The following is a 248,193-nucleotide window of genomic DNA, read 5'->3' as shown; positions in this document are numbered from 1 at the left end:
GATAGCAACTAGCCATCAGAGCAGAGATCCAAAAGTTATACAAGCCCCTTCCTCTGCACCCCTGTGAAATCTGTTTTAGGCACAGATACTAGAAATGGTGTAGTAACTTGGCTGACACTTACATAAGTTGTCATGCTAATATAGTTCTTGAAAATTGCAATTAAAGCATGAAACAACATTTGGCTGAAAAAAAATAAAGGCTTGCTTGTAGTTGAGCACTGTTTTGTCTGCCCAGCATTTTGGCTGTTCAGCCAGCAGAAGAGTTTTCTGCTGATGCTGACATGTGAGGTAACGTCTCTGCAGCAACCTGCTGTAATAGGATGTTTCATGTGCACCTCCGCAAATCCTTCCCACCAGCTAACGTGGTTGAGCATGGTCCTTTGGCAATGTGCAGGACATGGGATGGGTTTGGTAAGGGTTCTGCAATGGCATAACTCCTTTGGACGGGGTCTTCCCTGGCAAGCTGATGCACGTCCTTCCCCGGGGCTGGAGGTTTGCTGGGCTGGAGTCGGGGCAAAATGGCTCCACCAAATCTTTGTAAAGGCAGCTCCTATCTGCTTGGGGATGAGCACAGCACATGCTCAGGAACAATGGGGCTGGGCTGATGGATAGCCCTCTGGGGACCACTGCATTTCCATCCTCGGGGCTGCTGCCTGCCACGGAGGAGAATTGTCACCCAGGAATTCCCCCACACTGGTGAACTCCAGTTCCTCCAGGGATGTCTGGGGCTGTGCCTCTGCTCCCCTTCCCGAGCTGTGGCCGCTTTCCAGTAGCTCCCTGCACACACACGGTCTGGCAAGGCCCTGCGACTGGCAAGGCTCAGTGGGAATGGACAGCTTATATTATTTTTTACAATTATAATTATCAGAGGGGACTGGAAGAAGGGAAGAGGAGGGGGGAGGAATTGCTCTTTACAACATTCCTCAGTGGGTTTTTTCAGCTGCTTTTGTTTGATGAAGAGCCCACAGCAGAGGCCTGTCATTCTGAGCTGGGAGCGCATTTGACACTCCTGTCTCCGCCGTGTACCTGGTGTGTATTTGCTGCAGTGCTGATTACATTAACTCCTGTGTTTATAAACATTTTGAATCAGTGGAGAAGGCTGTGCTGAACAGAATTTTAAAGCCGGCATCGGTTTTATTTTTGCCTTTTCATCTGTAAACACACATAATGTGTCTGCAGTGCAGTCAACAATGAGGGATCAGAGGTGCAAAGGGCTTCCTGAGCTGATTCTCTGCTTGGCTTCACTTCTGAGCTCTCCTACATGCTTACATGAACACACATAGGTACACACACATACACACTGTACAGACAGCAGACACTGCTTCAGATCTGAAAGCACCATCCTTTTAAAAGGCAATTTGGTGCGGATAGTCACTCCTGTCCTGCTGTTCTCTGGATAGGGCCAGCAGTTGGAGAAGAAATTAAATCTGAACTGGTGAGAAAACTGCCTCCCAGTTAATGGAAGCTGAAGCAAGTTGTAAGCAGTCTGCAAGCAGCAGTGGGTTTTTTCTGTCCCCCTCTGTTGAAGGGTTTGTAATAGCCTTGCCGGAATGCTATCTGAGCGCCTTAACCCTCTCAATCCCCACAGCACCCCCTTGTGAGGCAGAAATTAAACCATAATCCTCATTATGCATGGAGAAAAGAAGCCAGGGAGATTAGGAATCACGGCCTTGCAGAATGCAGTATGAATTCTGCTACAGGCTTTCAGTAGAAAGTGGCTGGAAGTGCAAGGCTGGTGTGCTTGGGAGGACCCACATTTTGTAAATGCCCAATGCTGGTCTGAGTGCCTTTCAATCCAGCCAGCCACAAATTGTGGGTGAATTTGGGCTGGAGCGCACTTGCATGGGTGAGACTGCTGCAAGCAGCGTTCATGTCTAGCTCAAACCACTGCACCACGCGGCTCCTTGGTCCGCTCTTTTCTTCTTGGCTTTCTGTGCCAACTCACAGCTTCCACTCCAGCCATCGACAGTGATGCTGGGAGATGTTTTTAATGTTGGGTCCTCTCTCAGCTAGGCAGAAGAAGGAATGGAGGCTCCATCTGTTGATAGGTTAGGAAAAGGGCCCTGAACTTTTTGACTGCTCTTAGGTGTCTCCTGGGTTGAAGTTGCGGGAAGAGGGGTCAGCTCTCCCTGTGCAGGCGGTGCCGGAGCAGAAGCAGGGGGTGCGGCTGATCGCACCCCTCCCGCGACAGGCGCCACTGGGGCAGGAGGCGCATTTCTGGTGGAGCAGCCGGGCCGAACACCTTGCAAGGGCACAGGCAGGCGAAACGGGCTGGTGGCCCGGTGCAGTTCCCCAGGGGAGCCCGAGAGCCGGCCCCGCGCACCGCGGCACCGAGCGCAACTGCCGAGCACCATCTAGTGTCAGCGGGGCCGGCTCCGCCGCCTCTGCCCCACCGCGGGGAAGGCTGCGAGCCCCCACGGAGCCCGCCCCGCTCCCCAGCCCAGGAGGGGTCTGAGGGCTGTGCCGGCCTCTTCCACCTCTGCGAAGAACAATGGCTTCGGCAAAGATGCTTAAACGCCGGGTAGCAGGAGCTCTCGTCTTCCCTGGCGGAGCTGCCATCGGAGAAGGAATTCAAAGGTCTGTCTTACACGCAGAGAAGCATGCGGGCTTGCGCTTGGGGTTGTGCGTGTGCGCGCACATGCACAGAGGGCCAGCGCTGGGCAGCAGATTAAACATAGCATTCACAGAGAAGCGACGGCATCGAGAAGGAAAACACAGAGGAGGAATATAAAATGAAAGCAGCAGAAATATTTCAAAGGGCACGTGTTCCTGGCATGGCTAATGAAGTCCAGCAAGGGGAATTCACTCTCTTTGCTTCAAGACTTGTCTCTCAGCTCCAACATCCGAACCGTTACGCTCTCCGGCACTGGCACAGCTCATTCAGAGCGCGCACAAGCCTCAACGGTTATTGTATTAGAAAATAGCATGCATTATTGAGCAGCACTGTAGCGCTGCCTTCCTGAGTGCCTTGGCAGTGCCCATGCATGGCAAGGAAGGCAGGACACAGAATCCCAAACCAATACCCAGAATAGCCGCCTGACTGAGGGCTTTAGAGGCTGCTGTGCAGTCAGCCATGAGGGAAAAGCCACAGAGAGATTTTTTCTGAACTGGAAATTCACTGACACGCTCTGCTTCGGATTTGAATCAGTATCAGAACTCGCTGTAAATTTACAAGTGGAAATAAGCCCTTTGCTTTTAGTAGTTGGACAAATAGGCTTCTTTTCTTGCATAAGCTCTTCTGGGACCTGATCTCTGGATAACAGGGCGAGAAGTCAAGAGGTTTGCAGGCCTGTCTCATTTGCGGGCTGTCAAGTCAATAGCACAGGAGTGTAAATTTGACGCTATGGCAGTAGAGCTGCTGCCGTGAACAGGGAGCAATGCCCCTGTAGCCACCACAGTGACTCTGGACGACACTGTCACCCTGCTGGAGTCCCCGGAGTTGGACCAGATCAGCTCCCCCCTGTCAAGGTGTTCCTCTGGAGCGACTCCAATGCATTAACTTTAGCAAATCTGCAGTAAATCCAGCCCAGGCATGGGAAATTGTGGTGTAAATCTGGAGTGTGTTGAGCTGTGATGCTGCTGTGAATATGGGGCAGCCCCCTTCCTGTCCGAGCTGGTGTGGCTGGACACAGACGGCAGCCCGAGAGCCCTTCCCGGCTGGCACAGCTGCGCAGGTGCGAGCTTTGTTAAAATCCGCATCCAGGTGGGGAAAGGTTTCTGCTGCACAAGCAGCTTCCCCTTTCAATCCTTGCCATTTGCTTCTGAGGCACATCCTCCAAAGACTGTCCTCTCTCTCTCCCCATCTTCCAGCCAGGCCGTTAATTTCCGTCTGTCACAAACGAGCTGTTTCTCTGCGAGCAGGGCCCTCTGCCCCCCTCCGCCAGGCAAGGCAGGCATCAGCCTTGTCAGCATCAGAATCAGCCACAGGAATCAACACATCCCGGTGATGCTGATTTATCGCCCTCTAGGTTGTCAGCATAAATACTTGATAAATACAGATATGAATAATACAGCCTGAGTTTACCTTGTCGGCATTAATGAATCTTCTGTTGGTGAGCAGGGGGAGACTATTACCAGGCTGTGCGTGCGGTGGAGGTCTCTGGTGCCCCCTCCTCCATCCCAGGGAAGGCAAGGAGTTTTAATCCAAACAGCACTTTCATGAACCTAGAGTAACCCCCCTTACGGCCTGTCCTGTAAATGCCAACTGGGCCTGTCCGATGTCTATTCAGAGGAATTTTGCTGCAGTCTGAGGAGTGAGTGATGTGAATTTGGAGGGACTCCAAGGGAAATGTTTCTGTCAGCCCAGAATAACTGCAGAGGGACCAGTGAAATGATGTTACTGTTCTCTCTCAGAGGACAGACCTCTCCTCGTGGGCCAGTTCCCTCCTCCTGTCTCATTGTGGGAGCAATTGTTCTCCATCCATGAGCTTCTGCTTTCTTCTGCAGATGCTGGAGGGAGGAGGTCACCTTCCTATCTGAGCTCCTAGGAGATCATGAGACCTTTCCAAAGACACTGCATAGGGAGGCTTTGGCTTTGCCTATCTCCTTCGGAGAGCTGTTGGTCTGTCACTGAGGACAAGCATTTGTCCCCATGGCAAGTCTACCCAAACTTTAATTCAACCAGCCAAAGAGCCAGGCTCTGCCTGCTAATTACTACTTGCTGTTTGGTTGGGGTTTTTTTTGTGATGGAAAGAGATACGCGGGAAAATTTGGTAGATCTATGGTACTTTACAGCCTTCCCATGAGGAGAAAGGATTCACCCATGCCCGGGACTTGGGGGAGCCAGGTTTATTTGCTCTATGTCCTAGTGTTTGGGGATAATGTGACTCTACTTCAAAGTGCTGTGAGACCCTTCCATGCTGGGCACCCAATAAGAGTTGTAGACTGACTTAACGAGTCATCTCTTTACAAGCGGGGAGAAAAATGTCACATTAAATTCTTGTTTGCATATTTTTTGAATGTGTAGCTTGAGTTCTTGACATAAATGAGCTTACAATGGAAACTGTCTGCAGGGCTGAATTTTCTGTGGCCATGTTTTTGGTGGAGATTTCGTGGTGTTTCTGGGTTCCAAACACCCTCTCATGGAATGACAGCTAAGCCAGCATCTACATGGAGTTTCATGGTAGTAAAATTCAGCATGTCTTCTAGAGATTTGTGGCAAGAATACAGAAATCTTTTAGCAGCAGAAATAGATTCCTGAGTTCAGCTGTGTTTCTGACATGTATTTTCCCATGTAATCTTCTGTCTGGTGTTCAAGGCCAGATAGGGCCCAGTTATGGTATTTTTTTGCCCTGATATAAACAATTGGGATGAGAATTCACTTCGGAGCAGAGCTACCAATGCCTGTCTATGATATCTATTCTGCTAGTGTATCTGAGCATCCAGATCTGGGTCTGAGTCTTCATTGTTTCATGCCTCAGTTTACCACCAGACAATGTATCACAGCTAACAGGAAAGCTTGGGGGCCAAAAGCCTTCAGTGGCTGGAACATGCTTAGCCAGAGCATGGATAAATTAATAGATGGTTCCCATCTGGAGCATTATGGGAAATTGGACCTCTTTAGAGGTGACGTGTTGTGAGATGGATAATAGCAGGGACAAGCTGTTAAGGGCTTTCTGTCCTTCTGTGGGCAGCAAAGGTTTCTTTTATCTTTTAAGATAACCTGAGAGGAGTAGGACTATGGGCTCACTCCATTTGTCAAGTGATTTTTTTTAATGTATTTAAATACTTTTACAGTGTCTGTTAATGAAACTTCAGTGACCCTGGGGCTCCTGAGGGAATCCATCTGCATCTAAGTGATGGAAAATGAACTCGTTAATGGCTGGGCCCTGCTCAGTCAATATAGGAAATCGATCCCTAGTGATGAAGGGCTGTATGGGAAGGGGCTTGGCTAAGTGGGTTTTATCCTCAGGATAAGTAGGGATGGGTGGGTGGGTGGGTGGGCAGTGCAGAGCAGTGACTGATGAAGAGGATCAGATGGTGGCTGGGAAAATGCCTCGGTTTTACTGCTAACTGCAGAGATTTAGAAGGGCTTGCCAAACTGAGGTACTTGTGCCTGAAGGACACGTGGAAAGCCTGTGTAAGAACTGATTGCAATCTCTCTACTTCTCTTTTCCATGCTTGTACACCACCTAGCACCATGGGGGGTCTTCCTTCCCTTCCTTCCCAGTTTCCCTCTGGGAAGGGAGAGATGTCTCTCCAAAACCACCCATCCCTGCTCCCATCAAACCTAATTTCCTCCTGTCACAAATGATTCAGCATGGGGAGGGAGACTAGAGCTCCTGGAAGCGCTCACACTATGGATCATAACAGAGGATAAAGGCTGGCACTAACAGAAAGCCATCGGAAAGTCACGCACCAGGTGGCTGGGTCCTCTGGGAAGTGCTGTGGAGCAGCTTGGAACATCTGTCCTGCATCTAACAGGAGTCATTTTGGGGAAGGGCTTGTCCTGATCTTGCCTTCACTTGGGCTAGCAAACTCCCATAAACTCTATTTCCGGTGACTTTGGGACACTTGCCTCTCTGCCCTTTGCTAAGCCTCTTCACCTCCAGCTCATTCCTACTCTGCAAGAGGGGCACAGGTTCCCCGCCTCGTGCTGAGCAGGGGCTCGCAATTCCAAGGGTACTTGGGGTGGCAGAGTTACATCACTGGGGGGAAGATGTAAAGGGCAGAAGATCACACCTGGCTATTTGGCAATCCGCTGCAGGAAATGGGAATTCTCTCTGTGGCTGTGGAGACCCACTGCTCCTGCTTGAGGGGAAAGGTATGAAGATGGGGAGGAGGATGACAAATTAGAAGAGGGAAGAAGAGAACAGGAAGCATATTTTTCTGCATTTGGGGATGTTGTGCATGCAATCCTCCTGTACACACCATCTGTGCATGGGTAAAACTGTGTTGGGTCTTTTTAAGAGTTCTGATCCACCCTTTCATCTCTCACGCAGGGCAAAACACGTACCACAGAGCTGGGAACAGGGCCTCAGACAGAGTAAATTGGTCATGTTCTGCTGGTATCCACAGGGTGATGCTGATTTTCATTACAGAGGCGGATGGCCCAGAGAGATCAGAACAGCAGGGCTGACTATGCTTTTACTCAGGTTCCCTTTACACCCCCCTCCTCTGCTTCGAGGGGATCGCCCTGATTTAAAGCAGCTGAACCTTCAGGGAGCGTATGAAACAGGCAAGTTTGGAAATGTGAGCAAAACCTTTGTGGCTCTGAAGGAGCTTTGGACGTCTGCAAAATGCTTTGAGATCTGCAGCAGCCAGTTGCCAAAGATGAGCCGTTTTATTATGATGTGATTGGTGCGGTGCCCTTCAATGACTCGCACATCCCGTGGGTCAGATCCTCAGCTGATAAAAGCTGGGAGAACTGAACTGATTTATGTCCACCAAAGATCAGCTGCAGCAAGCCCACGTTATACCATTTGATGAAGAGTCCGCTCTCTCTCTTCTCTCTCCACTTGCCTTTAGTCACTAAAATCTCCTTCATTAACAAACTCTGCCTAATCATCGCTCCTGGGCAGCAGAGCACTTTGCCCAGTGGGGCTCTGCATGAAGCTTCTGCCCAAGGATTGTTCCAGCGAGTGTAATGCACACTTTAATGACTTTGCTTCTCCTTAGCCAGTTGTTGGAGGATATGGAGCAGTGATTCTGCAAAGCTCGCTGTGCCGGGAGTCTCTCATGGGTGGCTGGGTGTTAGCTGGGAATCTGCTCATGTCCTGAACAACGAAACATTTTCCTTCTCTAAACAGGGGACCGTCTTTTAGCTAAAGGCATTTTTGCAGAGTCAGAAAGTGAAGGCTAGAGGGACGCTGCAGGTGATACTTCAGGTTTTAGGCATGTCATGGAAAGTGTTTAGAGATCTTTAAGGATTTAATTTTTGTGCCAGGATTTGGCTGGAAATTTTTGCCAAAAAAAAAAAAAAAGCTTCCAGAAAATACAGTTTCCTGATCTGGAAGTGATTAGATTTTGGCTACGCCATTAGGAACGGGAAGGATGGCTATTGAAAAGAGCAGGTCCAGACCTGGAAGCATAATTGGGATATGTGCTTAGCAGTGGCTGCGGATGCTTTCCGCCCCATGGGCTGTGCTTGCAGCCCCGCTCTGTCGGCAGCGCTGACGGAGACCAGCGCCCAGCCCCACGATGCGACGTGAAGAGTATAATTTAAGCTGTTCTATTCCTGTCCTGGCATGGAGCCATTTGTTTGAGACGTAAGAGTCTCCCCCACACAACCCCTCGCAGCAGCGTTTTTTCCATGGGGAGCCAGGCGCTCCACTGAGGTGCTGGGGGAGCAGCAAAGCTGCGAGGAGCAGCCCAGCCAGCATTATCCTGTGGGCGGCTTGTTTTTCATCCTTCCCACCCTCTCAGTGATGATGAGGCTTATTTTTCTCCCCTTCCATGTGTAGAAATAGCTTGCATTTGTCATAAATCACCTCGGCTACACATGGTGAGTCACTGGTTGATCAAAGGCAAGACCCTTTTCTAGGTCTGAGGGGAAGACCAGATACTTCAATAAATCATTAGCAGTAAAGAGTTTCCCTTGGGTTTAACGAGAAAACCTCACCACCGCCCACCTTTGTCCCCCATGCCCCCTGGCTTGTGTAATGTAAATTGCAAATTTTAGTGACATGAATGGGGATACCTGATTTAGGATCCCTGTTACAGCTGTTCCTGGGCGTGGGGCAGTAGTTTTCTGACCTAATCAACAAGTCTGGACAGCAGCAAGGGAAAAAGTGCTATAGCTGAGGGGGACAGATGTGAGTGAGCGCGTGTGCTAGGAGCAGGGAATGAGAAAGGACACAGAGCATTGGCATGTGCCATTCACCAGCAGGCAACGAGATAAGAAATAGAGAGTTCAATGGGCCCAGCATCAGCTGGGCTTGAGCTTGATGTGAGCCAGCGTAGCGGTGACAGGAGCTGCGATGCGGGGTGAGATGAACCATGGGCCCGTGCCATAGCTGTGTCGGTACCCAAGATACCATACTGTGTACTTGGGTGGGGTGGCACTGACCAGGACTGCTTGCTCCAACGAGACGAGGAGCAGTAATACGGCCGGGAGGAGAGCCTGAACCCAAGGCACGCATCTGCCAGTGTCATGACTGCAGTGTGCTGCTCAGGAGAGAGCACTGGGTCACACGGGAGCAGAGGATGGCGCGGGAGCTGTCAAGGGAAAAGGGAAAGACCCGGAATTGTTCTTGTACACTACGCGCTCCTTTCCTTCCCGCACCTTTTGCATGTCTCAAGCCAGCCTCTCTGGGAAAAAAGGGATCAATGGCTCTTGAGTCAGAGACTCTGCTGAAAGCTGAGCAGATGAAGGGTTTGCCATCTGTGAACAAGTTGTTCTGATTGAATTAGGGAACATTTAACATTTACAGATAATTAGAAACAGCCACCCATTACAAAGGGAGCAAGCGGCAGCAGAAAGAAGGGAAGCTTTTGAAAGGCGATTGGAAGCTCCTTGACACATCAGCCAGGGGAGCTTTTCAGACACAACTTCTGAGCGTTTCCAAATGCTTTGTGCTCGTTACATCCCCAGATCTTGTGAGCCAAGTACCTATCTCCATCTCTCTCTTCTGGCCTCTCCATTATTTTTTAACGGCCTTTTTCTCCCGGCCAGCGCTCAGCCGGCTGCCTTTCTGGGAGATTTTAACAGAGTGTCCCCTTTGGTCCCATACTGGGCTGTCAGCTGTGAAGCAAAAGGGAAGGAAATTTGCTTTTCTTCTCCATGATTATCACAATCTCCTTGGCCTGGAGCTGGGTGGTGCAGCCCTGGGCGGGGGCCGGCTCTGAATGCAGAAGCTCCTATGCTATCCTGACCTCTACAGGGTAGACCTGGACGTAAGGCTGGCTAATATTTTTTTAAAACTAACTTTATTACATAAAAAGATATATACCCTTGGAATAGAAAAATAAAAACTTTTGGTTACGGATTTCAAAAAGTAAATAAAATATGTAAAATGCTCTCTTTTCCACTCTAAGCTAGCTTCCCTTTTACAAATTTGTCTTTTTTTTCTTGTGTTTCCTTAATATGTTTTTACATCAACAGTATTTAAAAAAGCATGTTTCTCGTACTTTTCTTTTGAGAGAAAAAGAAGATAGTGGAAATTTAAAATTTCTCAAAACATAAAAAGAGATGATTTCTTTCCCGAATTTCCTGTGAAAGATAACTGGCATTTCTCAAGCAGCTAGAGCAGTGATTGCGCTTACATCAGTGATGGTAATTGCATTGCATCTGCTGCAGACAGTTACCCAAGAGGTGAAATCATAAAGCTGCAGCTGCCCTTTTGCTGGAAGAAGCCTCAGCGATGGCTCTTGGGCAGCGGCTCTGCGGCTTGCCCTCTGCTCCCAGCACCCAGGGTGATTCCAGGAGCAGGGGCAGCTGCATCACTGCCCGTCCCACTGGGATGGCTGCACCCTGCAGCTTCCGCTCCCAGGCTGGCACCGCCTCAGCGCTCCCCGTGGGGGAAGAGAACCCAACTGGGGAAGAAACAGGCGCGTGTCCTTGTGTGAAGGTGGCTGTCCCCTCTTTCCAGAAGGGCTGACACCTTCCTGAGCCTGCTGTCCCCTCCAGGGGTGTCCAGGACTCAGAGCAACGGGGTTTATGGTAAATGTCAGGGGAACCACTGAGGGCTGCTGCGACTGTGGTTCATGTTCTGGAGCGTTAACGGAGTGAGGCTAGAATCATCTCTCCTGCTGATACAGAGGGATGTGGTCCCATCAGGACCAGAACAGGTCCCCAGGCCTGCACAGCCCAGGGCAAGAGGAAGGTGAGAAGTGCAGAGTTAAAAGCAGACTGGAGGGGCGAGGGAGGGATGAGCTCGGGGATGTCTTCAGGAGGTCAGCTCAGCTCTGGTGAGTTCAGGACACACTCATTTGAGAGGGGGATAACAAAATAGTGACATAGCCTTTGCAGGGCATCCTCGGCTCTTGAGCTGCATAAATGTTTTGTCTTTGTAGGATAGATTTTGGGTGACCAGTCTTGCCACAAGGAAGGGCTTATTCAGTGGTTGCACAGCAATTTTTGCTCTTGGCTGGCACAGGAACAGCATCTTTTTGTTGTCCATGCCCCCATGGTAGGGAAGGCCTTTCTAAGCAGCTCTAATGGAGGTACCTACTTAGAGGTCATGTCCTGAGGGGAAGACTTTTCAAAACTTGTCTAAAACCAGCTGCAATGAAAACTGGAGAAGAACTTATGATACACAGAGATAATATTCAGGTTCCCTACACTTTTTAGAAGGAAATAAATGGAAAATGGAGATTTTTTGTTCCACAGATACAAAACTATCAGAAATCCTGCCTGGGATAATGAAGTGAGAAACAGACACAGGTTTCTGCAGAGCTTGCACCCCAGCCTTGTCGCCCTTGTTTACCAGGGCTGTCCCCAGCAGGCAACGTGTAGGACCCTGGCAGACATCTAGTGGCATTTTACTGTAACTACAAGCACACACGCCTAAGAAAGGGCAGCCCGGGGAAGTGGTGGGGCACGGTGGTAAGAAGGTGGTTCTGCTCTCCAGATAAATAACAGGCTTTGGTCATGGGGAACCATGAACTGGCATCCATCTTCTGGAAGAAGAAAAGGAGAGATCTGTGATCTAGCAACGTTATTTCTTGGAAAGTCAGACCCAATGCAAAGCAATCGCCGCAGACGGCTCACTCTACACAACCCCGTCCCACTGCCACTAATATCTCTGCCGCTGTTGGTGGGGAAGGAGAGGGTATGGAGGGCAGCCCCCTGCCATTAGAGTCAGCGCACGCAGGGGGGATCTGCACGTGCCCACATCTTGGCTGGGAGCATGAGAAAATGCCTTGAAGGGGGTGTCAGACACAGTTACAGTGAAACATGGTATTTATAACAAAGTGTGGGGGAAGATGTCACATCACATTACACTGATGCTCCAGCACCAGAGACACAGGGACAATGCTGCCGAGTGGGATGTGTGAGGGCCAGCAGGCAGCAAGATGAGTTTGCTCTGCAAATATTGATTCTTCTACGGAGTCCTGGCAGTGTGGCACACCGAAGCAGGGTTTTCCTGGAGGCAGGGGGAGGGCAAGGCTCTCATGGCTGCTGGCATCAGCTGGTGGCTCTCACATTCCTGTGCCTGGCCCTGCTCTGCTTTTCGAGAGACAGTAGAGTTAGGGTGTATGGTGGTAAAATGGGGGAAATAAAACCCAGATATCTCCAATGTCCTTAAACACTGCTCGGTTTTTTCTTTTCTGGATGGACATATCCCACTTGCTTTTACATCAGCACAAGGACATTGGCCGAGGAACTTAACCTTGCTGATAGACCTTTCCGTACCAAGCTAAGATTAAATGCTGTAGTCTTTTGAATAGCCAGTTCTTTAGAAAAAGCTAAGCTGTGTCACTGCAAGTATCTGGGATTGCACAACTCCCTCCCTAAAAGATGAGTCTCTGAAAGCACCAAGCTCTTTCTAGTTGCAGCAATGAGTGGGCCAAGATGTAGAAAGCTGAGGCCAAGGAGCAGGTCTCAGAGCTGCAGTTTCCCCGTGCAGCAGGAGGAGGCCCGCACCTCCATGCAGAAATACCCTCACACTTTGTAACGAGAGCAGTGGGAGCTCCTACACGTACACAAGCATATTTCTGTGCATTCAGCTCCCGCCCCTTCCCCCTGCCCTGGCAATGGTACAGTAAAACAGGGATGCAATGTAGCACAGCAATTGCAGTCTTCACTGGCCTCTTGGGGCTAATTGCCTGGGAATAACTTTTGTCAGCTGCCATCTCTCCCTCACTGCAAACATGCGAGCATCTCTTGAGAGAGCAGCCGGCACACGGGCAGGCAGAACTGGAGCCTGCTGCTTCTCCCCCTCTCTCTGGTGAAGCTATTTGGTGCAGTTCCGGGGGCAGGCAAACCCTCTCCCCGCAGTGGTGAGCGGAGCCTGGTCCCCACATATCCAGGCTCAGGGGAGCACGCGGGTGGGTTTGCACACCCTGCAGCGGGCTGGGAGCCTTCCTTCCCTCTCTGCTCTGCCCTGTCCTCCTTTGTGGTCCAGTTCAGCTTCTGCCCACCCTGTGCTAGCCCTGCTTTTCTCCCCCCATGCAGACAGCCCTGCCGTTTCCTTTTTGGGGATTCAGCTGCTCAGTGCCTGCAGGGATTGATGTTCTTTCCTAGGGTGGTTTGAGGCCAGTCTGAGCATTGCAGCTCCATCCAGAAGTGGAGACCTCATCGCTACTGGAATGTCAGTGCCAGCTTTTATTCTCATGGGAGCGCCGCGCTGACTGCTCTCACTTGAGTGCAAGCGTGGGTATGGGTGACCTTGGCCCCTTTGCCTGCCCTTATGAGGCTGCTTCCAAGTGCCTGCATGCTGGAGACACAGTCCCTGAGTGGAAATGGCAGCAGTGGCTGCAGACAGGGAGGCAGGCTCTCCTGCAGCTGCTTCTGGGGGAGTGTTCACTGGGAAAGGCACTGCCTCCTGCCCCCTTTGCAAAGCAGACTTGCACGTGTCTGCTATGGGAGAAAGCAACTATTAATTGTCCCAGGGAAATGAACACTCTTGACCTCAGTCCTAGACCAAGGCAGCCCTGAGCTCCCGCAGGCTCCGCTCACCAGCACTGTGTGTGGCGATAATCAGCAGGTGGATGTGAGATGCCCTCATTAGGCTACCGCTCAGGCCTGGGCTCACTGAGGCATGAAAACCTCCACAGGAGGAAAGAGCCAGGAGAAAGGAGGGGCAAGAGCACAGGCAACACACAACCCCAGCAGGGCAAAGCCCTGGAGCATCTTAACAGGTACGGTCCTTCGTTAGTGCTGCTGTCAGGGCTGTTGGTAGATCTTGGCTGCAGACCTGGAAGCATGCAGGTTGCTAAGCGAGAGCTGTTAAATAGGTTGCACACTGTGTCTTTGTGGGGTAGGGGTGTGCTGGGTGGGTATGTTTTGTACTATATGCATCTATGTGGTCTGTATAACGCCACCACCCATGATTTTATTTCATGCAGCTGTGTTGCATACCTACTGTGGCACAGGCCAGCACAGGTACTGTGACTGATGCTCGAGTGTGACTATATGGGGAAATACATTTGCACAGAGTACGCCTTTTCTGTGCTGTGTTTGCAGGGGAATTGGAGAGGGACACAACGAGTACAGAAAACATCAGGGTCCCTGCACACCTCCTCCATGTGTGGGGGATACATGTAAGCATTCTGCCTTGGACATATTTATGCCCATGCCTGAATGCAGACGTCACGTCCACGTGGTATGATGGGCTGAGGAGGGATGGCATGTGTGTGGCTGTAAGGCATTATGTCTCTCTGCATCCTGGTCGGCAGACGTGTTTTTCTGCAGATCTCTAATATGTCACGTGTGAGTCAGTGTTTGCACAAAAACGAAGCATTTGGTTAGGATGTCCCTGACTATGTGTGTGGGTTACCCTGCTGCGTGTGCCTAACACGTGTTTGTTTTGTAAGGCACGTTCTGCAGTGTGTGTGTTCCCGTGTGTCTGTTCGCTGCCGGCCCAGCCCTGCCCGAGGTCCCGCCGGCTGTGTGCCCACAGCAGTGGCACAATGCCATGATGCAGCCAGCCCTCTGATGTGGCTACTGTTCCTCTCACTGCACAGGCAGTTTAACGGAGGTCGTCCTTCTCCAGCTAGAGCTGGTGACTAAGGCAGCCTGGCATTTACCCAGGATTTATTTGGACACTCTAGAGCCAGATGCACACATTTTTTTTCTTTGTTTTTTGTCTGACTTCATGCCATTTTGGTGATTGCTTATAACCCCAGTGCACAGAAGGGAGCGTTCCTCTCTGCTTTCAGGGGAAGGAGAATCGTGCAGCATCCAGCAGATGCAGAAAGACCAAAAGGGAAGCAAGCAAAACAAAAAAAAAAAAAAAAAAAGAAAAAAAAGCCTCATGCATTATCTGTCCTGAAAATGGTATGTCCTTTGTATAATTCCCTTTGACTTTTTAGGGAAAGATTTATTCTCTCCTGACTCGTGACAGCAGAGTTTGCAGTGTTCCTGTAAGTTTGGACCAGCCCAAATTAACTGTGCATCCTCAGTGGCTGATTAGCTCTATTTGCTGTGTTTTTATTGACCTATGCAAGAGAAAAACTAGGTCAAGCCAGGCTGATGAGGCTAGATCTGGCTCTGTAATATAAATCAGTACAAACGAGGCCATCCATTCACTGAGCCATCAAATCACGCTCTGGGGTGGGTCGCCTCCAAAGTGTCCAGGGGACATAATTAGGAACTTTCCCAAGCTGTCAATCAGAAGTGAAGCGTGGTTTGGAGGTAGAGGGCGGGTGGATTTTTTTAGAAGCTGCTCTTTGTTTCTGTGGTGAGGGGCATTTTATCAGCAAGTGGATGAAGCGCAGGCAGCGAGATGGCTGCAAATAGAAACGGCCCCTGCCTGTCTGTGACTCCTGCACGAAGTCTCTCCACAGAGAAGGGGTGGAGGCAGCTAATAGAAGCCTGCAGGGCTGAGATGAGTTTTTTCTACAGAAGCAGGAGGGGAGGAACAGAAACTTTTACGCAGCTTCCTTGCTAGCAGACCTTACTGATGGCTTTTGCCATGCGCAGCCAAGGGCGATGCAGCCAGCCTCCAGCATGGAGAGACCATTGAGACTGCCTGCTCCTGGCAGTCCTGAATCTCCTCTGACGTTGCCTCTCCTGGTTTGGTTGGATCAGAGTAGGAATCAGCCCGTGACCCAATCTGCTGCTGCTGAGTTAGTCACCCTGCTCTGGGGAGAAAGGAGGCGGCAAAGTCTGTGACGTGCTGATTTCAGATGCATTAAAACCCCCCTCCATCACCCTGGAAAAGCTCTTTGCAGGGAGACTTAGGTGTCTGGTGCTGGAAGTTTCCAGGACAGGAAGCGGGGAGCAGCCTCAGCTGGTCTCATCTTTGGTGTGTGATGTGCTGGGAGTGAGATGTCACCCAGCATTAGCTTCACTTTCGGTGGGGCGGAGGCAGCCAGCAGCCACGCTGTGACAGCTCAGGGGCTCACAAAGCCACCCTGCCAAGGGGGGTGGAGGCAAGGGAGCAGAGGGGGCCAAATCCCAAATAGGTTGTGCTGGTGCAGCAGGGGACTCAAAGAGGGGGTACTGGGAAGGGGGCGGAGGAGGCTGGAGCGCTGTAGGCGCAGAGGGCATGGCAGGCTCTCCCTGCTCATCATGATTACCCGCGGGGCTGTCAGCAAGCTGCTCTTGGATTGGCCTCCGCTTTGCGGAGCAGCAGCCTGTGCGGGAGGGAAGCTCAGGTCGGTGTCACGTTGGGGTGCCAAGAGCCACACATGTGATGGCAGCGGGTGGCGAGGGGGAAGCGTCCCTGAAGAAGGTCACCGGGGTGTGAAAGCCAGTTGGGATCTGCTTTTGAAGAAGCAAGGGGTTTGGTCAGAGTGAATTCAGCCGTGATAACAAATCAGGATGTTTTCAGTGCACAGGGGGAGGCAGAGCTCTCAGCATCTTCCAGAGTCTTTGGGGATCTTGTACAGACGTCAGGCCACAAATGCCTCATTCTTCACCCCCGAGGACAGCTGCAGTCCCTTCCCACTTAGTGGGATCCAAAGGGACTTTATGTGTTGCAATATGTGAGGCAGGAGTACCTTCAGTGGGAGTCTCAGGATGCTGCTGGAGGCAGAAACTCATCTGTTATGAACAGGAACAATCCACTATCTTTTGTACAGCTATGCATACAGCTCTATACCACAGGTGTCAAATGTGCAGTAAATGCTGTTCCTCTGGGGAAAACTTCGTCAATAAAACAAGAGGAATATCAGCTTTCATGGAGAGAAATAGAGCTGATGAGACCCAGCTCTTAAAAGCCTGCTGGAGATGCAAGGTATCCTCCACTGAACCCAAAGGACCATTCAGCTGAGTCAGCTTCCAAGGAGACACTTCCCATCTCCTTCTGTGAGGTGCTGCCTTTGCTGGGCGAAGCCAGTGGCTGATGGGGATGCCGGGTGCTCTCGCAGGGTAGGAGCCGGCACAGGCATCTCTGGGTGTGCGGCTTCCAGACCTGCCTCTCCTGGCTGAGCTCAGCAGCAGCCTGGTGTGAGCAATGGCCCCGGCTGCATTTACATTCCCTTTGCATGCTGCTGTTGCCTTCCCTTCTTTATGGCTGTGATTTACTGACGTCACAGGCGCAGCATCACAGAATTGAATTTACGGGAGGCTGAATTTATGATTAGAGAAATGAACCCTTCACCACTTCATGCCGCCTCCCCCGCTTCTGTACACACACACAGGCACACGCTTGCACCTTGCTCTGCTCCGCAGCTCCACAGTACAGCGACAGAGGGGGAAGAGAGGCCATGGACGACCCTAGTCTATGGAGCATATCTGCTCTCCTGGCTGCAGACAGAAATGAAGGCATCAGCGAAAGGGTTCAACAGGGGCCTGGACATCCAAAGCTCCTGGGCTCTGCCTGTGGATCTGCAAGCTGGCACTACAGCCACTCTTGTAAGCTGGGCTCCTGGGTTTTGCACGCGTGTCTGAGAGGAGCAGTGGGTTGCAGCCCATGAGGCAGGGCTCCTGACTACTTTGTTTCACGTGAACAGTCCTCCTAACAGTGATGTGTTCCTACTTTTGGGGGATTTCCAAAGCTTTCCCAGCAGGCATTTCTCAGCCTCGCCATCTCCTGTCCCTCCCCTCCAAATTTTGCCCTCTCTCCAGCCGAACTTCTGGATAAACTGCAAGATCGGTAAGGCAAACAAAGAAGGCAGGGGATTAGAAATGAGAGAGAGTTTACAGGTCATAAGCCAAACTCATAATAGGATGCAGCTCCGTTGCAGCTCGAAGCATGGCTTAGTTTGTGTTTGGGTGTGTTGGAATGACTCCATCCTCGAGAGCTAATTTAGGACGTCCTCTGCTCTCTGCCTGTGAGCGGAGGAAACTGCTTCTGTATGGAAGGCACTTGTCTGTGACAGATCTCTTGTAAACAGCACGATAGCTTGATGTCAGACACGCTGAAGACATCTTTATCAGGTACTTTGCCAAAGCCCCCAGGGGGAAGCTGTAGGACAGACCTTGGTCAGCAGAGATTTTTCAGGCACAGACTGGCTGAGATTCAGAGCCGGGCTGCACGGAGCACTCACTAACCCAAAGGCTTGGGTGGACCGCTAGCTATTAATAAAAAAGGAGGTCTGTGTTATACCACGCTGCATCACAGACCCAGCTGTCTCTCAGCAGAGGAGCTTTGCAGAGATATTCTAGGCAAAGGCACTAAAGAAAAGATTATATCAAAAATGGAGCAGGTTAGAGGAGCAGGATGGATAGAGGATTTCCTGCTCTGGGGGAAGGTCAAATCCTTTTTTTCCAAAATGAAAATCCTGGTGGTTTTCATCAATCATTGAAACCCATTTTTGTCTGGTCTTAATCATAATGATTCATGCAGGCCTTTTTATATTTTTTTCCTACTTCTGTACATCTATTAACTACCTTTACAATGAAATGTCCCTTCATACCAACAGTCCCCAAGATCTTGGTTTAAAAACTGGAGGAAAACATTGCTATGTTTCTTTTTCCCTGGGATTGTTTTTAAGTAAGGGGACTCACTCTTGCTTTTTCATGAACAATGTTAAGTTTTGTTGTTTGTAGGAAGCTGAAAGCACAACAATTTTAGTGGGCATCAGCGTTCTCTGGTGATGTGCTTTTTTCTTTCCAGCCTCTAAAAACTGACATGCCTGTGCCTGCTACCAGTCCATCCATTCATTCACCCATCTATCCATTCCCATCTTTCCCCGCACACTGGAGTACCCTCTGGCTACACTGAAATGTACCGAGCTGCAGAAATCCTGCTTGAGGTGGAGAAATTGCAGAAGCAGAAGGAGCCTTTACAGCAAAGAGTCTATTTATTGATATTTTATTATGCTGTTTAGCAGGACCCTGGTGCCTGTAATAAAGCATTAAGGAAGTGTAGCAGCACATTCTCATTGATCCCATGCAGGACTGTGATATTAGTGCAAGGGCCAGTGACAAAGAAAAGAAATAATTTTGTTCCCCTCCCCTGTGCTGAATTGCTGATGGCAAAATGCCCTGTAAGCCTGAAGATTAGTTAGTTGTACTGTGACCCCCAGCTGAATGATCACAAACCACATGCAAAAAGGGAAAGGCAAGCTTTTTTTTTGATCTGTAGAAGTACGCAGTGAGGGATCTGGAGAAATCTGTGATGACTCAGGAGAGCTCAGATCTATCAAGCCTGGTATTTCATGCCTGAAGATGGAAATCGTCTGGGCTGGTCCTGAAGAGGAGCCAGGGAAGGGGATGACCTGTAAGTGTTTCTGTGCGACAGAAGTATTTGCAGTTTTGTCTGCTCTGGGTTTTCTAGTTGCAGGACATAGCAGCTAGTCTGGATTGCAGCACAGGCAAGAAACCACTTCAGCTCTCACGTCTGTGATCTCTTGGCTGGTAGGTTTCCCTCTGCCCCTCATGGTGACTCCACAGCCACATACAGTATCATCAGAGAGGGAGAGATGTGAGCCCATCAGTAACACACCACACCGGAGGTGCTATACGCAGCCCTAACAGCAGACATCCTCTACATACAACAGTTTATACCATAAATAAAAACCAGGTGAGAACAGTTGCAAAATGGTGAAACAGTGCCCAGTGTGCCAGCGACAGAACAGATGCAAATTCTGCCTGGTCTCTAAACAAGCCAGAGACCCCAAACGCTGCCCACCGAGCAAGGGAAGACCCCTTGCATCTTCCTCCCTGGTCCTTACCAGGTGTTTAGTGGCAAGGCCATGGCCAGGCTGGGGCAGCCTCCTGCCCCTGGCCCCCCAGAGAGCCCCATGCCCCGTTGCCTGCCCTGTGCCTGGGCAGGCTGCATGCCTCGGCGCCACGCAAGCAGAGCAGCTGTACCGTCAGTGCCAGGAGCTGGGAGCCTCTCCTCGGGGCTCTTCGACACTCCCTGTGCTGCTAGGACCCCAGGGCTGGCGGGGTCGTGCTTCTGCTTTCTCCTTTATTCCTCCAGAGAGGTCTCGGCAGGGCGCACAAGCACTGCTCCTGGGTGAATGGCAGCTCCTGCGCCCCGTTCTCCATCTGTGCAGCCCTTGCCCCGGAGCGGGTGGCTCTGCATCAGCCTGCTCCAGATTAACATGTGCAAACATTACATTAGCCAAATGGCCTTTCCAGAGGGAGGAGGTGCCTGGATGTTTGAAGAGGGATTTAGCTCTATTATCACCTGGGCAGCTGGTGTTCTGCACCCAGGCTGGCTAAATATTTATAGTCGGGCAGAGCGGCTGGGGAATATGGCACATGGAGTGCCCTCTCCCCAGCCAGACCCCAGTGAAGAGTTTCAGCTGCACTCACACCGCTGTCTGCTGCTCCATGGGGCCGTGACTCCTGAGATCTGCTTTCTTTCTAACCCTGCTCCTCTACCAAATTCCTACCTGGGCTCTTCATCTTCTTTCTCTCCTCCCTGTCAAAATTAGGGTAATAACAATGGTAGCCCTTAGGATCACTGGAAGGGGATGAATCATTAGCTCCAGTAATGTTCCCAGGGGCCTAAACCTCTCATTTTGTGCATCGTGGGGTTCCCATCAGCATGAACGTGCTTCCTCCTATTTTAGCAATCTCCGCGCTCCCCCACTGTGACTGTGGGGACAATTAGTAGCTGTAATCTTCTGAGCGTTGTGTAAGGAGGGGAAGAATCCGGTAATACCTGGCTGGGATTTTGTGTGGATTAATTAGCTACCGTTTGCACAGCTCTTTGAAGCTTCAGACCTATTCAAGTGCTAAGTATTATTATTAAATAGTGATCCATTTGTTCTGATCATTGGCTATGGCCTCTCTGTAGCCTCTCTGGGGTCATTTTCTACAGCATCATATATTTGTCTTTGCTATTCCAAATATATATCTATTACGAGGATGCGGCAGCAAAAGAGTCCATCTGCAGTTTTGGTTTAAGTGTGATTTTGGCAATCGTACTTGTGATGGCTGGGCTATAACTGCACTTAGCAGTAACAAGTGTATTAAAACCTGTACTTTCTGGTTCTGGGTCACCTGCTCCTGGGCAGGAGTACCAGGTAAGCTAAACACAAAACTTTCATCAGTGGGCTGTGTCCTTCGCAGTGGCAATACAATGCCTAGAACCCCCTTTCTAGTTTGGCAATGGGAATTTTATCTGGCACCACAACTGGGAAAGAAATGTGTTATCTCAGAGCTTGATGAAAGCTCTAATGCATCCAACCTCACATTTGAGACGTGTTCAGCTGGTTGCCATGTTTCTACTGAGCTGTGGTACCTCATGAAGTGATAGGGATGGGAGTCCTGCTCTGAATCCCTTTTCTGCGCCTGTAGAGATATGGTTGTTGTTGGTGCTTGGCACCAGAGGACATCTCTGGGATCAGGACCTACTCATGCTGCAAGAACGTTGCTGCTGTGCCGTCCTACTCCTCCTGGGCCGTGTTGTAAGAGATACCTCACTCCCAGCTGAGCTCCAAAGGGCAGGTTTAGTGCTGTCAGTCATTTTCCAGCTCGCATCCTTCCTGGGTCTGTTGGATTGCCTGTTTCCAGCACCATTGCCTTTACGTGGGCTGGGCTGGCCTGTCACCTTGCTGACCAGCTATGCTGGGCGCCAGGGACGCCAACCAGGGGACAGGCAGCTGCACGACGCTGCCACTAGCCCGAGCGTCACCCGTCTCTCTCGGAGCGCTGTGACAAGTGGCACATGCCAGCAGCTGGCCTCCCAGGCGTGTGACCCTTGTGTGCAGAGCAGTGCCCATGGCTCGACAGACCCCTGGGGAAAGCGGGAGCCTCCCTGCTTCTCACACAGGTCTCGCACAGTGTGACTCTGCCGGGGTGAGCCGTAGCAGGGCCAGGTCTGTGCAGCTCCCCGCCAGCCGAGCCCAGCTGTTGAAACCAGCTGGGGGTTGTGTGCATCTGTGAGTTTACTCCTGGTACTTACCAATAGGAAGAGATCGGAGCCTCTGGCACTGACATATATATGTGGGTGCATATTTCTATCTGGAATTGAGGTTTTATTCTTGTAAACATTGTATTTATTATTTAAAAAAACCCATACAGGCTGCTGAATTCATATTGCACAAAAAAGCCATAAACCTCACACTAAAGAGCCAGAAAAATGCTATGAGGACAACAAAGCAGGCATATATCACTGTATTTGGCCAATCTTAAACCCAGTCACGGCATTGCAAATAAAATACACAGTGCTCCTTTCACCACAAATGTATTCTCAATCAGGAAAAAAAAATATATAATTCGTGATCTGATACACTCTAAATCAAGATGTGCCGTGTTCAGGAAACAAAAAGATAAAAAATCTGGTCAATTTCTAAATCATTCATGTCTCCAAATGGTATTTCTTCAAGTGATGTTTAAGGGACAAGCTTTGGGAAAAACAAAGACTGTTAAGTGGGATAAGTAATTCGGAATGCCTGAAACTCCGAGACTGAACCCCAGCTTTCTTAAATTCAAGTATCACACCAATGAAGGTAGTCAATATTGCTCATTGCTTTTGAACAGTTTTAAGCTGTTCCCCCCACATAAAATTTTATCTTTATGGGATGATTTAACTCTTGCTCTGCCTGATGCAGGCTGAACATTTCAAGGGTGTGTATAAGCCAAGAATTTCATGCCTGAGGTCCTGACTTCTGGGATATCCGTCCTTTTACACCTTATTATTCCAAGTTAGTATAATGATTGGGCTGTAGTTTACAACTTGGAGCAGAGAAGAGGTTTCCTGACAAAATTATCATTTCACAACAAAAAGAAGGTTTATCCTAAACATCAAAACTTAATCTAACAATGATGCCTCCTTTCTCATATATGCAATCCACCTCATTTTTTTAATCTGCTGGCTTTAAACTGTTCTGCAAGTCTAGGCAGTACTTGGGCTATTTATAAAGGCTCTATCAAAGTGATTAGGGAAAGCAAAGCCCACTGTCACCAGGCTTAAATTAGCTAGGCTGTGTCCACACTTCTACTGGTAAATTTGTAGGGGTCTGCAAATGGAAGATGAAAGCTATGTAGACACTAAAGTCACTACAGCAGAGGCTGCTTCTCAGTAGAGCTCTGGACAGCATGCAGAATAACAGAGACCTGGCTGGCTTGGGGAATTCAAGCCCTATCTTAATATATAGACAAGCATCGTGATAGAACCTGGACCTCCTTGTCAGGCCCTCCAAATGGTGCTGCAATGCAGAACTATTTTGTGCTTGAATGTATCTGATACTGTTTCAGAGCTTTTTAAGTCTAGCTTAACTTGATCTTGATCCCTTAATTGTATCATTTGGATAATTTCCAAACCAGTTCTCTAAAATATCTGACTCCTTAGTCTGAAGAGATCTGTTATCCAACTTTTGATCCATTTTCCTGATAAGGCTTATCATGGGGCTTTTAGTGTGATACTACTTTCTCTCAATGCTGAAGGGCCAGATTTACAAGCAAGAGAGTCTGTGCGCTTGGGTGATGGCCACTTCAAATTACATTCGTGTGTTGGTCCACGGTGAGCATCGTGAACACTATACTGATATTTTTATGGCTCTGCCAGTGTGGTGGATTTGACTCAGGATGCGGCTGCTCTGTATAATATTGGGTTTCTTTGCCAAAATTGCAACCCAGCCCTCATTGTGCGGGGTGCTGTACAGGCACCCGGAGGCGCCTTGGGGAACCTCAGAGGAGGAGGGAGGCAAAAGACGTGCAGAAAGGGGTGTTATTCCCCCTGTTGTACAGCTGGGGGCTCTGAGGCACAGCAGGATGAACTTCTCTGCCCACAGTCCTGCCGTCCAGTGCTTTACTCCTTTTCCAGGCCTGGAGCCCTGCAGGGCCCCGTGGGTTTTCCTTGTCCCAGTCAGATAAGGATTTAGGTCTTCAGCAGGCGTAAACGTGCACAGCACCAACGGGCAATGCTTGCTCGCACCCACTGTCTCTGGGGTCCTTCGGCCTTTGGTGCTTAGCATGGATTAGTGTTCATCTGTTAACACGTATGGCAACTTTTCCTTCACAGGTTCATCTATGCTTCTGCTTGCAGGGTCATTCATTAAACACACAGATGGAAACAGGACTGCATCTCCTCTCCTCAGTCTTGGAGACCCTGCCTGCACGCATGTGGTTTCAATAGAAATACGGAGTGCCAGGAAGCTCTTTTCTTATTTGAGGAGAAGGTGTAAACCTTTGCAGGATAAACATACCTCCATCAGTAAGGGAGAATGACTTCACTTCTGGCTCACAATCATTGCTTATGTGAGCTTTAATCATTCTGCTCTTTGTACTAAGCGAAGCCCTTATGATCAATCAGAACTTTGAAGTTTTGTTATAAAAATGTAAATGAAATGCATTTCTAAATGAAGCTTTTCTTCTGCTTTGCGCGCCTCTCCATTCTTCCACAGGCACTCACAGAGAGCACAACGGCGCTGATAACAGCACGATCGCTTTGCTGGGCCATTTCAGCACCGAGGTGCACGTTTGCCTCCTTCCTCCCACTCTCTTCACCGCTTCCACTCTTCCACTTATAAAAAAAGAAAAGAAGAAAGGAGCAGAGCTGCCCCCTGTGCACTTCCAGACATTCTGATCCGATTGGGAGACAAAATGTTCTTCTGATTACAAGTCTAAAAATAAAGATGGGGCTTGTAAGGAAAATATTGTGCTGCTGGTTGCTTCTTTTTAAAAAGTTAAGCCTGACTCCCGAGGGAAGCTAGGTGTATGCAACCTGCTGTCTGTCCGTGTGTGTGTCTGGTACCTCCACTAATAACTTCTGCTGTCATTGGCCCCTTTCCTCTGACTCTTACAAAAAGAGAGATGTCTCTGAGGTACGAAGTTCCCATAAGTTTCAGAAAATCCTGTCTGTACAAGCACGCTGGCTTTGTGCCAGTACCTGACACGTAGCGAAATAAATCAGTGTCTCAAACTGGTTCTTCCTAAGCCTGGCCCTGGTGATGTGCAGCTATCAGCCATCTGGCCACAGTCCTCAGAGAAGCACTTCCCAAGGGGTTTGGCCAGGATCTGATCACAGAAAGGAAGAGTACTGGTGGGTCCGTGATGGCTAGGTGGAAGGTGGAGAAGAAAACTCCAGTGCTTAATTTCAAGCTGTTTCATCAAATTCCACTTTCATTGCCACTCTTAGCAACTTCCTGGGAAGCAGAGCCAGCCCAGTCTGGCAGACGTCTGGGAAAAAGCTCTATCATGCCCTAAACACTTGTTCCTGGGCATGTGGGTGGATTTTTTGTTTCCAGTATTTTTTTGCACACAGACTTTTGCTGGTGATTTGGTGAAACCTCTCAGTGTCTGTAAGCCCCTGCCATTCACCTCTGCGGAGCAAGGGAAAGCTCACGGGGACACCTGCAAGGCTGCGGAAAGGCCAGTCATGGGAGCAAGGGTCACATAGCTGGGATGTGCCCAGCTGGCATTGGAGCCAAGTTTCCTTTCCTTTCCTGAAGGCTTGGGAGAAGCCTACAGAAAGAAACATCATTCTAGCAGCAGGTGGATGAAGATGTCCTTATTCTCTGCAGTCCCCTGGGGACGTAGGGACCGGGGGACAGATGGGAGGAAATGGTGCTCAACAGTGGGAGGAATCCCTCCTGATAACTGCTGTTGCGAGGCGACACAAGCACACTCATGCACAAGCCTGAAGAGCTGACTCCATCTATCTTCGCCTGCAAGCCACGCCAGCCACGAGCGCTCACCTGCTCACGTACGCTCTCACACAGTGGCAATGCGAGGCAGTCTGTTCCTTTTTGTCATTCCCTTTCCAACGGCCCTCTCTCAAGCCAAGCCAGGGTCCCTTCAAAAAGCCAAGAGTGATTGCAGTCATTGCGGGAACCCAGAGGCAAGGGGAAGGGCAATGCCAATTTCTTTTCTCCAGCTTTCCCTTGCTCTAGCATTTTTCCAAGGAGCTAATGTGATTTTGAGCAGCCACTTGGCTCCGTGAATGGCTGGAGCCCAGAGCAAGGTCCAGCCTTTTCGTAATGCGCACGGCGTCCCTCTCCTATCGCCGAGGGTGGCAGGCTGCCTCACCTATCTGCAAGACACTTAGGGAGACTAATTGAGCACATAAAAGTGCTGACGGGGCAAACCTCTGTCCCTTTACTTGTAATTGGTATTGACGTGGTACTCCCCGGGCCTGGGGTGCTCCAGAGCCAAACACAGGTTACAGGGTTTCAATCTGGGAAACCTGCTTAGTAAAGACTTTCTTGAATATAAGGGGTGATAGCACTTTTTATAGAAATGCATATGGATATTTGTTACGTGTTCTATTTATTCTTTACTACAGTCAAACTCGGCAGCATTTTTCAGGCCAGCTCCCTCTACCTCTTTCTCTCTCTCAGTGTCTATCTGCCAGTCCTGTTCTTAATCAGTTTGAACTATTGGCTGATTTCAGCAGATCCCTGGTGAAGTTCTGATGGGTTTTGCTATCTGGGAGAATGAGACTGAAATTACTTCCCCAGCTGAAAGAAAAGCCGCCATGTGAGCACAGCAGCAGTAATAGACACCAGAGAATCCACACAGGCCAGGGGCATGCTGATTGCTTAGCCGTGAGAGAAGCGACTAGAGACTCATTTGTTACAGGACATGTGTGTGGCACTGAGCCTCAGAAAACAGACGAAGCTTTGGTAGCTGCACAGCTCACAAGAGTACTTAGTTTTTGCCAGCTGGATATCTTAAATCTGGGGTCATGTTTTTAAATCTTTAGAGGGCCCAGCACCATTTTGAAAATGGTATTTAGACCGGCTCTGAAGTCACTGGCCACTTGGAAAAAAATCTAGTTTGATCCTGTATTCCAAATCCAGCAGTGCCTGTTATTCCTGAGCAAGGAGCTTGGTCTCTTCTGAGCATTTCCCTGGGACTGGCAGGTCAGAAGATATGCCAGGAGATGTGTTGCCACATCCCACATCAGTTTAGATCTAGATCTGTGCTGACTTTCCAGCTGCAGTCCACGGATTCCAGACAACCCACTGTTTCTGATTGTTTGGGGGAAACAAGCTCATCAACAGAAGACTTAAATTTGCTATACAAGGATTTGGAATTCCAGGATAAAATTCTAAGGATTCAGCAAATGGGGGGGGGGGGGGGGAGAAGTGCTCTTCCAGGCTGATCCATTTGGTTATCTAGGTCAGACAATAAGTTTTAGAGTGGGTTGGGTTGTGATTTCATTTTGGATCCAGTGTAGATCTGTTGATTCTAATGTCCACAGATAATACACTCCAGGCTGGAGAGCCAGTCTCTAGATGCTAGTTGGTAGACTGTACAAATTGATAGCACAGCATCCTTTCCCTGAAAGAGTATTTTACTGAGTATTAGATTTATGCCATTTACTACCTTATAGATTAAACAGTCACTACGTTCTAAACTGGTGATGTACTTAGAATGGGGAATGGACTGGTTTAGTGGTTGCTGAATTTGATTGCTTAGAGGGCAGTTTACTTCTAGATTGGAGAGACTGTGTTCTAAATTATAGAGCTACTGCTTTTATAAATTAAGCAGGGTATGGATTAAGCAGGTGAGGGGGCTGTCTGTGTTGACTAGTGACTTCACATCTTTCAGGATGAGTGGCTGAGGTCAATTCAAGTTCATTACACTGCAAGGAGTTTATGATTTCTTTGTTATGGAGGTTCAATATGAATCGATTTTAAAATAAACTTTTTTCGACCAATTTAATAAATTCATTTTATTGTTCAGGCTTTGATGTTATTTTCCATGTGCTCAGCATAAAGCATTTCCCTTGCTACCCCTATCACTCTGAATGTTAGTTAGACCTTGCGGCTCTTCTTCCCTTCTCTCCAAAGCCTGATCAAAAGACGGGCATGAACAGAAGCTCATTTGAGGCTTGGGTCTAGATGCCAATTTTGCAGCTGTAGTTCAGGAATTCAGTCAGTACAACACAGTGTGAGAGACACATTTTGCTCAAGCCAATATTTTCCTAGATATTTTTGTTGGAATTAAGGAATTTCAAGTCTTTTCAATAAGTATTAATAGATGGAAAATGTCAAACGCACGATCATCTTTTGCATCGGGGTGCAATTTTGACAATAGTTGCAGTTATTCCCTAGGGATGTCTGAGAATCAGCTTGGCACAGGGCGATCTTTTCCACTCCTCCAAGCAAGGAATAAGAGCAAGCAAACCCTATCTGCTTTGCAAACCTAAATGCATTATTAAATAAGTCCTTGCATTGGGGAACCTATGGACTCCTAGTTCCAAAGCATGAGTATTTGCATAGCTTCTTCAGTGCTGCAGCTTTTCCGTCAGTAGAAACAGTGCCAGGAACAGTTTCTCCCCCCAGCCCTAAGATGCGGAATCTGTCAGAACTCCACTGTCACACGCTGTCTTGTCTCCTGTAAATGGAGTGAAACTGGACAGGGATTTCAGGAGTTCTGTAGGATAAACAGCAAACCAGCAGAAACACAGACAGCACAATTGTTTCATGGAGAATCAGCTGAAAGTGATATGAGCAGTCCTAAGCCTCACGTGGGCACGCAGCTGATTCACTTAATTGGGACAATAACGTTTTCTCCTCAGAGTGCTCCTTGGGAAAATATTTTCTCCTGTATTCATGTATCAGTTTCTTCAGTCTATTAAAAATCACCTAAGATACTACCTGCTGTCTGAGACCTATGCATGACATTGGAGTGAGCCGTTATGATTGTAAATAAACCATGTTCTAGGCATTCTTTACCCATCTGTTTCTGTTAAGGCCATGATGCCTCAGCCAGCACCAGCACCTGGGGGCCTTTGAGGGAAGAGTATTTATTGAGCAGCAAAGTGCCCTCCCAGGCTTTTGTATTTGCAAATGGGGTGCTGCTTCCTGTTTGTTGTTCCTCTTGAGCTGGAACTTTTAGCTGGTTTTTCGTTTTGTGGTTACACGTCGCTGTGGCTGTAGATGCAAGGTGATTTTTCTTATCTGCTCTACTATGTCTCCCTCGGTCTAGGAGCTGCATTGATAAGGTAGGAAAACTTTCTGTTACTTCTGTTTTTCCGTCTGGTAAGCCTTCCTCCAGCCTGGAGTGCCAGGGGAGGTAGTGAAAAAATGCAGCAGATCTGTCAGAGAGATAAGTGCGTTTTAAAGAGCACTGATATCTGTCAATGAGACAGCAGCTGCACAGCAATTCATTTCCATCTCTGCCTCCTCATCTGCCCCAGAAATGTCGACACAGCACTTTTCTCTCTCGGGTTGTTTCTTGAGTTTTTTTACTGCTTTCAGTGTATCTAGAGGCTGTATCGAGGAAAGGACAAAGAGAACTAGAGAAAGCCCTGCTGCCCGTGCAGCCCAGCCCCAAACCCCTCCCTGGACTCTCCTCAGTGTGCAGTGGTGGATGGAGGGAAGTTTACCAAGGCTGTGGCTCGGGAGGGCTTGTGTTCCTACAAAGAGTACTAAGGGGAACAGCTAAAAATTCATCCAAAAATGCCCATCTGTTGGCTCTGCGTTTCCAGCTTGTCCCTCTGTTCCTCCCTCTCTGCCCCTCCGTAAGGTCAGCGGGGGCGCGGGGCCCTGAGGGTGCCTGGGGATGAGTGCCCTGTGGGGGTGTGGGGGGGCTACAGGCACCAGCCAGGCTGCTCGTAGGGAAGGGCTGCATGAGGTGGGGAATAAGTCAGTGGCTTTCCTTGGATGCAAAATGCAGAAGGGGAGCTCTGCTCTTTGCTGAGACCACCAGACGTACCTCTGAGCCACTCTACAGAACCCTATAGCAGTCATAATGCTTTACCCAAATCCCAGCGTCTTGCTTTTTTGCACTGGCTGGCCTCTAAGCTTGATATCCATTAGCACCTCATGCCCCCTGAGCTACCCAGCTCCCTTCATGCTTGTGTGGAGCACTGGCAGAGGAACTTAGGCAGTGGCCCTAGTGCCCTGGGAAATGCCACATCCTACTCTGAGGCCAGGATGGTTTTCCTAAAAACAGGAACTTTGTTTTCATGTCAGGCCATTTGTGATCCCATTCTGTAAAAGGGTAAAGGGTAGTAAAGGGACCCCTGGCTTTGATAGGCAAGTGTGAGCTGTCAGGCAGCCCTTTGCATCTCTAGATACTTGCCTTTGAGTGGATACAGCTTGGCCTCTGTAAGGCTTGGTGTTTCTGCCTGCTTGGTCTTCGGCTGCCACAGACTCCTCTTCACATCTGCTCCCTTGGGCTGCAGAGAAAGGCTGTGGCATTTCATAGCTCTGGGCACCCTGGGTTATGCTGACTGAAGAGAGACTGGTAAAAGTTATTTACAAACTCTTTACAAAGCAAGAGGGAGAAACTGCAGCACACATAAGTAATGCAGGCAATGGTGATGAAAAGCAGCAGGCTGAATACCTACTTTGAAGCGGCACGCCTTCCTGAGCTACCTACCCTTTTCCACTGCTGCTTGTTGCCGAGTTCATTGTTTCACGTCTTTGCTAAAGAAGATTTAAAATGCATTTTTTGCTGGCCCTGGTCAGGTGTGTGTGGGAAATATCTTCTGAATATATATCTGTCTATCGGAGATTCACTTGGTGTCTCTGCTCTCATTTGAAAGGTTTTTCTTTAAGCACCTGTCCTTTAGTCTGTGTGGCTGTGTGCAGTCGTCACCCTGCTGCTGCTCTCTGCAGCGCGCACAGCATCTATCGTGTGACAGAGGAAGTTACGGGAACACTTTGTTACCTGTTCCCCATCATTTGCAGTGCACGGGAATAGCGGTGATGCTGATGAATATGCTTAAGGGTTTAAGTGTAAGCGGTGTCAGTTTACCCAGGTGTTCTGCTGGGATGATTAAAAATATGTTTGTTGCTTTAAGTTAGGAATATGTTGCTTGTAATGACTTCTAGTGTTTCTGCTGGGGGAGGGGGGATATTAGAGGGCCGAGTGATTACCTGGTGTAAGTCAGGATAGCTTCTCTGAAATTGAATTATGCACGTTTGGGCTTCAAAGTCTATTGTTTCAGTGGTGGAACTAGGCTGATTTATGCCAGCTGAAGATCCGTTTCTAAAACTGTTTAAAGCTTAGCATTCCTCTCTCTGCATCCCTGTGAGATAAGGATTTACTGCAGCTGTTTGAAAAATGCAAATTTTTTCTGGAAATATGTTTTTTCATAAAAATGCTTCTTCGGTGAGTGAAAATATTTCATGAGCATCTTTAAGGCTTTGATGGAAGATAGACTCCCAGAAAGCAAAACATTTTGAGCTTTCCTTTTTAGAAAACTGGGTTTGCTCATGGTCTCAATTATTTACATTTTCTTTATGATAAAAACTGTGATAAATGAAAACAGGCGAGTTTCTCATGCACATAGAAAGTGGTATTTTGGGGGAGCCTCTTTTCAGTGAAAGAATTGCATTGTATTATAGTGTGCCAGCCAGCCCTGTAAAGTGACAAGCTTAAGCTTAAAATAAGAAAATCCTGGGTTCAGTTTTTATTTGTCAGGTTTCTTTTTTCTTTTTATCAGCTTCTGCAAAGCAGTCCATGCTTCCCCTTCTAGTTAAAAAGCAGAATCAATACCCATGAAGGGTCAACCAGCTTACAATTCATTACATGTATGCATTTCTAACTGACAATGCAATTTGTGTTTCTCATTTTTCATGTCAACTGTTTTCTTGGAAAAACAATAAAAGAAAGAAAGAAAAGCAGGAAAAGACAAAGAGACAGGGAGATTTACCCAAGTCATCAAGTGAAATGGGAGCTGACAGGTTCTCTAATGTTACATGCCCAGAACAAAAAGGATTCCTTGCTCTGCTCCTCTGTAAATGTTTGAGAATCCTTTGTGTGTAACTCTGCTATTCACTGGGAACCTCAGCCCCAGGATTCCCCAGTAATTCCTTTAGAAATGTGCCTGAGATGCTCCTTGCCCTTGCAAGAATTATTCAGCAGATCAAAGGCAAGCAGCAACGAATTGTTTGGATCTCTTCCCTTCTTAGTCACTGAATGTGCCCAGGTTTTCCCAGGGACATCAATTCTTTTTTTGCCTCAGCTTCTTTCCTTGTTGCATGGCAAGGACAGTGGCAACTCTGGGGCAATGGTCAAGATTCAAAACTTCAGGAAAAATCCCTGCTGGGGAGAAACGCCTCCGCTGATCAAAGTAGGCTAAAAATCTACCACGCTAATGAAGTTTTAATCTAATTCAAAATTTTCCCAAGATCAGATATGCTTGCCAAGTGCATTTGAAGGTCTCAACCATCTCCACTCATGCATGTATAGTTAGGAGCTGTAAATTCAGGGGCAAAACCTTGGTTTGGGCTTCACACTTCATTCAGCAGATGGAGATGCTTTTCCTGGTGATGAGATTGCAGAGACCGGGGAGCTCAAGCAACCAGGGGTGGAGAGGAACACAATGACTGACAAAGATCCTCCTTAGACTTTTCTACCCCATCCCCTTGAGACATGCGTACACTGCCAGCCTAGATAACCTCCAGCATTTTCTTGTCCCCAGGAGGTAATCCATCACTCCCAGAACAGCCTTGACTTTTTGCTAGAAAGCAAGCTGAAGCCTCTTTTCTTCCCTGTCTTTCTGTTAGTTCCCCCTCCATCTCCTGTGTGGCAATATTCCCCCCAGTCCTCACATGCTGCAGTGCATCTGGAGAATCATACTGCGCGTCAGTGCCGTCTGGGGGCTCCGAGCCTGCCTGTCATGGGGGAAAGGAGGCAAGAAATAAATTCCAGTCCCCAGCGGTGGCTTGCTGGGGCGTGGGGGTTGGAGGGAAGCATTGCTCCTAAGAACTGATTACTCTTCATTTCTGCCCTGAAAGTAAGAGCTCATTCAAAGAAAATCCTTCTTAACTCTTGTAACCCAAATGCAAAGTAGAATTGCTGGGCTGAGCAGGTTTTAAGGCAATGCTGAACTGGGGTATTGTCTGCTGCTTTGGAGAGGAATGGAGAATGGGAGATGTTTGGCAGTGCTAATTGATGGAGGAGGCTTTGCATCATCTGGGTGGGGGAGGGGAGACAAAAAGTGAATTAATTCGTTTGTATCTGCGTACTAAATGAATCCCCTCTTCAGGGCTTCTCATGCTGATCTGCAGGGAGTAGGGAAAATCTGCACCATCAGTCTTTCTACTTTTCTGTCATCTTTAACTTCTAGATTGCTGCTTTTGGCCTCTTTCGGATTATAGAGAGAGGACACCAGGTGGGATGTACAGGTTTTCCCAGGGACACTGAGAAACTCCTCTGGAGTCTGGTGACTCTTGCTTGTGTGCTTGAGGACCGATTGACTGCTAGCAATGAGGACAGGAAGGAACAGGCTCCATCCTGAACAGGAGCTACTAGAGGTTTTTTCTCTGTAACACAAGGCACAGCCCTGCCGTAGGATCCTATACTGAATTTCATGTAATATGTTCCTTGGAACATGGATAAACCCCTCAATTTCGCTTTCAGGGCTCATTCTTTGCAATGCATTCAACTCTTGGCACTTCTGCATATGCAAGAGAAGTATAGCCATAGAAAGATGGGGCTGGTAGGACTCAGAGGTCATCTAAACCATCCCCTTCTCCTGACTATATCACACCAACCCTCACAGATGTCCTTAAAATCCTCCTCTGACAAGGATTCAATGCACTGACTAGTTTGTTCCATGCTTATTTATTCTCAGCATTAAAAAGTTTATCCTAACAAGAAAACTAAATGTACCTTTTCCTATTTCCTCTCCTGTAGATTCACCCTATTTTCCCCTGTCCTGTCTCTGGTGGCCTGAAGGGTAATTGCTCACCTCTCTTTTCAGAACAACCTTTTACATATCAGAAGTCTGTTATATCCCCACTTCAGAAAACTCTTATCTGGGCTGAGCAAGCCTATTTCATTTGACCTTTCTGAGGCTTGTATTTTCGAAGCCTCCCATCAGTCTCCTGGGTCAGCTTGATGTGTGAGTTGATATGGAGCCTGATGTGAGCTTTTGCCTACTAGAATTTGACTAAGCAATTTATATCCCCTGGGGCAGGATGGTAAAAATTGCAAGTATTTACAGCCCTGTGCTAGAAGTCATGATAGCCCGTTCCTCTGTCACTGAGCCACAAAACCCAACTGCTCTGCAGAGCGGCTTGCTTCGGCAGAGGAACGGACTAGCCAGTGCAGGCAGCCTTTTCCCCATCTGGCTTTTGACACAAAATGTGTTTCCCGGTTGGACTCAAGCTGTAGGGGTGGGATCTGCTCAGGCAGCCTGGCCAGTTCATGGCCCTCTGTTGAAGCTGGCACCTACAGGACCAATGCAATTTAGTCTCTTTGCCAGTCAAAGCTTGATTGAAGGCCATGGAAATCGGTTAGTATACCTTGTCCCAAGAAGCACTGGGTCAGGTCTCCCTTTCCTCAAGTCTTTCTCCAGTAAGATATAATCCCCATCACTGCTGACAGCTACAGCTTTCCATATTAGCTGAAAAAAAATATGCAGAAACAAACCACTCGTGCATCTCTTTCTCTTAGACTAGCATGACTTTCCTGTCATGTTTTCCATGTTTTCTCCTAGTACTTGATGTTTGCAAGCCTCTCTGCTTTAAGCCATGTCGGCTACAGACCCAGAACACGCAATAGCTACAATTTTCTTTCACTCTCTCCTCTCTCTCCCTCTCCTCAGCTTGAGTGTTTAATTTGCTCCAGACTCTGCTTGAGCAATTTTTGGAGAGTACAGTTTATATTTGTGTATGCAAATAAGCTGAGCAAATATGCTAAGGAGCTCCAAAGATAGATCAGTACACTTAAAGCACATGCCAGCCCACAGTAAAATCATCCCAGGTCATTCTGGTCTCAATTAACCCTTCTGCCTTCTTCAGTTTAGAGTCTGTTTGGCAAGGAGAGTACTGGGAGATACTCTCCCACCTCCCGTATTGCTGTAAACAGATGATCGCTGCTGGCGTCAGCAGTGCTGTTCTGCACCATGACCCAGGCAGTAGGGCACAGCGCTTTGCCCACGGTTGCGTGTAGTTATGCATTCAAATATTAGTTGTCTTTCACATTCTTTTTATTGTTGAACAAGCAGTTCCAGGAGCTGCGAAAGTACTACAGCCAGCTTTCCTTCAGACTTGTGATTTACATTGAGGTCTTTGGTGTCTGATAAAACGTGCACTTCTGAAGCTTTGTGCATGGTTGGAGAGTTCATAAAAACACTTTTCCCTGGTAGAGTGTAGAGCATCTGCCTGATCTCTGGCAGCTAAGAACATAGTTGCCTTTTCTTTAGGGACAGGGAATGTTGTTTGGCCTTGCTCCTCTAATTTCTGCTGGTGTTTATAAAGCTTCCAAAAAATTAACTTCCCTTAAACTGGTAGATCTGTCAAATTGGTTGAAATTGGTTCAAGCATCTCCTGAGGAACACTAGCTTTCCTAATCTGGTTTTCCTCCCTATAGAAGGGGAAATGAGAGATCACTGGCATTCGCTGGGCTTGCCTGTGCTGAGGGGTTGACTGGAATAGCTATTGCAGAATAAGCTGTTCAACCGGAAGCCTTCCAGAATAGTTGCCGGCATGGACACACTCTTCTGGAAATAAGTGACGTTACTGTAGTATAATTACTTCACTTTTGAAGGATGCTAATTACTTTGGAGTGTTTTTTATTCTGGAATAAAAACCTGCTGTCATAATGTCCTTTGGGAGGCATGATGGAATAGTTTCTCCAGCAGTCACTACTCCAGGCATTTTCCTCTTGTAGATGAGGGAAATGGTCTGAAAAGACAGCTGACTATTCTGGTGCTGAACCTGCGCAAGATTTGAGGAAAAAGGATCTAAGCAGTTTTCTGTGATGCTTATAATGCAGGGTTTATTTAACCTTAGTATATGTGGAAGACGATACAGCTTTTCATTACCATTTTTTTAGCTTAAAGAAATGAGGTTTACATAATCAGTGTCTGTATACATGCTTCCCATAACTTCTGCAGCATTAGCTCATTTCAGCCACATTTAGCAGAGGACAGGAGGTTTCAAATGTTATTCTACAAGTTCTGGGGCTCAGCAAGAGAGATCCTGTGGCATCCGCACTGCAGGAGATGCTGCAGTGTACAGCTGTCCTGATAAAACGTCCAAGAACCCGCATACCCAAATGGGCAAACCTTTTTCCCATGAGAAGGAAAGCTCTGCACTGGAGGCTAACACCTTCCCAAATGGCAAAGCCCATCAACACCAGATCCACAGACCTGATTTCTTGTGTTTATAAAGACTTTTATTCTTGGTGTTAGGTGGTTTCAATCTTCAGCTGCTCCCTAAGGTTCACAAACTGTTCCCTGTAATACTGAATTGTAGCCTGATCTGGGGAGGAAGAGGTGTTGCCCATTTTCTAGTCTCTATTCATTCTAATTTGCTGTCCCAGCCTGACTGAAAACCCAGGCTCACTCGAGAGAGCCAGACCGTTTTCCTTGCAGTTCTCCCACTTTGGATTGTTTTCTTGTATATCTGCAAAAGGGGAACTCCACAGCAAACCTCCCTAAATGGAGTCAGATGGCATCTCAGGGTGGGGTAGTGGCTTTGCAAATGTATTGCTGTGCTTGCAGCCAAAAGCAATCTCACTAGAAGGCCTTGCCTTGCTAGACAGTGCAATCTAAATCCTTCCCCCTCAGGTCTGCACAGCTGCAGTGTAAAATGAAAGGCGGGGGAAGTCCTTGTTTGCAGGGCCCTGCTTCCTGTTGCCAAAACAAACATTTTGGTTGAGATTAATTATGCCTACACCACTGCACCGAGAAAGGCAGCACTTATGACTAACTACATCTGATCTGTTCATCTGTATCTTAGTGAAGAGAAAGAGGAACAGATGAGGTGGGTTCTCTGCCTGATATTAGGAGACCACTTTGGGATATAGATGGGACACATTCTTCTTTAGAAGTATCTACTTCTCTTGCTTAACTGTCTGAGGAGTCAGTCTGGAGAACATGCTCAAATGATGACCTCGTGGTCAGTGTCTACATTCAGGCAAATAGATCCCTCTTTCTCTCTGCTGCCTGTTCAACCACACTAGGTCCCCATGGGGCGAGGTGATTTCAACAAGGAGTAACAACCATCAAAATGCAATTTATCTGGGGTAGATGGAGCTGGTAATCAATTGAAAAAAAGTGAAATGCTCCAGGGAAACCCAGGGCTGGGAAGAGAGGTTAGTAGAACATTAAAAAAAAAAATAAAAAAATAAAAAATTGGGAAATACAGCTCAAAATTACCTCTCTAGGTAGATGCCTGTAACTGCATCTGCTGAGGGGGAGTATGGTCTCCAGATGGAGCCCTCAAATGGGACAGGCTGGAGGCTGATACGTTGCTGGATATTGAACTCTCTGGGGCTTCCTAGTGAGTTATCTCTGAGCAGAATATAGATCCTTATGCAGTGACTCTGCAGAATAATGTAATGGGGTGAGAGAGCACTTGATTATCTGGTTCATGGGAAAATAGACCATGCCAGGAGGGTGTCCCAGCCATCTGCCAAGTGATACAGCAGGCAGGATATCATCTGGTAAGCTGCTAGGGCATGGGGGCAAGTTCTCTGCATTGTGTGGTCCCAGAGTGGAGTGGTTTTGGGAAAAGGACCTGCTTTTTCTGTCCCATCATGCTCCTTTGGATCCTCTGAGCCAGCGATGAAAAAATCACCAGAGCTCAGGCAGTGCTGGGAGAGGTTGTGGGTGGCAGGCAGCAACGAAGGCAGGCAAGAGGTCTGCCGTTGTTACCAGGTTCCTGTCCTGGTGAGGGGAGAGCAACCCCTCTGCCCTTGAGTTGTGCTACAGCAGAGCCAAACTCGGTGCAGAGGACCTGACTGCCCAAGGTCCCAGCTAAGTAGCCCTGACTCCAGCAAGGGCAGGTGACCCTGCCAGGCGGGCTATGGGAAAGGGCTGCTTCAGGTTCTCAAAGCGGAGCAGCGTGCGACTCTGCAGAGCCCGCTGCCTTGTCCCCGCTGCGTGGCCTGGTTTCTGCTGGTGAATGGTGACAGGCAAGCGCCTGCTGGAAGGGCTGGCACCTTCCGTGGGCTCTGGGATGTGTTCCCAGATCTGGGCACAGTAGGGATTTTTTGCATGTGTCAACATTAGAAAGCAAAAGCCAGACACAGGGAAATATTGAAGAACCTCTTGCCCAGCCCAGCTCTTTTGTTTTTATTTGTCAACACATATTTTTGTTTCCTGACACAAAGTGGAAACATTTGGTCAGTGTTTTGGCTAGTGTTCTTACTCACACTGCAGTGTCACTTGCCATGGTCTTCCTGGCTTTTCTCATCTTTTGTGTCTGCAGGCATTGACACCTAATGAAGTTGTAAAATGTTTGTTGCAGCCCTTACTCTGAGTGGGGGGTAACAGGGCTCTACTTACAGGAGCTGTTTTGCTAGCTCAAGCAGCAAAGGTTGCCCTTTGGTGGAGCAAATGTTATAAAAACCTTCTGCAGAGAGTTGTTAAACTTCCAATCATTTAGCTGAGTAAATGAGATGATAGCGCACAGAGTTGAACAGAAGTAAAAAGAATTTGGCTAAGCTTATGCTCAATGGTCCAAGTCTTAGTTTGAGTCTTAATAATTTTAACGCAATTACCCTCAGTATTATGGTCTGATAAATCAGTGCTCAAAGCAGAGACCAGGGAAGGCTTGGATATGTTTGCTCTATTCTTTTTTCCTGTTTCTGCATCTGGCTGCTGTATGAAACAGGATGGTGGATTAGAAGGAACATGGGTCTGACCCAGCACAGCCTGCTAAGCCTGCAATTGAGACATTCAGTTCACCTGTGCTATCAATTATTGGCTTGATAACTGTGACTTTCTACCATTGCTATTATGCTTATTTTAACTGCTTTATTCTCAGCAGTGTAGGAGAAGTCAGAGTTGCTTCCTTGCTGTATTAAACGGTACCTCTCAGTAACCAGAAGCACAGCTGGTGTTTGAACTTCATTGCCCAGGTGCTTTGCTAGCTTTATTTTGTGTCAAATGTTCTGCTGCTGTTATGTCATTTTTTGCATCTTTGTGGTATGTCAGTAACAAGACAAAGGCTGGTTTGTAAAGATGAAGGGCTAATCCTGGGGGTGAAATCGAGCGCCTTACTGCCTTTGCTCTACAGACATGCAGAGACTTGTTCCAGTTTATAGCACCAAAGATTTCTCCCATGTATTGTGAGTCATGCCATCTCTTCTATTTCTGCTCCTAACACAGATATCTTTTGACCTTGAGCAAACACTTACTTCCCTGAGCGTCAGTTTCTCCATCCCTGAATGGGATGTCTGGATCCCTTTACACCTGTCAGAGCATAGAGTTCAGCCTAATTCATTAAAGTCCACAGCATGCTTTGAGAGCCTTAATAGCAGTTGAAGCAAATAAACACAAGCTGTATAACATTGTCCTCACTTCTGTATAACATTATAGTCACTTTTCTGAGAGAAGAACATTGAGGCAACAGCCAGACCTCCAAGAGGCTGGGAACATCAGAACAGAGATTGCTTTAAATAACTTGAGGTCTTCCTGCTTATGCCTGTATTTTATATCTTTAAGCACCTACAACTTGCTCTGCGAGACCTGTGCCTCTCTCCATGTGCAAGAACTGATGGTGGTAACAGCATGGCTATCAAGCACTTTTTTGCTCCCGTCACAAACTGCCTGCCTGTGTGCATTATTTATGATGCATCTCTAATGCCTGCACTGACTACAACACAACACTGAATTTCCACAAGAGCTTCGCCATGACACAGCTGTCAAAATATCTGAGTGCTCTGCAAACTTTAATGAATTTCTATTTGCAGAGCTATATATTTATTCTTTAATTATTTATTCTTTAATTATTTTTCTTTCTGCATATCAGTATGAAGACCATGGCAAAAATTCAGCCAAAATATTGTTCATTTCTTACTATAGGTAAGGTATGTCACTTTTTCTTCTAAAAAACCTACCTTCTCAGAAGCAGCAAATTTATCCTAAAAGCAACTCCCCCATCAGAAATTTTGTCTAGCAGACAGACCCCTGGCATGGAGATGTTTAGCTGAACTGATTAGCATGTGACAAAGTCATAAACTGAAGACAGGGTCATAAACCAAAGTGCTGGGCAACCCACCTGCATGCCTCACCTGCATTGCCAATAGTAAATCTCCCAGTTGGAAGGCTGCAACCAGATCTAGCCTGCAACCAAAATAAGAAATGAAGATTGGAGGTGAAGCCTCTCTCAGGTCCATGGTCAATGGCTAGAATATACTGAAGCAACAGAGTATGTGATTATACATCAACATATATTTAAAGAATTGATTCCTCCTGGCAGACTCTTGTAAAAGGCAGGCAGCACATGTGAGCTGGTGCTGTCAAGGGAAATTGGAAGCTCACTGTTGTTTGACAGGTATATTATTCCAGCTGCCCTCGACTTATTTACAAAACAAGGAGCTAAGATCCAATGTGATGCAAGTCGGCACTCCTGAGCTGCAAGAGGCCTGGTTTTTTTAGCCCTTCAGAGCTGGTCTCAATTTGCTTGACATTTGAAATGGATGAAGGAGGAGGAAGGAAAAAAAAAATACTTTTCTTCACAGCCTGTTCTCTCAAGAAGACAGTCTTAAATTTAAAATGCTAGGAGTGAAAGAATTGAGGTTTATTTTTTCCAGCTATGCCAGCAGTGATGGGACTGTGACAATCTCTTGCATCTTCCACACCTCCACGCTCCTCTGTCAACTCCGTTGTGGCACTGACGCACTAGTATGAGTGCTCTGGGCACGGCTGTGGAGGCATATGGCATGGAATGCCTTGCTCCGTGTCTTGGGCTCACTGGTGCCTGCTGGAAGAGCTGGGACACCAGGATCTGCAGGGCCTTGGCTCCCTGGAGGGGCCGAGCAGGGCTGGGAGCAACTCCAACAAGGGCAGCACAGCCACAGTCACTGGTGTCCTGCTGGGCCACGAGCCCATGAGCCGCACAGCTGGGAAATCCTTTGGTGGAAGCCTGGATTTATGGATTTAGCCTCATCCTTGTCATGCTCAAGGGCCTTCATTTCCCTTTTCGAGCTCTCCAGTGTCAGTTCCCAATCTCCCTTATTTGCTTTATATCCCTTATTTCTGGTCCTTCTTCATCCGACATGTTTTGTAAATCACCCTTGGAGAGACCTTGTCTTCCCTGCCTGCCACCAAGGGAGCTTAGAACTGTGAGTCTGTAGTGCCTCTGATTAGGTGATGTGAATACCTATATTTGTTCCTGCTTCACAGTTGTTCTTCTGTGCTTGTTTTCAGACAGTTGAAGCTGAAGAAATTGGTTTTGAACAGTGGCTTGAAGCCTGCCTGCTTGAGGGAACTTCACTGTACCCTTGAAGAATTACCTAATGTAGTGAGATAGTTGTCTGGTTATCTAAGTGTTTCTTCTTTGCATTTCCAGAGAGGAATTGCTGACTTCTATCAATGTGTGACATGAAATCCTGTTTCCTAAAAGCTTACACCTCTCTACCCTGTCTTTCCAAAGGCCAGAACTCCACTAGAGCAGAGTATAAAAACACCCCTCAGTCAATGCTTTCAGCTACACTGAGATGATAAAAATCCCATCCTTGCCACAAAACTTCCTGTATGATGTCTGTATCACCCCCTTCTATATACAAAACAAATGCAATTATCCTTGTTTGTCTGTCTACTTAGTTACACAGCTGCTCTGAAGTGTTTTGTATCTGGATATTTATACCGTTCAGTGCCGCCAGGCTTCAGTTACAGGTAGGCAATGAAGGTCCTACAGCAATACAAATACTGAGGCTCTTCACTTTATTTCTGTTCTGGCAGGTGTGTTTGTCCCTCTTCCCACTCCTTCCTGAAAGATAAAGAAAAGAGCACTATTAATCTAAGGGTTTTTTTGTGCCCAGAAAGCTCCCTGCAGGGCCAAGTGTTTGGATTCACCAAGCTCTGTGTAGTGGAATTGTCTCCTGGGGTAAGGATCTTGATGCTGCAGCAGCCTAGTAAGTCATTCTGTCTGTACAAACTTGACGTGAGACTCCAGGGGGTTTCCCTCTTGTTCAGGATGCTTTGAACCTGGTCGTTCATGATGCGAATGGGGCTCTGTGCACACGTGGCTGTGTCTTTGTGATAGGAGACATGCTCTGGCATATGTTTGCCTGTGTGCGTTTACTGTAGGTGAGTTTCCTACATAAAGTGTGTTTGCACGCACAGGAACCCTGCACAGACAGTGGTGAGAGAGGTGGAGTCCTTGGAGAATATGGGATGATTAAATGAAACATTCACTTTTATGTTCCTGGAGAGTTGAAATGGGAGTCAGCTCTGATTTTGTATCATATTCAGCTCGTGCATCCTGTCTTCAAGCTCCAATGCAAAATTCAACAGGCGTCAGGCTATAGAAAACTACTGAGATGTCCTGGGAAGCGCAGAGATTATGTCCTGTCTTGAGAGGTGAGGCACAAATAGACCTGGGAAGAATGTCTAAAAACGAGCTCTCACTTTGTGGTGCCAGTTGGTAGGGCTAGCATTGCAGGTACGCTTCATTACAGGTACATGCTGTATACGTTGAAATAGATGCTTCTCTATCCAGCTACATCTTGGGAGCATGGGTGCGCTTCTCAAGCTCTCTAGCTGTGCCTCAAAAGCAGACTTTTTCCCACGGGGTTTTGATTTTCCAAGGGCTTGTGATGCCCTTGGCGTGGAGGCAGCCTGTCCTGGGATGAAGGTGTTACCAGTAGTCTTTCACAAATGAAAAGGCAGAGCATGTGACTGGCTCAAAGGTAGTCCAGAATTCTGGCTGTAGCCTGTGTCAGTGGACTTCCCTGCCCTTGAAAGCAAGGGGAGATAAAGAGGTAGCGTGTGGCTGGCCAACACAATGAGTTGTTTCATTAAAGTGTGTGAAAAGCCTTGCTGTTTTTCAACAATCATTAGATGAAAATAAATATACGCGCACACAGAGACCTGATCTCAACCCTGTAGGCAACACAGTCTGAGATGAGAAACTGAAGAAATAAAAAATTGTCACTGATGTTATGAATTCACTGTGCCTCTAGGTTTGAGGGTTTTCCTTTATTCGATGACAATTTTTTAATATAGTGTATTGAAATCACTTTGAAGACAAGAATACAGCAAGTACCTGGCAAAAGAGGGGATTTGCCACGCAGAAGCCTCTGCAGGTTCTTGTGTTCTTGTCTCCTGTGCTATCATCTGAAAGCTGACATCTCATGATACCTCTCCGAAGAGTCCTGTGGTTCCAGATTTGAAAGCTGCTAAGTGAAGCTGAACATGCTTCATGTTCAGCCGTGCTGGTCTTTCTGAGGAAACCCTCATATTTAGTGTTGAGTCCAAAAGTAAACAGTTATGCTGTCAGATGATGAGGGGAGCATCTCTGGAAGGAGGGTACCGTGAACCTCTGCCTCTTATTTGGAGTCAATAGGTGTAGCAATTGCTCATTATCCCTCAGGGTCAGGTGCTATGGGAATGTATGTTTGTGTTGTGGATTAGAAGCAAACATTGGGAAAGAAGCTCATGCTCTTTTGTCTGACAAAATGGAGGTATTTCTTCTAGTCAAGTGTAAAAAGTAGGCTGAGGGTAACCTGAAAGTGGGAGCCAGGACTTCTGGGTACTCCTGCCTTCTGATACTGAGCACACCTCATCGTACTGACCAAAATGTCTGGGGATGTGCGTTAGACACAGGCTCTCGGCTCTGGATTTGTGGTGCCTGAGGATCAGGAAGGCTGCTGAGAGTCACAGCTTTTCAGGGCAGCATAACACTAGAATTAGCTCCTTAAAGCTGGAGATATTATGGCCTCAACCCCTTTGCTGCCCTCTGCATGCGAATCCAAGATGCTTAACAAGTGCCTCCTAAGATATTGTCCCCAAAGTATTCATTGGCACCTTAGCAAACTGAAAATACAGGCCATTCTCCAGGGAAGCAGTGTCTCAGCCTGTCCTCATCGCTGGTACTTATTGGAGTTTTTTAGGCCAACACATACTTCTGGATACTAACTTGGGATCTGAAACCATGTCTCTCTTCTTCCCCCCCGCCCTTTCTCCCTGTTTTATAGCTCACCTTTAAATTCTCCTTAGAGAACAGAACAGGAACAAAGGCAGCACAGAAGGGCAAGAGATTATAGCATCCTTGGTGTCAAAAATAGCTGCCTGAGAAATTCTTCCTCCCGCTGCTTTAAGCTAAATTATGATGCTAAGTTGCTGTCCTCTAATTTTACAATGCAGTGTCCCTCCCTCCACAGCTTCTCCCAACCCTCGCTAGCTTCAGGGTCCGATCCCTTCCTCGTGTCAGACATCACAGGCAGCAAGTGCTAAGGCTGTGGCATCCAGGGCTGACAGATCAAACACCCTTTAATGAATGTGAAAACAGTGGCTTCATTAGTCACAGCCATATGTGTCTTTAAAAAGCCGCTGTAGAGCGGGGAGGAGGGAGTATAGGGCTTACTGCTGATAGAGGAAAGGGGAGAGGTTGGATTACACAGCTGCCCAGCTCAGCCTCTCACTAGTGGAGCTGAGCAGTTCCTGCTGCAAGTTAACTTGTTGGCTTTATTTGGTCACTGGAATGTTTTAGAGCATAGCTGGTGGCTGAGTGCATCCCTCCCTCACTTTCCCTTCTTGCATACCTCTTTAAATCTTCAGGGAAAGTTCTGACCAAACTTGATCATGTTACGTCCCCTCCTTATGGGGTCTGAATCAAAATCTGAATTTGCAAAGAGACCGAGGTGCTGAAAGAGACAGACCTCTCCTTTTGCTGCTTTGCACAAGTCTGTTCGTGCTGACTAGCACAGAGAGCACCCCAGGTCCTGGCATAGCCTGGGTATGTGCCTGGCCATGCAATGGGGGAATGGTGCAGGGCAAGGTTACTTGGCTTATCCTCTTGTGTGCTTTTGGTGAATACTTGCCATTAATCCCAATTCCCAAAGCAGAATTTTAAGCCTGAGGATTTCTTTGCTTCAGTAACTTCCTCAATAGCTGCCCCCCTGCAAACATAGTGTGGGTGCTCTGTGGCAGACCCTGATGCTACTTTGTGCCCTCGGCGTCACTGCAGACAGCATGTGAGTATTTGTCAGCTCAACTCTGGCTGAGTACCCCGAGTAGGCAGCCCCAGGAAAACACCAAGGTGTGAATGTGCTGAGGAGACTTTATTCCTTTGCTCAGCACAGGCTGAAGGCCTGTTGGCCAGGAGGCAGCTACTGTGAGGGCTCAGGGCATGAGGAAGGGATTACAGGCTGTTGAAGCACATCTTTATGCATGTGCTGCGTTTTGAAAGGAATAAAGAGGGCTGGCACCACCAGAAGGACCAGGCTGAGAGAGTCTCTGCTGCAAGCATGAAAAACCTCCTTGCAGCACGCGCCCTAGCACTGAGTGGAGTTGTGCCTCTGTCTTTGCAGGTAAAGCAACACTGTCAGGCAGACCAAAGCATCTCTGCAGCTTGGCCGCTGTGGTGTCTAGCGGGGACTGGCTAGCACTGACTGTTTCAGTTTGAGATGGCAAATGCTGTAGGCTAATCAATACTTTAATCGACATTGCACTGCATCGCTGTGGCTTTGTCACTCAGCTTAACTGTGAAGAAAAGAATGCAAGAGATTAACTAGAGTACTAGAGCTCTACTTTATGAGTAATTAAATGAATGAGCAAGGGAGGGGCTTAGAGTGCAAGCGAGACGCAGGGGTAGAGAAGAGGGCAGGAGTGGGAAATGGGACAAAGTCTTTTAAGCTCAAAAGAAGGACCCTAGCACTAACTTTCATGTTGGAGTGTGTGATGTAGCTGCTTCTGATCTGAGGAAGGGAGCTGGGAAACAGCCTTCAGCTGATTGGTGCAAGTTGTGACCACTGGATTATTTATGTGTCTCCCCCCTTCTTTGGCTGAGCTTCCTTTTCACTGGTGTTCGAGGCTTGCTCAGCATGCCGGCCACGCTGCTGACAGCCATTGCAGGGAGCTCTTCCTTTGAATCATAATGAAAGTCCTGGGAATGCTGTGACTTTCTATGTGCTTTTACTTTTTTCTTTAAATAAAGAGGACTTATCTCTGTCCACAGTGTTCCAGACAGATGAGATCTAACAGGGAATGTGAGGTTCTTATGGTCCCAGGGCTTCTGGAAATCAGTCTGACAAACTTCAGATTCCCAACAGCAAGACTTTTTGAAGTGTGGATAGACTTACATATGCGCGTTCACAAGAGAAATCTCTTTGAGCCTGTGAAGATCGCAGAAGGAAAGGGAACTTTTGGGTTAAGGCATTGGCAAGGCCACATGACTTTTAGAGACAGGAGTACATGAGTGAGAACCCCATGGGTCTGCACCGGAGGAGAAAGTGTTCTTCTGGAGTGATTCAGGAATTGTTTTATGAAATCTAAAAATTAAGGGCAAAGGAGGTCTTCCAGAGTTAATATTTTAATCAATCAAGACAACAGGGTTAAAGGCTTATAGGCAGGGTTGTTTGTAAATAAATAGCTCTTTAAGCCTTAATGTACTGCATTAATGGAGAGGGTTGAACGAGGCAGGACTCTCTGTGCAAACCCAACTAGATAACATGCAGTAAATGCATATGAATTCTCCATGTGCAGAAGAACAAGCAATAGGTTTCATCGCTCTCTGGAAGGAACCTATTTGGACTTGACTTAAAAGGGCAAGATTGTTTGTGATGGGGGGATGAGATCTTTTTCTGCCTGTAGTGAAGAAATTATATTGGCAAGAAAAATTCTTCAGCTGCTTCTAGACTGTTTAGCTGGGATACCTTTGTGGGACCACATTATTTGACTAATTTTCTAGACTATTTTTCTTGATGAATTTGAAATTGTGTGTGCCGTTGATGTTGTTGGCTATAGGGAAACTACCTGTACACAAAAAGAAGCGAGATCATCAAAGTCACTTGAATTGCTCACACCTAGTATAGTCTTGCATTTCCCAGTCAATGTGAGTTAGATTTGATCTGGCAACTTAGAGCTGAAAGGACCATACTACATACTCCAGACCTTTAAACCATCAAATTCCCTTCTTCAAAGCATGTTCAGCTCAATTTGTCTCCAGTTTTACATCTCTCATTTCCATGTAGTCCTTGATCAATACGTTTTCCTCTGCCCCCAAAATAAATTGGTCTCCAATTAAGTTCTTATGCCTTGGAGAACATCCAGATAAAATCGCTCTCCTTCCTGTTTTACTCGACATAGAAAGAAGATGAAAATGTCTTTTTAAAAGCCTCATGCAAATGTTCAGCTTTTGCTACTGTTCAATAAAGTTGATCATTTTACTCAGGAAATATCAATGCAATTTTCCACGCCGCTAACTTAAAGATTGTAGCTCAGTAAATGCATCTATTCCTTTTCTCTCACTTGTGTTGTGAACAAACAAAAGAGAAAATACCTGATGTCTCCCTGACAAACGTATTAGTATCTTATATAAATTGCTGACAGTCTGTCCAGAATAGACACCACCAATGCATTTCTGCAAGTCCCTATTCCATCTGTGTCTCAGCTAGAATAGTGATTGCAGAGCTAGGGAATGTCTTTCCACCCCATTACACTTCCCAGTGAAATATGTGAGAATTACCTCTGATGTTAGTAGGAAGCCATCAGGACATAAAACACAGAAAATGAAATATTAACTTTCTTATCCAACCCAGTAATGGCTGTTATGTTTTGTATTATAACACATTAAGGTGAAGTTCCTGAATAAGAAATAAATAAATAAAAGTCCCAGGCTCCCATCTAGGCGGTATTGCACATAAATGACACACTGATGGTAGATGATAAAATTGGAAAGCTGGGTAAAAAAATATAATATATTCACAGTTTAGATGACAGTGAATATAAAGACAGACTGAGCTTAAGTAGAAGTTGCAAAATATCCTGAGAAGTCTTATTCCCTCCAGATTGCTACAAGTTACACTGGTAAGTATAAATTTGGAACAGAAGAAAAAGAAAACCGTATGGATCCATGAACTAAAAGCACCTCTGTGTATGCCATTTAGTTCACGGAGTTTACAGAAAGGCTCAATATTTGTCATTATTCTTACTGGCCTCCTCTTGCTACGTTTAATCTTGAACTGGTCCCTGACTCAATAGGGTGGCTGAGCACAGATATCTAACACCTGGGCCTTGGGAGGAGCTAGTCCCCAGATGAGCGCTTGTATGGCCGGGGCAGGACACTTGGTTTTCCTCTGCTTTTGTGACAATCACTTTGCTTTTTGTTTAGGGGCAGGTTGCCTCATCCCTTGCCTATTGTGGTAGGATCTGATCTGAGCTGGAACCTGAAAACAGTAAAAGCACCTTGAGAGACCAAGAATCCAGACTTAGGACAAGATAGGTAAATAATGCTTTCATTCACTGCCTTTCCTTCACTATCTCTTCATTCTTTAGTACCTGCGTCCCCACCAAAGAACTCCTTTGAGTACTGAAGAGGAAAGATAATTGGGAAATAACTGTCCTGCTTTGCCTTTCCTGCTCTGCCCCACCCCACCCCCCCAAAGCTAAATATGCCTTCAACAAAATGCTGTGCGTTTCAGTGAGCTTCAGTGAAAAAGATAAATGCTGGGTCATTATCTCTAATTGCCTTGTTTTGTTGCCTAGGCTTAGGTTATTTGTTTGGATGGCAAGGACCTAGTCTCTGTTTGGGGTTCTCTGGTGTTGCAGCAGTTTCCTTGGTAGAGAACTTCTCCATTTTCTGTCTCTGAAACATAAGGTTTGAGGCCAGATATGCAAAGATGTTGTAGTTACCTGATTTCAACAGGAATTGTATGCTCCAGTGCCTTTAAGATTCTTACTGTAGGTCTGCTAATTAAATGGTCCAGAGATTTAAAGGGACAGGGAGAGAAAGAGGTGATAAACACAATGCAGTTCGTAATGTTTAGGATTCAAAATGATCTTCAATTAGTTAGTGGGCTGCCAGATGTTCCAAACTAGCTAAATCAAAAATTATGTATAAATGAAAGGCAGTTGATAACATCAGAAGGCATATCTTTTTCTTGTTTCCTAGAATTGGAGCTTTGTCTTAGAGCAGGAGCTTTGTCTTAAAGTACACCTCTAGTGAGGAGTTAGAAACTAGATTGGCTGCTTTAGTGGAAGTGTTCTGGGCAAAGATTTCTCTTTATGAATGCAGCAGATGTACTATTTCTTCCTGTTTTAGTTACTGTATAGTAACTTAATCTCTGGAAAGGTTGCATTTCACACACCCCCAGGTGACAGAAGACACCATCCTATATTTTCTTTCTGGAAGGAAAGTTTTTCCTGTAGATTTCAATGAGATACTTAGAATCGCCTTCTATGAGACTTGTTTTCTAGTATGGTTCTTAGAATTGGGTAGCTTTGCAGGAGTTACAGATCACGTGTGGGACTTGACTTGAGATGTAGAAATCCTGCATCACAGAACTATCACCTATCACTGTCCTGTCTCCTGTGAGTCAAATTACCTCCATCTTCTGCTTTCAGTAGTGGAGGGGTATGCTAGAAGTTTATGGTGTAGGTGAAGTAGGAAGGGGGGGAAACACCTTTAAGTCATTTAGTCTATTTTCTTGCGAATTCATGCTAGCTCACAGCATGCTCTCCGGCGCTATTACCTTAGTCTCTGGTCTCCGTGCTGGAAGAAAGGATGAATATAGCTGGTAAATTACAGGGCTCTGTGCTGGAGCACCAGTGTGTGTGTGTTGCCACCAGTTGTTCTGCTTGTCTCTGGCCAGACAGTAAACAAATCTCAGATCACGGCATTAAGGGTATGATATGTAGCTGTCTCTCCACTGGAGTTATGGAAACTTGCTGCTTTGGCCTTTCATCTAAGAGCTTTTATCAGACAGTGCTTGAAAATTTGTGGGTACCTCCTGCTGCGAGTCTGGGAACTATCTACCTTGGGGGCTGGTGGGAGGGAAGGAGAGACCTAGCCACTGGTCATTTATATATAGAATGAAAGATCCCTACCTTGTTGATCTGGGTTGCGGAGTCATTAACAGCAATAAGTGGAGGAAGGGCAAATACAAGAATTTGTCTATATCTACTGTTTCTCTTTCTGGGATCGGTATTTTTATTCTCTCCTCAATATCCCAGTTGGTAAACACTGGTAGGGAAAGGATCTTAGTGCTATTACATGGGAGCAGTAATGAAGCAGCTGGATTGTTCCAGCTGCCTTCTAAATCCCACTCCCTACGGGCACAGAACAAATTTCTCTCATGTTCTGATTAAAAGGAAAGTGTAGATCTTCAAATTCAAGGATGGCTCTCTTCTAGCTAGAACCCACCTCTGTTTTCCTCCTCACAGATACTTTGCTTCAGTTATCCCTTTCTCAACAGCCTCACTTTACCGTGATGTGTCAGATGGGTACCAGAACAACTGCTGAGTGCTCCTTAGCCCATTTGAGGACAAAGCAGGGAGCAATCGGGGCTATAATTTACATGTCAGTCTGAATAGACTTACCTACAGGGCACAATGACCTGTTCAGCATTCATATTGCCAAGTATCTGCTTCTACAATCATAGAATCCCAGGTTGGAAGGGACCTCAAGGATCATCTGGTCCACCCTGTCTTGGCAAAAGCACCGTTTAGACAAGAAGGCCCAGCACCCTTCCCAGCTGAATCTTAAAAGCGTCCAATGATAGGGAATCCACTGCTGGGGAGATTATTCCAATGGCTGATTGTTCTTATTGTGAAAATTTTTCCTCTTGTGTCCAATTGGGATCTCACTGGAGTAACTTGTACCCGTTACCCCTTGTCTTTTCAGTATGACTCCTTGTAAAAAAGGATTCTCCATCCCTTAATCAGAACAGGGAAGAACTGTCTAACCAAGGAACTATGCATTCCTCTTCTGTCCAAGGAGGCTGTTGAAATGCTGGACTCTTCTAGTGTGCTATGTGACTTGCTGCTCTCCCTCCCTCTCTCATAACTGTTGAGGGCTGTGGTGGATTGACGGTGGGCCCCTGCTCACCCAGCTGCCCTCTGGCTCCCCCAGGAAGGCTACTCTGGCAGCCACGTGCTGGGTGCCTGGGGTATCCATCTGCACCTCAATGAGCAACTGAGCAATGGGATGGTCTCTGCCCTCATCTCAAAGAATAACTGGTGTAGGTGACTGTTGTCTCTGAGGGTAAGGTATGAGGATTTCTTGGGGGGAGTAGACAGTTAATCTTGGGAAACCTTAGACTAATGAAGAGAGCCCCAGTGCTGGGGCAGTTGGGACTGTGACCTCTCTTCCTTTCACGGCAGTCTTCTGTAGTACCCAGCCAGCTGCTGAGAAATCAGTCCATTAAAAGCAGCCATGAAGATGCTGTTTAAACTAAAAGCATCATCCGTAATTTCATTTGAGGCCTTTCTAGGGCATGCTTTGTTTGCATTATGCTGTGAAATTCATTTTTGTTTGGAGGCTTTTAGGGGGGGAACAGTAAGAAATAAATAGAGTCATAGAAAAGTGCAGACAAAAGCTACATTACAAACCTTCATTCTAGGCAGTGCAGGGTCTACCAGATTTGTCAATGACCAAAGCCTTCTGGGTAATGAGTCCCACACAGTGATAGCTCTGAGAACAGCTTGTTTTGGAAGAAAGCAATTGGTACATAATGAATAGGAAACTATTTTACAGGCATTTGATCTGCTGTTAAGGACACATAAGCCAGAGGAAGAGATATCTGTCCTTATTAATAATGATTAGTCCACTCTAGATCTGAAAAAAATATTATAGTTTGTGGTGCTCATTTCCCCAAAGGAGAGAATTCTGTCCTGAAATCATTGCATCTGTAAGTACCAGGTTGCATTTGGCAAGGAGTGATTTATAATAAAGCTTGGAGGTCTGGCTGAAAACAAATTACAAGGATATGCCTGGGATGGAGTTTGGCCAATAATCTCTAAATCTGAGAGTCTTTGGTGTTCTTCCCATTCTTGTGATACACCCGCATCGTTTCTGGTTGGGATTCTGCACAGACAGGTGACTCTTTGTGAACCAGAGGCTGTAACTTTGCTGGGACTCAAGGCACTCACAAGAGATTGCAAGCTCAAGACATTCCTCTGATACTCACAGAAATTGGAGTTTCCGATGGAAATATCTGGGGATGTTTTAAGGATGATATAAACTTAAAAATGTATTAGGGGCTTTTGGACACCGCACTTAGTACTGGGGTCCTTTTATGTATTGTTGACTAACATCCGTAATTCTTGTCTTCCTCATCCCATCTAAATCCTGGGATGAGGAAAAGGTGCCGGGGAAGAGGCTTTTTCCCCCTTCAGCTCTCCTCGCCTGCTTTTGGTTGCACTGTGAAACTGAATAGTATCCTGTTCGGGTCTTGTTTTCCGGCTTAAAATGGAACATTTATCAGCAATGCTTATTCGTCTTCCCATTAGCTTTGAATCCCAGAAGTGCAGCTGCTCTGCTGTTGGCTTCCATTAATGTTGCCTTGAACCCCCAAAATGCTACTGCAGATGTGGTAGGGCACATGCTGGATAGTAACATCACAAGGGGGGCGATGGTGTCTATAGCCCAAGAGAAACAAAAGGTGACATAGTTAAGGACCAAAACCAAGTGTCTCAGTTGCGGAATTAGAAATTAAAAGTTGTAGTGCTTTGCAGGAGCTGGCCAGGTGCAGGGTCAGAGCTTGAGCTGTTTTTTGTGAGCAGGTTGCTTGATAGATTTGCTGTATGAATGGCTGCCTGTTGCAGCTTTATATTTCCAGCCCCTGAGTAAATAGCATGCGTAGCAAACTGTGAATGGGAAGGGAGGGGAGCAAGCATTTTCTCACTTCAGTTAGCAGATGGAAAAAGCTAGGAAAAACATTTATCAGCTGATAATCAATTATTAAAAGATGTTTATTAGGGCTGTATCTGAATGCATCTGGACTTAAATGGCCCACTGTGTTGCACTGCTGTACCCCAAAGAATACCAAAGGAAGAGAGGCTTGTCCTATAGAAAGGTTTTGTTGTCTCTTTCATGAGACTTGGCAAAACTTTTCCTCCTCTTTTCTTGTCATTCTGTGAAGGCTTCCCCATGTAAGATAGTGCTATGTGTCCTTTAAGTCAATCTCCTGCTTGTTATGAATTAAATGAGCAGGATTCAAATCCACAGCTTGGAGCTTAAAGGGTCCATCTACACGCTTACTGGTGTCTCGAACTCTTGGGCACATCCTCCTAAAATCCACTCTTGTCTGGCTTGAATAGAGTGAGAAGATGGGTACAAAGGGAAGTGCAAAGAGGGTAACTTCCCACTTGTTTCCAGCATCATCTTCTTACTTGGATTATCACTTGTCCCCAAAACTATTTGAGAAAGCGTATACAGGGGAAGGAGGAGAGGAGGGAAAACCAGGTGCTCATGTGTTTTGCACAATCCAAAAATGAAGATGCTGTTAGAAGCTGTGCAATTTGCAGGCAGCCCCAGAAGTGCCGTTAGGCTGAGCAAAGCAGTGCCGCGGCAGGGAGGCAGAACTGCCATGTTCTCTTCTAGAAAGCAGACTATTAGCGGACGCCTCTTAATCCCTGCAGTAAGTGGGACACACTGATTGCTTCCTCAGAGAAAACTTAATTTCTTCTGAGAGAGGCGAGAGTATTTTGCCTGTATTGGGATTCTTGGGGCATCCAGGAGTTGTCAGAAAAAATGAGCCGCTAATCCAACAACAGTGGCAAGGGAGAAGCGAAAACAATGAACTGCCTTGTGTTGCAAAGCAAGACTGGCTCCGGCCTGGGGGTGGGAAATGGAGCAAGAAGGGACCATTAGCACTGCGGTGTGCTTTGCTGCTAGCAGTGCACAGGTGTGAAGAAACAGGAAAAGTGGATTAGGGAAGGAAAAGATTAGGAAGAAGCAGAAATCCCCAGTGGTGAGGGTAGTTGGCTCTGTCCCCCTTAGGTCCAGTCCAGAGAAGCCACTGTGCCCTGCATTGACGAAGCTGGCCTCCAGATTGTTTGTAGCTTCTGAAAATCTCTGTCCATTTACATTGACTTCAGATGCTTTTAGCTTTTGAAATCTCATCCTTGGTTGCTGGGCACTGGGTTCTAAGCTTTGCTTTTGCTGAGAGGTGCCGCACTTCACACAGCGTACTGTTTGCTTCAGAGTGACTCTACAGTGCACCAGGCAAAAGTTTGCTAGCTGGCTGTGTGATGATAACGTAAAAAGAAGCGTTTTGCTAAAATGCGTTTGGGAGCGGGGGTGAAATACTCATGACTCCTTCAGGAAGGGTGGAACTGCACAGCTCCTAGACTGTGATTAGAGATCTGCTTGCTTTTCTACGTCTGAGTCTTCCTTGCCACCAATATCCCTAGGCATCTAATAATTTTTTTTATAGAGAAGACTCAAAAGACAAACAAAAGCAACATGTATAGAGGCAGATCTGATACAAGGCTGCCTTCTAAAAATGGCCATAGACTTATTCCCTCTTTGGGTCTAAAATTACTATGTAAATACCTTCTTCCCCCCTCAGTGCCTGCCTGCTACATCTCTGAAATGTGATTCACAAGTGACAGAGATGAAGATATATAGTTTTATCAGCAGCAGTGCAGTGAGAAGAGATCCAAAGGAAACAGCTCCAGTTCTCAGCCCAGAATCCTTGAAATAGCAAGGAAGCATTGATTTGTGAAAGGCTGCTAGAGTCAGGGCACGGGAGCCAGGGCGAGCACAGCAGCAGGAACTGGAATGCGGCTGATTATGTGCTAACATGTTATCAGCTCTGAATTTTGAGTAGGCTTGTGGTGCACTTAACAAGAGTTTGACTTCATTCCCTTTTTTTTTTTCCTGTTCCTAGTAATGCTTTATGTGGAATATATTGATTCCATTTGCTGGAGTATTCCTTCCTTAAATATTTTTTACATAATGTATATTGTACACGTTTATAATGGCTTTTGCAATCCTTGTCTTTCGCTGGCACCAATAAAGCAATTTGGTTTAAATTGAATTGAACTCAGTGAAACAGAGAATGGAAATTGAGAAAGGGAAAAGAGAAGTGTAGGCTCCTATTGGTGGGGGGTAAGGAAAGCAAAGGAGAAAGCATGCAAGCTAGGGAGAAAGATTTTTCTGAAGGAGAGAAAAAGATGAAAAAAGCAAGGAGAGGAGACAAAAATCCAAAAGTGGGGAAACGTTAGTGATGGCTTACAGCTATCGAGAATCCAGCATGCTGGGATCGGTGTTTAGAATAGGATACACAGACATGATGATGCTGTTGGGAACACAAAAGTCCTGCCTGTGCTTGTCAAAGACAATGGCAGTTTTCTGTTTGAATTTCACAGTAAGATTGTAGGGTAGAATTTCACAGTTTGTTGGTATGGACATGGAGCACCAGCTTGCTGATTTTCAGCCTTTCAGAGAAAGGGGGAAGGGGGCATGGCAGCAGGTGACACCTTGCTCGTGTCTTGAGCAAACAGTGGAATGAGAGCACCCATTCTATCCAGACGTTGCATGGTGTGTGTCACCAGGTATTTAGGCACCTTTCTTGACCTGCTAAAGATGAAGTTTCTTTCTTGTGTAATATACTTTCTGCAGGGCCCTGTGTGAGGTGCATAAGGTCTGTGGGACCACAGAAGTGATTCCAAGCCAGGAAACAGATAACTGTGTTCCCATTGATATCCAAAAGGTTGATTTCTATCCTTTCACGCAGGAGAATACAAATCAGTCTTAGGATAGGTCAGGCCAAGACTGCTTTAGTCCACTCTGTACAATGTGTTTGCTTTCATTGTCTGTTTCTTTTATTTTTTTATACTTTTACAGTGATCTTATTGTAGGTTTGATCTGATTTTTCTGTGTAATTGACAGGGACTCAATTATCCACCTGAATATGACTGTCACTTACTCAGCAACAGAAATTGCCAGGTGTCTTTTTGAGGGGGGGAAATGGATGTAAGATTTCTGCCCTCCCTTTCTCCCTCCCCCACTGCCTTTGTAAAACACTCTCAGGTTTGTTTTATTGTGGTTTCAGTTTGAAAACAGTAAAATAAGACAAGGGAACTTCAGATAATGAGATAGCAGGAAAGGCTGAGCTGTAGTGCAGCTTATTTTAATGGACTCCCTTTAGCAAGGGCTACTGCTGTCTGTCAGAGCTGTACCCTGAGCCCTCAGATCGGGGCCGTGTCATTCTATTCCGGGTCTTTGCTGTAAGATCAGTGGAAGATGTTGCCACTACCAGGAAGGGAGGTCTTTGAGACTCACATTTTCAGTGCACCAGGAGCACCTAAACCAGCCAGAAACTATTTGTATCGTGGCCATAGCTAAAATGCAGCTTGCTTTGGGATGAAAAGCACACTGAGAAATGTAACGGCTAGAAGGCATCCCTCATCCAGCCCTTTCTCGTCCAGTGTCCCTTGAAGCCTGTGCCTGCCTGCTTTTAGAGGATGGGGGCCCTGGAGAGCAGTGTCTTTCTCCCTGTGGGCATCTGGAGAGGAGGAGGATGAAAGATAGATGCAAAGAGCCCAGGAATTGCCGTTGTTCTGACCATTTACTTCCTAGAGGGCAATGAGCACAGCTAATGGCATCTTGATATTTAAAAACAGGCAGGAGTTGAAGCATCTCAATTTTTACTAGGTCCCTGACATTTGAGAGAGCTGTTGTTGAATAAATGCTCAGGCGATTAGCTGATGAGGTCTAAGTACCTCCAGCTATGCTAAGATCATTGCCCAAGCTAACTAGTCTAATGACAGCTGGGGCATGTCTGTCTGAGCTGCTGGTCTTGGCAAGGCAGTGCTAGTGATCCTCTTGGGTGGGAATCAGCTGTTGCCCGAAAAGCCTCTCTTACTTGCCCTGTAGTAGTGGAAATGCAGATGTTTTGCTGCTTTTTCCACCATGCTGAATTCACACAAATTACAGCAGCTTCCCCGAGGCAGCAGCCCACTCCAGCATGGCTTGCAAAGGGGTCTCTGTGAATGCTGCTGAAGAAGCTCTGTTTTAGGGGTTCTTTGAGTCTTTGAAAAGGAGAGAGGGGTGGCTTAAAGGCAAAAGAATGAGCACTGAAATCTGTGCAAGGGCCTTGGCTTCAGTGCTCTCGACATTTCCATATGCCTCGTAATTAAATTGTAAGTAAAAGTAAGGAGTCGACTGCTTTGCTAATAGCAGCGAAAGGAGACAATCATGTAACTTCCATCTGTCTGCAAATATAGTTTATGGTGGAAATACATTAGCAACCTGGAGCTGTGTGCCAGGCTCAATTAGACTAAACAGGATCAAAGGGCACCCTGGGTAATAAATATCCTTGCAGAATCAAGCCGGAGTCTTTCTATTTATTGCTAGAGGAGATAATAATCATTAGTGAGCTGAAGTGAAATCCAGTAACCAAAGAAAGCTCAGCTTGGGAAGGGGCTGACACTATATTAGAGGGTAAGAAAAAATGTCCCCTTTCCCTAAGATTACAGGCAGGCTGGCGTTATTACCTAGATTGCTCTCTGCATTCCGCTGGAAGTTGGGAAGGGACTATAGCCCATATATTGATTGTGGAAAGAGGTGGCAAAGGTAATTGGGGAAGTGTTTAAAATGTACACTAGGTAATTGAAAGATAATATCAAATCCTAGTTTCAGGCGCAGAAGAACCTTTCTTCTAATGAGGTATAAGGTGAAAGGAGATTGACTCTGACTTGTATTGCTGCTCCCAGAGAATTGCTTTGTTGTTTTTAGGTGCCTCTGTGTGTGTGCATACATGCTCATGCTTTTATTAGCATGCTCACAGATAACGGTACTGAATCAGCAGCAAAGCTTTTGTGTCACATTGCCTATGGAAACCTATAATACCAATTGTGTCTGGTCATAGCCTTGTAAAAAACCGCTGAACTAAATCCTCTTCTACTTCAACAGCAAATAAAGAGGAAATCAAAATATTTTAGTATGAAGGCTTGCTTTCAATCAAATTTTTGCCTGCTCTTTAAAAAATGAAACAACAACAAAAACTACCTAAAGGAAAGGAGTATTTTCTCAAGATAAGCCTGTTATGCAATCTGAATGTGGATTCAATGCTCCAGTTACTCAGGCAATGTTTTTTTGCTGTTGTAATAGTTACTAAGGGAAGCATGTAGCTGTGATATTTCACTGCCTATTCTAGCTTCATTCTTCCCTAGGACTGAATTTTTGGAAGAGCTCAGAGAAAGTATTATGGCAGGTAATCAAATGACCCTATTTTCAGCAGCTTTTTCTCTCAAGTGCAGTGTGAGACTTTTCCAAGACTGCTTAGGTGATGACAGGGCACAATTTGTCTTGCCCCAAAAAGTCATATGGCAGTAAACCCCTTGTTTAGGGCATCCCTATGTTCATGAAGTGTCATGTTAACTATTTTAGCCAACTCTGCGATGTGATCCCGTCAGCTCTGCTCTCTGTACAGCTTCCTGCATTGCTTGACTGAAGCCACACAGAATAATGGCAAAATGCAGTGCCAGTATGGAAAAGTGAGCCCTGTGGAAAGTGTCTGGTACGTCAAAGGTGTCAGCGTGACTTTCAGAGAACACCTGCTTACGCTGACCGTGAGATATTTTCCACTGCTGCATCTCTTTTTTCTTTTTTTAAGGCCCACTTTGGGCAAGTTACCCACCAAACTCTGCATGCCAGCCGGGAAGGAACTCTGCTAGTCCCCTTCCTTCCTTTCCCTTTCTTACTTCTAAGGCCGACAATTTAAAAAGACAATAAACCAAACCACAAGCTTTGCAGTCTGTAAGTGAGCACCAAGCTGTTCCTTCTTGATTTGCTTTCCTGCAGAATCTTCCCCCTCGGCCCATCTGTCTGCTTATGCCATTTGGCTGGAGATGAGCTCTGTGCTGTGTTAGCAATGTGCTGGGGATAACAGCACCCAAACCTTGATTTAGTGCTTTTGGAAGTGACCATAACATCATAAAATGTTGATATATACAAACTTTTGCTAAAGGGCAAGCTAAAACTGCCTCCGAGTGCTCTGAGCAGTACCATCTCACTGACTCAACACACTTCTGTCTGACAGGCTGTTGTCTTACAGCTTCCATATTTAACCTTTTTGTAGTGGGTAGCATATTTCTTGTTTGCACAATGCTTTTTTCCAAGACCTGTTACATTCTGCTCAATGCAAATAATTGCACTAAGAGTAACACTGAAAACACTTAAGATATACACAGTTTACACTGTATAAAAATATTTACCTGCTGTTTCTGCTTTCTGTAAATGTTATTGTTCTTGCTTCTTGTGTTTTTCCATTGGTGTTATTACTGTATTGTAGCTCTGCCTGTCAAGTTTGATCACATTTGCATACAGATTTGCTAATTGCCAGTTTTTAAGCTGCTAAGGATCAAGGAAGTAACTTTTTTTCTCCCTGTGCAACCACAAGTACACTGTATTTTCTATTATGTATAGTTCAAAATGTTTCTTCCAGATTTAAAAATACAAGTCAATAATTCCTTTTCTTGGAGGTAAAAGATTGATGGATGTCCTGAAATAACTTATTTTCTAGTCATATTCTGCAAAAGAAATTGTATTTTCTCTGTCAGAGAAAACCTTTATCTTTCACTGCGCCGTCCCGTGTACTTGGCATGTCGCGTGTTTAGAGGGAGGAAGAACCCCGAGGAGCAGTTCCAGTTTGTCCTATGGGTGTGCAAAGCTGAGCGCAGTGACTGATCCCAGCCAGGGCCAGAACGCACTTCTTCAACATGGATGACAACAATAAATAATAAATAAAGCTGGGGACAACCCATCCTGCCTTCTGCTCTCTGAAAGCAGGAGATTGGAAAAGTAAATCAGGCTTTACAGCCACCTGGCTAAGGGTTCCAATAAATGCAAAAAGGCTCAGTGATCTAAAAGCCCATTCATAGTTAGTTTAAAAGGAAAGAAAACATTAAATTTTAATTTTAAGCTTTGTTTATATGTCAGTGTAGAAAACAATCCACCTACCTGGTTAGATTTTTGTGTTCTCTAGTGGTTCGGTATTCAGCTTTATTGGTGAGTGTGTTTTGTTGTTATGAATGCATTGGGATAACAGACTTCACAGACTTTTTTCCAAATGTCTGTTGTGGATCTATGAAACTATTAATGCCAGATGTGAGTTCATGTTTATGATCACTTGGAAATTGATTTGGGAAAGACAAAATAAATCAGCAGCACATAGTGACTGTTTATCTAATGGCTGTAAATTTTAATCACTTCCATATTTTGATGACCTTGTTGAGTTTTTTCCTCTTTATTTAATTGGAGAAACAGTGAGAGAGGGTATCCTTGCTTTCTGTCAAGGGAAAGCTTATTAGAAGGAATGTAATTATGGGAAGACAGGAAGCATCTAAAAAAAAAAAAACCTCCAAAAATCCCAACCTGATTCAAATGGTGGCCAAGGGCAGAATTTGTAGATAAAATCAAAAGCAAACTCTCAACTTGGTCAAATGTTTTTCCTCCTCATGATTATATAGTTTCTCTGGATCTCTTGCTGAATGGTGAATAATCTCAAAAATACTGCAAATGCTACCTGCAGTTTTTCTGTCTTTGCACAAAGGCTGTGAGTTCTAATGGGTTTAGGAAATGTTTTGTTCTTAATGTGCTAGCAGGAGTGGAGTTTCCTTTTAGTTTTTATGGTAGCCTGCATGATTCTCCCAGCTGTGGAGGCAGACAGATGGTCAGGGTTCTGAATTTTCTCCCAGACTGAAGCACTTCTGCTTATTGGTTGCCTTATGCCTCTTTTTGTGAAGTTTGGAAATGTCCAATTCCATTGTTAGCTGACTGTATACCTTTGTTAAAGAATGGCAGCCAAAGCCAAGTTACATCAGATACTTAAAAAGCCCAACAATAAACCTCAGGTTTTGGTACAAAGCACTTAGTCTAAAATGGTGATGGTTCTGGTCTAATAGTGAGTTCTGGAGAGCGATGCTTTATCCTGTTGGCTAGTTCTCCTTGCTGCCCTCAGTTAAGGTATCTCTATTCAGCAAGAGAGCCTCAAGTAGAATTATCTGAACTAGCTGTACACCAGGGGATGCAGAGGGGGTTACAAGACCTGCCACACCTACACGTATATAATCAGGGGAGAGGTGTCGACGAACTCTCGTTGGCTAAGCTGCTGTTGCAATCTCCTCTGGTTTAAAGCTGGTGGGTATGGCTGTGTCGGCTGCAAATGCTCCTGTGGGCTCTTCAGCAGGCAGGTGTGCATGTTGTGGCTGGAGAAAGCAGAGGTTTCTGTTTTCACATAGAGGTTTTTGGTTGTCCTGGCATTTACAGAGATGGAGATGACTCATCCACAGGCTGCTGGAGGAAATAGGAAGGATATGGCCAGGAAGGGCAGCTGTTGTTTTACGCATGACCCTCAGAAAAGGGCAGAAATAACCTTTCCCTTGATGTGTTACAAAGCAAAATCAACCCCAGACATCTCCTTTGGCTCCCTATTCAGGAAGAGTTTTTGCTTTATTTCTGCCTGTTCTCTTTCTGTAACACTCGTTTTGCCATCTCCGAGGGCATCTCTGATTCTTCTACTCTCATAATTAGAACTGATTTAAGGAGTGGGGGAGGCTGAATATTTTCCTCTGCTGGAAAATACAATTTGTGTTGACTGGAACTATTCGTGAGCTCATGCCACATTGGAGTAATAGTTTTCAGCAGGAACACAAACATTTTGCTCAACCCCAGATGACATGATTGCATATACAGGGGTTGAAACATGGGGGGTGGGGGATTATTTCAATGAGAAACAATGATATACTTATTTTCCATAGGCATGAAAACAATATTTGATAAATGCTTCAGTTTTAGCTAGCGTATTAAAAAAATTACTCTGCACAGAGCTCAGATTCTAGTGCTATCTTTGTCTCCGTCTGATAACCTGTTTTAGCTTCCGTTTGCAGGAATTCAGACTTTAAACTAGCTGTGAGGTGAACAGCAATCCCTGCAGTGACAGTCTGAGGCATCAGGATGGCAGATGAGCTCTGCCCGTCTCTGGCCCCCGTTGGGAAGTTCTTTTCGTGACCTTCTGTGTAATGTCTGTGGGATGATGCGGTGCGGTGCTGCCAGCCTGCCTCTGGAGGCATCTATAATGCTGATGCTCCTGCTTCCCCTATTGGGGAAGGGTTGTTGTGTTCATAAAGCCTGGGATTCAGTTGGCAACTGCCTCGACTGTAAACTCCCCGAGTGCCAATGGGCAAGTCCTTTCATCCTCATTCTCTCCCCTCTTGTGAAGCAGCAGGTCACAACCCCTTTTTACCCACCCCTATTGCCATCTATTTTCAGAGGTGCTTGGAGCAAATCCTTCCCCAACACTTAGCACAAATAGGGTTTTTAGATTTTCGCCAGGGGTCTGTTGTGGCCACTGTATAATAGTAATAATGCCAGAAAGGGAGGGCATGGGGGAGAAGGACTTGCAGGGGGACGTACTGGGGAGCAAAGAGGGAAGTATCGCTGGAAGACGGTTACCCTGCCTGACCCCGGAGGACTGTGCCTCCAGAGGCAGATCACGGTAGATCAGTATTGCTTGGCAGCTCTGTCAGCAAGCCCGAGCCACTGGGGTGCTATTTATGAAGCCTGATATGTGCTTAGGCTGCTCTGCTCGGTGAATTGCTGAGGCATGGATTCCTGACAGGCACACAGCAAAAGGGAAATTAGCAATGGATAAAAGTGAATTAAACACAATAAAAATGAAAGTGTCCAGCCGGAGCATTCATCTATTATATGAACAGCTTTTCAGCTTGGGCAATATTTTAGGTGGAGATCTTACCTAATGCAAGAGGCAGGGCCTGGTTTGGAGAGAAGAGCTCTTAGGGTTGCTTGTTAGCAGGCTGGTAGCATTGATGCTGAATAAATCGAGCCCGAAGGCAGCACAGAGATCACGGGGCCGCTCTGGGCACCAGGCTCAGACACTCATCCCCTTGTCATTTTAGCTGGGAAGTCAAGATTGTTTCAGTGAGAAGAAACGAGAATAAGTTTGAGGACAAACTGAGGAATGCTCCCCACAATGATGGTATGGGGCGGCCTTCTGCTTTTCTGTAAAGCCAAAGAGGAAAGTCGCGAGGCTGAGTACCAGTAAGCTGAGAGGGGGGCTCCAAGTGAGGTGTGGCTTCATGGGAGGTGCTGCAGGGGAGACTGACTGGCTCAGGAGGCAGTGAGATGGAGCCTTGACACATCCTTTTGCTGGGAAATGCATAACAAAATTCTTCAGATTGTTTCAGTGTTCCTTTCTGTTCTTGCTTATGAGAAAGGTAGCTCTTCTCCTTCAAAGCTATACCCCTTGGAAAATGTTGCTCTCCTCCTGTGTGCTTGCCTTCCTCCCAGTTACACGTAAACAGGACCTGCTTCAAATTCTCCCTGTTTTTCTTTCCCTGGATGCCACAGCAGCGAAATTTCAGAGGCCCTGGGTTTCTCCTGCTGCTGCCTCATACGCTGCCCTTGACCAAGGCATTTCTCCCTGCTGTTTTGTCTTTAGTGGCAGGATCCTCACTGGAGAGAGATATACAGAGTCTTCAGGGCTCTGGGGGCTTGATCTTGTCAATGTTCTTTTAACAAAACTTGACCTTATGAGTTATGGATTTGAAGAGATGAGCCCTCTATAGCCTGACCACTTGAATAATACAAGCTACAGTTTTCCCTAGTGATGGTTGTTATGAAGGGAATCATTCTTCCCTCCTACATAAGCACGCACTCTTAAACCACCTACTTGTAGCCTATAATTTTGTACCTATCTATCTTAGTTGTACTTTGGCTGAGATTTATAGCACCATACGAGTTTATTTCGTATAGCATCTTTCATACAAACAGTATCCCCTGAATGCTTTTCAGTGGCAAATAAAAATGAGGCCATACAGAATAGGAATTAGGGGAAGGCAGTGGGTTTGAGATGCCGGCTAGTGCATATATTTAGGACAGTCAGTCATGAGATGGCAAATGAAGGAGAGGGAAAATCTGAAGCATGGGAAAACAATATAGTTAATTTTGAAGATGAGGTTTTTAAAACGTGCAGGACAGTTGGAGGCTTGATGGGATGCAAAGGTGTCTGTGGCTGAGTGGAAAGGCTTTGAGGACAGAAGAAACAGCATTCCTCTAACAGGGACCAGTGAGAAAACTGGAATAGGAACAACATCTGAGTTGGGATAACCCAGTCTGCTGAAGAAGGGTAGACTTTTACTAGCTGCACGTCTGGTGCTTTCCTAGCGTGTGTTGGGGCACAGTGGTGCTGAAGCTTGTCTAAGTGCCATATCTGTTTCTAGTGACATCTCTGATTTGCAATTTCCTTCTAAAATGGACTGTGTATGCCACTCCTGCCTCAAAGAAGGACTGTTAGAATAACTGTCATGTGCCTTGTACTGCTGGCAGTTGAAAAGTGAAGGAGACCTGGGCTTCAAGCACAGGAATTGTCACTGCTGTGACACGCTGAGCTGTCTCTTCTGCGAGGGCAAGCTCAGGCTTGCTAAGATCTGACCTGACTCAGACATCTTTGCGCCCATCACTGTGAAAGTGTTTCAGTGAAGGCCCACCACATGCCCTGTAAAATAACCTTTTCACAGAGCAGGTGCTTTGCCTTCCAAGGAGGTTAGTAGCACTGTTCTGGCTGGGACCCAGGTGTCCTGCTGCCAGTGCTTTGATCTCTTGCAAACATGCTGTCTCAGTTGGAGGGATGTGGGGAAGTGTGTGAAGGGCCATGCTGGATTCATAGTGAAGCCAGTGGCATTGCCCCAGGGATGAATCCGTCCTGAGATTGCTCTATGTAGCTGAGCGAGGCACAGCCAAGTGGCAGTGTACAAATGTAAAATAATGAGGTAGCAGCTGAGAGTGTCTGGAGCAAGCGGAGAGGAATGAAGATGGATGACTGTAGCTAAGAGACAATTTGAAAAGGGATAAATACAGGCAACAAGTTATTCACCACAGCAATTTGTAAAGAGTGCTAAAAACCTTCAGACAGGATTGTTTCACATCACCTCTTTTTCTATTTACAGCCTGACAGTCCTTGTGTAAATGGTCCTGATTGATGACTGCAAGCCAGTTTCCTTAATCTGTTCCTCTGGTATCGATTAGCTTAACTCTTGTAACGCCTGGTGCTGGTGGGGCCTGTTACGGTTGGCTGAGAGGCAGCAGCCCCACAGGCATGGAAAGCTGGGTGACTGAGTGGGATCCCGATCCCGGCTGCAGAGGCACAGTGGGAAGAGCCAGGAGTGCTGAGTGGGTCCCATGGGGCTGGGGAGAGTGCTGCTGAAAGGGAAGTGACGGGCTGTGGATAGGAATTAATTGCCTGAAACACAGAGAAAGGTGAGGAGGAGAATGGAGTGGTTTCCTGTGAAGCAAAATGGTTATGTGCTGGGGACACTGGTTGCAGGTCAAGGGAATACATCCCCAGCCTGAGAGACCCACAGAAGCTAGGAAGAAGCAATAGGAAGAACAACTGTTTTGCAGGCTCTGCATGACTGTTTGCTGCCTCTCACCCAAAACACACAGCTGCCTTGGCAGTGGAGGATGCCTGAGGTCTGACTCTTGGATCTGCATAAACTCTTACATCACTTGATCTTTTTGTGCCTTAATTTGTCTTGTGTTGGATAAAGCATGGTAATGCATCCTGACATCCAGAATACGCTTGTTCAAGTGTGTTAGACTTGGGTAATGAAAGGGAGGCAGGCAACCTCCAGAGCAGGGAAGTGTGGCAGTGGGGACAAAATGCAATTACCCATTCCAGGAGCTGGCTTTAACATCAAAGTTAATCTCTTGACAAATTACCTTTGGATCTTTAATTAACAGAAATGCATAAGATCTGGGAGTCTGCAAGGGAGTCTGTTTTCTTTTTTTTTTTTTTTAACTTACCGTCTGTAAAAACAGCATCTTTCCAGTAGCAAGCCCTTCTAAGTTTAGTCCACCGTGTGGGACAGTCTTGATTCAAAGAGCTGAGCACCACCTGCTGAGCTGAGAGCTCTTCATCTTGGTAGCACTGTTCTTTCCCCATTGTGGCTATAACCTGGACTGACCTTCCTGCATCCTGTCCTAGGACTGAGAGGATGACAGTGAGCTCCGGTATAGCCGTAGCAGCTGGGGAAAAAGGAAAAAAGCTGTGCATGAAGATATAATTTAATTTAATTCAGCATTTTTTTTCTCAAGGAATGAGGGGAAATTGCTGCAAGCAGCAAGAATAGGCAGGAGTTTTGCAAAAGAAAGATATAGAGAAATTGAAATAAGTATTTTATTGGAAGCCTTTGAGACAGGCCAGGTTGGAAGAGGTATTACCATACTGCAGAGTTAACAGAGAAAAACAGACAACTGGGGGGGGTGGAAGGGGGAGAGAGAGGAAACAATCAAGGGAGACTCAGCTTCAGCCCTGTTGCTTTTCAAATCATAGTGCTTAGAGGTGTTCCAAATGTGATAACTCTTTATGTTACAAAAGTGGCACAGGCCATGCTGTACCTGCACCATCACGGGGATACGGATATTGGAGCAGACTTGCTGTGAGTCAGCCTGTACCGGCCGTCCACCTTCCACTGGCATTTCTGAGTTCTTTATGATCTGTACTAATTCAAAATGGAACACTCATTCAGTGCATTTGGTATGTGTTAAAAAGGTAGAGCTGGTGCATTTTGCCAGACTGAAATCCCCCTAGCCCATCAGCATCTTTCAAGCAGCGGCTAGGTATGAATAGGATTCTCCTAGACTGACTCTTGCTGTGCGCGGTACTCTCCCCACTTCAGCAGAGATCAGCTGTGGAGAAGGGATTGGCAATTATCTTTGTTAAGAGTATGGAGGCATGCATATCAGCCAAACAGAGGTGACAGCCTTCCTCCCTGTGTTTGGAGGGACAGCCGTTTTCAGTCCAGCCTCTACCAGCAGCACTGAACTCACTTCAGCAGAAGGGGTTCTTTGGCTGGAAACAATAAAACAGATTATACAATCTTCAGTGATATTGCAGAATTGTTTCCCAAGTGCTTAATTGACCTTGTTCCCTAGAATCATATGCAGAATGGGTTATTACACTGCCAAATGAGCAGATCCAGACCCCGCTATCCCAAGATTTGCTTTTAGTGTGTAAACTTGGCGCCTTTCCTTCTGCTGTCATTTCCTGCAAGATGCGATGATTTGGGATGGGAAAGTCACTGTCAGTTAGGTCAACTTGTCCTTTGCCAGAAATGTGACTCGCTACAGAAACATCTGGCTGTGACTCAGCATTCCAGATGAATATGACCATTCCCTCTCTCCTGCAACCAGCTCGCAGCATGTGATACTTTGAGGAGAGCCAGCCAGGTACGCAGTTGTACATCAGGCCACCTCAGCAGATGCCCTCTCTTCTCCTTGACACGAAAATCCAAGCAGCTCTTGAATAGCCTTTGAATATAGAGGCTGTGTCGTACTCTAAATCTCAAGGCTGGCATCGGTGGCACTAGCTTCAACACAACTGCAAGCTCAATCCCAGTCTTCCACTGGAAAAATCAGCATTCTTCTAGCAGGAAACACTACAGTCTGAATGTCTTAAGTCCGGCCTCTGACAGGTCTTGAAAAAATCAGCAGCACTGCAGAATTTTCTGACTGAAAACTGGTCAAAAGCATGCCTGCACCAAAGAATTTCTTCAGAAACCTGCAAATTTGATGTCCGTGTTATACCTCGAGATGAATCGGACCATGCATAACTGCAGACAGAACAGACTTCTCAGCTAAGCTGGCCTACTTGTGTGCATTGCAGGCCTTGTCTTGGCTATAAAATGGTCCTTCGTAAAAAAAGTTCCTCCTTCATTCAAGTTCTAGGGGTTCGGGTCCTTACTTCATTTGAACTCTTCATGTTTTGCAATTAATGTGGATCTGTAGCCCTAATTCCGCCTGGATTCTACCTCTTTCCCAGACAACAAGTGTTGAAACATCCTCTTCAAGTAGTATCGGGGCTTGGATTAGTACTCAAGTGATACTGTACTGTACCAAACACTCTGTCCCAGCAGTATTTCCTGCCGACAGGCTGTGTGGGGAAGAGCCATGAGGTTTGTGGGTCCGGGGAGTTATTCCTGGGAGATATCTGGGATGTGCTATGGCACATAGAAGCTACAGTTCTGAAGGTCATTTCATTTCTACCAAATAACCTAAATAGGCTTTTATACAGCATTTTGATTTAGGAGTGGAAGATTTTTAGCTCCCCTGCTGGGACTGCTCATGAATGTTAAATTAAACAAAGACTGAGTAAGAACTGGTCCTCAAGTTGTCTTCCTAGCTCCTCTGTCCTTAGAGCCTGCTTCTGATGTTGTTACCCTCTGGAGAATGCCTATCGGAAACCAGTGCTGTACCACAAAGATCCTCCCTCCCAAAGCACCTTGGCAGGAGGACATGGCAGCACAAGCTGGAACTGCGCACGGCCCGCTGCGGGGCCAAGCGCATCCTCTCCTGCTCCAGCCAGGGGCATGGCGGTACCCAGCGACAGCATTCCTCTGGGGGGGAGACTCCCCTGATGCGCTGAGCCTTGGGAAGACATGCCTCTTGGAAGGGAAAAGTCCGTCATCTCCTGGGGACTCTGTCAGCTTCTGTCTTTATATAAATATATATAAACTGGGGGATATTTCTCTTTCCTTCTCCTCAAAATATCCCAGAAATCTCAGCATTTCTGAAGACTCTGCAGGAACCAGAAGTACTGAACATATGTGGAGGTAGATTTATTGAATGCAAGGAAATTGAGGTGGGGAAGGGACAAAACAGGTTGTAGCTGTGTGCTTTGCTGTCAGGTCTCCTGCGCTGTCAGGGCTCGGATTCTGCAGCCAGAGGTGGGCACCCACTGCTTGCACAGCGAGCCTGGCATGCTGCAGGACCTGGGGCATTGGTTAAGTGTGGATCCAAAGCCTCTTTCTTAAACAATAGACTCGTAGCAGTAGCTGCCAAACAAGAAGCCCCAGAAAGCCAAGGCTGTGCCTGGCACTGCCCCTTCTGCAAGTAGGGAATTGCTAGCATGGACAGTAAGTGTGAAAACTTAAAATTTGATCCACTTTCTCCAAACCACTGTTTGACTCTTTGGAGACTACGTTTTCCTTTTCTTATCTCCATGTTGGTTTATCTCCACTGTTTGATCCTTTTTGTATTGTTCCTATAAATTGCATGATAATTATTAATAAACTTTTAGCCTCCAAACAATGTAAATTATGTTTGTTCTTATAAGGACTTTCCTTAGCCTCAGGAGCTCTCGTTGCTGCCCTTTCCTGACATGTCTGTTACAAAGGTCCTTTCATACATCTGACACTTGTATGTTTGACTGTCAGTCCCCTTTCTCTTTCTTGTCTTTTCCTTTTTCTTTCTAATCCAGAAAAAATGCTAGGACTGATACCACTGTGCACTCCTTTGAGCCTGAAGCCAAAGACTTTTTCCGTGGAATCCTGGATTCTCCTGGAAGAGGTATCTTTTATCTTTATGGAAAAGCTGCGTGCTCCCCCTTGTTTGTATTTTGGCTTTTGCCAGGAATCTTTGCCTGCCTGTTACAAGAGAAGGAGTAACATTAGAGAGAGGAGCAGACGCAGGGGAGAAAAGTTCTCTATCTGGAAGAGAACACAATGTGGAAATAAGAAATCTTAGAGTGTTACAGTCTATGTAACAGGAAGCAAATTGACCTTGTGTTTAAATGGTTATTGTGCTGACTCCAAGGGGGATATTGGCTGCAAATATATTACTAACATAATTAAAATGTAGCGGCTGCCTGTTTTTTCTGAAAGTGGAGCAGGTTTGCAGTAGAGTGGCAGGCACATAGCTGTGGAGTGGGAGGAAGCTATAGCTTCTCCTTGCCTCGGTCTTTACAATTACTATTAATTTTCATTACAGAGGAAATGAAATTAAGCCCAGGAGACCCCTTTTGGTTCCCAAAGGAGAAAAGCGTCTTGCTTTATGGCAGGAAAATGCGCTTTAAAATGTTTTTAGATTCCCTTGCAGACTGGTTTACAGTTCAAGGCATAGCTTGTCAGTTGGCAGGTAGCTGCTGCTTCCCCTGGGCAACCTTTTGTCTACCTTTGGTTTCTTCCTGTAGCGTTCATCTCCATGCTTCAGGGCATCAGGCAGTTTCTAATTAATTAGGGTCAGGAAGAAAATTTCCCTGGGGAAAGGTTGTTTTGTATCCACCTGCTGCTAGGCTTTCTGAGCCTTCTAGCAGAGCTGCTGGTACTAGCTTTGGGCAGACAGAGTATACCGGAGTAGATGGGGCTCATGGCTAAACCAGCCTGAAAATGTCAGGACTTGAATGCTTCCCAATATCTCATGGACACTTGTGGCTTTCATTTCTGTTAGTAGAGAAAATGAACGTTACTCCTTAGTGCACCCGATGACAAATAACTTCCCTCAACCTGTCCTTTCTAATCTCAAGGGATAGTAAAGGTTTCCTCCCTCAGATTTCTAAGCAGGGAGCTCAGGTTTTCAAAAAGTTGCTCTCATGTGGTTGACAGACCTGAGGGATGGGATACCATCCAGAGGGACCTGGACAAGCTTGAGAATTGGGCCTGTGTAAACCACATGGGGTTCAACGAGGCCAAGTGTAAGGTCCTGCACCTGGGTCAGGGCAACCCTTGGTATCAGTACACGCTGGGGGATGAAGGGATGGAGAGCAGCCCTGTCGAGAAGGACTTGGGGGCTAGACATGAGCCAGTAATGTGCACTCACAGCCCAGAACCCCCCCGCAGCCTGGGCTCATCCCCAGCAGCGTGGGCAGCAGGGCGAGGGGGGGATTCTGCCCCTCTGCTCCGCTCGGGGGAGACCCCCCTGCAGTGCTGCCTCCAGCGCTGGGGCACCAACAGCAGAAGGACACGGAGCTGTCGGAGTGGGGCCAGAGGAGGCCCCGGAGATGCTGGGAGGGCTGGAGCCCCTCTGCTGTGGGGACAGGCTGAGAGAGCTGGGGGGGTTCAGCCTGGGGAAGAGAAGGCTCCGGGGAGACCTTCCAGCCCCTTCCAGTCCCTCAAGGGGCTCCAGGAAAGCTGGGGAGGGACTCTGGAGCAGGGAGGGGAGCCATGGGACGAGGGGGAAGGGTTTGAAACTGGAAGAGGGGAGATTTAGATTAGATATCAGGAAGATATCTTTCCTGTGAGGGCGGTGAGCCCCTGGCCCAGGGTGCCCAGAGAAGCTGTGGCTGCCCCATCCCTGGAGGGGTTCAAGGCCAGATTGGATGGGGCTTTGAGACACCTGGTCTAGTTGAAAAGATGTCCCTGCTCGTTGCAGGGGGTTGGACTACAGCATCTTTAAAGGTCCCTTCCAACCATAACCGTTTTATGATTCTGTGTCCCACACCCCCACAGTGCTGAGGACAGAGCTTTTTCAGCTGTCTGGAAATAATCCCAAGTCAAATTTATCCTTCAGAGACTTTACCAAGGAGCAGCTTGTTTAGAATTAAAGGCTGTCAGAAGCTTGAAAAGGAATTTTAATGGAAGCTGCTGGTTTCTTCTCAAACAGCAACTGCCCAAAGTTTTGTGTTAGTGAAGCGTCAGATTGTTTTAGGACTTCAGGATGAAGCTGGCCTCCGTTGCGCACACTGCCCAATCCACCGATCTCCCGCCCTCCCTCCCCTTATGGATTCTAACAGCCAGAGCCAGCAACAGCAGCTTCCGCCAGCTGATGCTGGTACTGTTGTCTTTAGGGGGACATGCATTGCTTTTACTTTTTGTTCTCGCTTTCTCATTGGTGCACAATTTCAGATACAGCAATGTCTCCTGTTGGGATTTTTTTATTGACTTGGACAGATTCGCATTGTGTTAGTGATGCTGCAGTAGTGAAGCTGCAGCAATTCAGAATTCAAAGGCAAGTGTATTCAGACTTTCTGAATAGCTGTGTGCAGAGCGATTTCCAACAGAGAAAGGACTGGGTCAGGATGGACAGAGATGTTGGAGGGCTTTGGGGTGGAGGGGATATGGGAGCCACAAGGTGAGGTGGATGAACAAGTGGAGAGCTACTATTATAAAACATGAGGCACTTCTTAAATACAGCATTCAGCAAAGGCAGTGCAAGCTAACAACCTGAAATGTGCAGATGCATCTATCTTCTGTCCCTGAGTAAAGAGCATTTTCTGTGCCTGCTTACTGGGGTCCTCTGCCAGCAGTTTTCCTTCAGCTGCCAGTTCTTGTCTAGCTGTAAGCCAGGCTGTGGAGTGTGCCCTGGTCCCGGCAAGGGAAAGGCCACTGCAGATTTCTTGTAAGAGCTTCCCTGGCCGAGGTTTGACTGACAGCTCCAGTGAGGTGAAATCTCATCTCCCTGATATTAAACTTAACCTTTATGGATTTCACTTTAAACAGCTATAGAATTACACTGCCTCTCCTTTAATCATAGGAGGTTTTAAGGTAACATTTTTTTTTTTGTTTAATGCTGCAGTCCACTCAGATTTACTGATGATGGGAGAGAGGGAGCATGGGAGTCAGTCAGGGAAGAGAGAGCCCACCTCTAGCTCTGATGCAGCCCTTGGGAGAAAGTTCCTAGAGGCAGCACTCGGTGACAACAGCAGAGGGTTTCAGCAGCATCCTGGCGAACATCTGCATTAATTTGGGCTAGTAGAATACAGAGCATTCCTTCTGGGCCTGGAATTTTTACCTGGTTCAGGAAAGAAATTGCCTAGTTCTTCCCCACTCAGCTGCAGTTGATCTGCTTGTTCCCTACTGGAGAGGGGAGACTGAGATGCCAGTCTGCTGCTCTAGGCATATGAAATGCCACAGGGAAGTAAAGCAGGCCTGATATCGGTCAGTCCGGAATAGTTGTGCATTCTGTCCTTCCTGTTCAGGCCCAAATATTAGCATGTCTCCCTTCAAAGTCCTGTCTGGTGCCCTAGTGCGTGAAACAGCCCCAGAGCAACTTTGGCAAAGCAGCAGCATCAGCACGTGTGTTCACAGGTATAAGTGAAGAATTGCGCAAATCCTCCCCCAATGTTACAGGCTCAGGAAGATCCAACCCATGAGCATTATTTTCCTCGGAGTATTGGAATGTCCCCACTTCCTGTGCTGGAGCCCATTATCTTTAATTAACACTCCCACATTCTCTAGTTTCCAGACTTGTTAATATTTCTTGGATCTCATTAATGTTTTTATTTTTCCTCAGCAAATTCACATTTTCTTTTCAAGTCAGACACTTTAACAGAAAATGAGTCTAATTTATTCTTGCAAAAAAAGTGACCTTCTAAGCCTTATATTGCAATTTAAAAAAAAAAAAAGAGGGGGAGAGGGATGCTGTAAAATGACTCCAGAAGTGGCTGTAGGAACTGAAGCATGAGGCACTTATCTCCCTCATCAATTCTCAGCTTTTTGTGCAAATTGACTGATAAAGGAGCAACAAGCTGGCCCCTCTGAAATGGAAGCAAATTGTCTTACTGCACTGTCAGCCCCAGTGTGAGTCAGAGCAGCGTCTGTCTCTGCATCCTAACCTGGCCGTGGTCCCCACCCTGTGCTTGGAGGACAAGGTAGAAGCTGACAGGATTAAGTGTGTATCCACTTGCAGCACAGAAATAAGCGATGTATTATTAGAGACTTAAAACTTTAAATACCACATCTATAAAAAGCTGCAAGGTGAACCGGTGGTAGGGCAGAGGGAGGGAGTTGGCCAGTTCCACCAGCTGTGTCCTGTCCTCAGCCAGCTCTCAGGGTCTCTGAGGTGACGGCTGTCTCCTGAGAACCGGTGAGGGGGCTCTCTCCTGTGTCCCTGTGCCTCTGACTGCAAATAGATGATCATGTAAAACATGCAGCTGAATGAGATGGGAGTGATTTTGCTGGAGATCACTTGCAGTGTACAGCAGTGCAGGGAATAAGCTCTCTGGGCTCAGTGCCTTCACCATAAGACTTGCCTTAGTTGTTGTGTGCTGGAGACATGCTCTGAATCAGGAGGGGGAAGATCAGGAGGGAGTGCCTCGGCACTGGAGGGGCCACGAACCCGCTTGGATACGTGTCTGGGTGATGAACGAGCAGCCGATGTGGAAGAAGATTCTAAGAGCACCAGTCGCACCTCTAGTGACCTGACATCAGTCAGGGCTCAGTGCATGGGGGCTCAGGTACTGGGACCCACAGGGGCCACAGCTGCCAGTGGGGACAAAGCCTGGACTGAATGCCAGCTTCTGGTGGGATCCCTACTGAGAGGCTTTACCATGTGCAAAGAAATGCTCCCATCTTGCTGTTTCCCTTAGCCGTCAGGGTGATGTTTATGGCTGCCTTTTTCTCCCCTCCTTCAGCTGTAGACTCAGTGCTCGCAAGGGCAACGTCTGAAATTTATTGCCAGCTTCAGTTGTGCATCTGAACAGATGCATCAGGCCACCAAGTCATCACCACATGACTGAGATCAGAATTGGGCTCAGCTCTTCTGCAGCTAAACCTTTGAAAGGCAAACAAACAAATCAAGCAATGAAAAGAAGGATGCAATTTGAGATGCTGTGAGAAGAGATTCAGATAAAAGTTCATTGGAGGAGATTTTCAGAATCCGGAAAGGCTGATAGATTCTATTGTTTAGTCTAGGGCTGCTGAAGAGAGGTTTTTATCTCCAAAACAGTGACCTGTCATGGATGAGATTGAGAGTTCACAAAAGAACCATGCAGGGAAGGGGACCGGACATAATGCAGAGAGCTCAGAGTGGGTATGTGTCTGCATAAGCTCCGTGGGCCTGGATTTAATGATAATCACTGACCTAGCATTTCTTCCAGTGGCTGCTATTTTCCCACTGAAATCCTGCACAAGCACGTGAGGTAATCAGGGCAGTAGTCAGTCTGGTTTTGCTGTTGTGATCAGCACCATGCTGAGTTTAACGGTAGGGCCTGTTGTTCCTGCCATTTTCCTCAAGCTAACTTCACCTAAACTTGTATTCAGTTGCTGGAAGAAGAGCTGTGACCTCCAGAGCTAAAAGCTTGAGCTGTTATGGTGTGAACTAGAGGCAGGTCCTGCAGATGTCAACACAGCAACTTATCCTCTGGGGTCAGGTATAGCCAGGGAACTTCTAAGATGCACTCAGGCTATCACAGAGCCACAGACGTACACCCACAGACAGTTACAGAAAGCCTTTCCTTTTGGCACTTCCCCGCCACTGCTCCTTCTGCCCGTGCCTGACCCCTCTCTACCTCAGCACCTCCATCTCGCAGCTGGAGGAGCCTGGGAGCAGGAGTGTGCAGCGCTCTCCCCTCCGTGCCCTGGCACTAATGCAGATGCCACAGGCAAGAGCCATGTCAGGATGTCTCAAAGGACATGCAGAGCTGCCAAATGGCCTGCAGCATCACTTTGTCACAGGTCCTCAGCGTTTTTTGAAGCAGGGTGTTCTTGCCTTTCGGGGATTGGTTTGCTAATGAAGTGAGGAAGTTGTGAGCTGCCCCACCATGCTTAGTGCTGCTTGGTGCAGTACAAAAAGTGAAACTGTACCTGGGGAAAGTACTGCTCCTTCAAATAGAGGATGCTGCCTTGTCAATCTGTGACTTGCTGCATTCAGCTGGCAATGGATGTGCTCTCCCTGAGAGCTGGTGGCTTGCAATGCATCACCCTGCAAGGTACAGCTCCAGCAGTGGGAAAGTTGAGCTCTACCACGCTGGTGCATAAGCCTTTCCCAGTCTGCACTGCACACACATTAGATACAGCCCTTGTGATGCCAGTGACCTTCAGCCTGAAACACCTAAACTCTGCAGGCATGCTCCTGCTGTGAGCTGGAAGCCTACAGCTCAGTTTTGCGCAAATATGCCCTTGTAGGAGTTAACAGTGAGCCTGAGCTGTGCAGCATAGCTGAACCTCAGCATGACACCAGCTACAAACTGCTGGCAAGGAGCTATGCCCAAGGGAATTTGCAGCTGCAGTCGGTCTGCAGAGCAAAGACACCAACTGTGCTTTACAGAGCAAAGAGCATAAAGAGAAGAATTGAATGTCCTCCTCCCTTGCATCATCCCATTGCTGGCTGCTGCCAGTGACCTACGCTGGCATTCCAGAGTAGATTTCTGTAAAGGAATCCTGTCAGGGAGAGGCTGGTGGAGGAGCACTCCTGTGTTGATACAAAACCCCAATGTCATTTCAATATGTGGCAAAACTAAGTTAACAGAATTAACAAGAAGGAAAATCACACATAAAAAATCCTGCCTGGCCAAATGAGGGGTGAATGTCTGAGCTGACAGAAAACAAGCCAAGGTGTTAGACTGGAATCAAAAGCCATGGCAGCCCAGGGAGGAGGAGATGGAATTTATTATAGGAAGGATAAAACAGATATTACCCAACCTAGCCTATAGTGTATGTAGGAGAATTAAGGACTTCAACTTTGCAAGCACTGACAACATAAAGGAGGATTTGTAATAAAGTCAACTTGCATAACTCTGTAAAGGTTTAAAGAAAGGGGGAGGGGAAAAAAGGTCTTCTTTCACTGGGCAGCTTTCTCCACGATTTCTTTTCTGTTCTTTTCCATCCCCTGTAATAGAGGGAACCATGTCACTCAGTGTTGGGAAGTAGTGTAACTTTTTTTTTTTCCTTGCCTTTTGGTACAGTATCCAACCAGACTTTCAGTTCTTGCTATGCCTCTATCCTCCTGTGCTTTTCTCATAGGTGGGCTATTTTGTCACCCAGCAGTATGATCCGTGCCTGATCCTGTTGTGACCCCTTTGCTGAGTTCTGGACAATAAAAATACCGCTTGTGTGTTGTCCTGGTTCTGGCGGGGATAGGGTTAATTCTCCCCAGGCTCCGGCAGGGACACAGGTATTCCATCCCATGGGAGCCTGCCCAGGCTGAGCTGCTGGGGGAGGGGGCAGGAAGTTGTGGCTTGGAGCGGGCTGGGGCATCCTGGATCCGGTTGGTGAGCAGCGGTTCCGTAATTGTAGTTGTATATTCCTCTAGTCATGTTACTGTTGCTGTTTTCTCATTCCCTTTGCTGTTCTGTTAAACTGACTTTGCCTCAACCCACGAGTTCTGCCTTTTTCTTCCAATTTTTTCCCGTACTGGGGAAGCTCGAGAGAGCGGCACGTGGTGCTTTGTTGCTGTCTGAGTCCAAACTGTGACATGTCTGTAAATAGATTTTGCATTTGTAAGGTTTTACGTCCTAGTTATTGCCCAGCCCTTCAGGGTGTAGGAATTGAATAGGTATGGAAGAATGGATCCCCTTTCTTCCTTGTTGGTTTTCTTGCTGACGTCTTGTGTGGGGAAGACATTTTACTGCTTGTTATTGGATGCAAGGGTTGCTGGTGCAGAGAAAGAGCATTTTAGGTGTTGATGTTAGACTCTGGCCCTAGTATGAGAAACTGAAGAGCATTGCCCTAGCAGATAACTCTCTGTTGGACAGGGGTTCTTCTGATAATCAGTTGAGTAACTTTCTTTGTCCCTGTTTCCCCTTCTGTCCTGAGCCTCATCTGCTCAGCTCTGTGCAGTCTAGCACAGAGGAATGACTTGTCCTAGGTTTTGTTTCACCTGGTTCATTGACCCTGATCTCAACTATAAGCTCTTGGAATAGTGTAATGTAAAGAATGAAGCATGGAGTAGGTGGTCCAGGACATGCAAATCTAGAAGTGCTGAAGGTCAGCAAAATCTGGAAGTTTTTAAAAGCTTCAGTTTCAGGAACTGCTGAATGGGACTGCCCCTTGCATTGGGAGCAAAGGTGCAGCATGTCTCTCGGGGGTCTTTGTCCAAAATGTCAGTTAGTACATCCCATGCAAATGTAACAACAAATCTTTTCTACACGCACTAAATTTAGCAGGCTTTAGTACTGGCCCCAGGAATCTGTGTGCTGTAGAACAGCTAGTGCTGATGGCAGGGAGAGAGCAGGGGAGGGAGGGAGAGGTAAGACAGGGAGGATGGAAATGAAAGAAGTCAAGAGGACTGAGCAGAGGAGGCAGGCACTGCAGGGACCCATCTGCTCTTGCTCTTGATTGCTACATGCAATGGAGATTTTTTTTTTATTATTATTAATAGTAGGGTTGTCAGAGGATTTTGCTGTGATTCCTGATGAGCAGCCCTCTCTGGCTACACCCGAAGGTTGGGTTACGTGCAGAAAACATTCTGTAGTTTAGATAAAAGCTGACAGTTGAACAAAAGTAATTCAATCTTTGCACTGCAGTGTATGTGTTCTGGTTGAAAACCGGGTTGATGTCAATTCCACGTGCATCTTGCCTTGAATTGGCTGCATGAGGGTGTCATGACACTGGCTGCCTTTGGCTGGGAGTGTGAATTTGTGTCTCCCGTTGGGCATCCTGTGGCACTGAGATGATGGATATGTGGTTTCCTTGGCCTAAGGGGGACTCCAGAGGGTGGAGCTGGCTTCACTGGGGCACTGCATCACAGGTAAAGACTATGAAAACCTTGATGCTATTTTAGGAAGTGCATCCCTTTGCTTCACGTCCAGATGAACCAGCCCACATCTTCAATCCCTGTTCAGAAGTGAAGATGTTGCTCTGAGAAGCAAGGAATCTAGTCTTTGAGCAGGAGTTTTTTCCATGTGCTCTGAGTTTCACACCTAGTTGGGGAAAGGAAAACAGATGCCAAAATAGCACAATGCAGATACCTCTCCCAATGTAAAGAAAATGCTTTGCATAAGTGTGGGTTTTTTTTTTTTTAACATCCATATGTTCCCAAATGTTTCTGCTTCCACAGGTAAATCTGCTGAGCAGTGTGAAGGCCTCCTTAGCATCTGCTGTGCTTAATCCCCTAATAGCCTCCTGTTTGGGTAAAAAAGCCATTTTTACAGCTCCTTATCTCTAAAGAGGTGGGAAGAACACAGGTGACAAAGAATTAGGTGGAGCAGAAGAGAGGTAATAAATGTGGCAGTGTAGCTGGACAGGTAATAGAGCGCACTTTAAAAGACAGGAGGAAGAAAAGGAGACATTAATCTGCTTCTGTCTGGGCTGAGAGACCTGAACAAATTTAGCAGCTGAAGGCAGTCATCCTCTTATCTAATCCCTGGAGCCCTCTCTGTACCCATCCCAAGGGGATGGAGGGAGCTCATCTGCCCTTTCTCTCCTCCTTCTCAAATGATAAATTAAGGAGAGTGGGCCCCACTCTTTTCCTGAAGTGGTATATGTCCAGACCCCCCAGCCTGCAGAAGAGGGCACTTCAGAGTGAGGAAGATGGATGGTGACTTTATACATGGGCTCTGGCTAAGGGGTATGTCAGAATGATGAATATTCCCAAGACTTTTTTAACTGACTCAAAAGAAAGTAGTGGAGAAACTCCCCCAGACATGGGCATGGGTCAAGGAGAAAAGATAGTGCAAAATACTTAGACAACAATTGACTTCACTGTGGGGAGGGAGGGAACCAAAGAGAGGGAGTTTCACTAAAGAGCTATTTTTTTTTGTCTCTTCCTTCCAAAGGGACACTTGTTACACTGGAGGGATGCCTGTGTGTCAGACAGAGCAGCATGCTTTTAAAGGAGGGGGATGTATTGCCGAGCCATCCTTGCCCACAATTTTAGCCATCTAGTAACAGAATCTTCCTTCTCCTACTCCACATTAGTATGATAACTGGAATTGACTGGGAACAGCTGGATCTAAACACTTTGAGCTGACTGTGGTAAAAAGGTGGTATCCTGCAGTTCAGCTTGTTTTTCAGCTTGTTGCATGAATGCCAGCTTTCATTCTGGATCCTCACCTTTGTGAGCATCCTGGATGTGACTTCAGGTTGGCGTATGCTCAGGCCCGTGGCTGCTGCGTGTCCATGCACAGCAGGATGCTGCACTGTCCCACGGGCAGCACTGCTGCACGAAGGAAAACGCGAAGATGGCTCCGTTCCTTTGCTTGTCCCTGCAGGGACATTCACACCAGCATAAGCTCGACTCCAAAGTCCTTTGCCTGTCTTTACTGGCTTGGCAAGAAAACTGGGACAGATTCTCAAGGCTTGTCATCTTTTGGGCAGTTCAGGAGGCTCAGGCAGGGACCTAACTGGAGTAGGTAACCCCCCTAAATGGGTAAGGGGGAAATTAGGCTCTGGGGCTCTGCTGCCAGAATGGATCCCAGCCAGGCAGAGACAGACTAACGAGCTTTTGTGCAGGGGAGCTGTATTCTTTCAACTGAGCAGCACCTGGGATTTTTTTGCCCTGCCACATTATTCATCTAATTTCTTCATCATTCTTGTGTGGCAAGTGTTCTCTTTCCTAGGCACAGGGGTGATGTAGCAGCCGCAGCTAATCCCCTGATTAAATATTTCATGCTTCCGACTGAGCAGAGCAGAGGGGAACAGGGCATATGTGTCTTTGGGCAGAGCATAGAAATCCTCCTATTTTCCTCTGAAGGAGGAGGAATGAATGGATGAGCAGATAGAAGAACCCTGTAAGAGTCTCATTGCTCCTGTGGGATAGATTATACTACTCCTCTTAGGGCAAAATCCTCTGCAAGCACAGGCAGCAACAACTCCCTATGCTCATGTTGAGCCTCAGGCTTCTGAAATTCTCCTTTGGCCTTTTCATTTCACAGTGGCTGAGGATGACATTTCCAAAGCAGCCTATGGGAATCAGGTGGCCACATTGCAATGGGAGGTGGACCTCAGCTCAAAGATAACACTTTAATGAGCTACCGGCTTTCTGTGCCTCTCCCCGTGTATAATTGCAACTCTCAAAAATCTGGCCTGATCTCCTCGGTGCTCTTCTGCCCCATCTTACACCCTCAACCCTTTGGTGGCACCATCACAGGTGCTTTTGGGATCTGTTGTCCTATGCCATGAGAATGCATGCCTCTTGAGCACTGACACCAGCGTGGAAAGGCAGCACTGTGCTATCAGCCGCCTGTGGTCTCCTGGGGACAGCCGGATCCAGAGAACATGGGTGGTAGATGCGTGGGAACCCTGCCTGGTTTTGCCTGTGTCTCACATCCCCTACCGGGACAGGGATGATGAATTTCTTTCTGCATTGATCCCTTTTGGATGTGTTAAGATTTCTAGATGAATGGCATTGTGCCGTAGTTAGCCACTGTGAGGCTGTAAGCGCATCCGGTTAGCAAGCATGTGTTTGTTATAGGAGTGTTAAGCATCTAACACAAGGTCTGGGATCAGGATTTTGTACCCCTGTGATATAAATGCCAAACAGAATTAATAATGAACAAACCCAGTCCTGCTAGATACTGAGAAGGAGAAGGAAGCAGCTGTTGTTTGTTTGGTTTTTTAATGGCTCATAGGAACAGGAGGCCGTAAACAGTTAAATTTCTCTTGACAGCTGGGGAATGCTTTGGATGCTTAACAGCCAGTGCTGGGGGTTCTTCGGCACCTCTGCATATTTCCCCTCCAGAAGCCAATGTTTTGCTGTCCGTTGCTTTCCAGCTTTGATCAGAGAAAGAATACAAATGACACCTTGATGATTACTCACATTTTCAAATTCTGTCCAACAGCAATAGCCGTCGCCTTTCATAACGCTACTTTGGGCTCCCATTGCATCACTTTATGGCTTGCCCATATCTCCTCTAACAATTGAGCCCACGCTTGTGATTTCTTACAGCTTTGGCTCCTTCAGAGAGGTGGTTGAGGGGAGATGATTTTTTTTTTTTTTTTTGTAGCTGGTCAAGTAATTTCTGATCTGTGAATATAGTCATATAGCAAAAATTAGAGCTGCTTTCTCAAGTCACGAAAAAGCTTGGGATCAATGGGATATGCAGCATCTTTTCCCTCAGGGGTGTCAAATGTTTCCATATGGTGGTTATCAGTGAATAAATGAGTTGAGGAGGTCACCTCGGCCTTGCTAGAAGAATGGCTTTTTCCAATTCATGCCATCATTTAATTAGGCCCCTGAAACTGGAACAAGGCAGTGTTTCTTGGTGGATGAATATTTGACAAATAAATATTATGGAAGCCAGTTTCAGGTTGACTGAAATGATTCATACATTAATGTGAAGTTTGGCAAATTGTTTCAGCTGGGGGAAAGAAAGGGAGGGAATTTTATGGTGTGTGGATCCAGGCCTTTGCAACTAGTCAAGCAGTACCAATATGCTGTAGGCGTGGGGCTGACTCTGTTTCTTTATGCCATGGTAAATTTAAGGTGCAGCAAAAGACGATCTTGAAAATGTGACTGTATTGCAAATTACAATCCAGAAGTGAGAACTGCTTAAAATAAGATGAATTCATCTTCAAAATTACAGTTGTGATCACAGGTAACAACTGTTTTCAGAACAGAGCTAAGTGGCAGGTCAGGCACTGCTTGGGACACATTTCAACCTTATTCTGCAAGTGTCTTCTCTAGCCAGTCATTGTGCTGTCCACATACCAGCTCACTGACAAAAAAATGCTTAGTAACTGGGGGTGGAAGCTACCCTGTGCCTTCTGCCTTTAGAAATGCTGGATGAGATGGTTCAAGCTCCACAGTCACTTCCAAGAAAAGAGAGGATTAGCCATATGCAGTGTGGCTTTCATGTGAAGTGGGAAATGGGGATTGCCTGCCTTCAAACCAAGGTTCTCATCTGCCCTCAGTCTCCAGGACAGTGTGTCCTGAGCAGGCTCCTCCTTTGACATTTCTATTCTGAAAATGTCTGCTTCTCTTTCCATCACCGCCTTTCTTCCCTCTTTTGGCTTTCTGAGCGTGGTCACCCAATTTCTCACTCCTGTGAGCAGCTGGGGCTTCTGGAAACAAATTGAAGTGTCTTCATTTTTAAGAGAAGTGATGCATTGCACCAGCCAGCTGCCCTTCCTCAGCTGCTCCCTTGTATTACATGCACATGCTCACACACCCCCTGTGTGCGCACATACACACACACCTTGACAGATGGTGATGCTCTGAGGAACTGCTTCAGTTTTTACTCTTTTCTATAATCCATGGCTGGAGTGCCAAATACTTTAAAGCTGCTACTGCTCCATAGATCATCCCAAAGTGTTAAAGTCCAGTGCAGTTAATAACACTCTGGAAATACTATCAATCAGCAGAGGAAAAACACCTAACAGCAAACTCCTTAGCGCCAAATGTACCTGCTAGTGTCAGAGACAGACGGGGCTGCAGTGCTTTGCAGGGCATTTTTTTTTCTCTCTTCCATCCCCCCTAAAACCCTTTATCAGAGCTTTTCTGATTCAAAGCAGCATACTAGGTGCTTCCAGGCCTGGGGGCTGGCCTTTCTTCTCCCTGCCCTGGACTTGCCTACTCTAAGGCAGTCGGTGCTCCATCGGATGAGGGGCAGGACTGCGTGCAGCAGAGGGAGAGCTGTGTGCTGGCAGGAGTGTGGGATGGGGAGTACGTGTGCCTCGGTGCTGCTGCTGGTTGTGCATCTGGAGAGCGTTGCTTGGCCGGGAGCTCTGACTCAGAGCCTCTGAGGAAGCCCAAGAGGATTTATGTTAGGTGTTTTGGCAATGTTATCATCTGTCAGGATGCCTCAGGGAAGACCTGTGGTGGACACGCAGCAGAGGATCTGCTGATGCATGGTGTGACACTTGTGCATCCATGTAGCTTGCTGTCAGGTGTTGGCAAGTGTGGGCGTGGGAGGCTAGGCCATGTTTAAGGCAGGGAAGTGGTGCCTCATTGCTCTTAAACTCATTTCCCTAAAGTCCCTTCACCTAGTCTGTGCTTGTCTCTTCCTACTGTTAGGCAGCAGGGTCCATGTGTGGGGGCTCTTTCTGTCTACAGGTATGTACAGTGCCTAGCACAAAAGTGCTTTTACATTTGTAGAAACTTCTAGGCACTTCTACTTAGAAGGGCTGCTGCCTTGTTGCCTTGCTCCTGTTTGCAATTCTTTCCTGAACTGACATAATTTCTCAGATGGGTAGCTGTATGTTCTTTCATCTCTAACAGCCACTGTGGTCTCAGGTATTGAATGCCAGCACAGACAACTGTCAAGTACCAGAGAAATGATGTAATACCTGGTAGGTAATATTGCCTCCCTCCCCGTGCAACCTTTTTTCAATGCATCATCTCTGTGAAAAAACTCCTGCTGTGGCAGCCATCACACTGTGGGTAATGGCATAGTGGATGGGGACACTGTGGCCCTGCCACAGTTTCCGTGCATTTATATTCTAGCAGCACTGACAGTCCCTACCAGAGGTCAGGACGCCACTCTGCCAGGCACTGCACTCAGACACCGTAATGAGAGATAGCAATGTGAGAAAAATACAAAACCAAAACACAGAAAGGAATCTTATTCAGGACAAAATGAGACACAGAAATTGTCTAGCCCTGGCTTTCCTTAGAGTATGATAACCCAGAGTTTCGTTCCTTACCAGTTTCTAGCTGTGCCAGACTCTGTATGAACACAGATGCGAAGGCCACATCTTTGTCCTGGAGGGTGCAAATAATATCCTGCTCTTAGGTGTTCCAAATCTGCCTGAGTCAGCAGAGCAGCAGTTTCTTAGGGAAAAGTTAGGATAGTTACTTCATGAATAACACAATGGATTAAGTTTGTTCTGGAGTCAGCCTAGAGGCCCTTAACCTTCCTAGTTAACTGCGCTGAAGAATCGATACCAAGAGCTATTCACCTAATAAACACGTCGGAGAGGTTTTTTTTGCTCTGAGAAGAGACCCCTGTGCAAATACACACCTCTCACTATCCCTTTCCCTCTCCTCCAGCTTCCCCTGCATCCACCCCTCCAGTCAAAGGAAGACCACTGTGCCCCATGCCTTCCCACAAGCTGCTGGAGGATGTTTCTCTCCTCTCCCCAAACCTCATGTCTGAAGCTGTGTCAGGCCAGATGGAGTGTGCGCAAAGGAACAAACAGCTTGGCTCTTCCTGTGCTTGAGTAAACAAGTGTCAAGCAGATTGCGGTGGGAAGTGATACATTAACCAGGTGACCCACGCAGCAGCAACCTGTTGCGCTCCCCTCTCAGCATATGATACCTGCTACGCAAACCCGCGTTTTCTTCTGAGGTAGGTGCAGGGGCCAGAAAAGGTGTGGGACAGCTACAAGTTCTTTGCTGGAGAATGCTTGCAAAAATTGCTAAAGGGAAAAAGCAAGCAGGTGGTAACATAAACCTTAGCTCTTACCTTCTGGGCAGGATCCTGCCCTGGTGTTGGAGATCCTGATGCTCCTGTCTTTCCTTTCCCTGCACATACTGCTTTGTTCCTAACTCGCTTCATATCTGTAGTACCCCATTTTGCTCCTTGGTGGGTTAATAGCATATTAGCACTCTGCCTCATAGCAGGGTATTCGGGGTAGCTCCGAGTCCATTCTGAATTATTAGAAACAGATTTTAATAGCCACAGCACTTCTCTCCTCTTGGCCGCTGTAATGTTCATGGGATATATCGTTCATTCACCTTAAACAGCTGTGTATAAAAGACCTCCAATCTCTTTAAGTACTTGCTATTGAAAGTCGACAGTACCTTAGTGATACAGAACTGGATCCAGAGATCATTGTGTGCGGTATAAATAACCACACAGTTAAGCCACTTAATTAAGAACTGTCTGTGCCTGGTAGCAAGAAAGCTTTGTGCTGTATCTTAGAGTGTGTACAGAGTGATCAAAAAATCTATATCAAACACCAAAAAAAAAAATCCCTCTGGATTTATTTAAGTGGATGTAGTTTCCATGCCAAATGCCACGGCTCAAGCTTCTCGAGCAGGTCAGGAAAGAATATTACCCTGTCCTTCCATGTCCCTCCCTTCCTACCCCCATCCTTTGCTCTTCCCATGCAATGTTACGCCCTCGGCTGGACAACCTGTCTGCAGTATCAGCTTAGGAGGCTCTTCTGGCACCAGCTACACAGACTGTATAACATGTAAGTTGGTTTTGTTTTTAAATATGAAAAAAAGAGAAAAGGGGTACTAAAGGAGGACTGTGATAGAAACAAGGTTGATGTTCCCTTCTTTTGAGTTTTGTCCTCTAGCATTTGCTTGCATTGAAGCTAAGTACTAGTATTAGAGCAAATATCAAAAGCTGGGACATTAAATCCAAACCAGCTCCCTTGGACTCCCAAAACCCTTCGAAGTTTCTCGGCCATACAGCTGATCTCCTGTAGGAAGGGCTGCAATTTTTCAGCTGCCTTTGTTCCAGTCTGGGAACTGACCTCTTAACCTGACGCTGAAGTATCCTGAACCAAGCATACCTTAATGCTCTGGACCCAAATCCAAAGCCCTCTTCCCCCCTCGCCCCACACTGTATCTGGTACTTGGCTGGCCTTGGTCCTCTGCTGTGCTGAGAAATGAAGATGTCAGTCACATTTGGGAACAACTCTTCTGTAACCGTGCTGCTTCTCAATCTACTTGGCTCTAGAGAATTCAACCCTAAAATAAGGCAGAGGCAACGTGGCTAACGCTTTAGCTCCCTTTTCCTGTGGGTGACAGTGCTGCAGACCCATCTCTGCTTCCCATCTTGGCAAGATGTTCTCCTTTGACCAGTTTCAAAATGAACAATAGCCCAGGAAAATCCTGTAAAATTCACTTCTCGGCTTTCCCTTTTCCCTTCTTAATTGGCCTCTTTCCCTAAACATTGCTGCCCTAAGGCCCAGGATCACGTAAATCTCCATTACCTCTCTGCACTGCACCTTTTGTCCTCAAGTCAGACTCATGAAAACCACTGTTGGTTGGCTGTTAAGTTCACCTTTTGGCAAACAGGCATACATTTGATTTCTCCTTTGTCTTTACAAAGGCAGTAGCAGGGAAGTGGCTGAGCAACTAAGGTACTTGTCTGTGTCATTATGAAATAACCATAAATAAAGCAGATAATAAAAGCAGTCTTTTTTACTCTCTCTTTTCAAATAGTGACAGGAGCTTCCTGGAAAATTACCTTTTTACCTTTTCCCCCTTTTTTTAGAGTAAAAGTTAAAAGGGTTTGGTATTTCTCAACATCTAATAAACAACCACTTTCCCCTCATTTTCCATCCACTGAAGTATAGGTAGTGAAAGCATTTTATCACTCTCTCTCAAGAGAAGACAAATAATCAAGGATCTAAAGCTTTAGATTTTCATAGATGGAAGTAACATTAGAATAGGGGCAGGCATCTTCCATTCCCACAGTCTGGCTAATCTTAACCTCCCATGCAATATCCTAATCTTCCATGCGATAGAAAAGAACCGCTTTTGAGAATGACTAAAACCAGTCCACGCTAGATTGTTCCCGAACAAAAATGGGATGCAGTGAAAAAGTGCCTTTGAGATTTCCCTGCAATAGAAGATGCTAAAGATGTAAATAAATACTCAAGATCCAAAAAGTGCTGTCTTGATAACCAATTAGGCTATTGCTTAATTGCAGTAGAGAGTAGAAAGGAGGCAGGTTCGGAGAGAGAAAGCGGGTATAGCTTTGACACAGCATCCCTGATTTCACCATAGAGGAGTTTGTGCTGCAGCTTCCCATCTGCAAAACAGAAAGACTGCTTCAAGTATGGTATTTAAAAAGATGACTGCATGTCCCTGTGTGCATTCCCAACATCAACTATTTCAAAGTAAAGATTCTTAATAAACAGTCACTCAGACTGCATGTTGTTGAGGCCCTTTCATTAACACTGAATGGGGTGACAAATAGGGATGTATTTTGGGGAGGAGGAGGAATCTGTAGTGCATGCTAAACCTCCTTTCCCTGCCTGTACCTTCCCCCTCCCTTGGGAAATTCTTATCTGCGGAAACAAAAGAATAGGAGCTCTTGCAGCTAAGAAGGGTGAAGCAATTCTGCAGCAAAGGTTACTTTCTTTTCCTAAATGGAAATGTGTTTACGAGCTGAGAAAAATGATTTCTGGCAGCTCAGTTCAAGAAAAAAAGTAAAGACAGAGATAAAGGGATTGGGTGAAAAGTGAGCGCTTGGTGTTGCTGAAGGTCTGGAGAAATCATAATGAATACGAAGTTCAACCTCACTTCTTTCCTGAGGGCTTGTTGAATAAGGCTATCAGGGATTCCTCCTGTAGCTTACAGACACAGAGGTTCTGCCCTGCAATCAAGAAGTAGCAAGTGTTTTTTCTCCCCAACCATACAGCCTCGTGCTGTGAGCTTTAGTGCTCGCTAAAGGTTCCTGACCGACATTCAGTATAGCGTCGAAAGGAGGCACGGCTCAAAATCACAGTGTCACTTTGCTGCTAGCTACTTGTCAGGTACCACCCAGAAATGGTTGTGTTCCTGTGGTGGAAGAGGTGATTCTTCAATCAGCAGCTTAAAGGTATTTAAGATTCTGATGTGCTGCCCCATAGGCCGAGTTCTGTGATGGAGGCAGTGTTTCTAATTTAACTTCTGTATCCACCCACCCTTCAGCCTACTGGGATGGTAACAAAGGCCACCAAATGTAGAAGCAAGTGCTTTTGATACCAATCAGTTTTTTTGCTTGACCTGCAACGTAGGTGCTGTGCCATAGGAGAAAAGAGTCTGTTCCTCTTCTAGTGGAGGTGTCCTCTCTCTCATAACAACACCTTGAATCTAATCTGTGTAGAAGGATACTGGGATCTCCTCTCCTTTTCACACCCTTCTTGTGCCCAAGCAACAGGAGGCGAGTGGCACTTCTACTGATGACTGACATGTTCAGAGGATGGAGTGACAGATTACAAATGCATCGGTAGGAAGCGGCGTTGATCTTTCAAGGCAGGGGTATGTTTCCCATCTAGGAGAAAAATTGTTTCTATGTACAAGTGTATCATAAGAGACAGGCACAACTAGGAGAGGAATGACCCCTACCCTGCAAGCTGGGACTTATCAGGACCTATTTAGCTTTGTCCATCCTTCCAAGCACCAGTGTGAGAATGGAAAAGTGGCAGAAAAGAAACCAAGCCACTTGAAGCTGTTAGGGGCTGGAAAGGCTGTGCAAGAGACCTGCCGCCTGTCTGTACTCCTTTCTCCAGTGTATTCAGTATTGCTATGCTATAGTATCTCTATAGCATATAGAGATATGCTATATCTCCCGGGACATTTCTCTGTTATTGCGATGTTAACTGAATGATTCAATGACAGCCTCCAAATAAGAGTCCATTCACAAGACAGGGGACTTAGGTGCTGCCAGGGAACCACAGAGCCTGCAGGCTAAAGCTGTGCTTTAGGGTAATTAGAACCTTAGTGGGAATTGAGGGATTGAAAAGGTACAGTGGGGGCTGGGAGATTCAATCTTAATCGGCAGCGTTTTATTGCTAGGCTGGGTCCTGTGTTGCAGAGTTATTTCAATGACATGAAGATGTGTGTTTGGCCAGAGGTGTGGAAGGATGGATGTGGTCCCAGAACTGAATGTATTGCTTGGGGTTATGGGGAGGGAATAATAAGGAAGGGAGAGGATGAAGAGGGGGCTGCAAAGTTGGTACCTCCCGTGTTTCTGTTTGTGCTGTGATAAACCAAAGCAGGAGAGATGGGGACCTCTGCAGGAAAGAGACAGCTGCCACTGCTTGTTGAGTCACGCACTGTTTAATATCTGGCCCTGACAGTAGTCCCTGAGACGTGTTTTTGGGACTCTGGCTCTGATTGAAACAGCTGTGGGGTGGGCAGAGCCAGCAGCGCTCTCTTTCCTTTATCCATGCTCTAGCCCTGATCACTATGGTTACTTATGTTCCACCAGTGCCCCGGGCTCCATGGACACCAGCTCTCCATCATGCTAGCACTGTATCCAACAGGCGCAAACACCTCCTGACCGAGGGGCCGCATAAGACAAGAGTGATGCTGATTTTTCTCGCAGAAGTAGTACAAGGGCCAAGGGGGATTAAGTGTGACTTACCTGGGATCTTGCAGGACTTTATGGTAGAGCTGGGAACTAAGCCTAGACCCCTAGCTTTCCTTGTAGTCCCTCCACCTCTCCCTCTGAGCAAGCACGAGAGGGAAGCGCACAGACTGACCTGGTGAGACATCAGTGGCAGAGCATCCTGTCACGCAGCTGTGCTGGTGCAGGCGCAAAACCAAGCCCATCAAATCTCTCCTTGCGTTTGAAAACAAACTTGACCTCAATTCACATGTCAGCCTTGTTGCTGAAGGGGATGGTAGGAAAAGGATTGGTTTTCAAGTCCAGCTTCCTCTGCCGACACCGTAGCTTTTCTTTAAATGGAGTGGTTAAATGCGTCTTTCTAAATAAACTGTCCAGGTTCCTGGGAGGGACAGGGCTGTGGTGGTTTAGCCCCCCCTTTCTGGCTTTGCAGTGTTGTAGCTACATCACAACGACATTTGTCAGGCCAGTGTCGCTCAGGGCACAGCTGTGACTCCAACGCTCCTTTCTGGTTAGTCTCCCAGTGCTGCCACGGGCTGCAGCTCCTCCAAGACATTGGCCTGTGGCCTGGTAGGACAAAACTGACATGTCAAGCCAAATAAGTTCAGAGGCCCTCACGCTGAAGAACTCTGAGGAGTGACCTTGGAAGCCCCTGTGGGGAAGGTGAGGGGGGGCAGGAAGTTGTTCCTGCCTGACAAAGCAAATTCTTTAGACTCAAAACACTTTTTTCCCTTCTAAAATGCTTCTCAGCAAGTTGAACATAGAGGGAAGAATGCAGTTGTTCACAATTATCTGACTTTACGTTGCCTTCTCCTGTGCTTCTCCTTTGTAATCCTCCTTTCAGTGACGTGTTTGTATATGGTAACTATTGCCTTGATACATTAAATTCTTCTGGCTTTTCTGTTCTTTCTGTTAATATTGTAACCTGAAAAAGCAGCAACTCTATTGAGAATGCTAAATGGAGAAGGAATAGACAGGATCTCCGAGTACTTTTCTTTCAGCTGTGTCCTTCATCACTGGGTTATTTTTCTTAATGCATCATGCTGCAGGAGGTGTGTGGAAGGTAAGGGATTCGGAGCCCATACCTCTGACAGTCATTTTCCTTTGGGAGGCAGCAACAGCAGTGCGTGGAATAGCCTTTGGGATGGAAATTATAGGTTGTCATTGTGCTGCAGGGCAGGTCGCTGTACTTCCACCGTCAACTTTTGTAACCACGGAAAGGGACTTCCAGTTCTGAGTGGTTATTTAATTGTGTACCTCTGAAATCTTCAGAGGGGACCAGCAAAAGTAAAAGAAATTTTGATGCTATATAATCTTGAGTAAGCTCCATCTGTCATATCTGGCCTCTTACTGTTTTAATGCCACTGATGATTCCAGGCGAATGCTGTTGAATTTATCTGTCGCCTAATTAGCCAGTAACTTTGAATCTATCTCATTGTAAAAAAGCAATAAACAGCTTCCACCTACTTAGCCATTGGGAAGTTAGCATCTGTCAGGAGACAGCGTATTAAGATCAGACGGTAAGAGATTGAGCAGAGCCATGTTGCTAACCAAAGGCCTTCTGATTCATAGAAACTGGGAAAATTTCACTAAAATTTGGAGAAATAGCAGGGGGAGAGCACCAACTAAGAGGGGAAAATGGGGAAAAGAGAGACCGAGAGGCACTTTCAGGCTGTCCTCCTAAACGGGCAGGGCCTCAGGATCCTCATGATTTCTTCCCAGTAGTAAGCAGAACTATTCGGTGGGTTTATTTCTGCCTCTGTCTTGCAGCGCTCCCATTCTCCGCAGCATTTGTCAGATACTCATTACCTGGAGCTGAGGCTCTGATGAGCATATCACATTACCTACATTATGGCTTGTCCTCTCAATTGAATTTTCTCTAATGCTCTCCTTTATTGGCAATAGACAATGAAGTTACGGTATGCTGTCAAGCCGAGGTTGTTTACTTGCCTGGTTAGCCATTGCTGTCCTCCGCTCTCCATCCTTTGCTCCACCCCATATTAAGCCAACCACTTTCACGATCGCCAGTTGTAAGGACAGATAAATTGGTGGCTAATCTTTTAAGGAATGCATGTGATGTTAAGCCTCGTTGGCCGCGTTTGCTGCAAGCTAAGAGCACGCTTGACTGACACACAGTAATGCATTAAGCTCTAGAGATGTAACTACAACTTCTGGCGCTCTGTTTTGGCCTGTGAGGCACAGCTTCTAATCTCCTGCATGCCCTTGCAAAAGGGCACTTGGGTTGCTGGTTAAGGCAGAGGCAAGAAGGGTTTGATAGGTGTGCTCTGCTGTACAGTTTTTGGTCAAGTCACCTCACTCCTCTGTTACTTCATTTTCCCAAGGCAAACTGCCACTGGGGAGCTGGAAAAGCCCTTTCAGGTACACAGCTAAGTGAGGCTGCAAAATGTTAACAAGGTATTGTTATTAACTGTCATACTTTGAATGTGTGGGAAGGAAAATGGAGGTGTGTATCTTAGCTGCTCCCGCCTTGCTATTGTTGGCTGAGGTTGTGATACTTCCTGATTGTACCAATATCTATAAACAAGTATGGTATTTAACATAGCAGAGGGTATATCTCATCTAATCGGCATCAATAATGGGGAGATAATTATTGCAGGGGAAAGCTGTGGAGTGTAACTCCCTCGGTTTATGGCTCTGGAGAGGTACATCGTCATGCTAAAGGGGACAGAGCACAGGTTTTGTTAGCAGCCTGCGAATGTGGTTCTGGCATACACGGCCATGAATTAAGTCTGGCTTTCTGAAGCAGAACCAGGGTGAGAGCTCTGAGTATTCATCTCCTTTCTGGAAGTAAAATAGCACAGTGTCCACGGATTAAGTAGCTGCCTGAAGAACAGCTTTAGCTGTGAGTAGGGAGTAAATGTATTTTCCTAGTTTCTCCGCTGAATATTAACGTTTCATCCCTGGAGCGGTGGGGTTTAGCACAAGATCATTTTGCAGGAGTCCTGTTTTGAGTATACTGTAATACAGCTGATAACCCAAGCACGAACGAAGAAACTTGTCAGAGGTTTTACTTACAGTTTTGATGAAAATAAACAGAGGCATGAAATGTTTTGGAAAGCATTCAGAGTAACTGCTTCCCAGCAGGTAAACCACTGAAACCAAGAGCTATAGAAGGGTGAGCACTAAAGGTCAGTGTTTTGAGATGTAAGAACAGTTTACTACTGATCCTTCCACATCTGCAGAATAGCTAAATCTTGTCCACAGAGCAGAAGCCGTGCCCTTTGCCCAGAGTGGGGATACACCTTTCCCGCTGTCTGCATTCAGCTCCTTTTGTTTAGCATGGTCTGGTCTGGAGGAATCACTCTGAAGCAACAGCCCAGGTTGCCTAAGCACACCCCTGCAGTGCCTTCAGACAGTGTGGTCCTTTGGAAATGCCGGGCTCGGCGGCTCTGTGTGCGGGGCTGCAGCCTCACGGACACGGCGGGGCGTGGGTGTCCCTCTGGGGATGCTGCTGCCTTTGGCTTATAAAGGCAATATATGGAAATGTAGCACAAAACTTAGGCCCTCAGCACTTCTTTAATCCTCTTCAGTATAATACAGGAGTCATTCTTTATGCATCATGTAATCAAATTTCTCTGGGTTTATCAGTCACTTGCCAGACCTTCATCACCCTTACCTAGGAGCAGGGGGAGATATCCCTGTGGCTTGTAACACCAACCATGTCATATTGTTCCCATTTGTTTGCTGAGCATGAGGGCGGAGAGGCATAAATATTAAAATATACCTATTACATAGCCAGGCCTCCATTGATAAATGATGTATAAAATCAATTTACAACCTAGGAATAAAAAGCATCCATGAAGCGGTTGCTAGCTCCAGGTACTAGGAAATTATTCCTCTATAACTTGCTCTGACTGGAACTTATTACACACTCTGTCCATAGAATGATTTTGTTGTTAAAAACTCTGTCACTCAGAGCTTATTTATTCCCTCTCCTTGCAAAGACTTTTGGAGTGCCTGCTGCCTGTAAAGCAAAGAGGTTACACCGCTTTGCTGTCTGGGCTAGTGCAGCACTGCCAGCCTTGCATGCCTCACTGCCGGAGCAGCTCTTAGGCAGGAGGCATTGCTCTGAGAGGGCAGGATGAAGAAAGCTGAGAACTGTTGACATCTCTGCAGATCCTGAAGCACTAGCAGCTGCGTATTTAACTTGAGGTGGATAGTCCTGCTTTCTTCTGAAGGACTATGCTCAAATTAACCACTTGTTTACCCACTCTGCTGGACCACAAAAAAGGGAAGCTGTCTTTTGCCAAGATGCAGCCTAGAAATGACACAATGACACTTATTTCCAGAGTCTTGAGCTTTTTTTTTTTTCTGAGTGGTTGCTTTTCTGTGGGATTTAGGGGAGTGCCTTTAATTTTAGGAAGGAGCAACAGCAGCATAGGAGACTTCAGAAGTCTAGAATAAAGGCATCTTCCTCCTTCCCTATTACATAGCTAAGGTGAGGTTAGATTTGGTTGCTTCCACAAATGTTCTGCGTATGCGATGCAGGGACAAAGAGAATCAAAATAGTTTGGTTCTCATACTCGAAAGATAGTTTGTGTCACCAGCTTATGCTATCTTAATGCTGACGTTTTTGTACACGGTTTCGTGTGTCAGAGTAGCTAAATGATCTAAAAAGGAAGATTTTCCTGTCCATCTGAAGGCATACCTGATAATCTAGCTCTATTGTGACTAGGGCTCTACTCTGCTCTTACAGATATGCGAAATGGAGGCACTGAAACCTACTTAGGAACCAAGGTGTTAATTTAAATTCTTTCCCCTTCATGGGAACATCTACATGGATGGATACAGACAGACATGAGCTCATTCTGCCCTTGTTCTGCTCTGGCTGGCTGGAAGCCAGCTCTGGTGTCTAGAAGCCATATAGGTACATTAGCTAATAAGGCCTTTTGAAAGACGAGGTATGTATGTTTGAGCATGGTACGTGTCTATGTGGTTATACAGCTTCTAGCCTAGCTGGGGATGAAAAACCTTCACAGTCCTTGCTCTGAAGCAATCTGCCAAATCCTTCGGAGACTTGCAAGATTTAAGTAAGGGTAAAAAGAGGCAAGCCAGATGGTAACAGAAGCAGCAGTCTGAGGTCAAACCCGTGTTACGTGGAGGAATGGCTGATCTGGTATTTCAGCAAGAACAAATAAGAGGATAAAAATAAAATTAATGTGAGTCAGCATAGTGTCCTCCAAGGTAGGTCTCATCAAACAAACCTCTTGTCTGTTTTGACTGGTGTACAGATCTGGCTGATATGGACAACAGTGTTGGTAGCATATCCTTAGTTTCTTCTGAGGCGTTTGACTTGGTATCACCTGACGTTTTGATTAAGAAAAATTTCACGAGGCGGAATTAATAGGGCATGTGCTAGATGGATGACAGCATGGCTCGGCAACAGAGCTCAAAATGCAGTTGTTCAAGGAATAATATCAATGAAGAAGGTTGTTTCAAGCAGGTTCCCCAGGGATGGATTATTTTGGTCCACAGCTATTCAATACTTTTATTAATGATTTAGCTGATGATCCATGTCCTTTGCTGGGCTAGACTGCAGATGAAGTAAAGATTTGTGATGTTGCAAATAATGTAGTTATTGTTATAGTGCAAGGCAAGCTGCCTGGTTAAATGATCACAGTCCAACAAATTGCACTGTAACAGCTAAAAGCATCCAATGCATCTAGGAACTAAGATTCCAGGGTTTGGGAGCTGAGTAGTTTGCCAGAGATACACCTTACTACCCTGCTGGACAATGTTTTAGCTACTCTGCAACACTGCTTCTGCCATATAAATGTTGCACAATACTCTCGTGTCAAAGGCACTCTATATAATAAGGAATGTAATTACACCCTGGTTTGAAAGCGTAGTGCTTGTAGCAAAACTAATCCCAATCTAAATGGGTATAAGCAAGGAGAGAATTCAGCCCCTTGAATGAGACATCTTCAAAATGCAGACTGTTTCTGTGGCCAGCAGCTCAAAATATTGGCACCTCTGCAGCCTCTCGAAGAAGCAATGTTTTTTTGTGGCATTTTTTAGGGATGCTGTTGTGAATAGACCATGCCTGGGTTAGCAGAATTTAATCTGGTGGCTTTGCAAAGAATGTTTTAGCAGCCATCCAGATAGTGGCAAAAGTAGTATCTCTCGCTTCTTGATTCATTGATTTATTCTATTAAAAAAAAAAATAAAATCATCTGTTAAATGCAGCAGTAAAGTTCAGTGAATTAAAATCAATGCAGGATCCTCATCTCTGTGCCCTAGCTCCAGAGATGCTTTTTGGAACGCTAGGCAGAAACCATTCAGACAGGCAAGTACCGTTTTGTGCTGAGATAACTTTTGAATAGCTGAGGAAACAAGGGCAGGAGAGAAGCACTGAAAGCACACATGAAACTACAGCTTATCAGCCCTGGTGTAGTCCATCACCAGCCTGTCATCACACTGTGATGGAAGAATCTTTGGACTAAATCTGTCCTATTTTTCTGCTCTTCGAGAACCTCTGTGCACAGCTGAAGGGTTAATAGTGCAAGTGACATAAACTAAAATCCAGCCTCATTGAGGGGTGTGACTGGTCCTTAAAGCTCCTCTGTCAGTGATGATCTCTTCCAAGAGGCACGAATGCATGGAGATCCTCCATACTCCTTTTTTCTTTTTCTCCTCTGAGGCAGGGGGTTCATGGCATTCACCTTGTTAAAAAGCCATTATGCTGTAAAACAATATCTCTCTTAATAACTATATTAATTTTAAATGCCAGAGATATAGTCATAAAATTTCCTTGTAGGTTGTTACAACCATAGAGCCCTTTATCTGGCATGCTAGCAGGCTCGAGACTTCTCCCCAGCCCCTTCCTCCACTGGTACTGGTGATAACTGTAATGTAATATTTTACAGCAAGCACTGTGTTTGAAAAGGTCAATGGCTGACGTTATTCATGGAAGGGGGAAGGAGGAGGAGGGAGAGAAATCTCCCAGTCTCTTGCTGTGTAAAGTTCCTTCAATTCTATTGAGGGGCTTTGGCACCTCCTGGAAGGAAACAGAGGAGTGGGGTTTTCATGCATGCCAGGTGCCCAGGAAAGGGTGATTTCAAAGTCAGCCTAGCCTCTTCCCTTCAGAGCATCTTCTACATTTCCAGCAGTTCCCCATGTGTTTGGATTTGCAAGGATCTCCAGGCTAAGTGGTGCTAGCAGAACTGCTCTTGGTTGCCTAAACTGTATGGAAAACAGTTACCTGACGGATTTCACCCCCACTTCTGACAGGCTTGGGTTTTTTTCTCCAGTGCTTCTCTCTTCTGTTATATAATGCTTCTTAATGTCGAACCTAAATCAGTTTTGCTGCTCTTCAAGCCCACTTGAGCTGGAGTGAGTGGACATGGAGACTGTGTGACCTTCCCTGCACAGCCTTGTTAGTTCCAGTGGCTGCAAGCCAGCCGAAACTGGAAAGAAAGGATTTGCCCAGGGATGCTGGGTGGAAGGAGGACTGCCTAATATCAGGGCTGTTCTGGAAAAAGGTTAAAAAAAAAAAAAAGTGCTTACATGAAAATTACTTCGTGTTTGCTAGTTTACCTCATTACTATTTTCAGTAGACTTGTTTAATTTTTCATGGCAGAGTATACAACCAAGTCCCTCAGTTTCCTTTTAAAGAGGAAGATGCTGAGGACTGGATTTTGTGTCTTGGGGCCTCAAAGCAGCTGTGAGCAAACGTGGCTCAACTCCAGTTCCAAAGCACCTTGCCAGCTAGCTGTGCCTGTCCCAGCAGCCAGCAGGGCTGATGTGGTTGGGCCATGATTGCTCAGGGGGGTGCCCCCACCACCTGCAATGTGTTGAGACAGGCTTGGGGTGTAAAAGCTTTTTACTGGATGAGGCCAGGAGGAGACCTGTAGCTGTCTCTTTTGTGCCAAGGGAATAAATCATCAAAATGCTGCAGGCGCCGCATCCAGATGGGCAGCCCATGTGCGCTCCAGTTGTGTTGCATTGGGAGGTAGGGGAAGAGTCAGACCTGAAATCAGCCCAAGCATATGCCGTGATTTCAGCCAGGAACATCATGAGTCTTAATAACCACTCAGACTTCCGCGGGCTGTGCATGTTACGGCGTTAACAGCAAATGCTGTTTATTTGATAGCTCAAATTTGCTAACCTTGACTTTTTCCAAGCTGATCTTAAGCCAAAACACTGGGTGATCCAAAGATCAGTTAAGTTTTCTGCAGATTTTTAAAAGCAGAACGGACATTAGGGTCAAGTACTCTAGCCTAGCCTTCTGTATAACCACAGCAGGAAACATATATTGATAGTTCCCATCTAGCTTGTAATTTTTCCTTGAGTAGGAAGTTTGAGTTTGTTTTATTCATTGTTTTTGTTTAAGATGGGGATGGGCAGTTTTGACTGAAGACCCTGAAGGACACAATCCACTCCATCCCCTAGGCCAGCCGCTCTGAGGGCTTTTTACATTTTCTGCTGGAAAAAATAAAGCATGTCCTGCTTTCAGCCTGGATTTCTTTAGCTTCAGCTTTAAGCTGCTAGTTTTTGTTATGCCTTTGCGAGATTAGAGAGACCTTTACTGTCTCCGAGATGGGTTAGAAAGACCAACAAACCCATTCGCTCTGTCAACAGGCAAATAAAACCTGGCTTTGGTTTGAAGTTCAGCATCCCTGAGGCTGATACTTATCGCTCTGCAGATGACTGTGGTCTGGACTTCACCCCCAAGGTATTTATAAACTCAGGGGTTCCCTGTATCTTTTGTTCTTGGAGGGGGACGTGGTATCATTCAGCAACCAGTATTTACACAGCTAAGAAAATTGTGGGTCAACAGGGGAAAACAGGCCTTTTTCACTGTCTTCTACCCCTTAGATAGAAGCACCTGTGAGAAGTGATGCTCAAGTGTTGGGATTTCTAGGGTTTGTGAGCATCCTGTCAGTTGCTTATCCCCAGAAAGTGAACTTAATTGGAGGGCTTCAAAGTAGGCTGACAGCTGGAATATAACACACACTACCATTTTTTGACCTGGCACAGCCTACAGGTGTTTACAGCTTTGCTATGAATTGCTTACTCAAGTGCTGGCACCTTTCACATTTCACCTTCTATATTCAATTCCTAACTCCCAATTTGCTGCTTGCTCAAAGACCAAAAGAGAAGGGCAGAAGCCACCTAATCAAGGACATGGGGTTGTTGATGTTCCTCAAAAATTCAAAGCTGTCTTCTCTTTTTAGGTCAGTTTGTTTTATTACCAGGAACGGTTTGGTAGATGAAGAGTGAGATGTGATGTGGAGTTTCAGATGACTGCTGTTAAGGAGAATTCAGGCTTGCACCATCGAGTATGCCTTCATGTGGCACGGTGACATTCAAGTGACAACCAGCAATGACATGCACTATCTGACATACATGCCTGATGTATGATCGTACGTCAGAGCAGTGAGGCAGGCAGAAAAAAACAACAACAAGGCAAAATAGTGTTCAGTCACAAACACTGAGTGCTTTGTGGTCAGCATTGTGTTCAGTTGCAAGTGATTGTTGTAGCAACCCTGAAAACAGTAACTATGCCTTAGGTGTTGTGCACAATATTTAGGAGTTGTCTGGCTTGCAGTTCTCCGACAAGGAGTTATTTTAACCTGCTGTGTTTACTCTATTGCTCGTCTGCTGCTTGCTCCCTTATTTAGTATATTGCCTCAAAACTAGCCTGGACTTTCAAATGACAAATAAAAAAATACATGGAATTTTTTGCAAATACTTTTATTAATGAGACCCTCCACAGATCTTCTTACCTGCCTTTCTCCAAGTGCCTCAGACTCATGTAAGCTTCGGAATCTGGCTATGCCTATATCCCAAATCTGTTTTAAGTCTGCAACAACATTGTGTGCGTTAGTGGTAGTGAGAGCAAAAGGCTGAAGGATTCATGATTCCCTCAGTTAAGTCATGGATAGGTGTAGCTCCTGGTTTCTGACCCCAAAAGGCAAAGATGAAATAAAAAAAATGAAGAATGCTGGGAAAAGACCAGAACGGTAATCAACCGTGAGGTATCTGTTTAATCCCTAATATATGGACTTTTATTAAGGAAGTCAATAGAATTGTATCAAACTCCACAGATTTTTCCCGAGGGTTTGACTGTTTTTTAAAACAGTCAATTCTCATCCTGAATGCCTGTGTTTGAATGGCAATTAAATTATTTTATTCTCTCCATTTCTTCCCTGACAGTAAAGCTGACTTTACTCTCCCACATCGAGTAGTGCTGGGCCTCATCCTCTGCTATGGGTAACGCTGAGCTGATGAACGAGGCTTTCAGCAATGATTCTCTTGTCTGTTTGGGTGAGGAAACCCTCCTGAATGGCTGTGGCATTCCAGCTAGGGCTGGAAGCTCTCAAAGGGCCTATCTCACTGCTGTCTTAGGGCTGTAGGCTCAGCCATTTGCTCTTGGTGCTGGAGGCAGACAGAAGAATTAAAGGACAGGATGGGTAGACAGGAGTTCTTGTTGGTTTGCTACTTTTCTTTTTATATGGAATGCTGTCAATTTTATTGCTAGTCTGAGAGATTATCTATCTATGATAGGTGTCTGATCATCTCCTGACTACTCGTGAGCTAGGCACGCTGTTGGCATGCTCTGTCCCAGCTATAAAACCAGTTCAGTAATGAGGAGGAGCCTTATGGAAAGGATGAGGGCATTTCATCCCCACACCTGCCAGTCCTTGGCACATCCCCTAATGTCATCTGTGGCAGAGGCAGGCTTTCCGGATGAGTGTGCTTGCCCGCTGAGGACTACCCCAAGCCAACAGAATCATGTAGCAAATGCTATCAAACATCCATTGCACCTCTGGGCTGCATTCAGATTGGTAGCCTCCAAGCCAAAGTCTATAAATCAGCCTGCATTTGAACTGTCTAGCCCTCCTCTCTGCAGATTGTATGGCCTCAGTGGTTGTATCTTTCTGCCAGCCTCTTAAAATCTAGAGACTGGAACTTCATTGGAATATACTTGCAAGCATAACTGGGAAAAAAGCATATACAGACTCATTTTTCCAAATGTTTTTCACCATTGGATACCTTATTCCAGTACTGAACTCTAAAGCAAAAGAACTCTAGATCTCCTTTCTGTTAACTTTCTCTACCTGTACACCAATAACAAGCTGCCATTTCAGTCATCTATCAGTTATCATCTCAGGTGCCCTTCCTTGTACCCTTTCTAAATGCACTGTTTTCCTTGCACTATGGAGACAAGGAGAAAGCTGAGGGGAGTTATGATAGGGGTTTACAAAATCATAAGGACGCTAGATAAGGTTGAGCTGTTATTCATCAGTTCCTACAGTACTAGAACTAGTGGGGCACTCCTTGAAAACGGATCGGTTTAAACCAGTAAAAGCAAAGCATTTTTTATGTCGTGGGTAGTAAACTTCTGGAATTTCAGCCTAAGGCAGAATACTGGATTTAGGTGGTTTCCCTCTTGGTCAGTCACCTCCCTTGCCCTGCTACCTGGACTAAATGCAAATAACAGAGGGAACAGCGTGACTATGTCCATTCAGCAGCCAAAGAGCTGTTGAATCTCACAGGTTGGGCAAGTAAAGTGGTGCAATTGCTATTAGAATGTGGTGTCTTCCTCACCCTGTCAATGGACATTGTGATGGCTTGGCAGCTTTTTCCCCAGCTGCAGTGCTGGGGGTGTCCTGTGTGCACGTGCTGGCTCTTTGCATGTGGACAAAGGAGCAAGGATAACATTTTAAATCTGATTCATTGCAGATTCTCTAGGCAGACCTTTCTAATATGGAGGCCTCAGTTTATTTGTATGTATTAAGACTATTTTGACCAAAAGTTATTATTTTTGTTGGCCGGGGAAGGGAAAAGTGATAGAAGGGCTCCTTAGTATTATGGTGATGGGGAAACTGGTACAGCAATATGCAAAGGGTTAGGCCTCTTCTGCTCTGCAGTACAAGAGGTGGTAGTGAAGCCAAGCTGACAGCCTCTTCGGAAAAGTAGGATGAATCAGTTTGTTTTTTTTTTCTTAAAATAAAATTGCCTCCACCTCCTGCCCCAAAAAACCACATACACCCTCAAAAAAAGCAATGCAAACCCCAAAAAATCAGCTCTGTGGATTTTTGGGAAGAGAGTCTGTTAAAAAGCAGCATTGAGTGAAGCAGGAAGAGACAAATGTCGCACACCCGTTTGACACTGCCTGCCCAGGCCGGAGAGAATTGGGGCATTCCCAGTGTTGGCTAACTTGGCTCTGCTGATCTCGTCCTTTCTCAAGCTAGTAGGTGGTGGGTAGGTGGGAGCTGAACCAACATGGCACGGGCTGAACCATCCCTTCCAGTGCTGTGAAACCCCCAGGCAGCTCTAGGAGTTTGAGAGCAGGAGGCTCAGAGCTTGCACGGAGGTTGCCTGCGGTGTCCTGACTCCCAGCCAGCAGTCCCCAGAAAAAGAAGCCTGGGAAAGCTGCGGTCTGGGGGCAGCCGAGGTCTTTAAACCAGCTCGGGGAATGGGAAGGGCATTGTCCAGCTCTTACCTCTAATGACTTTCGCAGGAGCAGTCTCCTTATCCTAGCTAAGGGCAGTAGGGTTATTTCTATGAGCGGTGTCTTGTAAGGAAGGAAAAAACACCCCACTAAACTAAGTCAGATACACTATTTTTCAGTCTGAGAGTTATTTAGATGTTGTGTGTCCTCTGCAAGACACAGAAATCCTCAGTATAAGGTTTAATGGCTCAAGGGCTGAGAGAAGAAGAGGTAAATAATTCTTATGTTTGATATAGAGATGGCTTTCTCCTTGTTTGTCAGATATGATAGATGTCACCCACTGGTCGCCTATTGTTATTCTGTTGTTGCTTGTCACAGTCACACCTTCCTTTGAATCCTATTCTTCTCTTTTTTTCTTCTTTATTTTTCTCCTGGCACTGGGCTTGCGAGTAATTTATGTATAACAATATGAGACTAATTCTGTTATTATGTCAAAGGGAAATTGAATCTGGGGCTTTAGAGCTGCATCTGGGAGAAATCTTCAAATGAATCTGGAGTGCAGGAAAACTCCATGTTCGATTCATTCGCTTGTCACACTGCCTGCCAGATTAAGTCATTATGAAGGGCAGAGAGGAGGAGAAATGAGAAAAAAACACCACAGGAGTTGGACTGAGAAATGAAAGGGAAAGGAGGAGAGGACAGAAGAATGAAGAACAAAAATAAAAGGAACAAACTGAGATGGCAAACACAGTAAACAAAGATATTGGCAGGCCATTCAGTTAAACATTCAAGCATGTGCTTAACATTAAGCGAAGCAAAAACATACTTCAGTCAAAGGTTTAGACCGTTCCTAAATGCCCAACCAGTGTAGGGAACACTGGCTCTGACAGTTCTGGAGAGTGGTATAGCCCTGCAGAGCAACCCTTCGATCAGACAGAGCTGTCTATGGCTGATGCTTTGCCAAAGGGGTAAGCGCTTCCAGACCACAAGTGGGCTCAGTCACCACGTGGAGGCTTCTGTCCCTTGTCATTGGCAATAGGTAACTTAGTTCTGTCCATGGAGTCAACTAGCTGAAGTGAGATGGCATGTATTCCATATGTTGTCCTCATCTTTCGCTACTCTTATTTCTCATCACTTGCTTCACTTGTCACCAGGCTGGGAGGCAAAGAAGGTGAACAAGCCTCAACTGAGATTTTGAATGGTGCCATGCTAGTTGGGTATCTATCAGTGCAAACGGGAGCAGAAAGACAGGGACTGATAGAAAAAGGACAGAGCAAGATTGAGGAGATCCTCGATGTCTTTTAGCAGGTCAGTTGTGCTACATTGAGACAACAACTGAAAGGAGAATAACTAATCAATGCTATTGTATTCCCAGTGCTCAGTGAGCTGGACTTTCTCTTTGATGTACCTGAACTGTTGCTGCAAATAACATCTTCACTTTGTGTGTTAGGGAAAGCTAGAACTGATGCAGTTCTACTCGCTCCTTCGTGTTGCTCAGGCATAACTTGCACAAAAGTGCGTGCATGCTTAATTACTAGGAGTTTGCTTATGGCACTGCTTGCACAACTTTGCCCCCCAGCTATTGTAGAGAGTTCTGCTAATCCTGTATGTACAAGGACTGACAGCTTTACCGCCCTCCCACACCTCTCCCATTCAGCGGCATCTATCACTTCAGTTCCTGATGCCGCTTTACTATTAATTGGCTTGTGGAATCTCTGAGATTGTTATTTATTAATAGATTGTTCTGAGCGTAGCAAAGTTCATTATTTAAAGTAGGAGAATGAGAGAGATCCAGAGGAACAGATGGATGCGTGGAGGTATCAGAAGAAGGACTAGTTAAAATTCTAGGCACGTGCCGAGCCTTGACAAAGGATGGAAAACAGAATCAATCATCATTATCTAGGAGAAAAGCCATCAGTCTGTGTTAAAAATAAGCACTTAGTGTATTAAGCCCATGATGCCAGGCTTCCAAGAGTTTTGACTGGTAGCTGCAGACCCTGAGGTTAGACAGATGACTGGGGAGCACTGCTGGGTGCACAAAACAGCAGAGGAAAAGAGAAGAAGATACATAAGCTTGAAAGTACAACGAGAGTTGGTTTTCGTGTCCATCTGGTTCTGACTTGCTGGAGACAACAATTTTCATTTATGGCTGCGTTGGTTAAAGTCATCCCTGAAATGGTAGTGCTGTTTAAGTCTAGTGCAAGCCTTTTGGATGCTACTAAGGACTGTTTTGTGCATCAGCTGTAGAAAGCAGGCTTGGAAAAGATGCCTAATGTTTATCCTACTAAAGGAACTTCCCTATTGGAATGATTTGATTTCCCATCAGACTGCTCAGCTGACTTGGTAAGGTGGATTCTCAGTGGAAACTGGAAATTGCCTGTAAGTGCTGTAAAGGTGTCGACACCAAATAAGGGAAGTGTCAAATAGAAAGAAGGGTATAATTGGGAGCTACAAGGGATTGTTGAGTCAGCCAAGCCGTAAAGATGAGTAAAGTGAGTCATAGCAAGGCAAAATTATGTCATGCTGAGTTGATGACAAAGGTGAGATTAGAATTTAGGAATTTTAAATCTTAGACCATTCTTTAAACCCTAGTTCACACCATGTTTTTCTTTGCTTAGGTAAGTTGTTGTTCTGGTACTTGCAAACGCAAAAGCTTTGTTCCACAACAAATAAAATAATATTAAACATAATATCTCTGTTAGACCCCGCATGTGAAAGCAAAGGTCAGTTCCATTCTGAACTATTTCTAAAATTACTCTAATTGCATGCAGTTTCCCATACATGAATTTATCTCCCATTAGCAGGCCCTGAAATATTCAATTGTAATAGTCAAGCCAGCAAGCACTGCTGCTCGGAGCTACCTCTCAGTAATTGGTTAATAGTAGAGCTGTTCAGTAATAGGTAAACAGATCTCTCTTTTCTAAACCAAAAGGCTTATATCATGGCTGTTCTCTGGACAAGGTTATTTCTGGCTGTGTTCTGGATGCACTTTTATCTTGAACCCATGACATGTTTCTGGGCCAATGGAACATAAGGCACAGGCAGCATCCTCTTTCTGTTCTCCTTGCTTGGTGCTTGACTTAACTCCAAAGTGTGTGTTTGGGACTCTTGCTGTCTGCATGCCATGGTGACGTGGGAGGGTTTACTATAGGTTAGTTAACTAACCCACGTACAGAGAAACAGAACACAGCCCTAATTTGTGTAGTTGTCTAAAGACCTTTTTCTGAAACCCCTTTTTCAGCTTTCTTATAAACTCTGAGATTTCCCGGCATGTTAGGCAGTGACTCTTCTCCCTCCCCAAGTGAGCACTTCTCCCTTGGAGCCATTTGCAGGTTTTTAAACTCTCCCTGTCTCCTAATGCTGCTCGTCTTTGCATTGAGAGGGCAACTGAAGACCATCTAATAATGTACAATTTCACTTCTCTTTTTTTCCATCTCTTATTGAGCATAGACAGATTGCTCTTAACCTACGCGTCCCCTTCATACCTGGCTTCCTTTTTTTGTACCTGAAATGTCAGAAAGGGAGGAAAAGAATAATGCTTTGTGTTCTTAACATCTGCATCTTTTACAAGAAAGGGGCGGGGGAGAAGCTTTGTGAGAATTTTTATAAAGATCCTTCCAGAGTTTCTGTAAGAATTAAGATGATGGATTCAAGACTGTCAGATCCATCAATGCTTTTGTGAGACATGTCGCAGAGCACAGCAAAAGAAAACGATAGCCGGACATGTGGGAGACGAATCCTGAAACAATTCGTTTGATGTTTTCTTTCTTAGTCCTTGCTTGGGGCAAAACTGACACTGCTTTTTATGAGTTTTGTCTGGTAGTGACTTTGAGGGTAGTTCTTGCTTGGGATGGGGCAGCAGAGAAATACTTTTTTGATACATAGTGAATATTCACACCACCTTATTTTGCCGCTGGTGCTCTAAAAGAGCACTCATTCCATAGACTAGATGAGAAGCCCGTGAGGAAAGCTGAGTTGTGAGAGCTGCCGTATTTTCTCTAACAAAGGCTAGTTTTAAATTGTTCTGGTGAAAGTGTAAAAATCTCCCAAAGGATGAACGCTGATCTGTCCTCCATGTTAAGTCTTATCCCAACATCTCTGAGAGTTAAGGAATTACTTTACGATCACAAAAATATGATTCTCTAGCACAAAATTTGCACTAATTTAACCATAGCTTTAGATTATATTGCTGTCTGTACCATGAGTCTTCCTCTGCCCACCTAGCCCTCCCCAGCCAGGCCGACACAGCCCATAAATAGTACTTGCTGGCAAGGATAGTACATGAGAAAGCAGATAAGTAGGTGTACATGGGGTTTTGCATTTGCATTTGTTTCACAAGCTGTCTTCTCGTTCCTTGTGTACCCCGCTGGGACATACCTACTGCTTGGTAAATGGCAGTATGGGCTGAACAGGGAAGAGGAACGGGGGTGGTACAGTTTGTGAAGTGATGTGTCCTTCAAAACTAAATGTTGAGGTTGTGGCCAAGCTAGAAAGAGAGCTCACATCTGTACCCTGGGAAGGGAGGTAGTTTTTCAGAGTTAGTTTCCATGGAGGTGGAATAAAGTGCTAGTGGAGTGAGTGGTGCATGAGCTGGAGATGAATTCTTCCTCTCTCATGATCAGTTTGTCTCACCTAAGCAGGATGGGGAGCACAGCCTCCTCAAGGCTTCTTTTGCCATTCAGAAGAGCCATCCGAGTAGGGAGAAAGTAATACCTGCAAATGCTGCCAATCTGTCATAAAGGTAGTGGATCAACCCAAGCTCCCATATGTCCTTGGCTCTCATAAACCATTTGGACCACGGCCCTGAGAGACGGGACAGTTGCTTCTCTTTAGCCTCCTCTCAAGGGGAATTTGAGTGGGACTCGTGGGGGTGATGGATGGTAAGTTTTGAAAACTAAGTCTGAGAGATCAATAGAAGAATATACAACCAATGCATCATGCAAGCTCTTCTTGTCTCTGCAACACTAAATCAAAAATAATGAATGGCAGGCTTTTCAACCTTGGCACCTCCAGTCTTCCCCAGTGGAACAGCATCCAGTGACTGATATGGATTATGCTGCTTTCTAGCATATTTCCTTTGCCTTCCTAATAGTTTTGGCATTGAATCATGATGCTCTGTTTTTAATATCCTTTCCTTCCTCCAGTGCTACCTACCTCTTTCCCCATGTAATTTCCATCTTGCAGGCACATTGCCGTCTTGCATTCCCCTTGCTCATAGCGTATTCAGGCAACCTATTGCAGGCTGGGTTCCTCTGGAGCTTACATTGGTTTGTTTATTTCTGAATAAGTTACCTCCCCTGGGGGCTGTATTCCCGCCACATAAGCAGTCAGGTACATCAGGAGCTTTGAATTCCTCTCCAGTTGTGAGCTGACTACGGGTGCTTGTCAGAGCCAAGGCCTCTCTGGAGCGGCAATGCAGGAGCAGATGTGGCGAGGATGCTGAGGTGGCACCAGCTCTGGCAGCCCGGGCTCTGCAGAGCCGCAGCCCTAAGGTCAGCAAATGACATCTGGTGTTTCTCAGGAGTTAATGTTTTTGAATCAGAGCAGGAATTCACAGGCAAGGCACAGAGACTGACTGCCCTCTTCCATCATCCCCTCATGCCTTTGCAAGGTCATTCACACCATGAAAAGCAAGTGCCTTATTTTATTGCGTTATATATTTGTAATAAATGTTCTCAGTAGCAGCTAAAGTGACACTGATCTAAGCGCTGAAATTTTCCTGGATCAGATCTCTCTGGTTGCTTCAGGGGGAATATTTACATCCCCTCTGTACAGCCCAGCTGCGAATGACGAGCGTCTGCTTTTGTTCTTGTGCTCTTGATGTAAATCAGCCGTAAGTTTTGCCCAGTCAGTAGACTTATGCCACTGCGATAAAAGCATGCAAGAATACAGTCAGAACGTTAGCTTGCCGAGAAGCTCATGAAGTTACTCTTAAAGTTGGCAGAGATGAACCTTGTTTACTTGATGCAGAAAGGTGATCAGTTATATTGGGGCTGAAGTGGCCCGGAGCAAACAGCTGAGGGGCTTAAACAGCTACAACTGCTTCGCAAACATCAGGTTCTGTATCATGGAAAAATGGTCCAGGCTTGTGTAAAAAAAGCCTTGGGAAGTATAGGGGAAGTTCCTATTGCACGTCTGCAATTAAATCATGACTGCCCTGAAAGCAACAACAAAATTCTCATAGGCTTCTGTAAGGACAGACTTGAACAGTATCTTAGGACACGTGCTCCAAAAAAAATTTATTACAGGATGGGGACAAAGAGAAAGGAAAAACCTAATTCAAAATCATGACAACAGCACACCCCTTGAGAGAATGCTGAAAACACACATCCAAAAATAAACTCCAGTGAGTGAGAGAGACAATAATAGGGAGAATTGCGTGTTGATCTGCCTCTGAATGAGAGCTTCTAGAACGAAACAGGAGAAGCAGAAGATCTGTGTTATCTATCAAGTCAATTGATTGTTGTATCCAGAGCTTGGCTCAGTAATAAATGAGAATGCCACTCATCTGGTTTTCTGGTCTATTTAGAATATTTTTAGAACTCTTTTTGAAAAATATTCTGATTAATTTCTTGAATTTTTCTTTGCTCACTGAGACTTAAAGCAACATCAGATTTAATTATACTGTGACTGGAAGGGATGTAATGAAGGCAGATACAAATCCTTGTGACAGCTTAGAGTGGCAGTGAGAGTATTTATCCATCTAGGAACTGAAATGAGGAGTGCTGTATTAGTGCCTGAGCCTTTTGCAAGCAAAAATGGGATTTAGCTGCCAGCATGGGCAAAGCAGAGGAACTGAGGTGGTGTGAAAGCGCTGGATGGATGCTTGAGCAGGTGCAACCTTCTCTCCCCACACCCACCCACCAGTCTCTTGCCTGTGCGGTCGCCACATCTCAACACCCCGCTGTGGGTGTCCGCACAGGTAGCGGGTGCCTTATGCTCCCTTTAGCGCATCTCCTGGAGTGCCTTGCAGCCAGAAGATGATGAATGTTTGTTAAGCCACACCTGCTTGCTTGAATAATTTCCCACGAAAGGAGGCCACTTACCAGTAATTCATTACCAAACCTTTGTTAGCATAAACAAGGCTGTGAGAAGTAAGCACAGATTTCCCTCTTCCTTACTGTTTATTGGCTGTGGTTTCTATTAAGAGCTACCAGTACATCTTTTCCTGTCTCACTTTCCCACATCTCAGCTCTGCAGCATAATCTTGTCATGTTGTGGACATTTATATCTGTTTTCTTGGCTTGTTTTTATGCTGTAGTCTAAAGAGAAAAAAACAAAACAAACCCGAGCTTCCTCATTTGGAGGAAAGCAAATGGGCAGACTGCAATCTGATCACGATTGCTTGGCAGAAGGCAGAGAGCTATTGCTCAGCACTTCTTCCTGAGCTCCGTAATGTCAGTTCCTCCCACCCGATGGCACTTGCTGAGTGGTGGAGAAGAAAAAGGTCAGACCCTTCGGTGCCACGAGCCCGCTACATCAACTTGGATGGTGATTTCTAGAAAATCCTTTTTGTAGCCAGGCCACTGGAGATAAAAGATTCTCCTTCTCTGTAACTTCCAGCTCTATTCCTTTAGGTCTGTTACTATTAGAAAACTCTGAGACTTTCTATGGCCTCTTTTTTTTTTTTTTTCTTCTTCTCTGTGCCTGCTGGCTGTTTAGGGAAGAACATGTGGCTTGAGAGTTAGAATTTGGCAAATCTATGCTAACAAGATGAACTAGAAGCTCACGCTACCCATTTTGAGGTTCCCTCACCACGAAGTGTGAATAATAGATAGGGAGAAAGGCGTTTTCTGTTTCATGCTTGAATTTCTCTCACATCAATTAGTTTCCATCAGGCTTTTTCTACAGAAGAATTGAGCTTTTAAATGCTTTGGCTCAAAATTAACCGGAGTTCTGGGGAACTGAGGGCAGGAAGTTAAAAGGAAAACTGCTGATGCCTTCTACAGTGTAGTTAGTGGTATAATTAATTTCTTGCATCTTTAGAAAGCCCTTCATTTTTTTCCATTTTGGTCAAAGTTGATCTCTAGTAATGACTCTCTGCAGCTTGAGCTGAAAAGCCATTGGCTTGTAAATTTTATGGAATGAATATAGAAAAGAGAAATTATGATTATTGTCCACTCAGTTCTGTTGTTACCTCTATCTCAGTCTTTCAAAGCTGCAGTAGGTATGTCCTTGACTGACTGTTATCCTTGAGATATTCATGGAGGTCATCTCACTTCTTTTACTGGCAAGTCCCCTGCAGTGACGTAGCTGCTGGGACGTACGCAGTGCCTGAGCTATGACCTGGCTCTCAGTTCTAGCTCACCGAAGTGCTGAGATCTCTTGCATGGAGACATTCCTGCCTCCGGTGTTTGTGCTGAAATCTCAGGAATTAGTGGGTTTACAAAAGCAATGATGAGCCATCCTGTGACAAGAGCCTGTAGCACCCACCAAGAAGCTCCTGTCACACCATATACCAGCAAGGATGTCAGGAGAATCAGCAGGAAAAACTCATTTTTGCTTTTTTGTTTGTTTTCTTTCTGGTTTCCGATTCTAACTTAAACCTATAGCAAGAATAGAAGATGCTACTTGCTACCTAGGGCCGAGGAGTTTCCATACCAAAAAGTGGTTTTCTGTATCTTGCCACATACCTCTGTAGACATTAAAGAGCCAAAGCAATTTTTGCTCTTATTGTCTTTATGGGTTGTACTTTTTCCTTATGTAACATATTATTCTATGTACCTCACAATATTCTGCTCTCTAGTCATGGCAGTGAGTGATCTTAATAGAGAGATTTTAAATTAATGTTGCCGTAAACCTTTCATAGAGAAGGCAGTGTGTGGGGAAAGCAACAAAACTATCTAATGCAGTGATTCACTTTCATTTGCTCATGAACTGTCTCAGTGCTTGTAAACCAAAGAACCAATATTTTGTAAATAATGTCTGCAATAGACCAACTCCCCGGTTGGGGTAAGCTGGCAACACACTAGGGTCACAAGAATAACGGTTTTTTGCAGTAGCTGAGAATGTCTTTTGATGTCAAGTAGTACTTCAGTTTCTAGGGAATGTGAGCCCATCTGACTAACATGGAATCAAGAAGTGAGCTGAGAAGTACTAATTGCTTCTCTCAGCAGGGAAAGGCTTGTGTTTTTAGTTCTGATTGTCCTAAGCTCAGTGTCAAGCAAAGAAAAGAGCCGCAGCTCTACAATGGATAATACAGGGGCAGGGTTGTTGCTTGTTGTCCTGTTGTTTTTATCTAATATTGTGCGTAAGTGATGTGACTTCAGCCCCTCGCTTCGGTTCTGCTGAGAACCTGGGGAGAAAGGGGTCTCTGTGGGGTGTCCCCACCACAGAAAGAGCAGTGTGGCTGCTGACAGCACCCTGCAGAGGGAGTGTCGGCAGATGAGGGAGTGTTGGCTACTCATCCTTCCTTGGAAAAGGTGTGTACCATTGTAAAGAAACAGTTGAGCACCTCCTGTCCTTAATTAAGAGCTGGAGAAATTGATGAACACGAGCCTTCCCATATAGTTTCTTCTTGATGGTAGGATGGGATTAACTTTTTATTTTGACTACTTCAAGTCGTCGTGGTGCATGGAAGGAACTATAGTTACCCTAATGTAGTGCACTTAAACTTGCTCCTGACATGCTTGGAGACTTGGGAGAGGTCTCTGTCCCTGCCATTCACCTGCTGTCTTATGCCTGGGGGTGTCTGCGTAGCAGATGTACCTCTCAGATCAGACAGAAAGATCCAGAAGGGCATTCATCACCATGATTACATTGGGGATTGCTACACAGGAAAGACTGCCCTTCCAATGCAGACCCAGAGAAGCAGGATCAAAAGGAAAAACTTAAGTAGGGAGGAAGTGGAATATTTCTCAGTGCTATTTTCAGTCAAAGACTTAGGTCTAATCTTTGTCCTCCTCTGAGACTCTGCATGACCTTAAGCCAATCGCTTTTTCACACTCTAGACAAGGTTTGATTATGTTGATCACTTTAAGTCTCAGGATGACAAATGCTATGTGAGAGCTAAACATTAATATAAATTTTAATCAAATGCAGCCACGGTTGCTTTACTCCAACCTTCATAGAACCAGTCCATCGCTTTGCCTGGGTCCTTTGGGAGGGAAACCTGCTCTGTGTCCCATCCCGTCCCCTCACCTCACCCCTGCCTGCCCGGGGTAACAAAGGGCCTGGCCTCGGCGGCAGCTCCAGATGCTGCTCAGGATGAGGGAATAGAAATACATTACTCCTGTAATGCCTGAAATCAGATGAATCCCTGGCACCAGCAGACTTAAGCGTGACATGTACATATAATAATCTCATCAAAATCAACATATGTCCGCCATGAGGCAAGAGCTCTTCAGTGACCTTTGAGAGAAGAAGCTTGACAGCATTTGGGGTACTTGTGTCCCAGTCTAGCAGGAGAAGAAAGATCTCACAATGAGCATGAATTGCCCAGCTTCTTTTTGCTCTGGCCCAACACCAAACTGCATACAGTTCAAAAGAAACTGCTCATTGGGTAGGAGCAAAGGATTAAGTGTAGTGCCTGCAGAATCATATGAGAATATAATGCATTTTATTCTCTTGGAGCTATTCATTGCAGGGAATCCAGAAACTTAGGCGTTATGCTGGCATCTTCCAAACTCACCAGGAGACACAGGGTCTCTTTTATAGACTTGCGGAGACATTGTGAAGCAGTCTGACTGGAAAAATGAGCACCTTCAACACTGCTGACTGAGCTCACAGGCTATAAGGGATTAGTTTTTTCAGGAGGGTGAGAGTGGCATTTGTACTCCGTTGGGATGAACGTGGGAAGCTGGATTCCTGCAGCTGACTGACCACCAGCAATTCTCAAGACTCTCAGTTTTCTCCTCTATAGAATGGAGCCATAAATTTTCTCTTGCGTTTGAAAATCCTAGGATGAAATAGGGAAGCACAAATCAATGGTTATGGTGAAGGATATAGAGCAATATAACTGATATTCTCGTCTCTTGGGAGAAATGATTTAGTGTTTTGTTTTTTAAAGAGCACTGAGATTTATAAACTTGCAAGGCCAGGCTCTCTTCCGGTGTAAATTGACATTGCTATTTCAGTTTACATCAGCTGTGATTCTGGGCCATGGCTGGATTTCTGTAGCATATTAATAGGCTTCTGTTGACTGTTATCATTTGCATTAAGCAAGAATTTCTATCTAGTAGTCTACCTGTCTTGAAAGCCATTCTTCACCTGAGACTGTGTTGATAAAACTGATTAGCAAAAGGAAGGCAGACAGGAAGAAATGTGTTCACGGTGAAAAGGGCAGTACATCAAGCTGAAATTCAGGAGAAATGCTGACTTCACAGAACGTATCAGGAGTTATTAACCTTTGCATGAAAACTGTGCTGCACAATGGTAGGAAATTTGCCTAAGTTGAACTTCAGCGTCTCTCTGACACTGTTTGGTATATGGGGAAAATACTGCAGCAGCACTGATGGACAGCCTGATTTTTACTGTTACTTGACAGTTTAATCCGACAATTTCAAAGCACCTTTGCCTTAATGAATTTATCCATGCAACAACACTTGGCTCTGGTCAAATCTTTACCAGGTGGTGTTACAGGTGAATTTCTCTGTACAGCAAAGGCTGCAGTAGACGTCTCCAGTGTGCAAATGGATGTCTGTGTTTCCTATTATATGTATGGAATATCTGGAGGCACTAGAAGAGCAGATCCCCTCTGCCTTCCCATCAGCGTCAGTCAGAGCAGCGAGTAGTCCTGCATCTCCTGCCACAATCCTGAAACTAGACACGCTAACATAGTCAGATCAGGGTGTATCTGACCCACCAGGGAAATAATCAGCTTTGGCAACCTCACAACAAACCATTTCAATGCTGGAGTTATTCATGCTCTTCAGTCCTTTCAGAAAGCAATGCATACATCAGCTCTGTCATGGAAATGACACTGTGAAACCAGAACTTAATCTACTATTTTGAGACATGCACAATGGAAAGTCTGGATCCATTTGAAAGAAAATGTTTTGGCTTTGGATGTGTTTAAATGATATGTTTTTGCCTTTTCAAAAAATAATGTTGGTTCCCTTCCTACCTCTTTCCCTGAAGCTGCATTGTTTAGTTAAATAAAATAAAAAAAACCAACAAAAAAACCACGCTTTTGGGAAGGAACACAGTTCCCGAATCCCCTGAAAATTAAATAACAGCTTAACAGTAAAAGGTTGATTGATGTATTGTTTGACATCTAGGATGTAGGCAGCTACCTAGATGTGGCGTGTCTGGCTAAATCACTTTCTGTCACTTTTCAGAACATACTGTTACCAAAGGTTACATGCTCGGTAAACTAAAGTGTAATTACTCTGCATCACCATCTAGAGAGCATAGTTAGAACTGAGCCTCTATGTTCACACCAGTAAATAGTATAACATCATAATTTTGATGGCTATCCTTTCTGGTTTTAGTGCTATTTACTCTCTGAAGCAGCCCCTATGTATAATATATGCTCTACTGGCACATCTGCTTTGCCCATACGGAAAGGGGCTTTCAGTTTTTACTCCCCTTCCATATGGAGCAAGAGGCATTTTTTGGTGAATGTGGGCGAGTTAGAATGGGGATAAATAATAGGAAACTCTTTTAGTGACAGCCACCCTAGAAATGAAATATTCTGGCCTACCCAGGAGCTGGCTTTCTCCCAAAGGGAGCTGTGATCTACATCTCGGAAGCAGTTGAATATTACCAATGACAATGCATGCTGCCGAGTTGAACATTGTAATGCATATTGTGTTGTGCACTTTTATATGTTGCTACAAGAATTAATGATGTAATGATGAATGCTAAGCTTTGTTCAGTCGCTCCAGGAAAATGCCTCTGTATTTGGCTAGAGTACATTATAGGATTACTTTTTGTTACTGAGGTAAAGTCCTGTGGGCCAAGATTTCTCTTCAGACAGCCCGCTACTGCCACTGTTGCAAGCTGCCTCGGATCTTTCTGTGAATAATGGAACATTTTCATGTTTTAATCAGATGCAATTTTGCAAAGGGTTTTTATGATTTAGCAAGTCCATTAAAAATGACATTTGTTCTGCTCTGACACTCATAAGGAGCTCCACAGAGCATAAACACTGGAAATTACTTGTAGGGGAAGAAGATATTAAGATTCCCCAGACCTTGTGCGCTTGTCTGAGAAATTCTGTTACCTTGTGCGGTGCCAGCTTGGAGCTGAGCCACTTGATATGTCTCTTGAGGTTTTTCTCCATGCACTGACTTGGGGCAGCTCCAGGCTGCTGCAGAGACAAAACATATATATTTCCGTAGCATGCCTCTCGTATGCTTTACAGAACTATGTCTTAAGAGTGAAGGAAGAGGCAAACTTTAAGTGGATGGGGCACTCAACCATTCAGAGCAGAAGGGTTAGTAAACGCAATGAGTTTCATCCAAGGCATGTTGTCTAACACAGCATACATACCAACTGGTCCTTCCCATTATTCCCTGTACTTATTACTGAATTCATTCTAGTTAATATAAAACTCTTCCAAGATTTGCACAATGCTTAAGCCAAATCTCATTCTTATTTCTGTCAAGTCTAGAGCAGTTTCAGAATGAAGATGGAAATCGGTCCCCCACCCCTTGTTCTCCCTCTGCCCCCATTCCCCAGAGAAATTACTGGGTTCCTGCAGTTCAGCTCCTTGCTGTCCCTCCAGGGGTCCCCTTGAGGAAGACTACCTGCCCCGTCATATTTGAATATCAGCTTGGCACTAAAAATGACTATTCCATGAGCCTTGTCTCTTTGATATGAAGCTAACGTCAGCATTTCAGCTGTAATACACAGCCTGCAGATAGGCAGCTTTCAGGAAGCACTTTTTTTCAGTCTTGCTACAGTTCTTCTCACTTGTCCTATTCAGACTCCAGTACAAAGTTCCTCTAAGTGGGGAAGAACTTTCCAACACTGTCTGAAAATGCATCCAAATTGTCTAGGGTTTTTTTTTCCTCAGCTGTCACTTTTGCACTGGTTTATTTTGTACACTTTTTTAAAAAAATGCTTTTGTGTATAAATTATGGATTATTTCAAGCCATACCTCTCTGGGCACGAAAGACTACTCAGGAGCTACAGCTGTCACAATGGGCTTTGCCAGAAAGGGGACAGGGTGGGTTTTAGATAGTTAAGCTTTCAATGATTCCTCTGAAGTCCAATCCAACCTTGCATTTGAGCCTGAATGGACTTCCTTTTTTCCTCTGCAGCCACCAACCACGTGCTGGGCCCTTGATGCTATTTCAGATTTTTTTTGTAAGCTGAAACAGCAGCTGCTTTTACTGTGCCAAACTGAAAAACCTCCTATCAAGAAATCTCCAATATGAGCAGGAGATACCTTAGGGGACACCTTCTATGTAGGGTAAATTGGTTACCACTCAGAAAACTGCTACACTGGATTTGATTACCTAGTAATTAGTCAGAGCAACCTGTTCTCATCCACCTGCAGGATATGTTCCCACTGGTCCCAGCTTTGAATGGATATTCTGTTTCCATTCAGTCCTGAATCAGGCATTGATTTAATGCCCCACAGTTGGCTAAGTGTGCCATTTTTTTTCAGAAATGTTCTGTTCAGTCCAAACTTTGTGAAGTCCAGGATTTCATCCTGTCTGTATCTGCCTGTCTTCCCTTTTCCCTCATACAGCTCAGGGATTAAGGTTTTTCATTGCAACGTGTGGGATTTAGTGTCAAATCTTTCTGAATGTGAAAATAGCTGGAAGTCAGATTTCTGATGTTAGTTTCTAACCACAAGACTAGAGCGTTGTTTGTGTTTTTTTCCTCTTGACTATTTAACTATACTTACCGTTAAAAAAGCCTAACTGCTGATTGTATAAGGGTTTGATGGACAGTAAGAGTATTACCAGAAATGGCCAAGAGAGATTATTTCTTCTGCGGAGGGAAGTGCTGGTCATACTCACAGATCATACTGGAGTGATGCAAGTCTGGGAATGAAGCTGGCATTAAGGGACGGGCATGATTTCTTTGGCAGTTGCGTGTCCTTTGGGACTGAATCTCCTGTAGGTGCTGTGAGATCTTCAGTGGAGATCTTGGTAGCATCTGCGGAAGTAGGAAGCACTGGGAAGAGGCAGATTGGTATGTAGGCCACTGCCTTAGGTTACTAAGATACAGGCAAATACACAGCTGGTGGGAAAACTGACTGGAAACAGCAACCTTGGGCTTTATGGAGGGAAAAGGTGATGAAAAATGACTCGGCCTAGTGTGAGACATTGGAAAGTTAGCATTTATCTTGATTGGGACCATGGAGAGGCTGCAGGCTCTGATTGAAGGGGGGAGAAGGTCTGGAATATGATTGCATTTGAGATGCATGGCAAGCTCCAAGGTGTTGTACAGCTCTTTTGGCGCTGTGGTATGCCAGGAGATCATGGGGAGGAAAAACTGCCCTAACAACAGAAGTGAGGCAGCACCTGATCTGAGGCTGGATTTAAACCTACTCAAATTTCAGTGCAAGTTTGCTATGACTCCTCCCACCCTACCAAGGGCTTCTCCAGGACCTTCTCCAGGACCATGAGCAGAAGAATTATTACTCATTATGTTATCCCTTGCCAGCAAGAAAATACACATGATGCGCTACCTACCTTGAGGGCAGTGTCACCAGAAACTCCACATTGCTATTACAACTGCTTATGTGCTGCACTTCATAGCAGCAAACAGCAGGATGTGCCTGTGATACCTGCAGCCTTCATTTGTAGTCTAGAAGCTTTAGATAAGCATCAAGAGCTAGATCCTTGGGCTGTGCAAATTGGCTCCATTTCACCACTGAAGTCAGTAGAGCTATTCTCTGTTAAAATACTTGAGAAAAATCTCACTTATCTGCTCCCTAGGGCTGTATTAGGTGAGCATCACACGATCTTTAATGTCTCTCTCCTCCCTCCACCCTAGTAAGACAAGAGAGTACTATTATCTCCAATTTTCCTGATGGGAAGCTAGAGTGCCAAGCTGGGTTCAGGCAGCTTGCGATGTGTGTGCTCTAAGTCTCATCAGACACTGTCCACTGCCAGAGGCACAGAAATCTCTGCAAATCTCATCTGGCTGTAGAGCAGGCTCTGATCCTCGAAGACATTTAGGTGCCTAATTTCTACTAAGGCATTTAGAACTTTAATGCTTTTAAAGAGGTGGTTCAAAGTTGCTGCCTGAAATATTTCATTGGGTTCTGTATTGAAGCAGGGAGCTGAGCCTGGAAGTCAGGATTAGCAGGCGAAACACAACACCTCTCCTCTCTTTTCCATGACTAGAGATTCCTGTGAATCAAATGACCAGCTTCTGCAGTCCCAGCTTCCAAGTTTGATAGTCGTGGTGACTTCCAGTTATTTAGAAAGGACCTTTCTTCTCCTTTTTAGAAACTGAAAGCAAAACCAGCACAGACAGGCAGCCAGCATTCTTACTGCAGAGGCTTCCCCCCCTCCTGCTCACATTTAAACCATCACCATAACTAAGCAACCGAAACAAGCAGATTGAAAAGCAAAAGCTATGTGATGCTTGATGTCTTGTAATGTGTTAACAAGCCCCAAATTTACACCGTCAGTAAGAAACCCCAAGGAAAAGTGGAAGTAATTCTAACCAGGGGAGTGTCTCCCATCCTGCTGCTCTGGCTTTCACTTCTAATTTTGGCAAACAAAATAAACATGGAAAACACAGTGTTTGTGCAAATTGCTCTTACAGAAAATATGGACTTATTTTGAGCCTCTTTTGAATTTGCGTTTTAGGCTGTGATTGCACAACAAAGAGAAAGTGTTTTATTGAGATCCAGGATGAAAAGGAATTGCTGTTTGCCCACAAAATAAATGGTATGGTTATCTTCTCATCTCCCATCAGTTTTGATTTGAATTAATCTGCCACTTGAGTGTTCAAATCCCTTGGGTCGTCTAAGAAATGATACACTAAGCTTATGTGAACTGTCTGTGCTCTGCTCTAGAGCTGCCACTGTTCTGGAACTGCCAGTTGCCTGTGGGGGTACCCTGGCGCTGGTGGTGCCCAGGATGCCCATGCTGAGAGTGACTCAGGTTGGGTTGAGAAACACATCTTCTATTTAGAGCAAAATAGTCATTTCTCCTCTGCGTTAATCTGCTTTCTGAGCAGAGTTTTCTGCTCCTTTTTTTTCTTCCTGGCATCATGGAAGCATTCATTGGAGGTTTACGGGTTAGGAAACTGATGCACTTTATTGCCACTGCAGGAACATGGTGCGTGTAGAGGCACTCTTCAGTTTCTGCAATCTTTACTGCTATCGGTCCTAGAAGCAATTGGAAAGGGAGAGAAACGGGAGGAGGTATAGAGGGGCCATCCAGTTTGCAGTGCCACAAATGAAAGATTATAAAAAAATATGCCTGCCAGCTGAGAGCCTTTATTATCAGGGAGCTGTCAATCAGTGGCAGAAAAGTAAGAGGGAGAGGGAAGAAGAAACAACTTAAAAAAAGAAAAAAAGGCAGAGCGCAAGTCATTTTATGAAACCCTCATTTTCAGTAATGTTTGCTAAATTTCTTGCTTTTTCTCTCAAGCTTGAAGAGAAAACTTTGGTTCTCTTCCTTACCTTTGATTCTCAGTTCTGGAGTGCGTTAAGAGTTTCGGGTAAGGGAGGAGAGAGAGTTGCGCTGGAAGGATCGGTAGGTGTACCCCAAAGCCGTTGCAGTTGTCGTTACACCCCACACTCAAACATGACTGCCCCTGAGCTAACGGACCTGTGCAGGTCAGTGGCTGGCAGGGATGATAAATATTCAGTTCTTAACTTTAATACAAAAGTCTATGAACAGAGATGACATTTCCTGTGTGTTCTCTGCACGTTCAGCTCTTCCTTGTATTAATGTAAATAGAAAAAGGGCTTGGATCTGGGAGAGGGATGACCTCACCGCCTGCCCTTCCTTTTTTTCAGTGCTTATTCCAGGCTCTGAAATTGCTTGGTTTGAATGTCAGGAGTGCAATAATACCCTTTGATATTAATCATCACAGGTGCATGGGAAATAAAAAGAGGGAAGGCATCAGGGTAAAATAAAAATGCAAACTAAGTTTGCACACGTTTTGGCTTGTCTAAGGTTATTAGGTCTAACCTCCGGTGCTGTCCTGCATGCAAATCTTAACCTACTTTCCACTGTTTTCAAGCTTTCCTGCCTTTACTAGGAAATTGCGTGGTGGGTTTCTGCATTCACTGCTGCGCTTTAATTGATTTTGTTTTATTTGTTCCCCCTACCCTTTGGGGGGGCAGAGCCAGGATCAGGGTTTGTAATTGTGTTTCACAGAGTGTCGTGTTGGCAGCCGTTAAAACCAGGAAACAAAATCGGCTTTACAGGGGCTTTTCCCCTTTCTTGTGGCAGAACAAGGTAGCTTTTTAAATTTCCTCAATTTTCCCTCAATTTCCACTCGTCTCTCTTGAAGCAAAGAGCAGCTGTGCAACTTCGAGGGCCTTCACAGTTTGCAGATATACTGGTGTGTGTTTATTTTTATTTGCAGAGGTTTGCAATCCCTGTAGTTTGTTTTGGGGTTCCTGACTCAAAGGTCTTGGAACAAATCATTACAGGGCATTCCATCTGCAGAACTGTGCAAAAGCACGCTTCTGTGGCAATGCAAGATCATCAGCGGGCCCTTACTGGAGAAACTGTGTCTGGGTTGTGTAATATTGTGTATAAGTTTAGTTAGATGGTCCATACCCTTTAATATACTGAGACAGAAAATTCTAATTAAGTGGGCCTTAGGACAGAGAGGTTTTCCACAGCTTTTTTTTGGGTTATCAACATTTTGTAGAGGAGGAGGAACTGTATCAGACAAATACTTATTATTTCCTAACTGATTGGTCCAGTCTGGCAATGATGATATTGATGCTTGCTGCAGCTGAAGTTAAAAAGCAACAGCCTTTGGGCTGCACTAAATGATGCCAGGGAATTTCCTTGTTGCTGGTGTAGGCAGGAACTGGTGAAAGCCATGGTGGAGAATAAGTGACTTCTTTAGTTCTGGATGCATTTTGTATGTCTCAGGATTTGGCCCTGTTTGCGTGTTGGTTACAAATTCTGCACAAGTTAAGCTCTAACAAGCCCAGGTCCATTATGGCTGGTTACCCACCCCACCCTCCCCAAACCAGCAGTGAATGCTAATTTTAACCAAAATCAATTACTAGATTGCTCAGCTGATGTGAGGGGAGGGAGGCAGAGGAGGGATCAGAATAGCTACAGGTGGTGCAGAAAGGGAGGGAACTTCCTTGTCTCTGTTTTTTTCTATGTTCTTTTTAAAAATTACTGCAATATTTTCAGGATCCCTGGGCAGTTGCTGGGGCCTGATGGCTCTGTCCTTGTCTTGAAGGCCTTGTACAATTTACCTCCTGTTAACCCTTGCTCTCTCATCTTTCCCCAGCCTGCACAACTAACTTCCAGGAGGAAAACAATTATAAGGAGGGACCCTCTTGAAGAGGGAGCTGAATAAAAGACATCCTCCAAAGGAAAAGAAGCAGAAAACTATGGTGCTAAATGAAGAGGTATTCAGAACTACTCTGCTATGGGACTGTTTTTTCCCTGTGGCTGTAGATGGTGTCTGTTTTACAGCTGTGCTAAAGCCTAAATCGGGTGGCGCTCATAGGTTGTTGATTGCCTTTGCTTTATTCAGATTGCAGGGCACAGAGTACATCCTCAAGCAACAGTTTCATCTGTGAAGCTCCAGGCACTCTGGGAATGGGCAAGAGACACAAACTTCTCCACTTTTGCATTCTGAAACATCAGTGGCAACAGTAAGGTCAGTTTTTCATCATGTTGCATTTATTGGTGGGATTTTGGGGTGGGAGTCTGGAGGTTTTTCTGACAAATTCCTGAAAAAAAGCAATAACTCAGAAAGCATTCAGGAGAGAAGGTGGACAGAGCTAATTCCTATTTCATGTTCTTATTGCAAGACTGGCAAGGAATAAAGGAAATCTTGAAATAAGATGTTGTGATTGCTTCTTCAAGGCTCTGTAAAGCTTCATTTCTGTGTAGATCATGAGGAGGTTAGATCGGTTCTTTTATTTAATCCAATGAAATTCATTCTGGGTCTTGATTTTCTAGCACAGGATGAAAAGTGTCTGATGACTCTGATACAAGCCTGTTATTATCGAATTGCTTTTTCATGAGGCTTTCACCTGATAATTTGGATATTGTTACAGCTATTGAAACCTGGTAATTCTTCTATACTGAAGTCTGACCATATTTATTATTACTTGTGTTATGGGAACAGCTTAAGGCTCAGAGTGAGATCAGGTCCTCATTAATGACTACTGTTGCAGGTGCACCATGAGACATTCAGAAAACTTGGGCAAGAGAAGGGAGGTGAGGGAATGCGTTGAGGAGGAAGAACATCAGGGTCTCTTACAAGGGCCACTCTGAAATTCAAGCAGAGTCTGAGAGAGGGCCCTGCTTCCTGCTGCAATCCTAAAGGTGACAGCTAGTGTTTCATACTAAGCACTACACAGTAAGCGTGTTTGGTTTGGATTTTTTTTTAAAGTCTCTTTATAACTGAATCTGTCCTGGGCTTTCCACAACCTGGTGAGGTGATATCTGGAGGTCTTTTCCAGCTTTACGTGACTCTCTGAAATGCAACAGTGGTTGCATTTAGCAGAAGTTAAAAATAACGTATTGGTAGACAAGACACTCAGGTTATTTTTTCTCTCCCATCTTGCTGCTTCTGTCTGAATGATTCAGGAAGCTTCTTTCCCTGAAGGTGGACAGGCACTGTGTGTGGAAACTGGCCAAGACATCTGTAGCGCCAATGAAGTAAAATAATGTAGAGCCCCCAAACAAGGGGAGATGTAAATCTCCATCCAAATCCTAATAAAGACAATAAACTCACTTTCCCTCAGCTTCAGCACAGCAGCTGACAGGCACCGTGGGTGTCTGCAGTGGTGCGAGGAGGAGGAGAGATGGGCACTCCGGGAGCTCCTCTGGTGATACAGTTATTACATGCTCAGTTACCGATCACAGATTTCTCTGAATCCCATGGCTTATCAGTAATTTCCACTTGCTCTTATAGTCTAACAGCCAGCGTCTCTTTATTCATGTCTCCGTGTCACTTCTCTCCAGGAAGCGGTTAATCACTTACCAGTTTCTCTGGAAGATAGAGAGGGTTCTCTCTCACGGTGGCCTGTTGCATGCTTTGCCTCCCTGCTGAGCTGCCATCCGGAAAAATATTAGGGCAAAATATGAATGTGCCAGGGAAGCTTTCTTACCCCTGTGTAACATGAATCATCTTCTCTGTGGGGCTGGCTTCGGGCACCTGAAAAGTAACCCTCATCTTAAAAATGACATCAGCAGAGGAAGGATGCTGTCAGGAGAACTGATGTTAGAGGGTCGCGTTCGTCAGTCAAGGATACTAGGCCAGGCAGAGAGGGAGCAAGTCCTTATGCAGATGTCTACAAGGCCAAATTTTGAATGAGTGTAACCTGACAAATCACCACTAAAGGAATGCAAATTACCCTGGATTAATCTAAATCTCTGGAACTAAGTTAGCCTGCACCAGCCAATGTTTAACCCACCTGATTCGACGCTGAACAAATTACTAATGGGGAGTGAGGGGGCTCCTGAAACATTATAAAATCCCTTAGAGGAAGATGATTTATTTTTGACAGGAATGTTTTTAACCCTCTTGTAGAATTTTACAGCGGAGAATTTCCTGAGGTTAGAGTCTTGTCTGGAGCAGTCCTGAGCGCTGATCTCAGTCTGTTCTTTAAGGGTTATGTTTCCCCCTCTATCAAGGACTAACTGTGTTAAGGTATTCAGGACAACTGGCAACCTCCGATAGCCCTTTGTTTATCTGTGAGGTGAAGTTGTTACAAGGGGAAGCAGTAGTTGGGTGCCTTTTCCTTGGCTGCTTCTACATCTCCTTGAGCAAGGCATGGACCCTGGCAGCAATGTTCAGAGAGAAGCATGGGGAGGGCATGGAGGAGGGAAGAGCCGGTTGACTCCCAAGTTGAGGAAGGCGTTGTTTGCAAAGGGGAGGGAGAAGAAAGCAAGTCAGCCCTGATCCAGGCAGGAAAGAGTCATAGAATCATACAGTACCAGGTTGGAAGGTACCTCTAGAATGATCTGGTCCAACCATTCTTGGCAAAAGCACAGTCTAGACAAGAAGGCCCAGCACCCTGTCCAGCTGAGTCTTAAAAGCGTCCAATGTTGGGGAAGCCACCACTTCCCTGGGGAGATTATTCCAATGGCTGGTTGTTGTAATTGTGAAAATGAGAAAATTGTGGAATGGAACTGTCGTTAAGCTGGAACCTGTCCAGAGCACTGTACATGTTTAGATGAAACTAATGTGACAGCAAAGAGTTTCTAGACAAGAACTGGTCTGGCCAGATTTAATAAGAAAAGCAATACATAGTGTGAAGCTAATATGATTTCAGCCTATGAAAGAGACACCCAACCTATGTAGGCCTGTAGGATAAATGTGTAAAACTATTATAGCTGTCTACAGCATTGTACATGCTGCTCATGCTCTGACAGACACAATTATTTATTGTTTGTCTGACACGAGCACCTAGAGGCTTCCACCAAGATCAGGGCCCTAGTGCAGGGATGACGTACTGTCATGAAAAATTTATTGTCTGCCCCACCAAGGGGGCAGGCAGTGTCTGAGGAGGCCATCGGGGAACTGAGACCCGGCACGGCTCAGCCCTCGCTGGCAGCCTGCAATGCTGCCAGCCACAGAGGAGGCTTGAGCTCCTACCCGGGCACATGGTCCCTGTCTGCAGCACTCGGGCAGAGATGCTCCCTGGGGCTGACTTCTGGCACTGGGTGTTTTAACGGGAGCACAGTCAGTGCTCAGGAGGGGAGGTAGAGCGCACTGCACCCTGCTCTGCAGCTCAGCTCTCGCTATGCACAGAGCAGGAACTCGGATTAGCTATTGTCACAACAGGGGTCAGTGACGGGGATGGTGGGCTGGGTACTCGAGAGCAAAGTGCTGCAACCAGCTGTTCACCCGAGACCTCAAGCTTAGCTGGGGAGTCAGATGGGGGCACTAGTTGCAGAGATCTTGAACTACAACCGAGTGTCATGGTCATGAGAAATGGCAACAGAAGACTCTCTCTGTTGGTGTCAATGATTTGTGCAGACTCTTGTATCTGTCTCAGAAATCAAATGCAAAGCTGCCAAACACCCTGACTCTGTGCATGTAACCCTGACAGATTTCCCAAAGCGAATTTTTAATTTGTACCTTCCCTCCACAGCGTCCTCCATAATATTCACCCCCAAAGTGTCAGGCTTTTCCCTACTACATAGTAAAGCTTTAGCAGCGTAAGGCTGGAGGGGGAGGCCTCATGTTACTGAGACTTTAACAAATTATACTACAGAACATTAACTGGTATGCCGTGAAGTATTATCATAATTAATTACAACTAAACTGCAGTTGTCAAATAAATGAACGAAGTACACTTCATGATGCATTATCCCTGCTCTTTTATTGTTTGTGCCCTTGCTTGTTAAGCTAAAAATAATCAGTCATTTGCAGTTGGGCTTCTTGTTGTTAGTGTGAAAGTTCCATTGCAGTCATGGAGTTGTAGGGAGACTTGTGTGTGTGCATATCCAAAATGAATGTACTAACGAATATGAAATTATTAATGAAAAAAGCTCAAATGATAGTGGCATTGAGGTCAGGGTGACTTTCTTCTTTAGCCTTTATGCAATAATGGAGAACAAAAAAGTGTCAAAATGTTGGCAAAACAGACTTTTGTACTATTTTATGTCCACTTTTGTCGGAGGTAAAAAAAAAAAAAATTACAGGAAGCATGTGGATGGCACATAAGGAAGAGCAGCAATAATAAAATAGTCCCCTCAGGTGCTATACGAGACCTTCCTCCAGATAAAGGAGACAAAATCTTTGCAGATAATGTATAGAATGACCTTCCCAAGGTCTTCTGAGCATGATCTTCAGCTTCTGAATATTGGCAAAGCTTCACTGAAGAGGCTGGGATTCATCTGATTTACTCCACTTAGACCTCATCCAGCAATTGTAAATAGCTGGGGAAAAAGTTATGCCTTGTTTTAGTCAATTTGGTGGAAATCGTCAGGCAGCTAAGTCCCTTTCCATGGGTGTGATTGAGTTCATCTTGTTAAAAATGGCCTCATCGGCTTCTAAAGCAAAACCTGATTGTCTGAGCACTAACCTGACAGAGCAGGAGGTTGTTGTGCACAGAAATTATCAAGCTAGATGCATGAAAACCTTGGTTTTAAGTGTGTGCACCCATGTGAATGTATGTAGAGTTAGTAGGCATGCACAAATAGCGGATGTGCTTTCACAGATAGTTGCCTAAGCATGTAATATAAGGCGATGCAGCTATATGTGCCGTTGTACACACTTGACTAGAAATATCTGGCCTGTGGCAGAACGGAGATTGTGACCAAAATGCCAGTAAGATTCTCTGGAGCTACTACCAGAGTGAGATTTGTCTGTGCAAGCTGAAAACCTGATCCTGAGTCTCAGGGCCTGCAAAACTTGCTTGAGAACCCAGTCCTGCCCAGTGCTTTAGCTACTCATAGTAACGTACTGTGTCAGGAAAAAGGAGTGACATACTTAGTGCCATTCTTATTTCCAGGACAGTAAATACCCCTAGCTGAACACAGTCTCTCTCTGACCCCAGACGCTGGTACAGCTCCTCGGACAGGTCCAGAGATGAGCCAGGGATCGGTGACTGATGCTTTGCTCCCCTTGAGGAAGGAGCAAGGAGACTTGGCTGCTTCTCTGTTGCTTAATGTCACTAGGTGGGCGCTGTAATTTTCTGCAAGGCAGATGCTCCTGTCAGTTGTGTTGTTTCCTTGCCAAGATGCATGTTACCTCTGGGAGCCCTTAGGGGTCCATTTACCAGAGATAATTAATTAACAGCCTTTTGTAGGCGTGCTGGAGGTTCGTGTAACAAGTGTGCTTTGAAACAAGATGTTGGATTTCAACAGGCGTTGGTAAACAATGTGTAGGTTAAAACTCTTGGCCACACCCTTCATTGATATAAATCAGAAAACAGTCAAATTGTGCCAATTTACCCTATGCAAGGACCCAGCTCCTTTTCTTTCCTCTTCTTTCATATTTGCGCTCTCTCTCCACTAGGTGTAGAAAATCTGTTTTTTCATGCATACCAAAGACTAAAATCTTTAACCACTCCCTGTCAGCATGATTGCACATTGATTGTTCATCATCTTTCATATAATAGAATTAGGTCTCATTAAAATAATCTCTTCCCCTGTGAGCCAGACTTGTTCAGTCTCCTACCGTCTCCCCAAATTGCCCCTTGTTCTAATTAACGAAATCTACCATTTGCATCCATTCCTTCCTCCTTGGAAGACAAGGAGGAGGAAGATGGGAAGAATCAGTTGCTGTGAATATCGCTTGCCATTTTAAGGAGGAAACTGGCGCCAACTGTTTGAATACCCTCTTGTTTTAGCAATGATGGCCTTGTTGCGTTATAATTATCCATGGCCTTCCATGCCACTCTACTCGGGGTCACGGATCGTAGCTTTGGAGCGAGACAACCTATTCAGCAGAAAGGTCAATCAGCGAGTAGAAGCTATTTCCTTTTCTGTTCAGCTCAAGGTAAAAGAAAGTGTGAGGTGGTCTGCATTTCAATGAACTCCATGCTGAGAGCTGTTTCAGCAGTTGCTGCTGTGCTGCAGAAAATTGCCTTTTTCATTCTCAGAGTTGTTGAGGTGCATATGGGCAAAACCAGATAGAATAAAATAAGGACTTTGCGAAAACTTCCAGTGGCACAAGGGAAAACTTCAGGCAAACCTTGCTTTGGGTTTTTTAGGAGCCACTTGTGTACTGCATTAGGGCAGATTCTCTTTTAATTCACTTTCATTCCTCTGAGTGACCAAAAGAGGGGGAAAAAAGGAAGTAATATTGCATTTTTCTTTTTACCATAATTATCCATGAAGAAATATGCTTATTTCATGGCATGGACTTGATTCTCCCATTCTCCTGCCGCTTCTATTTTGGGCTGCCTGCACTCAGGCTCACAGCCTGAACAAGAGGATTACGGTATTATTCAGAGAAAGGTTTTCAACCATTGACCAGCTCCACTGAGGACTCATGACTTGTCCCAGTTGACTAAACTGAAAAGGGCCTGATGTAGGGCCAAGTCAGCTGTGGAGTAGTTTGAACAATTTTTAGCATGTAATGTGGGCTCCTGCTGTGAAAAGGGTTCAAGTGTGTGTGTTAGAACTGACAAGACTCCAAATTATAGGAGAGCTAGGACCTCTGCAGTCTGGCTGTGACTATACTGGAACGTATCAGGATGCTGCAAGCTTTGGGATTTGTTTTATTCTTTTTTTGGGATGTTACTTATCCACCAACATAGCAAACCATTGCTGGCAGTTAAAAAATGAATCAGGGAGAAAGGTGCGCTTCTCCAGATCTTGTCCTGAAGTTCTGGTTTCATTTGTTTCCATAATCACAATTCTGATTGCACTGGAAATTTGTGGAAACTCCTAATAAATAGGCTTCTCAAGGCTTTACTGGCTTACCAAAAGAAGTTGAGGGCAAGATCTTATCTGCTCTATTGTTGTCACTCTCCAGCTCATAATGGGATGAAATTTCCATTAATTAGGGAATACGTAGCAGACTGAGGATTGAATCTTGAACTTTGGTATCCTACCTGGGGACATTTAATATCCAGCCATCAGATGCTTACCAGTTTCAGCACTCTTTCTCAGGCAGGTGCTCAGGTAGACTATATCAATAAGGATACCAAGACACCAGGAATTTGTGTCTCGGTACGATCTTCTTACACTATGCATCCCCTGATAAGCAACAGACAGAACTACTGTGGCTGCTTTCTCATGCCTGCATGGTGTTTGCTGATTATACTAAAATCCCCATGATCTCCTCTGCCCATCTCACATCAAAGGTCCAAAAATGCAGGACGCACTGCTGACTCAAAACGAGAGCCACAGGAAGACTAATGATGTGGGAGCAATTTCTTTAGTGTTAGTGACGTTTCTGTATGGCCTCACAGCTGGATGACTCTGCCTTTTTGATATAAATAGTCTGCCACAATAAAAATGAAAGAAAGCCAGATTTGCTGGGAGAAGACTTAGGATGCAAACTACGTTGAAGTTTAATGGACAGGAACAATCAGGGAAATGTAAGAAGGAGCTTTCTGTTTGATGAGTGGGATGGAGAGCCAGGACTCCTGGGTTCTCTTCCCAGCTCTGGCAGGCAGTGAGCTGCTGAGACAGTGCAATAGTCTAAAAACTTTGAACTCTCGCTTCTTCCCAAGCTTTCTGCATGACTTTAACTAATTTAACTATGGTCTCTCTCTGAAGTAGAAACAATTGCTGAACTCGAGTGTTGTGATTTATCAAAGCCAGTAAAGGCACTTTCAAACGAAGCATTGAAGTCAGAACATCGTATCTAGGTCTCTTCCAGATGCTCTGTCTCAACTGCTTTTCAAGTCCAGATGGCATGTTGGATTAAAAAAAAAAAAGTTTGAGGACACTATGGACATATAAGAGAGTTTTATTTTAATGGTAGGGTAGAAGGCCTGAGGGAAAGTCAAGACTGTAAAAGATCAAGAAACACCAAAGGACAGGGCATGTAGTCAATGCGGAGGTTAACCTTGTGGAGGAGAGCTGTGTCTTGGGAGAAGTAAATCCTCACCTTCAAGGCTTTTCCCTAATGTTAGTCACTGAGCTGTCAACACATTAGGAGCACAGCTGAAGCAGGTTATTGCTACTCCAAGAGCTGGGAGCCCCAAGCTTGATGTTATTCAGGATGACTGTTTTGTTCTCAGCATCTCTGTAAACTCACCAAGCCCAGATGTACCACATCTGAGAACCTGGACTCCCTTTGGCTTTGGACTTTTCCCTGGTAGCCTGAAAGGTGCACAGCAGCTATGCCTTCCTCTGCTAATGTCTGCTAATATTAGCTAGGAAAATATGGGACTGGAACTGGTTGCGGATGGGTTTGTTACTCTCTGTATGACTTCTTTCCCCACTTCCCTTGCCATGCTGCCATAAGGCTTGATGAAAGGCTAGAAAATGCAGCTGGGCTCTGCCTGCCACAGGATTCATTAATTTTCATAAAGGAGTCAAATTTTCATCGTTACATTTTCATCTACAAACCATCAATATTTCAAGGCAATGGTGAAGCCCAGAGTGGGGGAGGAGAGCTCCCTCAGTCTCAAGGCTCTTTTTATAGTTAAAAGTTCACCGCAGAAAATTTGATGCTTAATAAATTGGAGCCTTCTCTGCTTTAAATCATTTTTACAGCAATTGCAGAAGAAAATATAATTATTACAAACTGGTCATTTGTTACTGAGAAATCTCATTAAATTGACTTCATGCTGGAAGGTTTGGTGGGGGATGGGAGGGTAGAAGAGGCAAAGACCTGACAGAGGGGTGGGAGAGAAGTACCTTAATTATAGATTGATTATTTCTTGTGATTGAATGTAGAACATAATCAACTCATCCTTTCTAGTGGGGCAGATGGGAGCTACAGGGGCCTTTTTGTCTTCCCTGACCTGCTAGCATGGCATGCTAATGGCCTGGGGATGCAGGGAATAGCTGGTACCACTGGAGAACTTGCAGAAGCACATTTAGATGGAGGCATGGATCAGGGCTGCTTTTCTCCCCTGGGAGTCAGTCTGGGCCAGCAATTTAATGCAATGTTGTCTCATCATCACTTCTTGATTTCGCACAGAACTAATCCCATAGCTCTTGTACACCGCAACCAGGCTACTCTGCAGCTGAACAGGGGAGATGCTTCGATAGCCGTATCCAAGGTAGCTTTGAGTACGCTGGCTCAGATCCTGCCTGCAGTGTCCAGGCTTGCCTGAGGGGTTGGGAAAGCAATGCTCCCCTGTGCTGAGCTCCTTGCTAACATGGAACTTTTTCAATCTCACCCACTCTGTAATCTCAGCCGTGCTCACAGCAATATGTGTGTGCATATGCAGATTAAATATACAGGATGACAATGCCCTGAAATGGGGTTTGATTTAAGGTGGAGCCTCTCAACAGGAAAGCAACTACCACGTAAATTAGGGCTTCTCTATCATTTCTGAGAAAGATCTGCAACCACAATGTACAAAAATCAGAGGGAAATGATTGCTGCTAAGGGGGATGTGATTTTTTTTAGAAAAAAAACCCAACGTTCTTTCAAAGGAGAAGAATATTGTGTGTTTTGACATCAAAATGGAACAATTGTTTTTGTAAAATGATTTTTCTCTAGTTTTAGACCTTTTTAGTGATTTCTCATCTTGGATCCTTAAAGAAAAAAATTGCTGAAATATGACAAATTGATAGACCATAATGATCTAATCGTGTGTAGAGTGTTTCTGAGAGAGAACAAAAAGAGCAAGAATCTATGCTAGGATTTTAAGGAAATGATTCCTGGACATGTAGGTTGTCTTCTACCAGCATTAAGAACAATACCTAGCACTTACCCAGTGTATTTTCCTCCATGAAGATCGTAAAACTTTTTTGTGATCCTGGGTGAAGAAGGTTATTCAAATATTGGAATATTTATGTAATGGTAAAACCAAATATTAGGAGAATAAACTTTTTTGTCCATTTACCAATACATGCTTAGGATCTTGGGCAACAAAGCCCCAATAAAAAATTAATAGCAGCTGAAGCACTTAGCCAGCCCCAAGGGAGCCATTATCTTTCATTCATGGGTTAACAATACATTTTCTTAACTATGAACAGCAGGAAAAAAATAATAATTTTAGAAAAAAAAATCAAATGTCATTGTAGTGACAAAAATAAATAAAGGTTTGGCAGTTCTGAATTTTTTAGATACTTCTCTTGACTGAAACTGTTCTCTTAACTCACCCTGAAATTGCAAATATTTCTTGCTGTGTTTTAACACTATTCTCCTCCTGTTTCTGGCTACATCTCACAAGAAAACTGAAATGTCACCCAGCTTTGGGATTTAAAATTTTGCCCTGTTTTACATCTGAAGTAACTGAAATAGAGAAGTGATTTGCCCAGAATCACAGAAAAAGGAGCATGTGAAATCAGGGGGGAGAAAAAAAAACAAAACAAACAAAACCAAACAAAAAAACCAAAACAAAACCAAAAAAAGCCCCAGAAACCCCCAACTAACCAAAACCAGAACTCCTGGATTCTGGTCAAAAGAAGGGATCGTGTATTTCAAGGTTTTGCATTAGCCTTGGGACACATGCAATGTTGCTGGAAGTTGTTTGAGAAATGCTTCTGCCTGCTTGAAATGTTCTCGCCAGCTCGTCATGAAATGATGATGAGCAGCGAGGTTTGGATGGGCTGGTATTTTGTAGTGGTGGGCTACGTTGTGCTGTTAAAGGCAGAGATGTGGGATTTAACACTCTTATTTAGAAAGTGAAATAGGCCTTTCGGGAATATGAAAATACCCTTTTTTCTGTGTCTGCGCACTTGAGTTTATAAGCTTATCTAACACTGTTGCAGGGCTTTTCTATCAATGGTGGCTTTTTGACTTGTGGTGTTGAGATGGGGAGATCCTGCAGCTGACAGGAAATAGGTCACTCATTTGCTCATGCATCCGTCGGAGAACCAGCAGTGGGATAGCGGTAAATTTGATGCGCATAACTGCACAGATGTAGCTATGTCCTTTCAGCAACGCTACTCTGTACTATTCCGTTCTCGGAGGCAGGGGAAAGCTGCTTCCCCAAAGCAGTTAGGGCTGCAGTGAGCCAGGTCTTTCTCCGTGCTGCCAAATCTTGCAAATCTCCTCTCGCCAAAATTAACAGCTTCTACTCTTGGCCCGGCCTCATGCCAAGTGGATAGCTTGCAGGATCCTGCCTGATTTCATGCAGGACTCAGCACAGGGCAATCTGTTGAATGAGAGGGGGGTCTGAATTACTTCCAAGCAACACAATGTGGGCTGCGTAAGCAGCTCCTAAATGTTAAAACTATTCTGGGGATCAATTCAGGCCATGAAACCCAGATAGACACTCAGAGGGAATCTTGGAGTCTCTTCGTACGAGTAAAGAAAGGGGAAGGCTGCAATCCTGATTTCTCTAAATGACACACCCACACACCCCGAAAAAAAAAGGGGGGGCGGGGAGGGGGGCAAAAATCTTTCTTGGAAAACAAAGCCTGGAGAGCACCAGCCTTCCCAACAGTCACACACAACTGGACACAAAAGGTCAGTGGCTGGCAGAGTTCATACAGACTAATAGTGCAGTGTACCAAAGAAGAAATGTAAAGGGTCCTGCCTGACCCTAACAAAATTGTCATGCACTTTGTGTTTCGTGTACCAGCACTGATGCTACAGCCATCATAGCAGGGGAACTGTGTCAAAGCAGTCATGTTTGTGCGCTCTGATCCACATACTGCTCTGTCTGTTGTCTGATGTTCAAGTTTCATCTCAGCTGTGACAATCCTATCTGATCATTAATAATACAATAATGAAATAGCGACTGGAGAGACACTTGGATAATCATCTGAGCAAAGGCTCATTAGTGCTGCAGAACAATCACTGCTGTGTAATAACAGATCCCAGGAAATTTCAATTAAAGCTGGAACTCTGTTGCAATTTCATTTTATTTCCAGCCAGACAGCGGATGGTGTAATTGCAATCAGCCAACGCAATGCAAGCTCCTCTAACTCAAACCTTCCCATGGGGCGGGAGGTGGGCTGCCTGTCTGGGTTCTGTTTTTTTCCTGCATTTCCTTTCACTTCTATCTTTACAGGGCAAGAAGAAGGGGATGTTGTTCCCTGCAACTTCCATGTCATCTTCTACTGCCACAGTGATCTGACTAAATTGGGATGTTGCATTTAAGGAAAGCTCTTCCAAATACTCTGATGCTCTAGAGAGGCGCTAAATGTGGAAGAGCGGACAGATACCTGTCATCGCATAGGGCTAGAGTCAGGGAGCAGAGACAGCGGGAAGATTTTTAGTGAGAGCCAGACTTGCTGCATGCTGAAGTCCCGAATTTGGTCCAAAACGTATTTTAGCCATTTGCGCTTAGGGACGGAATAGGTTTTGCGCTCTGTCCCTTGATTCTTTCCACTATGATCAACCACAGAATGCAGAAAGCAGCAGTCGACTGTGCTTGCTCCATCAGAAGCTGCTCTTTCATTTGTCCTTATATTGTTCTGACGGCACTTGTGTTCTGTAGGGTGGGATGTCAGCCTGTCTGGCTGCCTTGCAGTCCACCTAGATTTTTGTCCTCTGTCCTTGAGCAGGATAGCTGTGTGTCCTCACTGATATAAAGCAGAGGTCCCAAAACCTTTTATCCATTCAGACCTGTGGTATTTTGCATGGATATTAGCTGGCAAAACTCCAACATGAGTAATTGCATCTTGCCATCTAATTAAAATTTTGTCTGTGCTTTCAAATAGATGTTGTATTCCCCTTCATTTCCCGGCCTAACCCCTTTTATCTTGTCCTTGTGTGCTGTTTTAACCAGCTGCTGTGCTCCACCCTGGGAAATGGATAGGCGATGTGAGCTAGGAGTGTATATGTGTTTATATACTGCACAAAGAGTGGATTTAGTGGTAATGAATATGGTTATTGTCCACAGGCAGCAGCTAGATAAAGTTCGTGAGGGCTGGATGCAAAGAACTGTGATGGCTGCTATGAAAGCACAGGTTGCTCTCCTGCCGTGACACCCCATGACTCCCAGCAGCTCCATCTCCCTGCAGGAGCGGCCAGTGCTGTCACCTCTACAGCAGTCCCTCTGCCTTCGGCTCAGGTCTCCATGCCACAGGGGTACTATTTTTAAAGGTCCCTTGTCTTCATGGAGCACGCTGCCAGCACCGTGTACTGGCTGCCACAATGTCACTCAGTGCTCTGGAAGAAAAGGAGTGTGAAGGCAGATGCATGAGAAACATCGACTGTCCAACCCAGGGGCTGAGACCACCATTCACAGTTGAATCGTTAGCTGGAGGAGATTCACAGCAGACTTGGGGAGGAGGGGAAATCTCAGAAGTTACAAATATCTAGTGTTGCTTGCAGAGCACAAAATGTGCTCTTTTGCTAGAGGTCTACTTAGCAGTCACCTGCGGAGGCAGCTACTGTGAATGTTTGGAATAAAAAGTGGCTTTTGTTTTAATGGTTTGTGAAAAACATTTTTTTAAAACTTGCATTTTCCTGTAAGCAGAAAGATCTCTTAGTGGCACAGAACAGGTCAATGTGCATGTAGCAGGCAGCAATATTTAACTTTGCTCTTCTACACTTTGGCTTTTATCTGGAGATGCATAAAATTAAGTCTCCTGGCATCGTTGCTCCCTGCTCTCCATAATCTATAAAATAATTGTTTACCACTTCTGTTCTTTCCTTTAGTATTTGCTAGCATCCCTTTTTGAGATGAGCAAGGGGCTAGATGGACCCACAGCCTGACCCAACCCAATCATTTTCTTGTTGTTATGGAACTGGTGGATGGGTCAGCTAAAGTCCACTGAGGAATGGCATTTGCTCAGGGTTCCCCTGCACATCCATGTTTGCGATGGAGCTGAATCTGACATCTCCTGGACTTCAAAAGGCTGAGAGGCAGCCACAGGGAGCACTCAAAACTGGTGTTTGTAGAGACTTGAGGACTGTAATAGAGGAATGTTTCCATAAAGATGAGCCAGTGCATTCACTGAATTCTTGCTTTGTGCTCAAGAGGAAAATATATTTTTTTTTTTTTTTGTCTTCCCCCAACCTCAATCCTTGCCAAAGTCCCTTGGGGAAATTCCTTCCAACCACAACTATCTCTATCAGCTGCACCCTCTTAACCTGGAGGGAAATTCCCTTCCAACTTCAGTTTTCTGTATGATTCATTTCTGAGGTGCTGGACTCTTCCCAGCTATTTCCACTCACATCTCTTACAACCTGTAGCTTTGCACCTTAATTCTCACAAATGTTGGCCTCAACTGGTTGCAGACCTTTCAGCAGATGCAGACCCCACCGATGCCTTGTTTCCATCCCCTCTGCCAAGGTGTTGAGTGACTCTGGCTCACTCCCACCCATTACTGTCCGAAAAGATGCAGGGGTGTGAGGCAACAAGAGGAGACAGGAATGTGTGATAATTGAGAAGGAAACATACTGCAGGGAAGGGAGGGAACAGCCTGTGTTGGATGGAAGAAAAGAGCCTTCCAGAAAGCGTGATGACTGTAAGAAAAGGAGTTTCTGGCATAGCAGACTAATTGAGGCAGAGAGCGGGTGCCAGGGACATGGTGGAGAGTGAGACTGCATTGGCTGAGGAGACCCGGACTCTGCCCCAGATCACCTTGGCATAGCTGGTGATGCAGGACTGCTTTCCCCACTCTTTATGCTCCATCTCTTCGCTTCCCATGCCAGGTGAAGCGGTGTATGTTCAACCTGGCTACTGAATCATATCTCCCACTGACAGGTTTCTCCTCTTATGTTTTGGCAGTGCTCATAGTGCCTGTCATGTCAATAAAGTATTTTCCCAATTTGAATTTATGTGAGCATTTGTGAAGGTTTATCCGTGTGTAAGAATATCTGCCTGTGATTATTGCGAGAGGGACGTGCAACCATTTACCAATAGACAGGAGTTATGAACAAGTTGGTACACCCATGTCCCCATACTAGTCTTGTTCTGTTGATCATCATATTGACTTGTACAGCACCCAGCACACTGGTGTGACAGAATGTTTCTTGTTGTGATTTTTTGAATGTGACAGCAAGTTCCTGTTGTGCTGCACAGGATGCCGAGCACCTCTGAAAATCAAGCCTTAAACAAATGTTCCGATGACCATAAAAGCAAGACTTCCTTGTAATGAGATTCTCCTGGCAGCATAACTGTTGACATAGACTGAGGATGCTGGCCTCATCTAGGGCTCTGGATGTCCAAACTTCTCTAAAAGCTTGGTTGATCTAGGAAGCAGTGGCTGATTGAGTAGCACTAAGATTAGGGGAGGTTGAGCCAGTGATATTGGTGAGTATTGGATCAGCCTCTTTAGATATGGTAAATGGGAGCCATACAGGAATTTGTCATGCTCACTGCTAGATCCACACTGCAGGCATACCTTGGCTCAATCTAAATGCCTGTCCCAGACTAGTCTGCTGTCACCTTGTTGTGGCAAAGGCTGGCTTTCCGCTCCCTGCAGTCTCCTGAATGCTGAAGGCTTTGCAATGGTGTGGTCTGGCTGTGGCTTCATCCCTGTCAATGTCAGGCTTTTGTCATGCTTTTTGATATTTGTCTTGCACTCAGTTGTTTCTCTAATTAGCTGCACTTTTCCCCTCTTTGTATTTAATCTTGCTGTTGTCTGCTGATGAATAAGTTTATTGGAGAAAATGTGCCTTTTTAGATTTCAGATTTTTTCCTTCCTTTCTTTGAAATTATTTTTTGGGGTGGGGGGAGAGAATTAAAGGAGAGAAGGCAAATTTATCATTTTACCTGTCTTGCCACTTCCTTATCGAGATCTTGAGAATAAGGATGAGAAGGTGTTTCTTGATTTGTCCTTCCATCTGCCTATATTTCTGTCTGCAGATGGACTGATCCTTGGTCTCAGCCTCACTGCAGGCTAATGGCACATCCAGAATGGGGCTCTGCTTTGCTCAGAACCCAGCAATGAACTTGAAAGCATGTATCCGGCTTGGAAATAGGTCAAATCCAGATTTGCTTCTAGAATACGTGAGTCCATTGAGTTAACGGAATTTATACCAGGGATAGATCTGTCTCAGCCATATGTCCCAGAGCTAACTTGCTTCCCTCCCACCTTTTGAGACTGCTAATGAAGCGATATCCCCTGCAGAGAAAGCAGTATGTTAAAATAGGATTGTCGAATCCCAAGAGAATGGGCGTTAGCAGCAGAACAGAAGGAGAGAGAAAGATAATGGAAATCAATGTGCGTCAGGACTTGATGTATGCTATTAAAATTGATAGGAGTTTTTCAGGGCCATGAAATTTGAAGTCCAGAACACATTCAATCAGGTTTTCAAGGTAGACAAGTTCAAGAGTTTTTCCTGTGTTGCATTTTGTAGTTTCTAAACTTTCTCTGACATATCCTAATTTATTTTGATTAACCACTGCAGAAGCTGGGATAGCTCAAGAATCTCTCTCCCTTTGGTTACCAGAGCATCCCGGCTGCCTGAATCCCATGAGCCCGCTGGGGAGAGGAGGTGGGGCAGATAGGTCCTTAGCCCTGACTGCGGGCTGGGGAGTAGAGTGAGGGGTAATGAAGGATAAGGATGTTGACTGCTGCTCAAACACAGGCACCATGCTTGTTAGCTCCTAGATCATCCTGTCCTAATTATTATAATTAGTGATTTGATGAGGATCTGTTGACATAATGTTCCTCAAGGGAGAGCAGCGAGGAGGTTTGCCCAAGCCATGAAGCTACTAAGTGGTCTGCTACAAACACAATGTTTTCTACATCATGTAGGGCAGGACAAAGGTAAAGGCATGACTGATAATTGATAGCCTGATATGCCTGGACAATTAGTATCTGATTACAGCTGGAAAAAAATTGCAGCATCTCACCAGCTTGTGATTCAAATGTGCATTAAAATCTTGATGATCATGAGGCTGATGGAGATGCTTGTATCCTTTCCCAGAGCTATCACCACTGAAATCATTGCTGATGTGCGATGCAGTTTCTGAGATTTTTAGAGTTTTAACAGGAGCTTTATTATGGTTACAATGAACATTGTAACTCTCTGCTCCTGATGTAATTCAATCAAAAAGGAACCAACAGGGAGGTGGGGAAAAAAGACATAAATCCTTAAATTCCATATAAAAATAGATAAAAGCAACTGGCTTAAAGGATTTTATTGAGCCTTATTTAAGAACTTTTTTTTTTTAAAGGAGAAGAAAAGGAATTTGGCACACACAAACTCTTTTACCTTTCTTGTCAAAGGGTCATAAATTTTTCAGTTCAGGTCCAGCTCAGAGCCAGATTCAAAAGGTCACCATCAGGAGGGAAATAATCTGAATTAGGAGAGGTGGGAAGGCAGGCCAGCTATACAGTGTCCCCAGCATCCTCTAATCACATTTCCCTCTGCTTGCCAGATATCAAACAGAAAGGAACATTTGAAATAATACATCTATTAAGATACCTTCAGTGCCTGTCAGATTTGCTCTAAGAGGATTGTGCTTATTACACAGTGGTAAGGTTTTTATATTCATAAAATTCCTTTGGAGCAAGCAAAATAGAGCGGTAGGAAAAAAACATGCCTCTTTCATGCCCTGGAATGGGGCTGGGTGAGCAATTAAAATTCTGCCCTGTGCTAGCCTTCAGCAAAGGGCACAGGCATGAACAGGTTGGTCTCTATCTCTTTTAAGTGCTGTTTCTGCCTAGTTTGGGCATATCCGTGGGGAGAGAGGCAAAACTCTCAAAGTATAAGAAAAGAACATGAGGGTGTCAGGGGTGTGTGAGGCTGCAGTATTTGGGGTGCTGGGGGCTAGCCGTGCCCCTCAGGGTTAGCAGCCATCCAAGGCAGTGGACTGTTTGGCCAGGAGAGTAAGGGTCATGGAAGCTAATGGGAGGAATGAACACTCCTGGAATGATCTAGGCAATTGCTTCTTTGCTTTTTTTTGTTGGGTTGTTTTTTTTTTTTTTTGAGCTCTGATATCTCCTTGCCAAGGCTACAGGGTCTGGAGAGGAGCTCTGCCCAGCTCCAGCCATCAGCCTGGTGGACAAGCAGGACTGTGCTCCCGTTCCTTGGTAACGGACCAGTGAGAGCAGTAGCAATGGAGAGACAAGAGCTGCTTTCTGGGAGGACAGCGGGAGCATCTGATGGCTATAGCCTGTCTCTTTCTTACTTCTCAGCTTGCTCCGGTGCCATCTTCTGATGCTTGCCTCACTGATCCTTTCTTCATCCCTGCATCTTCAGCGATTACCTTGATTCTTGTGTGCAGTTTCAGATGCTCAGTCTTTATCTTGACTTCAGAAGTTGTGCTCTAACTTCAAGGCTTGCCCACCTGCACCCCGTCCTGTACAACTGCATCTCTCTGGTGATAGATGGGAAGAGTTGTCCATATCACAAGTTAGGGAGATGTTCTCCCTGACATTCTGAGATCCTTCGAAGAAAGATTCTAAAAGTGTTCTGTGTTTTTATTGTTACAAGCATGCAGTAAAAAGATGAAAAGCTCAGAGGATGAAAAGCATTATAAAAAGGGGCTAAGCATTTCTACTATAGATCAGCGAAGATGCCCTTTCCATATGAATAACTCTGTTTCCCTGGGAGTCCCTGCCTCAGGGTTGCACCTCTGCCACTGGACACAAACCACTTCTCCCTTCCTCTTGCTTTTATTATTTCAGTCTGAATCTGTCAACAGACGAGTGTTAACAGCCTACACAGGCAGGAGTTTTATTTAACGTAATGCCTTTTCCTCATCATCACCATTTTTCATTTAATCTTTCAAAGTCATAATTATCTAATATTAATGTTCTCATCATTATAACGTTCACAAGAAGACAGCGGGTTTTTGTCCGCAGAGACAAGGATCTCTGAAATTGATATAATACTTGTTCAGGATTGATTTCAGCCTCATAGTTGCCCTCAGCCAGAGGGACCCATCTGTTTAAAAATATCACATACTAATTACCCAAAGAGCTATTATTCAGCTGTAGGATTGAGTGAAGTTGTCTTTCATACGTCATACACACCTACATATCATTTCAGGCTTCGTTGTTTTTATGTGTCTTAAAAACATTAAAAGGTATTTTATATCCATTCAAGAAGGAGAGAGTGACTGTCTCAGGGAACTGAGATACGCAGAAATGGCATCCGTTTTTCTTGCAATGAGGTATTAGGGAGAACGGGCACCAATGCTGTTCCGACCTTCCTTTACAGCTCTAAGATAAGGTGGCGGCCAGATTTGGAAATGGGTGACAATATATTAAAGAAAAGAGGTTATGGCCTGTGAAGCTTTGGATATGCAGGATGAAGTTGCCGCCTTGGTGTAGATAGTTCCTCACTACAGAGCCTTAGTTGTGGGTCTTCGTTTTAACTGCCCTGTATTCCAAGAGCTGCGGAGAAAGCTGGGTGCTAGATCTGGTATTATGAGCTGACACAGGGAAATAAGCTGGTATGGAGAGGGGGAAGCAGAATGTGAGGTTTCTTTACCCTTTACTTACCCTGATATAAGTTGAAAATCCTTCCTAGAAAAAAAAAAAAAAAGAAAACACAGAAAAAGTTGACTCCTAGCTAAATTCGACTCCAAATAGATATTTCGTTATCTCCCTAAATTGCTCCCGTTTCTCCATATGGTGTTCAGCCCACACACTTTCTATGCTAACTGGCTGTGACGCATTGCTGGGAAATGTGAAACATGACAGCGGCAGGTATACGGTACAGGTCCATAAAGCCCTGGTTTCATTGGTTTGCAGCAGAATGTAATGCTGCCATTGCTGGGGAATAGCTAGCTTGGCTACAAGGGAACATGTTTGATAGGAATATAGACCTGTATTAATGGAGATGTGACAAATCCTCTCATTTTTGGGTTTGATTCATTGGAAGCCAAACACTTCCTATAAAATTTCATTGGATAGTCTATAAAAATATAGGTAATAAATGTCACCTCTTACATGAAATAGTGAATTATTTACTGGAAACTATGACTTGAAAGCTGGGTCTATTTAAAACCTCATGACATAGTTTAGCTCATCCGTCCTAAGCATTTCAGGGTTTTCATTTGAAAAGAGCAGCATTAGAAAAGAGGCAGATTTGTGCCAAAGGTTAGAATAGGGCCTGTGTGCAGCTGTACTGACGCGTGCTAAAGCAGTACAGGAACATTGGCGGTCCGTGACTTGTGATTTCTGGGATAGAATTTGCATAAAAGTGAATTTTCACCTCTGCGTCTAGAAACGGATGGGAGGGGGTAGTGCTTTGGAGTGGGTTTTTTTTTGGTTGGTTTTCTGCTACTTCCATAAGAAATTACTACTTTTTTTTTTCTTTTTTTTTTGAAACTCGCTGTGTTGAAATTGTTCTGCAAGCGAGTGTGCACACACATGAGATTAGGAGTGCTCACAGCCATTTTTAGAACATGTAAAAACATGGTTTTAAAGAAACTTTTACTGTCAAAAATAATTTCGGTTGTGAAAGTTTTCCTGTACGTTACCAGTGTTTCACTCCCCCAAAACGTAAGAAACCTCTTTCTCTTATTTTTCATCTCTGCTCTTTTCTCTGTGTTGATGAAGTATTCTACTCCAGGAAAAGATCTCTGATGAAAAAATATCAACTTCCATGTTCCTTCTTTCACATAATCTCTCTTCTCTCTCAACCTCAAGGTCGTGCAATAGCTTGCATTCACCAAAGTCAGTGGAGTTATGTGGGATTAAAGCAAAGGGGAGCGAAGTCAGAAGTTCTGGGTGGAGAGGTGTGTCTGCGGATGCTCAGATGCTCTGTTTTAGGACTGGGTAGTACAAGTGCTCAGAAACATGCATCACTGGTTGTCCCGTGAACTTCAGTAGCACTGTTCATCATGCTGCCTTGGCTCATTTGCCGGCACAGGCAGACTTGTGATTTTTGTAGGCTGCTGGAAGGCTCCGCTCTCAGAATTTATTCACTCTTGACAACCTTTGCTGTATTCCCTTCCAAATGCTGCTGTCAGGATTCCATGCTGATCATGTGAGGAAGCCAAATATCCATCTTCTTGCCATTCCCCAGCACAGCAGGGTCAATAATTAAAGTCCTTTATTCTTATCCCTGACATAGCCCAATAGTGGAAGTAATTGGAGGCTCCCACAGGCCACATGGAAGTCTGAAATGGCTGCTGGTTCCATTAATTTTCTTCATGTGTCATCAAGACAGGTGCAGAATGAGCCTAATTAAGCTCAGAGGTTCAGAAAAAGGAAGGGAGCTTTTTCTTTTCCTGCCCAAAGGAATTCACTACCGGCAGCATCTGATAGGTTTAGAGGGGAGAGAGGTGAGAAATGCTGGACAATTGGAAATTGCTTGCTAAGGGCAGGAGGGAAAGAAGTTGAAACCAGCAATATCAAAGTCCCTCATGCCTGAAATACCCACCAGGGTGACAGGGCTGCTTTTGAGTTTGCAGCCAATTTTACTGCAGATAAGGGTGGGAAACAGCAGACAGCCCCTGCGGTCCCAGTGGTCTGAAATGGGCTATTGGAGAGGTCACGGCTCCTGTTTTCTCTGGTGTTGGGCTGGGTTGCAGGTTCCATTCCCCGTCTGTCTGACGTGTGGATGGTGATGTTCATGCCCAGGTACTTTAAAACCCAAAGTAAAAGGATGGGACTTTGCATTCTGTTGTGCACAGCTCATCACATCCCAGGTCTTCAAAGCATTCTGCAGACCCGACTAGTTTTAGAGATGCCCTTTCCAGGACTGATTTTTGTGGCATTGCATGAGAGGGCTTAGGAGAAAAGGAGAGCAAAACTGAGAGGAAAATCCAGGAGCGTCTAGACTTTCTCTGCTCTTGGGATCTATGTATCTCTAAACCACAACCATAAATGCCCCAGCCTGATATTTAGGGACATTTTTATACTTTAGTATATTATCTTAAGTGTAATATGACCATGGAAGATGATGCTCTTTCATCTGAAATGATCTTTTTAAGGGCATTTTTCTGTCTTCCTTTTATTCCTCCCAACATCCTGTCTGCAGTTTTTACCTGTGTTCGGACTCCTCATGAAAATGTAATGTAGTGTCTTGCTCAGACTCTACCCTGAAAGTAGCCAGGTTGTGCAGGCTGTGTTTGTTGCACAAACAATCCTCCCTCCCTCTCCCTTGCAAAGCTTCATCGCTTTGGTGGATAGAAACCTTCTCATTCTCAACCTACACATACTCATGGAAATGTTATATCTGCTTATTCTCACTTACATATAGCCATACCTATTTTAAATTATTTTGCATTTTGGTTGTAGTTACCACCTGTGTGTGGTTTGTGATTTTATTCATTTTTTAAAATATGTATATATACACACACACACTCTGCTTCCTTGTTTGGTCTTTTTAGGCTGAATGCAACACTTTTTTTCTTGGGTTGAATAGGCTGTGTACTGAGTCTGCATGCAATGAAGTGGACAGGGTTTGGGAATGAAGTGGCAATGAAGTGGACAGGGGAAAGGGAATGGGGAAAAATGATGTTCTTGGGTGAGAAATCTCATTGTGGTGGCAAGTCCTCTGCTGTCCTATTGCTAGCTACTCCATGGACCAGGCAGCAATGATACAGTTCTGTGGGTAAATTCAAAGAGTTGATATAATCCCAGGTTCCAAGGAGAAGCAAGAATGAGGCTTTCTCATTACACTGTGTAGAAACCCAGGCAGACTAAGACTGAGCCAGACCTTGCCTTACCTCTTCCTTTCTCCTCATACTTCCCCTGGCAAGGAAGAAATAGGATGAAGGCCAAGTTAGGGCAAGCTAGAAATGAGGGCTTTGAGGCTCCTATAAAAGCTGGCCAGCGCCATCTTAAATGGGAAATAACTGGATGAAGCTGTTCCAGGGAATAACTCCACTGTTTTAACCAGGAATTCCCTTCAGGGCAGGGCAGGGTCTCACTTTAAAGCCCTAGCTGTTTGCATTCACTTACAAGCTTAAGGATGCAGATGGCCAGTTTTAAGTACATTATTAACTGTCAGTTTTTAAGAAGGAAAAAGCAGGGTCAGCTTGTTTGTCCTGGAGGAGAGACCCTCTCCCTATGCTGTTACAGAGATGGCAAAGCACCAAGCTTGCAGCACAGGTAGAGGTGCTCCTGGGGTCTTGCTCCCCCCATGGCAGTGATGAGAACAGGGTCTCCTAGGTTGTTGAAGTCTCCTGTCCTGTAGTAGACTCTTCTTTGTCACAGTAACAGAAAGCAGTCCTCGTGTGACCGAGTCACTGCATGAACCGAACCTTTCAAAAAGACATGTTGCAGTGCAAAGAGGTGTTGCTTTTTGATCGGTCAAAGAGGAGTAACATCATTAGAGAAAGAGAATTTGTTGCAGGTCCATGAGCTGTTCAGCAACGTGGATGTGCTGGAACAGCTCTCTCAGATCCCAGTTTCTGTGGGAGCATCTGCTCCAATCTCTCAGTTAGTTCAGAGCTCGTGTTTGTTGTGGTAACATCCCTGGAAGAACAGCAGCAGCATCATCTCTCTACACAGCCTGGCCGCCAGAGGAGAGAACTACAGGACGCTTTCATATGAGTCCCTAATTAATGAGCCCATACAGAGAAGTAGCAAGTTAAAGTGCCCTCCCTAGAATTTTGTCTGAGTCTTTCAAGTCCCATGGAACTCTTGAAATCCAGTCATTTGATGTGAATTCTCTGTCTTTTATGGGAGAGTTTTTCAGGACACAGTTGATACAAAATCCTTAGTTAGCATTGAGATCCTCATGGCCCCTGTGCTGTCATCAAAGCAGAATATTATTCTAATCTTGAGGAGCCACCAGAATATAATTTGAAATTCTGGTGTTGTACAAGAGAAGTCCTTAAAGCTGCAGCTAGCTTTCCCTGTTGGAGTATGCAGCCATGTATCCTCAGTCCCTTGTCATCCAGACTGCTCTTTTGTTAGAGCAATCGCAGCTCTTCTCTGGCCCACGCTGCAGTTTATTTGCCATGGAGATCAGACCATGGAATGGAGGGAGCACACCTCACCGCCATCCCACGGAGGTGGGTGGTACGTGCTTGGACTGCACACTACAGTCAGGAGCTAGAAAACCCCCCTGGGATCCCTCATCTAGAAGTGTAGTCAAATCCCACAGTCACAGTCTGGGAGTCCGGACATCTGGGGAAGGCAGGATGGTCTGTCGGTCCTGTTTTTGTAGTCTTCTACAGACATCTGCCAGTGACCGCCACTGGAGACCGGGAGTGGGATAGATGGATGTTTGTCTTTTCCAAAAGAGCTGCTCTTGATGTTATTGATGATGTTAGCACAACTAGTAAGCTGTAACCTCAGACAGATAAAAACCCTGCTCAAGCAGCTGTCTGGGAAAAAGCAACAACTGAGGTGTTGCTAAATGCTTTTATTTCTTTCCCCTTAGTTGTTTGAAGATTCTTGTCAACTGCAAGGATGAGGAAGGGGAAAAAGTTTAATTTGCACTAAAATAACGTTCAGTATCTGGGTCTCAGTATATCTTACCAGCACAGATGTTCCTCCGTTGTTCTCTCTCTGCTGAATGAATTTCAGAATTAAATTGGGAATTGGGTGATTCACAGCATTTAGAGCCTATTTTGTGAAGAAATGAGCAGGACTTTTCCAGGGCTGCGTGGGTTGAATTCACACCTTTGTCTTTGCTGCTGTTTCCTAAGGTAGTGCAGCGCCCCAGCCACTGCCAAATGTCCCTCTTTTCAGCAGTGTCCCTTTGCTGTGCCTGGCTTGTAGCCTTCAAGTGGCTGCTGTCAATCATCCCAATCCCTCACCGAGCCTAAGAATCCCCACTCACAGGCATGCATACACACACAGCCCCCTCAACGGATGCTTTGCTGAGGAGTGCCAAAGTTTTGCTTTACTGCTGCAGTATTTAGCTCCATTATTTTGTGTTGTTGCTCTCCAGATCTCACTGTGAGTAGTAGAATAGAGGCAGAGGGGGAGGAAACAGCTCAGCGCCTGGTGGAGCAGTGGTAAAGGCTTCGGTGGGAATGCAGGTCAGTTGGTTTGCTCCCTACACTGCCTTTCCATGCTCCAAGCTTAGCAAGCAGAATTAATTCAACAGAGTCTTCTTTCGCTTATTTCATGAGTGGAGAAGCTAAAATGTACAAAGTGGCATTTCAGAGATGCCCTTGTTTCTATGAGTACTCAGCCCACATCTGTTGGTCAATCTCCCTTGGGTTTTGGCATGATCCCAAAGGGCTAATGCTGAAGCCACATCTGCAGAGAGATCTCCCCTCCCAGCCTCCCTCTCTGAGACTTCCTTTTTCTCCCCTTGCCTAGGAATGACTGTGTACCCTTCTTGTCTCTGCATGGGTTAAAGCAGTAGGTTGCTTGTGTAATAAACAGAGGGACATACAACACCAAAGACATCTGCTTTTAACACCTTCAGCCCTACCTTTTAATTTACATGTTCAGAGTAAGGGTAAAAAGTTTTCCCTTACGAGTTCCCAGTATGGCTGTGCCACTTAGGGATGTCTGCTGGCAGTGTGAGACCTTCTAGACAGACATTGTGTTCAAAGATGCCAGATGAACTTTGGGTGGCCACAGATGGGATCAGAGACAAGAAATGTCATCAGGCACAGACCTTTTCCTTTTCCCCCCGGGTGCTACATGAAAAGTCCTGTTGTTCAAACCTGCGAGGTAACAGCAGGCCAGCCCTGGTCTCTGCTGAGGCAGTCTATTCTGAGCAAAGGGAAGACTGGTTCTGCTGGGCTGACTTTAGCTTTGCCCTTTTCACGTTGCATTTAGCTCAGCAGGGTTTTACATTTTTGTCATTTAGAGTGGCTTGTCTCAGAGACCTTTGTCAAAACCTTCCTCCATGGTCTCTAGGGGACTGTGCATCCACAGATCATGTACAATGGCAGGTAATTGCCAGGAGGAATGGAAGGAGAAGCTCAGAAATGGGGCAAAATAATAGAAAAGTGGGAGAGTGGGATTCCCCAGCCACAGCTATTTAATTCTAGAGATTGAGTCAAATGAGTTTCTTTCCATTATACTGAAGGGCACCTAAGCGCTTTGGCCACACGGGCTATCCTGTTGGAGAAAAGGTCAGATTTTTGTAGCACATGTCTTGAATGAGTGGGTGAAAGGCTCCAAGCCGCCTTGAGTACCAGGTGGTTCTGAACAGTCCAGCAGAAGCAAGGCAAACGTGTGACCCAGACATGTAAAGAATCGCTTTCATTTTGTTTCAGCATTTCAAAATGGAGTGGAATAAGGGAGATATGTTTCAAAACCTTTGAATTTTCTAAGTAAAATGAGTTTGAAAAACCATCCCAGGATGGTTTCTCTCCTGTAGCCAGCTCTAGTTGCAGTACTATTTGTTCTGCAGATGACTTTTTGCAGGTCTCAGCCCATGTCTTGTTTTTTAAGCTAAAAAAGGACCGAACAGATGGGTTCATGAATACATTTAGCTCAGACATGAGAAGGTTTTTATAAGCAGTGATATAACAGGAACAGATTAAAAAGAAAGCCACCAAAAAAACTGTTTTTAGGTGGAACTTGGTCAGCTTTCAAAATTTAAGTGGTTTGCTTCAGTGTTGATATTTGTATTTTATTTTATCAGGTGAAAAATTAGAATTTAAATCATCTCACAAAGAAACACCAGAGACTATTATTCTAAAACTGCCAAACCAAGACATCTCATCATTGTCAATATTCTTTTATACCTCTTGGCCAAAATTAGCACAATTTCACAACATATTTTGATTTTGAAAGAATGACATCTTCGAATGGAAAACAGTTCCATTCAAGTCCTCATTCATTTTATTCAAAATGAATTTTTGGTGGCAGTTTCATCCACTTCACTTTCTGTGAATACTCCATGATTGCAATTTTCTGAAACGTGTTTATTGGCAACATGATATTCAAAAATAGTTTCTACTGATAAATCTTGGCCTAAAGCTTGTCAGTTATGAGTGTCTGGGAAGTGTATTTGGAGCACCTTTGATTCTTGTCTGTGGTTACATGGCATATTTTAAATCCCTGATTGGATAAGCATAAATCACAGCATCAGATTTCCTGTATAAATGTTTATGATTATGAAATTCAGAATTTGTTTTTCAGTGATGTATCTGCTTAAAACACGGTGTCTAAGACACTTTTTTCCAGGCAATTCATTTACTATGATTCTTACAAAGAAAACCCCAACCAACCAACCAAACATGAAGAGCCTCTGGGCACTTCTTATCTTTAGAGCTTTTATCCATTTTCTTTTATTGCCTACATTTGTTTGTTACTTATACCTGTTGTGCTTAATTTGAGATCACAAGTGCTTTTTAGCAGCACTTATCTTGCCATGTGTATACACAATTCACAGTGTAATAGGAGCCTAATCTGGGTAGCATTTTCTGGTGTGACGATAAATGACAATGGTGAAATAATATTGCATCATTATTGTAGTGGGTGTGTGGGTGACTGCTCCTCTGACATCCCAAGACAAGAGGCATTAGACTTATTAACTAGGTCTTCTCGCTGTTGCTTAACTTGAAGGTGACTCCTAAAGGTTTGCTTTAAAAAATGGTATTTAATTTCATATAATTACTCATCTTTCTGACAGAAAGATAGATAGGATTCTATCGCTTAACTGAAAGTCTGAATTTTTTCATTCAAGAATGGAATTAGGGATACTTTTTTCTCTGTCACCAGACTCAGATTGATGGCTACTTTAGTCTGGGACTTGCAACAGCAAAACCCAGTGCTGCAGTGTATCATTCCCATTAAGGCCAGCAATGAAATTATATGAGGGCGTTCCCTTCCATCAACAAGCTGCTATGGACAGGAACAAGTCCCTCTGAAATGAAAGTGACTCTTTGGGACAGCTTTTCTGAGCTTTGTACCAAGTCTCTTCAACTTAACGTACAGCCTAAGGTATGAGTCTACGTCCGCTTTAAACCTTGTATCCTAAAGAGGTAAAAATGCATATTCTGCCTCTTTTGGGGCAGTCCTGAATTTTCTGTCTCTGTAATACCTCATACTCATGAGTTCTACTGCCTAATTGCACTGCATGTGAAAAGAGTATTTCCTTTTATCAGTTTTAAATGAATAGCCTTTTAATTTAATTGGATTCCTGTATTACAAAAAGTAAAATCAGGAGTCTTCAGCTGACCTTCTCTGTGCCATTTATTAACTTACATGCCTCTATCATGTCACCTTTTATTCATCTCCTCCCCAAACTAATCTAGTCTTAATATTTTTAATCTATTCTAATAGAGAAGCCTTTGCAACCTTCACATCATTTACCATACGGGTCTTAGATCCTCAGACCTGCAGTAGAGCTCCAATGTTCTAAGCAAGCTGTTAACCTCGAAAACTATGGCAAGCATCTAATGAAAATTATATACTGATGCGATGAGTTATTCCAGCTTTCTGGATCATTATGGTGACATAGATGGTATTTCTGCTAGTCTTACAATCCAATACACTGTATCTTATTAATGAGTGTCTCCTCAATTGAAATCAATGATGCATGGTATTACCTGACATAAATTAAGATTTGAGAGTGACCTACGGCCATAGATCAGCTGCCGTGAGCTATCAAACTTATAGGTGCTTATGTATTGGAAATAAAGGCCTATATACAACTGTGCTCCAGTGCGTTGAAAGGATAATACTAGCCAAGCGTGTTACCATAGCGTAGCCTAAAGGTCAAGCTTAATCTATGCCCAAACATTTCTACTTTTGGTGGATGCCTTGCTCTTATTTCCAAAGTAATAAATCCAATTGCCCTTTCTCTTCCCCTTCTACATCCACAAATCCTTAATGATACCAGCAAATGCAGAGATTTATGGAACTAATTTGTGAACTGGGTTTTTTTGGCAGGAATGTTCTTGTCATTTTACCTCACAACAGCATTTGAAGTGCTCCCTGTTCTCTTGTGCTGTTCCCGGTGGTGTTGTGTTAGAGGTCCTTCTAGTTTAGACTGAAATATACTGTCCTCAGTGCACATTTCAGGCTGGATGAACCCACTTTATGAAGTTATTCCAAATGTAACCATTCCCATTAAAGTCAATGGAGTTATTCCAGATTTCTAATGAGATAATTGGTATTCAAGCCTGGCTATTTTCCCAGAGAAGTAGCCTTAGAAGATCAAGCCATTGGTCTACCAAAGCAGTACCTATCTCCCACAATAAATGGCTCCAGATGCTAGAGAGGAAGTCACCAGTGGATAATTAGAACTGTTTTCTCATACATCACCAATTTCTAACATACACCAATTAGAGGCTGGCCTGAGCACTGAAATGCTGGGGTTTGTATCCTTTAAAAAAGTAGGAACAAAAGCTGATTACTGTCATCTTTCTTGAGGCTTAGTGCTAATTGCATAGCATTTAATTGTCTTGTATTTTTATTTGTAATCCATTTTTTCCACCGATCAATAGAGTAATTCAGATAAAAGATTGGGAATCAGATCCTGAGCTACAGAAAATTTATCATTATCTATTGATTTCTGTGGCATTACATTTGGCTTTAGCAAATGAAACTCTTGCCCATATTATGAAAAAATATACTAATACAAAATGTAATAAATTAAAATAGTAAGAATTGCACAATGGATTTAAGGAACAGTTAATACTTTTTTGTGCGGCCTTTCTGATCCAAACAGGAACTGTTGCAATGTAGGAGCAATCAGCTTTTGGCATCCCCTCAAAACCCCTAAGCCAGCAGCAAAACAGAGCCTTCAGGACTATTCATGGCTCTTATTCATCTAACCATGGGCATAACTATAAATATAAGTGTGTGAAAATGGTATGTGTATGTCTCTATACAAGATGTATGTATCGTTATTAGATCCCAAATGAAACCCCAGGAGACTGCCTTTATTGCTTTGGTCACTAATTACATGTAAGTTGATTGCATCAATCATCTCCCTGTACATCCAGCTGAGGCTAGTTTGTTGCTATTTACAAGGTGATGGAAAGAAGAATAGGAAAACAGTTAACCACGAAAGCCTGTGATTACTGTGCTTACAACTATGCAAAGGCATACTTTGCTTGTGTGCCTATTCCCTTCCTGACTCTATAGTTCTGGCATGCGTGTGTATTCATATCCTCTCCAGGACCCTGTCCTCATTCATGCAGACCAATCTATACTGACTCAAAGACCTTGAATCAACGCTTGTACACATGCCTAATATCTGTTCCAGTTTTCCAGCAATGCTCCTGAAATCACAGTCATTTCATGCAAGGAACCAACAGGAATTAATGGCAGAACTTTGACCTTGATACTGTCACGTGTACCCTCCCTACTGTCTGCTAACGTTTGAGCATGCCCACATTCCTAGGCTGTTATAGAATCTATATGCAGATCACACAGTGCAGAAGCCTGATTTTACATTCACCCTAAACTTGGGCCCAACCTGGAATCAGATCTTTGTACTGCCACAGACTACTGATAAGGCCTTGGTCATATTATCTAGTGTCTCTGGGGGGACTCTGTTTCCCAGTGATAACACAATGTCCTGTTTCCTTTAGGATAATACAAGCTCCTTAAGGGAAAGGGTCTTTTCGTTATCCGTTTGTAACGTGCTTCAGTTTAAAGAGGCCGTAGTTTTAGCTGGAATTTGCAGGTGTTGAAAACGTGCACCAGTCCGTATGTTTGCTTGAAGTCCTCTGCCTGCCAGGGTCTCAGAGCTGCTCTTGCAGCCAGAGCGCCAGGCTCCTGTCCCAGTTGCGGAGCTGGATACTGAAATGCTTTGAGGTCCCTTTGGCTCCTGCTCCCCTGTTGAAACTGCTATGAAAGAATTATTATGTTGTGATTTTAAAAGGAAATTGAAAATTCCCTCTTTACTGCCTTCTAAATGAACCTTATAATTTTTTCCCTGTCTGTTAGTGACACTATTCAATTCTTTCCCTGTCAAAATGTACTGGTGAAGAGCAGGAATGCAGTCAGTGGCAGGAAGGATTTATCACCCTGTCTCCTGTGAGCGACCAGCCACCTGCCTGCACTCTTCTGTCATGCAGGGCTGGGTACAACTCATTTGCCAGACTGAATAGCACCCTGGGTGTCTCGCCATTGCCTTCTCACTTGCTTGGGGCTTGCCATGGCTCAGCCCAGCGCTGATCTGCACAGCCTGTTGAAGTTGAGTCCTCAGCGCCTTTGCTTTCCTCTTTCTGCTGGAAAGGGCTTTATGAAGCTGCACGTTAGACTTGGAAAACTCAGTTCATTAGAGTATTCATCTCTCTGATTGTTGAATTACAGAATTAGGAAAGCATTTAATAGTTTTCTGCCTTTCTCTGCTGTGGAATGGGTTCTTCTTTCGTATCTGTTTGTACATCTCTGAGACAGTCTGATTACTCTTGCAAACAGAATGAGCATCAGATGAACACATCACCTGGATATGATCAATGTGAATTTTCATACTGTGCTAATATAACACAGGACCCTGGATTAGAAGCAATCATCTGGCTCATCAGATACAGCCCCCGGCAAATATGCAGTCCCATAATAGATGTGTCCACAAGCATCTTGAAAATCTCCTTTCGGCACATGAGTCTTGGAAACGTTTCCCTAGGATACACACGTTAGGATAATACATTTAAAACAAGAGCAAAAGCTCCCAAGTTAAAGTAACCTGAGGGAAGAAAGCAAAACAGATCAAGGACATAAAAAATGTCCTGTCACTGAAATAGCAGGGAATTTGTTAGGCAATAAATGATCCTATGAATCTTGCACATGGGGTTGCACATTGGGGGTTTCTTGCCTTTCTTTTATGATTTTATTACCATACCATACCATTACCGTTCATAAGAATGGAGTGTGGGACTGGCTGGAAAGCAAGTGTGTTGTTGCATTTAGCTACCTGCAGTTATTAAGGAATGCAGAAGAGAGTCCTGCGGCCCTGGCTGCCTTGACCTTGACTTTCCTTCTTGTTTCTTCTCAGACATGAGCACCATTGAGTCTGGTGGCAGAGAATGGGTAATTGGTCCCTTGGTCTCTGGCGTGATGTGTGCTGTGACGCACGAGCTGGGAGAACTTGTGAGCTGTGTGTGCTGTGCTGCATGCTGCCAGCGTGGCGTTCGCTGCAGGGCTTGGCTCCAGCAGTGGAAGGCGCAGTGGGAAGGGTGGCAGCCGCCTGTGTCTCTCAAGTCTCGACGTTAACAGTATGATTAAAATATTAAGAAAGCAAGTGTCATCGAAGTGAAATATTGTGCCCCTGCCAGCATAAATCCCTGTGCAGCTCCTAGTGTTATCTGACAGGTTCCTCCAGAGATCACAGTCCCCATCTCTGCAGGGGAAGTCACTCACCAGGGTAGCAAATGGAGCTAGTCAGACTTGTTTGCTGCTCCCTCTGCCTGGTTATGCCCTGCTGTATCTCACTTAGACTCTGCGGCGTGAGTCCTGAGAGAGGGGAGAGGTCTCCATCCGTTTTCCTTGCTGGGGTCAACAGTGTGCAGGTCTGACCCACACCAGAGGCTGGTGAGGAGGCTCGTGTGCCCCACAGAGCGTCCCTTCTGCCATAAACTCTCCGCTTCTGTCTCACTCTGGAGAAGAGGGATACCTAGAGGCAGCTATACGAAATTCCTGTCTGTCTCCCTGTGACACAGTCTGCCAGGCTAAAGCTCACCTCCAGCCCATAGTTTTTGGTGAAAGGAGGAGAGGCTTTCTGAATCATGAAGGGTGGCCTCAGGACACAGATCGCCTTCTCCTTCCCTCAGTCTTTACAGAGGTGTGTAAAATCAGCGCTTCCTTAGTTATCCATGTGTCCTTTCTCTTTGTCACAAGTAGTTAAAGTGATAAAGCAGGCTTGAAATCTGGAGTATTCCCCAAAGTAACTCCTATCTTTGATGAAGCAGGGATTTATTTTTTTTTTTTTTTTAAAAGGGTGTGCATGTGTAGATCTGAATACAGAGATTTGGGTCCCATTTAATACCTCGGTGCTATCAGAGATTATGATGTTGTTATAATGGGATTGTTGTTGTAAATTAGAGAAATATCTCACTTGTATAGTGGTTTTGTTTAGGAGCTTCGGGTATAGTTCAGGCCCTCTGGTGCTGAGAGAGAAGCAAGGACTCAGTAAAAAGATGGTCTTCTCTTCAGGCAGTTTAAATAAAACATGCCAGGAGATAAAGAGTGAACACAGACAGAAACGAGGCAAGGAGCAAGGGTAGTTTGTCATGATGGGCTAGAGATGCAGCCCCAGGTAAAGCTGCTTGTTCACTGGTTTCTTTGCAAGGGTGTTTTCAGGAGAGCTGTGAAAGGGAACAAAGATTTGGCTTTGTGCATGTTTGCAGGTTGCTTCTCTGGACCATGAGAAAGCTCCAACACGCCAAACAAATGATGCAATAAGCACCTTAGGGCTTGGCAGCCCTGTGTCTTTGGAAGACACATCAATAACTCAGCAGCCAAGAGGCAGAGGGAGGACAGGAAACGAATAAACCAAAACAGCTGCTTGTGTCAGCCTGGCTGGGGGACTAACTTCACACCGACACTCTGGTTTAATCTGTAATTAAAATCGCAGTTGAGAACAGGGTTTCTGGAGGATAGTTGTATCCTGCAGTGATCATCGCAGCCTCTTTGGAACCAGCAGATTCAGTGCTTATCAATTTCTGTCAGTGTTTCAGCATCACCAGCACACAAAAAATTGCAAGCAACATCTTTGTTCCAAAAACCCAGGCCGAGGATTTGGCAGGTGGCAGAGCTGGGGGACTGAGCAGCGGTGGGGCTGGCCATAAGGGTTTGGAGCCCAAAGACGAGCAGGTGTTTGGATGAACAGGATGGAGATGGAGGTAATGCCAGCACAGCTAAGATCGCTTTTGTGGGAGGGCCGCTGACCTCACCTGGCACAAGCTGGAGGCAAATCAGGCCTAGAGTTTATTTAAGCGCTGCTGAGGTCCCATCTCCACCGCAAAGGCATTTGCGGAACAGAGTGGGAAATGGGGCTGGCAGGAGGCTGAGATGGGGGAAAAAGAGCAGGGCTGGCTATCTTGCTTGTTAGTAGAGACACGACTTGTAGTAGCTGGTCAGAGGGAAGAGTGCGTTTCTGAGCTTAGTCTTGGCTTCTACCTGCCAGTGGCCGATGCTGCTCTATTTAGCTGAACTCTTCTGCTGATCTTTCCCTCCTTCTTGGAGTAGTTTTTCTCTCCTTCTTTCTTTCCTGCTACCCTTCCCTGCTTAGACAGCAGTGTCAGTCACTGGAGAGAAAGACAGGTTTAAGTGCCTGAGGGTCTGTGAAGCCTCTGAACTTCCTAATGTTGTCAAGAGAGGGGAAGTGAGAACTGACAGGGTCTGTCATGGTGAGGTACACCCTTTGTGACAGGCGGCGCCTCTAGTCCTCCTCCTTGGGAAAGCAGAGGGAGTGAGAGGCAGGCTTGACACATCGCCTGACGTGGCCCAACCCATCAGCGTCTCCTCTTGGGAGTGATGGGATACCAGGGATGGCCCCTGGGCATGTGGAGGGAGGCAGGAGCCAGCAGCAAAGCCTCTGGCTGGCTGGTTTCCTTGCTTACCCTGAACAGTGAGCACACGAGTCCCCGCCGTAGCTGGCCCTCACATCCCCATGTCCAGGTGAGATCTCTAGAGGCAGCAGCTCTGCGACTGGTGAGGGCAACAGGTAGGGCCTGAGCGAGCTAGCGGTGAGGCCAAGTGGCTCACTGGGGTAAGGAGCCCTGAGCCTGCAGGCTGGGCGCTGGAGCAAGAACACAGGGACACAACTTCCTATTCTTGCACCTTTGGGTTAACTCGGTCTCGTTTCTTGGAAAGCAGCCCTACCTTTCCAGGGAGTTTATGGCACTAGTCATAAAGTAGTCATTTTCTATGATAAAAAAAAATGACCCCTCCCAGGAAATTCCCCTTCCCTGCTGTTTCTGTCTTCTCAGAAAAAAAATTGCAGCCTTCAACGCTTACGGCTAGTGCTAACTTGAGAACAGGGTATGCAGGCGCTACTCCCAGCAGTAATGGACAGCTGAGAGGATTTGTTAAGGACACAGGGCCTCTCTGGATTAAGCTCAACATTACGGGTCTTTTAAAAATGGTGTAATTTTGCTCATACAGAAATTGCAGCCTATTTTGGGTAGGAAGTAGGTTTTCATGATACATGGAGCCTCTTCAGGCCTGTGAATCTACTGTGAATCTAATAGCGACTCCAATACTTTTTATCCAAGGATCTTAAAATGTCTTAAGTTTCAGATAATCAAAGCCTATTTTGCAAAGGCACAAAGAGGACTTGCCTGTGAGCTACCCTTCAGCAAGTCACTGCCAGACTGGAGGGGGCTCACATTGCTAGGTAACACTTTGTCTCTCAAACAGGATCCAGAAACTGGGGAAACCCATTGCATCACAGAAAATAAAGACAAAAATTACTGAGAAGGTATTTCTTTGGTCCCCATGCAGAATTTTGGGGAGGGAAAGAAGACAAGGTGTCTAATCCTAGGAAGAGGAGAGGGACACCCGTAGCAGGGGAGGGCAGCAATGGCTCAGCTGATCTCACTGCAGTCCCAAGTCACAGTGCAATATAAGTTAAGCCCAGGAGTTTCTGCAGAAACTGTAGGAACCAAATAGGAATCCAAGTGGTGTAGTTCTTAATACTGCAACAGGAAAGTGTTACCGCTGACCTTGAGGTGAGCAAGAGCTGGTGTTTCAATACAGTTTAATTGTAGCCGAATATGTTTCTAGGGGATTTTCTCCTCTGCCTTCCCCAGCTCCCAGCCACAATCTCAGTTTAACGAACTGTGTCTCAATATATAGCTATCCCTTCCTGTCTGAAAATGTCTAATTGGTTGTGAATAATACTGTATTAACTCTCCTGGCTGGATCAAAAGGCCCTTGCACGCCTCTCCCACATCCCATCTCCATGGAAGGTTTTGTTATCGTGTTTATAAGCAGCCAACACAGACAAGAAATTTGCATATAAATAACCTTGCCAGCACAGAAAGGCAGCAAGAGGCACCTGGTAGCTCCTTCTTTTATTACTCCAAAAAGAAGCAAGTTACAAGCAGGCCACTGCCGTGGGCAGCTCTGCTGCATCCCACATTCACCCCAGCAGCCACCCTGACCCCATAAACATGAGCATTCGGGTACAGACCAAGAGTTTGGAGGCAGCTGGTTGTGGCCTGCCAGGGAGAGGGTGGGAGCCAAGGCGCAGTCTGTGTCCCTCCCTGATGAAGGGCACTCTCAGAGTCTTCCTCCCTGGCCCTGCTATCAGAGCCGTAGTGGTACTTCTTATTTGTGGACTTGGGATTAGCAGGAATTTAGTAACCTGTTGGAGAAGGGCTGTGCTGCCACTGCAGGTGTGCTGTCCTGATGGAGACCTCACCCCCATGACTGCAGAGTGGGGGGCTGATCCCTGGGACTGGGAGGTTTTGCTGTAGGAGACAGGAGGATGTGAGTGTGGACACTGAGAAGGGTGACCTTGGCAGGCCGGGGAGAGAAGGAGAAATTTGGAAGGGTCTGGGGTGGAGGAGGACAGAGCAGGAAATCAGTATGGGCCTGGAGAGGGATGAACAGATAATGGGGAGGGGGCAAGAAGCATCAGGGTCACCAGCTCAAAGCGGGTATTGATGCTGGAACAGGCTGGTGAGGAATCAAAGGGGAGATAAAAGATGTTTGCAAAGCATATAAGGCTTTCTTCATTTCACACACGCCCCTTCCTTGTAAGGAAGGATAATGAAACAGAAACAATTAATAATATGTCAGCCAGGGGCTGGAGTGCACGTCCCAGCAAGAATAAATAAAACCCAGGCTAATCTGGCTAAATGTTCAAATACATTCCTGCCCAGATTTAACACATGCACACACACATAAAAATCTGTGACAAAAACAAAGGTATTAAAAGAGAATGTGATGAACTGGGGAAGCAGAGTGAATTGCCTGCAGATAGGAGAGAAGGGCTGAGGCACAACAGAGACAGGGAGCATAGCACCATGCCTTGTCCAAAGCAAAACTGGTGAGTCAGGCAAGGACTTGACTTCTGGAAGAGATGAACCACACATAAGAAGTGCCCCTTTCTCTCTGCTGTTTTAAAAAGTAGCCGGGTGAGGTTGCTGGGTGATTAGCACACACACCTCTGTGCCAGAGGCATCTCCATTGGCAGAGCTGAACCTTGCCCTTTAAGTTTGTAATGCTAATTAAGGTGCAAGCCAAATTCTCCTGTTCACCTGGCCAGCTCTTCCTGTTTCTCAGCAATTTGAGTCCAGCCCTTCTTAAATGGCATTGATTTCCTAGTTATGCTATAACCCTTCGTCCTCTGAGAACAGTTACATTCAGGGAGGCGAGAGGGCTTGGCCAGTCGTGCATGGGAGACACTGTCATGTCCTGGAAGAGCATCCAGGCTTTCTCGGTCCATCTGTGGTTCATACGGTCCCCAGAGCAGGGGCAGCTTTCACCTGGCTAAAGCCCTGTGACCACGGTCAGAGCATGTGGTCTCAAGGCCATTCCTTAACGCCAGGAAAAAGGGGTGAAAGTGAGAGAGATCTATATAAGATCTCTTTGATATAAAAGACAAATATAAGATTTATTTATTTATGTATAAGATAAATATAAGAAAATATAAGATCTAGAGAAAGCTAATATGCTAGCTAACCTTCAAGGTTTGTTCTTGAACACTTCTTGCTGTTATCCAGATGGGACTCGTTCCAAGTGGATGTTTGTGTAACTCCTGAGGGGCATTAGCAGCTCTAGATCAGCATTTTAATCTTCATTCAATTTCTATTTTCTTGTATGGCCTCTGGGGACCATCTTGGAGCTTTTAGAAGAAACAGTAATGGGAGATTTAAAAAAAATGAAGACAGAGACTGAAGGGACCGGTTTGCAGACTAGGAGACGCTGACCCCCAAAACGGGAAGTTTAACAGAAGTTTTCTGAGCAGGGCGGCTGACGTCTGCCATCAGAGCGATGATCACGCTGTTAGAACCTGCCTAGCAACCCGAAGCGCAGACACAGCTCTATTTGAGACAAATTCCCCCTGCCAGCTCCTGCGTTCTGCAGTACTCAAGAAAGAAAACTCCATGCCTTCAGAAGCAAACCCCAGGTTTTCCCAAATTGGCAGGAAATGACTCATTCCGCAAACATAGTCTCAGAATATGAGTACAGCACTCAAGTTCTCATCCAGGTATGGCTGTGGGAGCACTAGAAAATCACTTAATTAGAGTTGTGTGGGGAAGTGTTTTCAAGATCTCAGGTACTCTGCTTGTTCCCTGTTTGTTTCAAGCCTTTTCAAGCATGAAGAAATGCTAGGGCTTGCCATCTATAAGCGAGGCCTCTGGTCTGTGCTAATCACTCCCAGTCCATGTAGAAAGGCTGTCCTGGGACAGCAACACTCGGATTCTGCTCTGCCCGCGCCATCCAGCTGAGCAGCAGTGGGCTGGGTGTGTTAATCTCCCCGCTCAGAGCCGTACTGTACAGGTCATTAGCCAGGCATTGACTGACAGGCAGCTTGGGCAGCACTTACCCGGAGTTCAACAGGAAAGACGTAGCTTTGGGTATGTTTTTCAAACTGCCTGAAGAGCAGATACTTAAGCTGGAGTTGCTCTCTACTATTTGTCCTTAACAAAAGGCTGGCTTTCTTTGGCAGTGCCCAAGAATTCTACTCTATTCTCTTTTATATAGTGCAGGGGGAAAATGGATAGAAAATGACAGAAGAACAAAACAAATCCAAAAATAAGCTCCTGTGCTTGTTTGTGTTCTGTTACTGGATCCCTTTGGCTGTACTGTTTTACAGTGGCTGATGTTCTTTCATGGGCATAATCATATTGATTCCATTAATGTTATTCTGTAGGATTAGCAGTGTTGTTCTGATGCTCGGGCAAACAAAAGCAAAAAAGCTCTTCTGGACTAGGGGTAACTGACTAGAAGGTTCTCATAAATATAAACCACAGGTCTGTGTATTGGTTTGGCTTGTTCTCTAGTGGGGAGCAAGGGGTTGATGGAAGTAAAGAGACACTGCAAACGTCGAGGTCTGTGCAGTAGAGCAAATCACATTCGTTCCCTTCCATTTCTCCACCTTTGCGCCCCTTTCTGTGTGCCTGCCTTCATCTTACTGTATATAAATTTCAGCGTATCCCTAGTCCCCACCCTGGTGCTTCTATTCCACCAGGGAATTTTCTCATCAGCATTGTAAAACGCCTCATTAGGAAGGAAGCAGGCAGAGCAGGCTTTGCTGAGACAGAACCTAGGGCTGTGATACCGGCTTTTCTTTTGCTCTTCCTCAACTCAGATGTGCTAGTTTCATCAGTGATACCTTACTTGAATTGACCCAGTACGTTCATCTTTCAGATATGGGGGGATTGTATTATTGTATTATTAATACCCTTTGCCGCGCTGAACTGAATGACCCCGAGGGCAGTCTGTCCTGTTTCCCCAGCACAGACCGACTCACAAGACCCGTGCTAATAAGTACCTATCAGTTTCCTCTTCTGCATTTAGTTTCCATCTTTGTGGATTTCTCAGACACTGGGCTCATATTTTCAAACACCTTATTGCACATAAAGGAATTGTTCAAATTGCTACGTATAGATGCACTAGAAGAACTTGATCTGTTTGTCTGGTGGGAGTAAATATTTCTCTTAGGATGTTCCAAGCAAAACTGAGTCCATTTTTCTCCTGTCTTTCCTCTGCACTGGGCTGAAAGAGATGATTTAATCGGATTTCATTTTCTTGATTTTTCTTTTCTTAAAGTTTCACCTCCACGAATCATGTGTTTATCTTTAAAATCAAGAAGAAAAACTCTCTAGCTCCCCCCCTTGCACTTCCATTAAAAATTCTAAAAGCTATGTAGCCTTAGAGAATAGCCTTTCTAAAGACATGAAAAAGAATTGCTGATTTATTTATTATTTATAGATCTCATTATATTTTAACTCCAGGGGGTGGCAAATACAGGATACACTCCTTCAAACAACTTGTGGGCCCTCCAGTGGTGCTCACCGTGTTTCTGCGCCAAAGAAGGTAGCAAAAAGCAGTCCAAGCAGCAATGCGCAGCACGGAGAGACAGGCCAGGCAGTTTTTGAACAATGTGAGTCTCGGTGGTCTGACAAGAGAAACAGCGCCGGTTTGGGCTGGACAACTGGACGTTTTCTAAGGGGTTTCAGTGAGATGGGAGGGCTGGGAGCTGGCACAGGACCACCCTAGCTGTATTGCTCTCCGCAGGCCCAGCGGTTGAAGGGTTGTCCCTTCCAACCTAGACAATTCTATGATTGTAGGAAGCAAAAGCTTTCCCCCAGGCATGCAAGGAGAGCGCACTGAAACCTTCCGCGTGGCTCCCCCCCGAGCCTGCTCCTGTGCACATTGTCTCTGCTCCATTAAACTCCTTCGGGAAGCAATGTGCAAATGGGTCTCAGATGGCAAATGGGCCCTGGAGAGCGGGAGTTTGTCAGCGTGTAAGAGGCAGAAAAACGCCTCACAGACTGTAAGGCTTTGTGAGCAGGGGGGTAGGGGAGTCATTTGGAAATGCACTTGGATTTCTGTTGCTCTCCTCATCCCGTGGGCTGTGGTCACTGGAGTTGCCGAAACTCCATGTGGGTCAGACTGGAGAGGGCATTAGACGAAAGAGAGTGAGCAGGGAGAAGCCCAGAGAGACCTTGGGCCCAAGCCTGGTAAATTCCTGGGACTCGTGTGCCTGTGAGCGCGCTGTGTTCAGAGCAGCAGGTAGCAGAGGTGTGTGCCTTAAAGCAGGTTCAGCCTTGGATGATCTACAGTCTTTCTCATGCCTCCTTGCAGTGTCTCTGCACTTCCCTTGCCGCATCTCACAGCCCAATTCCAATGCTCCCCACATGACACTAAAGGTGTTTTCCAAAGCTGACAATTAAATCATGCACCTGAAATGGGCGCTAATGAGGCTCAGTGTTGGCCTGTTCATTATACTGCTGAAAAGCTCGGTATGACTCCAGCAACTGAAAAAAACAACCTGAGAAATGCAAAAAGCGCAGAGCTCGAGGCTTGTAAAATACTTAGTCCTGGTGCTTCGTAGGAGGAGTCCCTCAGAGTCAGCACGGGTAGATCTCTTGCTGCCCCACCACAAGTGGGTTCCTGGCTAACAGAGCTCTCTAGCCATTCTATCCGACAGTGGGGACCTGCCACGGACCTCTATGGTGCCGATGCAGGGGAAAACACCAAAGCAGGAGAAACAAAGGGCTGAGGCCAATGTTGACACTGTAAAGGTGCAACATTGGCCTGCTGTGGGACAGAGCTAGGCATATAGTGCGCTGACCAAGATTTGCTGCCTTATGGCTCTCTCCAGTTTCAGGAAAACAAGCTGTAACTTTAAAGCAGCTGAAGGGGAAAGATATTTTAAACTGCTGTGGCTTTACTCCCCCCACCTCTGTCCCCCAGCTATATCGCTGTGCGTCAGACCTAGGGAGGGACATGACATGCTTCAGTCTGTTTTCACCTCTCTCTTCTTTTCTTCTGCTGTCCTGCTGAGCGAGCAAGGACAGAGGAACTCATAAATAAAGCCACAGATTTAAGTCAGGACTGAAATCTTATTTGAAAGGATTTGCTCTCTATTTCATTTTTTGTTCAATGTATTTTTATTAACAAGTCTATTCAATCAGAACTGCAACTCGTTGCCTCCCGCGCCTGGAAGGATCTTTTCTCAATGTAATTTGTCAGCTGGATTCCTTCCCGGTCGTGCTCCTGGTTTTTCTCAGCACATTCTGAATCCCCCATTTTTCATCAAAAGCAGACATTTCCTATTGCTGGGGCACGGGGACACTTCAATCCTCATTTTTGTCCCAGACACACAGAGACATATATATATATATATATGTATACACACATTCCCCTCTTTTTTCTTTTTTTCGTTCTTCCTTTTGGTCTCAAGTTCTAGTTGAGTTTGCTGTGACTGCCTGACAACATAAGACATGAAATTACTGTTCCATCATCTATTTCACAGCAATTGTTTGTGAGTGTTGTCTACATGGGCAACTCCCCGCTCCTACAGCTGTAGCAACACTGGCAGCAGGAGGATGCACTGGTAGTTTTTGTTTTATCACCCAGACAGCAAGGCCTGGGGGGGAGTGTGGGCCTTCATCTCCTGGGAGAGTCCACAAATACCCCGTTTCTGCCCCTTGATATGTACAGGGGAAGGGACCTCCCTGGTTCTGTGGGGCACCCATCTTCATTTAAAAACTTTATGAGAGAGAACGGGAACTGACTCAAAAAACAGAGCTCTTAGCAGGAGTGATGGATTGAAACTGAGCTGGTGTTTGGAGCTACAGGCTAAGGGGGGAAAGCCCAAACAAGGTGACTACGCTGTCCTTTACTGTGCGGTAGGAAGGCTGTTAGGAGGAGAACAGTATAAAACCATGTCTAGAATAGATGCCTAAAACCTTGTTATCCTGTACTTAAATCCCCTCATTCCTAGGGTCCTGTTTAGGCAGCAGCGAGACATGATACTGCTGTCATGCTGTTGATGGTAATATAAATATAGACCTGAAGATACGTAGAGGAGACTAGAGCCTTGCTGATTTGATTTCCAGCACCCAACCCTTGAAGCTTCCACTATTTCCTGGTTTTAGGGATTTTGTGATGACTGCAGACAGGCGAGCTTTAAGAACTGGCAGTTTTCTGCTGATTGCGATTCCATATCAAAACTTTGATTAAACTTTTTCAAAATCCTACTCATTAGCATAATTTGGTTGGATTTATGCTGTGTCTCGGCAATATATCTGATTATTTATGGGAGCTAATGGCCGATTACAATTAACCTTGATGAATGTAAAGCTTTCTGGAAGGAGAAAAATATCCCCTCCCTTTGCTATAATTTATAATGCAGGTTAGTTTAGTTTGCGGGTACAAATAAATAGAACTAGGTCATAAAATATCCTGACTCAAGCAATGGGAGAATCTTTGCATTACGCCATCAGGTGGTGTAAACCAGGGTAACTTCAAAAGAACTTAAAGAATTGCACAGACTTGATGCAATCCAATGATCTAGTCCTTTATCTTTAATCTGTTCTTTTCTGCTGATTCGACCTTTACTAGGTGTTGGGGAGGGCGCTAATTTATGTAGATTTATGTGCACTGCCAATATTTATGAAGGTGCTAGTGTGTGCACACCAAAAGGATGGGGAAAAAATTGTATTATTGTCAGAGATGTCCATAGTGAGCAGAGGCTGTGGTCTCCGGAGAGGCTTTGCCTTGAGAAGCAGCTCTCTATCCAAGCGAAAGGAGAAATCTTCTTAACCTCAAAAATGAGAAATACTGTGCCTGAACACAGTACAGCCTTGAAACGCAGTAATACCCAGAAAGGTTTGCTGTTGAAATTCTGTGGCAAGGGTAAAGACAGCTTCTCCTGAAAGCTCAGTAAAGCACACCACCAAAGGCCGGGTACCACTCCATCTCCTCCGATGGGACGTTGTTATTCTTGTCCCACCACTAACAAGCCTGCGCAGGCTTTCAGGTTCAGCTGCCTTATTCAACCCCGCCCTACCTACATCTGCCTTCTGCGCAGAGGGATTATTTATTTGTAGAGAGAGTCGGGCCAGTTCTGCTGGTGCAAAGTCTGTTGGCAAATCTGCCGCTGGCTTGCAACGGTTAGGGCAGCAGATCACTTCCCCAGGGCTGTAGGGGTGGGCAGCTGTGTAGCTGCACTAGCAAGTGCTGAGGGCCCAGCGCTTGCACCAGGTAGTGGCACGGCTCGAGTTTGATTGCGTGATGGAAACTTACTCTGTATCCTGAGCAGCTCCGTAGTCTTTCTGCCTTGTGAGAAACAAGATATCACATCTTGTTTGGCATGAAGGGGGCTGCACGCTATTGTCTTGTTTCTGCTACTGACCTGGGGATAGAGATCTTGCATGGAACATTTTATCTGCTGTAGTAAATGCTCTTTCTTTATTAATTCTATTTGGGATCAATAATTAATGCTGCCTCCTTTACAATTCCCCTCAGTGTGAGAGGAGCATGGAGGCAGGTTAGTATTTCATAGCTTTATTGTCAGAAGAGCTTTGCGTTCCTTGAAGACCCCTGTAGTCCCAAAGTATACAAAGGTTCTTATGCTATGAAACTCCTTTCCTTGTTTAGGGTCAGCAAGATCTCAATTTAAGTAGACTGGCAAGGTATATAATTGGGCACATAATTCCCATCACAGAGAAAATGCCGTAAATGCATTGAGCAAGAGTCTCTCCATCCCATCCCTTCTGGTCAGAGATAGCATTAACAGACAGACTCGTTGGGGAGAAAGTCAGCTTTAAGTTGGTAGCACAAGCAGCAACAGAGAGGATTTCTCTGCCAACAACCATTCCCCTGCTGCTTAGTGTTTTCTGACCAAGCCTCCATAATCTTTTTGCAGAGATCACCAAATTACAGGTTTGGTACTGTGCAGCCTAAAACTCACATGCCATTGGCGATTACAAGGTTGTCAGCCCCCTGTGACACCTCCTGCTAACAAAGCAGGGTGGGTTTGCTGCTAACTTAAAGGTGGAAACGCTTTGTGGTCTCCTGTCTGCCCCTTGAGCCAATGCATAACCCTGGAGCATCTCTTACTTAAAGTGATTTGGATTCTGCATTTTAGAAAACAAATAGGTCAAGACTAGGGAGCAAGAATTTCTTTAACTTCTAGCTAACGTCTTTAGCCCTTAGCTCCCCTCCGGCCAGTCCATGGCAAATCAGGGCTCTTTCTTGGCTGCTCTTCTGAATAATGCATTAACCAATGGGAGAGAAATCCTAAGCTTCTAAGTTTATTTGTGTTCCAGACAAAATGCCAGGGTGGGACAGCACAGCCCTATCTCAGCCACACTAGTGGCTGTTGAGCCTGCTGTGGGTAAAAAGGGACTTTCAAACAAGTTGGCAGGGTATCAGATAAAGGCTCAGTTAATACCACGCATCTCAATAGCCCCTTTCATGCAAGAATGGCAAATGGATTTTGCACACGCTGTTGAAGCAAGTTTGCTTCTATCCCTCAGATGTAGATGTTATCATCCTTCCACATGGCAGAGAAACAGAGGCAATGAGTTAGAATAAAATTTTCCCAATTCACATCTTTTCAGATAGTATCATTTCTGTGCTGTCTTCTCACAGCGTCTTCCCTGGCCTCTTACCCTCCCCTTCCCCTTTGCCCTTCCAAGTCGTCTAACTTGAAAGAATAAGTTTTTACTTTTGAATCTGAGAAGGGGCAACGGCAATTTAAGCCTGACCCTAATACTGGGGACAGATATTCAGCTGCCAGGAAGGTAGATCAAGCCGCTCTACTTTATGGAGAAGAAAACTCAGGTTTATTCTAAGGGCTTGTTCAGGCATTTTCCTCTTACTCATTATGCTTGTATCATGCTTTGGGGAAAATCCCCCAGTGCTCAGTTGGTGTCTGTTGGTGTGGTCCTTGCAACTCAACCTGCTGCTGGGCTGGGAACTTAGTGATTTATGACCACGTCCCTGCTAACACGCTTGAAGCTGTAGCGATTGGCCAACACCCAGCTCACAAATCCAGCTGAGAAGCTGTCATGCCAAATGCCTTGCATCGGTTACTGAACTGGTGTCTCTGCGGCTGCGTCTCAAAGACTGCTCCTCCCGAGCATGTCTTGGCTTCTCTGCGAGCCCATCATTTATCCGAGCTGTGAAGCAACAGCCACATTTGCTCCAGTTTTGCTTCAAGGTTGCTCGCTTCATGTTGCACAAACATAGGAGACAGCTCATGTATGAACTGATCCTCTTCCCCTTGGCTTTGTCCCACCCACAGAGACAGCTGCTCACTGAAGTTCTCAATGCATGAATAATCCAGGTCCCTGTACAACCTGCTGGAAGCTCCTCCTGCCTCTGTTGTCCTCGTTGTTTGTTCTCAATGTTTCCACTTGCATCTGCAGAATTTGCTGATGGTACTGTTTTTTTTCTTTTGATGACCAGTAACTCTCTTTGGATTGCATTTATAGTTGCCCAATTCCTGGCTCATGTTAAAGATCTTCAAACAGATCTATGAATTCAATGAGGTGGTCGGTCTTTGCCCCACAGTTGAGCCCTGCACAGAGGCTCCATAGTATCAATTGCATTAGCATTGCCTTGGCCATCCTCAGCCTTTGCAAACAGGCTTCTCCTCACTTGAGTATTCAGTTCTCTTTGTTTTTGCCTCATCCTCCACCAAAGGCATAAATGGGATTATACTGTAGCCTCCAGATATTCACAGACCCAAAACATGAAAAGAATGAAGCTATCCGCCAGCATAAGTGAATATAGGATTCCGAGTCTAATTAGATAGGGAGACTGGGAGCAAATATGTAAATACCAAGACAACTATTGTAAAAAATATTTTTAGGTATTTGTACTGCAGGATTTCTTGATTTGCTGCTGGGACTGTGAGGTTTATCTCTGTGGTCTCTTAGGAAAGAAAAAAAAAATTACGTGCAAAGCAAACAGTAGATGTCTGGTTTTGTTTTTCAAATATGCTGAAAAGGGGGAGGGCAGGTAAGCATCACTCAATTAAGAGGAATATGAGGTAAAGAAGAAAAAAAGTCTCAAAGATGATCAGCAGTCTGATATCTCTGAACACCATGCACCTGGACATAAACATGGTGTGACTAGTTAATGTCTGAAAGATATACAATACAAATAGATCCAACAAGGGTGCTCCCCACCCCCTGCTCCAGAAACCAAGCAATGAGCCACTTTTTTTTTTTTCCAGTTAGAACTAAAAATGCCTGTCAAGAATAGTTTAATGAATGCTGCTTAAAAAAAATGGAGCAAGGAATAATAGACAAGAGGGGTATATGTCCATTCTGTATCCCTAAGGACTTTGGGTGGTAGTACTGTACGTCTAGATACATGGACATCCTCAGAATGCCATAGAAATGCACAGCATCTTGTACTGGAGATGGGGCACCTGGAAAGACTTACAGGCTAGACCCACAAAGGTACTTAGGCACTTTTTGAACGGTGGCTCCTTAGTGATGTGCTGAGGGTGACCCCGGACAAAGAGCATCCTGCTCTGCAGCCCTGAGCTGAGGCCAAGCAGGCTGCTCTTGGAGTTGCTGCAGGTGGCTGCTATGAGGTGTGGTACCCTCAGCCCTGCTGGGGAGCTGGCCATTGCATCAAGTTTACATGGTACATAGGACTTGGGGCTTTAAAAGCTACTGAAACAACTGCCCCAGGCAGGAACTTGTGCTCTATGGCAGGTAACAGAATTTGTAACATGTGCTGATTGGCAGAAATAAAGGAAACTGGTCTTACTGGTAATGCAATTGCCATTTAAGATCACCTAAACAACCTCGGAAAAAGAAGTTGCCTAGAGGAAAGTCTGGCCTTTGAGTAAAAGCTGAAGGAAATTACTGTGGTACCTCAGGGGAGACTCTAAAGAACTGATTTAAGACGGGTCAGAATAGTTCTTAGTACAAATTGCCCTGTGTAATTTCTTGTCTGCCAAGTGCCAGCCTATCTCCACTCTCAAATCCCTACATCTCCAAGAACCTTTCCTCCCATGATCTCTTTTCATCCTCCTTTCCTGAACTCTTAACCCATCTGCTTTAAATAGAAAGCATCTTTCCCTTCTGCTATGAAATGCAGACTTACTGTTATCCTTAAAGAGGAAACAGCCACTTGCACAAAAGTGAGTTCCTACATTGCTTGAGCTCCAGCTCTATTTTTTCAGCCCACCAGGGACCTGTTTCCAGACAGGAGAATGCTTAGCAGCTGAACTGCATCCCACAAGCAAAATTATAGTGAAAGGAAAAGAAAAAGAGAAAAGATAACAAGCTGGAAACTTGATTTGCCCCATGACAGTGTTTTCTCTGTGGCATAATTCTCACCAATTAATATTCATGAAATTAAAAGGAGATTCCATCCCACAGCCACAAACTAGCCATAATCATGTTGGCCAGTGTTAGTTTACCCATGTTAGCTTTTTCTCTGTGCGCTTAGCCTGATCAACTTTGGCTGATAATAATTTAGGAGTGTTTCTAGAATTCTTTGATTTGAAATCACAAAGGTTCTGGCATTATCATACCAGACATTATCATTGTCTCTGGAGAATGAAGGATGTTCCCTTTAAGTGTCATTAGGAAACACTTGGAAGTAGCTCACTCACATTTGGAGTTCAAGCAGAGTTCATAACCTGTTCTGAGTTAGTAGTCAGTAGGAGGGCAGCTTGCCACAGCTTGATATGACCTTTTTTTGGTCATCTTGAGGTCTCTGTGCTCTCAGGGACAGGAGATTCAGCTTCTGCTTGCTAGGAAAATTCACATGAGGTGAGTCAGGCAATTACTTCCTAGATGACGGCTAGTCTTGTTTCTAGTGAGCCCAATATGAATGGAGCCAGCCCACGCAAAGCCTTGCATACTGGTTCTAAATGAGATCTGGCGATGGGGCAGAGCAAACCCAAACCATTTCCAGCATTGACAAGTTTGTCGGCTTGGACACATCCAGCTGGTGCCTGCTGTAATACTTCTTGCATCTCCTGGCCCACGGCACTGTGAACCCTGGGAAACTGAAGTTGGGACATTAGCCATGACAGCTAGATTTTTCTTTAATTCTACAAAAGAGTTTGTGAGAACCAAGATAAATGAGATGTGCACGGGCTGAAATCGAGGTGTGGAGTCAGGAAGGCAATCCCTGGGCCCAAATTTAATTTTCAAATCACAGTCATGGTTGCAGCTGTATCACTTCCTATCTCCCTTCCACTGTCTAGGCAGGGACCTCAACATGGATAAACTATGATAGAACTCTCCGTCTTTTTCAATCTCAAGATCGCTTGATTTTTACTGGGGGGAGGAGGAAATCCACAGACCCTCTTGTGTGGCATTGCCTCAGTGTCTTTTACTTTCGACCATGTAAAAATTACGCTAGCCTTTTGAACATACACTTCTTATTTTCATTTCACCTCTACTCTGTTGCTGCAATGTGTGGTGGTTTTTCTCTTTGGTGTTAAAAACTGCCTCCTGTGGTTTGGGTGAACCACAGGCTCAGCGCTGCAGTGGGTAACTCACTCTGGCATTAACTGTCTGGCAGCAGAGCCAGAAAAGCGAGTTTTTTGTGGTGTTAACCACGGAGCCATGCCCTCTCTGTTTGTAAGAGACCTTGCCGTTGCTACCGCTTCAAAAGCTAAGCAGCTAGGATCCAGGCTCTCTCCTGCCCATTGCTCTTAGGAGAATTGGGTGGTTGGGTGCCACCTCCGAGGTCTGCCTGTCATCCACCTGGTGCCTGCCACAGGGCTGGAGTGGCAGGGATGCGGCTTCTCCTCCTTACCGTGGCTGCAGCAGCACAGGGAAAGGCAGTGGGTAGAGCGGGAGCCTCGAAGACATTTTGCCATTAAGTGGTGTAATTTAGTCTCTGCTCGATGTTTTGATTTTGCCCAGCTGTGTCTGTGTGCATTTAGATTAATCCTGTTAGCTGGCAGGAGCAGGGCTGCCTGCTGTTTATCAAGAGTGCTTGTGCGATTTCTACTTGATATGCAGTTGTCTTGGAGAGGAACTTTGCAGCCTCACTCCTTGCTGTGGCTGGGCTCTTTTAAATCTATCTGGGAGTCAGAAAGGAGAGCTGCCGAGGGCAGGCTGCTGTCTTCCTTCAGACTGTCTGAAGCAGGGGGAAAAAGGGGCCAGTGCCTTCGTCACCCAGAGAGCCCCAATGTGTGGCCATCATATTTTGACAGAGAAGAAACTGGCCAGTTTATGTGCGTCGGTTTGTGCTACTGCCTGGCTGGCATCGCGACTCCTCTGCATTGTGTTTTAGTTTCTTGCAAGGGGCAGAAAAAGAGAAATTCTTCCTCACTGTAAGTGACAGGAGTGTCTTAGGAACTGAAGACTCTGGACTCAACCCCTCCCTTTGCCAGGGAAAGTATGGACTATTTATTGAAATTAATTGCTCCTTTAACGAATTACCGCTCGTTAGCCAAGCCACTGTGACTACATGCACACTCTTAGCCTGTCTTATCTATGAAATGAAAAGATATTACCCTTAAAAAAACCTCTAATGATTAGTATAACTGAGCTGACTGGTCATAACTCTATCAGCATATGATAAAAAGTGGTGCCCTGTGTTCCTAACAGCTATAAAAATAAACCATTATAATATAGCTTTGAACTCCTAAACGCCTGGTTCAGTATGGAATATCTTGGTGAGTCTCACGGCAAACTGAGGGGTTTGATCCTGTGGTAACAGAGATGGGTGCCTAGAATTGCTGTCCTAGGTTGGAGAGATGAGCTCTGCATTTTTATTTGTACGCAGAGATTTGTGACCTTGTTCATATATTTCATTAGTCTAAGTCCTAGACCTTTTTTTAATTCTACATATTTCAGCGGAACTTGCTGGGTTAAACGTGATGGAGGTGGAGCATCTAAAGAGGCTCAAATGGGGATTAATCATTTCTCTGGGTAATGAAAACACAAAGTTATTATGTTAGTTATGAAGGGCAAAAGTCCCCTATGCCTACTGAAAGTGAGAGTATGCTGGGATGAGTTTTTTCTTGATTATTTCCCTGTATTTCCTGTGCAGCTGTTCTTTTAGCAGAAGCTAATGGATTTGGGAATATTCAGTCATTACATCTCCCTGAAATTATTTTTTCTTAAAAGTATATCAAATAATAAATGTTTCAACTGGGAAAATTTTCCTTTTCTCATACTGATTTCCCCCACCCCGAAAATATGTTAGTTTAGGTTCCTCTACTTCTTTGATTGTGTGTATTATTACACCTTTCCGTCATCTCCGAAGTGATGCGCACAAAATATTAACCTTATTAACCATATCCTGTGTATTGATGTCTGCACTGTTTTCCCATGGTGAGATTATATATCAATTTAAAAGGCATGTTGCAGATGTCCAGCTGTCCGTCCATCCCCCCCCAGTGCTGCCTTGCCAACCCCCTCATTTTGATCCGGAGGTGACCTGTGTGATTCGTGTCCCAATAAACATGCTACACTGGAGCAAAAAGGGTGGAGGAAATCCCTGCATCCGTCATGTCCTCCGCCTTCACTGGCAAGGCCGAGGTTCCCAGTGATGCCTGCAGCCTCTTCAGATAGAAGGTGGAGCTCTGCCCTAACCCTGTGTTCCCTGTGCTAATAACACCTTCAGTCTGCCAAGAGGTTTTCAAATGTGCTAAGATGTCTGCACAAGAGTTGTTTTCAGGGAAGTATTTTTATGAGACTAGGCTGTAGAACTCTTTGCTGCCACAAGCTACTCCCGAGCTAAGGGACAAGTGGATTCAAAATGGGATTAAATATGTTTGAGGAAAATAATCCTCTCCTGGCTGGAGATTAGACCTCAAATTCCTGCCTTGCTACAAACTCCTTTTTTGACCTTAAGCAAATCTTACCTTCGCTGTGCTTCTGTTCCCTGTGGTTGTAAAATGCGGATTCACATTTGCCATAAGTGTTGGGAATATAAATGCACCAGAGATCCTGATGCTGATGCTCAGCTGTTGTGCTAATAGGGAGCCACATCAGTTATGTAGTTAATAGGATTTAAAAATACTAAAAGTGGTATTAATTAAGGACATAAGCTAAGTACTAACTGATGGGGTCAGGAGGAAGTAGCTCTCCCTAAACACAGTTTATCCCACATCTGTCTACTGGCCTCTTCCATCGAAGCATCTGGTACTGTCAGATGGGTTACTGAACCAGATGGACTTGCTCTGCAATTCACTCTAACACCGTCTTTGTTCCTGCATCTCCTGACTGATTTCCCCCTAAAAGTTTCCATTTTCCATTTGCTGTGTGTCAGTGGGGATTGATTACTCTAGAGCAGAATCTATACCCTATCCATGTGGAAACCTGATACATACAACAGGCTTGATTGGGACTGAGACTCTTTTTTTTTTCTAATAAAATTGGAAATCGTAAATAAATATTGCTGGCTAGTGTTTAGACTTTGGTGATTTAGCCAAAATGGAGTATGATGAATGAGGGGGAATGAGAGGGAACAAGCAGTACAGAAAATTTGTTTCTTTACCCTGGAAGCACATGGTGGTACAGAAAGGTCAAGGTCACAAATCTGTATCACTGGCCTATGTCTATATCTGCATTAAATGTGTATCTTGGCTCCCTCTTGCCTGTTCTCCTCCCCAGCAGGTCACCACTGCATGCCCAGCCATGTGTGTTTGCTAGCACAGCCAGGTAGCCGCTCTTGTTGCCATCAGATGCCTGGGAAGTGAGCTGGGTAGAGAGTGTTTCTGTGGGCACCGATGAGTTCCCACCACTTGCAGAACCAAACACAAGAGCTGGTGCTGAACAAGTTTCCTTGGTGATTCCTGCTGCCGACGTTTGGTCATGGGTTGGGACAAGGAGTTGGATGTCCTCAGCGACAATCCTTGTCCCCAGTAGAGCCAAAACTTGACTGATCAGAGCCACAGCAAAACAGAGGAGAGGAGAATTCAGCATGCTGCTGGTGTATGGGGAGGCAGAACAGAGGTAGGTCTGATAAAGCAGAGTCAGTCTGGGAGACCTGGGGCACCCCTGTCCCACCCACCAGCTCTGCACAGGTCCTGATGTGCCTCTGGCACTCGCAGCATCAGCCAGCCGAGTATCTTGCCAGGAACAGCTGACTGATGTATTTTAATTAGAGTGAGAGTAAATTACATCGGACTACGAGAACCCAGCTTTTTCGCAACAGCTTGGGGAAAATGGAAAGACTAGCATTTTCAATTTAAGGTTTAGTTAGATAATGCCTGTTGGTGCCAGTAGATTACAGAGTGGATATTAAATCCTCCAGGATTTGCAATGGGAAAGTACTTATGGAATCCCTAAGTAAGCAGGAGAGCATGGCTATGGAGCTGTCGTCCCCTGGAGGTCCCAAGCGGGAAGAGAAAATGTGAAGTAAATCTTTTCTTTGAAGGAGGCTCCACGTAAAGAGCACACATATGCAGGCTGTGGCCTTTAAAGGTTTCCCTGTTAAGAAGCTTTCTTGCTTCTGACAGGAGCCAAATGGCATGTGAAAAGGTAATGGGGTCTGTCAAACTGCTGGAGCAGGGAATGCAAGGCTGGACTCCTGCATCCTAATGCTCTTGCTGCGGGGTTTGAGACAGGTCTCTCTCTCGGATCCCACAAAAATACCTTCTGTGCATGGCCCTGTAAAACAAAGACAGCTGTCCTGTGGCACCCGAGTTACAGGGACCCAGAAGCAGTTCCCAAGCAACTCTGGTGCTGGGCTATCTCGAAAAATCACTGTAAGCTGCTGCTGCTGCAGGGGTTTATGAGCAGTTCCCATCAGCAGCAAAACAGACTCTTCCTGGTGACGCAGGATCTGTTGGCCCATTTAGCCCACTCCAACTTCAGCAGGACTCAGGGGCACCTAGAACTTGTCAAGTTCTTCCTAGAGCTCGTCGAAGTCAGAGTAACCAGGTTTAGCATGCCAGCCATAGGAAGATTATCCAACACAGCAGTCCAGGTATTGTAAAGCATCCGGTATCAGGCCTTACCGAGTCAACAAACAGTCTGAGGTAGTTTGACAGAATCTGCTTTGAGTCCTCCTTGGAACATACCCAACAGCACTGAGTGCAGCATCAGCAATGCCAGGGGAGCTGCTCCCTCCGGCCTGTCCCTCTGTCTCCTGATGGGGGAACTGCGGGACATGCTTCCCTGCCTTCTCAGGGAGAACCTGTTCAAAACTCCTATTTGCGAAACCCAGAAGTTTGCGTAATAACAAGCAATAGAAAGCACAAAAAGCTTATCCTTCATTACTCTAACATGCAGGCAGCATTGTCTGACAGGGCATGGCTACTATTCCAGGATTAGATATGTCCAGGAGAGCTGAACAAGATGAGAAAGATTTGTTTTGTGACATGTTGAGGTAGCAAAATTACCGTCTGTACCAGATCTGCAGATGCTAAGTATTTCCTATTCGTTTCCAGCCGCAGTCCCATGTGTGACATAACCACATACTTACTTTTACATGTAGTAGTGATCTCTTGAAGGCAGGTCCTAAGCTAGCCCCTGAGATTATGACATATTGAGTGCAGAATTTGGCCTTGACTAAAGGGGTCTGAAAGTGGTGTCGCTGTGCCCTTTGGGTCCAGCATGGTCTGGAGGAAATGCTCTGTTACGCTGCATCATTTCAAGGTCTGTAGCCTGAAGACCTAAAAAGATCGGATTCTTGGCAAGGAAAATTCAGAAGCTATCAAAGTCTTTGATTTGAACAGCTCAATAGTTTTATTAAGAATGTGTCCCTGTATTTTACGCTTGCTAATTAGCAAATTCAAACACTTTATTTCTGTGTTATGTTTGTGCAAGAGTGTGGCAAATTTATGTCATTAAAATATTGCAAAAATTTAAAGGTTCACAAGCAATGAGATTTTATTATTCGTGTTTATGCTGCTGAAGAACTGTTCATTTTAAAACTTTATAGTTAATATGTACAAAAATAAGACAGTGGCCTGTCTTGCTGTGGCGACATGAGTGAGCTGAACGAACTAGTAAAGATTATCAGCGTTTGGAGCTACTTGTTTTGATTCTTAACTGACTATTGCAGCCAATTTACACCCAAGAAGAGGGTCTGTCCCCATGTTGTTTATGTTTCCTCTGGACTAGCACAGATTATGCACCATTCTAGTTCAGAAGCCCAGAACTACATATATGCTGGCAAAATTCAGCATAAACTTGCTCTTATTTGTGTGTCAGTTGGCTTCACCCTTTTTTGATTATCAGGCGGCTTCGTTACAGTCAGATAGTCAGTTAGACAGTAATACACCCTGCGGCACCCACCTGTGTGTGTGCACCCACACCCCCCAATGTTACCTTGGACTGCACCGAGGGTGCGTTGGGCCGGTGTCAGGCTGGGTCTAAGGAGCTGTGCCGGGGCAAGGTGGAGAGGCTGGTGTTGCTCTGCTGGGCAGTGTGGGTTTACAAATAGAGTCTGTGCTGAGAAAAGCTGTCCCTGGGCCAAGAAACTAGACCCGCAGCCTAAACTTTCAGGAAACCACAAACTGCTGGGGGTGAAAGAGGGAGAAGACCACTCTTGATGACATCTTGATGCTTGCTCCCCTCTGAGACAGCCTGACTGTAAGTTTTGTCATTGTGCCTTGCTTTGACAGCCCAGCTTTGGGTGTCCAAGTGTCCTCTGCAGCTGCTGGCTGGATTGAGAGACCCATCACCCCCCTCCCTACTCCTAGGGATCTCTTTGGGATGGAGAGAGGATGCCTGACCCCAGATCATAGAATCTTCATGGTTGGAAAGGGCCTTTGAGATCATCGAGTCCAACCATACGCACACAAAAAACCCCCCTACAATCTCTGCCACTAGAGCATGCCCTGAAGTGCCACATCTAGCCGTTTCTTAAACACCTCTAGGGATGGTGACTCAACCCCCTCCCTGGGCAGGCTGTTCCAGTGCCTGACCACTCTTTCAGTAAAGTAATGCTTCCTAATATCTAATCTAAACCTCCCCTGCCGCAACTTCAGACCATTTCCTCTGGTCCTGTCATTATTCACCTGGGAGAAGAGGCCAACCCCCACCTCTCTGCACCCTCCTTTCAGGGAGTTGTAGAGGGCAATGACGTCTCCCCTCAGCCTCCTCTTCTCCAAGCTGAACATGCCCAGCTCCCCCAGCCTCTCCTCACATGCCCTGGTCTCCAGACCCCTCACCAGCCTGGTAGCTCTCCTCTGGACACGCTCCAGCACCTCCATGTCCCTCTTGTACAGAGGGGCCCAGAACTGAACACAGTACTCGAGGTGAGGCCTCACCAGTGCCCAGTACAGAGGCACCATCACTTCCCTGCTCCTGCTGGCCACGCTATTCCTGATACAAGCCAGAATGCTGTTGGCCTTCTTGGCCACCTGGGCACACTGCTGGCTCACGATCCAACCCCTCCGGTCTGCCTGAGCAGAGGGAGACGATCAGTGCGCTCTCCTTCGTCCAGGCTGGCTGTCCTCCGTCTGCAAGCTGGCTGTGCAGCAGCGTCGAGCTCAGACAGCACTTCCAGGCTGCGAAGTTCATTACGGCCTGTCTGGGGCTGCTCTGACCAGATTCCTTAAGCAGGCGCGACGCGGCCCGGCAGCTGCAAGGTTCATTATTCCATCCCCACGCTGCCAGCGCGGCCAGTCCTGCTCACTGCCTCTGACCGCTCAGGCGATGAGCCCCATTATTTTACCTCGTGTCGCAGAGTCCAGGAGCGCAGAATGCGCTTGTAACTTGCTCTTCTCATGCTTAAGTGGTGGAACTGAGATGTTTGCAGCAATTTCAGGACAGGAAGAAGATTTCTCTTTGATTGCTTTTTAATCACAGTAATAACAGTAATGGAGGCAGTGAGTGGAATTGATGGGAAAGAGCTGAGCTCTGTACTCTGGTAACTCCCATGTGGGGTAAACAAGGAGAATTTACTGGCTTCTCAAGTGAATTGGTAGTATCCTCACTCTTCAGGAATTACTGTCAGCAATGTCTGGGGAAAAACAGCTGGTATCCAGTACCTGGGAGAAGAAATATGCCAGGCATCCTCTGGAAAGCTCCCTGCCTTAGTGTATCTAGGGTAAATGAATAAACCTTGCTTGCCTCTGTTCTTATCCCTACAGATTCACATGTACAATTGCTCTTTTAAGCAGCTGTCAGGGCTACCTCTATGCGTGTCTGGCCTTAAATCGCATCTTTAGCAGCCCACAAAGGATTTATTCTCTCCCTCAGAGACAATAGAAGCCATGACATAGGCAAGAAATTTGAGCTGTGCAGAACCAGAGGCCTGTATCCCCAGAAGAGTTCAAGTAGGTGGCGGGTCCCACTGGTGGCCAGGGGAGACTCTGGTCCAGGCTGGGGCAAAACAGTGCCTCAGCTCAGCAGGTCTCCTTGCAGCCTGGTCTCTGCCAGGCTGATTTTGGGCTGTGTACGTGTGAGCAAGTGCTTTCCCCCAGTGGGAACAGGTGAGGTTTTACTCTGGCAGGGGAGAGGCGCTGAGACCACGAACAACCACAGGCTGAGGGGTTTCTAGAAATGCCCTTGCAGGGGAAGGACTTGTGTGGCACCAGTGTTTGGGAACTGACCTAGCTGGGCGTATCTGCAGAGTAGTCTCAAGGTATTACACTAGAAGTGTGTGTGCATCAGTCTGGCTTTGACCTTCAAGGATGTGGCAATTTTCTCTGAGCTGACGTGACCCTGACTCAAAATATCCAGAAAGCAGTGAAAAGAAAGCCTCTAGGAGCTGGGAAAATGGGTTATCCAAACCTCTTGCTCCTATGAAGAATGTTTTGAAGAGACTTAACCTCACTGAGACTCTTAAAAGCATACAAAGACAGAGAGACCTGGTCCCCAGGGTTTTTGGTCAGACATGGAGCTTTCTCCTTTATTTCTGCAGTATGTGTTGCACACGTGAAGGGCCTCATTTACATCAGCGCAGTCGTGTCCTGTCTGAGGAGGTGGAATTCCTCTTGCTTTGCTGATCAAGACAAACACGACAAAAACAGTTCATGCACAATACACCTCGGAGCCGCACCGCTAGTTCCCCGGGACTGGGAGGCAGAGCAGGGCCGGAGCCGTGCCCTGTCCCGCGCTCCTCCGGCAGGGCCAAGGGCTGCTGGAAGAGGGTGATGCCCGGCATCCTCCCAAGCTAATGCACAATGGGGAGCAACTCCATTCCTGTCGCCGGTGTGGAAAGTGGTGTGTGCGAGGTCTGAGTGAGGCCCTTGTCACGAGGAGAGGAAGGGGAGCAAACAGGCTGGGAGCTGTGGGGCTGCAGAGGTGGGGCAGGGCAGGGGGCAGCAGGAGGAAGGAGATGCTTCGCCTCCTCAGACGGTCAGTTGTGAGCTGGGCGAGGGGCTGGGCAGATCCCAGCTGATACCAGCCTTCTTTAGGGCAGGAAAGACGGGGGGGATTTTAATATCTGAGTTTTGGAGGAGGAGGGAGGATCATGCCCGCATTTTGTAGTATAGAAAGGAGGTGGTGGAAGCTTTTACTGGAACATAAGGGACCTAAGTGATTACTGGACATCTGCTCAGGGGCAAAACAAACAGTAAGATTGGGGGGGTGGTGTGGTGTATTTTATCCTTTCACACACATACTCAAACCCCTCAGTACATTTCCTAACAACTCTATCCCACTTTCCCTTTCTTCACATCCTTCCCTACCATTCTATCCCTTTCTCCTCTGGTCATTAAGGAAAAAAAAATAATTGTAAAATAAGTGCCATTTCAAGTATTCTGGAGCAACCAACTTTCAGCCTCAGAAGTTTTGTCTGAGGTGTCAGATGAAAAAGCAGTGAGTATCTTCGCACGGGGATTAGCAAGAAAGTAATTTTCAGGGAGCAACAGGCGTGACCTCTCTCAGCAAGGCGTTGCAAGCATTTGGGGGTAGGAAAGGTGAGGGGAAGCTGTTCCAAAAAACGCTTGAACAGAGCAAACCATGAAAAGTAGCTGTCAGGTCTTGATTCTCTGTTCTGCAGCTCCTTATTGCCGTTTGAGGGCTGTGATCCTGCAATGGGCCATCTGCTCCCATTGACTGGCCTGGGGAGGGTTTTGCATAGCATGGACCTGACCTCTCAGCTTTGTCCAGGGGGAAGGAAAATAATCTCGGTGAGATCATGGAAAGGTTAACCAGCCCTGGCTGGTTTGTAAGCTGGGTGCTGACACGATTCGTCTATCCAGGGGACAAATAAAAAAATATTATCCCTAGCAAAAAGCTGTGGTACTAATTCCCGTTGCAGGAAAAACACCTGATATATAAATCAATTTTGGTTCAGGGGATTTAAAAAAAACACTACAAAACAAAAAAGCCCCCAATACCTGTGACATCTAATCAATCTTATGTTAGTAGGATGGATTTTCTTTTTATTTTTTAATTTGAAAATGTAGCTGGAGGGGTCCTTTAATGGGATAGAAAGCCTCTCTGCCCTCCACCAGTAGCTGGCCTTGGGCTGTAGCAGCTCCGAATGGGTCCTCTTGACTGGCTTTTTGGAAGCCAGCAGGAGCAGATCTGAGCTGATGAAGGGCCCCGAGGAAGCGTGCCCCAGCATGGGCTGGGGGAGTCTGCAGGGATCTCGGGGAGGTGGAAGTACTGGACCTGATCCCAATGACAGCAGTGCGTCCCCATCTGAGGCAGGGGCCGGGTGACAGGGTAGAGAGGTGTGGGATGAGTTTCAGCCTGTCACTGCTCCCAGTGGCTGGGGCCTCTCCATTCCAGGAAGACATTTGGACCCCCCCCCCAGCTTGGGACCTTTCACCAGGACTTAATAGCTACGGTCATATAAACACACTCAGGACAAGGGGGCAACTGGTATAACAGAGGAGTGGTGTGCTACCCAAGCATGCATGCTTCCCAGGAGAAGCAGAGCAGCTTGCTCTGCAGAGGCAAAAGGAAGGGCATTGACAGAGAAGGAATAAGGAGGTGACAGTAGAGGATGGGGTTACATTGTTAAGGCCTGCAGAGCTTTCAAGGTGGTTAGGTGATTTGGAAAAAGTCCTTGTTTGCTCTAGTAAAGGCTATTCCCTTCTGCACCTTCCCTCTCCCTGGCAGAGATTAGAGCAGTAAGGTTAATACAGTAGCAGGTACATCCATGAAAATCCGCAGCTGAGTCTTCACTCCAAGTGCTGCCAGCTCTTCCCTAAATCTTCAGGAATCAAGGTGCCTCGTTGGAAGTGGCTCCATTGCCTTTGTTGACGTAAAAGGGGCGGTAATGTGACTGCAATGGAGAATTTGGGGCATGTGAGTTTGACCTACCTTCTTTTTCTGACCTCCTATGCTTCACCCCCCTAGGTAGCCTAACCATACGTATCTTAACATACTCCTATCTTAACACCTTCAGTCTTTCCTCTTGCAGAGCATCACTGCCTCATTTCACTACTGGAGGTGCTGGAGTGATCAAATGCAAATGGTGTTGGTTTTTGATTTACACACATGCTTTGCATGGGCTTCATTCCTGAGCCAAATGAGTCTGTGCATCATCTAAAATCTCAGACTATGACTCATGGTTTAATGAGAGGTTTCAGGGAGAAAAGGAATGTCACCTTTATTTTTATGCTTCTGTCAGTGTCTATTAATTACTCACTAACCTGAGAACATGGGAGTTTTCACACTTAAAGCCATGCACAGTTACGCGAGCAATCAACTAAATCGCATGGTATTTATTTGTGCTCTCTGGCTGGCAAGCCAAAACTCTTGTGCATGGCAATTCTCCACAATGGTGTATTGTTTATTTGCGCCTCCACACATTGCAGGGCCCAGTACTAAATGTTTGTGTAAACAGAAGCATAAGTGGAGAGACAGGGACAGTGCCTAAAGGAATTGCCATTTTCCTGTCTCTGTTTACTGCAGTCCCTAATTGTGCCTCTTCTCATCAGGACCTACCCCTGGAATTTAATTCTTATCTGCGCCATTACAAATAAGCAACACGTGGCAAAGTTGTCGTGCAGCCTAGTGTTGTCTTGGAATGATTGCAAAGCACGAAAGCCAATTTATTGATTGTGATAGCTGGTTGCACTGCTCAAGGCAAAATCTTTAGCCTGGATGAGAAGATGCTTACACCAATGACGTGTTGACCAAGGCAATCGGGAACACCTGTGGTTTTGTAGTGTCTGATCTGTCTTAGGTTTGATCCACTGCCTGGATCTCACTTGCAGAAGGTGGGAGAGACCTGGCAGCAACATGCTGGTACACTTTTGTGCTGCGCACTGTGAATATCAGGCATGGCGGGAGGCTGGAAGCATGGGCAGAGCAAACCCAACTCATCTTGCAGCTCAGTGCCACCTCCCAATACCTCCTGCTCAATGTTCCCTTTTGTTGAAATTCTTTTCATTTTATGGCTTTAATTTGCAATATAATTAAGAGATGGAAGAAGGGGGCTTCATTTTAAAGAACTCCCTGTGGGTTAAAAAGACATTCCTCCTTAAACAGTATAGTCCTTTGTGAAAATTCATATTTACAGAGCTTTTAGAATGTGGATTACTTAAATACATATTTAAGACTATTTTAAAAGCTAGATTATTGGCCCAGTAGACCATAAAAGCTACTGCAGTCCAGAGCGCGTATTTCTATTTTGGGACTTCTTAATGCTTGTATTTATCAACTCAGTTGTTAGGTTCAGGGCTATCTGGTGAATATAAGCTATAAAAATAAAATAGCCGCTACAAGTCTATGCATGAGAGAGAAAGGGAGACAGAAAAAGATGGGTGACTTCAATGTGGGAGAAGTTACTCAGGCTTCCTCTGTGTGGATTATGGAAAGCATGGATTGTGCTGTGCAGTGGGGTGCTTATTGCTAAGAAGACCATGCTCACATCCACCAGTGCCCAGTGCCAACCAACTTCACTTTCCTGGCCAGACTTCCCCAGTATAACACCACCATTAGGGAGGATAGGTTTGTATCTAAAATCACTGGCAAGAGTCTCCGTCTGAGCACACACGTGATGGAGCCGATGATGTTTTAGAAAGGCAGTGATCGAACACAAGACAGAAGATATTGCAAAACTTTGGTGTTCCGAGGAGATATGTTTTGTTGTAGCACATTCAGAGGCTCAAGGCTGGATTTTCTGAAAGTGATACAGCCTACCAAGGAACATCCCTTTCACTGGCATTCATCTCCTGATGGGGCCTTGAACATTTAGCAGAGACATACAGCTGCAGTCCTTAGGCAGCCACTTTCTAACTGTTGTGTATTTCCTCTGTTTCCTTCCTTCAGTGTGGGAATGCTCTCGCTTCTTGACCTTCTCCTCCTTACAAGTCTTATTTCCAGGGAACAGTAAATAATCTTTCACAAATGTATAATCAGAATTCAAAATACAGATTTCATCTGCGGAGATGGGGGCAAAAACTTGGCAGTCTTAATTCCGATCATGCAAGATCTTAATGCAGCATGTGAATGGATGTTAAGAAACATAGAAGAACTTAGTGTTTCTGTGCTTATGCATTAACTGTTTGTTAACCGTGAATATTTAAGATTACAAGACCTAAAATATCGCTTTCCTCTGCCCCTTATAGTGTGCTGTTACCCATTTTGTGATAACAGCGCAAAATGAGTGACTTACAGATGTTCTAGTAATTTATGATTGTAGTCTGACCCCCTCATCTTTGATATTGCATCTGCCCACCGTAGGATGAAATTAGCAAGATACTTTTATATGATTGTCTGCTGTCATTTACACAGCCTGTGCTTTGTAGATGTCACACAGACTACTAAGAGTGTCTGACATCCCTGAGGGAGGAAGAGTACTTCAGATAGATTCATGTGTGCTATAGTATTTGTATAGTTTCTAGAAGCCTGGATCAAATTTTAGACCGGGGCAAAATCTTTTAAAAATGTTGTTTTGAAGGATGGATTATTCCTACAACCCAGCGCTGTGGAGGTGGGGGCGTTAATGTACATCCCTCTGTGGATGCAGTTAACCACTGAAAAAAATAATAGAAGCTGTTGACGTGAAGCTTTTACTTTCCCATCTCCAAAGGACCCAAGCCCTAGTCTCTCAAGTCTCAGGTATCCCTAGAACAGATAGTTTTCCTGCTGAAGCTGCGCACATGCTTTCACACCAAGGGTATATCTCTTACCAATACAGACTGCTTAGAGGATTTCCATGTCTGTGGCGTCACCTTTGCAGACTGGTGTCTCACTATTGAAGGATAAGCTGTGACAACATAAAACAGCCTGTTATAGATCAGTCCCTGCCACCATCCCCGTCTCCCCTTGCGAGTGTCAAGATGAGTAGCAGGACTGGAAGTGCCACATAATTAGTATTGCGTTGCTTAACATTGAAATGCAGCCATTTCTGGGGTGGGACACAACAGCCATCAGACAGATGCCTATTCCACCACCCAATCAGTTAGGAAAAGGGAGTAAAGAAGGTCTGTCTAATTAAAATGCCTGAGGAATACAGAGAGGTGGAATGCAATCAGTCCAATTAAATTTAGGGCAAGTCCCGAACTAAGCATTCTGACTCTTGCAAAGAACACTATAGGCTATTTAATTAGTGCAAAGAGCCGAGCCCTGGGTTTCATGTCAGAAATTAATGACAGTACCTCTGGCAGCGTGATAAATCCTAACCCCCTTCTACCATACCACCTCCATTCTCATTCAAAAATAATACCAGCGCTGCTGAATCACAACCAGTTTCAGTGCAATCAGGCAATGGCGTTTCCCCACCATCTCCCATTCGCAAATTAGTCAGACCCGACTCTGGCAGGTGCTGATGCTCTTGGATTCCACCTCTGGTACCCTTGAACTAGTGGGTAGTGAAAAGAGGATTATGAGATGGTGAATGGGGAATTCTGGTTCAGATGAAGGAGGACAGGAAGCTACTGCATATTTTTTTAAATGGTTGTTTCTCAGTGGCTGTTATTCTTTCAGGACAATAGCTGTTTTAAAGTACTGAGGAAGCTAGACGGCTAAATGGCCATGAACATCATTTCCTAGTACCTTTCTCTCCCTGGTCCCTATGCCTCTAAAATAATCTAAAATTCTCATCTCTACCCATTACCAATGAAATTTAAAACTCCTTCAACTAGATATAACTTTTTAATACTCTTCGACACTCTTTAATATAAACTCCTGTTGCCCTGGTTCAGCAGAGTGAGTTGCTCATGTAAACATGTGCGTGTATCAGAGACTGACAGTCAGGGCAGGAGGTACGGGCCAGGTGTGGGACTGCTCCAGGCCTTCTCTGGGAGACCAAGAACAGGATTAAATGTCTTACCATCTAAAAAAGGGGCAGAAGGAAGGGGAAAAAACTCAATGCCTAGTACCGGTCTTAGTGAAGAGGCTCCCATCAGACTGTTTGCTGAAGTCACCAGGCGGATTCTGTCCCACCGAGGAGAACTGAAAAGGCAGCTTAGTACCATTGCCTACTGGAAGATAGAAGAGGTTGCGTTATTCCATGGTGTTGCGTGCTGAGTGGGGAAGCCTAAGCATTGCAAAACACACCCTGTAAAACTACCTTCAACCAGCCTGGGGGAAAATGGGAACTAATAGCTTTGTCCCTTTTCTCTTTTAGTAAGAAAAGGCAGATGAGGGCAGTTGTGGGGTCCCGGTGTACACAGTGTGGGAGTGTGAAGAGATCCCAATGCTTCAGGCAGGCAGGGAAAAGCCTTTCTCTGGAGAGACCCAGAGTGCAGGTGTGACTGAAGAGCAGCAGCTTCCTCGCAGGTAAACTGCATCTCCAGAGACTGGAGCGATGAGGCAAACCTATATACCTGCCAAAGCTCCCTTGCCTCCAAGCGGTTGAGGCTTTATTCAAAGCCCATTGAAATTAAAGCAAGGCTTCCCCTCCTGGCCACCTTGGGGTCAGGCCTCGCTGCCAGAGTGAATCTGAGAGCAGAGATGATGAGAGGGAGACAGCCCTGCCTGTGGCATGAAAAGCAGGAACGACTCAGGTGTGGCTGTGAGTCACGAGAGCTCCCCCAGGTAGAGTGGCCGTGGATGCTTGTAGGCTGCCTCTGAATGAAAGGAAAGGCAGGACCCTCTGAGCACGAACCAAGCAGAGTAAGAAAATACAGGCAAGAAAAAGGAAGGTGGGGATCTGGGAAGAAAAGGCATGACTCGCTGCTGCTGGTTCTCGGTACACTGGATCAAAGCACCCCCACCCCCTTGTGCTGGACGCTGTACAGATAGTGAACATTGGGCAGGCTCCGTCTTTGAGAACTTAGGAGCTAAGTAAAAGGTGTATGTGTGATGGAGACAAGCATCCTTGTGCTTCTGAGACTAGCTGTGAGTATTTGGAAAAATGCTTCTGGTTCTGCCACAACCTTCACGGGTTATCTGGGATGATGCTGGCACTCCCATCGATGGCAGTTGGTTAGGTGTCTCAGGATCTTTACAAATTGGCCCCTATGTTTTCTTTTGTCTTCTTTCACTGTCTGAACAATAAGGACCAGGAATGCCTTTCCCTCCTATAGACATAGCACCTAGAGCAGTGAGACTCTGAGTTGGGGTGTATGCAGTCGGGGCTGATAACCCAGCTAAGAGATAGTTCTGTGAGACAGTGTTGAGAAGTGACAGGACAGCTGAGAGGGGAAGCAGAAAAGGTTGGTTAGCCAGCTAGAAAGCTGTGGCACGGGGGGTTAGATCCTTTCAAACTGAAGTCGGAATTACCCGTACCAAGTGTTTCCTCAGTTGCTTGGAAGGAGGAAAATTCCCATGATCGTGGGTTGAAACTGGCTGTAAAACAAGAGCATCCAGTTCAGCAGTCGGCTCCTGATGAGCTGGCTCAAAGGCCTGTGCCTGGCATTGCTCTATGAAACAGTCCCCACCAATTTGGAAGCAGCCCCAAACCAGAAATCTGGGTCCAGGGAGTAGAGGAGAGCCTGGTCTTTTTTCTCTGGGTTCTAGGGAATGGTGAATAGACTTTTCATTTAGACAACAAAGCACTGTCACTGAGCTGTCTTTAGCTGCATTAAATTGCCAACTCAGGTTTGTCTACACAACATGACTATTCTGCAAAGAGACCTGCAGGCAGAGGCTTGGATTTAGAGCTCAAGAGACACAAGTAGAGGAACATTTCTTGCTCAAGCACACGTTGTCTTAGCCACTGTGACAGGCATGTGCTCCAGGGTTTCGCTAGGACACCATGCTGTGATGCAGACTAGTGCTGTTGTACCCCTTTTGTGAGACACTGGACTCCCAGAAGAGGGAAAGAGAGATGAATGCTTTGAGCTGTTTTGCTGCCATCCTGTGGACTGCTTTTCAATTTAAGTACTGTTTCTATTTAAGCAGTTATCTCTCCCTCTTTGCGTGCCTGAGTCCCCTCTACTCTTCATTCAAAGACTTCCAAAGGCACAAGATGATCTCTCCAGCCTCCTCCTGGCTTTGGCCAAAATATTTGCAACACCAGGAGAAGAAAGCTCAGTGGAAGAGGACAGAAAGGAGTGTCGAGCAGATGAACACATCGTTCTTCTATCTTTTAGGCCGCATTTGAAACCTTTAAGGTCTCTCTTCTGCCTCATTATGTCATCCCTGAAGGCAGATGCTCTGTGATACTGTCTTTAATGACAAGAGCAATGGAAGGCTCCTTGATTTTAAGCAGGGCTTAAAAACCTATAGGTTGAGCTCAAATACAAGCAGTTTCTTAGTATAGGCTGCTGCAGTTAGTGCAGGACACTACTTGGGTAGCATTCCTCAATGCAGCGAACAGACTTGCCGCTGTGGCCTCAGGCAGAATTTGCAGTGATCCAACCCAGTGAGAAAAAGAGTGTGTTACAAAACTATCATGAGATATTCGAGGATTCTGTGGATATTATGCAATGCAAAGGGTGGTCCTCTTTTTTTCCCCTCTCATTTTATGGAATTCCTTAGCAAAGATGCAACTGGAGACAGCCCCGGACTTCTACGTGACACATTAATAGAGCATAGAAAGCTCTAGAGAGTTAAATGATTATGGGTATATTGCATTATTCATCGGATAATCCTTTGCTAGCCAGCATGCAAGCTAAGTGGGTCATGTCTCCTGTTTTGCCTACTGATTCATTCTGTTCCCAAAGTCCCCGTCAGTGTGGTTTCAGCAGCTGGTTCCCATAAAGGATCACGCTTGAGCCCTCGCCCTGGTGGGGAATCCAGTGCTGCTCAATCCCCATTTCAGCAGAGACTGTATGTGCAATTGTGTGCTTAGTTTTTTTGAACAAAGTAACTTTGGTGGTAGATAGTATAGAATGAATAGCTTTGGAAGGCAACCTGTCTGTGCTGTCAGGAAAATGTAGATGTGTAGGCGGAACAAACGCTCCCCCAGTATTTGTATATTCAAAAGTCCCTTGCAAGAAGCAGTAGGCCACTGAACTGCAAGCCACTGTTCAGCCCTCACAACCCTGTTCAACCCTGACTGCATCCAGCGAGTGTCCCCACTGGCTCCAATAAACAGCACTATATAAGAAATCCTGTCTCTAGCAGTCGTTGTTGATCCCTCCTGTCTCTTGGCACATCCTTCAGGAGGCTGGGATGCTGGATCTCGGCTGGAAACCAAGGAGCCCCTGCTCCCAAGTCTCAGCTCTCCGATCCTCCAGAGAGAAGCAGAGGGAAGTCCAGGCACTACGGTCCAGAGCAGTGAGCAGCCAGGCTTCTCCCTTCCTTTTGCCATGTCAGGTTTCAGCCCTGTCCCAGACGCACACGGGAGAGGTGGTGGCAGAATGGCATTGTCTGCTGTGCTCCTCTCATCACACCCCCACTGTGCACTTGAAATGCATGTTGGGCCATTTCTACCTGTACCCGAAGCCCCACGTTTTGGGTAGAGATGGGTTCAGCCCGTGCAATTTTAGAACTAACTGTCAACCATCCCTTAAGGTTGAAAACAGTTTTGGATGCAGGGCTGAGGCTGTGGTCTCTCCCCAGCATCGGCAGCTCCACTTAGCAGAACATGTGTTTCCCTGACAGCACAGGGCTTGTAAAGCCCCGAAGCAGCTGGGGCAGAACAGCAGCTAAAACCATCCGGGCGGTGTTTGGAGACAGGCCCCGTGCAAAACGAACCCACCACTGGCAGAATGCCCCCCTGCAGCCTCTGATGAAGAGGCTGCTCCTTCACTTGGGGGTCTGCAGGAGAGAGTCCTGTTAAAGGCTTGAGGACACTGAACTGGGAATGTCGACTCTGCCCCTGGTCTCTGCCCCGAAGGGCGTCCTCACCCCCGCGGCGCCAGGCAGGGCTGCCAACGAGCTGCCAGGCGTGGGCCGATAACAGAGGAGAAGGGCAAAGTGGAAATCCAGACAAAGGGCTCAGTGTTGGGATCTGGATTATCCCCATGAAATCCAAACGACAGAGCAGGCAACATCGCACTTCAAACACGCCTTCAGGGGAGCGCCACTGCTAATTGCTGGCATATCCCTTCGCCCTGCCTGCCATCTGGCTTTGCAGAGCAGCAGCTGTAAACACCTGGGAAATGCAGGCAGGGCCTTGCTCTCTAGGGACCAGAAGAAATTTGGTTACTTATTTTGTGTTACCCTTTCTGTTCTTTTGTTTCTGCAGGCATTGCCTTGCCTAGGCTTTTAGCACTCTGCTTCTCGCTCTGGAGGTCCTGAAGCTAATTTAGAAATAGACAACTGCCATTTTGCAACCGAATGTGCTGAGAACAGTCATTCACTCCAAAGACTCATCCTGTAGAGTTCATGTCATCAGCGTCAGAGCCCAGAAAGGAACTCCAGATTCCTGCTTTTTTAGGACACATTCCTCAGTTTATCCTTTCCCTGCAGGGAAAAAGTATGTTTTCTGGTGAAAGTAAAATCCTAATGCAGAGCAAGCCTAGTGTAGCTTTCACAGATAGCACAGTGGAATAAGCTTCTGGTGGAGAATAACAGTGACTAGTAACACATGTTAAAACTCCCCTATATTCACAAACTACGCTCTTTGAAAGAGTTCGGTCGCTCCAGCTCTCATCCGTAGGGATGAGAACCTTTGCTGTCTTGTTTGGTGTGAAAAAACTTCTCAAAGCTCTGTAGGCTGGAGAGAAGACCTGGCATAAACAAATGCAGAGGGACCGTTCTTGTCCAGGGGACAGCAGGAAATATCAGGGAAAGCAAATTTTGAGACAAATCATTAATGAAGATCCTTTCCTGTGCTGTGTTTGGAGGAAACCAGACCATGGTTAGGGTGCCATACCTTTGGGAGACAGGAACATGGAAAATCTTTTCAAGTTGTCGGGCTGGTTCCACTCATAGTTGTTCATCATGTACCGATGGTCACCTGGAAAAGCAGAGCCAGGGCATGAGCCGGAGGAGGCAGTTGAGTGTCCTTGAGAGGGACGGGAGGAGGGGCAAGGGGGTAACAGACTGGAATTGCTTCCTCAAGTGCTGCAAGAGAGATGGTTCTGCCCTTTGAAAACAAGTTCCTCTATTTTTGTAATTCATCTGCAGGACTCTGTCTGGGGTGTAAAGCCGTGCTGTAGCTGCCCAGAGGTTCAGCCTGGGATAAAAGAGAAAGCTCCCTCGGAGGCGTAGCACAGCTGAAGCATTCGGCCATTCACTAGATACGCTATCTCCTGAAAATCCATAGGGACACTTGAAGGTTGAGGCATTTTCCTACCAAAATACTGCTGGGTGACTAAAAATATATCCCACTTCAAAGGCAGTGGTTTGGGTTTGGCTTCTTTTGTATGTTTAACCTGTGCACAGAGCTGGCTTTCAACCAGCAGATCTTGAACTGCAAGTATTACAAAGCTCAAGAAAGTCAGTTTGGGAGGGCTCAATGGGCTGGTTTGTTCAATTTTTAAACAAAGATGCTAAACCTGAGTTGCAAACAGCTCTAGCTTCCTGGGCTCTTGGACAAGGGCATTTGGTTCAGGCTTCTTGCAAAGTGGATGAAACCTACCAGTTGCTGCCCTATCAGTACAGTTGCTCATAAAAATACTTTCTTTTAAGGCCTTAAGTGTTATATAAACCTATTGTTCTCTGCAAGGGGGTAAATTTGGTTCCCACATTTAAATAGTTTCATTCTTTGATTCTTAAGTCACTGAACAAACTTTTATGTTATTTCTCCAATTTCTTTCTGTGTTATTTAAACTCCCTGGATGCCCTCTGATTATTTGTCTCCTTGCCACACTACTAAGTAGGTACCTGTTATGACAACTAAAAGAAAGTGGATTCCCTTTGGAGTCTGCTATTAAGCAGGTTTCATTCCATTAATACAATATTTCTTCCTGGGAAGTTTTTTTACACTAGAAGATCAAGCCAGTTGCAAATGAATTTGTTGGAGTGACTCAGGGGGAGTCTGAGTTAATTAAATCCATTAAGTAATTGTGGAGTTATTTCCTTGCAGTCACTAGATGCAGAGTGCTGTCCTCTTTCAAGTGTAACTGTGGTTTGAAAAATGGAGAGCTCTGAAGTTTCTGAGACTCACCTTAAATAACATTTCCCAACTGAGTGGATACCACTGTTCTTCTCATTAGGGGGACTCCAAGCTGTGTCCATTAAATCCCTGGTAAAGTTTCTGAAAGCGCCCACGTTTCTGGCAGTAGTTAATTGTTGCCCTGCTCAGAAATGTTTTGGCACTTGAATCCCACGGATTTGAAGTACCATTGAGGACTTCTGCATCAGTAACAAGGAGGGGGACCCTAATTAAAAGTGATCAAGTCATCAAGAAGTAGTCAGTCTTTATCCAGAGCTACTAGAACTGAACATATGCATACTCTTGTTGGGTTGTACAAATGGCCAAGTAAAATGTATTTGCTTCAGGATTGGCAAAAAACAGTTCAGCACATGGAAGGTAACTTCCTAAGTAACGTGAATGCAAAGTGCTTTTATGCTGCTCATGTAGTTTTCAGAAGTGCTGTAAGTAGTCAGTCAGGCATCCAAAACCCCTTCGGCATTATGCCATCGGAGTTTGGAAATTCTGTAAATCTCTAGGTGAACAAAGAAGAAGAAAGAAAAATGTACAAAAGTGATTTTTGGATCTGAGCTGTCTTGTCATCTACTTGTATTAAGTTATACCCAAAATTCTCATCAAATCTTAGCACATGGAGGGTTGAGAATCTGACCAGGTACGTTGCAGTGTTACATGTTGGAAAACAAGTAATGTTCATTTCTGGTACTACTTTAAGGGTAGGGAGGTTGTAAAAATCTGGCTTTAGCTGTGAGCACTTTGAATGTGATTCTTGACTTTTCTGAAAGGTTGGTTCTCTGTACCAGAAGTCTGTCTAATTCATGTCTAATGGAGAGTCATGGTGATAGATAAACATTAATGAACTGTTTGCAGTGCAGACTCCTTGGGGACAGGGACTTACTCTTTCTCTCCATAATGTAGGAAGGCAGCAAGCTGTCGCTTGATGAGTACTAGTGATTCTCATTACAGATCAACATGTTCTCTGGTCCCATGTCACTGTCATTCTTATTGCTCTAGATTGTGAATGCCAGACAGGCTTATTCACAAAACCCAGGCTCTGAAAAACATGTTGACCAATAACTGAACCTGTGTTGTTCTGACCTCTGTGCATCTTTTCAACAGGCTGTATTTTGTGTGGCTTTTTGGTTTGGGTTTTTTTGTTGTCGTTGTTTGTTTTTTTGTTGTTTCTTCCTCTCCTCCTTTTTCATATCATCTTGTAATGTGTATCTGTCTTTTCTGGAAGGAAGTGGGAGTGATTTGCATGGCTGTTGCCCAGGAAAAAAGGTTGTCTGTTAATATGGGAGGAATTTCTAGTGAGTACCGTGAATTTGAATGAAGTAACAGTGATCTTGGAGATTTGCAGCAGAGTTCCTCAGCTGTTTGTGTTGTATGGACTGGACTTGAGATTATTCCTGCATCTTTTCAAGTTATACGTCCTCCTGGACAGCAGGGTGCAATTTATCCTCATGTTACCTATCCAGCTTCTTGACCTTTATTGTTCTGGTATCTGGGGTTCCACAGTTATTAAAAGATTATATCCTTATAGCAGCCTGGTAAGATAACAATTAATTCTGATCCTTGTTATTCTTTGTGCAAGAGGTCATTTCATGGGATTAAGTAACTTGCCCAAGGTTATAAAGGCTGTTTGTGGGAGACCTGGGAAGTGAACCTCCGTTGCGGAGTCCTGTTCTAGTGCCCTGTCCTCCTAATCTTATGTGTGAGCTTGATGCAAGATAAGTCCTTTCTGCAGAACTAACTGGGAGACACAGAAAGTAAGTGGGTTCTAAAACTTAGAAGATTCCTTGCAGTGCTGTGGTATTGACTATGACACCTCTGTTCACATAAGATCACCCATCCTTAAACATCACTGAAGAGTGGGGACCATTTGGCACTGCATTTTCCCTGAACACCTTGGCTCAGGGCAGGTGGGAAACAAACTGCTCCCTAGTGGAACACACAGAGAAATATGATCAGAGAGTTATGCTCGTTCAAGTCAGAGCTTAACCTGAACGCCAAAATGGAGACCTTTTTACTTGGAAAATCTGTTATTAGACTTTCAGTCACAGATGTTTGCAAGGTATTCCATGTTCCAGCTGGGCAAGCAGTGCCTGAAATGGTCTGCTGTAAAATGGTATGTCATACCAGCACCGTAAATGTGCTAACCGAGCTGTACAAATAGGCTAATGACAGGATTTCAACATTGCCTTACTGGGGTGGTGCCTACACATGAGATACTTTAAATCCCTGGCCATTCAACTGGCTCCATCCCCACATAGGTCTTGTTAGGATAGCTCTGATATTCCAGAATGAATTCCAGCTACAGGTAGTGTTTCTCCTACTTTCCTTAGGTCCTTGCTTACTTTCTCCTCTGTGAGAGCACACTCATCACACTTAGTCTCCTCTGAGTCTGAGCTAGGCTTTGCCCAGGGAGGGGGGGAGGTTAGGGGCAGATCTCAGATACTCTACCATTCTCCATGTGGTTCCTCTCTATGAAGTTGCGGCCAAGGTCAGCCTTGCATATCTTCTCCACGTGCCTCATGCAGACATTTAGGAGATCATCTCTGAGGAGTCCCATAGATGGGCTCATGCTCTCCCCTTCAAGCAGCACACTGTATGTTGGGAGAGATGGAGGGGGGACATAATTCCGCATCAAAGCCCCAAACTCCTGCCAAAAAGAAGGGAGAGAGATTACTGAAGAGCATAAGAGACGGGGGCTAGATCCTAGGGAACTGGCAAACGTTAGGCTGCAAATAGTATGAAGTGCAAAGGAGAACAGTCAAGATGGAGGGGGAAGACAAATGTTCTGGCTGTGAACTGTAGCCATCTATAAAAAAACCCAGGTGTTGGCATGCCTAAGTTCATTCTTCATCTACCAGAGCAGACATAGCTTCAAATGTAAGGGTTGGTTCCTGCCATACTTGTGCGTTGCACTGGAGAAGATTAATGCACCTTCCACCAACTTGGGATTTGTCTTTGGGACAAATTTTGTCTTCGTGGGAAAAGTGAAAGAAATATGAGATCTCAGTTACCTGCAGGAAGAGCACAGAGTCACTGATCTGGTGGATCTGCTCCCTGTTCTCCTTGTCCTCCCGCAGAAGCTTTGCCCTCTCTTCCAGCTCATCCACGATTTCTTTCACATTCTCTGATGCAATCTTTTCCCTCTGGTCCAGGGCAGCCTTCACTTCATCCCTCTGCCTCTCCAGGTCACGGATCAGCTCTTTGAAATGCTGGTCCACTGTGGCTTTCTCATTGGTGGTGTAGTTCTACGGAGGGATGGGGCAGAGAGAGGAGGCAGCAGGAGGAGAAATAAAACGTTAAACATCTCTGGGAGTCACTTGCTAGTAGAGGGATACAGAGGGGGACATGTCCAAGCATCCTCAGCATTTAGACTGTGACTATGAAGACTCTAGGTATGTAAGTCTTAGCACCTGAAAAGTTGTGCCAAGAGAAGTAATACTTGTTCTTGCAATAATTGTGTGTGTGTGTAATCTACAGGGTATGCTGTCTTCCTGACTATAAGAACATATCTTTTATTTCAATTCATGAACTGCACTCTTAGGTGATATTTAAAAACACTGTTTTAACCTTATAAATCATGGTTCTGCCTCCTCAAGAATTCGAGGACCAAATTCCCACCATTTCAAAGGATGCAAGGTGCTGAAACACTTTTTACAAACCTGACCTCTAGGTCCCTCTGAAATATTCCTCAGAAGGACTGTGGATGTAACTATATTCAGAGTTAAAATTTCTAGGTCAGGTTTCCAATAATAATAGTAATAATAATAATAATAAAGCAGACAAAAAGCAGAACTGAGAAGCCAATGTGTGTGTACCACATAAAAGGGAGAAGAATGGCTTTGACTATTAATACTATGCAAATTTTCTGGGGCGTCTCCAAATAGTGTTTTCTCTGGTCTATTCAGTTAGGGTATAAATGAAAAAAAAAACAACAAAACACTATTACTCTATTCTAACCCTTAGCATGGTGAAAGAATTATAAAGGAGCCCTGTATCAGTATGGAAATAAGCTGTTCCATTAAAAACAAGATGTTTGTTGGTGTGACTGCATCTGTTCCTGTTGCCTTATCTCTGTTTGGGCAATCTAGAGCCCTTCTGGAGTTTATTTTTGTGTGTGGTCTAGCAGCGAAAAATGCAGCACACCTTTGTTTCCGAATCAGCCCTTGCTACTGGTGATTGAAGGACTATAAGGGACCCAAAGCAGGGAGGTGCCTTGGATCATTTTGTAACAAGGCTGTGCTGCCTCTTCGTGATCTCCTGCAGGGTATGTTGCAAGATGACTTCAGTAGGAGTTGTTGTTTCCAAGATTTGGCATAAGTGAGGTTTGGAGAGTGATGAGATAGAGAATGGGTAAGGAATGGAGTGAGTAAGAGCTGGATGTGTCAGAGAAATTGAGGAAAGGAGGGGAGGGATGGGAAAGAGTGGAAAGGAAAGTGACATGTACAGGAGAAAGAGAGAAGTGTGCTTAAAAGACTATTCCATACGCACCTTGATACGGTCCCTCTCCTTCTGCCACTTATCCATTTCATCTTCTACCTCAATGATCTTCAGTTGCAGTTGCTCCTTCTGCAGTGAGAGCTCAGCCTGTGAGAAGAGAGGAGTCTCATGAACTGGGGCTGAGGGTGGCCCACTTCAAAGCGGCGCTGTGCTTCCACTTATGGATTTGGCCCTGAACAATAATAGCTGGGAGGTACAGGTTCCTGGCACTGCTTGAAATGGAGATCATGTGCTGACACTGGACAAGATCCCAGAGCTTCTGGCTGGGTCAAGAGATTCAGCTCCCTCAGCAAAGGCTGCAGCAGCAGCACCCACTTACTAGGCTACTGTCATGGTGCCGCTTTTAATCACATTGCAGTCATTAGCTGGAGGGGGAAGAGGCCTGTTTCAAAATTCAGCTGTGTATGCAGTGAAGGGCCCATCCCAGGGTGTGCCTCTGCAGCAATAACAGTTTTCATGTAATTATGGAATGACGTTTGACGAGTGTTGCAACAAGAGGACGATGCCTCCGGCAGGAATTCTGTTTAGACAGGATTGTGGATTAATTTGCTCTGAATTGAGAGCTTTCATGTTATGATGAAGCTGGGGAATGCTTGGAAAAAATAAAAAACACAAAAGGAGGAGGGAGAAGGTGTAGTCAACCGTGCTTGGCTTAGATCAGCAACTTCACTGGGATTCATTTGCATTTCATTTTGCCCTGGCTTCCCAGAGAAGCTCAGACCAGACAGTTGCATGCAAGGCGGTGCATAAACCTGGAGCCCGTGGAGGGACAGGCAGCCATGCAGTGGTGTGACGTGCCGGTGGGGGTGCATGCCGTGTCTCTGGAGCAGACCGGCTGTTTAGTAATGCCTTGCGCCGTTAACTCTGGGCAACCCCTCCCTCGGTCATTCATATTCACCACGTCCCTGCCCAACAGATCATGACAAAGCCTTTGTTTACGCATTTCAAGATCTTTCTGTGTTTCATGTGTGTACAGGTTGGTCACAGCACAACTATAACTACAGGCAATCTGGCTATGGGACGCATCCCCAGAGCTGTTTAGGAACTATGCAGTTGGCAGAAATTACCTGTATTCCACAACTGAGCTATGTTGCATTACAAAAGTTCTGAAAACCCGCTGTTCATGTGGGATCCTTTGGCAAATGGTTGTATTACCCAAAAGCACTTACATTTAGGCCAACAGTTAGAGGCAGGGGAGATGAGGGAGGGATAAATCCACTCCCACAGCAACTAACACAATGAGGTCTCCCTGCTGTTTAAATGCAAGGTGCAGTTCCCACTGCTTTGCCACCCATCCAAGAACATAATACAACACGAAAACCTGGGTCTTCTCTTGTGATCATAGTTGCCCTCAGGCTGGGAGTGTAAAAACTTTCAATTCATCATTCAAGTAGAAGAAAAAAGCATTACACAATGAAGAGCGGGCAACAAGCTGTCAACCAGCTCAGACCATGAAAAGAGCCCAACAGGGCTCATGTCTTGGTGCCAGTCACCGTAGTGTCTGAACATCCTCTTGAGCTTGAATTAAGCACAGCTGCGTCTGAGAGCCATTGACTCTGGCTGTTCCAATTTAGAAAATCTCTATTTATAGAGGGAAAACAATTTGATTGTTGTTTTATTGCCTTATAAAACACAAGAAAGGGGGAACAAAAAAGGCAAATGTACTTGAAGGTATCTCAATGCCAGAAGAGCTGCATCCTCACATTGTCATTGTAATTGTCCTTGTTTGTTGAGAGTTAGGGGAGCACTGTCCCTCTAATATTATCCATACACCCTGCCAGCCTTCAATAGTCAACTGAATGCCATCATGAGCTGAAGCTCGTATTCTGCAGGGGTTCAGAGCAGACATGGATTTGTGATACAAGATCATCAGGGAACCATAAGGGTATCAAGATGAGAAAATTTACTCTACTGATGATCAAGAGAGTAAAGGCATGACCTTGATCCTGTAGTTTTCACGTTTTCAAGACAGTGACTTGGAGGAATGCATGCTTTTTTCCATTCTCATGTGCACTGTGAGATGTGCTGTGCATCAAGACACAAAGGTGTGCAACCATCTTTGCACAGCAGGAAAATGCAATAAGATATAAGCATTTTAGATCCGGATATTCATTGCACTGCAGTAACTAATGTGAGAAATTACACTATAATGCAAGTTGTTTCCTTGAGCCACAAGGCTACATCCAGATGGCATTAATTGTTAGTAAAGTAAAAAGCACATCTCCTGAGCAATGGGAGATCTTGTTTCCCTCCGCATCCCTAAATATCAGGAGGTACTTATCACAAGAATGTGAGTGAAATCATACAGAGAAGGACTGGAGGGATTTTTTTGAGAACAGCAGACCTTTCACAGCCACATAAAGACTCCCAAACACAAGGGATTTGGAAAGAAAAATAAGAGGAAAAAAATTCAGGTGATGGCTCAAAGGTGGTGCTAACAATATTATACTTTTATAGTACTTCTTAATTAAGATGGGTCTCAAAGGAATTTTGCAAACTATTACTTGCTCAAAAGTGATAGCTAACTCTTAACAGCTTGTTGCACTTACAACATCCCTTCACCCAGAGAGGTAGTTTGGGTGCCTCTGGGATGGGATGTAACAACTATTTAAGAGCAGACCCACACTACAATTTAGAGTGAGAATTATGATTTGCAAATGGAAATTACAGAGATAGTTCCAATAGCCAGAATGCAAATACCACAGTCATCCAGGTTCGGCTTAGGTTAAGATGCCCATACTGAGGGGAAAAGGAAACACTACTACAGACACAGGGAAGGGAGGTGTTTCATTGCATGATAGCACCAGCACTAAAACTAAATTTACCATAGAAACAATGTTAAAAAGAGGTCCAGGGAGACTATGGAATAGTACAAGAACTGGTGACGTGGGCACAAGGAGGTGGATTCAGTAGGGGTGCTCTGGAGATGGACCACAACGTAAGGGGTTCATCAAAGGTGATTTCATGCTGGTTTTAAGGCCCTGTTCAGCCTGGGACTTGCTGGAAGCTGCTTTAGCAGTCCACGTATATCCAGTGTTACATTTACAGAAGGGTGGTTACAGGTACTAGGGACAGTCAACTTCTCAGCTTCATTCCCTCAGCTTCATTCCTTAACTTCTCTCCTAGCTTTCTTCGTATTTCTCAGATTTTCCAGGGTCAGCAATCCCTGATCCCCTTATATGATGGACCACCCAGAACAAATCCATTGGGTGAGACCGGGGGTTCAGAAAGTACTAGTGAAAAATTATATAGCAGCTCCACCCATTGTGGAGGGAGTCCCCACAGTGCAGAAATAACAATAACATTGAAGAAGATTTAGGAAATACAGGTTTAGACCATTCGGTTTGCCTATAGTAAGTCGAGAAATGCTGGCACTGAGAGTCTTTGAGCTAAGAGCCTAAGTTAATTAGGACAGTCAAGAGGCTTAAGTGAAAGTTCAGAGCGTACACCTAAACATCCACAACTGAACCCAGCCCTTGTGCTGTAAAGGACCTAGAGATGTGAGATTATGAGTCTTGCATCATGATGCAACTCATTTTTGCAAGGCAGCAATACAAGCATCATCATGTCTTAATGCTCTGGGAACCCAGTCCCTGAATCAGGGAACACCCCTGTGTCACCAGCCTGGGAGAGCTATGCTAATTACCTGACAGCAACAACCAAATGCAATAATGAAGCTAGAGAAGAAGTGTTTAAACTTGTTGTCCCAGTACAGGGCCTGTACTAGAAATGGCATGGCTGAGAAATCAGAAAATTGTTTGAGACATTATTTCTGCTGGTTTTGCCATTACGTTTTTCTGCCTAAGCTTTTGTCAAGCAGAGGTGTGGGTGTCAGTGGGCTACAGTCTCTGGAGACTGCAAAAATGCCACTAGTCACTGCACGAGCTGAGGCCAGAAAAGGCTCTCTGCTTTGCATGGTTTGAAGAGAATTCCTTACAAACTGGTGGATTTTCCCTGGGTTCTGCCCGTACCGTAGAGGCATTAATGCAGAATGCAGGCAAACAGGGAAATCCACTCTAAGTCACAATTTGCAGCAGGTCAGCTTCCCCCGCCTTCCAGCTTACGAAGAACGTGCTGCAGGTAACTGCACCACCTCTGTGGAAAGAGCATCTATTTTAAGCGGTGTCCGCAGAGCAACCACAACTAGTGTAGATAAGGGCTCACAGCCACGTCGTGTCCTAACCTTCCATCGGTGGGACAGGCCAAAAATCCTTCCTCTGGCATATTGGTACACTCTTGTTTGTGCTCTATTCAGACAGTGAAAGCAATACAGAGAGGGCTCAGATGGAAATCCCTCTGGATCCATCTCAGTGGACGGTTGACTTCAAAGCCTAGTTCAGACTCTGTGAAGTCTCCCCTTTTAAAAGTCGCTTTGTTGAAGCGAGGAACACCCAGCTCCCGTTTCTGCACAGCAGTTCTCTGCTACCTCTTTAAACCTGCTGTACAATGTGAACTTCTCTTTAAAGGTAAAGAATTAAAGAAAAAAATCAAAGTGCTTTTCACTAGAACTGACCTGACATGCTGAGTACTAAGGCTGGCGCTGGGTAGTAATGCCGGGTTATTTACAGCTCTCTGACTGGCAGGCATATGTGAAGTTGTCTCATTTTGAGAACAGGCCTGTAAAACAGGTTTTGAATGAAGGATCCCCTTTCAAAATGAAGGATGCTGTCTGAAAGGGGGGCTCTAGTTCTGCTGATAAATCAAGCTGGCCAGAGGGTTTTATTTGAGTGTACGAGCGGCTGTTGACAATTCTCACTTTTCAACTGTGTGTGGTTATTACCCAGCCTCACAGACTTTTTCTTGGTTGTTTCTTGTACTGATTCTGGTGCGGGTGTTACTTTGCCTTTAAATCTGTAGCAGGAAACTAATGCAAAGTGGATCTGCGGAAGGCATTAAAGGTTTGCTGGGTAGAACACACAAATACCACTGGGTGGAAACTCAGAAAAAACGTCTCTGTCTTCCCTGCCAAGTTGTGTGTGTCTGACCCCCGTGCCTTTCACTTGTGCCTGCTCAGCAACACACCAGGAAAAGGGGGATGACCGATTCTCACCCCAGGCTCCTGAAAAGTGGAAGATGTTGCTGTCTTCTCCCTCTCTCCCACTGACAGAGAGATCTCAGGCTTTCCACCGCTTGCTTAAATGCTCTAACCAGTAGGTGTCTGTATACTGGCTTGTTTGCATTCTTGTCTTAGCTGTACTGTCTCTGTCTGCATTGTGGAGCAAGCAGAGTTACCTAATTCCACAGAAAGCAAGCTCTCCCTTGCTTTCCCAACGCTGAAGTACAGCACTTCTCTTCCCTACAGGCCTATAGCAAAGATAGACAAGATAACCTCATGAAAGAGACTGCGACCTGCATTAATTCTGCAATACGAAAGGAACAGATGTACCTGAACCAAGCATATTACACCTGATTATGTGGCAGTTCTGTGCCCCCATATTGCTGAGCGTCCAGATTGACAGTCAGGCCGAAGTGCTTCACAGCACAGAGCCCCCCTACCCTGTTCTGCTGGCATCGCCTCCAGGTTTGGGGTCGCAGTATCACCAAGGACTGGGAAGTCCTTGCAGATAAACCAATTGTTCCTTGACAACCAACACTGTGTGAAAGGGTCTGTCTGGATACAGCTGTATTCTGGTCACCACTCCAGTGGCATAGTTAGCAAATTTGGAGGCAGTAAAGCTACCCTGAAGCTGCTTAGATGACATGCTGTGAAAACAGGGCAGGGATGGGGTTGACCTAATGTGGGTTTTTTGCTTATTCTTTCCACAAAGGCCAGCAGCACCAGCCACACTTTGCCACTCTTCCAATTTGTGGTCATATTTCAACTCGGCTGATTTGCAAGACTTGAAAAGAATAGGTGGTGCACACAAGGGACTTGGAAATGTTCATGCCTCCTTGTGGTTCTTGCTAAGGCTCCACCAATGGTTAATAAATCAGAGCTAGGAATAAACATTTGTAAGCAACAGCTATCCTATTAATTGTTTTTGTCTGAGTGAATACTCACTCAAGTTACAACATGATCAAAAGTTATCGTCAGGAGAAACTTGCACATGTGTATGACTCATATTGATAAAGCCCTAAATCCTTTAGGATTAGCAGCAGCAGAAACGGTGCAGGGGACAGTACAGGAACTAAAGCATGGAGCTAAAAAGAGTAGCACAAACACTCTAAGAAAGAAATCAAGCACAATTTAAATCTTAGGTAAAGTCTTCTCTGCCCAGCTATGGTTGCCTCTGAAAGCAAGGTGGTTTAGGTCCATCCAACCACAGGAAGAAGGCTTTGGTCCTCAGGGAGCAACTGTTAACTGCTTTTTAGTAGAAATGTCCAAGAGGAATTGGACAACCTGGCAGACACTAGACACAGCTTTATGAGAGTTAGGCATATGCTATGTTCAGAGCTGACATCAAAAACACAAGAACAAACAATTATGAAATAAACAGCAGGCTAGCGAGCCCTGCAGGAATTCCTTTAAGAAAGACTAAGACATGGAAGAAACCTCGTCTGGTTTCAGCAAGGCTGCAAGTTGGAGATGACATTGCAAGAAAAGACCAAACATTTGCACAGGAAGGCAGAGGTAAGCTCTAGATAAGATGTTCTTTCAGCACATTAGAAAGAGTTAAACTGTTCTTCCAAGTTAAGGGTAACTGAAGAATTTCCAACAGAGACTACTTGTATTTGCTGGCTCACCACATCAGAGAGCTGGCTTGGGCTGTGCTTAAGACAGAGATTTAGCAGATCTTAGTGCCCTTCTAGTTTCTGCCACAGACTGTGTGACTCTAGGAAAATTGTTTTACATTACCATTTCATGGGTCTCCTTTCTGTAATCTCTCCCGTCCTGTCTGCTTAGATCAGAAGGTCTCTAGGCCAGGACGTGCTCTTACTATGGGGACGAACAGGACTGAACGTGGTGATACCCTGATCTTGACTAGAGCTAGTGGAATAATCATACATCCACCCAGAAAGCAAACAGCATAAGACTCTAACCAAACAAAGGTGGAAGACTCTTCATTAGAGTGAGCGCTGTTTCACATACCAGCCTCATCTCCTTAGATGTCCATCCTCTGAACCTATTGTAGTAACACTTCAGGCGAAATTATAATGTTTTGTGTTTGCACCAGGATTTTTTCTTCATCGAAGCTTCAAAAGACTCTCCCCATAGGTGGGGCTTGACACTATTATATCCGTAACAGAAAAGAAAAACAAAAAGCCGTAATCTCACTCTTAAGTAGCTGAGATGGCAATTTTCAATTGTAACCTAGCAGCCACTGATCTGACTACCTGTATTCTGGAGGTCTTGAACTTGAGCAATGCCCCACCTTTCTGGCTGTGGATAACACTATACAAACACTGTCAAAACTTGAGACAATTTTTGAAAACGTAGCATGTTGGGCTTTGATTCAGCTTCTGACGAAACTCAGTGGTCCAACCAGGGGTGGAAACCGAGTTCTCCACCCCTCAGCCCCCAACCCAGTCTGCTACACAACACCAGTGCTATGCTGCTCTAACCAGCCATTAGGCGAACAACAAACCTATTGCAGCAGAACCCCAGCAATATCAGTTCTCCGCTAAAAGCTTCCCATCCAGAACCCTTGTATCCCAGAATTACATTGCAGACATGATTTTAGGAGAGGCTGTAGGCTGGAGAGCGAAAGCTGGGGTGTAATTATTGAGGTCCATTGGAAAGATTGGGAATGTGCAATAAAAAGAGCATTACCTCTTTTCCCGCTTTCTCGATCTCCACCGTCACTGTGCTGTGGTTCTTGTGCTCCTGGAACATGCAGAGGTAGCAGATGCACATCTGGTCTGTCTGACAGAACAGCTCCATGGTCTTCCCATGCACAGGGCATTTTCTTGCTTCAAAGTCCCTGATGGGGTCCAGGAGCTGGTGGTCCCGGAAAGCTGCTCCCTCCAGATGGGGCTTGAGGTGCAGCTCACAGAAGGAAGCCTGGCACACCAAGCAGGACTTCACGGCCTTTTGCTTGTTGTCGATGCAGGAATCACAGAGAACATCCTCGAGCTTCACCCTGGGCCGTGACCCAGCTGTTCTGTCAGGCTTGTTGAAGGTGGATCTTCTCAGGTCCCCTGTCTCCACCAGAGGGAGGGAAGTTTTCTTCAGGTCCCCCATCTGCCCCCCAGAAAACAATGACTTCCTCCCTTCCCCTTCACTAGGCAGGAAGCTCTTTTTGGAATCCAAGGAGAAAAGGGATTTCCTGAGATCGCCTTTCTCTGCAAAGGAGAGGGGTGGTCTCCTCATGTCTCCTATCTGTCCACTGGCATATTGCATCTTCTTTGAATCTGCTGAATCCATGCTGAAGTAGGTCGATCTCTTCTCATCGGATGACTCCACAAACTGAATGATGGGCCTCTTCCAGTCACTCCCAGAGAAGAGGGAGCTCTTGATTTGCCCTGTCTCCAAAGAAGGAGTGCCAGTGCCCTTCATAGGTTCCTTCTCACCTCCGCCAGGGTTTGTGGTTTTCTTCACTTCTTCTTCTTTTTTGGGGGCAGATGGACTCTTCACATCCTCTGGCTTCCCAGTGGTACCGTTTGTCCTTGCTGCACTCCCCGTTTCCATCGTCTAAACAGGGTGAATTGGCTTCACTGCTCAGTCTTTCCTCCAGTTCCTGTCTCTCAGCCCTCTACAAAGTGGGTATGTCTGCCTGGTTGTTGTCTCAGCAAGGAATGACGGTGGAATGCAGGAAAGTTTCTGCCCAAGTGACGCACCTGGAGCTCCTGCAAGGAGGAGGAGAACGCCTGGATTATGCTAGGTAGACGCAGGGAGAAAGAAAGAGCAGACGTTACTAGGGATCAGAAGCTACAGCTGTGCAGTTAATTATACAAGGCAGTCCACACCCAGGAACATTCTTGTCTAACCAGGTTTGGGAGGAAGGGCTGTTTATATACATAGAGATGTTTTTTTTAAAAAAATAATTTTCATTAAGATGTAGCAACCAGTTCGACCGCTTGTTTCAAAAATAATTTTGCTCGTTGTTGCCAGGAGCTGAGGTTAGTTACCTCCTTGCAAAGATGGGCAGGGTCAGAGAGACCATGAGATGCCGAAGATGGGTTTGTTAACTGGGTCATACTCACGCACAAAAATAATTATGGTTGTAATTAAAATGAACGCCTAGAATAAAGCATTCTTAAACGGGGTTCCCCTGAGGGCTTACTGTATTCAGTAGGACAGGGAGGGGAAACATATGGATAATACTGGGTTTAAAAGACCCTGTTATCTTTATTTTGATTTTGATGTTGTGTTTGTGCAAGGCCCATCCATCTAGACCTGGAAATGGCCCAACCACGTATCAGAGAACACAGCTGACCGGAAGGAAAAATTGGCTAGTCCTGCTTTTCCCACAGGCCAGGTGATGACCACTAATGTGACCAGTAGAATTAAAACCCCCACTGCCTATTTCATTGCATGTTCTGAGATTGAGATAAGGGTTCAGGTGTATCTTATGTAGCTCTTCCCATAAATGTCCACTGAACTGAGGGATATCCCTGAAACATACCTGGAAGAGGAAATATTTTACAGCTAGATGGCCAAAATATTTCTTGCAAGAAAAAGGAACTGAGAAAGAGTTTTAAAAATAGATCTGCCTCCACTAGCTGTATTCCTGGGAAATGTTCAACTTGTTGGAATCACAGAAGATTTCAGAAGCAAAAGGCCCTTTATAAGCACTGGTGAATTCCATCAACTTCAAAAGAAGGAGGTTGATCTTCCACTCTTATCATGTCAATTTAGCATAGATTATGCTCTGAATTTCAGTGAGATTGCTCTGAGATTAATTTCTAGGGTGTAAATTAACCATGCCTAAGATTTGTGCTTAATTTAACTTTCACAGAAAGCAATGGTGGTGTTTTTGGAGAATGTGATTTTTAGCCTGCAATAATTTCTCATTAGAAATTCACTAACCACCCCCCAGTTGGACATGTCCTAAGTAGTGGAGGAAAAATCCAAGTCTCCATTTTGCAGCTCTTTTTTAGGTGTGGAGGAAATAGAGGTGCAGCCCAAAACAGGAACAGCATACATTTTGGATCTGATATGAGAATGAGATAGCCAGGAAGCGCCTGTCTTACAGATATAGTTTCTAAGGGCTTTGTCTGTGCAAAATGAAAGAAAAGGAAAGATAATTTTTTTTTTTTTATTTTCAATTGAAATGCAGTTGGGACCCCTGGCTCATAGATCTAGCCCCTTTTACTGCCTCTATGTTGTTATGGCTCTCTATATATGAGAAATGATCCAGTATGCAGTATTTTCTTGGATAATAGTTGTTGGGAAAGGCCATGCCTTTTGCAGTAATTTCTAATGGACAGGTTTTTTATTAATAGGACCATAGTCTTTCGTGAGTCAGAAGTCATTCTCTGGCATAGGAAAGGGCAGTGCTATTTTTTAAAAACAAATTTCATAAAAGAAAGAGATTGAATGACATATTTCTTTCCCCCTGGCTTCCTGGGCCGAGCTGATCTTTACAACATCAACACTCCCATAGATTTCCAAGTAATTAAAAATACTGGAGGGTGGAGGCGCCTGTTCTCACGTGTACAGAAAAGACTCAGCAGAGCTTTTCCAAGCTAGCATCAATACTTAAGAAACAAAAAACATCTATAAAAAGAGGTCTAACTTAGAAGAAGGAAGGGTTTCTCTTTTCCTCACACTTAGTTAAGACTTTGGAGTAGGGAAGGCAGTCAAAAGATTAAGGACGGATTTTTTTGCATCTTGGTTTTACTGATGCGAATCCAGAGTAAATGAGTTTAATCCAGCTATTCCAGGCAGACTTGGGAGTAACTGGGCTCAGGCAGAGGTTTATTATTGATTCTCCTGCCCATGCAGAGGCACATACAAGACTGGCACCTTCCAGCAAGTCCTGATGCCAGCCATGGCTTTAGCTCCTCCATTTCTTGCAGTACTAGTGAAGTATGGCCATACTGGAGATGTCAGATATTGTAATGCCTATCATCTAATGCCGCACCAGTCAGACTCAGACGGGCTGTTGTCAACCCTCATGACAGTTGATGTGTTCCGTAAAGCTGCAGGTTCTGCTTTGGCTTTTGAATAGTTTGGGTGGCATCTGTCCTTGCAGCTTAATTTTGGAGAATCCTCAGCTTAAATGTTCTGTGTCAGAGAGAGAATCATGTGCATATATGCACATACAGACTAATGGAGCCAAGTGCAAACTGGGTTTCTTGCAAAGGAATGTGTTTGCAAGTAGTCCGGGCTGAACCTCCCTCGAGTCTGCAGAAGAAAGCAAGCATGTCACTCGAGTGTGCCTAAGGAACATTCCCCGCTGCTGCCAGTCACTTCTGCGGAATGCCACTTTCAATGGGCCCCTCTCAACCTCAGCTCACTCTCGCAGCATCCCACATGCCTGGCGTTAGTGCCTTGGGCATGTCCGGCTTGCAGATGCCTGTGAAACCGTGGCAGGGCCGTGGCAGGCCCATGGCAGGTGTGACCAGCAACATCACCTCTGCTGCCACGCGTCCTGGCACTGCAGCTGTGCTCCGTAGCCACAGACCAAGCCCACTCTTTTCTCCATCATCTCTCTGCACCTCATCACATCTCTTCATGCCTTTTTCATGCCAAAAAATGGCAGATGGGGCCCACGTCTCTCTTGTTATTTCTGGCCTTTCCTGGGAAATCTGCTCTTCGCACCTGTCTGAAACTTGAGGTGCACTTGGCCTTGTTGGTGCCCATAACCACTGCCAATGCTGCCTAATTCTACCTGGGAATCATAGGAGGACTACTGGAGTTAAAGGGCAGTTTGTTAGTTAAAGGGTAGCTTGTTAGACAATTTGTCCTTCAGCACACAACCATATTTAGAAGACCTGTGCGCGCACATGTATTTCAGGCAATTTAGAAGCCAAAGTAAAGTACAGACTGGATGTCTCTATTGCAGGCTTTATCTTTGCACCTCCCAGAGGGTGGCTCCTGATTTCTATAGCATGAGTTCACACTTGTGTAAGCATCATCTGTGATTTTTGTACCAGCCATCCCTGCGTTTCCTGCAGAGGACAATGTCTCCTATCTAGTGCACTGCGTCAAGCCGATCACACAATATGCCCATGTCTATGCCTCTGACTCAGAGCATACACCCACGTTTGGCATCTGCAGTGCCTTTCATCTAAAAAAACTCGGAGCGCTTTTCAAAGGTTCACAAATTAAACTTGACAACACCTTTGCAAAATAGGTCTGGGTTGCTAACCCCATGTAGCAATTAGGGAAACTGAGGCATGTACTGTGGAACTGACTGGAATTTTTCAGCAAAAATAAAGCTGTTTTTCTGAAATAGCTATGCAGCCTTTTTGCTTACTCATTCTCTTTTTGTTTTTTTGATGATTGTGACCCCCTCTAAATTCCTAATTATTTTTTTTAATATTCCATGATGTTTTTGTTCTTGTTTTGAACTTCGTTTTTTTCATTGTATATACACCAGTAAGTTTGGGTAGTTTATTGCTTGTACTAAAGTGTTTTCACTGTGCAGTGTGCTGCACAAAAATCTTCATGGGTAGGTACCTGAAAAAAACCAAATTTCCCCAAGATGGAAAAAGTGAAAAAATTGGGTCCATTTCAAACTAAATAGAATAAAAACAGTTAAGCCAACCCCGGGGCACTCCTTTAGACAGGCTCCAGAGCAGAGATTCAAAAACCAATGACTGATGAAGTCATGGAGAGTCATGGAGAGTTAGATCAACCAGCCCATGATTCACTGGCCCCAGTTCTCACAACTCCAACCAAACTAGGAGCGGGGAACCTGTCTGCTAATTGCCTGCTCTGTGCTTTACCCACTAATCCACGCTCCCTTTCACATCCTACATATTTTCAGTCCTTTCTCATTTCTTGCACCATTATATAAAATAAGTCCACAGCTCGGAAAATGTTACGCTGAAATGTATGCAGGCTGCTCCTGCTACAAGAAAGCAGAGGAAATCAGTCCGTCGAGCATGCAGACACCATTGAGCAATGACCATGCATTAACCAGCTCCCAGTGCAACAGCAGAGCAGGCAGAACGAGTTCAAGGCTTCGTGTTGCTTTCACACGTATCAGGTTCAGTCAGCAATGCATCCAGATAAATCAGTAGAGCTATCCTGGTACAGAGCACGTGGGGAAAAAACAACAGTGCTGCAGCCGTGCTTAAAGTAGATCTACGGGTACTCTCAGAACTGTGATTTACATGAGAGAGACTCAATTGATATGGCATAAACTTAAGTTCAGGAATTTGTGACAATTTGGGCTTACCACCTCAGTGTGATAATATCGGCTGTGTGTCTCAGAGTGGGTGATGAAGGGAAGGAAAACTGAACCAGGAGGATCGTTATTTGGGGGATGCATTTTCATGGTAGGGGGCGTGCTGAAGTGAGGGCTCGGTGAAGGTGGTCAGGACCTGGTTTCAGATACAAGGACTCAGATTTTTAGGGTAGTGTGAGCATCTGAATAGCTCCTCCAAGGTACCATGGCAGGCCAAACACAAGCATCCCAGGGCTTAAATCAGGCCTGCAGGCTACGAGCTGGACCATGGGGAATCTTAATTATTGTAACGAGTTACAGGTAGGACATAAATGCCCGTTGTGTAGCAACGATACTTGGTGAGTGTGCAGAAGGAGGGTGATTCACTGAAGGAGCGAGAGGGTGTGTGACGGGACAAGGGCATTAACTGGAGGATATGTGCTGCCTGGGGGAGGCCCCCTTTCTAGTGGTTATGCTGAGTCTTCATCTTTGAAAAGGCTGAAGGGGAAAATGACTACTCAGCGTTAAATTCATGTGGAAGACAGGAAAGGGAATACCAGCTAAAGAGGGAAATCTATTTGAATTAAAGGACAGTGCTAGTGTAAGATCAAATAGGGTAAATTTGTTCATTAAACAATATAGGCTAGAAATTAGAAGATGACTTCTAGACATCACAGGAGCAGAGTTCAGGGATGGCCTTTGAAACAGTGTCTTGGGCACCAAGATCCGAACTGGATTCACGATGAGCTTGCTACAGTCATCAACACGTTGCATAACAGTGTATGGATGATATTGCACGCCTTCAATGTGCTTACAAGACTTGTTGCACCATGTTCATATTGTTTTTAATTAATTAATTAAGGCTGTGTTTCAAGGCTTCTGCTGGTTGCCTGTAGAGGCCAGGAAGGAATTTTTTTCCCCCCTCTTTGATGATTAACTTGGTTTCTGTGTCATTGGTTTTCAGTTTTTGTTTTCTTTTCCACCTCCTTTTCATGCACTAGAGATTGGCACAACCTGAGATGGGGAAGTTGGGTGGAGCTGGTTGCACCTCTCGGGTGTCTGCTCAGCACTAAAACATGATCTCCAAATTTGGGATCAGGAATGTTCCTTAGTTGGATTGGCAAGGACCACTGGAGGCTTCTACTTTCTGCTGTAGGATGGCATATTCTCTTTTGGCTTCTTTGGAGTGTGGTCACTGTCAAGGTTTCAAGTCAGCCTCAGTAACTGTGCAGACATGATTTTGCGGAGAGTTCCACATGCAAACTTGAGAGATCGTGATTCTGTTCTTTGTTCTGCTCCGACCTGTTGATAATCTTCTAAAATGCTCTGGGATCTTCAGAAGCAAAGCGTACTAGAAGAGACAGATATTATTCATGTAAAATTAACAGTTCATATAATCTTACAGTTTTGGGGGGCTGTAGAAGAAGTAGTAATATATTCCCTGATTTACAGCTGGCAGAAATTAATTTATTGGTATCTGGATAGCTGCAACAGATTGTACTCCTTCCAGAAAAAGATTTGGTCCTCAGGTATAGGTGCTGGCTTGGGTCTGTAGCCCCCAGGATATCTTTATGTACTCTTCTGTGAGGATGCTCTTTTTTCTCTGATGCTTAGAAATTATAACTTTCAGCATAATTTGCTATTGTCCCCAGCAGCAGGTTAGGTCTAGTTCTCTATGGGTTTGCATCTCAGCAAAAAACGTCCTGCATCAAACTCTGCAAGGCAGGGGAATGCCACCTCTATCTCATGCCTCAGGAAACTAAGGCCTGCCAAAGTTGAAAAATGTTGGCTTTCCAGCAAGCTAAATGCAGAGACTGGAAATCCCCTAAGAGGGACTCTTTTGTGCCTGCCCTGTTGCTTAAAATCTTGTTTCCCCTCTAGAGCCTATTTTACTGATCTATGAGCTGCAGTTCCAGTAGCTGAGCCGCTGAGGAGGTTTCTGGCACAGTGTGTCAGCAGATGGGAAAGCCTACGAGGGCACATGTCAGGCAGGCTACAAGGGCACATGTGTGCCAGGGCTCCTATGTTTCTCTCCCTCTGAAGAGTTGTGCTGATTGAGCTTGTCATACAGCTATCTGGGGTCCTAGACTGGAAGAGGGGTGCTGTGGGATGGAGCCCAAGCCGGGAAGGGGTTGAGACTACCACTGGTAGAAGTTTTATTTGTGAGGGGAGAGTCTTGACAAATCCACATCACCTGCTATAGGCAGGCTTCACATCGCATGACTGAGTCCAGAGGCTCTGTGTTAAAGGAGCTGGAAGCAGCTCTGCATTTGGTGATGGATCACAAAAGGTGGTTATAAGGAGCATCGCTACTTGTTCCTCAGTCTCTTTCTGAAGGTCATCCCCTTCTCTGCAATCCCATGGTTCCCTGCTCCCCTCTCCAAGCATCTGTGCTCCCCCATCTGTAGCTGTTCCCCAGCTTCCCTGTCAGTCCAGAGTCTCTGCCTTCGCGAGATCAAAGTCCCAGCTCCCTGGTGAGGTCTGGGAGTGAAAACAAGTGAAGCTGATGGGACGAGGTGTGATTCATGGTGCCAAGCCTGGAGGAGGCAGGTAGAGAGAAAGAGGGGAAACATAGGTGGATAAAGAGCAGAACAAGGACAGACAGGGAAAGAAGAAAAAGGACAGAGAGCTATTAATAGAGTCTCCCTAACAGATGATCTACTCTGAAATCCGCTGGATTTGGCAATATCAAGCCAAGCTTTCCTCCAGGCACGGAGAGCTGTGCACAGAGCAGCACTCCTTGGCCTGACCTGCCCTGGAGACAGAAACTGTGGCTCTGTCCCTCCCGAGGCATCCAGGCCCATGTGGCTACCAAGCAGCCCAGCACCGAATCATGGAATAGTTCAAGTTGGAAAGGACATTAAAGATCATCTAGTCCCAACCCTTTTGCCATGTGGGGTTCACCCTCTGCCCGAGGAGCGTGTTGCAGGTGGGGCAGAGGAGGGGATAGGTGCTTCCTCCCCTTATGCGCTCTGTGTTCACAGTCCCATGCCAGGTACTGGTGAGGAGCTGGAGGTGATGGCAAGCTTGTGGGATCAGCTGTAGCCCGGCTAGCATCTTCCTCGCTCAGAGCAAGTGCCATCTCCCCCAGATCTTTCTTCACCTCTTGCTAGAGCATCAGTGTCTCAAGTTGGTGCTTTCTGCTGAAGGCTTAATCTCCTGAGACGGGCCCCCCTGCAGGGAAGTTCCTTAGAGGGACAGGCAGCCATCACCCACGCAGGGCAGCAGGGCTGGTCTGAGCAGTCCCACAGATGTGGAAGAACCCCAGCAGGCAAGGTCTCGGCTGCCCATGGCTTCTGCCCTGCGTGGAAACCTCGGTTGGAGGTTTTGCCTGTGTGAGGGCTGCTGCTCCATTGTGCCAGGAGACAGCTCAGCACATGGGGAGGTGCAGCCTGTCCCTGCTGGGCTTCCCTGCCCGCCCGGGAGGCTTTAGGGGAGGCGGTGGGTGGGCCCCGGTCTGTGTCATTGTTGGGTGCCTGGAAATCAGAGTGTGGGATGGGGGGAAGCCTGAGGAATGAGGCCACCACACGCAGCAAATGACTGTGAGCTCAGCTCTTGTGTCTGGTTGTTCAGAGGAATTCTTGGTCTGAAAAGCCCCTGGGAAGTTAAATGGGAAAACATGTTGAAACAAGGACGCTTATTCACTCTATGACTGAGCAAGACAAATATCCAGTGTGTGCGTGTGTTTCTTGATTTACTCCCCTCTTCCCTTCCTCTAGAAATACAGAAGAAATAAATAGGACGGCAAAAAAAAAATGCAACAGAGGTGAAGGGGGAGACAGAAAGAGGAGGGAAAACACTGAGAGAAGGGAGGAGAAAAAAATCAGAACAGTCCTGGGAGAAATGTAAAACCTAGATAAGAGAGTGAACCTGGGGCCTGAGCCTCCCTTACTGACTGCCATAAATACAGGATAATTTGAGAGAAAGCGAGGCAGGGCGAGGGTCAGGACCAGCCCTCGAGGAGGGTTAGCTTCCACCACTCTTGCTCATCAGGAGCAGCGCTCTGTTGCATGCCCTGCCTGGACTTGCTTGCCCTTGGTCAGCATTATCCCTCTGCAGCCAAATCCCACCCTCTGGTTTTAGGGTGGTGGCAATTACCTGGGAAACAACTGTGTCATGCCATCCCCTTCTCCGGGTGAAAACAACAGGATCAGCAAGCTGCGGGGCAGGCCAGCAAGGTTGTTTTCCTCCAGGCAGCAGCACAGAGACTGTATTTTGGTTGCTGGCGTTCAGATGGAGATGGGAGCAAGGGGCAGGCAGTCCTTGATGCAGCTTGTCTCCCTAGGTCCCTTATCTGCTCCTGTCAGGGGCCGCTCAGTGTTTGGGACTTGGGAAGGGATCTGCAATTCAACAGGAGCATGTGGACACCGGCCCTGGCTTGCAGAAATGGGAGTGGAATTTGGCATCCAAGGAGAGCGGTGTCTGATGGAAAATGTCTGATGTTTGCCTTGGAAAGGATCTGGGGACAGGCTGATCACGGTAGCTCTTACATCGCTGGCACTGAGCTCACAGTCCCTCAGCACCTGTTTACACCTTCTTCCAAGCCCCGCTGCTAAATGGCAGGAGTTCAGGCTTCGCCTCTCATCCTGCCGTTGTGGCTCTTTGTCCTCACTTCTGCCTCTCTCCAGGTGCATCCTCACTGCTCTGGGCAGTCCAGAGGGTCACCTGCACCCTGAATCCCTCCCACCGCCTGCCTCCCTGTAACCAGCCTCCATCTTCCTGCCAGCTGCACTGGGGCCTCTTTGCTTCACTCGTATGCGGCCTGGTGACAAAAGGCTGTTCCCGTCTCCACCCCCACCCAGCAAAACAAACCTCTGAAGGGTTCTCTAGCTCAAGAAACCCCCACAGCAGGACTTAACTCAAAGTCAGGGGAGAGAACGGGCTGCTTGGTGGCACAGGCACGGCCACCTGCTGCATCCTTGCCCACGGAAGCCTGCCTGTCCATCCCATCCTCTCACCTGCCTCCCCAGGGCAGGGCTTTCTGTGCGGCTAGCATGTGGAGCTCTCCTCCGGACTTGGTGGCAACTCTGTCACTGCGGTAGCAGCTGTATGTGGTGAGTTAAGTGCCCATAATAAGGCGCAGGGTAGCAGACTGGACACTGGCAGCAGCAGCAAGGGGCACAGCCTCGGGCCAGGCATCTGCCATGCTCCCTGCGTGCCAGCCAGCACTGTCACTACGACTGCCTGCTGGCCCCGCAGAACAGGATGGCCGGTCAGGTTGGAGAACTCTCTTGCAGCTGCATGTGAGCTTTGGAAAGTGCCCAGCACCCAGAGGGCTCAAAAGCTCATGTGTTCCTGCCTCCCCACCTCGCTACCTCCTGGCAGAGCCTGCTTCTCCGGCAGTGAGCTGCTGGCAGAGAGACAGGATTTGGCCTCCTCGTTGGTGGTATAGTTGTGAAAGAGGGTAGAATAATGGGGGAGATTCCCAGGCAGCTGTGAGCTGTGTGCTGGCGCTGCAGCTCCGCAGGCCGCAGGAATGCCAGGGAGTGAAGAAGGGATGTTGCTTGTTGTGCATGGGCAAGGGAACACCTGGAGCTTGGGCAACTCGGGGAGCCGTCCCTGCTGCTCCGGTTGGCTCCACACATGCACTAGCTGCTGGCCTTTATTACATTAATTGCATTTAAGTTTGAGGCTCCGTCAAGTCCAAACGCAGCCTAACGTAGCGTCATGGGGCTGGCTGGCACCCAGGAAGGAAAGCCAAAGGGGTGGAGGAAGATTGGGTGAGAAAGCTGCAGGCCCAGGGCAGCTGCAGCTCGCTTCTGGTACAGGAAAGGGCGCGCTTGCCCTTGCCTCACGCTCCCTGTCTCCCTCTGCCCTGGCAGCAATGACCCTGCCCTCTGGGCTGGCTGCGACAGCAGTTCGGGGCGAGTTCCCCATGTCAGGGGTACATGCTGCCATCCAGGGCCACCACTGCAGGAGAGGGTGGGGGCAGCAGGGGGTCGCTCTCACCCGCTTGCCTGCACCTCTCCTGGAGACCTTGGCCCTGTGGCAGCAGGAAGGGGCGAGAGGCAGTGTGTACGTGTGGACACACATGAAGGATGCCTTCACTCCTGCTGAGGAGAGCGCACGCCGCTCGCCACCCAGCTGAACAGCAGCCGATTTGTAAAAGGGTGTTTCTGGCAGGTGAAGGTCTGTTGGGCACTGCTGGAAGATTCCCACGTCTCTCACCTGCAGGGCGTTAGTGCTCACCTTTTCCTGTGCTCGATGTTCACATCTTGCCTGTGCAGCAAGGGAAAATGAGACAGTGTCTGGTGAGGTCCCTCCCAGCACACTTTTAGTGACTTTTTTTTACAGAGCAGAGCTCTCTGAGCATCCCAATGGTGGGGGGGAGACCCCAGCCTAGCCAGTGCAGCCCTGCTGGCCACCCAAATCCCTTTTCCCCTATGCCACATCTGCAAGCCTCCCCCAGCACCCTCTGGCCCACCCCAGCTCCCTTTATCCTGCCCGTGCCCTGCCCCGTACTGGGGAGATGTGGAAGTCCAGCTTGGGAGTGCACAGGAGGCGCTTACTCCTCCTTGCTGACCTTCTGCGCCCATGTGCCCATACCGTGGAGCGTTCAAATACTCTCCCACACAGCCTGCTTGTGCGAGGAGGATGCCACAGGTGCTGAGCCCCACTTTAGCCCTCCCCAGATATGGGACTGGGCAATTTCCCTGGGCCTGGGGCTTGTGTGCGAGGGCTAAAGGCAGAGAGGAGAGCTCAGAGAGGAGAGTTCCTCTCAGCCCTGCTGCTCCCACCAGTGATGGGGCGAGCATCCTTAGGGCAGCCTGCCGGCCCCGGTGCCAGCAGGCAGGGTGCTGTGGGGCGAGGGCAGCCCGGCACGGCTCGCCAGCCACTAGGTGTCCTCGGTGGCCCGCACACGGGTGGCGGGAGTCCCGCGGGGAAAGGGGCCTCCAAAAAGGTGGGCATGCTGGAAAATCCCTGCCGGAGAGGATGGGCCAGTCCCCCTCCAGCTGCCCGTCCTGCCTGGGGCTGAGCAGGGGTAGGGGGATGTGATCTCAAGCCCTCATCTTTGGCGGTGGGGTGGATACCTGGACCTGCCCGGGTCCACATCCCGGTGGGATGTGTCCATCCCTGGTGTCCTGGAGATGTCAGTGGCAGGGAGGAGGACGGGCAGGTACTGAGGTCAGGGCAGAGGACAGGGCTGGAGCTTTACTAGGTATAATCTTCCTGGCTTTTCTGTGCTCTGCTAGGAAGGTAAATCCACTGCCAGTGAAACGCAGCCAGCCTGGGGGTGCAGGAGAGCTGCTGAGCCCGGCCCTGAGGCACAGAAGGAGCAATGAAAATCTGCCTGTGTTGGAGCCAGCCCCTCCTTGTGCTGTTCCCCTGGTCCATCCCTGTCCTGCAGGGTCCCGAGCGGGGCTGGCAGGGTGCGTGCCTTCATGATTAATTTTCAGCAGGTACCTAGGGCTCCTTGGGGGTTTGCCAGTACCTCTTCTTCTCCTACTTCCTGCTGGAATGCCCCACATACTGGGAAGGGACAGTTGGGTTTATAGCAAGGAAAACACCCCAGCTTCCTTGCTTGGGGAGAAAAACATGATACTGGAAATCTCAGCTCTCCCAGTCTTGCTTTTCTGTCCTAGAAAGACCTTCTCCCTAAGCAGCCTGAAATAAATGCTCAAGAGTAAATGCTGTTGCCTCTATAGGATGCCAGCAGGGTATTTCCCAAACACCTTGCAGAATACAGCTAGCAGCTTCTCAGTATATTCCCCCCTTGTTCAAGTCAGCTAGTTCCTGCACTATCTTATCAGCACACTCATTATACCCTCAGAAACACAGTGTAAACATCTCCAGCAAACTGCTCTTGATGACAATTTCCTTGCCAAATAAGCCACTTCCCTGCTTGAGTGATAGTTATGAGAGAGGATTTTTGTAACTGCTGCTGTTTGAACAAGTGAGAAGTAAATACAGCTCCCTTTCTGGGAGCACACACGTGCACCTGCTCTGCGGAGTTTCATCACAGGCAGAGGTAGGAAGGTGTCTGTGGGAACTGCTCATTAAAATACTGGCAGCTCATCACTACTGCTTTGTTCAGTTTCTAACCTGGAATTTGGCTGAGGGAGGAAGATAACACTGGCAGAAGCTGCCAAGGGAACTTTTATAGTCCAGGCTGTCAGATGGTTAGTTTTACATCTTATTCCAAAAGATGGCACCTCCACTGGCACAGCATCTCTCATCAAGCGCGTCAGGGTACTGACACGGGCTGTGTTGGTAAGAGATTGGTTGTACTGGGGATGACAAAATTGCAATGCTGCTGCTGGGCACCAGTCAAAGAGCAAGGTACTGCTGTGCTCAGCAGCAGGAAAACGACAGAGCACTTGCCGGCTTCAGCCTCCGTCTGTCTCCGCTTTCATATATCTGCCGTGGCTGCTGTGGGGTTTAGAGGAGTCCCCGGGCTGCTCTACTTCCCAAAAGGTAGTCCCCTGTTGGGGATTTCAAGTGCTTCCTGTGCTCTTCAGCATTTTAGCTCGAGCACAGCCTAAGAAAGCCCTTTCAGCTTTCCCTGATGTTTACTCCTCCATGGAGTGACCCAGCCTGCCCCGTCTGAGCCTGTACAATCTGGCAGGAGCTGAGCCCTTGGCCGCGTTGCTCTCCTATTCAAAGAGGGAAGGAGGGAGGATGGGGAGAAGGGGAAAAAAACAGAAACTAAATTAGTCTCCCAGCTGGTAGCAGAGCTTCCATGCACCGATTCCAGAAGTCTGTCCAATTTCTTCTTCCATTACGAGGCTTTGTTGCAGACCCTCGCAGATTGGTTTGAGCACTCTTCCTCTGCGGGAGCACTGTGCTAATTCCTCCTGCAGTCTGGGCTGGGATGGCTTTCTCAGATGGGCACATTCCCACCCCACTCTGCCTGCATCTCTCTTCTCTCTCAACTCTGATTTCACAAAGATATGGTTTTTTCTTCCCTTCTCCATGTAAATAACTCCACATATGGCCACAAGCAGTGTGTTCAGCCAGCAGGGCTCCCTTGACAGGAGCCAGTGCTAAACTGAGCAAACAGTACAGTTGAGGAGCCTGGCCTGATGCCCACCTTAGCAGGCTGAAGTAATGCTTTAAAGATCAGGGAGGGGGCAGGAACATCAGGAGGTGAAAGGGAAGATTTTTAGAGGGGAACTCAAGTACAGATTAGAGAGAAAGGAAAATCTCCTTGGCGTTCTGCATTGATTGCTTTGGTTTGTTTCTTGCAGTGATGTAATGACACGGAGGCAAATTTCTGTACCGCTTCATGACTCCTGCCACACGTTAGAGCCAGGTAGTGGTGTACAGCATGCTTTGTACTATTGCTCTGTGTCTGCATTAGCTCTTTGCACCTATAGATCTAGCAGGTTTTGTTATGGTGACTGAGAGGAAGATTTAACAGAAACCAAGATCTAAGCATACACACTTGGTTTTTAACTCTGCTTTTTGGAGCTGGAGTGAGACAGAAGGTAAAGCCTTGTCTAAATCCCAGTTTCAGTCGATCCCTAGTTCAGGGAACTGCATTTCATCACCATTTGCAGCGTGCCCTGCTTTCTGGGCAGAGGATGTATTGCACCATGCAATGCCACATCTGGCTGATGAGGTTCGGAAACAGCAGGCTCTGCAAACCTTGCTCTGAGATTAGATCTGAAATAACTATGATTCCCTGAAGGTATATATGGTAGAAGGGGCAATACAGAGCTTTAGAGTAAGAATCCTCCAAGTCTTGACACGCCATAAAAGGAATCTATTAGATTTAAGATCGGTGGGGAAAGAAAGACGGGCTGGTCCTGGCACTGTGAGGGGGCTGTGCTGTACATTTCCTGGGTCAGACTGGGACATGGACAGACAGTCCTGCATAATTATTTGTCCGATACAGGCTGAGAAAATGTGTCCTCACTCAGGAACTGAAAGTCTCTTATTTAGCATGAAAAGTCAGCATCACCAGTAACACTAGGAAAAATATTATGGCATGCGATAGTGGGTGAATTTCTTCACCAGCATTTGCTGAACCAGTGAGTTGCCCTGGACTGGGTTTTGATAAGCAATGAGGGCACCGTACTGAGAAAGTAACCTTGGATTCAGAGATTAACTGCTGATTCAATTAAAATGAAATGGAAAGACAAACAAAGCTTGCAAATAAGGTTCTTGATTTCAAATAGGCAAATCCTTATTGGCAAAGAGAAATCCACAGGAATGAAAATTGAACTCAGGAGCTCAGAGGAGGCTTGCGATTTTTCTAAGTCAAAAAAACCAAAGTTCCAAATGTTTGAGAGGTGGGGGGTGGGGACATCTTCCAAGGGAGGTTTCCAGTTCTAGCTAGATGAATAACCACCTCAAAAGGATGCTAACGGTAATCAGAATGCCTGCAAGGGCTGTAGAAACAGGCCAGATTAGCGGAGAAAGCAGCAGCTTAGAGGTCGGCGTGTGGAGGAATCAATGAGAGCTGTCAAAAGCGAGATGACTAACCTTGCAATGGGTGTTAAAATAATCAGCCCTAAGTTCTTCGGGTGCAGAACAAAAAGAGCAAGGAAGGAAGGAAGAAATGGTGATGCTTTGCAGTCAGCAAGGGGCAGAGATTAAGGCAGGTCTAAATATTGCCTCAGAAGGACTTAATCATCAGTGGGAAAAGGACTAAACATGGGGCAAGTGAAGGCAAAGATATAAAAAGGGAAATTGCCAAGTTCCTGGTAGAAACAAAATTCAGAGCTTGCTTTCTGGTGGAGGGGATATAGGGAAATACCTTCTGCCCTCTGGTTCTAAAAGAGTGGAGGAAATCACGGATCCTTCATCAGGATTTTTACCAAGTCTGTGTCATCTCAGCATTACCACAGGACCAGAACACCTAATTCAATACCTGCAATTAAAAAGTGGAAGGGGTGGGGAGAGATTATCGTAGATGATACAGCAACGCTACCTCACTCCTCGGCTGGATGTCAGAGAAAATTTTGCAGGAGAGACGTTTTAAGGCTAGATATAAATGGAAAATGAAATTACTTGTGGCTGCCTAGGAGGGACTAGTTGTTTTTCTATCTAACTAGTGGTTTTTCTTTTCTAAAATAATTCAACTTGTAGATAGAGCCTGGGGGAACAAAAAACTCTCTAGCTCACTTTAGGATGAAGCTTGAGCTATTTCGAGGAAGGGAGTGTGTGATACAGTTTCTCCTAATGCTACTCTAGTAGATCCTTTCCCATTCCTGGAGGAGGAGACGGGGCTTCTGAGAAGTGCTGCTGTCGGTCGGCTCACGTGTACGCTGTGCTGGGAGCAAGAGGCCGTGGAGGTGCTTCACCCTGCAGTTGAATCGTGCCGGTTCCCAGCTGAGTCACCGGGGAGTTCGCTGCACAGCCCGTTTCTTCAGCGGTGCCCTGCCCGCCTTGTCCGTGGCGGGGTGAGCGGGCAGGGGGGCGGTGGGGCTCACCGGCGGCAGCAATGCCCTTCAGTGGCTGCGGGTTCCCTAATTGCAGAGTGAAGAGGCAGTTTCAGACCAGAGTCTGGTTTCTGGGTCCTCCTCTTGGCTCTCGCGCCACTGGGCTGTGTGGCCGTGGGCATGTTGTGACCCCGTCTCTGAGATTATGGTGCAAAGACGAACAAGGCCAGAGAGATGCCAAGTATTACTGCTCTTTTTTCCGACCCTAGCGTATTCAGGTCTCTTCCTCCGCTTCATTGCGCACGCTCTCTCTCGGCCCTAGTAGCTCCCAGTAACCCGAGTCTGTCCTTCCCCTTTTCCTTACTTTCTCTCCTCTTGCTCAGGCACGTTCCTCAGCAGGCCAAAAGTCAGCCTTGCTTCAGGAGGGAGCCCCTGGTGCTCTCGGCAGTGACAGGAGAGGAGAGGAGCCAGCTGGCAAGGAAAGGAGTCTGAGAGGGGGAGAGGTGGAAGGAAAAGGGATAAGGCATGATGAGAGAAGGAGAGAAAAAGTTAGGAAGAAGAGAGAGAAAACATTCCTTGCTCTTATTTGTGGGAAATCTCTCTGCTGTCCGTTAGCAAATTTCTCCTGTTTTTGCAGCAGCTGCAGCCTCGAGCTACAGCCTGGAAGCAGGGGAAGATGAAAGAAAGAGAAGAGGTGGGAGAGGGCCCAAGTCTTGCTAAACCAGCAGGATGTGAAACCCGCAGTACTAACTGGCTGTCAGCGCTTTCTTACTGCTCCCTGCCACTTTCCTGGCAGTAGTTCTGAGCCCGGCAGCAGGGTGAGCCTGCAAGAGAAGGAAGGGGCTGCAGAGAAGCGGCAAGGAGAGCAATAAAGATTGGGAAGGAGGGAAAAGGAGGTGGGAGAATGGCAGGGGAACTGTGCTACCAGGCGCCTCAGGGCCCAGCAGTGGCCAAGGGCTGCAGAGGACTCCCTCAGGGCCTTTCTTTGCCAGCCAGGAGTTTCTCCAGGGCTGCCTGGTACAGACAAAAGCTTCCTCTTTCTGCTTTGGCTGGCAGGGAGCAGTTTGACTCCAGTGCCTGCTTTGTCTCTTGGCACGGGAGGAGCAGATGGGAAGATATTCTAGCTCAATTGGAAGAGTCTGTTCATAGTTTGGGGGTTTTTGTTCTTTCTTTTTTTTTTAAACCACAGTTAATGCCTCTAATACTAAGCCGGGCTGCTCATAATTCTCCTCCAAATCTTGTCCTAAGCAGGCCCGCTCCTGCTCTGACTCAGGACAGGAGATGTTCAAAGTGCTCCTGCAGGGCAGGGTAGGGGGCTGGCAGCTGATTGCTTCATCATCTCTTTCAAAGCTGTTCATTGACCTTGCAGCTCTACACCCTCTTCTGTCCACCCCGGACTGTGGCCTCTGCCTTTCTGGCACCCCCATGAGTCACTTCCTCGGTCAGTTTAAGGATGTTTTTGTGTGGGAGAGCACACCTGCCTTCCCTCCAGATGCTCTGTATGGGCCCTCGTGCCAAATAACGACCGGGTCGGTCACACTCATCCTCAGAGGGGCTGCGAATATTCACCCCCAGCTCCCAGAGACAAAGCATTCCCTAAATACCAGGCATGAACATAAGGTTGTTATACCAGGCGACAAGTCCTACCTGCCAGGATTAATCATTACACCAAATGTAATACTTCCACTAAAACCTGAAACTGCATTGCGTGAAAACCTGAATGACTTCAGTGACAAGCTAAGCAAGAGCTGTCCTGCCCTTCCCTGTCCTGCCCTCGAGCAGTCCCTTGCAGTCCCACGAGGAAGGTGTTGGTCCTCACATCGTGCATTTAATGCTTGTGTGGCAGCATGATGGGAGCTCTGCCACTGGTGTCAAAGGTTCCCTCTCACCCCGCCGCCAGTATTTGCTGGTGCGTGGCAGGAGGCAGCCAGCTTTGCCTGGGATCTGTGCTCGTTAGCGTCATCAGTGCATACCATAGCAGAGCGACACGACCGGGGAGGGCCCAGCAGCCGGCTGCAGACTGGCAATAGCCTGCGTGCATGCCCAGTACATCATGCCCACCTCCGACCCCTGCCTCCCTGCCACTGTTCTGTAAGGGTCCGGGCACGGGGAGGCTGCCTGGCATCTTCCGCTGCCTTACTTCACGGCTGGTGGCTTTGGTGCGAGGGGGGAGGCTTTGCTCAAAGGCAGGGAACAGGACTGCGTCTGTTTGGAGCTTGTGTTTTGAACGGGGGCCCCTCTTTCTGACCCCACCTCCTTTCCCCTTTTACGAGAAGCTGGCCTCTTTCAACTGACAGCAGGCTTTCCTGCCAGGCTTGTTAGCTTTAGCTGGAACAATTTCCTTTGAACTCAGCTTGAATTAACATCTCCATGGCAATAGGATCAGGGCTTTGTCTCTTGCAACCTGCCCTTCACCCTCAACAAGAGGTTCTACCAGGAGGTGGGAAGGGAACAGTATGCCACCCTGGCCAACACCACCACCTCTGCCTGGGGAAAAGCAGAGGCGTTTACTGAGAGGACAAGGCAAGGATGATTCTACTGTTTGTAACTTCCCTTGAGGAGGAGAGGATTGGGGAAGCTGCAACAGATGCTGGCAGGTCCTTGCTCAGTTCAGATTAACTTGCTGTATAATGTGCCAGTGAGTGAATGCGTGTGTTGGGGGTAAAAGGAAAGTAGCTTGTTTCGCTTCACCATAAACAATCACAAACACACACAGTTCCGCTGGGACTGGATTTCTCTGGTTTTCCCTGTCTGCTCCTTCATCTCCATGGCTTGGGAATCTGCTGCTGCCAAAGGAGGCTGGCTGGGTCGCTCTCCCATCCTCTCACTAGGTTATGCGATGTACATAGCATGGCCTACCATAATGCCTCCTCTCCTCTGCAGTATGAAAAAGCCACATGCAAGTCAGTGGCCATCTCTCTGTCTGCTCATCAGATGCTCCTCCTTCTTCCTCCCCTGGTTTCCCCAGAAGGAAGATCCACGTCTTCAGGCTGTTGTGAAACTTGACCTTTCCAGTTATGCTAACTATACATCAACCCCGGCGCAGGCAACCCAGGCACCAGATGAAGGGCCAGTTTATTCCCTCCCTGTCTCACTCCTACTCCCAGCCCTGGCCCACGTGGGTCCGTCTGTTTGGCAGTAGTGGGCTCTCACTAACAATATGGGTTTCTTTCCTCGTGTAGAATGAGAGGCTGGTTTTGCAGCCAAGTCTGTAGGTGGGAAAAAAGAGGCCTTTTCCTTTGAATGCTGAGTAAATTCTTTGGGAGCTGCCTCGGGGAAATCCAATCTCAGTTACTTCTTTTTGGGGGCAGAACAGGGGGAGATGTAAACACTGCAGCAACCACTTACCTTTCTCCTGTTCCTCTGCTTCGTTCCCTGCTCCTAAATACCCCGAGAAGGCTGTGCTCTTCCTGCTCCCCACTCCCGACATCCTGGGATGGGCTGCAGGTGTCTGGGCAAGACAGGGAAGCACCAGATGGATGCTGTGTGTCCAGAATGGATTGGCTGGGTGTTACATTGAAGTCAAAATCATTGCAGCTGTGATCCCCCAAGAGGCCCAGGGAGCAGGACAAGGTCCTCTCCAGCGTGACGTGCTGGGATCAGTGGGGCTTTGGCTGGGTACGTGGGGAAAGGAGCACAGCGGCAACACCACAAGGCTCAGAGCTCTCAGCTCAGGCTTTGCGAGGCAGTTGTGCTTGTTTGATTTCCTTTTCTACCTCCTTCTTCCCCCACAGTGCATTTTCTCCCTCCTCCAACGGGGTTACTGCAGCTGGATCACAGCAGGCAGTTTTCATTCTCTGTTAATGAGAAACTCCTGCACTTTGTCCCTTGAAACGGAGCCACGTTCGCCACGTGATTGTGGGGAAGGGCTCCAGCTAAGGTTACGGCAAGAAAGAGAGGCGAAGGGATAAGCTAGCTCCCCTCGTACACATGGTTCCTATGCTAGGGGCTGAGCCGGCTGGTGGGAAGGCACCAGCTGAAAGCCAGTTGCTGGGGGAATCAAAGCCTGTCTGGCCTCACCCTGCTGACCCCGCGCTGACTCAGCGGGCTGTCTGGATCTCTTCATACCAGGGAACGGGAATTCATCCCCCCCCACTTCCCACCTCCCCCATCTCCATCCTCAGCTGTGATTAGCACGCAAGAGGCTACATGCACGTACCAGCCTCCACGCTCCCGTAACCGTGAATCATAAACCAGTGGGATGGTTTCCTGGAGCTGGAGAACAGGGGTCATTCCTCATCTCCTGGTACAGCTGGGCTGGCCCCTTCCCACGGGAGCAGCTTCTGGTCGGGGCCAGGGAAACCCCCAGTGCTGGTCGGCTGGGGCAGCCCCCCCCAGTTGCTCCCTGGGGCAGCTAGCGGGACCGTCGCTGAGAAGGAAGGGGAGATTTCTTTTCCACAGCCTAGGCTTTGCTGCCAATGGTGCCACAAACCTGCTTGGCATCACCAGGGGTGCAACTCTCCCCACCAATCCAGCCCCCTGATGCAAAAGCATGTTCCGAGCATGCTAGCAGGGGATGAGACCCCTTCTGTGCACCCCGTCAGGGTACAGCATGTGCTTTGTGAGCTTCTGCTCTCCTGCCTCTGCTCTGAACAGGCGGAGCACAAAGTGCCAGGCTCTGCCTCCCTCCTGCTGTGGTTAGTGCCTCTTATCTCAAGCAAAAGGTATCTCTTTTCTTGCTAATACAGACAAGAGTGCCCTGACCCTTTTGTGGCTCCATCCCAGTCAGGGATTCTTGTTCTTTTGCAATCCTGCCCCATGAGCTGTGAAGGGAATATAATGTGATTTCTCCTGCAGCGCTAAGAGCCGCTCAATTAATTCTGGGCTGCAGGCTTCCTTGCAGCAGCGCCCCACAAACAGCGTGATGGATTCTCTCACGCCTGGCACTCAGCAACGCGTGGGCTGCCCAGCCTGGAAGTGGTTGGCAGGGCAGCTGCAAGCAGGAGCATCTTGTTTTGTCCTTAGCCAAGCTCTGAGCTTCATGCCACAGTGCCCTGGGCACACGAAGGGGACTTCCCATTCTTCCCGGCGGTAGCTCTGTCTTACTCCAGCTCTCGTGCCCCCTTTCTGTTTTAATTCACGCTTCTCTGCTTCCATGAACCGCTATCTAATAGGGGACTCTGATTTTTCTCCACAGCATGACTGAAAGGCACATCCCAAACTCCAGAGCAACAGCTTGAGCTAAACCTCTTCAGACTTTGGAGTATTTGAAATTCAGAGCCCTGCTCTCTCATGAGGGAGCTTTGGGAGCTCTGGGATTTGGGAACAGGTAGCTTCTCAAAAGATGCTGCTGATTTTTCCTACATGCCACAGAAAGAGAGGGCAGGAACGTTTTGCCTTTGATGTACTGGAGAGAAGAAAAAACTTCCAAGCTCTGAAGGCTTCTCAGCTTTTGCATTCCTGCTTTCCCCACCTCCTTAATGAGCCGGGGGGGGGGGGGGGGGGGAGGCAAAGCAACAGGAAACTCTCAGACAGCTGTGATTTTTCACCAGAATCTGAGAAACTGTCTGAGCTCGGCAGCTGTACTTAGAGCTGGGTCATTAAAATGACACAGCAGCTCGGCTGTAGGGAAGGAGAGCTGCCCAGCACGGGGACCTCTGGGAGCAGGGGTGGGGGAAGCCCCTGCTCTGAAATAACAGGGGGAGAGACAAAACAAGAAAGGACCTTGGAAAGACCTCCTAGGGAGATGGAAAATATTCCTCTAAAGTCCTGGTACTGTGCCCAGCTGGTGAGGTGCCGTGGTTTTTAGCCACCGGTCTGGGAGCAGGATGGTGGGGGTGTGAAGGGTTACCTGGAAGAGTTGGGTTTCCTTTGCTGGCTTTGTGCTTCTCACGCTTTATCAGTCCCCCCCAGCAGCGCTGGAACTGAGGCCAGGCAAGGAAGAGACTTTTTTATTTCTTTTTTTTTATTATTCTCCATCCTCCATCCCCCAAATGCCACATCAGCAGCGAGCTGCAAGCTGCAGGATGACCTCAATGAGGAACAGATTGTCCCTTGGCCTGCCTCCATCGCGCTGCCTGCAGGGACATCAGGCAGGAGGACCCTGAGCTAGGAATTGAGCTGGGAAGACAGAGATGAGGGAGGGTGGGTGGACTGTTTCCAGGAGCCACGTGTCAGGATAACGGTACCCAGGAGCTGGAGCCAAAGCAGCAGCAGGGCTTGGGAGCTGCAGGAGGGACTGCAGGAACTGGCACAGGGGGGATTTCTTTCCATCATCTCTAGTTTGATGCCTTGTTGGCAGCACGCGGCAGAGATTTACAAGTGTTAGTCAAGAGCTGTGATCAATTGGTGATGCTAGCACCACGACTGGGACCTGAGCTAGCTCTGCCTCTCCCTCTCCTCCACTGAAGTCCACAGCGTGGGGGGACTGCTGCCAGCTTCACTTCAGAAAGCTGGGGAGACACCCCTCCTGGGCCCTGGCAGGCCCATGGCCACAGCCCCGCTGCACTGGAGCTCGCAGCCTTCCCTGGGGAGGAAGGAAAGGTAACGCTCATCTTCACCTGCCTTCCCAAGCAGACATGGAACAGCCCCTCACCCCCGTGTAAGGTAGAGCAGCCTCTGCATTGCTCTAACACTCAACCGTTGTGTCCTCCCCATCCCTCCTAAATCAGTCCCCATCTTTTTTCAAAGGATGCCATGTTGTCATATGCTTTTTTACATCTGCACACACAGTGCATGATGCACCGAGGTGCTTTCACTGTGTTTCAGGCTGGTCTGGACAGCATTCATCCTCCTATAGCCACTGGAAAAGTTTAGTGACCCTATAGAGTGAGTGTTGCATGGCTTTTGTTTGCTGATTCTATCGCCACAATGATTTCAGCTTCTGTATTCAATACTGATTGCAACGACCTCGGCAAAAGAACAGGATGAGAAACAGCCTGGTCGTGCATCTCTGCTAAGTCCCAGGGCTGGATCTAGCTTGCATGTGCACTATTTGCTGTTTTCAAATAATTGGAAGAGTTACTGACAGCCAAAGGAAAGCAGGAGGCATTGATGTGCCTGTGGGAACCAGGGCTCTTGGGGGTTCATTCTGGATTTGCCGTGTAACTTCTAGCTGTTAGCCACCAGACCTATTTTCCAGTTTCCAGCTCATTCGTTAATTCCAAGTGTCACATCTCATTCCTTCCAGCTTGGGGTAAATCAGGCTTGAATTTCAATGATGCTGAATGTCTGCCCACCTCCTCGATTCCAGATAACGAGGTCTGTGAGGTTTTGCTGGAGGCACCTTAAAACAGAGGTGTGGTACAAACACTCTAGTAAGCGTGGCTTATTCCGTCCCTCTCCCCTGGTTACCCCCAGCTGCTTAACCCAGATTCAAGCAGACCCCCCACATGGCTTTGATGAGAAGAAATAATATAATATAATATAATATAATATAATATAATATAATATAATATAATATAATATAATATAATATAATATAATATAATATAATATAATATAATATAATAGTTTACAAGACTATTTCCAATGACTTTTAAGCCCACATAAGATTAGGTGACACAGAACGCAATGCATCTGTCCATAGATGAAGTGAACAGACATTTTGGTTAACTCGTAGGTTTTTTTAAAGCTATGAGATTCAGTTGGCCCGTCAGTCCAACAGACTGCCTAATTTTACAGTAATGTTCCAGGAAAGGATAGGAAACATTTCCAGCTAAATCTGCAAGAAAAATATTTGCATTTCCCTCCAGGCTGATTTCTAACCTACATTGTTGGGGTTGGGGGTCTTGGGAGGGGAGCGGGTTGCTGCTTTTCAGTAAGTTTCCACAAAATATATATTTTCCTTTACTCTTGGAAAAATGAAATTCAGACCACTGCAGATGCTCAAATGCCAAATGACTTTCAAACACAAGAAAATTTTGATATCGTAAGCATAGAACATATGGCACTTTGCTTTGGAATAAGATTGGAAGGGAAAAGCTCAATTGTAAACCTGAACTGAGGACGTTTTATTATTCAGAATGAAAAGAAAGAGCTTTGTCTTAGCTAAAGGAAGACAGAATTTTGGGCAGATCTGACTATTTTCTGAAACTGATTTTTTCCCAAAGACAAGCAACAGCCTTATTAATTATTTGTATTGTGGTCCTATTAGGTCATTTATTAAATCACTTAAGTGAAAACAAAAAGATCTTTAGGCATTTATTTTACGTGAAAGTGAATGAAAATGGAAGCTACCAACGAGATTTTTCCAGTTAAAGAAAAAATACTAACCACTGCCTTCCTCTGCAAACACAGATGATTTGGGACAGCTCTGCCTTTAAACAGGGGAGGCGAAGGGGGAAGGAGGGGTTCATTGCTCATGACTGAAATGGAAAAATGGGCTGAAATTGATTCTGATCTCTTTAACTGCTTTGAGAGTCGCCCCTCAACCCGAGGTGACTCTGCCTGCCCGCATTGCTGCCTCAGGGCCCATGGAGTGGGCTGCGTGCATTCAGCCGTGCAGGGGATTATGCTCATTCCCACCAGCTCCTGCTTAGCTGAGCATCCCCAAAGCTCCCGGGACCTTGGGCTGGAAGACGCCGGGGTTCCCTTGAGCCGTGCTGTCGTTATCTTCGCTAAGTTACATTTACGCCATGCAAATGTCCCCATTTTGTTCTCTTGCTGTTCCTGTAATGTGGGTCAGAAGCGACTGTGACTCAGTGTTGTACTCAAAGAAGAGGAGCTTTCCTGACCCCTTCTGCAACTGGAGATTGCCCTGAAGCACAGCACCTAATTAACCTTGTTTTATTCTTTGTAGCTGCAGGTGTTTTTATTGTTCATAAACCTGTCCTGGTCCTTCTCTTCAGCTGTTCTCATCTTCTGTGGGCCATGATTCTTTTCAAAATGTCCATTTTATAAATCACTTTAATTAGTTTTATATCATTCTGTTATATTTCTATAACTTGATTTAGGTTTCAGATTGCTTCCATTACATCTTATATATTGCTTTGATTTTATTTATGGTGTTTCTAGTGCATTTGCATTGCTTTCCTTAGATGGATATCCTTTTGGCTGGATTTACAGTGTATTTCTTCAGTTAGATTTATATCACTTTAATTAGATTTATATCCCTTTAGAATTTGAGGGCTTCACTTAGATTTATGATATCTCTTTTACTAGGCTTGTCTTGCATAGGAGATTCATATCCTTTTTGTTTTAAAGGATATTGCTTAAAAGCAACTCATGCTGCTTTATCTAGACTTTGGTCAGCCTCCCAATTAGATATATGAAGGAAGACCTCAACACTGTTTTTTTCCCCCCATAATTTTCACTGGGATCATTCCAGCATAAACTGTGCTGATTTAAATTAACCTTTTCCAAGTCAGCAACGGCAGGAATGCAGTGGAGATCATCTCACTAACTGCATTCCTCAGAACACCCAGTGGGAGTCCAGTTAGTGAGGTACCACTTTTACTCCTTTCTTTCCTGTACCTTGAATGTCACACCATCATAGGGAAGCTGAGCACACTGTCCCAGCATGGCAGGGAGCCATGACTGTACTCTCCCAGGATGCCAGACTCTGGAATCAGTGCCCAGTTGGGTGATGTAGTCTCCAAACTGGGTTTTCGCAGTCCAAGCAAGTGCCCTAAGCATGAAGCAACTGGGTGTTGAGGGAGCAGCAGCGTTTCCTTCTCCACTTTCCTTTTCCCAAGAAAATTCCTTTTCCCAGAGCTCAGAGCTGACAATCCCAGGCATAGTGGCATCTCCCTCCTCAGCATTTCCTTCTTGCTGGTGTCCCCAAGACCACAACTGTGTAAAGGGAGCAGGCACCTATGTCCATGGCAAGGCCATTCCCCCTCACTCTTTGTTTTGAGCTGAGGTCTTGCGGGACATGAAATTCCAGTGCAAGAGCCTGTCCCTCGACACCCCAGCCAAGACCATAGCAGGAGGAGAGCAGCAGTGCTCCAAAAAGTCGCCCTTCCAGTTAACAGCCACAGAGGACCTGGCTTTGTATTTCCTGCCCAGCTCTGCTCACATCAGTGTAAGAAATCAGCTAGAAGGGCTCTAAATCCACGTGCTTCAGGACGAAAGCCAACCTCTGACTGAGACGGGTCAATAGATGTCCCTGCGGGCTGTTATTTCAGATGTTCACAGCAGGATACTTGGTTGCTTTCCCAGAAACATGTGATTCAGGGCCCTGTCGGAGGGCAGGACAGTGGGCCAAATGGACCTCTGCTCCCAGACCTTACCCAGTTTTATCTCTAAACCCATTGAGGGCCTGAGCTGATAGACTTAAATTTCTATTAAGATCTCAGGGTAGGTTAATGGTTGGACTTGATGATCTTAAAGGTCCCTTCCAACCTCAGCAATTCTATGATTCTGTGATCTTCAGCCATCAGCACTCAGTTTGGCAGGGGTGGCTGCACTCACTCAGAGGTCTCGCACAGACAAAACCAACCTCCTGAATCTATTCTTTCCCAAAACGCAACATGACACTGGAGCTTACTATGTGTCCAGGGATATTAAAAGCTTATGAGACATGCCATTCATACAGCTGTAGCGTTAGGGTGCCTGGGGCTCGGCTATGTGAGATACCTGCCAACCAAAGAACAGCCTGTCAGCGGTGCAGCGGGTTGCGCGTCCTCCCCATCCCTGAAAATGGCAGGGATCCCTTCTGCTCACTGTGATTGCTGCAGGGCAGCTTTCAGGGGACAGTTTCAGAAGACACTTGCAGTGGGTTTGAATGGGATCCCTGTATTTGTGCAGCATTTGGGAGCCCATGTCAAACAGGCCAAGAGCTGGGTTCAGGAAAGGAAAAGAAAAATGTTTTTCACCTACCAACGCCTTTGTCCTGCCCTGTCTTTGTGTGTCTCTGACCTCCCCCTCTTTGTGTTTATTCCCCCTGTGAACAGGACAAACCCTATGAGGCACGAAGCAGTGAGGGAGGTGAGGAATGCGTTACAGAAAGCCTGTTGTTTGATAGTTGAATCCAGATGTTAAGGAAAGGGGCAGAGCTGTGTGAGTGGGACAGAAAGGCTGGAGCAGGAGAAAGTAAGGGGCACCAAGCCTGCCCTGCCATTTAGACCAGTTAAACGCAAAAGGGATGTGAATTTGACTCTTCGGGTACAACTTTACTCTCCTCCTAGCAGAGGACGGAAGCTGAACCAAAAGGAAAGCCTGCCCAAATCTTAAGCAAAAGAGAAGGGCTGACCCACAAAAACTACTAAATCCTCCTCTCCTATTCCGGTGTGATGTATTTTGGCCCACACCAAGAGATGTCTTCTGCAGAAGGCATCCACAGCTGATGTTTAGTCGTGAGCCTCCTTCACAAAAGCAGCTATTTATTTACTCATGTAAGGAGCTGGAGGACAGTGTTGGCCACAAGGAATATTTTCCAAGGATTTCCCAGTAGGTCCCAAATCTACACCATCAGCATGAACTCTAAAGCCGCTCCTTCAGACAGACCAGACTTTTCCACGTGATCCTTCCAGCTCTCACGGCCTTTCTAGGGAAGGGCAGCCCAGATCTTGACTGCTGTTAGTGGATGGTCCCCACTGGCTCCCACGGTTCAGGATTCCTCTCTTCGGGCCTCAGGTCCCCATGCTGGATCCTCATCTGTATTGCGTGTCATGGCTCCAAGGGTTTTATTTCTGTGGCCTTTCACTATTCCACCCTAGCTGTGAACTAGGTCAGTCAGACCACAGCAGGAGCGGGCTCATGCTCTTGAGTCTCTTCCCATGAATTTACCCAGGAGAAAAGGGGCAGAACCCCTCCTGCACACCCCAAGAACCCCTCCGACTGCTCTCCTCCCCCCTGCCTCTGCCTTTCTCATCTTCCCTGCAGCTGCATCCAGCCTCTGCATAAATGAGCATGGTATCTCAATTAATGTGTATCTAATCAGGACATCAGGACATCTTCCAGAGATGCATCGGTGATAGAGGTTGAGCACTCAGTTAACCTCCCAGTGCTCTGCCACTGGGGCCTGTTCATTTAATTACACCCGGGCTGCTGTACTCCTCAACCTTTTAATTGCCCAGGACAGAGAATAGGGTGGTAAACAGGTCAGAGACAGAAGATGCTAGGCATTGTTTTAAGACAGTAAAGCTGTTTTTAAACACCATTCAGAAGTTAGTTTTATGTAATTGCTGAGAAAAGGAGGGCATTCAGGACGGGCAGCGGGGAACACTCAAAAGGGATGCTGAATAGTTTTTAATTAATGAAAAATGACTTGAAGCCTCATTCCCTTCTGTAACAGTAAGATCTCTACTGAACACCACAACACAAATCCTTTCCCAGAGCTTCAGATCGAGCCATAGGTCCTCTGTAGTGATATTCCTGATAATAACTGGGATTTAGTCAACAAGTTTGGGGCCTGGGAGAGTAAAAAGAAAATCCAATTAACTCTCCTAGAGCTCTATTAGTCCTGCAGTGCTGTGAACATTAGTAAAAAGCTGGGTTTTATGTGTTCAGATCCCCAAAATAGTTGCCCTGATTGAATCCTTCAAAAAGCACTGATGATTCTTTCATGTAGCTTTAAAAGTAGAGTTTGGCATCAAAATGAAGGATGGAAGATTAAAGAGATCAAGGCAGAACATTTGGGTCTGATCCCTGACCTCAGTTACACCAATTTTGGTTGGGATTAACACCAGTGTAAATACGATGAGAAACTTAGGGACTGAACAGGCAGCAAAAGCTTGTTCTCGGTTGATTTTCATTTTGAAGATGAGATCTCTCAGGCTGCTCTGGAAAACTGCTGCGTGGGTTTTCGGAGCACAACCAAAAGTCTGGTTTTCCTTCCCCTTGCCTTCCCATTACTGCCCTGGACTCTGTCTGTGCAATCAGTTAGCCAAAGTGCTGGAAGAAGTCTACCTGGCTCTCGGTATGTGCACACAGAGTTCTCCTCAGTCCAGCAAGGGAAATAAACCTGATGAGGCCAGGGCAGGGGATGGAAAGCCTTGGTAAACCACAGGCAAGCTGCCTGGCGAAGGCTGAGAGAGAGGATGGCTCTCAGGATCTGCTAGCTGGGTTGGCAGTCTGATCAGGGCACAGGGCCTGAGGCTGCGGAGACAGGATGTTTCCGGGGGCTCTGCTCAGCTCTGCAGGTTCCGAGATGATCTAGCTGTGCCGTGTTTTCCCTGCTGAAAGTGCTGCAAAAGGACCCGCAGAGCTGTGAGTGTGCTGCGAGTAGCTCCCAGAGAAACGCATTGCCCCAGGAGCACGGGGGAGCCTTCTCAAGCCCCCGTTCTACCTCCACCCAAAAGCACATCATGCTTCCCAGCTTCATCAGGGTCAGGATCTTGCTTCTTCCCATTGCAGTTTGTGGGTGATCCTGGTCTAACTGAGCAGAATCTAGTTTTAAACCTCTTGCATTGACAAAATAGGTGAATACACCAGCTTTGCTGTTTGCTCCATCCATCTCCTCCATGCCTTAACCAAGCAAGGGCAAGGGCGTTGTGTACATACAGTTCATTAGACACACCCTAATAAATCACCTTGAAAGAAATATGGCTTGACATCAGTGCTTTGTCTGAGGTCTGGCTTGGAAAACACTTGGTGTCAGGGCCCTGAGCACACCAGCAGGTACTAATTGCCCCAACAAGCCTCACCGAGGCCTGAGCCCACACACTCTCTTCCCACTGTCCCCACAGCTCCATTTAAGCCATGCCCAGGCCCCCCAGCCCTGCCCTGAGCTGGCTGTGTGGAGCACCCAGAGGGGGGCTGCCCCACTGGAGAAGATGAGCGGAGTGGCACAAGGCTGCGTCCTTGCCAACACAGGCACGGTCCTGGGCAGGGCAAGCAGAGCAGGCTTAGTGGGGATAACCGGTTCAGCCAACAGTCCAGTGAGCACCAGGCAAGTGTGGGATGATAAGCCAGGTCCAGGGTCGTGTTGAGGAGACAAGTGAAGCTGGAGAGATCCTACCTGCAGTGGAGCTCAGGTAAGGGCTGGGGACCAGGGTCTTTGCTTGAAAGAAGCGGTGGAGCCAGGGCAGAGGGGGTGCAGCGGGAGGGCTGAAGCTGGACATTTAAGGCTTATTGCTCTTAGGGCCCCAGCAGTTAGGTGTGGAACAGACCTTCTGAGGGAGCCTTGCCTGGATGTGTGCCTTCCCTGGCAGCCAGGGCTTCCTAGCTGCTTTGTGGCTTCCGTGCTGAATTGCTGTTCAACACAGCGCATGATGCTAGAGGCAAAGGCAACTTGAAAGGGCAAAACGGAGGCCTTTTTGTGGAAGCAGAGAAAACTTGGAGGACCTAGAGCTTCTTGGGAACCATTGTGGTTGTTGATTCAGCAGTCTGAGGGGAGCCGTGCTGGCAGTGATAAAGCTTGTTTCTGCAATAGCAGAGTTGTGTGGGACTAAGCTCAGCTGAGATCTGGAAGAGGTGTGGTGCTGCACCTGCACGAAAGCCCCCTGCAGCCCTCCAGTCACCCAACACAGGCAGGGCTTGCGTTCTCCCTGCTGTTCTGCCGCAGAGGATGGGAGGAAGCGTGCCCCTTGCCCCTCCAAAGGTGAGGGATGCAGAGTTGTTGGCAGCAGAGCAGTTCTGAAGAGCAATCTTCTTCGGAGGAGCAAACCGCTCTTCCCCACTGCCCAGCCTCACACAGGCCAGCTCCCCACTGAGTTACCAAGATTGTTTCTTAGAATAAGCAGCTCATTCACAACAAACATCCACGCTTTTTGATGTATTGGTGGTACTGTTGTTGTGGTGTTTTAAATACCTTGGTTTCATGCTCATAACAAGAAAGCTGGCCACAGAGCCTTACTGTAAGTTGATGAGAAAGTAGCAGTAATTATTGCTCTCTCCTCCGTGGGAGGATAAACTTCAGATGCTAATGGCCTCTAGAGCATTGACTCTATGATAATGATTACTCACATTGGGGTGAAACACCAAGGGGAAAGGGCCTTCATTCTCTTTGCTCTTCAATGCTCCTGTGTTCAGGGGATTGGGCAGGAAGCATCCCAGACTGCATAAGAGATAGCTGCAGCAGTCTGATTTTGGACTAAGAGGGGAAAGGATTTTTTTTTTTTTCTTTTTTCTGGGGAGGAGAAGACAGGGCAGATATTTTCCTGGAATGGATGAAGAGAGAGGATGGTGCAGGTATTTATGCATCATCCAGCTTGACAGCATGCATGCAATAGCAAGTGGGTGGTAAGTGGTGAAGACAGGGTGGCTGCAAACATTTTTATTTGCCTGGTAAATTTGCATGCAGGGAAGGCACAGGTCTTGCAAGCAGTTTACCCACAGAGCCTTGTGTGGGATGCTATAGGACTTCTTACACTCTCTACTTCTATTTTTCCTTTCCCTGCCAAGGTTCTAAGCTTTTACAGCAAGGGCTGTCTTTGAGTCCAGATCTTAGTGGGCACTGATCCCGTCCCGGTTTTCCAAGGCGCCGATGTGACACTGAGCTTCTGTAAATTAAGTTTTGAGGTGAGGAAGAGGGAATGAAGATTTGTAGCTTGTCCAAATATTGGTGGTTTTCCCCAGGGATGACAAAGGATGCATCTAAGGCACCGAGGCAAACCCCATGTCAGGTTGTAATCCCCTGCTCCCACGCACTGCCCTGCTGGAATTTCACAACAAAGCACAGCGGAGCGTGTTTTCTCTTAACAGCATATTTTTTTCCTTAACCTTGTTCTCAAACATGGCTGAGGTATTTTAATGGTAGTTTTCTCCTGGTAAACAGACTGCAGCATGCACACATACCAGAAACTCCTGGCCCAGACCATTAACATTCAGTAAAACTAAATGCAACTCAGCAACTGGCCCTTCAATGGGAGCATTGAACTCGAAGGCATGTTTCACCTTTCCTACAGTTCAGAAGTAGATTATATATATGAAGAGCTGCCCCATGTTTGCAAACAGCAAAGGTAGAAGAGACTGACTGACACCAGTGAAGAATTGGTTTGGCCGCTCAGGCCTGACCCAAAGTATTTGAGCTGTACTTGCTCTTCAGTAATTCTCCACCTACTAACCTGTTGAAGTCTGTCTTGCTGGGATGCTGACCAGCAGCGTCTATTTCACTGGTCAGCTTTCAGTCTCTTTCAAGTCTCAGCAAAGGTCTGCTCTCCTGTGCTCCCTGGTTACTCTTCTGTTCTGGGCTGAAGAGCTACTTGCTCTTCCGTTCTGTTCCCTGCCAGTGTTTTGAATCCCCACCCTCCAGTATTTCTTGTCTGTGTATCCATTCATTTTGGGACTGGGATCAAACCTTCCATTGCCAGGTCAGATTCGTGGTTTGATTGTGCCCTGCTCAAATTGCAGTCTGCAGGATTACAGCATTCCTGGCAAAGCGCTGAGCCTTGGAAAGAGCTCTCTGAGACAGCCTGCTTTCTGAGCTCCTTTGCTCTTGGAGGTACCAGGAGAAAAACAATACTGCTTACTCCAAGCCAACTTTGCTAGCTTACTAACAGTGTGAAGGATGGTCCTGAATTACCTCTCGCACACCAGGATCCAGGTACACAGTGGGCACTGCTAAAACCTGCAGCTGGCAAGAGTGTGTTCCCGCAAACGTGTAGAGCTGCAGGGAGTGCAGCCTTATCTCCCTTCATCCTTTATCCTTCAGCACAGGCACGGGACCGTGTGGTGCTCAGGGCTGATGGACCTGAAGTAACCCCAGTGCAACAGGGAAGCTGATTCCCGATTTGGGCCGAGAAGCGAGTATGGCCCTTTGGGATGGAAGTCTTCCAAGGGTTATTTGTGCCCACTGACCTCATGACACGTTTCCTTCCAGCCCCTGCTGGGGTCCTCCTGTCTTTTTGCATAATCTCCTCTGAATAAATGCACTGTGAGTGGGGCCTTCTCCTTTGCAGTTTTTGTGATAAGGAACTGTCTTCCCATAGGTTTCTACCTTGTGGGCCCTCCCTCTCTTTTTGTATCTGAGCTGAGCCATTTCTTTTTTCCCCTGTCTGCACCTCTTAACTTTTTCTTCTCCTCGGCTCTTGTTTTTAGCACTGCTATTGTCCTGAAAAGTATTTCAAGGAGACAATTTGTTTGAGGGAGGCTGTGAAAATTTAAGGTTAAAACTTGTGTGAGGTCCCACAAAAAGCACTACTTGGACAAGAGTGATCTCTTTGCCTGGAAGTGTGGGTTTAAATGGTTTTTCCTATTTATTTCTGTGCTTCTCCTTGCAAAGCCCCTTTTTTCCGAGGCCCTGATCTTGCTGTCACAGTGACCTTTGTGTTTGCAGAGAGACCTTTTGAAATCAAAGGGGCCCTTCACGAGCATCTGCCCATCTGGAAGTGATTGCAGAACTGGGTGGGTGAAGGGCAGATCGGGAGCTTTTTGACTGTGAACTGCTGAGTCTGAAGTGACCCTGGCGCACATGCCTGTGAAAGAAAATCTCAAGTGGCCTGCGTTACATCCTCAGGGGCAGGAATCCACCCGGCGTGCCTCACAACAGACCTGTACCAATGCGCTGTGAGAGCAGCCGGAGCAGTCAGGTAAATGTTTGGTTCACAGCAACTGCGTGTTTAGAGGTATTTGTGCAGGCAGGAGAGCTGGGCTTTGTTCTTAGCGCTGCCCTCCGTTCTCCTTTCCGACTGCAGTTTGTAGATAGTGGCATATCCCAAGGAGAAGCGGGGGGGGGAAAACCCAACCAAACTAAAAGCAAACCCACACACACAAAAAAAAGTCCAAAGTCACACAGAGCAAGTGCTTCGAAGAGCCCTAAAGCTGGCTGGGGGAAGATGTCTCTCCATTCTGAGGCCGGGCTGGACGGGGCTTGGAGCAACCTGGTCTAGCGGGAGGTGTCCCTGCCACGGCAGGGGGCTCGGAACGAGATGGCCTTTAAGGTCCCTTCCAACCCGAACCGTTCTGTGATCGTCCCGCCACCCGGCTGCCACCAGGGAGCGGGGACGCCGCTTAGGACGGAGCTCGCTGCTGCGGCCCTGGGGGGCGGCTGCCCTGCCTCCCCTCCCGCGGCGCGGCCGCGCTGGCCCTTTAACGGCGGGGCGGTGCGCCGCTCGGCGGGGCCGGTCCCTGGGCCGGGGGAAGGAAGTGACGGGCGGGGGGGCGAGGGAAGAGCCCGCCGAGGGCTTGAATGAAACGGGCGAGCGGGCGGCGCGCCGAGCTAGCCCAGCGGGGCCGCGGCGGGCCGCCTCCCCAGGCCGCCGCTCGGCGCTGCTGCCGCCGCCCCATGCCCGCCCGGCGCTGAGCCCGGCGGGGCGCGGGGGGATGCGCGGCCCCCGGCGCCGGCTGCCGGCGCTGCCCGCCCTGCTCTGGCTGGCGCTCGCCCCGCTGCCCGGCGCGCCCGGCCCGGCGGCGAGGGCCGAGCTGCGGGTGCGGGTGCGGCTGCCCGGCGGGCAGGTGACGGAGGAGAGCCTGCAGGCCGACAGCGGCTCCGACTGCATCAGCCTGGAGCTGCGCACGGCCGACGGCGCCCTCGTCACCCTCACGGCCGACTTCAGACAGGTAGGGCTCCGGGCTCCCGGCCGGACCGGCGCCGCGGGGTCCCGGCGTGCGGGGTGCCGCAGGGATGCTCGGCTCGCCCCGGGGTCCCGGCGTGCGGGGTGCCGCAGGGATGCTCGGCTCGCCCCGGGGTCCCGGCGTGCGGGGTGCCGCAGGGATGCTCGGCTCGCCCCGGGGTCCCGGCGTGCGGGGTGCCGCAGGGATGCTCGGCTCGCCCCGGGGTCCCGGCGTGCGGGGTGCCGCAGGGATGGAGCGCGCTGTCCTCTCCCCTCCCGTGGTGCCCCGGCTCCGGGGAAGGGCAGCGGTGGGATAACCCGCGGTTCCCGTGGTGATTCCCGGCGGAGATGGAGGAGATCGAGGACATAAACCATGGTCCCAGCATGGGAATTCCAGCCCTTTGCACCTCGCGGGTCAGCAGATGGGCTTAGCGGGAGGAGCAGGTCAGGGCTCGGGCATGTGTGTTTTGTGGGCTGGGTGCTGGTGACATTGGCACAGAAGGTCCTCCCGGACCTGGGACCGACTTGGAGCCTGGGAAAACCCTGCCTGAGGGTCCAGAACTGTCTCTGAGGAGTGGAGGGTCCTCTCGCATGTGTGGGGGAGAAGTCAATCCTCTCGCAAGCAGTGTCGAGGTCTTTGTTTGCAGGCTCTGCGGAGCAATTCCCACACCTATAGCTCCAGGCCATTTAGGCAGGCTGCTGTCCCCAGGGGTGTTACACCTCTAACCTGGGCTGCCTCTGTGATGAAAATAGGCGGTGAAGATCCCAGTGGGATGGGTGGCAAAGCCTTCTCCGCACCCGGTTGACCTTAGCAGCCACGTTTGTCTTTGCTGAGGTGCGAGTAGCATAGTTTTGCATGGCAGGCTCGTTAGCAACTGGGCATGGAGCAGGGCCAGGCAGGAGAGCCTGTGTGTGGTGGGGAGAGCTCAGGTTCTTGACCGCTGGATGGGGGTGTTCATGCTCTGCTGTATCTCTAGGGCATCTCTCCCCATGATGCACGTGGGGTACAGTCAGTTCCTTAGGTGGACTCCTGCAGTCTTTGGGAGCACACATGTCAGTTTGTGGTGTGGGAAGTGTCTGACGGTGGGACTGACAGCAGCTCTTCTGCAAGGCGAGCATTTAATCCCAGCCCAGCGTGTGAGAGGTGGCCTCTCTGCAGGGAGGTGGTACTTGCTGAGCTGAAGCCCAAGACACCACATTTCTCAGTGGGAGATGGTAGCTTCTGGGCCAGCATGGCATTCTTCAGAGCATGCCAAGCCTGGCTGGATGCAGCAAAATTTCTATCGCACAGGGAAGAGCTGTGTGCTGCCATCTGGGTGGCACGGCAGTGTTACCTTGTTCCAACCCTCCGTTCAGACTGTTTGCTCGGGTGGACTTTGGTTTGCGGCAGTAAGAAGCTCAAATCCACGAGATAGGAAGGTGGTGTGTCCCAACCTGTTGTGAACCTTGGAGCCTTCTGCCAGGGATTGTTCTGGTTTCAGTTGAGCTGCTTCTGGGGACAGCTTCTCTGAAGGTGTCTTGACTTCAGTATGTTAAACCCTTAGCTCCATGCATCCCCTCAGCTCCTGCTGGAAATACACGGGAGATGATCCCTGGAAGGCTTTGCAAGCATAAGACTTGCAGAAGTCCGTTCCTAATCTTCAGTTTTAGAACAGTTGGGTACTGTCTCTCTGTTTTATGACTTTGCTGGAAAATAGCTGAAAAAAGCCAGAAAGACATTAAGGACGGAGGAGATGAATTTGCAGTGCAGTGAGTAATGATGTGAGCAGGCAGCTGCCTGGCCAGGCTTCCCCTTCTGACCTGTTGTCCTGGCTGCGTGCAGGCATTTTCCTGTTCTGCTCTGGTGCTCATCTCCCTAACATTACACAACTTCTCCCCTCTAGAGAGATGGTCTTGAGGCTCTTAGCCTTGGTGAAAGCAGCTGGGGTTGTTGATCTGGCTTTCCCAAGCTAGATTGCATGGTCATGCTGTGGCCAGGATGCTGGGGTTTTGCACAAATGATTTTTCCACTTCTCTGGCTTAAACTGCAGGGGGTTAGTCCAAAAGCAGATATTTTTCTTTATTATTATTATTTTTTCTTTGCTGACAAGGAGTTGCTGCTAGACCAGGGGCTGGAGAAGAAAGGAATTATAATGAGATCAGGGTTTGTTTCTCTGCTCTGACAGTGGTAGAAGCTGGGTAGGACTTGAGCAGTGGTTGGTCTTCCACAGAGGTGGAATTTTCATTTCTCTTCCACCCCTGCCTCCCTTCCAGAGCTGAACCTGAAGGACTCATGTCCTCAGAGTACACCAGGTTTTATTTCTCATTCTCCAGTCTAGCACAAACTGGTCAGTGGGAGTCCAAACTGGGACTCGATGGTTTTTGGGTAGTGCAGTAGCGAAGACCATTTCTTTTCTTGCAGTTTGAAAGAATGTGATGAAAACACTTCTTTTCCTGTGTAGTACTGTCAGGCGTAAAATGTATTGCAAAAAGAGGGAGGGGAACAGCAACCCTGAATGTTATGTCTAATTTGAATAGTGTGATCTTGCCAGTTGTTAAACAGTGGCCTGAGAACAAAGTGGGTGGTTTTATTCCAAGGTCAGCACAAAGATACAGAGAAGTTCTTTTTCCTTTTGATTGCTGGAAAAGATGTGTTGGAAACACAAGGGAGAAAGTATGGGTAATGGTACTTTAACGCTTGCACCGCTAGTCCTTTCAGTTTTCTTGTTAATAAAGCTGATGTTACATGGTAGTCTGGGGTGGTGCTTTGAGAATTTCCTTATGCCAGGGGTCTGTCGTGTTAGGTGCTAAATGACCAGGTGATATAGGAGAGCATCTGTCCAAAGATGTTATCTGAGTAATTTGGAATCTCTTCTCTGTAGAGATACCAAAAATATAAAAGGATCATTCATCACACTCTGGGAGGGCAGGAGGACTGGGCTTATTAAAACATGGTGGTGTTTGTTACCCTGACTGTAGTGAGGTGCCTAAAAATGCTCTCTCTTGAGTGGATCACTCAGTGCGGGTAGATGGCAGCTGCACGTCACACAAAGGCAGCGCGATGCTGAGCTGGAAGGCTGAACTCCTGCCTTATGCCAGAGCTGCCCTTCTCTCGCTCCACGGCTTTGGGGAAGTCACTTGTTAGGTAGGATCCAGTTTCAAAAGTGGCCTCTGACAGTTACTTTTAGGCATCCCTCAGGTGGTGGGTGATGAGCATGAGGATGTTTTTCCAAACATCTTGGAGCATTGTGGGGATTTCTGGCTGCTCAGTGCTTCTGAGAATTGGGGTCAAACCTCATTGCTTCTGAAAATGTGCTTTTTTGCCCCTCTCACAGCACATCCTTGGTTCACCTTTGTAGGTACCTGAGCATAAGAGGCAGTGCACCAAAGTGTCTTCATTCTAGCCATTTCCAGTAGGAGAGGGGTTAAAAACCATACTCCCCAGCCAGGGTAACTCAGCTGGCTGGACCCCCAGTGTGGATGCAATAACGTGTTCTCTAGGTTCTCCAAGCACAACGACTTTCTGGCCAGCTCTAGCTCTTCCCCCAGGGGAGTGCAGGCAGGGACCTGAGCACAGCACAGGCTGCTGACAGCGTAAGGAACTGGGCTCAGGAGTGACGGTATTGCCCAGTGCCCCGAGCAGTGTGTCCCCGCTGCATGTACCCCCCACTCTGAACAGGCATGCGACAGCAAAGACAAAAGTGGGTCCCACAGCAGCACTGATGTCCTTGGGGAAGAAAAAATTGGCAGGAAAGCCAAATGGGTTGCGGGGAGGAAGGCATTGAAATAATTTATTTCCCTGGGAACTGGTTTGCTCCACTCAACGTGAAGTCGAGATGTTGGGCTCAGATCTAGACCACACAGGCTTCTAAGTCTCTACTGGATAAGCCCTAGAAATGGAGGTCGAATTGTTCTCGCACCCCAGATGACAGTCCCTGGAGGAGCTGGCTGAGAACAGTGCAAGGAGGGAAGAAGTTTGATGATTTCCCTGCTCCTCCTTGCAGGCTAGTTCTTTGCTGGAGCTCCCTTCAGTAGGTGCAGGCAACCTGGGCTGTGGGGAGCTTAGTGCGCTGATTTCCTTTCTGCATTTAGGAAAGAGGAGCCGCTTTCCCCTTGCTGTGAAAGCCAAGGCTGCGGTTACCTCCAGTGCCATGGTTCAAGCACAGCTGCAGAACTGGTTGTTCTCTGTTACACCGAGCGTTTGTCGTCCAAGCCTAAACAATAGCTGTAACTGTATGCGCCACACGAGCGCGGGGCAGGGCCAGGGATTCTGGACGCCCCCATGATGAGTTCATCTGGAGAGTCCCCACGTTGCAAAGGCAATGTTCTGCTGGGACTTGTTGCCTGCTGGGAAATTTTGCAGAAACCCTGAATTAAAGGTGCCGTTTGTTGCCTTGGCCGGGTACCCACCTTGGCACTGATTCACCCCCTGCTGCTGGTGGGAAGGAGGTGAAGTGGCCGGGGAGGGAAAGGCTTTCTCTGAGTAGGAAAAAACTTCAGTGGCTCTTTTTTTTGATGTGACAAGCTTCGGTTCATGCTCCACTTGAGGTTACATAGCAGGGAAGCTGGGCAGAGGCAGGCGACGTTTTGAGATGGAGAGGTGAAGCAGGGCTGGGGAAAAGAGGAGGCTGACTTTTTGGTAAGGAGAGAGTGGTCACTGCAGGGTACGTGTCTCCCAGAAAACAGGCCAGCATGCAGTACAGTTTTAGCCTTGCTCTGAAATCCACAGTAAGGGTCGCTTTGGGTTTGCTTGGAGCCAGGGGGAGGTGGGATTTCTCTCAGTGCCAGCAAACCTGGACTATTCCCATCTTTCCCAGTGCACCTCCCTTGGTATCAGCAAATTGCTGAAAGTCCCTGACACCAGAGCGGCCACTGAAGAGTGCCTAACACCTAGAGTTCAGGGAGCACCAGAGCCCTTTTCATGGCTTCCTTTAGATGCAACTGGAGAGAGGGAGGGAGAAGGACGTGGGCTGGGAGAGGGACGTGGGCCAGAAGCACTGGGTATGCAGGGAGGAGGAGAAGAAATGACCTGCTCTCTGGGGAACCCAAGCCCAGCATGCCGGGGGGGTTGCAGGCGTTGAGGGTGGCAACTGGGGGCAGCTCTGGCAGGCAGCAGCGTCAGCAGGGCTGGTGGAACGGCTGGCTTAGATAAAGATCTGGCTTTGCTGTTTAATGTACTGGCCCAGGCAGCCAGGCGCGGAACCTCTCTGATTCAGCGGGAAGGGGCTGTGGCAGGCAGGTGGGGAGCAGAGGGCTGGCTGTGTGCCCAAGGGGAGGAGCAGGGAGACATGAGGGAGATCGGCCATGCCTTTCTGAGAAAGGAGAATCTGGGGGTGAAGGAAGCGATGGGTTGTGCAGTGGGACACCGCCCCATTGGTCTTTACTGTCTTCCCACTTGCTCTTTTCTCCTGCAGCCGTATCTCCCCCACTGCAAGACCATCTTTCTGCACCTTTCTCTTTCTTTCCCTCCTTCTATCCCCTGCCAACAAGCTCTTTCCATAGTAATTTTTGCAGGGATCTTTATCAGAGATTACCTGGACTCATCGACCTATGAATCAGTAAACATACAGAGATAGGCAAATACGTATTTAGATTATCTGAGCACCAGCCCTGGGTCACTCGCTGGCTGGTAAGATGGAGCAAGGCTGGAGCTGGAGGCAGTACAGTAAGGTGCTTTGAGGGCAATACAGCAGCGGCCGGTGCCCCTGTGCACTCCGAGCCTGCTCCTGGTGTCTGCCTTGGGTTGGAGGGGGGAGTAGATGCTTGTCTTGATGCCTGGGAGCTGTTCATTTGCTCCACTGGTCCTTCCTCTCCTGTGTGCGTGGAACTCAAAAACCCTTAAATACGTAAAAGCCGTGTCCGAATTCATCACTGAACAGGGTGACTGAATCCAGGAACCCTTCGTATACTGTGGAAGTGGCGCCTTGGGACCTGAGCCCACCTGGGAGGGAGCTTTTCTCTGCCTGGACTCTGCGGGGGCAGCTGGACTCTGGACTTGGGAGGCAGAGCGAGGGACCGGCAGCTCTGTGGGATCGGTTGGGAGCTCGGGACCGTTCGCTAGGAGCAGTGAGAGCTGTGCATCTCTTGTACGCATCAGCCGTGAGGAGGAAAGAGATTTAGGTGTCTGAAGGCTAATTCTTAAATAGGCAGATCAGAAGCATTAATCAGTTGCTCAGCATGTTCTCATTTTACAAAAATTGCCTCCAACCTGAGAAGTACTGCAGTGTTTGTAGTTTCCTGCCTGTAGAGGTTTTGTGCAAAATATGGCTATCCCCGTTTGCTTTTTCCAGAGTGAATGCTGATTGTTCAAAGTGAATTGAAATTAAATCTGCAGTTGAGGATGCCCGGGTCAGCTACTAGTTTTAGTCTACTCATCCTTGGGACTTGCACGGTATGGGACCTCACAGCAGAAGAGCACAGCTGGACTAAATGGCGATGGGAATGTGGATCACTCCAGTGGAGCCAATGTCTCAGTGGGAATTCTCCCCATTAAAACTGTCAAAAAATAATGATTCCATAGTGATTTCACAAGAATTTTTGGTATCTGTTTCTTCCAAAACCTCCTTTGTGTCCTGCTCTTGCGCTGAGCTTTCAGTCAACAAATGCACCCAGCAAAATCCTTTCTCCTGTCCTGGGGAGGGAAATGCATCCCAGATTGCAGCTGTTCTTTCAGATGTCCAGATGTGCACTGGATTGCATATCCTTTTCTCTTCTGGACATGGAAGAGAAGGCAGGGAATAAATAGCGGGCTGTATGAGCTAGTCGGCAGAAAAACTCAGCGCAGGCACTGCTTAGAGCTTGTAGAAAAGAGAAAGGCTCCCTTCTTCTCGGGGCAGAAAGAGGTTTGGAAGAAGCCGAGCTTATGAGCCATACAACAGGAATAGCTCAGGAGGAGAGAGATGATCTTAGCAGCTTGGCATAGCTTCTGTTTGCTGGTCCCTAGCCACCAATATCCGTCCAGTTCTCTGTGGAGGACATTAAGAGCGATGGCTGTGGGTGGGTGCCAAAAGGCAATAATTGTTCTTTATACTGAGAAGGAGGCACCGTTACGATCCATCTGCTTAGCCCTTGTAGTAGTATGGTCTGACACCAAGACAGGGGATGGAGGATTCCCACGGAGTCTACAAAAGCCCCTGAAGCTAGAAGCCAGATGAGTTGATACCTGCACAGAAATCAGTGTTACCAGAACAGGATATAGGGAGGTTTTGCTATTGAACAAGGTGTTCTGTGCATCTACCTGACGGTAACTATGACTGGTTTCCAAGCTGGTTTTGGAGATGGACTACAATCCATGTCAGAAGCTGTCTATATAAAATGCCAAAATTACTGACCCTGGCAGAAAAGGTCAGCTGCAGTTGATCGTAATGGTTTCCTTCTGGCTTTAACAATTTGACTTCCATTTCTGTTCCACATGCTGTTGGGTTCAGAAGTGAATAATTTGTTCTCCAGGATACCAGTTGCTCAGAAGCAAGTGAGGGAAGGCAGCAGAAGAAATTTGGGACTGCTTGCCCTAAGTAATGCATGGAGATAATGGCTATGTGGTATTTGTTTAACAAAACAAAACGAGACTCTGCGGAGGCTTGCCTCCCTTCTTGGTAAAGGACAGAACCCCCCAGCTGTTGTTTGAGGAAGCCATGGACGTGGGATGTGACCTGGCAGCAATTTGTCCTTGCCACAGTGGGATTGCGAAAAACCTTATTTCTTTACAGACACCGGTTATTATGCTGCAGGCCGTTGGGTGGGATTGAACCTGGGACTACACCCCTGTGCTCAGGAAGCAAAGAAGACCTTTGACTCTGTTCTTTTGGCTGGAGCCTTTCTCTTTGACCCTGACTGACTTCTCGGTTCACCCCACTGATGCCAAAGAGCTGTGACTCTCACTCCTTTTATTTCTCTCTTTATCAGGAGGTGAAGATCTTCCGTGCCTTAATCCTAGGGGAACTGGAGAGGGGCCAGAGCCAGTTCCAAGCACTCTGCTTTGTTACACGGCTTCACCGCAACGAGATCATCCCCAGCGAGTCTATGGCAAAGCTGCGGCAGGTGAGAGGCACCCTGCAGCTGGCTTCAGTGCCAGCTCCATCCTCCAGGTCATCCAGGCTTTCTTAGAGCCGTCCTGCCTGGGTACCCTTCCCGGGCAGCTGCCCAATGGCTCAGCTATTAGATCCATCTTTGACCACCCCTCCTGCTTGAGGGACTTGGGATTAAACTAAGTTCATCAATAGTATTGATCCTGATCTACTAATAAACTAGAAGGAGGCATGATTTAGTTCAGCCTATTCTGTATGAAAGGGTAAGTGGATGGCTAGAGCAATCACCATGAAAACCCTTGGCCCGCATTGCTCAATGAACCAACTACTGATTTGGGACCACTCATCACGACAAAGCATTGAGAAACAATCCCAGGCAAATCAGAGCAATGACAAACTATCATCAGTTTCCGCAGCACCAAGTTTATTAAGTGCATTCCATCCAGATAGGATGCAGGTGCATTTACAGAGGAACATCCATTTACACATTGTCTTATGTTGGTGTGAAATTCGGATGTACTGTAAAGAATAATTTGTTGCAACCAGGATTGAAGTTTTCATTGTTTCATCCTCTGCAGAAAAATCCCAGGACAGTGCGGCAGGCTGAGGAAGTACGGGGCCTGGAGCATCTCAGCATGGATGTAGCTGTCAACTTCAGCAAGGGGGCCCAGCTCAGCTCTCACATCCACAATGTCTGTGCAGAGGCCAAAGAAGCAATTTACACCCGAGAAGAAGATGTCAAATTTTGGCTGGAAAAAGGTAAGCTTCCTTCAGTTTCAATGGAACTGTTCTGTCAGCAAGTTGGCACTCTGCTGTGAATCTCTCCTGCCAGGTTTCTGGTGATCGGCACAGATCACTTTGGCTTCTCTTTCTCTGTCTTTACAGTGGATAAGGCATCCGTATAATTTTCTCGCACGTCACATTGCGCTAGTCTTATTTCTTAGCATACGTGACTTCTTTAGGTGGTGCTCTCCTAGTGAACCTAATTAAGCAGGTATTTTCAGGGCAACTTTTCACCTGGTCCATCACCCGAAAAAAATATGTTGCTTACACATTCTGTCTCTCTTTCAGCTTATTTTCCTTACGGCCCTTTCTTCTCCCATGGTTCCTATTCAGACTCGTGTCCAAACAGCCCTGCAAGCGCACTCTGTCTAAGCTCATTCTCCTCAGCTGTCCTGGAGCCTGCGCACAAAGAGCAGCACTTGCTTTGGTGGCTCTCTCCTTGGCCTTGCCTTTCAGCAGCGCCCTGAGCAGTGTCTCTCCGCTTTCTCCCGCAGGGGTGGATGGCTCCATGTTTGAGGTCCTGCCGCAGACATCCGACCTCCCTGACCTGCAGCGTTGCAAGCTGTGTGCGGACCGCTGGAAACCCTGCATTTGCAGCTACTCACTGAGCATCGAGTGGTACCCGTGCATGCTGAAGTACTGCAAGAGTCGCGATGCTGGGGGCAAGGTTTCTTCTTACAAATGTGGCATCCGCAGCTGCCAGAAGGGCTACACCTTTGATTACTACGTGCCGCAGAAGCAGCTATGTCTCTGGGACGAGGAGACCTAGCAGAGCCAGGCCAGACCTTTTCAAGGGGCAGCTCATCTGCCTCCTGCCACCATTTATGACGCTAAGGGCCTCCTGGAGCTGGCTGCTCCAAAGAAGGAATATGGTTCACAGCGGTGCCTTGTACCAGGAGAGCTCTGTGTGTGTGCCTTTCCTTCTGGCCCCCTGTGACTCCCTCCCCACCTCATGCTGCCTCATACTGTGATAAACGGGCTCAGCTCACCACATGTTGATGCCCTCCTGCCAGCTGCCAGGAGATCTGTTTTCCTGGAAGAAGCAGGAGACGCAGGTTGCTGGGGTGAAGCACCGGGCGGGGTGTGTTTTGCCCTGCTCTGGAGTTAGCAGATGTGAAAGGGGGCACCTCTGATCAGTTATCAGCCTCAAGCATCCTGATGAGTGGTCAGGGCAGGGAGGAGAAATGGTCTTGATAACCCGGGTTGTCAAACATCTCTGCCATTGAAGAAGCCCCTTCACTAACTTCACCTCCTGGTGACACAACAGCATTTCCCAATGGGAAAACAGCTGATTTATGGGACCACATACCCCGAACAAGGAAGGTACGAAGCCTACCCAAAGCAAGAGCCTGCCTGTAGCTTTTTCTAGTGTCTGACTGGCTGTTATATCCTTCCTGTGGCTAGAAGATATAATGGGGGGATATATCCCAGCAATGACTCCTGCCCCTAAAGGACTCATAATTAGAGCTCTAATTAATCCCTGTTTAGACTAGCAAAGGCCCAACTTTTTGTGTTGGTCCTGTGACTCTCCCAGTAAGAAAGGAACATCTAGAGACTTGTGGCTACCATCATAACACTGTGGTTGCAAGGGGGGAGGATGATCCCAGGTGGGTTCGCGCTGTCATTTTGACGAAGGCAACATTCTACATCTACGTCCAGTTTTATGTCCTACTCTGCCAGCCATTCACAAGAAGCTCTTAGATAATTGTACTGCTTTGCTGTGCCTTGGTTTCCCCCATATGTAAAACAGGGACAGCACTG

General features: G+C 46.4%; 2 protein-coding genes and 1 long non-coding RNA gene across 6 annotated transcripts in view; 2 read left to right on the top strand and 1 right to left on the bottom strand.

The window, feature by feature from the left end:
• The first annotated feature begins 28,696 nt into the window (after positions 1-28,696).
• On the top strand, positions 28,697-200,464 carry LOC141732352 (uncharacterized). 2 transcript variants are annotated; one of them, XR_012584072.1, is made up of 4 exons: positions 28,697-28,847; positions 120,672-120,792; positions 120,921-121,046; positions 200,082-200,464. It is a non-coding gene; the product is annotated as an uncharacterized LOC141732352 (long non-coding RNA). The 2 variants fall into 2 exon arrangements; XR_012584071.1 differs by lacking the exon at positions 200,082-200,464 and adding an exon at positions 132,949-133,742.
• Positions 177,822-203,532, bottom strand: TRIM29 (tripartite motif containing 29). Of its 3 annotated transcripts, XM_074561164.1 has the most exons (9): positions 202,491-203,532; positions 194,771-194,866; positions 193,294-193,527; positions 192,731-192,929; positions 189,047-189,130; positions 185,569-185,628; positions 184,218-184,319; positions 183,027-183,103; positions 177,822-180,169 (listed from the first exon to the last, which is right to left on the bottom strand). In XM_074561164.1, exons 1-9 carry the CDS (start codon positions 203,346-203,348, stop codon positions 180,107-180,109), a joined length of 1,773 nt encoding a protein of 590 aa, XP_074417265.1. In that variant the 5' UTR covers positions 203,349-203,532; the 3' UTR covers positions 177,822-180,106. The 3 variants fall into 3 exon arrangements, with proteins under 3 accessions (XP_074417265.1, XP_074417268.1, XP_074417266.1); XM_074561167.1 differs by lacking the exon at positions 184,218-184,319; XM_074561165.1 differs by lacking the exon at positions 185,569-185,628.
• A 33,731-nt stretch (positions 203,533-237,263) lies between these two features.
• Positions 237,264-248,193, top strand: part of OAF (out at first homolog) — an 11,305-nt gene continuing 375 nt past the window's right edge. Inside the window, exons 1-4 of the mRNA XM_074561168.1 lie at positions 237,264-237,650; positions 245,528-245,662; positions 246,228-246,408; positions 246,927-248,193. The exon at positions 246,927-248,193 is cut by the window's right edge and continues 375 nt beyond it. Coding sequence (XP_074417269.1) covers positions 237,414-237,650; positions 245,528-245,662; positions 246,228-246,408; positions 246,927-247,201 — 828 coding nt within the window. The 5' untranslated portion in view covers positions 237,264-237,413 and the 3' untranslated portion in view covers positions 247,202-248,193. The remainder of the gene's footprint in view (positions 237,651-245,527; positions 245,663-246,227; positions 246,409-246,926) is intronic.

Source organism: Larus michahellis, chromosome 17, assembly GCF_964199755.1.
Source record: "Larus michahellis chromosome 17, bLarMic1.1, whole genome shotgun sequence".
NCBI classification, from domain to species: domain Eukaryota; kingdom Metazoa; phylum Chordata; class Aves; order Charadriiformes; family Laridae; genus Larus; species Larus michahellis.
This window is presented reverse-complemented; position numbering and strand designations above follow the sequence as displayed.

Excerpts from the sequence above, each read along its gene's own strand:
- TRIM29 (XM_074561164.1), bottom strand. The coding sequence starts at position 203,348 with ATGGAAACGGGGAGTGCAGCAAGGACAAACGGTACCACTGGGAAGCCA. Across the intron at positions 189,131-192,730 it reads GAGGAACCACATGGAGAATG|GTGACCATCGGTACATGATG; the intron begins GTAGAGTATCTG and ends CTGCTTTTCCAG. Across the intron at positions 180,170-183,026 it reads CCTCTAAGCAGTCTGTATTG|TCACATTACCGCCCCTTTTA; the intron begins GTAAGAGATATA and ends TCTCCATTGCAG.